General features: G+C 49.3%; 3 protein-coding genes and 1 non-coding gene across 4 annotated transcripts; 2 read left to right on the top strand and 2 right to left on the bottom strand.

Annotated features, from left to right (window-relative positions):
* The first annotated feature begins 17,037 nt into the window (after positions 1–17,037).
* NEXMIF (neurite extension and migration factor) lies at positions 17,038–74,387 on the top strand. Its single transcript, XM_038747698.1, is given in 7 exon segments — positions 17,038–17,125; positions 64,421–64,545; positions 68,676–69,691; positions 69,693–69,746; positions 69,963–71,066; positions 71,169–73,285; positions 74,069–74,387. Coding segments are annotated over 6 exon segments (4,509 nt in total). The 5' UTR covers positions 17,038–17,125; positions 64,421–64,469; the 3' UTR covers positions 74,211–74,387.
* LOC119930306 lies at positions 41,072–41,203 on the bottom strand. Its single transcript, XR_005451786.1, has one exon. It is a non-coding gene; the product is annotated as a small nucleolar RNA SNORA66 (small nucleolar RNA).
* A 29,704-nt stretch (positions 74,388–104,091) lies between the features above and the next one.
* RLIM (ring finger protein, LIM domain interacting) lies at positions 104,092–142,130 on the top strand. The gene is given in 5 exon segments (XM_038747933.1): positions 104,092–104,264; positions 136,789–136,981; positions 138,707–138,790; positions 139,630–140,153; positions 140,155–142,130. Coding segments are annotated over 4 exon segments (1,791 nt in total). The 5' UTR covers positions 104,092–104,264; positions 136,789–136,812; the 3' UTR covers positions 141,169–142,130.
* Positions 142,131–160,869: 18,739 nt separating this feature from the next.
* SLC16A2 (solute carrier family 16 member 2) lies at positions 160,870–263,764 on the bottom strand. The gene is made up of 7 exons (XM_038747697.1): positions 263,653–263,764; positions 263,437–263,607; positions 184,967–185,111; positions 179,701–180,151; positions 176,473–176,616; positions 171,253–171,481; positions 160,870–162,988 (listed from the first exon to the last, which is right to left on the bottom strand). Exons 1-7 carry the CDS (start codon positions 263,762–263,764, stop codon positions 162,768–162,770), a joined length of 1,473 nt encoding a protein of 490 aa, XP_038603625.1. The 3' UTR covers positions 160,870–162,767.
* Positions 263,765–288,358: the final 24,594 nt, after the last annotated feature.

The raw sequence follows: 288,358 nt of genomic DNA, 5'->3' as shown, positions 1-288,358 counted from the left end.
CATTAACCAAATAAATAGAATAGTAAATATGTACAAGTAAAATAAATCGAGTAATAAATCTGTACAAACATATATACATGTGCTGTGGGGAGGAGAAGGAGGTAAGGTGGGGGGATTCATTCATTAATTCATCCAATCGTATTTATTGAGCGCTTACTGTGTGCAGAGCACTGTACTAAGCGCTTGGGAAATACAAGCTGGCAACATATAGAGATGGTTCCTACCCAATAACGGGCTCACAGACAGCAAAACAAAACAAGTGGACAGGTGTCAAGTTGTCAGAACAAATAGAATTAATGCTAGATGCACATCAGTAACAAAATAAATAGAATAGTAAATATGTACAAGTAAAATAGAGTAATAAATCTGTACAAACATATATACAGGTACTGTGGGGAGGGGAAGGAGGTAGGGCGGGGGGATTCATTCATTAATTCATTCAATCGTATTTATTGAGCGCTTACTGTGTGCAGAGCACTGTACTAAGCGCTTGGGAAGTACAAGTTGGCAACATATAGAGACGGTGGGGAGGAGGAGAGGAAAAAGGGGGCTCAGTCTAGGAAGGCCTCTTGGAGGAGGTGAGCTCTCAGTAGGGCTTTGAAGGGAGGAAGAGTATCTACCCCGGTGCTTAGTATAGCAGCTGGCGCGTAGTAAGTGCTTAACAAATACTACTTAAAAAAATCAATAAAGCTTTGAAGGTGGGGAGAGTAATTGTCTGTCAGATATGAAGAGGGAGGGCGGTCCAAACCAGAGGCTGGATGTGGGTAAGAGGTCGTGGCAAGAGAGATGAGATTGAGGTACAGTGAGTGGGACGGCATTAGAGGAGCAAAGTCTGCAGGCGGCGTGGAGTAGGAGAGTAGTGAGGTGAGGTAGGAGGGGGCAAGGGGATTGAGTGCTTTAAAAAGCCAATGGTGACGAGTTTCTCTTTGCTGTGCGGGTGGATGGACAACCACTGGAGGTTCTTGATGAGTGGGGAAACATGAACTGAATGTTTCTGTCGAGAAATGACCCAGGCAGGAGAGTGAAGTAGGGACTGGAGTGGGGAGAGACAGGAGACTGGGAGGTCAGCAAGGAGGTTGCTACAGTAATCAAGGTGTGATAGGATAAGTGCTTGGATTAACATGATAGCAGTTTAGATGGAAAGGAAAGGGCAGATTTTACCGATGCTTTGAATAATAATAATGGCATTTGTTAAGCGCTTACTATGTGCCAAGCACCGTGAAGCAGCATCACATGTCTGTTGTGTGACCTTGGGCAAGTCACTTCACTTCTCTGGGCCTCAGTTACCTCATCTGTAACATGGGGATTGAGACTGTGAATCCCCTGTGGGACAGGGACTGTGTCCAACCCAATTTGCTTGTGTCCACCCCAGCGCTTGGTACGGTGCCTGGCACATAGTAAGTGCTTAACAAATACCACAGTTGTTGACAGGATTTTGTGGCAGAATTTGTTGACAGGAATTCGTTCATTAAGTCGTATTTATTGAGCGCTTACTGTATGCAGAGCACTGTACTAAGCGCTTGGGAAGTACAAGTTGGCAACATGTGGAAACGGTCCCTACCCAACAACGGGCTCACAGTCTAGAATGTGAGAGATGAGTCAAGGATAACCCCAAGCCTATGGACTTGTGAGACAGGAAGGATGGTGGAACCATCTACATTGATGGGAAAATCAGGGGGAGGACAGGGTTTGGGTGGGAAGATAAGGAGTTCTGTAGAGATGTCCTGAAGGCAGGAGGAAATGCAAGACTGCAGAGAGGGAGAGAGGTCAGGACTGGAGATGTAGATTAGGGAATCATCCACTTAGGGATGGTAATTGAAGCCATGGGAGTGAATGAGTTCTCTGTGAGAGTGGTCGCAGATGGTGAATAGAAGGGGACCCAGAACTGACCCCCACAGTTAGGGGTTGGGAGGCAGAAGAGGACCCTGCCAAAGAGACTGAGAATGAGCAGCCAGAGAGATAAGAGGAGAACCAGGAGAGGACGGTGTCAGTGAAACCAAGGTTGGATGATGTTTCCAGAAGAAGGGGTGGTTGACAAGTGTCGAAGGCAGCCGAGAGGATGAGGGAGGATCAGGATGGAGTAGAGACCTTTGGAACATCTCCTGTAAGGAGCCCTTAGGGCCCACCTTAGACAGCGTGGCTCAGTGGAATGAGCTTGGAAGTCAGAGGTCATGTCTGCTGGGTGACCTTGGGCAAGTCACTTAACTTCTCTGAGCCTCAGTTACCTCATCTGTAAAATGGGCATTAAGACTGTAAGCCCCATGCAGGACAACCTGATCACCTTGCATGCCCCCCAGCGCTTAGAACAGCGCTTTACATATAATAAGCACTTAACAAATGCCATCATTATTATTGTGAACCCTACAAGGGCAGGGGTCACATCTAATTCCCACCTGTGGACTCCCTCCCAGGGCGTAATATAGTGCTCACCACACAATAAATACTTAATAAATACTATTATTTATAAATACTAAGAAATAATAGATACTATTATTACTACTACTGAGGCTGCCCCAACAATTCCTTCATCCGTTCCATCGTATTTATTTGAGCACTTACTGTGTGCAGAGCTCTGTACCAAGCGCATGGGAGAGTATAACAATAAACAGACACATTCCCCGTCCACAGGGAATCAATAGGCAATCAATCGGTGGTATTTATTGAGTGCCTCCCTCATACAGAGCACTGTACTGAGCGCTGGGGAGATCCCGATGTAACAGAGTCCGTGGACGCCCCTCTACAGCCGTGTTTTCCACCCAACTTTGAGCTAGACAAACCCCCTTCACGCCTCCCTGCCTCTTCGGCATGCGAAGAGAGAGATGACGAGATGACGTCGTCCCCGAAGCGTGCCAAGTGCTGGGCTGATATTGGCAGTCTCCAGGCAATTAATTAAAATCACTTCTCAGTATGGAATCCATACAGTTGAATGCTTGTTGGGAGATAATTAACGTGTCTCAATTTACGATATTTTTTCCCGTCCGCCGACCTCTTGCTCTGGTCTTCCCTCCCGCCTGCGTCTCCCTCCCCGCTTCCCATCTGGCAGACTGCCACTCTCCTCGTCTTCGAGGTCCTTCTGAAGTCGCTTCTCCTCCAGGAGGCCTTCCCCGATTGATCTCGCATCCCCCACCCTCATTTCCCCCAACAATTGCCGCTTCGACGCTTCTGCCTGACCTAAGCACTTGGCTACTCATAAGAACCCCATAGCATGTACATAGACCTCTTAACGCCCCATTACTTCCTCCTACCTGGAATATATTTTCATGCCCGTCTCCTCAACTAGACTGTAAACTCCTCGTGGGCAGGGATAGTGTCTTCTAAATCTGTTGCGCTCTGCTTAGGGGGAAACTTTTTCAATAAGTGCTGTTAATTGATTGATTTTTGCTCCCCTCTCAGCTCACCCGAGGCAGGTTGCCAAGGGGCTGGGCTGGGGATCCAGAAACCCTGGAAAAATCCCCTTCCAAGCTCTCGCACTTAGTGGGAACTGCAGAGGAGTGTGTACTCAGAGTGCTGGAGAGATGCAGGCAAACGGGGGTGGCACCACCTCCCCTCCCCCTGCCATCCTCATGTGGAAGCGAGCACAAGGCAGATTGAACGCGAGCTAATTTTGGTGACTTGCTAACTTCCCTTTGATATGTTTTTGTAATTTCATTGTATTGTGACATTTAGTTTCAAATTGGCACGAGTAAATTAACCTATCACTAAATCGGGAGTAGAGCAGACTTTTCGCTTCTCTCCTATGAAATAAGGTTGGGCTGGGTGGTTTTTTTTTTTTCCTTTTTTTAATTTAAGGAAGATTAGTGGGCGATGTTATCTCTGATACTTTTCACATCTTTCCCTTCGGTTGCCCTGGCTAAACGTTTCTGCTTTGGGAGAAGCCGCGTCTATTTATACCGCCAGAATGATTCCTCATGCCAGGGGAAGGTGGCAGAGGTAGTTTTTTGAGGATTGAATCATTTCTCAGCACCATCCATTTGGGAGTTAATTCAGAATTTGAAACCCATCAGCACGGACTTAACCAGCTGCTATACAAAAGGCTCTGGAGTCAGAACCACTACCATCCCCGGCGCCGTCACCGACGAGCTGATCCTCGAACATTTCAGCTTCCCCCAGATGAAGTCCCCCAGTTGCACGCGGCGTGGAGATTTAATAAAGAGCTTGGCAGTTTGGCTAAGCACCCGTTGACGATGAAATTGTCTGTTGAAGATGAACCGGCATGCGAGAGCGACACTACCTTCCCCTGAATGGCAAAACCCCACTTCCAGTGGTCAACTTTGATTTGGTTCTCCCCTCCCACCCTCCCACCAGTAACCGCTGTCGTGTGGGAAGACCAAAGCCGTTGGTTCAATGCCACGGTTTTGACTCCGACGGATGTAGCTAAGGAATACCCCCACATTCCCCATCGGTCAGTCAATCAGTGGCCTTTAGAAAGCGCATACTCGGGGACCGGGCATTTCACTCAGAGCTTGGGAGAGGTCAGTAGAGTAGGTGGGCACGATCCCTGCTAGCTGACATGGCCTGCTCCAAAGAGAAATTCAGGCCTCGCTGTTCCATTTCAGGTCTTTTCTTCCTCCCTTGAAGACGTGTTGAGTGAGGGCCAGGGTGAGGGGGGAAAATAATAATGATGATAATAATAGTAATAATTTGGATATTTATTAAGTGTTTACTATGTACGAGGCACCGTACTAAGCACTGGGGTAGATACAAGATAATCAGAGTGGGCACGGTCCCTGGCCCACATGGGACTCACAGTCTCAATCCCCATTTTACAGAAGAGGTAACTGAGGTACAGACAAGTGAAATGACTTGCCCGAGGTCACAGAGCAGGCAAGTGGCAAACCTGGGATTAGAACCCAGGTCCTTCTGACTCTCAGGCCCGGGCTGTATCCACTAGGCCATGCTGCTTCTCACCTAGAGCGTGAGGATCCTCAGAGTCAGGAGAAGGCTAGGCAGGTGCAATCTCTTGTCTTTCCACCTCCAGACTGGCCTGGGCCAAAATGCTGATCGTCCAAAGCGCTCTCCACCACCTCTTCTTCCATCTCACCTGGTTGCCAGAGACAGAAGGAATGGGGACACAGTGGAGTAGGAGAGAGAAAGGACGGGCCTGGGGGTTGGGGGACCTGGGTTCTAATCCCAGGCCTGCTGTGTGACCTTGGGTGAGACGCTTAACTACTCTGGGCCTCAGAGATTCAATACCCTTTCTCCCTCCCTCTTCGATTGTGAGCCCCATGTGGAACAGGGATTGTGACTGATGATCCTGTAGCTACCCCAGCGCTTAGAACCTAGACTGATGCTTGACACACAGGAAGTGCTTAACAGATACCACCAGAAGCAGTATTAATAGGGATCGACCCGCGCATTTTACAGAGAAACCAAAGCCCAGAGGGGCTGAGTGACTTTCCCAGGGCCACACAGCAATTTGGGTTTGTGTGTAGCGGGGCCGGAGAACCAACATCCGGTTCTCTCAACTCTGAAACACAAGACAGAGGTGACTACTGAGGTAAGCCCAAGACCTCCAAGCCCCCTCATTCTATTTTTAAGCCATTCTCTATATCATATTGAGTTTTATGCTGGGTCGTTAGCGTTGACAGACGCTTTTAATTAAAAATAAAAGGGAGGGGGTGGGAGAAAACGGGACAAGAAGCCCACAAGAGGCGAGCATTCTAATTTGGCCTGACATTAAGAGGGGCAGCAGTTCCTGGCACGGGTAGGGTGTTAAAAGGCCAGCTTCCTCTGCCGCAGCCTTTTGGAATAGCAGAATTCGGTTCAAACTCAGGATGTTTTTGAAGCCTTAAGTCTCCCCGGGGATGTCTCTCATAACATCGCCGAGCTGGAGAACGCTCGGGCAAATGAAATCCACGGCGCCGGATTAAAGGGTTATTTCCCCGGTGTGCTGAGCTGACATCGGAGGCCAAAGTCCAGGTTGCTCCACCGCCGCCTCTGCCCACGGATTCTCCTTCCCTCTTCCGTATCTGCGCCTGGGGCAGCTCCGAGCAGGGTGGCCGCCGGTCGGTTAGGGGCCCGGGCTCAGTGACAGTGGCGTGGTCCGGAGAGGCGAATTTCCAGAGCGGAAGGGCGGGAGCCGAAGAGCCGGGATTCCAACCTCTTCCTCCTTTCTCGTGCTTCTTCTCCACCATTGAGTTCGACGCCCCCAAAATCCTCCCTCTCGGGCTCCTTGCCCTTCCAGTAGGCCAAAGGCCCCACCTAACAGAGCCTGCTAGCCACTTTTCCCCACCTCGCCAGGCCTGCCCCTTCTAACGACAGGAAGAATTGGGGAAAGGCCTCACACGGCGGGTTGTGCTGTTGAACAAACGTTCACTTTTTGCATGGTGCATGTGCCGCCCGGGCATTTGCGGGGAGGGGCCGGGGTGCTGCCATCTGTGACGCACTGGGCATCGGGCCAGGATTGTCCTGGACCGGGGTGGGGAGGATGAAGGGGAAAATGGTGCCCGGGCATTTCACGGGCAGGGGCCGCGGACCTACTCCGCTGGCCCGGGTGATGGCCATTTTGCATTGGCGGCCACAAGATGGATGTTGGGGGGGTGGGGGTGACTGAGCCAGTTCTGGGGACTTCTGTCTTCGGGTGAGCCCGACGTGAGAGGCGTCTAAGTGAGGGCGGGAGGGCTCCACCCAAGTCTCCACACCAAAAACGCCCGACTCAGGCCCAGAGCGAGAGGCCTCCAAGTTCTGCTCCCTCGCACTCTGGCCTTTCCGCACCCCAGGGAGCCCGCGGTCTGTTGCGAAGATCAAATTAAAACCCTGGCGTTCCTCGTGAGCTTCTCGTGGCAGGTTTGTAGAGTATTATGGTAATGCTCCGGGTTCTTAGCAGACTCTGTTGCCAAAGGGACTGAAACATCTGGCTAATGCACACGCAAAATATTTATTTATTTGATTTTTCTGAAGCGGCGCCCAGCGCCTGAGCCTCTGGGTGGAAAATACAATCGAGGATAATGTCTCGCGAAGAAAGAAAAAAATGAGACGTGCATAAATATGGGTGTTTGAAGAGCTCTGGGCAAACATGAAGCGCAAGACGAATGCTAAACACGGTCGTTAATCCGGGGGCCGGGGAGGGGGTGCTGAGGAGGGCAAGCAGCAGACTGGGGAATTTTGGCTTGGTCTCTTATTGGCTGGGAGAGTCGGGGGTAAATCAGCGAACCTCCCCGTGCCTCCATTTTCCCATCCACAAAGTGGAGACGTGTTTCTCTCCTATATGGAGGGCGGAAGCTTAGGTGGCAGGGGAATAGGCTCCAGCTAGTAACACCCTCCCCACCTCAGGATCGCTTTCCAGTCCTCTACCATTCTCGGCTACTGGAGGGAGAGTCAAACAGAGGACTACCCATTCCAGTCCTAGCTTGGGCCGTGGCTAGCGAGTGGATGGCAATCTGCTACAAGTCAAAACTCACCTGTGTTGGGCAGCAGCTGCACAGGAGAGAGTCGAGGGCGGAGACTCAAGTTTACTGCACAGAAGGAGGCGTTGGTAAAACACTTCCGAATTTTGACCAAGAAAATGCTCTGGATCCACTACCAGAACTTGGGCAGATAGAGGTGGGGCATTCTGGAAGAGCTGTGTCCATGGCATCGCTATGGGTCGAAAGCGACTTGACGGCATAAGACAAGACAAGTGACACCCTCGGAGAGATATTTCTGGGGCAAAAAGAGCTGGGGTCTCACATCTCTGTCTCCCCAGCGAGGCTGTATGCTCCCAGCCAATCTATGGAGTGCTTTACTGTGTGCTAAGCACTAAGGAGAGAGTTCAGGGTAACAAAGTTAGTAGACAAGTGCGGTGGAGGGGCCGTGCCTCAATGGGGTAGGGTTTGCAATGAAGGTGGCAGGAGGAAAAGCAATGATTATGTCTTTGTTAAGCACATACTATGTTCCAAGCACTGTTCTAAGTACTGGAAAAGAGATCAAACTCCAATAATGCAGACACTGCATTGTTGAGGTGTCTGCGAGAGTCGAGGGACTTAGTTGAGGGACAGAGACAAAAAAAACGGAGACGTAGTTGGCCCAGAGAGAGTGTATGAGTTCCTAATAGTAATTATGGTATTTGTTAAGCGTTATTTGCCATGCTGAGGTGGATAGAAGCAAATTGGGTTGGATATAGTCCCTGTCCCACGTGGCGCGCACATTTTCAGTCTCTATGGTATATAAATGAGGTAACTGAGCCCAGAGAAGTGTAGTGACTTGCCCAAGGTCACACAGCAGACAGGTGGCAGAGTTGGGATTAGAACCCATGACCTTCTGACTCCACTACACCATGCTGCTCAGGGAGAGGGCAGGCCGACCCCCTTAAGAGATAGAAATCGGTCACCCCGAGGCGTGGAGGGATGTCCCGAGGAGAAGGAGGGCGGCGGAAAAGACTCATAGGATCCCAGCAAGTCAGCAGTTGGCTAGCGTGGAGTTGGGCCTTTTAACCGGATCGGGTGGAGTGCGATCTTTCCAGCTGACTGATTGTCGACTAGACGCTCGTGGGAGTCTTGGGTCTGCTTTTTCAAGTGAAGGTGAATTTCAAGAGGATGCCAAAGAGGACAACAAAAATAATTAAAGGGAAGGGAGATGACGCCCAGGAGTCAAAGTTAAACTCAGAGAGGGTCACAGGGCCGCCCTCACGATACCTTGAACTTGTATTTAAGTCGGTTCATTCTCCCCCAGTGCTCTAACACTGCTTAGTTCATCTTGCCCTCACAGCCGCATCCCGGTGAGGGAAGGGTCATGATCTCCATTTTCTAGTTGACGGGATGGAGGTGCGGCGAAGCTAGTCGCCTTTTCTGAGGTGATGATATGGCAGATCGGGGGCAGAGCTAGGTTAGCTCCCGGATCCTTCTAAGCTCCCCTAGGACACCAGAGAATTCGGGGAGGGGGAAGAATTCGCCGGTCCCGAAGGATGGATCCTGCGCTTAGTACAGTGCCTGGCACATAGTAAGCGCTTAATAAAAGCCATCACCATCATTCCGGTTGAATGATGCAGCTTCTTTCATTCATTCATTCAATCGTATTTACTGAGAGCTTACGGTGTGCAGAGCACTGTACTAAGCGCTTCTTCTTACCTAGAGGTCCCTGAGGCCAAGTGCAGACCTGCATGGAGAGAAAGGGGTGAACAAGATGACCTCTGACAATATCCTGCAGCCTCCCTAACCTATATTGAATCCCCTATGCGTTTGTTATACTTTTCTTACCCTATGCCTTTACCATATTAAACCCTCTTGTGTATACGTGTGTGTCTTCTAGACTGTAAGCCCGCTGTTGGGTAGGGACCGACTCTATATGTTGCCAACTTGTAGTTCCCAAGCGCTTAGTTCAGTGCTCCGCACACAGTAAGCGCTCAATAAATACGATTGATTGATTGATTGATTGATTCACCCAGAAAGCCTGCTCTCCTTTCACTGAGGCTCTTTTGCTGGTAAGTTGTCAGCGCTTACTGTGTGCAGAGCACTGTACTAAGTGCTTGGGGGAGTATGACACAACGATAAACAGATACATTCCGTGCCCACAATGAGCTTAAAGTCTAGAGGGGGAGACAGGCAGTAATATAAATAATAAATTATGGATATGGACATAAGCGCCGTGGGGCTGGGAGGGCTTTTAGACTGTGAGCCCACTGTTGGGTAGGGACTGTCTCTATGTGATGCCAATTTGTACTTCCCAAGCGCTTAGTACAGTGCTCTGCACATAGTAAGCGCTCAATAAATACGATTGATTGATTGATTGATTGAGGGGGGATAAATAAAGGGAGCAAGTCAGGGTGATGTAGAAGGGAGTGGGAGAAGAGGAAAGGAGGGCTTAGTCAGGGAAGGCCTCCTGGAGGAGATGGGCCTTCAATAAGGCTTTGAAATGGGGGAGAGGAATGTCTGTCAGATATGAGGAGGGAGGGTGCTCCAGGCGAGAGACAGGATGTGGGCGAGAGATCGGCGGCGAGGTAGATGAGATTGAGGTACAGTGAGGAGGTTGGCAGTAAAGGAGAGAAGTGTGACGGCTGGGTTGTAGAAGGAGAGTTGCAAGGTGGGAGCAAGGTGATTAAATGCTTTAAAGTCAATGGCGGAGCTCGCTGTGGACAGGGATTGTCACTGTTTATTGTTGTATTGTACTTTCCCAAGCACTTAGTATACATGTATATCACCTGTATATATGTATATCACCTGTATGTATGTATACCACCTGTATATATGTATATATGTTTGTACATATTTATTACTCTATTTATTTATTTTACTTGTACATATCTATTCTATTTATTTTATTTTGTTAGTATGTTTGGTTTTGTTCTCTGTCTCCCCCTTTTAGACTGTGAGCCCACTGTTGGGTAGGGACTGTCTCTATATGTTGCCAACTTGTACTTCCCAAGCACTTAGTACAGTGCTCTGCACACAGTAAGCGCTCATAAACATGATTGATTGATTGATTGACTTAGTACAGTGCTCTGCACACAGTGAGCACTTAATAAATAGGATTGAATGAATGAATGGTGAGGAGTTTCTGTTTGGTGCTCAGGTGGATGGGCAACCACTGGAGGTTTTTGAGGAGAAGGGAAAATGGCCTGAACATTTTTGTAGAAAAATGATCCAGGCAGCCGCCCCTCCCAAGCTTTTCTGAAATTAGCCTCCTTCATCCGGAGTCAGGAAGACCTGGATTCTAATTCCTGCTCGAGTCAGGAAGACCTGGGTTCTAATTCCTCCTTCCCTACCTGCCTTCTGTGTGTTCTTGGTCAAATCGCTTGACTTCCCTGGGCTTCAGTTTTCTCCTCTGTAAGAATATATATATATTCTCCTCTGTAAGAATATATATAAGAATATATATATATATATATTCTTACAGAGGAGAAAACTGTGTAAGAGTTTATATATATATGTTCTATTTGTAACTATATATACATATAGTTATAGAACAGTGCACATAGTAAGCGCTTAACAAATGCCATCATTATTATTATTATTATTATTATTTTATATATATTGGGGATTGAGACTGTGAGCTCTCTGAGGGATAGGGACTGCGTCCAACCCGAATATCTTGTTCAACCCCAGGGTTTAGAACAGTGCCTGGTACATAGTAAGAGCTTAACAAATGCCGCAGTTATTATTATTGTCATTATTATTATATTTTCTAAGGCCCAAGGCCAATTTATCTCATCTGAGGTAAAGATTTAAGATGTTTTCGGTGAGATTTCCCACGATTTCAAGACCATTTCCTTCCGCTTCCTCCTTCCTCTGCCCTGTCCCTTCTCCTGGGTGACTTGTATTGGTTTCCTCCCTGATAAATCCCTGGAACCAAGTCAGTCAGTGGACATGGCACAGCATGCCAATTTGGAATGGAGCACACAACCACGCATTCACAGAGACACACACACTCCCTCTCTCTCTCTCACACACACACACTCACATACACACAGCCTCCCCTCCCAAGCTTTTCTTAAATTAACCTCCCTCGCCCGGATTCAGGAAGACCTGGATTCTAATTCCTGCTCGAGTCAGGAAGACCTGGGTTCTAATTCCTCCTCCCCTGCTGTGTGTTCTTGGTCAAATCGCTTGACTTCCCTGGGCCTCAGTTTTCTCCTCTGTAAGAATAATAATGAAAATCGTATTTGTTCAGCGCTTTCTATGTGTCAAACCCTGTTCTAAGCACCGGGGATGCAAGCTAATCAGGTTGGACACAGTCCTGTCCCACATAGGGCTCACAGTCTTAATCCCCATTTTACAGACGAGGTAACCGAGGCAGAGAGAAGTGAAGTGGCTTGGCCAAAGTCACACAGCAGACAAGTGACAGAACTGGGGTTAGAACCCAGGACCTTCTGACTCCCTCTCTACCCATTAGGCCATGCTTTTTAAAAAATGAGGATGCAGTACCTGTTGTCCGTCCCCTTTTGACCGTGAACTCCGGGGAGGTCTCTGACAAATCCAGAAGTGCAGGTGGGGAGAGTCGCCCGAGAGTGGCCTTAGGCCGGTCAAGTCAGCAGTTGTCTGGTTCCTTTCCCCGGCCGGAGGGCAGATGGCTTGGGTCCTGGCGGCCAGCCTGGCCTGGAAACCTTCCCACCCGCTGGCTGGGGAAAACGCACCTGCTCCTGGACTCTTCGGATACAGAGCCGCCTGAGCCTGGAGCTGGTCTCATCATCAATCGTATTTATTGAGCGCTTACTGTGTGCAGAGCACTGTACTAAGCTCTTGGGAAGTACAAGTTGGCAACATATAGAGACAGTCCCTACCCGACAGTGGGCTCACCGTCTAAATGTGGTCTCCCTTCCTCCGCTTTCCACACAGCGAGGTGGCCTCAACCGGCCCGGGCCTCTCGCGCCGGGGCACAGCCGTCAGCGGCCACTTAGCTGTGTGACTTTGGGCAAGTTACTTAACTTCTCTGTGCCTCACCTGTAAAATGGGGATTAAGACTGAGCCCTACGTGGGACAACCTGATAACCTTGTAACCTCCCCAGCACTTAGAACAGTGCTTTGCACACAGTAAGCGCTTAATAAATGCCATTATTATTATTATTATTATTATTATGTGCCGGCCCGATTGTTGAACCCCATCGGATCCCAAGCCGGTGCCAGGGTGGGATTCTCAGAGCAGTGGCAGATAGAGGTGGGAAAACGGAGCTGAAAATTCAGATTGTTATCCTGATGAGGGAATCCAGAACCCTGCTTTGAGCCAGATAATAGTAATAATAACCATTCTTGTTAAGCGCTTACTTATGTTGCCAATTTGTACTTCCCAAGCGCTTAGTACAGTGCTCTGCACATAGTAAGCACTCAATAAATACGATTGATGATTGATTGATGATGATATGCCGAGCACTGTTCTAAGCGCTGGGGTAGATACAGTCTAAGCAGGTTGGACTCAGTCGTTGTCCCATATTGGGCTCACGCTCTTGATCCCCATTTTTTACAGACGAGGTAAGTGAGGCCTAGAGAAGTGAAGTGACTTCCCAAGGTCACACGGCAGACAAGTGGTGGATCCGGGATTAGAACCCATGGCTTTCCATCTCCCAGACTCATGCTCTATCCACAACACCATGCTGCCAGATCGGGGGGCCCGGTGGAAAAGAGGGCGTGTCTGGGCTGTAGAGACCCCAGTTCTAGTCCACTGTTCACCTGCTGGGTGACCTTGGGGAAGGCACTTTCCGTCTCTGGGCCTTGATATCCCCATCTGCAAATGGGGAGGACAAACCCTGGGCTCCAGGGGCTGTGAGCCTGCTGACGGGAAAGCACCGTGGTAACTGAAAGCCCTATCTATTAATGCAAGTTACTCTTGTTATTTTAATCGCTTTAGGTAGTGGCCTCGATTTTGTGCTAAGCCTCCGTTCATTATTTACCCTCTCAATTGCAGCCCTTCTCCCCTCGCACTCGCTCCCTCAGAGCTGTATCGTAAAACAGCTCTGACTGAGCAGAGGACGGGGAAAGGGAAGCAGTATGGCTTGGTGGAGAGAGGGCTGGGAGTCAGGAGACCCTGTTCAGTCTCTTGCCTGCTGTGTGTGACCTTGGGTGAGTCATTTCACTTCTCTGTGCCTTGGTTTCCTTATCTTTGACATGGGGATTCAATACCTGTCCTCCCTCCCTACCCTGAGCCCAGCGTGGGACAGAGAATGTGTCAGATCTGATTGTATTATATCTGCCCCAGGGCTTGGCACCCAGTAATAATAATAATAATAACAATAATGTTGGTATTTGTTAAGCGCTTACTATATGCAAGGCACTGTTCTAAGCGCTGGGGAGGATACAAGGTGATCAGGTTGTCCCACGTGGGGGTTCACAGTCTTAGTCCCCATTTTACAGCTGAGGTTACAGAGAAGTGACTCGCTCAGAGTCACCCAAGTGACAAGTGGTGGAGCTGGGATTTAATAATAATAATTTAATAATTATTCAATAATAATAATTTAATAATAATGATGTTGGTATTTGTTAAGCGCTTACTATGTGCAAGGCACTGTTCTAAGCGCTGGGGAGGATACAAGGTGATCAGGTTGTCCCACGTGGGATTCACAGTCTTAGTCCCCATTTTACAGATGAGGTTACAGAGAAGTGACTCACTCAAAGTCACCCAAATGACAAGTGGTGGAGCTGGGATTTAATAATAATAATGTAATAATTATTCAATAATAATAATGTTGGTATTTGTTAAGCGCTTACTATGTGCAAGGCACTGTTCTGAGCGCTGGGGAGGATACAAGGTGATCAGGTTGTCCCACGTGGGGTTCACAGTCTTAGTCCCGATTTTACAGATGAGGTTACAGAGAAGTGACTCGCTCGAAGTCACCCAAGTGACAAGTGGTAGAGCTGGGATTTAATAATAATAATTTAATAATTATTCAATAATAATAATGTTGGTATTATGTTAAGCGCTTACTATGTGCAAAGCAGTGTTCTAAGCGCTGGGGAGGTTACAAGGTGATCAGGTAGCGCCTAACAAATACCACAATCAATCAATCAATCCCTCCTACTCAGACTGTCTCTCTCCTAATTAGACTGTGAGCCCCAGGCTGAATTGGGACTATGTCTGATCTAATTAATGACCACCTATCCCAGTGTTTAGAACAGGGTTGGACACATAGTAAGCCCTTATCAAATACCATAATCAATCAATCAATCAATCGTATTTATTAAGCGCCTACTTTGTGCAGAGCACTGTACTAAGCGCTTGGAAGTACAAGTTGGCAACATATAGAGACAGTCCCTACCCAACAGTGGGCTCACAGTCTAAAACAGGGAGACAGAGAACAAAACCAAACATACTAACAAAATAAAATAAATAGAATAGATCTGTACAAGTAAAATAAATAAATAAATAGTGTAATAAATATGTACAAACATACAAAATCATATAACATAAACATAAACATAAAAAATCATAACGTAAAAAATTGAGTGCCCATTGTATGCAGAGAGCGCTTGGGAGAGTTGGTAGATCCTTTCCCTGACCACAGCGAGACAGGCGTTAATTTAAATGAAATATGGATTTGAGTGTAAATGCTGTGGAATTGAGGGTAGGGTGAATATCAAGTGCTCAAAAGGCACAGGTCCTATTGCAATTGGAATAATAGTGGTCACTTCACAGCGTGGCTCAGTGGAAAGAGCACGGGCTTTAGAGTCAGAGGTCATGGGTTCAAATCCCAGCTCCACCAACTGTCAGCTGTGTGACTTTGGGCTAGTCACTTAACTTCTCTGTGCCTCAGTTACCTCATCTGTAAAACGGGGATTAAAACTGTGAGCCCCCCCCCCCCCCCCCCCCCCGCGGGACAATCTGATCACCTTGTAACCTCCCCAGCGCTTAGAACAGGGCTTTGCTCATAGTAAGCGCTTAACAAATACCATCATTATTATTATTATTATTCACTTAGGAGAAGCAGCATGGCCTAGTGGCTAGAGCACAGGCTTGGGACTCAGAAGGTCATGGGTTCTAATCCTGGCTCCGCCACTTGTCTGACCCTGGGCAAGACACTTCACTTCTTTGTGCCTCACTTACCTCATCTGTAAAATGGGGATTAAGACTGTGAGCCGCACATGGGACAGGGAATGTGTCCAACTGGATTTGCTTGTATCCACCCCAGCGCTTAATACAGAGCCTGGCACATTGTAAGTGCTTAATAAATATCATTATTTTTTTTCCACTTCTTTGTGCTTCAGTGACCTCATCTGCAAAATGGGGCTGAAGACTGTGAACCCCGTGTGGGACAGGGGGGCTGCGTTCAACTGGATTAACATGTATCCATCTCAGAGTTTAGCACAGTGCCTGGCACATAATAAGCATTTAACAAATACCATTAAAAAATAATAATAATGTCTTTCTCTCCAACTAGATTTACGCTCCTGGAGGGCAGAGATTGCATCTACTAAATCTTAGAACAGCGCTCAGCACATTCATTCATTCAATCGTATTTATTGAGCGCTTACTGTGTACAGAGCACTGTACTAAGCGCTTGGGAAGTACAAGTCTGCAACATATAGAGATGGTCCCACATAGTAAGCACTTAACAAATGCCATTATTATTATTATTATTATTGTTGTACTCTTCCAGGTTCTCCGCACAGAATAGGTGCTCACTAAATACCACTGACTGGCAGGCAAACAGTTATCCTGTTTTCAGCTGGCCTATCCATTGCCCGGGGCAGATTTGGAACCATTGGCTCTTACTTCCAATATTTAATAATTGTGGCATTGAAAACTGTGGTGCTTGTTAAGTGCTTATTGTGTGCCAGGGACTGTACTAAGCACTGGGGTGGGTACAAGCAAATCGGGCTGGGAAAATCCTTTTCTCATGTGGGGCTCACAGTCGCAATCCCCATTTTGCAGATGAGGTAACTGAGGCTTAGAGAAGTGAAGTGACTTGCCTAAGGTCACACAGCAGACAAGTGGGATGAGAACCTTCTGATTCCCAGGGCCGTGCTCTATCCATTAGGCCGTACTGCTTACTATGTGTCCAGCATATTTGAATTTTCAGTGGCCCGCTCCCCCGTTTTGCAGCTCCTACAGCTGAGTTCTGTGCCTTGGGAAGCAGCATGACATCATCATCATCATCAATCGTATTTATTGAGCGCTTACTATGTGCAGAGCACTGTACTAAGCGCTTGGGAAGTACAAATTGGCAACATATAGAGACATAGTGGATAGAGCTCAGACCTGGGAATCCCAAGGTCATGGGTTCTAATTCCAGCTCCACCGCTTGTCTGCTGTGTGACCTTGGGCAAGTCACTTCACTTCTCTGGGCCTCAGTTACCTCATCCGTAAAATGGGGATTAAGAATGCGAGCCCCGTGTGGGACAGGGATTGTGTCCAACCCGATTGACTTGTGTCTACCCCAGCGCTTCGAACAGCGCTTGGTATATAGTGAGCGCCTAACAGGTACCATAATTATTATTTTTAGGTAATTTCCAACGGCCTGTGCCGCACTTTGGGTTCCTGGAATATTTGGTGTGAGGGGCGGGGGGCTCGAAGGGTTAGCAGGAGCCGACGGGGAGGCGAAGGGGTGGTCCGCGGGCCTGTGCTCAGGAGTTTAGCTCCCTTCTGGGTTTCTTTTCACAGCTGTCCTCCTCTCCCCAGTTCCCCCGACGGCATCCTTCCCTCCAGCCGGCCGGAGGCCAAGCTCAGAAACGAGAGGCGACGGGCCAAATCTCCGCCCCATGACGCTGGGATGATTTGAAGAAGAGTAAGTAGCCGGATCCCGGTCTCTAGCCCGGTTTCTGTCTTCCTTCTGTGGGGTCTCACCGGCGGGCGTCGAGGGGCTTGGTTGGACTCGGAAAGGAAATGCGGATGGTGTGGATGGACTTTTTGGGCTCCTCTGTCTCCCCTGGGCTCACCGGGTCTTGATCCTGCCTGCCTGGCTTCCCCCCAGAGGGTCCCTGGGGCGAAAAAGGGGAGAAAACAGGAATCTGCCCTTGACAAATGGTCCTGGCGGGAGATTCTGGGGGAAAATCAATCAAGCAGTGGTATTGATTGAGAACTTACTGCATGCACTGTACTAAGCACCTGGTACAGTACAGCACAATACTAATTCTAAATGGTAGACATGATCCCTGACCTCAAGGAGCTAATAATAATAATGATAATATTTGTTAAGCTCTAACTATGTGTCAGGCACTGTTCTAAGTGTTGGGGTAGATACAAGCTATTCAGGATGGATCCCACATGGGGCTCACAGTCTTAATGCCCATTTTACAGATAAGGCACAGAGAAGTGAAATGGCTTGGCCAAGGTCACACAGCAGACAAGTGGCGGAGCCGGGATTAGAACCCAGGTCCTTCCAACTCCCAGACCCGTGCTTTTTCCACTAGGCACTTTCTATATGCTGTGCACTGTACTAAGTGCCGGGATAGATACAAGAGAATCATCCAGGACGGGCAGGAAGACTCAGTCCAGAGATCCCGGGAAGCCAATTTGGTCCCAACTTTTCCCTACTGCCACCCCTCCACGCCATCTGTTCGCTGCCCCGGCAGTCCTTCTTACCCTTCTACAGGGATAATAATAATAATAGTGGTGTTTTCCAGGTACTTACTATGTGCCAAGCACTGTACGTAGTCCTGGGGGAGACAAGATCGGACAAAATCCCCATCCCACGTAGGGAGGGAGCGAAGAGTTTATCCCCATTTTACAGATGAGGAAACTGAGGGACAGAAATGTCAAGTGACTTGTAGACTGTGACCCTTTTAGACTGTGAGCCCATTGTTGGGTAGGGACTGTTTGTATATGTTGCCAATTTGTACTTCCCAAGCACTTAGTACAGTGCTCTGCACACAGTAAGTGCTCAATAAATATGATTGATGATGATGATGACTTACCCAAGGTCACCAAGCAGGAAGCGGCAGAATTGACATTTGAACAGAGGTTTCCTGGGTGGGGGGGCAAAACAGGGACTAGAGATTGAAATAATAACGATGGTGATGATGATAATAATAATAATACTAATAACACCTGCGGTATCTGTTAAGCAGTTACTACACCAAGCATTGTACTAAGCACTCGGTAAATACAAGATAATCACATCCCAGATGGGGCTCACAGACTAAATAGGAGGGAGAACAAATATTGAAGCAGTTTGTTCTGACGACTGTGACACCTGTCTACATGTTTTGTTTTGTTTTCTGTCTCCCCCTTCTAGACTGTGAGCCCGTTGTTGGGTAGGGACCGTATCTATATGTTGCCGACTTGTACTTCCCAAGAGCTTAGTCCAGTGATCTGCACCCAGTAAGCGCTCAATAAATGCGATCGAATGAATGAATGAATGAGTCAGAAGAATCTGGGTTCTAATTCCGGCTCCGCCGCTGGTCTGCTGTGTGAACTGGGGCAAGTCATTTAACGTCTCTGTGCTTCAGTTACACATTTGTCAAATGGGGATCAAGACTGTGAGCCCACGTGGGACAGGGACTGTGTCCAACTTGATTACCTTGTGTCTACCCCAGTGCTTAGAACAGTGCTTGGCACAGAGCAAGCAATTGACAGATACCACAATTATTATTATTATTATCAAGTGACTTGCCTAATCAATCAATCAATCAATCGTATTTATTGAGCGCTTACTGTTTGCAGAGCACTGTACTAAGCGCTTGGGAAGTACAAGTTGGCAACATATAGAGACGGTCCCTACCCAACAGTGGGCTCACAGTCTAGCCTAAGGTCACACAGCGAGCTGGGACTAGAACCCAGGTCCTGTGTTTCCCGTGCTTGTGCCCTTTCTACTTGGCCATGCTATTTCTCTAAAAGATGATCGTGGGTCTCTCCCATCCCTGCTAAGACACCCCATAAAGAAGGGCGGTAAATTTGGTCCTCTCAGACTCCTGATCCCTTCTAGACTGTGAGCCCACTGTTGGGTAGGGACCGTCTCTATATGTTGCCAACTTGTACTTCCCAAGCACTAAGTACCGTGCTCTGCACACAGTAAGCGCTCAATAAATACGATTGAATGAATGAATGAATGAATGATCCTCTCAGGTGAGGTCAGATTGGTCTCCACCCTCCAGGGAAATCCTTGACTTGAACCCGTCACCGCTCTGAGCTGAGAAGGGGAGCTCCGGGAGATCGGATCCCCAGGAAAAACCACTGGGGAGGTGACACTTCTTACACTGCAGAGACCGAAAGCCATAGAGCCATTCCCTATATGAGAATCCTTATTCTCTTCCCAAGATAGTTGCCGCCCGCGGGCCGGAAAGCCGGTCGTTGGTTAGGTGTGGGCACGATGGGAGGAAAGATCTTCGAAATCAGTCTGGAAGGGAGCCCTCTCCTCTCTCTGCCGTCTGCTCTAGTGGTCCGGTCAGACGGTGGTACTTCCTGAATGCCTATTGTGTGCGGAACACTGTGGTGAGCGCTTGGGAGACAGCATTAGAAGTCACTTCCTCTGCCCTCAGGGGGCTTATACACAGAGATGCCCTTTGTAATTTATAGAAGTCACCACTGATGATGAAGTTCTCCGAAGCGTGAGCCTCATGTGGGACAGGGACTGTGTCTGACTTGGTTATCTTGTATCTATCCCAGTGCTTGGCACATAGTAAGCGCTTAACAAGTACCACAATGGCTATTACTAATAGCAGCATTTCTGTGGCTGAAAAGGCCAACACAGGACAGCCCCGGACACACTGAGAGGCAGCGTGGCATATTCATTCATTCATTCATTCATTCGATCGTATTTATTGAGCGCTTACTGTGTGCAGAGCACTGTACTAAGCGCTTGGGAAGTCCAAGTTGGCAACATATAGAGACGGTCCCTACCCGACAGTGGGCTCACAGTCTAGAAGGGGGAGACAGAGAACAAAACAAAACATACTAACAAAATAAAATAAATAGAATATATACAAGTAGAGTAATCTGTACAAACATGTATTCATTCATTCAATCGCATTTTTTGAGCGCTTACTGTGTGCAGAGCACTGTACTAAGCACTTGGCATAGTGGATAGAGCACGGGCTTGGCAGTCAGAAGGTCGTGGGTTCTAATCCTCCCTCCGCCACTTGTCTGCTGGATGTGACCTTGGGCAAGTCTCTTAACTTCTCTGTGCCTCAGTTCCCTCATCTGCAAAATGGGGATTGAGACTGTGAGCGCCATGTGGGACGGGGGATTGTGTCCAACCCTATTTGCTTTTATCCATCCCAGCACTTAGTACAGTGCTTGGCACATAGTAAGCCCTTAACAAATACCATCGTTGTTATTATTATTATTACTGCGTTCACAAAAAGGCTGCCGTCTGTTATGTTGTTATATTTAATGTTTTCCGGGCCTAATGCGGTTTCCTCTTGCTCCTCTCCGTCTTTCAAGTTGCTTAGTGCTCTGCACAGAGTAAGCACTCAATAAATTCCACCATTGTTATTATTATTATTATTACTGCATTCACAAAAAGTCTGCCGTCTGTTGTGTTGCTATATTTAATGTTTGCCGGGCCTAATGTGGTTTCCTCTTGCTCCTCTCCGTCTTTCAAGTTGCTTAGTGCTCTGCACAGAGTAAGCACTCAATAAATTCCACCACTGTTATTATTATTATTATTACTGCGTTCACAAAAAGTCTGCCGTCTGTTGTGTTGTTATATTTAATGTTTGCCGGGCCTAATGTGGTTTCCTCTTGCTCCTCTCCGTCTTTCAAGTTGCTTAGTGCTCTGCACAGAGTAAGCACTCAATAAATTCCACCGATCAATTCTGCTCGTAGACAGCTGCTTCTATCTTGTTCCATGCAGCTCTATCCTCTGCAGTTGACCTGCCTCTTTTTTCAGCTGCGATTGTTTGAAGCTTGGTTTGACCATGTCTTTAAAGCATTTCCTCTTACCTCCTTGCTTTCATTTCCCAGTTTTGGGTCTCCAGGGCTGCAGTATATCTGCGGAGCATTTTACCGTGCGTGGAGGACTGAACTAAGCGCCCGGGGGACAGCAGTGCCACAAGAGTTGGTAGACACAGTCCCCTGCCCACAAGGAGCTGACAGTGTACAGGGGGAGACAGACGTGAAAATAAAATAAATCAGGCAGCATGGCTCAGTGGAAAAGAGCCCGGGCTTTGGAGTCAGAGGCCATGGGTTCAAATCCCGGCTCCGCCACTTGTCAGCTGTGTGACTTTGGGCAAGTCACTTCACTTCTCTGGGCCTCAGTTCCCTCATCTGTAAAATGGGGATGAAGACCGTGAGCCCCACGTGGGACAACCTCATGACCTTGTATCCCCCCAGCGCTTAGAACAGTGCTTGGCACATAGTAAGCGCTTAATAAATGCCATCGTTATTATTATTATTATTATTGACTGTCAGGTTGACATAGGCAGGGAATGTGTCTGCTAATTCTGTTATACTGTAAGGGAAGCGGCGAAGCCTAGTGGAAAGAGTCTGGGCCTGAGAATCAGAGGATGTGGGTTCTAATCCCGGCTCTGCCATGTGTCTGCCGTGTGACTTCACTTCTCTGAGCCTCAGTTGCCTCACCTGTAAAATGGGGATTAAGACCGGGAGCCCCATGTGGGATAGGGACCGCATCCAACCTGATTACCTTGTATCTACCCCACAGTGCTTGGCACGTAGTAAGTGCGTAACAAATGCCACAGTGATTATTACTGTTACTTTTCCAAGCTCTTGGTACAGTGCTGTGCACGTAGTAAGTGCTCAATAAATACAATTGATCGATCGATTGATAGGATGCTCATTAACATCCTGCTCTGGCCGGGCTCCCTGGTTTCCTGGACTTAATTTCACCGGTGATTTGTGGGTCTCTGTGGACATGACGGGGGGCAGAGATGTGGCTCACGCGCTCCCTCCCGCCTGAAAGCCGTGGGACGCTCTCTGCCGTGGCGGGGTTGCCGGGTGACTCGGTGGGTTGGTGTTTTTTTTTTTTCCACTTTGATTAAAATTCAACAGCTGTTCTAAAAATACGAGATGTTTATAAACTGTAAAACTCAGTTTAGGGTTTTATTTTCTCGACAGCATAAGTAGCTAAAGTGGAGACACGCTTGGTGGCGCCCGCCCCTCGAAGCTCCCGGGCCCGCCGGTCGCCGCTTGCTGACCGTGACGGGCTCGGGGACGGGTCTTTGGCTGGGCCGGGCCACTCTGTCCTGCTGGACCCTTCGGGGAGTCGGTCATCCCCCCCCTCAACCCAAGTCCCAGGCTTAGTGGATAAAGCACAGGCCTGGGCCCCAGAGGACCTGGGTTCTAATCCTGGCTCCGCCCCTTTTTTTTATGGTACTTCATCATCATCAATCGTATTTATTGAGCGCTTACTGTGTGCAGAGCACTGTACTAAGCGCTTGGGAAGTACAAATTGGCAACATATAGAGACAGTCCCTACCCAACAGTGGGCTCACAGTCTAAAAGATCAGGGTTCTCATCCCATCTCTGCCGCTTGCCCGCTGTGTGACCTTGGGCAAGTCACTTCACTTCTCTAGGCTTCAGTTTCCTTATCTATTAAATGAGGTTTCAAATCCCCTTCTCCCCACTGCCTCGTTAGATCGAACCGGGAACGGTGTCTGACCGGATCACCTTGTCTCTACCCCAGCGTTTAGTGCAGCACGCGGCAGGTAGTAGTAAGTGTTTAACAAATGCCAGTTTCATATCATGATGGCTGAATCCCAGCTCAGGGCCTCTTTATTGAGAAGAGCAATCAGGTGTGGGGGAAAAAAAAAAAAAAACACTTACTATGTGCCAGGCACTGTTCTAAGTGCTGGGGAAGATACAGGGTAATTGGGTTGGACACAGTCTCTGTCCCACGTGGGGCTCACGGTCTTAATCCCCATTTTACAGATGAGGTAACTGAGGCATAGAGAAGTGAAGTGACTTGCCAAGGTCACACAGCAGACAAGTGGCAGAGCAGGGACTAGAAGCCAGGTCCTTCTGACTCCCAGACTGGTGCTCTATATACTAAGGATAATAATAATAATTATGGTATTTGTTAAACCCTTACTATGTATCAGGCACTGTGGGGTAGATACAAGGTAATCAGGTTGTCCCACGTGGGGCTCAGAGTCTTAATCCCCATTCTACAGATGAAGTAACCGAGGCAAGAGCAATTAAGTGGCTTGCCCAAGGTCACACAGCAAACAAGTGGCGGAGTCAGGATTAGAACCCATGACCTCTGACACCCAAGCCTGTGCTCTTTCCACTGAGCCATGCTGCTTCTCTGACCCGCTGGGTAACCCTGAGCAAATCAGTCACAGTCAATCAGTAGTATTTATTAAGCACCTACTGTGTGCAGAGCACTGTACTAAGCACTTGGGAGAGCACAATATAACAGTAGAACAGACACACCCCCCGCCCACAATGAGCTTCCAGTCTAGTCTGCAGTCTAGAAATCGCTTCGCTTCTCAGAGCCTCAGTTTCCTCAACTGTAAAATGGGGATTCAATACCCGTTTTCCCTCCTACCTGACCGTGAGCTCCGTGTGGGACGGGCATGTAGCTGGCCTGATTGATCTGTCTCTGCCTTAGCACGTAGAACTGTTCTGGGCACATAGTGAACGCTTAACAAATACCGACAAAAAAAGGAAAAGGAAAGTACCATGCTGCCTTCCTCAGTGGGGTGATATCACACCTGTGCAGAGTGAGTAGTTCATTCAGTTGTATTTATTGAGCACTTACTGTGTGCAAAGCACTAAGAGCTTGGGAGAGTACAATATAACAACATAATATAAGTATAAGTATAATGTGCGTGGAGGACTTGAAGACCAGAATGGCCAGTTACCCCGAGAAGCCACAGAACTGACTCGCCCCCATCCCTATTCATTTATTTTATTTGTACATATTTATTCTATTTATTTTATTTTGTTAATATGTTTTGTCTTGTCTGTCTCCCCCTTCTAGACTGTGAGCCCACTGTTGGGTAGGGACCGTCTCTATACGTTCCCAACTTGTACTTCCCAAGCGCTTAGTACAGTGCACAGTAAGCGCTCAATAAATACGATTGAATGAATGAATGAATGAATCCCTAGAGCCAGCGTGCCTCGGGGATGCCAACAAGAGCTCCCTGACACCGTGACGGGAAAAGGGTGAAAAATGGGCATGAGCGGAGAAGGCCTAGGCCAGGCCTGCATGGTGGAAGCCTGGACAGTTCTTGGGTAACAATAATAATAACAATTATAATAACAGTAGCAATCATTAAGCATATACTATGTTGCCGGGTGCTGAGGTAGATAGAACGTAATCACACATAATGAATGTAGTGAATGAATGAATAAATGCGATTGAATCACACATAATGAATGGAATGAATGAATGAATAAATACGATTGAATGAATGACTGAACTGTACTAGACTATAAACTCATTGTGGGCAGGTGATGTGCCTGTTTATTGTTATAGTGTACTCTCTCAAGCGTTTAGAACGGTGCTCTGCACACAGTAAGTGCTCAGTCAATACAGTTGACTGACTGACTAGTAGTTGTAGTTGGAGCAGTAGTAATACTGCCATTCATTCATTCAGTCGTATTTATTGAGCACTTACTGTGTGCAGAGCACTGTACTAAGCACTTGGGAAGTACAAGTTGGCAACATATAGAGACGGTCCCTACCCAACAGCGGGCTCACAGTCTAGAAACGGGAGACGGAGAACGAAACAAAACATATCAACAAAATGAGATAAATAGAATGAACATGTACAAATAAAATAAATAAATAAATAGAGTAATAAATCCGTACAAACATATATACATATATACAGGTGCTGTGGGGAGGGGACAGAGGTAAGGCAGGGGGGATGGGGATGAGGGGGAGAGGAAGGAGGGGGCTCAGTCTGGGAAGGCCTCCTGGAGGAGGTGAGCTCTCAGTAGTAATACTGCTAGTATTAGTAATAGTAAGCGCTTAATTAATTAATTCATTCATTCAATTGTATTTATTGAGCGCTGACTGGGTGCACTGTACTAATCGCTTGGGAAGTACAAGTCGGCAACATATAGAGACGGTCCCTACCCAACAACAGGCTCACAGTCTAGAACGGGGAGACAGACAACAAAACGAAACATGTAGACAGGTGTCAAAATCGTCAGAACAAATATAATTCAAGCTATAGGCACATCATTAACAAAATAGAGTAGTAAATTGTACAAGTAAAATAAATAGAGTAATAAATCTGTACAAATATATACAAGTGCTGTGGGGAGGGGAAGGAGGTAAGGTGAGGGGGGATGAGGAGGAGAGGAAAAAGGGGGCTCAGTGTGGGAAGGCCTCCTGGAAGAGGTGAGCTCTCAGTAGGGCTTGGAAGGGAGGAAGAGAGATAGCTTGGCGGATGGGCGGAGGGAGGGCATTGCCAGGCCAGGGGGAGGACGTGGGCCGGGGGTCGACGGCGGGACAGGCGAGAACGAGGCCTGGTGAGGAGATTAGCGGCAGAGGAGCGGAGGGTGCGGGCTGGGCTGGAGAAGGACAGAAGGGAGGTGAGGCAGGAGGAGGCGAGGTGATGGACAGCCTTGAAGCCGAGAATGAGGAGTTTTTTCTTGATTCGTAGGTTGACAGGCAGAATACCTGAATTATTATTATTATTATTATTATTATTATTATTATTATTATTATTATTATTAACAACAATAATAAGTATTATTATATACCATTATATTATGTAGTCATAATATGATAGTAATTATAATAATGATGGTATTTGTTAAGCACTTACTATATGCTAGGCACTGAACTAAGCACTAGGGTGGATACTAGCAAATTGCGTTGGACACAGCTCATGTGGGGCTCACAGTCTCAATCCCCATTTTCCAGATGAGGTAACTGAGGCCCAGAGAAGTGAAGTGACTTGTCCAAGGTCCCACAGCAGACAAGTAGCGGAGCCTGGATTAGAACCTATGACCTTCTCACTCCCCGGCCCGGGCTCTACCCCTACTCCATGCTGCTTCTGCTTGTAGTAATAATAATAATAATAATAATAATGATGGCATTTGTTAAGCGCTTACTATATGCAAAGCACTGTTCTAAGTGCTGGGGAGGATCCAAGGTGATCAGGTTGTGTCCCACTTGGGGCTCACAGTTTTCATCCCCATTTTACAGATGAGGTAACTGAGGCCCAGAGAAATGAAGTAACTTGCCCAAAGTCACACAGCTGACAGGTGGCGGAGCCGGGATTTGAACCCATGATCTCTGACTCTCAAGCCCGTGCTCATTCCACTGAGCCAAGCTGTTTCAGTAGCGTACACTGAATACCCATTCGGTGCAATACTCTGTGGTGGGCTCTTGGAAAGTACAGTAGTAGCTGCAGTCATAGTATTTACTAAACACCATGTGCAGAGCACTGTACTGAGCTCTGGGAAAGAATGTATGGGTGAAAACGAGACAGTGTCCCTGGCCACCAAGGGGCTCGCAATGTAAGAATAAAAGGCGATGGCCCTGTAAGGAAAAAAGTAAAGCAAGAAGAACACAAAAACCATCAAAAAGATGAGGACAGAGATCAGTGGAAAAAGCCATAGGGGATTGTGGCCAGAGGAACAGAGTTTCGGGCTACTGATGGCTCAAAGTCCAACTGTAGCAGCGACCACCAAGGCCTCTGGTTCTGTCTTGGCCGCAGAGATGGAGCAAGGCATGATAGGATGGAGGCCCCGGGTTAGCGCCCACAAGGAGCTTACACTCTAGCGGGGCAGGGATCCCAAGGGGACGGAGAGCGTCCCGGGGAGCGGAGCCGACAACATGGTGAGTGGATGAGGGGCGCATGCGCGGGAGGCCTAGGCCGCAAAATTGTAGTAATAACCATGAATATATTTGTTAAGCCCTTACTATGTGCCAAGCACTGTTCTAAGCACCGGGGTAGATACAAGGGAATCAGGTTGTCCCACCTGGGGCTCACTTTTAATCCCCATTTTACCCATGAGGCCCAGAGAAGTATTTGATTTTGTTAGTATGTTTGGTTTTGTTCTCTGTCTCCCCCTTTTAGACTGTGAGCCCACTGTTGGGTAGGGACTGTCTCTATATGTTGCCAATTTGTACTTCCCAAGCGCTTAGTACAGTGCTCTGCACACAGTAAGCGCTCAATAAATACGGATGATGATGATGACGGAGGGGAATGCGGAGGATCGGAAGCGAAGCCAGCGTTCCCCCTTCGCTGCCATTCCCGTCCCCGGCAAACCCAGAGGGAAGAGCAGAGGCGGTGGCAGAGCTGTCTGCCGAGGGCGACTTCCACCCGGTCCAGAGACAACATTCCCACCTCCCTCGCCCTCTCTCACCATCTCTTCCCGACCCTCTGAGAGCGATCCTGGGATGGCCAATATCAACTCGACCGCCGGGTCTCCCAACTCCCAGCCAGGGTGGGGCCGATAAGCCGTTCTGCTCCCATCTCCATCCCGCTGACACTTCGTTTGTTTCAGTGACCTTTTGCGGTTCATGGAGCGGCTCCTCTGTCCTCCGAGAACTCGTCAGAAACCATTGAATTGCCGTCCGCCCCGCTGAGTGACTTCTGCCCATCTCTGGGACTCCCTGAAGGGTCTCTTTTCTCTCGTCTCCTCTGCGCACAGGGAGGAGGAGGAAGGAGGACGAAGAGGGGGAAGGGGCAGGGCAGAGAGAGGATGGGGACCGTAAGCAAAAGACCTCGCTTTCCCTCTTTATTTCACGTGGACGGATAGCAGCGAAGGTGACAAGAAAATCACTCAACCCAAGGACTGCTCTTTCATTCAATCGTATTTATTGAGCACTTACTGTGTGCAGAGCACTGTACTAAGTGCTCTTAGGTGAAGGCCCGGAGGAAAGCAGCTCTTTGCTCTAATGGCAGATCTAAAATGGGTCAGCCCCTACAGCAAAAGAGATTGAGGCTAGGGATGATGATTGATGACTGTGGGATTTGTTAAAAGCGCTTACTATGTGCCACGCACTCTACTAAACGCGGATACAAGCGAATCGGGTTGGACCCGGTCCCTGCCCCACATGGGGCTCACAGTCTTAATCCCCATTTTCCAGATGAGGTAGCTGAGGCCCAGAGAAGTTGAGTGACTTGCCTAAGTCGCACAGCAGATGAGGGGCGGAGCTGGGATTAGAACCCAGGTCCTTCGGACTCCCAGGGCTGTGCTCTTTCCACTAGGCCACACTGCTTCTCTGAAGGAGCCCGGGCTTTGGAGTCAGAGGTCATGGATTCAAACCCTGGCTCCACCAATTGTCAGCTGTGTGACTTTGGGCAAGTCACTTCACTTCTCTGTGCCTCAGTTGCCTCATCTGGAAAATGGGGATTAAGACTGTGAGCCTCACGTGGGACAACCTGATCACCTTGTAACCTCCCCAGCGCTTAGAACAGTGCTTTGCACATAGTGAGCGCTTAATAAATGCCATTATTATCATTATTATTATTATTATTATTATTATTATCAGGAAGAGCCTTCTGACTAGGGTTGGGAGACGGCTGTGGAAAAGCGTTCTGGTCAATTTTTAAGGGGAGGGTGGATGGGGGCGACAAGAAACAGCGTGGCTTCATGGAAACGTCCTGGGCCTGGGACTCAGAGGACCTGGGTTCTAATCCCGGCCCCATCACTTGCCTGTTGTAGGGCCTTGGGCAAGTCACTTCACTTCTGGGCCTCAGTTATTCATTCAGTCATTCATTCATATTTATTTTATTTTATTTTTTTATGGGATTTATTAGGCGCTTACCATGTGCAAAGCACTGTTCTAAGCGCTGGGGAGGTTACAAGGTAATCAGGTTGTCCCACCGGGGGCTCACAGTCTTAATCCCCATTTTACAGTTGAGGGAACTGAGGCTTAGAGAAGTTAAGTGACTTGCCCAAGATCACACAGCAGACATGTGGCGGAGCCGGAATTCGAACCTATGACCTCTGACTCCAAAGCCCGGGCTCTTTCCACTGAGCCGCGCTGCTTCCCCTATTTATTGAGTGCTTACTGTGTGTCAAGTACTGTACTAACCGCTTGGGAGAGTTCAATAAACAGACACAATTCCTGCCCACAATAAGCTTACAGTCTAAAGGGGGAGACAGACATTAATATGAATCAATAAATAAATAATGTACAAACGTGTACCTCATATGTAAAATGGGGATTAAGAGTGTGAGCCCTATGTGGGACAGGGACTGTGTCCAACCTGATTACCTTGTATCTACCGTGAGCGCTTAGTACAGTGCCTGGAACTTAGTAAGCACTTAACAAATATCGTAACAATTATTATTATTATTATTCTCTAATCATCAGTTACCTCGAGCTATAAAATGGGGGTTAAATCCTCCTCCCTTGACTTAGCCTGTGAGCTCCATGTGGGACGGGGGCTGTGTCTGACCAGATTATTTTGTGTCTCCCTCAGCACCTATCACTGATATTAACAAATGCTTTTATAATAATAATAATTGTAGTATTTGTTAAGCGCTTATTGTATGCCAGGCACTGAACTAAGCGCTGGGGTGGATTCAAGTAAATAATAATGATGGTAATTAAGCATTTACTATGTGCCAAGCACTTTCCTGAGCACTGGAGGCCCAGAGATATGAACTGACTTGCCCAAGGTCACACAGCAGACAAGTGGTGAGGCTGGAATTAGAACCCAGGACCTTCTGACTCCCAAGCCCATGTTCTAGCCGCTAATAATAATAATAACGATGGCATCTGTTAAGTGCTTACTATGTGCAAAGCACTGTTCTAAGCGCTGGGGAGGTTACAAGGTGATCAGGTTCTCCCACGTGGGGCTCACGGTCTTAATCCCCATTTTACAGATGAGGTAGCTGAGGCACAGAGAAGTTAAATGACTTGCCCAAAGTCACCCAGCTGACAATTGGCGGAGCCAGGATTTGAACTCATGACCTCTGACTCCCAAGCCCGTGCTCTATCCACTGAGCCACACTGCTTCTCTACCCTATGCTGCTTCTATTATGATTATAATAGATAATATGATTATTATGATTATTATCCTTCCCCTCCCCACAGCACCTGTATATATATTTATACAGATTTATTACTCTATTTTATTTGTACATATTTACCATTCTATTTATTTTGTTAATGATTTGCCTATAGCTTCAATTCTATTTGTTCTGACGATTTTGACACCTGTCTACATGTTTTGTTTTGCTGTCGGTCTCCCCCTTCTAGACTGTGAGCCTGTGGTTGGGTAGGGACCGTATCTATATGTTGCCGACTTGTACTTCCCCAGCGCTTCGTACAGTGCTCTGCACACAGTAAGCGCTCAATAAATATGATTGAATGAATGAATTAGACCACATCCCTTACTGGTGTGATTTAGGGATGCTGTAACCCAGCCTGAAGGCAAGGGGTTGGCAGAGTGGAGCTTGTGAAACCCTCCCTTCCCTCAGCCTGGATATGAGAATCTAGCAGGTGAAGCCCAGGCATCCCGAATAGAGTCGACCTCTTATTCATTCAGTTGTATTTATTGAGCACTTACTGCATAAGGAGAACTGTACTAAGCGTTTGGGAGAGTACAATATAAGGAGACATCTACTAAGAGGGCGGAGGGACAGATGCGCAACTGAGCCGTAACCTTTCCTCTCTCTTCCTCGGGGAGGGGCAGAAATAGTAATAATAATAATGATAATGATGGCATTTATTAAGTGCTTACTATGTGCAAAACACTGTTCTGAGCACTGGGGAGGTTACAAGGTGATCGGGTTGTCCCACGGGGGGCTCACAGTCTTAATCCCCATTTTCCAGATGAGGGAACTGAGGCCCAGAGAAGTGAAGTGACTTGCCCAAAGTCACACAGCTGACAATTGGCGGAGCTGGGATTGGAACCCATGACCTCTGACTCCGGAGCCCGGGCTCTTTCCACTGAGCCACGCTGCTTCTCGCCCTTGGGATCCTCCGTCGGGTTGGAAAACTGAGCTGTCCATTTTTGTTTAAGACAGGTTGTAGATCTCGCAGTCTTAGTCTTAATGGGTAGGGGGGTGGATTTAGCTGTATCACCCGTAGTGTTTAGAACAGTGCTTTGCACTTAGTAAGTGCTTAACAAATACCATCATTGTTATTATCATTATTATAAATGAACACAGAAAGGCAGTGAATGATGGGGGATGTGAAAAGCCCAAGGACACAAATCATGAAAGGTCTAGATGGAGTTTTCATGACCTCTAGAGTAATTAGATCGGCCAGAGGTGGGCTGGGTTAATCCTGGAAGTCGTCTTGGGCATGGCGGGATTATTAATAATAATAATAATAATATTAATAATAGGAATAATAGCATTTGCTAAGCACTTACTATGTGCAAAGCACTGTTTTAAGCGCTGGGGAGAGTACAAGGTGATCAGGTTGTCCCATGTGGGGCTCACAGTCTTAATCCCCATTTTACAGTGATGTAACCGAGGCTCAGAGAAGTTAAGTCACACAGCAGACATGTGGGAGAGCCGGGATTAGAACCCATGACCTCTGGCTCCCAAGCCCGTGCTCTTTCCACTGAGCCATGCTGGGGATTGAGGAGGGGGTGCTGCATTTTCAGGAATATGGTATTTGGCATTTGGTAAGCACTTACTGTGTGCCAGACACCATACTGGGGTAGATACAAGCAGATCGGGTTGGACACAGTCCCTGTCTCACGTGGGGGGCTCACGGTCTTAATCACCGTTTTACAGATGAGATAACCGAGGCCCAGAGAAGTGAAATGACTTGCCCAAGGGCACACAGCAGACAAGTGGCGGATCCAGGATTAGAACCCAGGCCCCTCCTGACTCCGAGGCCCGTGCTCTGTCCACTAGGCCATGCTGAATACGGTTTGATGAAGAGCGGGGAGGGAATCCCAGGCGGGAGAGCCTGCATGGAGGAGATGGAAGAGCGTTGACCGTGAGCGGGGTTTGCCTGGCTAGAATGAAAAGAGGGGGATGGTGGGTTGGTTGAAGAAGAAACAGAGCAGGTAGGTCACAAAGGGTCAGTCGCAGGGACCTTCAAAGGCGACAGGCCGCGAGAGCTTCTGCGTCTCCCTTGGGCTCCAGGGGTTGCGGGTTATCTGTACGATCGCCTGATTATAAAGTAAGCAAGAGGTAGTTAAGGCTATAATTGTCCCAATGCCAGTAAAGTGTTTCTGCAGATGGAATAACTGGAAATATTGGAAGGGTTCCAGCGCTTTAATCAAATTCAACCTTTCCCCTCCATCCCCCTCCGCCAACTGCGGAGCCCTCCAAGGGATTGGTGTGAAATAGTGGACTGTTCCATTGAGGCAGAGCTACAGGGGAGCCTTGGGTATATTTCCCATCCTCTTTCTGATCGCCCAAGGATAAACCAGCCAGGTGATAATATCAACTCTCCGAGGGCTTTGGACACTTCTCTTTTCTTCCCCCCAAACTCGGGACGGATTCAGGGTTGCCAGTCAGACGTCTCCTGGGGAATCGGTTGCGGGGTGTGTGTGTGGAAATGTCTGGCCAAGGGGCCTGGACTGAGTGGAACATTTCCTCCAGCGGAGGAGAGAGCTGCTTGCAGCTCTGGCATTTGTGTGGGCGGGAGGCTGGAGAGGGATGGATGGGGATCTGAGGGGGGGAGCAGGAGAGAGCGAGGGAGAGGTGCGATGGAGAGGATTTGCGGGTGGGAGCAAGAGTCGGGGACACAGATGCTCAATGAACCAGCTTCGTTCTAATCTGTGCCTCCGTTTGCCTTTGAGCTCCCTCTCCCTTCCTCTCTCTCTGTTTCCCTCTCCCTCTTTCTATCAGCTCTCTCTGCCTCTGTAACTCTGCCTCTTCCTCCGCCTTTCACTCTGCTTCCCTTTCCCTCCCTCTCTCTGTGCCTTGCTCTGTTTCTTGTCATCTCTCTCTGCTTCTTTCTCTGTTTCCCCCTCCATCTCTGCCTCTATCTCTCAGCCTTTCTATTTTTCTCTCCCTCTCTGCCTCCTCCCTCCTGCTCTCTCTCTTCCTCTTCCTCTGTCTTTATCTCTCTCTCTCTTTCTCACTCTCCCCCTTGCTCTGTCTCAGATGAACCTCAGACAGATTCCTTACCATTCTCAGGAAATAGATTTGTTCCATTTTATGTCCTGTTCCCTCTTCTCCCCACATCACAGTTCCCAGGTTCCAGCTGATCTGTATTCCACTGGCATAAACACACACACCATTTAGATATTTATATACTTACCTATACCCCATTCACCAACATACGTATACTTCACCACCACACAGGCATAATCACTATTGTTAAACTTGCATTCTCACTCGCCTGCTGGGTGGTCTTTTTGTTTTTTTAACAGTATTTGTGTTTACTATGTGCCAGGCACTGTACTAAGCACTGGGGTAGATACAAGATAATTGGGTTGGATAAAATCCCTGTCCCACATAGAGCTCACGGTCTTAATCGCATTTTGCCAGCCGTTTGATCTCGGTCAAGTCATTCACCTTCTCTGGGCCTCAGTTTCTATATCTGTAAAATGGGGATTCAAGACCTGTTCTCCCTCCCAGATTGTGCGATAGGGACTGTGTTCATTCATTCAATCATATTTATTGAGCGCTTACTGTGTGCACAGCACTGTACTAAGCACTTGGGAAGTACAAGTAGGCAACATATGGAGATGGTCCCTACCCAACAGAGGGCTTGAACCTGTTAAATCGTATCCATCCCACATTTAACACAGTGTTTGGCATATTGGAAGTGCTGAACAAATACCACAGTGATTATTATTAACGATATTAAAGGTCTTTTTTGTGACAGTTATTAAGCGCTTACTATGTGCTAGGCACTGTACTAAGTGCTAGGGCAGATACAAACTAATCAGGTTGGACACAGTCCATAATAATAATAATGTTGGCATTTGTTAAAGCTCTCACTATGTGCAAAACACTGTTCTAAGCACCGGGGGGATACAAAGTGATCAGGTTGTCCCACGTGGGGCTCACAGTCTTAATCCCCATTTTACAGATGAGGTAACTGAGGCTCAGAGAAGTTAAGTGACTTGCCCAAGGTCACACAGCAGATGTGGTGGAGCCGGGATTTGAACCCATGACCTCTGACTCCAAAGCCCCTGCTCTTTCCACTGAGCCACGCTGCTTCTCATGCGTGCGATATGGGGCTCACAGTCTTAAGCCCCATTTTACAGAGGAGGTAACTGAGGCACTGAGAAGTTCAATGACTTGCCCAAGGTCATGCAGCAGATAAGTGACAGAACTGGGATTAGAACCCAGGTCCTTTTGACTCTCAGGCCCGTGGTCTATCCACTAGGCTATCCTGCTTCTCTTCTCCAGGAGGCCTTCCCAGATTGAGCCCCTTCCTTCCTCTCCCCCTCGTCCCCCTCTCCATCCCCCCCATCTTACCTCCTTCCCTTCCCCACAGCACCTGTATATATGTATATATGTTTGTACATATTTATTACTCTATTTATTTTACTGGTACATATCTATTCTATTTATTTTATTTTGTTAGTGTGTTTGGTTTTGTTCTCTGTCTCCCCCTTTTAGACTGTGAGCCCACTGTTGGGTAGAGACTGTCTCTATATGTTGCCAACTTGTACTTCCCAAGCGCTTAGTACAGTGCTCTGCACGCAGTAAGCGCTCAATAAATACGATTGATTGATTGATTGATTGATTTACAGGCACTGCTTCATTTAGCCTCCTAATGTCTCCAGTGGGTAGAAAAGGCAGGGATCCATTGCCCCATTTTAGAGATTGGAATGCAGAAGCCCAGAGAGGTTTAGGGATTTGTCCAAGGCCACACAGCAAGACATGAAGGGAGTCAAGATAGAATCCAGAACCTCTGATGGCCAGTCTTTGGCTCCGTTGGCCAAACAGGGCTAAGGTGGTCCCAGGTACACTTTGAGGGGCTCTAGGAGACTTATGAGAGTATCTGGAGGGATGATGTGATGGGAAGAGTGTGATTGGGGGGAGAGGGGGCCTTCCTGTCTGTGAAAGATGTAATACCTGTCCCCTTTCTCCCTTAAACTGTGAGCCCCATGTGAGACTGGGACTGTGTCCAACCTGATTTATTTGTGTCCACCCCAGCGCTTAGTACAGTGCTTGGCACATAGTAAGCGCTTGACAGATGCCATTTTTAATTTATCTTTACCGGTAGAGTGGGATCCAGTTTCAAAAATGAACAGGGCTTCCACCCTTAGGGAGCTCCCAGGCTTGGACAAACCCAAGTCACCATGAGCACAGCCGCAGAGATTCATTCGTCACAAGAATGAGTTACGGATATGGGGTCGATCGCGTATTGTGCTGGAGAAAGCGTGATATCGGACAGGGAGGGATTCCTGGAGGTGCCCGTGATCATCATTTAATCAACAAAGTAATAATAATGGTATTGGTTACGCATTTTTTAAACATCATCATCATCATCAATCGTATTTATTGAGCGCTTACTATGTGCAGAGCACTGTACTAAGCGCTTGGAAAGTACAAATTGGCAACATATAGAGACAGTCCCTACCCAACAGTGGGCTCACAGTCTAAAAGGGGGAGACAGAGAACAAAACCAAACATACTAACAAAATAAAATAAATAGGATAGATATGTACAAGTAAAATAAATAAATAAATAGAATAGAATAAATAGAATAAATAAATAAATAAATAAATAGAATAAATAAATAAATAAATAGAATAAATAAATAAATGAATAGAATAAATAAATAAATAAATAGAATAAATAAATAAATAAATAGAAGTCAGAAGTCATGGGTTCCAATCCCGGCTCCGCCACTTAGCTGGGTGACTTCGGGCAAGTCATCAAGACCTATACTAAATACTGGATAATCAATGAGGACTTCGGCCCCGTAATAACAATAATAATAATAATGGTATTTGTTAAGCTCTTACTATGTGCCAAGCACTGTTCTAAGCGCTAGGGTCGATACAAGGCAATCAGGTTGTCACACGTGGGGCTCACAGTCTTAATCCCCATTTTACAGATGAGGGAACTGAGGCACAGAGAAGTGAAGTTGCGAGCTATGTCTAGATAGGAAGGAAAACAGGAAGGGAAGCAGTGTGGCCTACTGGGTAGAGCACAGGCGTAGGATTCAGAAGGACCTGGGTTCTAGCCCTGTCTCCACCACTTGTCTGCTGTGTGAACTTGGGTAAGTCATTTCACTTCCCCTGTTCCTTAGTTACCTAATCTGTAATAAGACTGTGAGCCCAGTTTGGGACAGGAACTGTGTCCAGCCTGATTTACTTGTATCCACCCCAGAGCTTAGTATAGTGCCTGGCACATAGTAAACACTTAACAAATATCACAATTATTATTACTATTATTGAATCCCCATTTTATTATTATTATTATTATTATTGAATCCCCATTTTTTAAATTATTATTATTATTGAATCCCCATTTTACAGAGGAATGCATAAATCCTCTTTTACGTCTTACCCCATTTCTCCTCCCGCAGTTGAAAGCCACGTGCCAGCCTCAGTGGGGGCCCGGAAATTTCACATTTTCTGTTACTCGCCGAGGACTTCGTTTCCAGCGGCGTCACCTGTACCAGTCGTAGTGATCGTATTCCCGTGGCAAAGCTCCGTCTGTCAGGCACGAGACGAATGTCCCAGGAGAGTCTAAAATCTGCAATCCAGCCCAGGTTGGACCCTAAATTTCCGTGCCCATCCTTGACCTGGCTGGTGGACACCACCTATCTTCCCTGGGAAGGCAAGGAGGTGAGGCGGAAGCAGCGTGGCTCAGTGGAAAGAGCCCCGGCTGGGGAGTCAGAGGTCATGGGTTCGAATCCCGACTCCGCCCATTGTCAGCCGTGTGACCTTGGACAAGTCACTTCCCTTCTCTGAGCCTCGGTTCCCTCATCTGTAAAGTGGGGATGAAGACTGTGAGCCCCACGTGGGACAACCTGATCACCTTGTATCCTTCCCAGCGCTTAGAACGGTGCTTGGCACACAGTAAGTGCTTAACAAATACCATTATTGTTATTACAGGGCTGAAGTCCTCATTGATTATCCAGTATTTAGCATAGGGCTTGACGTTTAAAAAATGCTTAACCAATGCCATTATTGGCATTATATAATAATGACGGCATTTGTTAAGCGCTTACTATGTGCAAAGCACTGTTCTAAGCGCTTAGCACTGTTCTAAGCGCTTGAAGAGAAGCAGCGTGGCCCAATGGAAAGGGCGCGGGCTTGGGAGTCAGAGGTCATGGGTTCAAATCCCAGCTCCGCCAATTGTCAGCTGTGTGACCTGGGGAAAGTCACTTGACTTCTCTGTGCCTCAGTTCCCTCATCTGTAAAATGGGGATTAAGACTGTGAGCCTCACGTGGGACAACCTGATCACCTTGTATCCTCCCCAGCGCATAGAACAGTGCTTGGCACACAGTAAGCGCTTAACAAATGCCATCATTATTATTATTATTATGCTTAACCAATGCCATTATTTGACATTATAAAATAATGACGGCATTTGTTAAGCGCTTACTATGTGCAAAGCACTGTTCTAAGTGCTTGAAGAGAAGCAGCGCGGCTCAGTGGAAAGAGCGCGGCTTGGGAGTCAGAGTTCATGGGTTCAAATCCCAGCTCCGCCAATTGTCCGCAGTGTGACCTTGGGCAAGTCACTTCACTTCTCTGAGCCTCAGTTCCCTCATCTGTAAAGTGGGGATGAAGACTGTGAGCCCCACGTGGGACAACCTGATCACCTTGTATCCTTCCCAGCGCTTAGAGCGGTGCTTGGCACATAGTAAGTGCTTAACAAGTACCATTATTATTATTATTGTTATTACAGGGCCAAAGTCCTCCTTGATTAGCCAGTATTTAGTATAGGGCTTGACGTTTAAAAAATGCTTTACCAATGCCATTATTGGCATTATATAATAATGACGGCATTTGTTAAGCGCTTATTATGTGCAAAGCACTGTTCTAAGCGCTTAGCACTGTTCTAAGCGCTTGAAGAGAAGCAGCACGGCTCAATGGAAAGAGCGCGGGCTTGGGAGTCAGAGGTCATGGGTTCAAATCCCAGCTCCGCCAATTGTCAGCTGTGTGACCTGGGGCAAGTCACTTGACTTCTCTGTGCCTCAGTTCCCTCATCTGCAAAATGGGGATTAAGACTGTGAGCCCCACGTGGGCCAACCCGATCACCTTGTATCCTCCCCAGCGCTTAGAACAGTGCTTGGCACGTAGTAAGCACTTAACAAATGCCATCATTATTATTATTATTATTGTGTTTCCTGCCCCGGGGACTTCTAGGTAGGGTGCACAGTCGCTTTTCTGAGCGAGGAGACCCGAAGCGCGAGGAGGGCATCATGACATCTCTGCCTGAGCCCTACGCACCTGTCCTAAAAGGGGACCCCAGCTCCCAGCTCAGCCGGCTCCCCCGGGCCCGTGGCTGGAAGCGTTCTGTGGCTTCCCCAAAGGCCTCGGTCCCGGAGACCCTCGGAGAATAGCCGGCCCCCATGAGGAAGGATCTGGGTTTGGGGGCTAACTAGTCCTCCGGGAGACGCCCCCGCGGTCGGGCCTGGGGAACGAGGCAGCCCGAGGCCCGACTCCTGCCTTCGGCCCGGGAGAAAGCGGAGCCTCAGTCATGGCGACGTGGGAGTCGGCATTCGAGTCACTTAACGGGGAGCGGTCCCCGCTTTGTGACCTTTGGAGAGAACTTTGCAACTTGGAGAGAAATGAAATCATTACCGAAGGTTGTTCATAATGAAGATTCTTCTAGGCCCTACTGAGCGCTCACCTACTCCAGGAGGCCTTCCCAGACTGAGCCCCCTCCTTCCTCTCCCCCTCGTCCCCCTCTCCATCCCCCCCATCTTACCTCCTTCCCGTCCCCACAGCGCCTGTATATATGTATATATGTTTGTACCTATTTATTACTCTATTTATTTTTTTTTTTTACTTGTACATATCTATTCTATTTATTTTATTTTGTTACTATGTTTGGTTTTGTTCTCTGTCTCCCCCTTTTAGACTGTGAGCCCACTGTTGGGTAGGGACTGTCTCTATATGTTGCCGACTTGTACTTCCCAAGCGCTTAGTCCAGTGCTCTGCACACAGTAAGCGCTCAATAAATACGATTGATGATGATGATGATGATGAAGATGGCAGGGCCCGGGATACCTTCATTAAAACGCACACACGCCGCACTCAAGCACCCCTTCCTAGACACACCACACGCAAATACATACGTGCACACGCAACAGAGAGATCAGAGAGGGGGTGGGGCAGGATGGGGGAACAGCGAAACGCACCCAAAGGGGCTGCCTCCGGCTGTTCGGAAATAAGGGGAATTTCACCTCTAAGGTCGGAGCTGAACAGCGAAGAGAAGCAGTGTGGCCTAGTGGATGCGGCCCAGGCCTGGAAGTCCGAGGACCTGGGTTCTAATCCTGGCTCTGCCACTTTTCTGCTGTGTGACCTTGGACAAGTCACTTCTCTGTGCTTCGGTTACCTCATCTGTAAAGTGGATATTAAGACTGTGCACCCCATGCAGGACATGGACTCTCGAATCTGATTAATTTGTATCTACCCCGGTGTTTAGTACAGTGTCTGGCATATAGTAAGCGCTTAAATAACATAAAAATCCAGGAAATTTTAGTCTTGGATGTTGACCAGAGTGAGTGTATTCAGTTCTTTCTGTAGAATTTTGAGTCTCTAAGCTGCTAGATTTAACTGCAGATTTAAGCTGTTAGCCAAGCTAACTCTCTTCCTCTCTTCAAGGCCCTACTGAGAGCTCACCTCCTCCAGGAGGCCTTCCCACACTGAGCCCCCTCCTTCCTCTCCCCCTCCTCCCCCCTCCATCCTCCCACCTTACCTCCTTCCCTTCCCCACAGCACCTGTATATATGTATATATGTTTATATGTATTTATTACTCTATTTATTTTACTTGTACATATTTATTCTACTTATTTTATTTTGTTCATATGTTTTGTTTTGTTCTCTGTCTCCCCCTTCTAGACTGTGAGCCCACTGTTGGGTAGGGGCCGTCTCTATATGTTGCCAACTTGTACTTCCCAAGCGCTTAGTACAGTGCTCTGCACACAGTAAGTGCTCAATAAATACAATTGAATGAATGAAATGAATCAACACACCTCTTTGTATTATTTTGCTATTGTGATTACCCCCACCCCTCCCCAGAAGAAGGCAGGCTGGTAAAGGATGAGGGTGGGCTCCTAAATGTTTACATATGGCGATAATATTCCCAGAACTGTCAATCAGCCGAACCGAGTGCTTACTGTGTGCAGAGAACTGTATTTGGGAGGCATTAAAGTAGGTACCTTTACTTTACCTGCCCTCAAGGAGCTTACAATATAGCTGGAGGAGAGAGACATCAAAACAAATTCCAAGTAAAGGGAGCAACAGAAGATACGGCTCTGGACAAAAGTGATGCAGCGTTTGAGGTGGGGTGAGTACCTAAGTGCTTAGGAGTTACAGATTCAAGTGCGTAGGGATGCAGAAGGGAGGGAGAATAGGGTGGGGAGATCAATCAATCAATCAATCAATCATATTTATTGAGTGCTTACTATGTGCAGAGCACTGTACTAAGCACTTGGGAAGTACAAGTCAGCAACACATAGAGACAGTCCCTACCCAACAGCGGGCTCACAGTCTAGAAGGGGGAGACAGAGAACAAAACCAAACATACTAACAAAATAAAATAAATAGAATAGATATGTACAAGATAAATAAATAAATAGAGTAATAAACATGTACAAACATATACACATATATACAGGTATATATGCAGTCGACGGGTTAAGTGAAGCGTCGGTGCTCAGTAACCACGAGAATTGATCTTCGCTGACCATTTCCAAGTTCGCCAATGGCTTCACGGGTATGTACACTCCAGGGCTGTTTCGGCACCTGGGCACTCGTTGACTTTTTATTGTTTTGAAATGCTTCGACGGCTCGTGTTTTGGATTAGAAGAGTCAGCCTCAGTAATCCATTTCCAAGGCTGAGATTTCCACCCAACTTGCTATAGCAAACTTGGTTCCCCTTGCATTTGCAACATCATGCAAAGCTAGTGATCGAGTTTGCTGGGGGGGTTGGTCAGGGAAGGTGTCCTGGAGGAGCTGCAATTTTAGTAGGACTTTGAAGAGGGGAGGAACAGTAGCAGTCGGTGGGATATGAAGTGGGAGGGCATTCTAGACAGGAGGCAGGACGTGAACACAGTGTTGATGGCAAGAGAGATAGAGCCAGGTATAGGAAGTAGGTTGGTGTGAACAAAGCATGAAGGCTGGGTTACAGTGGGAGAGCCGGTTGAGCGTCTCAAAGCGGAAGGTAAGGAGATCTGTTTGATGTGGAGGTGGATGGGTAACTCTCGGAGGTTCTTGAGGAGAAGGGAGATGTGGTTAGAACTTATTTTAGAAAAAACAATCCAGGCAGCAAAGTAAAGAGTGGAGTGGGGAGGGACAGGAGGCAGGGAGGTCGGCGAGGAGGTTGATAGGCAGGATCCGACAAGGGCTGGGCAGCTTTTTGGATGGAACGGAAGGAATAGATTCTGGAGATGTTGTGAAGAGAGCTAGCTAGGGGCATAACTCTTGGGTCTTTCCCTCCAAATCTACATTTCCAGCCCTGATTTCGCTCTCTCTCTATAGTCTAGTATTTCCTCCTGCCTTCAGGACATCTCTACTTGGGTGTTCCGCCGACACCTCAAACTTAATCAATCAATCAATCGTATTTATTGAGCGCTTACTGTGGGCAGAGCACTGTACTAGGTGCTTGGGAAGTACAAGTTGGCAACATATAGAGACAGTCCCTACCCAACAGTGAGCTCACAGTCTAAAAGTCTTAATATGTCCAGAACAAAACTACTCATACTCTCACCCAAGCCCTGGCCTCCCCGTGACTTTCCCATCACTGTAGACCCCACCACCATCCGTCCTGTCTCGCAAGCTCGTAACCTTGGTGTTACCCTCGACTCATCTCTTTCATTCAATTCATATATTCAATCTGTCACCAAATCCTGTTGGTTCAGCCTTCACTGCATGGCTAAAATAGCAATAATAATAATGATTATGATACTTGTTAAGCACTTACTACGTGCCAAACACTGTTCTAAGCACTGGGGTAGGTACAAGCTAATTATTTTGGACATACTCCCTGTCCCACAAGGCCTTCACAGTCATTCATTCCTTTAATTGTATTTATTGAGCGCTTACTGTGTGCAGAGCACTATACTAAGTGTTTGGGAAGTACAAGCTGGCAACATATAGAGACGGTCCCTACCCGACAACGGGCTCACAGTCTAGAAGGGGGAGACAGACAACAAAACAAAACATGTGGACAGGTGTCAACTTATCAGAATAAATAGAAATAAAGCTAGATGCACATCATTCCCCCTTTTAGACTGTGAGCCCACTGTTGGGCAGGGACTGTCTCTATATGTTGCCAACTTGTACTTCCCAAGCGCTTAGTACAGTGCTCTGCACACTGTAAGCGCTCAATAAATACGATTGGTGATGATGATGATCATTAACAAAACAAATTGAATAGTAAATATGTACAAGTAAAATAAATAGAGTAATAAATCTGTACTCATGAGGTAACTGAGGCACAGAGAATTTAAGTGACTGGTCCAAGGTCACAGAGCCACGCAGCTAAAAATCGGTCCTTTCCTCTCCATCCAAACTCCGTCCATGTTAATCCAAGTGTTTATCCTATTCCACCTTGATTATTGCATCAAGCTCCCTGCTGACCTCCCGGCCTCCTCTCTCTCCCCACTCCAGTCCATACTGCACTCTGCTGCCTGGATCATTTTTGCACAAAACCATTCGGTCCATGTTTCCCTATTCCTCAAGAACATCCCGCGGTTGCCCATCCACCTCTGCATCAAACAGAAGCTCCTTACCATAGGCTTTAAAGCACTCAATCACCTTGCCCCCTCCTACTTTACCTCGCTGATATACTACATCAACGCAGCCCGCACACTTTCCTCCTCTAATGCCACCCTACTCAATGAACCTCAGTCTCATCCATCTCACCACCGACCCCTCACCCACACCCTGTTATGGCCCGGAATGCCCTCCCTCTTCATTGCCGACAAATAATCAACTCTTCCCATCTTCACAGTCTTACCGAAGGCACATCTCCTCCGAGAGGCCTTCCCCAACGAAGCCCTCATTTACTCTTCTTCCACTCCTTTCTGTGTCACCCTTGTACTTGGATTTGCAGCCTTTCCTAGCACTTAGTTCAGTGCTCTGCACAAAGTAAGCGCTCAAATACGATTGATTGATTGATTCACCCCCCTTCAAGCCCACAGCACTTATTAAGTAATCACTTTGAGAGCAGAGAACGTGTCTCCGAACTCTGTTATAGTATACTCGCCCAAGCGCTTAGTCCAGTGCTCTGCAGGCATTAGGTGCTCAATACTTACCATTAATTGGTTGATTGATTGATTTTTAAGGCCCCTCAGTCCACACAAAAGAACGGAGCCCCACTTCCTCTCATTTTTCCAAAATGGGGCCCCTCACCACTTCATTATCAGGGCATTCTTTCTTTCCAGGCTTGTCTGTTCTCACTTACTGCTTCTCTCCTCCGTGAACACGGAAAAAAGTAAACAACTAGCCCTTCAGAGACCAGTCAATCAGTGGTGTGCATTGAGCTTTTACTGTGTGCAAAGCACTGTACCTAATGCTTGGAAGAAGCCAGTACAAGAAAGTTGGTAGACTTGATCCCTGCCCTTGATAATAATAATAATAATAACATTTGTTAAGTGCTTACTATGTGCGAAGCACTGTTCTAAGCACTGGGGGGGATACAAGGTGATCAAATTGTCCCACGTGGGGCTCACAGTCTTAATCCCCATTTTACAGGCGAGGTCACTGAGGCGCAGAGAAGTGAAGTGACTTGCCCAAAGTCACACAGCTGACAAGTGGCGGAGCCGGGATTAGAACCCATGACCTCTGGCTCCCAAGCTCGTGCTCTTTCCACTGAGCCACGCTGCTTCTCTTGATGATCTTACAGTCCAGAGGGGAAGGCAGACGTTAAAATAAATTACAGATAGAGGAAGCGGCAGAGTATAAAGATATGTGCCATCTATTAGGAAAACGGTCCTCGGCTTTCTCTTCTGCAGGTTGGGCTTCTGCTGATCTTCTGCACTGATCAATTGATTGACAAGCAGTGTGGCTGAGTGGGTAGAGCATGGGCCTGGGATTCAGAAGGTCATGGGTTCTAATCCTGGCTCTATCACTTGTCTGCTTTGTGACGTTGGGCAAGTCACTTCCCTTCTCTGTGCCTCGGTTACCTCATCTGTAAAATGGGGACTGAGACTGTGAGCCCCACGTGGGACAGGGACTGCGTCCAACCCGATTGCCTTGCATCCACCCCAGTGCTTAGTACAGTGTACATAGTAAATGCTTAACAAATAGCATAATTATTAATATTATCGTTATTTTTATTGATAAAACGGGGATTGACTGTGAGCCCCATGTGGGACAACCTGATCACATTATATCCCCCCAGCGCTTAGAACAGTGCTTTGCACATAGTAAGCGCTTAACAAATGCCATTATTATTATTATTATTATTATTATTATTATTATCATTGCAGAACAGCTTAGAGGGCCCATGCTCCGAAGGGAAATCAGACAGTGTTTCTAGTGAGCAATTCAGTTGGCACAGAGCACACTTCACTTCTCTGTGCCTCAGTTACCTCATCGGTAAAATGGGGATTAAGACTGTGAGCCCCCCATGGGACAACCTGATTACCTTGTGTCTGTCCCAGCGCTTAGAACAGTGCATGGCACATAGTAAGCGCTTAGTAAATGCCATCATCATTATTTTCTAGAATGTGAGCCCGTGGTTGGGTAGGGACTGTCTCTGTATGTTGCCAACTTGTACTTCCCAAGCGCTTAGTACAGTGCTCTGCACACAGTAAGCACTCAATAAATACGATTGAATGAATGAATGAATAATTACTGATTTCTGGGGGTCCACCATAGCCCAGTTTTGAAGCAGCATGTGAACTCTCCGCTTGGGCTACAAACTCATAGTGTCAGGGATACAGCTGAGAAAACTGTGGCGTAGGGGCCCTGAGAGGGGATACTGAGGCGCGAGAGGTTATAAAAATCAGCCCACTCCGATGAAGAAACCCCATAAAACCCAGACAGGTGTAGCAGCTTTATTGTATCCTGTGGTATTCATTTGCAACTGAGAGAATTTATTGGGCTGAGGGGAGGCATCCACCATAACAGAACATAGGCTGCTTAAGTGGGGGAATTCTTCAAGATTTTAGGAATAATTTTTTTAAAACATGAATTATCACTCTATTTATTTTACTTGTACATATCTATTCTATTTATTTTATTTTGTAACAATAAACAGACACGTCCCCTGCTCACAACAAGCTTACAGTCTTACATTACTTACATTACTTGCATTTCATTACATTAATGTAAGCTTACCTCCTTCCCTTCCCCACAGCACCTGTATATATGTTTGTACATATTTATTACTCTATTTATTTATTTATTTATTTTACTTGTACATATCTATTCTATTTATTTTATTTTGTTAGTATGATTTGTTTTGTTCTCTGTCTCCCCCTTCTCGACTGTGAGCCCACTGTTGGGTAGGGACCGTCTCTATATGTTGCCAACTTGGACTTCCCAAGCACTTAGTACAGTGCTCTGCACACGGTAAGAGCTCAATAAATACGATTGATTGATTGATTGATTGATTGAATTGGCTTCTTACACGCCAGCGTTCTTGAAGGCCAGTTTGTGACAGGCATTTTGCTCAGGGGAATCAAAGGTCGGGGCTGGAAGTGAGTGAGTGATCCTGTCGCGTTCCTTTCTCCCTTTAAAATAGTCCGGTGATTTACGTGCAGTTTGAGCAGACTGTCATCAATTAATAAATCACAGACTGTGAGCCCACTGTTGGGTAGGGACTGTCTCTATATGTTGCCAACTTGTACTTCCCAAGCGCTTAGTACAGTGCTCTGCACACAGTAAGCGCTCAATAAATATGATTGATGATGATGATGATGATGAGCTAAGCTTTAAAATAAAGTGAAGTTTCAGGAGTACGAGATCCTCAGACTGGAGCCAGCCCACGCTAACAAGAGGTATTAGGTCCGGGGCACCACAAAGATTTTGGGAAATCTGTGCTCCAGAGCACAGTTGCCTCCTGATTTATTCAGGTAGCCGGTACTGGAGTTATTCCTGTCTTTATGCAAGTCCTTCAGGTAGCCACAGTCTGCTCCCTGAAGTCACTTGCTCTGGCTTCCTCTCGATCAATCAGTGGTGTTTATTGAGCGCTTACTATGTGCAGAGCAGCAGCGTGGCTCAGTGGAAAGAGCATGGATTTTGGAGTCAGTGGTCATGGGTTCAAATCCCAGCTCCGCCACTTGTCAGCTGTGTGACTTTGGGCAAGTCACTTAACTTCTCTGTGCCCCAGTGACCTCATCTGTAAAATGGGGATGAAGACTGTGAGCCCCCCGTGGGACAACCTGATCTCCTTATAACCTCCCCAGCGCTTAGAATAGTGCTTTGCATGTAGTAAGTGCTTAATAAATGCCATTATTATTATTACACTATAACAATGTAACAGACACATTCCCTGCTCACAACAAGCTTACAGTCTAATAATTGTGGTATTTGTTAAGCGCTTATTATCTGGCAGGCACTGTTCTAAGCACTGGGGCAGATACAAGGTAATGGGGTTGGGCACAGTCCCTGTCCCACAGAGGGCTCACTGTCTTAACCCCCATTTTACAGATGAGGGAACTGAGACCCAAGGCAGTGAAGTGACTTGCCCAAGGTCACCCAGCAGACAAAGGGCAGAGCCAGAATTAGAACCCATGACCTTCTGACTCCCAGCCCTGTGCTCTATCCAGTAGGCCATGCTGCTTCTCTGTACTAAGTGCTTGGGAGAGTATAATGCAACAATAAACAGACACGTTCCCTGCTCACAACGAGTTTACAGTCTTACATTACTTACATTACATTAATGTAAGCTTACGAGCTTACATTACTTTATTCATGTAAAGGTAATAAAAGTAAATAAATGACAGATATGGTATGTAAGTGGTGCAGGGCTGGGAGGGGGGGACGAATAAAGGGAGCAAGTCAGGGCGATGTGGGAGAAGAGGAAATGGGGGCTTCATCAGGGAAGGCCTCTTGGAAGAGGTGTGCCTTCAATAAGGCTTTGAAGGTGGGGAGAGTAATTATCTGTAGGATGTGAAGAGGGAGGGCGTTTTAGGCCAGAGGCAGGATGTGGGCGAGAGGTAGCGGCCAGATAGATGAAATTGAGGTACTGTGATGAGATTGGAATTAGAGAAGTGAAGTTTGCGGGACGGGCTGTAGTAGGAGAGTAGTGAGATGGCGTAGGAGGGGGCATGTTATTTAAAGTTCTTGTCTCTCTTGCCATCCACACCTTGCTTATCCCCACCCTTTGGCCTGGAACCCTCCCCCTTTATATCCAAAAGACCACCACTCTCTCCATCTTCCAAGCCCTATTAAAATCATACCTCCTCCAGGAAGCCTTCCTTGACTAACCTCTCATCTCCCGCCCCTGCTTCCCTCCCTTCCTAAGCACAGGAGTCCCCACCCTTAGGTAGTCAGTCAGTCGATCATATTTACTGAGCGCTGACTGTTTGCAGAACACTGTACCAAGTGCTCAGGAGAGTACCGTGTAACAAGAAACGGACGCATTCCCTGCCCACAGCGAGCTTACCGTCTAGATGGGAGACAGACATTAATGTAAGTAAATAAATTATAGATACGTATGTTAGTGCTATGGGGCTGGGAGGGGGAATGAATAAAGGGAGCAAGTCAGGGCAATGCAAAAGGGAGTGAGAGAAGAGGAAAGGAGGGCTTAGAGAAGGACTCTTAGAGGAATGTGGCTTCAGTAAGGCTCTGAAAGGCGGGGGAAAGTAATTGTCAATTATTCTGCACAGCACGCATGTCCAATATTTAAACTCTGACCCCCCCACTAGATTCCCAAATGTTGAGTGCCATGCTCTGCACACACTAAGGGCTCCATAAATACGACTGATTGAATGATTGATTTGTTAGGATTGTAAACTCCTTGAGGGCAGGAATCATGCCTGTTCATTCATTCATTCATTCATTCAATCGTATTTATTGAGTGCTTACTGTGTGTAGAGCACTGTACTAAGCGCTTGAGAAGTACAAATTGGTGATATATAGAGACGGTCCCTACCCAACAACGCGCTCACAGTCTAGAAGGGGGACTATTCATCTACTGCACTCTCGCAAGCGCTGACTACAGTGCTCTGTACTGAATAAGACAGTATTACCTATTACCTTGTCTCTTCCCTAATACTCGTAATACAGTGTTTGGCACATAATAATAATAGTAATTATGGTACTTGTTAAGCCCTTACTCTGTGCCAAGCACTGTACTACACGCTGAGGTGGTTGTAAGCTAATCAATCAATCAATCAATCAGTCGTATTTATTGAGCGCTTACTGTGTGCAGAGCACTGTACTAAGCGCTTGGGAAGTGCAAGTTGGCAACATATAGAGACAGTCCCTACCCAACGGTGGGCTCACAGTCTAGAAGGGGGAGACAGAGAACAAAACCAGACATATTAACAAAATAAAATAAATAGAATAGATATGTACAAGTAAAATAAATAAATAGAGTGATAAATATGTACAAACGTATATACAGTTGCTGTGGGGAAGGGAAGGAGGTAAGATGGGGGGGATGGAGAGGGGGACAAGGGGGAGAGATTGGACAAAGTCCCTGTCCCACGTATGGCTCACATTCTTATCCCCATTTTACAGATTAGGTAACTGAAGCCCAGAGAAGTGAAGTGACTTGCCCAAGGTCACACAGCAGGCATGTGACAAAGCCGGGACTAGAACCCAGGTCCTTCTGACTCCCAGGGCATGCTCTATTCACCAAGCCACGCTGCATTGATCACACGCCTTTATTATTTTTAAGGTCACCTCCTCCAAGAGACCTTCCCCAATTAGGTCCTCTTTTCCTTGGCTCTCTCTCTCCCTTCTGAATTGTGTGTGCGCTTGGATCTGTGACCTTTGAGCACCGGCTATTCGCCTCACCACCCCACAGCACTTAATCACATATCTTTAAATTATATCTAATAAATTATTCATTTATAGTAATGCCTGCTTCCCCTCTAGACTGTAATTTCGTTGCGGGCAGGGAACGTGCCTGCCAACTCTGTTGCGTTGTCCTCTCCCAAGTGCTTAGTGCACGTAGTAAGCGCTCGATAAATTCTATCGATTGATGGATTTAGAGGGATCTCTCCATTTCACCTCTTAATATCCCGGTCATTCTGTCCTTGCAGGGTTCCTGGGCACGGGAGAACAAAATGCCAGGTAACGGGAAGCATCTTTCTCCAGGCTAGAGAACTCATTTATCTTTATAAACGCGCTGCCGATAGGCTGCAATTTCTCCCAGCCTGCCATGCTGAGGAACAGAGAAGTTGTGATAAACAGACAGCCAGTTGAAGGGACGCCGACTTGTGAATCATCTGGAGTGTCTCTCTCGCTCTTATTTTTTTCCCGAGTGCCTGTGCCTTGCGATTATAGCCGGTCGTGATTCCAATTTTCCCACAGCCATTCACACTTCCTGTTGCAGTGTGCGGACATATGTGCGTGTTGTGTGCCTGCGAGCGTGTGTGTGTGTGTGTGTTTGTGCGTGAACATCGTGCTATTTTGGAATTTTTTCATCCAACCAGAGAGATGAACTGTAGCTACCTCCCTGAGAGAATTGTCTCTCTTGCTACTTCCTTGTTCTTGTTCTGGTTCAGTGAAGTCACCCCGAAAGATTACTTAAATAGGGGCCGGCGTGGGATGGGAAGGAACGAATATAGTGGGAATCTGGTGGGGAGAGGAGTCCGAGGGAGGGAGACGGCAGAAGCAGCATAGCTTAATGGAGTCAGTCAGTCATTCGTATTTATTGAGTGCTCTATTTATTTTACTTGTACATATTTACTATTCTATTTATTTTGTCAATGATGTGCATCTAGCTTTACCTCCGTTTATTCTGATGACTTGACACCTGACCACATGTTTTGTTTTGTTGTCTGTCTCCCCCTTCTAGACTGTGAGCCCGTTGTTGGGTAGGGACCGTTTCTATATGTTGCCAACTTGTACTTCCCAAGCACTTAGTACAGTGCTGTGCACACAGTAAGCGCTCAATAAATACGATTGAATGAATGAATGAATGAATGAACGCTTACTGTGTGCAGGGCACTGTACTAAGTGCTTGGAAGCGTACAGTAAAACAATGAACAAGCATATTCTCTGCCCACAACGAGCTTACAGTCTAGAGGGGGAGACAGACATTAATATAAAAATAATATATAAATATAATATTAAGACATTAATATAAAAATGAATTACAGATAATAATAATAATAATGATGGTATTTTTTAGCGCTTACTATGTGCCAAGTCATTGCACAAGTCATTGTAACATAGTAAGTACTGTTCTAAGTGCTGGATATGTATACAGCACTTAGAACAGTGCTTTGTACATAGTAAGCGCTTAATAAATGCCATTATTATTATATAAATGCTGTGTGTGTGGCTGGGAGGGGGGAATGAATAAAGGGAGTGAGTCACGGCAGTGCAGAAGGGAATGAGAGAAGAAAGGAGGGCTTAGGCTGGGAAGGCTTCTTGGAGGAGATGTGCCTTCAGTGAGGCTTTGAAGTGGGGGAGAGTCATTGTCTGTCGCATATGAGGAGGGAGGGCGTTCCAGGTCGGTCAGTCAATCAATCAATCAATCAATCGTATTTATTGAGCACTTACTGTGTGCAGAGCACTGTACTAAGCACTTGGGAAGTACAAGTTGGCAACATGTAGAGACGGTCCCTACCCAACTCACAGTCTAGAAGGGGGAGACAGAACAAAACAAAACATATTAACAAAATAAAATAGAATAGATATGTACAAGTAAAATAAATAGAGTAATAAATACGTACAGACATATATCCATATATACGAGTGCTGTGGGGAAGGGAAGGAGGTAAAGCGGGGGGGAGGAGGGGGAGAGGAAGGAGGGGGCTCAGTCTGGGAAGGCCTCCTGGAGGAGGTGAGCTCTCAGTAGGGCCTTGAGCTCAGAAGCAGGATGTGGGCAGGAGGTCAGCGGTGAGATGGATGAGATCGAGGTACAGTGAGAAGATTAGTGTTAGAGGAGCGAAGTGTGCGGGCTGCGTTGTAGTAGGAGAGCAGCAAGGTGTGGTAAGAGGGGGTGAGGCGATTGAGTGATTTAAAGCCAATGGTGAGGAGGGAGCACAGGACCAGGAATCAGGAAACCTGGGTTCTTATCCAGGCTCTGCCACTTGCCTGCTGGGTGACTTGGGGAAAGACGCTTTACTTCTCGGTGCCTCGGTTTCCTCATCTGGAAAATGGGCATTAAATACCAGTTCTCCCTTCCTTTTAGATGGTGGGGCAGGGACTGTGTCCGAGCTGCTTGTGTTTACCCCTGACCAAATCCCACAGTGATTATTATTGATGAGCATCTGATCAATCCCCATCCACAATCCTGATGAACTCCCATCCCCTTTGAGGAAGGCCTCTTAGGCTGCTGTCTCCAGGAAAGGTTTGCCTCCTATCACTGCCTAGTAGAAGAAGCTGAGGAGAATGATCCCAGCATACTTTTTCCTCCGGTCATGTTAGGCTGACTGGCTTATTTGCCTCCTTCTCCCTCCAGCCAGAACTCAGCAACTGCATCCCCCGCGCCCCCACCCACCCAAAACACACACGCATACACACACAAATACACACCCACACAACCTTCCTTAGGCCAGCAGCTGATGGCCTGTATATATGTTTGTACATATTTATTACTCTATTTATTTATTTATTTATTTATTTATTTTACCTGTACATATCTATTCTATTCATTTTATTTTGTTAATATGTTTGGTTTTGTTCTCCGTCTCCCCCTTCTAGACTGTGAGCCCACTGTTGGGTAGGGACTGTCTCTATATGTTGCCAACTTGTACTTCCCAAGCGCTTAGTACGGTGCTCTGCACACAGTAAGCGCTCAATAAATACGATTGGTGATGATGATGATGATGGGGTTTTTCAGATCTTCCCATCAGGGCCACCTCAGACTCTGGCCCTCCTTTCAAAAGAAGCAGCGTGGCCTCGCGGCTAGAGCACGGGACTTGAAGTCAGAAGGACCTGGGGTCTAATCCCGGCTCTGCCGCTCTGCTGGGTGACCTTGGGCAAGTCACCTCACTTCCGTGGGCCTCAGTTACCTCATCTGTGAAATGGGGGTTAAGACTGTGAGCCCCATGTGATACAGGGACCGCGTCCAATCTGCTTAGCTCGTCTCCACTTCAGTGCCTGGCACAGTGGAAGCGCTTAGCAAATAGCATGGAAAAAGGGACTCTACTCCCAGCATCTACTCGCCCGGTTGAAGAGGTCTGCACACGATGAAGCATCCCAGGGTTTGACGAGAGAGGCAAGATGTCCCCTGAAGTGCCCAAGTTCTTGCTTCATTTGCCTTGCCCCCCCTCAGGAAGCTCTCTGGTGGGCAGCCAGCATTTTCCACAGTCCCTCGGGGGCTGGCCAAGAGCTAGTAGCATCCTTTCAGCCTGGACTCCCCCCCTGGCACTTACACTGACTGCTCCTTTGCCTTCTCTCCCGTTCTTCAATGTCTAGGACAGGAGCTGTGTCAACAATAAGCGCTCAATAAGTACGAATGTGCCAAGGAGGGGTTGGTGGGGCTGGGTGGGACTCCCGTCTACTTGTTTTGTTTTGTTGCCCGTCTCCCCCTTCTAGACCGTGAGCCTGTTGTTGGGTAGGGACCGTCTCTATATGTTGCCGACTTGTACTCAGTACGGTGCTGTGCACACAGTAAGCGCTCAATAAATACGGTTGAATGAATGTGCCAAGGAGGGGTTGGCGGGGCTGGGTGGGACACCTGTCTACTTGTTTTGTTTTGTTGTCCATCTCCCCCTTCTAGACTGTGAGCCCGTTGTTGGGTAGGGACCGTCTGTATATGTTGCCGATTTGTGCTTCCCAAGCGCTTAGTACAGTGCTCTGCACACAGTAAACGCTCGATAAATACGACTGAATGAGTGAATGAATGAACCCTACCCAGCCAAATCACAGTGATTATTTTTATTTACTGTCCGATCTGATTAGCCTGTATCTACCCCAGTGCTTAGCCCAGTGCTTGGCCCCTAATAAGTGCTGATCAAATATTATTATTAGTAGTAGTAGAATCATTGATATTGATGATGATGATAATAATGATGGTGATAGTGATCGTCATCATCATAATAAGTTGACTGATGCAGTCTGGGCGTGGGTGCAATTTTGGTTTGGGATCATTTGGAGGGAAATTTTTTAAAGAGGAGGGGAAGAAATCGGAAGTGGGTTTGGATTCCTTTCCGCAGTTTTGCTTTTCAAGCTTAAATGGGTAGCCACTCAGAGCTATACCGAGCCAAAGCTTATGACCCTTAAGTTTCCTCGCCCCCCGGGCCTGGGCCACGATCTAGGGTTGAAGCCAGTTTGGATGATTTGGGAAATTCCTCTGAGCGGGATTCTACCCGATTCATGGGGACTTGAATAATGGATAGACCGCAGGCCTGGGGATCAGAAGGTCATGGGTTCTAATCCCGGCTCTGCGTCTTGACTGCTGTGTGACCCTGGGAAAGTCACTTCACTTCTCTGTGCTTCAGTTACCTCATCTGGAAAATGGGGATTGAGACGGTGAGCTCCACTTGGGACAGCTTGATTTGCTTGTATCCACCCCAGCGCTTAGTACAGTGCCTGGCACATAGTAAGCGCTTAACAGATACCATCGGTATTATTAATTAAAGTTCCCACCGCCCACGTCCCTATCCCCTGCCACCTCGAGGCCGTCCCCAGGACCCGACGGACCAGCGGGGGCTGTTCTCGCCAGCCGCCTCCTTAATAGAGCATCTCCTCGCTACCTGTCTCGATGCTAATGTTATTTTAATGTCGTTACGTGGCTTGATTTGCCGTGATTAGCGAAGCAATTTGCAGCGTATTCTTCAGAAAGCGCTAATCAATTTTAGCTCAAAATAGATTAAAACCCCGCATAATTTGCCGCCACTGTCCAGAAACGCTCATCGGTTGGGGAAATCTAAATCAGCCGCCGGAGTTGTTTGGATGGTATTTATATGAAAATACCACAGCCTCCGCTGCCTGGCCTCCAGACACTCCCCCCGCCGCTTCCAGCTCCTCGCCTCGCTACTGGACGTCGTTATTGAGAGCGGAGGTCGAAGTGTGGTATGTCTTGTGCTCAACGCTTTGATTCTGCGTGAGTGAGCTGGGGAAATACAGGGGTTGTGTTGCTCTTTGGGAATCTCTAATCTTGGGGAAAATAACAATTGGGATCTTTATTAAGCGCTCACAATGTGCCAAGCCCTGCGGTAGATTCGAGTTAGTCGGATTGGACACAGTCCCTGTCCCACAGGGCTCACGGTCTAAGTAGGAGGAAGCTCCGGTATTGAATCCCCATTTTACAGGTGAGGAAACTGAGGCCCAGGGTAATAAAGTCACATAGCAGGCAAGTGGGGAAGTGGGATTAGAGCTCAGGGCCTCTGACTCCGAGGCCGAGCTCTTTCCATTAGGCCATGCAGTTCCCCTCGTCTCTAGATCTCTCGGGAATTGGACCTGGAGAAGCAGTGGTTGGAGCACGGCCCTGGAAATCCAAACGTCCTGGGTTCTAATCCCGCTTCTGCCGGTTGTTGCTTTGGCCGTGGGCAAGTCACAACTTCACTCTGCCTCAGTTTCCTCATCCGTTCAATGGGGATTAAGACTGCGAGCCCCTTGTGTCTACCCCAGTGCTTAAAACAGTGCCTGGCACACAGTAAGTGTTTAACAAATACCATTAAACAAAAACTTGAAAGATAGAGGCGTCTAGAAAGGGCTGTGGTCATCAATGGGAGCCGCTTATACCTCCTCTGTCTTAGACCGTGAGTCCTTCGGGAACCAGGAAGAGAGTCCAGACCCCACCAATGAGTTTCTTTCCCAGGGCTTAGTGCTTTCCCCCACCATAAGCGCCTAAGAAGTTCTATTTCTGTTATTATGCTCAGAGTTCCCAAATGCCTAGGACAGTACATTGAGTGCATAGTAATAATAATAATAATGGCATTTATTAAGCGCTTACTGTGTGCAAAGCACTGTTCTAAGCACTGGGGAGTTTACAAAGTGATCAGGTTGTCCCACGTGGGGCTCACAGTCTTAATCCCCATTTTACAGATGAGGGAACTGAGTCACAGAGAAGTGAAGTGACTTGCCCGAAGTCACACAGCTGACAGTTGGCGGAGTTGGGATTAGAACCCACGACCTCCGACTCCCAAGCACGGGCTCTTTCCACTGAGCCACGCTGCTTCTCTAAGCCCACTGTGGGCAGGGATTGTCTCTCTCTATTGCTGAATTGTGCTTTCCAAGCGCTTAGTACAGTGCTCTGCACACAGTAAGCGCTCAATAAATACGACTGACTGACTGAATGAATAAATAATCCTCATTCCCCAAAAGCCTTCCTGATCCCACTGCTCACTCAGCATACCTCGATGTCTCTGTAAATTTGCACGTATATTTCCGACATTCGGGATCTTGAGGTTTCCTCCTCTGCCGCTTTATCTGCAGGAAAAGTGGTCTGGAAGCGAAAGGGCCTGGTTCCTCATTCCCCTCAGCACTTACGTCCAAATCCATAATTTATTGATTTATATTAATGTCCGTCTCCCTCTCTAGACCGTAGGCTTGTTGCGGGCTGGGCACACGTCTACCAATTCTGTCATACTGGACTCTCCTAAGCGCTTATTACAGTGCTCTGTGCTGGGTAAGCGCTCAATAAATATCATCGATTGATCAATTCCGGCTCTGCCACTTGCCAACTGGGTGACCCGGGGAAGTCACTTAACTTTGGGCCTCCGTCTCCTCATCTGTAAAATGGGGAACAACTTATCTTGCGTCTGCTCCGTACGTGGCATAAAATAAGCCTTGGGGAAGCAGAGTGGTGTAGTGGAATGGATGCAGCCCTAGAAATCGGCAATCCCAGGTTCTAGTCCTGGCTCGGCCACCTGACTAACCTCCCCATGCCTCAGTTTCCCCTTCTGTAAAATGAACTCCACCTGAACCCTGTCTCGCAGGGGTGGTGTGAGGGGTAAAATAAGTAATGGAAGGTGCTAAAGTCACTAAATAGAACTCCGATCCAGAGTTTAGAACGGTGATTATTATTAATAATAATAATGGTACTTGTTAAGAGCTTACCATGTGCCAAGCACTGTTCTAAGCGCTGAGGTAGATACAAGGTAATCAGGTTGGACACAGTCCCCGTCTCACACAGGGCTCACAATCTTAATCCCCGTTTTATAGATGAGGTAAGTGAGGCCCAGAGAAGTGAAGTGACTTGACCAAGGTCACACAGCAGACACGGGGCAGAGCCGGGATTAGAACCCGTGACCTTTTGACTCCCAAGCCTGTGTTCTATCCACTAAGCCACACTTAACACGTACCATTTAAGAAAACTAAGTGCTTAACACACCCCCAAATATTATCACTGTTGTGTGGTTGCATTGTTGTGGTTGCAAGTTCTCCCCATTAGAGTGTCTCCTTCCCAAGAGCAGGGGTGAGATTCCATTCTTCTTAATATTTCTTCCTCTGCCCGAACTTAAGTGAATGATAATAATGCCAATTGCCAGCTGTGTGACTTTGGGCAAGTCACTTCACTTCTTTGTGCCTCAGTTCCCTCATCTGTAAAATGGGGATTAAGACTGTGAACCCCCTGTGGGACAACCTGATCTCCTTGTAACCTCCCCAGCGCTTAGAACAGTGCTTTGCACATAGTAAGCGCTTAATAAATGCCATTATTATTATTATTATTATTATTATAATTAATAATCATGGCATTTGTGAGGTGATCACTGTGAGCCAAGCACTGTACTAAGCACTGTATATTCATACATTCATTCATTCATTCAATCGTATTTACAGAGCACTGTACTAAGCGCTTGGAAAGTACTATTCGGCAACATATAGAGACAGTCCCTACGCAACAACGGGCTCACAGTTTAGAAGGGGGGAAACAGACAACAAAACATGTAGATAAGCATCAATAGCATCAATATAAATAAATAGAATTATAGATCTATACACAGCATTAATAAAATAAATGGAATAATAAATAAGTGCATACATACACAAGTGCTGTGGGGCAGGGAGGGGGGTAGAGCAGAGGGAGGGAGTCAGGGCGATGGGGAGGGGAAGGGGGAGCAGAGGAAAAGGGGGGCTCAGTCTGGGAAGGCCTCCTGGAGGAGGTGAGCCTTCAGTAAGGCTTTGAAGGGGGAGAAGAGTGATTGTTTGGAAGATTTGAAGCAGTGTGGCTCAGTGGAAAGAGCCCGGGCTTGGGAGTCCGAGGACGTGGGTTCTAATCCCGGCCCCGCCACTTGTCCGTGGGGTGACCTTGGGCAAGTCACTCCACTTCTCATCTGTAAAATGAAGATGAAGACTGTGAGCCCCCCCGTGGGACAACCTGATCACCCCAGCGCTTAGAACGCTTTGCACATAGTAAGTGCTTAATAAATGCCATCGTTATTATTATTATTCTCAGTTGCTTCATCTATAAAATGGGGATTAAGAGCGTGAGCCCCACGTGGGACAACCTGATTACCCTGTGTCTACCCCAGCGCTTAGAACAGTGCTTAGCAATGCTAAGCACTTAACCAATACCATAATAATAACAATAACAATAACAATAACAATAATAATAATAATAATAATAATTACCAGCCCTTCAGAGCTCTACCTCCCCCCACCCTCAAACCCGTGATTGATGGTGCAATCCCATCACGTTTGATTGCCACCTCTGCCCCAACCAGCCAGCCCTCCAACCTTCTCAGAGAGAGACACCTAAGAAGACATCCTTTTATCCTAATTAGGACACTTTCTGCTAATGAGGCACCCCTCTAATCTATGCAGATTAGCACCTGGGGTTGGTGGGAATTTGGGAAGCCCTCCGCGGCAGGCTGCTGGGGCCGGAAAAGGATACCCACTGGGAGGATACCCACTGGGATTCATTCATTCAGTCGTATTTATTGAGCGCTTACTGTGTGCAGAGCACTGTACTAAGCGCTTGGAGAGTACAAGTTGGCAACATATAGAGACGGTCCCTACCCAACAGTGGGCTCACAGTCTAGAAGGGGGAGACAGAGAACAAAACATATTAACAAAATAAATAAAATATGTACAAGTAAAATAAATAAATAAATAGAGTAATAATAGAGTAATAATAAATAAATAGAGTAATAGTAAATAATAAGTAATAGTATAGTATAGTATAGTTGTAATATAGTAAGTAATAGAGTAATAGTAAATAGAGTAATAGTAAATAAATAGAGTAATACGTCATGGGTTCAAATCGCGGCTCCACCACTTGTCAGCTGTGTGACTTTGGGCAAGTCACTTCACTTCTCTGTGCCTCAGTTCCCTCACCCCAGCTCTTGGCCACGCGCCCCAGGAACTTGCCGCTGGTCGGGTTGTAGATGAAGCGCTTCCAATGCCCACTGTTGGGTAGGGACCGTCTCTATATGTTGCCAACGTGTACTTCCCAAGCGCTTAGTACAGTGCTCTGCACACAGTAAGCGCTCAATAAATGCGATTGAATGAATGAATGAAAAGGAGGGGAAGGAAGAAGGAGGAGAGACTGCCCCACCAGCCCTGGGCCCGGGAGAGGAGTTCAAGCCCAGCTCAGTGGCAAGGTGATCTGGACGCCCTCGGTGACTAGACCGTGGCAGAGTTAAGTAGTTGGGGCTAGTGGTCCAGGTGGTCGGAGAGATCTCACAGTTTTTCCAGATCTTCCCAAACCCCACCCCTGGGGGTCACTGGTTGGTGGGTGAACCAGTGCCTCAGTTTCTTCAACTGTAAAATGGGGATTCAGTACCTGTTCTCCTTCCAACGTAGGCTGTGATCCCGGGGTGCGACAGGAGCTGTGTCCAACCTGATTAACCTGGATCTGCCCCAGAGCATAGAACAGCGTTTGAGACATAGTAAATGTTTAACGAATAGCAGCGTGGCTCAGTGGAAAGAGCCCGGAGTCAGAGGTCGCAGGTTCAAATCCCGGCTCCGCCAATTGTCAGCTGTGTGACTTGGGGCAAGTCACTTCACTTCTCTGTGCCCCAGTTACCTCATCTGGAAAATGGGGATTAAGACTGTGATCCCCCTGTGGGACAACCTGATCACCTTGTAACCTCCCCAATGCTTAGAACAGTGCTTTGCACATAGTAAGCACTTAATAAATGCCATCATTATTATTTTTATTTGAAAAGGGAGAGAGAGCGAGAGAGAGAGAGCTCCGTCAGGCCCAGGCCCAGAGTCGCGGGGTAGAGTGTTCCTGTTCCAGACCAGATTGGATTCACATGGGGCTGGAGGTGGGCGAGGGGTAGATGGAACAGTGCTTGGCACATAGTAAGCGCTTAACAAATACCATCATCATCATCATGGGGACCCTGTAGGTCGATCCCTGGCTGATTCCACACTAGCAGGCCTGGCCCTGTCTGCCCATCAGTTGCACATGGGGGGGATTGTGCTGTGGGGTGTGTCTGAGGAGTCACCCCTAAAGAATACCGCGGGGGACCCGGGGAGACGGCCCCTCCTGGAGGTGGAGGCACAGAGAGAGACACCATCTCTCTCACCATCATCATCATCAATCGTATTTATTCAGCGCTTACAGTGTTCAGAGCACTGTACTAAGCGCTTGGGAAGTACAAATTGGCAACATATAGAGACAGTCCCTACCCAACAGCGGGCTCACCAGGTTTCCCACCCTGGTGGGACTGACCCCCGAGTTGGGTAAAGTGTAAGGCTGGCGTCTCCTGGCACGCTCACCTTATTCTCCCTGTCGGTCAATTGTCCGAAGAGGGATGGAGAAGAGAGTGGCCCAGCATGTGGGCAGGGGTGGACAGGTGGGCCCCTGGTGCACCGGGCCGCTTGACCGCATTCTTCCCCCGATTCCCTTGGCCACCCCATTGGGGCCGGTTGGACTTTCCAAGTGCTTAGTATGGTGCTCTGCACACAGTAAGCGCTCAATAAATACGACTGAATGAATGAATGAATGAATGGGGAAGCAGGCCGGACTGGGCAGGGGCATCTGCAGCCAGGGCGGCTAGGTGGGATCGGGCTGGGCAGCTGTCCACACCCCGTGATCTTCATCCTGCACTGGACTGTAAGCTCCTTGAGAGCAGGGACTGTGTCTATTAACTCTATACTAGTAGACTTCACTTCTCTGTGCTTCGGTTTCCTCATCTGTAAAACGGGATTAAATCGCCATCTCCTTCTCTGCCTTAGACTAGGCGGCCCATACGGGACAGGGACTGGTTCCGATCTGATGGTCTTTTTCCCAGGACTTAACCCACTCTAGGCCCTCAACAGATACTTCAAGCAGCGTGGCTCGGTGGAAAGAGCCCGGGCTTTGGAGCCAGAGGTCGTGGGTTCAAGTCCCGGCTCCACCACTTGTCAGCTGTGTGACTTGGGGCAAGTCGCTTCACTTCTCTGGGCCTCAGTTCCCTCATCTGGAAAATGGGGATGAAGACTGTGAGCCCCTCGTGGGACAACCTGATTACCTTGTATCTACCCCAGCGCTTAGAACAGTGCTTTGCACATAGTAAGCGCTTAACAAATACCAACATCATTATTATACCACAGCAGCATTTCTTAGTGGATAGAGCACAGGCCTGGGAGTTGGAGGTCATAGGTTCTAATCCCAGCTCCACCACATGTCTGCTGTGTGATCATGGGCAAGTCACTTCACTTCTCTGGTCCTCAGTGACCTCATCTGGAAAATGGGAATGAAGAGTGTGAGCCATAGGTGGGACAGGCACTGTGTCCAACCTGATTACCTTGCATCTACCCCAGTGCTTAAAACAGTGCTTGGCATGTAGTAAGGGCTTAACAAGTACTATTTTTAGACTGTGAGCCCACTGTTGGGTAGGGACTGTCTCTATATCTTGCCAATTTGTACTTCCCGAGCGCTTAGTACGGTGCTCTGCACATAGTAAGCGCTCAATAAATACGATTGATGATGATGAAGTACTATTATTATAATTATTATGATTAGTACTATCGTTGTTACGGCAACCGAGAACGGCAGCCGAATGAATCTGGGTTATTTGTTGTCATCCTCACCGGACAAGAAGTTCCCAGAGGGCAGGCTCTGGACCTGCTGCCCCGGCTCCGTGGGAAGATCAGGGATGGGGGTGAGCCCACTGTTGGGTAGGGACTGTCTCTATATGTTGCCAATTTGTACTTCCCAAGCGCTTAGTACAGTGCTCTGCACATAGTAAGCGCTCAATAAATACAACTGATGATGATGGGGGTGGGGAGTGAGTTGGGCAGTTGCTGAGGTGATCTTTCACCCGCCCTTTAGGGTGCCAGGAACCAGAACAGCACTTAGAGCAGCGCCTGCCACAAAGTAAGCGCATAACAAATACCATAATTATTATTATTTTTACATCTACTTATTTATTTATTTATTTATTTATTTATTTTACTTGTACATATCTATTCTATTTATTTTATTTTGTTAGCATGTTTGGTTTTGTTCTCTGTCTCCCCCTTTGAGACTGTGAGCCCACTGTTGGGTAGGGACTCTCTCTATATGTTCCCAATTTGTACTTCCCAAGCGCTTAGTACAGTGCTCTGCACATAGTAAGCGCTCAATAAATACGATTGATGATGATGACCTCCCAAGCGCTTAGTCCAGTGCTCTGCACATAGTAAGCGCTCAATAAATACGATTGAATGAATGAACTTGTACGTCCCAAGCGCTTAGTCCAGTGCTCTGCACACAGTAAGCGCTCAATAAGTATGACTGAATGGATGAACTTGGATCTCCCAAGCGCTTAGTCCAGTGCTCTGCACACAGTGAGCGCTCAATAAATATGAATGAATGGATGAACTTGTGCTGCCCAAGTGCTTAGTAGGGACTGTGTCTATATGTTGCCAACTTGTACTTCCCAAGCGCTTAGTCCAGTGCTCTGCACACAGTAAGCGCTCAATAAGTACGACTGAATGAACGAAAGAGAGTAACAGGGCCTCCAGCCTGGCCACCTCAGGGGAGGCTGCCCTGACCCCGCTCTTTGAGAAACTGGGAACGAGACTGTGAGCCCGTTGTTGGGTAGGGACCGTCTCTATATGTTGCCAATTTGTACTTCCCAAGCGCTTAGTACAGTGCTCTGCACATAGTAAGTGCTCAATAAATACGATTGATGATGATGATCTACTGTCCCCAGCGTCGGCCGTCTCCTCCTTCCGGCCCTTTCCGGAGGGGAGAGGTTGTCCCCGCCCCGTCAGCTCCTCTGGCCGGGCCCGGCTCGGCACCGGCCGGCCGAAGGAGGCAGAGGGACGTTTCCGCGTCACCGGCCAAGGGACAGAGTGTCCGGCGGGAACTCAGGCTTGCTCCTCTCCTCCACCTTTGGACCTCAGGAAGTCATCTTGCAGATGTCGCTCGCCCTCCCCTGCTGTGCCCACCCAACAGCGAAAACAGGCCGCCTTTGACCCTTTCCGCCCAGGCCCCAAATCCAGGCTGCTCCGGCCGAATTTTCCGTCGGAGGAAATACCCGGCAACTTGGAGGAATAACATCTCAAAGCGGCAATATCCCCTCCGTCGGCGGGCTCACCTTGCCTGAGAAGATTGGATAATTCTGGACACTTAAGCGTGTTTCTCCTGTATATATTTCATGGTACATTAATTTTTACTGATAACCAATACTTGTCTAAGGCAGCTGGGCCTGATTTCATTACCTGGTGGAAGAGGTGCTGTTCTCTATCGAGCGGAAACCATAATATTTATCCTCTTCCTTTCATCCTGCTTTTCGCCGAGGGTGGAGAGGGAGAGGCAGACCGCTGGGAGGAGTCCAGTACGGGTGACCTGGGCCAGTTTTTTAGTGAAAATGAGGTGGAAAGCTTCCCCGGAATTATCCACGGTCAGAGCGGGACAGGGAGATATGAATATTTGGAAGTGCTCCGCTAAATCCCCCATCCCACGGCATCCCTTTGCCGCTAAACATCCTAGGGGTACCACCAAAGAGCTAAATTGTTGGCTGTCTGTTCACCTCCTCAGATCCTCTGCTTCCCACAGAGGAGGGTAGAAATAGCGGGAAGGACCCAAAGGTGGGATGACAAAAGGGAGGCGGAAGGAGCAGCGGAGGAGGAAAAATGGCAAGTAGAAAGTTCGGAAGCAGCGTGGCGTAGAGGATAGAGCACGGGCCTGGGAATCAGAAGGTCGTGGGTTCTAGTCCCGGCTCTGCCACTTGTCTTTTGTGTGTCCTTGGGCAAGTCACCTAACTTTGCTGTGCCTCAGTTCCCTCATCTGTAAAATGGGTTAATACTGTGAGCCCTACGTGGGACACTTGATTTGCTTGTGTCCACCCCAGCACTTTATCTAGTGCCTGGAACATAGCTGTCCCATGTGGGGCTCATAGTCTTAAATACCACAATTATTATTGTTATCATTATTATTACTAATAAGCAGAGGGCCTGTACAACCCACATGGGGCCATCGGTAATCTAGAGTTGCAGGATCAAATGCGGCCTCCATACAAGGGTGGCACTCGTAGCAGAATGGGGCCGGGGGGAAGGACACCCCGAGAGTTTGCGCTCCTTGGAGGACGAGATGCCCAACTTTGCCTTATTATTATTATTATCATGGGATATGGACTGTGTTCCACCTCATTATTCCGTATCTACAGCAGCGCTTAGTACAGTGCCTGGCATATAGGGTTCCTTCTCCCCTCCCCATTACCCCCGCTCCTGCCCTATCCCCTTCCCCTCCCCACAGCACTTGTATATATTTCTACATATTTATTACTCTATTTTATTTGTACATATTTACTATATTTATTTTACTAATGATGTGTATATAGCTATAATTCTATTTATTCTGATAGTATTGACACCTACTTTTGTTTTGTTTGTTGTCTGTCTCCCCCTTCTAGACTGTGAGCCCATTGTTGGGTAGGGACCGTCTATACGTTGCCGATTTGTACTTCCCAAGCGCTTAGTACAGTGCTCTGCACACAGTAAGCACGCAATAAATACGATTGAATGAATGAATGAATATAGTAAGCGTTTGACAAATACCATTATTATTATTATTATTGTTGTTGTTATCATGGGATATGGACTGTATCCAACCTGATCATTTTGTACCTAGAGCAGTGCCTGGCACATAGTAAGCACTTAACAAAATACCATTTTAAAAAAAGCACCTTTATGCTCGACTCTGTTCTCCTCTGTTTTCGTAACTCTGATTCCGTGCTTGGAAATGTGCAGGTCGGATGGGGCACCAGGGCGTGGAATGAAGCAATAAGAGGTTAAATTGATGGAAAACCAACAAGGGAAGGATTCTGCCTCAGACCACGGAGAAACTCTGCTGATTAATGGGGTGAAAGACCACGGTAAGGCACCCGGGAAAAACCTCTCTCAAGGCGGGGAAAGTGGTATTTCCCCAAATCCACGGCTCGGTTCCTGAGTTTTCCTGCATTTCGGCAGTGAGGGAGAGGGATGGGATTGGGGGTTCTGTACAGCTGAGGTGCTGACTGCCCACCTATGGAAAAAGATCCTCATCCCCAAAAACCTGCAATGGGAAGCAGGAAACCGAAAAAACCCCTTTTAGACTGTGAGCCCACTGTTGGGTAGGGACTGTCTCTATATATTGCCAACTTGGACTTCCCAAGCGCTTAGTACAGTGCTCTGCACACAGTAAGCGCTCAATAAATACGATTGATTGATTGATTGATTGATTAAGAGGGACCCCAGAGCTGCCTGCTGGCCCCCAGGGGAGTGGGGCCTGTGTTTGCAGAAGGTGGGGGATATCAGTCGATCACTTGTATTTATTGAGTGCTTACTGTGTGCAGAGCACTGTACTAAGTGCTTGGGAGATTACAACTAGAGTTGGTAGACGCATTCCCTGCCCATTACAAGCTTCCAGTCTAGAGGATATTGCAGGTCTTTGAGGTTGCATGACCCCATGAGCCTCCAACCCCACACTTTCCTCTGAGAAAAACAGGCCAGAGCTTGCCTTGCTGGTGGCGTTATCCCTGATTCCTCTCTCATTCAACCCACATATTCAATTTGTCAGTAAATCCTGTTGGTTCAACCTTCACAGCATCGTAAAAATCCGCCCTTTCCTCTCCGTCCAAACTGCTACCTCGTTAATCCAAGGATTTATCCTGTCCCTCCTTGATTACTGTATCAGCCTCCTTGCTGAGCTCCCTGTCGCCTGACTCTCCCCACTCCAGTCCGTAGTTCACGCTGTTGCCCATCATTTTTCTTCAAAAGTGTTCGGTCTGTGTCTCCCCACTCCTCAAGAAACTCCAGTGGTTGCCCATCCACCTCCGCATCGAACAGAAAACTCCTCAGCATGGGCTTTAAAGCAGTCCATCACCTTGTCCCCTCCTACCTCACCTCGCTACTCTCTTAATGCAACCCGGCCTGCACTTCGCTCCTCTAATTCATTCTATCGTATTTATTGAGCGCTTACTGTGTGCAGAGCACTGTCCTGCCAACCTTCTCAATGTGCCTCATTCATTCAATCGTATTTATTGAGCGCTTACTGTGTGCAGAGCACTGGACTAAGCGCTTGGGAAGTACAAGTTGGCAACATATAAAGATGGTCCCTACCCAACAGCGGGCTCACAGTCTAGAAAGGGGAGACAGACAACGAAACAAAACATATTAACAAAATAAAATAAATAGAATAAATATGTACAAGTAAAATAAATAAATACATCAGCAACAACACGGAGAGAAATCCCTGAGAACTGTGGGAGGGCCTGATGAATCTTTTTTTTTTTTTTGTACAGTATTTGTTCAAGCCCTTACTAAGTGCTGGGCATTGAGGTACCAAGCGCTTAGTACAGTGCTCTGCACACAGTGAGCACTCAATAAATACGATTGAATGAATGAATACAAGCTAATCAGGTTGGACACAGTCCATAATAATAATATAATAATAATAATGATGGCATTTATTAAGCGCTTACTATGTCCATGGCCCACATGGGGTGCACAATCTCAATCCCCAATTTACAGGTGAGGTAACTGAAGCACAGAGAAGTGAAGTCTCAGTCTCATCTCTCTCGCCTCATACCTTCAGTCGTATTTATTGAGCAATTACTGTGTCCAGAGTGCTTGTACTAAGCAATAAAGAGAGACAATCCCGGCCCACACCAGGCATATAGTCTAGAAGGGGGAGACAGACATCAAAACAAGTAAATAGGCAATAATATAAATAAATCGAATTATAGATATATACACATCAAAACAAGTAAACAGTCTAGAGTGGGGGAGACAGACATCAATGCAAGTAAATATAATTACAGATCTATACATAAGTGCTGTGGGGCTGGGTGGGGGGAGAGGAAAGGGAGCAAGTCAGGGCGATGCAGAAGGGATGGGGAGATGAGGGAAAGTGGGGCTCAGTCTGGGAAGGCTTCTTGGAGGTGATGCGCCTTCAATAAGGCTTTGAAGCGGGGGAGAGTAATTGTCGGATTTGAGGAGGGAGGGCATTCCGTGGGCCAGGGGTCAACAGTGAGACAGGCAAGATGGAGGCAGAGTGAGAAGGTTAGCACTAGAGGAGCGAAGGGTGCTATCTGGGTCTTAAAAGGAGAGAAGCGAGGTGAAGTAGGAGGGGGCGAGGTGATGGACTGCTTTAAAGCCAATGGGGAGGAGTTTTCATTTGATACAGAGGTGGGTGGGCAACCACTGGAGATTTTTGAAGATGGGGGTGGTGACATGTCCTGAAAGTTTTTGTAGAAAGATGGTCTGGGCAGCGGAGTGGGGAGAGAGAGGTGGTTGGGAGGTCGTCAAGGAGGCCGATATAGTAGTCTAGGAGGGATAGGATGAGTGATTGTATTAATGTGGTAGCAGTTTGGATGGAGAGGAAAGGGAGGATTTTAGCAACGTTTGCGATATTCATATCCAACCGTCGATCATTCTCCCCACCTTTAAAGCCTTATTGAAGACACTTCTCCTCCAAAAGGCCTATCCCTGACTAATCCCTCCTTTTCTCTTCTCCCACTCCCTTCTGCGCCACGTTGACTTGCTCCCTTTATTCGTCCCCACTCCCAGCCCCACGGTAGCCCCACAGCACTTATGTCCAGTTCTGTAATTTTATTTACTTGTATTGATGTCTGTCACCCCCTCTAGACTTTAGGTTGCGGGGCAGGGAATGTGTCCGTTATTATATTGAACTCTCCCAAGTGCTAAGTGCAGTGCTCTGCACACAGTCGGCGTTCAATAAATGCAACTGACTGACTGCTGCCCTGCCATCCTCCGTATTGCTTCTGAAAGGGTCAGGAGAGGCCTTTGGAGAGGGAAGCAACTGGATCTCCCCATTCCTATTCCCAGGGCGTGACTGCCATCACCCGACCCCCCTCCTTCGAGCTTCCTCGGGATTCCTCTCGGTCCGAGGCTGGAGAAAAGACGCTCCCTTTTCCGGAGTGGCTGACAGCGCCGGTTGGCGTTAATCAGGGAAGGCTTCTTGGAGGGGGGTGGGTCATTCTAATCGGGAGACAAGAAGCCCAGCAGAAGGCTTCTCCATGCAGGGCACCTCCCCAACTCTCCCGGGCTGGTCCGTTCGGCTCTCGGGCCCGGCAAGTCCGGCTCCTGGACTCCCTCTCCCTTCATTCATTCATTCAATCATATTTATTTAGCGCCTACTGTGTGCAGAGCACTGTACTAAGCGCTTGGGAAGTATAAGTTGGCAACAAATAGAGATGGTCTCTACCCAACAGTGGGCTCACAGTCTAGCACAGTCTAGCACAGTCCAGATCCGGCAGAGGTCAGGTGTTTGGTCTCTCACTTTCACCCCTTTAGAATCCAGCAGTGAGCAGCTGGGGCGTGGAATAGCCATCCTGCCTCCGCTCACGGGTCCTCGGAGCCGTTCTGGGGGATTCGGGTCCCGTCCGCCCCGACACGGCCACCAAACTGCCATCGTTTAGGATAGAGCGGGGCCCAGACAGTACAAGGGATCCGATTTCACCTCCACGAAACAACTTCCCTGGTTGCCATTCATCATCAATTGTATTTATTGAGCGCTTACTATGCGCAGAGCACTGTACTAAGCGCTTGGGAAGTACAAATTCTCCAGCCTTCCCATCCCAAGGACTCCCATGGAGTCTAGGCCGGTGGCTGAAGGCGGAGGGCGTTTGAAGACCCCGCAAGGGAACGGCCCCTCCATAACACACAGCCCGGGGGGTTCCAGAGAGAGCCAAGGTCACGGAGGAGGAGGAGGCAGCCAGCCCTTCTCGGGCAGATGGGTACGTCTGAGGCCGTCTCTGGCTCCAGATTCCTGCCGGGAGCCACCGCCTCCTCCAGTCACCCAGGTCTTGCGGGTGGAAGGGTGAAGGCCTTCAGGGGACCAGGGATGGGCCTTCAGGAGTGGCCTGGGGAGGAGCCACCTAGGTCCAGCAAGGTGGTCAGAAGCGAGGCTTGGGGCAGGAGGGAACGAGGAGGAGGAAAGGCCGGGAGCCCCGGCCCTCTAACCGCCGCTCTGCCCTCTTCTCCGCCCTCCCGCCCCCTCCAGACGCCGAGGCCCAGGACGCGGCCGTGAAGCCGGCGGCCGCCCCGGAGGCCGTGGCTCCGTCCTCGGCCCCGAAGGAGACCCCCGGGGGGCCGCGGGGCCTCCTGCCCCTGACCTCCAAGAAGCCCTGCTTCCTGAGCCCGCCGTCGCCGCTGCGGCTGCCCGATGCCCCCCCGGAGCCCGCCTCTGGCGACGCCTCGGCCCACGCCATCTCCCTGACTTCCTGCGCGACCAAAGGGCTGAGCTCGTGGTCGCTGCCGGGAGACGGCGAGAGGACCCTGTTCGCCATCATGGAGCCGGGGGGCCTGTCGGCCCTGACGGGCGACTGCCTGATCCAGCCCAGCCGGACCTGCCTGGGCTGCTTCATCGAGGCCAAGGACGGGCTGGACGCCGAGCCGGGCATCAGCCTGAAGGCGGGCGAGGGCCACCGGGACGAGGATCCCTGCTCGGGGTCCGACCTGGGCCTCCCGAGCCTGAACCCCGCCGAGGGCATCCGGTTCGGGGACCAGCTCCTCTCGGACCAGCTCCTGGGCTTCCCGCCGCCCAGGCCCCGGGCCGGAGAGCGGCGGGACGCGGACAGGTCGGACAGCGACTCCGAGGACCCCGCCCCGAGGAACTACTACGAGGGTCTGCTCCTGGACAGGTGCCCCGGGGAGGAGACCCTGCTCCCGAACCCCAGCCAAGAGTGGGGCTACTTCGAATCCTTCATCAGCGAGAGCAAGATCGAGCTGCTCGACCTCTGCTCCAAGAACGAGCTGTCCGTCAACCTGTTCTCCGAGGAGGACGTGGACAACTACATGTTCGACGACGACGACTCGACGCTGGGCAGTGATGTCTGCTCCCTGAAGATCCGCTACGAGTCCTTCCAGGACGGGCTCCGGGAGAAGACCGGCGGCCCCGGGGGCGGCCTGCAGGAGGACGCCCAGTTCAACTTCTTCCCGGGCGTCTTCGCCGCTGCCACTGCCTGCCCCAAGCGAGAGCTCAAGGCCGGAGGGCTGAGGCGGGGCGGGGACGAGCCCCCCCCGGTTCAAGGCGCCCGGCGAGAGCATCCTCTGGGGGGAGGAGGAGGAGGAAGATGGAGAGGCGGAGGAGGACGGGGCGAGGGAGGAGGACGAGGACGAGGAGGAGGCGGCGACGGCGGAGAGGAACGGCGGGGAGGGTCGTGGCCCAGGTGGAGGGGAGGAGGTGGCGCCGGGTGGGGAGGGAGGAAGGGAGGTGGACGAGAAGGAAGGGGAGGAGGCGGGCGGCGGAGGGGAGGCCGGACAGGGACCGGGGCCTGCCTCGAGCCAGCTGGACGGCGGGGCCGAGCCGGCGCCGTTTGTCGGGTCGGCGCAGAGCCCCTTCCTGGACTCGCCGGATTACCTGGGGGAGTTCAGCGACGACAGCTCGGGCACCGACGCCTCCTTCGACGCCCTGCCGGGCGTCCGGGGCCACGCCGGCTTCCTGGCCCCCGACCCGCTCTGCGGCTCCGCCTCGTCCTCCTCCTCTTCGCCCTCCTTCTCCTCCTCCTCCTCCTCGTCCTCCATCCAGCAGCAGAACTACGGCCTGCGGGTCAAGCGCAAGGTCCGCTACAGCGACGACTACCTGTACGACGTGGACTCGATCGAGAGCGAGAAGGCGCCCGAGAAAAAGGAGTGGGCCCCGGGGGGCCCCAAGGAGGAGGACGACGACGAGTGGTGCCCGAAGAAGCGGCGGAAAGCCTCCCGCAAGGAGCCGCCCGTCATCATCAAGTACATCATCATCAACCGCTTCAAGGGCGAGAAGCACATGCTCGTCAAGCTGGGCAAGGTGGACGCCGGCGAGGCCACCGTCACCCTGAGCGACGCCCGGCTCGGCCAGTATGCCAGGCTGGCCCCCCTCAAGGCCTTCTGGCAGGAGCAGCGCCGCGGCGGCCTGACGGACCCGGACCGGGCCTCGCCGGGCCTCGGGCCCGGTGCCTGCCCAAATGGCGCCCTGGCCCCCTTCCCGCCCCACCCCCGCAAGCGGAAGTGCTCCCTGGCCCACCGGCATCGGATCCAGCGCATCCAGGCCGTGGAGCAGGCCGTGGGCCGTCCCGGCTCCTCGGGCTACGACCAGAAGCCGGGGGGTGGCGGCGGGAGCCGGGACGAGGCCGGCCTGCGGGGCGTCCTGCAGGCGCTGGCCCTGGCACCCCCGTCCGGCTACGCCAACGGCCTCCACCCTGGGGGCCCGGGGAAGTGCCGCGCCCACGAGGGCCCGGGCCCGGAGAGGAAGGTGCTGAGGCGGATCAAGTTCAAAAGCGAAGCCCGGTTGAAGTGCAAGAAGGCCAAGGCCCGCCGGCCGGAAGCGGGCCGGCCCGGCCTGGTCGCGCCCGTCGCCTCCCCCGCCGCCTCGGACCGAGACGCGGGCTCCGGGCCCCGGGACGAGGAGGGTGGGGTCGGGGCAGGGGAGGGCGGGGAGGGCGAGGGGGTGGAAGAGGAAGAAGAGGAGCGGGAGCAAGATGGCGGGCCGCCCCAGGCCGCCGCCTCCGCCTCGCAGCCCTCCCGAGGCCCGGCGGAGGAACCCGGCCCGAAGCCCTCCTTCCCGCCGGCTGCCCGCTCGCCCGGGCCGCCCCCACCCGCGGCCGGCCTCCCCACCGGCATGCCCGTCATCCCCGGGGGCTACCTGCAGACGCTGCTGGATGCCTCCGACCTGTCGGGCAACTCCGGCATCTCCTATTTCGCCTCTTCCCCGGCCGGTCCCCCTCGGGCCGGCGACCTCGTGCCCCCGGAGAAGCCGTTTGCCGCCGCCGCTGCCGCACCCCCGCCAGCCCAGAGCTGCGTCCTCTCCCCGCCCTCCGAGTCGGAGCTGCAGGAGTCGCCCCGCCACCTCGAGCTCGAGGCCCTGTGGCCCGGCAAAGCCGCCGCCGCCACCCCCGGGGGTCCGCCGGATTTCGGGGCGGAGGCCGCCCCGGCCCTCTCGAACGAGTTCGGGAGCCCTGCGGCGGGCGCGCCCGGAGACGGCCTCGCACCCTCCGCCTTCGGCCCTGGCAAGTATCCGCAGGACGGCCAGCTGCCACCCGACGCGGCCTACCCCCCTTGCCCTTTCAACCGGGCCGAGGGCTGCTTCCCCTTCCAGCGGGGCCCGCTCGGCGCAGACGGCCGGGGCCCGCTTGTCGGCTTCGACTCGGTGGGCCCCTTGGCCGTCGGCCCGGCCGGCTACGGCTCCCTGAGCCTCAAGCCGCCCTGCGAGAAGGACGGGGAGGACGAGATGGGGGATGACTTTCTGGCCCACTGCAGCCCCAAGCTGGTCATCCAGCAGAGCCTGGACGAGATCGCCCCGCTGAAAGAGTCCTCCGACCTGCTGGACATCTCCAACTTCACCCCCGACAAGTTCCGCCACTCGTCGCTCTCCGAGATGTCCCCGCCGGACACGCCCAGCCTCTCCCCGCAGGCGGCCGGGGCCGAGGGCGCCAAGGCGCTCGGGACCTTGAAGGGGTTCCAGGAAGGGGCCCCGGGCCCCCCGGGCGGCGACAAGGCCAAGTGGGACCGCGGCCCTCCGGCCCCAGGCCAGGCGGAGGACGGCTTCGCTCAGCGGCCCCAGTTCCAGTTCCACATGTTCAACGACGAGGACTCGGTTGGCCCGTCGCCCGCCTTCGGCGAGCCGCCGGGGCCCCAAGGCGCCAGTGGAAAGGGGTCCCGGTCCCGGAAGAAGAACTCGCCTGGTAACAAGGCCGGGGCCGCCGCCGCCGCCGCCACCTCCTCTTCCTCCCCGCCGTCCTCCGGCCCTGCCGTCTCCCCGCCAAAAAGCGCCAGGAAAAAGTCGCCCAGGGCCGCCGCGGGCAAGGGGGCCGAGAAGCCGCCGGGGAAGGCGGGCCGCCAGCCATCCAAGGGCACCAGGAAGGGCAAGGGGGCGGCCGGGGCCCAGGGCGAGAGAGGCCTGGCTGGCGGCGGGCGCGGGGCGGCTCCTCTTCCCGCCACGGGGAAGGCACCGGCGGGCGAGGGCGCCCGGTCCGGGGCCTCGGCGGCCCCCGCCAAACGAGCTGGTCCCGGCAGGCCGGCCGGGGAGTGGGAGCCGGGGAGGGACGGGGGCGGGGGCTGGACCGCCCCCGGCCTGGGCCGCCCCGGCGGCCTCATGGATGACGACCAGCGCGAGTTCGAGGAGCCCTCGAACATCCTGTCCAACATCGCCTCCGGCATGGCCGACGTCCAGCGCTTCATGATGGCCTCCCTGGAGCCCCTGTGGGGACCGGTGGGTCTCCACGGGGTCCCGGACATCTTCCGCTCCCCCGACTCCAACAGCCTGAAACTGAAAACCCTCAAGATCTTGGCGGGGACGCCCCAGGAGGCCAAGAGAAAGGCCAGCGGCGGGGCCCCGGGGGCCGCCAAGAACCACCGGGCGACCAAGGGCTCGGCGCGAAGCAACGGGAAGGCGGCGGCCGGCGACCCCGGCCGGGCCGGCGGACCCGGCTTCAGCCCGGACTGCCACGTGCCCTTCTTCGACAAGAACTATAGCCACCTGAGCACTTTAGGCAATAAGGAACCGACGCACAAAAAGTTGTATCGTCACAAATCCAGTGCCAAGGCCCTGCGGGACGAGAACTGTAAGGGGAAGCGAACGGAGCGGGAACAGACACACAAGGAGGCCGCCGGGACGGCTTCTTTTGAGAAACTGAGGTAATGCTGCATCACAGTGGCCGACGCGCGCTCTGAACTTGCCTCACAACCTGCTAGGCCCCGCGCACCCTCCCCCCTTGTCCCACCCTCCCACCCGACCCCCGAACGCAAGATTTTGCATGAAAGAGACCGTCCTGTGCCCCCACCCCCCAACCCCCGGCCCCCCTTTTGCAAAATTTCACCAGAAAAGAAAAAGCGAAAAGGAAAAAAAAATGCATGAAACATACGTCTCCTTGCAAGCTACCTAAAAATAACGACCGTTTCCTTCCAGCGGGCCCGGCTTCGACACTAACAGAGCTCCTCCTTTCTGCTGTTCGGCTTCTTCGGTTTTTATCCTTTATTTATTGAGAAAGCGATATTAATAACGGGACGTTCGGAATCGTGAAAATACGGTCTTTTTAATGATTTTGAAAAAGGGAAAGACTGGGGGCGGGGGGGTGGGGGCGGGGACGCGTTTTGTACGAGCTGAAAACAAACAGACAGACAAACAACGACAACAACAACAACAAAAAAAAAACACAAAACCAAACCAGAAAGGGTTTATGCATCCCCAAATAGCCGAGATCGCTTAAGGGAAAGGGATCTTTGGAAAGAAAACCCTCTTCCACGAACTGAGCTTTATGCGGGGACCCGGAGGGCGCCGAAAGCCCCCGCTGCCGTTCGTCTCACAACCTGCACCCCGCAAAGCCTCTAGGCAACCGGGGGTCAAGACGGGGCGATGCGAAGGCGATGCGTCCAGGAAAGCTAACTCGGAGTGGCCTAAAATGTTTGATTTTTCTGCAGGGAATCAGACGACCAGCTTCTTAAGGCAGGAACCGCCTGCGGGGTCTTACCTGTGTTTGAAGAAGAGGCGCGCTCTTTTCTAGAAAGACGTTCGATGTTTCTGTTTCTTGTTTCTTTGGAAATATGCCTTGTGGTACGTTGACATGTAAGTGCTGAAATCAAGAGTTTGAAATTGTGGGAATCATTATCTGAAAGCGAACCCAACCTGGTATTCTCTGTGAAAGGCTGTTTTTTAAAGTCATACTGTTGTACAGTAGTTTATGCACTATTACCCCCCGGGAGAAAAAACAAAAACAAAAAATTTGTGCCAAACTATGAACAAGTGACTGTACTGTACATATTTTTACTTCTTATCGACATTTGGTTGTGAGTGTTTCTGGAGCTTAGCTTTTGAGTTACGCGAAAACATTCCGGTGATCAGCTAAGAACCATCCCGGTTCCTCGGCCCTCCCGACTACCCATTGACCAAAACCAACGGACCGGGGGAACCACGTGCCAAATTAACTTACCTCATTTCACGGCTTCGCCCCCCGCGGCTTCAAGCTCACGGGAGGATCTGGGCATCTTCGCTCAAGCCTCCCTCCCCGCCGTCCCCCTTCCCCTCTCCAGGCCCCCAACTGTAGGACCGAGAGCGCGGCGGCGAACCGGATAAGATCCGGTGAGGGCCTTCTTCGCCCCAGACTAGAAGCGTGGAGGGATCCGGGGATCGAAGCAGGCGGGTAGGGAAGTGCGAAGCGTCTCCGAGGCCTTTCGTAAGGAGAAGGAAACCTCTGCTGGGAAAGCGCCTGTTTTCGAAAAGCAGAGTCTGTAGCTGAAAGTGACGAAAGGGCAGGGTTCGATTGTGGATGCTTTGCGAACTCGGTTTTATACGTTTTCTAGCCATCCGGAACTGGGTCGAAAATAGCTAAGGAGATCCACACCGCTGGTCAAATCTAGGGCATCGAGGGCACCGGTCCTCGGACTTTTATCCGAACCTCTTCCCAAATGCTCTCTTGTCGCAGCTTGGGACGGCCTCTGAACCGTTGGGATTTTTTTTTAAGGAAATGATCAAAATACTGTCAGAATTCATTGTTTTCCTTTTGACTGAGCCCACCGTAGCGGAGAAAGTGGAGAAATCCGTGGTGAGGATAGGTGGATGGAACCAGAATATTTGCTGCCATAAACTCCGCAAGAATCCCCAAGAAAAATCAAAGACTTTTTGGTCTGAATTACAGAGCCCACCCACCTCTCCCCTCCGGCCTCTCCCTCTCCTGATCAGAAGAAGAAAGAGAGAGCATGTCCTGATAATTAGGTTTCATTCAGAACTCGCGTGTCAACCGCATCATGCGATTTTCACCCATACCGCGTGACATTCGCATCTCAGATGAACGCAAGACCCAAACCAACCCAAATGTCTAAACCCGCTCAAACCGGCTCCCCTAGTTGAAGCCCTGGCTCGCTGTAGGGTCCAAACCTTATTTCCCAAAGTAAGGAAGAGTCCTCTCTCAAGAGCCATCTCTATCCCAGCACCACCCCCTTCTCCCCATTAACCTCTCGCCTAAATTCCTTGTGCTACTGAAAACCTTGCCCGTTTGACTGCAGGAAACTTTGCTCTTGAGCGTACCCTTGGTGTAGGGGAGTGAGCGGGAAAGGACTTTTAGGAAACCAAAAAGCAAACCTGTCATTTCAGAGGGAAAACCAAGAGGAAGAAGTCGGACCCTCCAAAATGCCTTCCATCCCGAGGTAAGAGCGGGGTCGGAAGGCAGCCAGGGGAGAGGAGACTGACCTTGTAGCTAAGCACCAGCCCACGATTCCTGTTACCAGCCTATCTGCCTCTAAGGTGCAGCGGGAAGTAAAAAGTGACTAAAACCGGCCTTCTCTCTCTCTCTCTCATCATCCCCCGTGGCATAAACCTGCTCCCGACCTGGGCCGACAAGGCCCGGCAGGTCGCTGGCACCCTCATTTTCCCGTTGAAGCTGCTGAGTTATTTCTGGGGCAGTTCCCTACGGCGCCCGGCCCGTGGATCCGGTCCGTCTGCGTTTTCCGAGGGCAGAGGCGGTGGCGGACCGTGTGGGCCCCGCTCTCCGGAACTCCCAGCCGGAGGGTGAGAGGAGGCCTCCGTCTGAAGGGTGGGCCCCGGGGCTGGGGGCAGCTTCCCCCAGTTGCTGCTTGCTCAGAGCTGGGAAAAGCCCTGTCAACCAGGGAAAGGGGCCGGGGGCGGCCCGGAAGGACACCTGGGGGATGAGAGGGCGACGGGCGGCTGGATCGGCAGGCAGCTGGGGAGGCGGAGCGGGAGACATTCCATCTTGGGGCGGGAAGACGCGGGCAGAGGCTGTTGTCCTGGCCTGCCCCGGCCTCGCTGCCATCCGGACCGGGGATGGGACGAGGAAGGAGGGGAGGAAAACCGGATAGGACTAGAAAGGGCCCTTCCGGGACGGCCCCTGCGGTTTGCTCTCCTTTGGGGAGGGGATGCTTCCTCCGGGTCAGTGGGAATTCTGGAGAAGGGTGCTTGCCTCCCTCCAGATGGAGCTGGCGGAGCTGGCGTCTTTGTATTGGCCTACGGGGATGGCACGCGTTTAACGTTTAATTAGGTGACTCATCGTTCAGCATCTTGTACTGAAATGCAAGAGGAGGAGCCTCTTTTGAGAAATGTGCAATAGGTGTCAGGGCCCGGGGGGCAGGTTGGGAGACCCAGGGCAGAAGGGTTTTACTGGGGTAACTGGGAAATCTCCCCTCCTGCCCCCCAAATGGCATCCTTCTGTCTTGAACTTTGGGATTCTCCCAACCCTCTTTTCTTCTCTTCACGGCTCAGTAGGCCCAGGGCAGCTCACGAGGACAGTGAGAGGCTGAGGGTGGCGGGGGTGGGGGCGGATGCCGCTCTTTAGCAAGGATTATCCAGATCCTGGATTCCAACCCGGTCACCATTCGCCCTGTCCCGAGGCTCTTCTCCTTGCTCACCCCTTCCTGGCCTCAGACTTATAGTGCTCTGCCTCCCGCCCGAGAGTCTGGGACCCAGGGGTCCACCCTCTCTCCCCAGAGAAGTCAGGACCAGGCTTTGCCACCAGATCCCCTGCCCCGCCCCCACCCACCCTATGACAAGAGCCGGGGAGGAAGGGAATTTGAGTAATTCCCTTCCCTGGCCAGGCCCCCATCCGGGGAAGATAGAATCCCGGATGGAGGCAGAGGGATGGACCAGTTGTCCCAAAGGTCCCCTCACTCCAAGCAATGGCCGATTCCACCACGGCTGGAGATCCCCGTGGACTCCCTCTCACCAGCTGCTGCCCATTGTGCCCAATCCCCTGCCCCTGCTGCTCCTAAACTCTACCTTCCTGCCGTCGCATCTTGGCTCTAGCTGCGTTAGTTGAAGTCGAAGTTCGGGTTCGGTCTTTCCCTCGAATTCCCCAGACCTCCGGGCCCGTTCCGTCTCCAGTCCAGCAGGCTGCCTTCACTCGTACAGTGCTCTGCGCAGAGTAAGCGTTCCCTCGAGACCATCGATCCGATTGGTCGATCGATCGATTGCTGTTCCCCCCGTAATGTCCCGGGCCTGGACTTCCTCCCGACTCTTTTCGGAGAGGAGCGAGGAGAACCCCGCTCAAACCCCACCGGGTCTCCTGATTCCGGAGAGCCCCCCGGGCCCAGGTGCTGGGGTGAGGCGAGGAAGGGCCCGGGGACATACTAGCCGGTGGATGTAGAAATGACCCTGTGGAGAGGGGATGCGGTGGGTTTGTCCCGGATTTTTTGGCGTAAACGGACCGCAGGGAACGGCGCCTTCGCTGAATTTTTGAGTACAGGTGTGTGGTTTCGTCTTTTGTTGTTTCCTAATCCCCAAATCCACGAAGTCGAGTGTTCGAGCGACTTCCACTTCGAGGTCTTACACCCAAACCAAAAGATTTCCTAACAGGGAACCCATACCAACTCAAAGTAGGCCGAGTCCAGCCTGGGGGAGGGCTTCCTCAGCCGGGGGGGACACCCCGAGTTGATCCCGAGGGCGCCAGCCGGGAGGACCCACCCCGACCAGAGCTTGGAGCCGGGAGGGTTGGAATGGGGCTCCCGAGGGCTCCTGGCACCCACCAACTCGGGATCCGGGTGATCCCCCTCCTCCGCCCCCGTTCCCAATGCAGCACCCGGGGGGAGACGATGCAAAGCAAAAAAAAACCCGACCCATTTTTTTTCCCGAGCGAGAGAGAACGACATAGTACCAAGTCTCTGGGATCAGCAAGGCTTCTAAAATCGGAATCTCAGGTAAACAAGCAGCACTAAGGACAATGGAGAAACAGCCATCCGAGAATAGCTCGAAGCGGAGTTCCGGGGTCAGCAGGAACTGAGCCGTTAACTCAAACTGGAGCAAAAACACACTTTTCCCCCAGCTCCCCCTTCGCTAGAGAGAAAGATGTCGGGTTGTAAAGCACAAAGGAAAGGCTTAAAATAAAAGCAGCCAGAGGGCCGGCTGAACTCCTCTGGTCTCTGACTCCCGGTGGGAAGCAGAGCGGAATCCGAACAGATGCTCCCATCAGAAATACCTGTAGCCCTTGCTGTGGACTTTCTGACTGCTGCCTACAGAGTTTTGAATGTACTACTTCTTACATTAACTTCCACAGACTGAAAGGTTAGTGAGTTGCGACTGTCTTATGGTGCTAAGGAAACTACGATTCCCTTCCCGCTCCCCCACCCTCGAGCATTCGATAAAAAGAAAAAGAAGAAAAGAGAAAAAAAAAAAAATCCCCAATGGCCCTTTTTATGAATGTAACATATCCGTTTCTGTTGGTCATATGACACTGCAATTTTAACATGTTGGAAAATGATTTGCCTTTTTTTCTTTTAGAATAAGCTTTATAAATATTCTGTAGAGTCGACTGAAGTATAATTCTTAAGGATCACTCTAAGACGCCTACAAAATCTTGTATATTTTTAAGTGTGCCAATTTGTAAAATATTTTGTAAGTGTATATTTTTCTTAGAAAAGTGCCGTGAAGTGTCTGTATGTGTGAGTTTTCCTTTTTTTGCACCTCTGGGTGTTAATCAAAGGATGTATACTTAAAAGTTTCTGGTTTTAAAAACCAAAATACAAAGAAAAAAATTGAACTTTTGTTGGGAATTTTGTAATAAGAGAAATGTTGTGAAAGAGTGTAGTGACATTGTGTAAAGAAAACTGGAACATTTGTGAGCTCCTTGCTGTTTTATAGATCCTCTTGTAAATTATTCTTGTAAGATTTTGGGTTTTGTTGTTCTCGTTGCAGAGGTTTTAAATATTTGTGACTGACTGTATGGTGAAAATGTCGAATTGTTACCTTGCTGAGTTTTGTTATATTGTTTATGGAATAAATAAAAAACAATTCAAAATCTTGTTTTCAGATCCTATGTGAAGAAGAGATCAAACCGTTTTTAATTAAACTATCTCCTGAATGTAACGGACTTGTATTGTCGAGTGTGCTCTGTCGGGAAGGGTTTGTGGTTTTCACTGCTCACCTAGGGGAAGGAGACGTCTTTCTGTTGAGCTCCGCAGGGGCATCTGGATGGTTCGGCTGCTGTGGCTCGGGCGCCCCGGCCCTGAGAGGTCCTGGGTTCAAATCCTCCTCCTACCCGTGCCGTTGACTCCACAACGGGACTGGATGGATTTGCGCCCGATTAGGCCGGTGGTCTCTGGCACTGACCGGTCATCTGATCCTCTACTTGGGGTTCGTACTCCTCCCCTCCACCCCCAGCCCCGGCTTCCCGTCGCTCTACCGTGTCCCGTCCCCTTCCCACCCACCAGACCCGACTCACCGCCGGCCCCCGATTCCCATTTCCCGGGATCCCCTGTGGCCCTTCTCCTGTTATTCCTACAGGCGACTTCCAGAGGAGTCCATGGTGCTCCATTGGCACATCCAGCACCATCCCGGTCCCATCTCCTTCGGCAGGGTCACTCCGGACTGGATCGGGAAGAAATCCAGGTAACCCGACGCCCCCTCTACCAGCGTTTCTGCCCCTCTCCCCCTCCCAGCCCTCCCAGAGACCTCTGTTCACCGCTCCACTGAGGTAGGTATCCCAGGAGGACGCCCGAGTCCCCCGACCTGCTTGGATAACAGGACCGTCCCACTCGGTAGCCCTGACCAAAGGGACACCACACCAGGATCATGGCTGGTGACAGATCCTCCTCCCAAGCGCTTAGTAAAGTGCTCTGCGCCCAGGAAGCGCTCAGTAAATCTCATTATCAATCAATTGCTCAGGCGGTGGAATTTATTGAGCCCTTACTGGAAGCAGATGTAATAAGCGCTTGGGAGAGTATAATCAATCAATCAATCAGTCGTATTTATTGAGCGCTTACTGTGTGCAGAGCACTGTACTAAGCACTTGGGAAGTACAAGTTGGCAACATAGAGAGACGGTCCCTACCCAACAGTGGGCTCACAGTCTAAAAGGGGGAGACAGAGAACAAAACCAAACATACTAACAAAATAAAATAAATATAGAGAAGCAGCGTGGCTCAATGGAAAGAGCCCTGGCTTGGGAGTCAGAGGTCACAGGTTCAAATCCCGGCTGTGCCAACTGTCAGCTGTGTGACTTTGGGCAAGCCACTTCACTCCTCTGTGCCTCAGTTCCCTCATCTGTGAAATGGGGATGAAGACTGTGAGCCCCACGTGGGACGATCTGATCACCTTATATCCTTCCCAGCGCTTTGAACAGTGCTTTGCACATAGTAAGTGCTTAACAAATGCCATTATTATTATCATAGACATGACCCCTGCCCAAAAGGCTAGAGGGACTGATGATAAAAAGCATCCCACCTGGCCCCAAATGCCAGGATACATCAACTGAGGAACCCCTTCGCAGCCTTTTGTATTTTTTTTAATGGTATTTGTTAAGCGCTTGCTATGTGCCAGGCACTGTACTAAGTGCGGGGGAAGACATCACCTAATCAGGTTGGACACAGTCCATTGTCCCGCACAGGGCTCACCGTCTTAATCCCCATTTTACATATGAAGTAACTAAGGCAGAGAGAAGTTAAATGACTTGCCCAGGGTAAAACGGTAAATAAGTGGCAGAGCCGGGCTTAGAGCCCCAGACTCTTAAGCCTGTTCAGCAGCATGGCTCAGTGGAAAGAGCCCGGGCTTGGGAGTCAGAGGTTGTGGGTTCTAATCCCGGCTCTGCCACTTATCAGCCGTGTGACTTGGGGCAAGCCACTTAATTTCTCTGTGCCTCAGTCACCTCATCTGTAAAATGGGGATGAAGACTGTGAACACCATGTGGGACCACCTGATTCCCTTGTATCTACTCCAGTGCTTAGAAGAGTGATTAGCACACAGTAAGAGCTTAACAGATACCATTAGGCCGTGCTGCTAAGAAATCCAAACGCCCAAACTCATTCATTCACTCATTCGATCGTATTTATTGAGCGCTTACTGTGTGCAGAGCACTGTACTAAGCGCTTGGGAAGTCCAAGTTGGCAACATATAGAGACGGTCCCTACCCAACAACAGGCTCACAGTCTCGTTCCCAGTTTCTCAAAGAGTTACACGTGAGGACACGGTTCCTCCTTTCTTTCGTTGCCAACTTGTACTTCCCAAGCTCTTAGTACAGTGCTCTGCATCATCATCATCATCATCAATCGCATTTATTGAGCCCTTACTATGTGCAGAGCACTGTACTAAGCGCTTGAGAAGTACAAATTGGCAACATATAGAGACAGTCCCTACTCAACAGTGGGCTCCCAGTCTAAAAGGGGGACACAGTAAGTGCTCAATAAATACGATTGATAGATTGATTGATTGATTTCGATGATGCCGTGCGGGTAGGAGCTGCCTCTTCTGCGGAGATAAACAGTCCTCTTTCTCCCTCCTTTTGATGATAGTATGCGGGAACCCTGTGGTTGAGAGAGTCTTATTTTCACGCTGGGGTGGGATGATCTTCCTGAGGAGGTTCCAGAGGTGACCCGGATTGTCTGCCCTGGATCGGTGTTGGGTACCTTGCTGCTATCATTTATTCTGCAGCTGGCACGAGAATAACTTTCTAACCCCGGCCGGGGCACTCAGGCCTAACAAAGCCCCCCCTGGACCACCCCGACTTGGGACACCCACTGCTCTACTTCCCTCGTCATCCTCAGGGAATTCCAACACCAGGGTGAGTGACTGACATTCCGGGCAAAAGAGCTTTTCCCTCTGGAAAGGGTCCAAAGAAATGAGCCCGTCTAATAATAAAAATAATTACGGTATTTGTTACGTGCTTACTATGTGCCGGGCACTGTATGAAGCGCTGGGGTGGAGATAAGCAAGTCGGGTTGGACGCAGTCCATGTCCCACGTGGGGCTCGCAGTCTCAATTCCCAGTTTTCAGATGAGATAACTGAGGCCCGGAGAAGTGAAGTTCATTCATTCAATTGGATTTATTGAGCGCTTCTGTGTGCAGAGCACTGTACTGAGCACTTGGGAAGCACATATAGAGACGGTCCCTACCCAACAACGGGCTCATAGTCTAGAAGGGAGGAGACAGACAAAAAAGAAAACCCCAAAAAACAAGTAGATAGGTGTCGATACCATCAGAATAAATAGGATTATAGCTATATACACATCATTAATAAATATAGTAAATATGTACAAATAAAATAAATAGAGTAGTAAATATGTTAAAATATATACAAGTGCTGGGGTGATAGGGAAGGAGGAGAAGGAGAGGAAAAAAGGGAGTGCTCAGTCAGGGAAGGCCTTCTGGAGGAGAAGTGACTTACCCAAGGTCACACAGCAGACAAATGGCGGAGGCAGGATTAGAACCCATGACCTTCTGAGTCCCAGGCCCGGGCTCGATCCATCATCTTCCGTCTCAGTGGTTCTAGGACCCACTGGTCCTTTCTCCTCTTTACCTTGTCAGTCAATCAATCAATCAGTCAACCCATCAACGGTATTTACTGATTTCTTACTGTATCAGAAATCGGGCACTGTACTAAACCCTTAGAAGAGGACGATAGAGTAACAGATTATTCTATTTATTTTATTTGTGCATATTTATTGTACTTATTTTATTTTGTTAATATGTTTTGTTCTCTGTCTCCCCTTTCTAGACTGTGAGCCCACCGTTGGGTAGGGACCGTCTCTATATGTTGCCAACTTGTGCTTCCCAAGCGCTTAGTACAGTGCAATGCACACAGTAGGCGCTCAATAAATACGATTGAATGAATAAATGAATGAAAAGAAGGGAGGGGGAGTAGGATGGGGAGATGAGAGTTTAGTGAGGGAAGGTTTCCCTAAATAGATATTCATTCATTCAGTCAATCATATATGACTTTATATGACTATATGACTTTAGTAGGATTAGAACAGTGCTTTGCATGTAGTAAGCGCTTAACGAATACCATTGCTATTATTAATAATAATAATGATGGCATTTGTTAAGCGCTTACTACGTGCAAAGCACTGTTCCAAGAGCTAAGGGGATAATAATAATAATAATAATAATGTTGACATTTGTTAAGCGTTTACTATGTGCAAAGCACTGTTCTAAGCGCTTGGGGGAATACAAAGTGATCAGGTTGTCTCACATGAGGCTCACAGTCTTAATCCCCATTTTACAGATGAGGTACCTGAGGCTCAGAGAAGTTAATCAATCAATCGTATTTACTGAGCGCTTACTATGTGCAGAGCACTGTACTAAGCGCTTAAGTTAAGTGACTTGCCCAAGGTCACACAGCAGACATGTGGCGGAGCGGGATTCGAACCCCTGCCCTCTGCCTCCAAAGCCCGTGCTCTTTCCACTGAGCCACGAAGGTGATCAGGTTGTCCCACGTGGGGCTCACAGTCTTAATCCCCATTTTACAGATGAGGGAACTGAGGCTCAGAGAAGTGAAGTGACTTGCCCAAGGTCACACAGCAGACACGTGGCGGAGCCAGGATTAGAACCCATGACCTCTGACTCCTAAGCCCAGGCTCTTTCCACTGAGCCACGTGGGGGGAGAGGTGGTCTCCCGGGGCCCTTAGTGGAAAGGGAATGTGTCTACTGACTCTGTTCTCCCAAGTGCTTAGGACAGTGCTTTGCACACAGTAAGAGCTGAATAAATACCACGGATTTAAATAAATACCACCGGAGTTTCAGGTAGGGGGGAACAAGGGGTCTACAGTGACCCAAACAAGATCAAGGTACGATAAGTAAATGGGGATTAAAGGAGCACATAACATACATGCAGACTGAGCCCCTTTCTTCCTCTCCCCCTCATCCCCCTCTCCATCCCCCCATCTTACCTCCTTCCCTTCCCCACAGCACCTGTATATATGTATATATGTTTATACGTATTTATTACTCTATTTATTTATTTATCTTACTTGCACATATCCTATTTATTTTATTTTGTTAGTATTTTTGGTTTTGTTCTCTGTCTCCCCCTTCTAGACTGTGAGCCAGCTGTTGGGTAGGGACCGTCTCTATGTGTTGCCGACTTGTACTTCCCAAGCGCTTAGTCCAGTGCTCTGCACACAGTAAGCGCTCAATAAATACAATTGATTGATTGATTGATTGATTGACATGCACATGGAACTCTCTTTCTCTCTCTCCCATCCTCAGTCAGGGCAACCTACAAGGCTCTGAGGCACCACCTCCCCTCAGTCGAATAATAATAATTATTATGGCCTACAAGGCTCTTAGGCACCACCTCCCCTCAGTCGAATAATAATAATTATTATGGCATTTGTTAAGTGCTTACTATGTGCCAGGCACTGTTCTAAGCGCCGGGGTGGATCCAAGATAATCCGGTTGGACGCAGTCCCTGTCCCACGTGGGGCTCACAGTCTTAACCCCCATTTTACGGATAAGGGAAGTGGGGCCCCCGAGAAGTAAAGTGACTTGTCCAAGGTCACGCAGCAAAGTGGCAGAGGCGGGATTAGAACCCATGGCCTCCTGGCTCCCAGGCCCGCGCTCTACCCACTAAGCCATGCTGCTTTAAATGGCCAGCCCGTCTCTCCTGAGGCCAGATTCGCTCAAGTCCTCGGGCTTTACACCTTGGAATCATCATGAGGGGATTTGTTAAGCGCTTACTATGTGCAAAGCACTGTTCTAAGCGCTGGGGGGGATACAAGGCGATCAGGTTGTCCCACGTGAGGCTCACGGTCTTAATCCCCATTTTACAGATGAGGGAACTGAGGCACAGAGAAGTTAAATCACACAGCTGACAAGTGGCGGAGCCAGGATTTGAACCCATGACCTCTGACTCCAAAGCCCGGGCTCTTTCCACTGAGCCACGCTACTTCTCTGGCATCTCCACCTGGTCCCTTGTTCCCTACTATCACATTCCGTCTTGCTCAACGGTAATTATGGCATCGATTAGTACAGTGCTCTGCACACAGTAAGCGCTCAATAAATACGGTTGAATGGATGAATGAATTTATTTTATTTGTACATATTTATTTTATTTTGTAAATATGTTTTGTTTTGTTCTCTGTCTCCCCCTTCTAGACTGTGAGCCCGCTGTTGGGTAGGGACTGTCCCAACAGTCCCAAGCGCTTAGTACAGTGCTCTGCACATAGTAAGCGCTCAATAAATACGATTGATGATGATTGAATGAATGAATGAATTTATTTTATTTGTACATATTTATTTTATTTTGTAAATATGTTTTGTTTTGTTGTCTGTCTCCCCCTTCTAGACTGTGAGCCCGCTGCCGGGTAGGGACCGTCTCTATATGTTGTCAACTTGTACTTCCCAAGCGCTTAGTACAGTGCTCTGCACACAGTAAGCGCTCAATAAATACGATTGAATGAATGAATGAATGAATCTATTCAGTGCTGACTATGTGCGAAGCGCCATGGTGGACACGAGGTTTCGAGATCAGAAGCAAATCACGTTCCACCTCCCTATCGTTCATTCACTTATTCAATCGTATTTATTGAGCGCTTACTGTATGTAGAGCCAATTGTTGGGTAGGGACCGTCTCTATATGTTGCCGACTTGTACTTCCCAAGCGCTCAGTACATCACTCCGCACACAGGAAGCGCTCAATAAATACGATTGAATGAATGAATGAATGCAGAGCACTGTACTTAGCACTTGGAAAGTACAATTCAGCAATAAAGAGAGACAATCCCTGCCCACAACGGGTTATCCCCAATTTACAGGTGAGAATACTGAGGTCTAGGTAGGTTAAGTGACTTAGGAGAAGCAGCGTAGCTTAGCGGAAAGAGCCCGGGCTTGGGATTCAGAGGACGTGGGTTCTAATCCCGGCTCCGCCACTCGTCTGCTGTGTGACCTTGGGCAAGCCACTTAACTTCCCTGTGCCTCGGTTACCTCATCTGTAAAATGGGGATAAGACTGTGAGCCCGGGCTTGGGATTCAGAGGACGTGGGTTCTAATCCCGGCTCTGCCACTCGTCCGCTGTGTGACCTTGGGCAAGCCACTTAACTTCCCTGTGCCTCGGTTGCCTCATCTGTAAAATGGGAACAAGACTGGGAGCCCCAAGTGGGACAACCTGATTAGCTTGTATTATAATAATAATAATAGAAATGATGGCATTTATTAAGTGCTTACTATGTGCAAAGCACTGTTCTAAGCGCTGGGGAGGTTACAAGGTGATCAGGTTGTCCCACGGGGGCTCACAGTCTTAATCCCCATTTTACAGATGAGGTAACTGAGGCCCAGAGAATAATAATAATAATAATGGCATTTATTAAGCACTTACTATGTGCAAAGCACTGTTCTAACCACTGGGGGAGATGCAAGGTGATCAGGTTGTCCCATGGGGGCTCACAGTCTTAATCCCCATTTTACAGATGAGGTAACTGAGGCCCAGAGAATAATAATAATAATAATAATAATAATAATAATAATAATAATAATGGCATTTATTAAGCGCTTACTATGTGCAAAGCACTGTTCTAAGCACTGGGGGAGATGCAAGGTGATCAGGTTGTCCCACGGGGGGCTCACAGTCTTCATCCCCATTTTACAGATGCGGGAACTGAGGCTCAGAGAAGTGAAGCGACTTGCCCAAAGTCACCCAGCTGACAAGTGGCGGAGCCGGCATTTGAACCCATGACCTCTGACTCCAAAGCCCGGGCTCTTTCCACCGAGCCACGCTGCTTCTCTACTTTCCAAGCTCTTAGGACAGTGCTCCGCACACCGTAAGCGCTCAATAAATACGAGTGAATAAATCCATTCAATTGTATTTATTGAGCGCTTACTGTGTGCGGAGCACTGTACTGAGCGCTTGGGAAGTACAAGTCGGCAACATATAGAGACGGTCCCTGCCCGACAACGGGCTCACCCTGCGGCCTACTCTGGAGCTGGGGAGGGAGAGCCTAGAAGATACCTCCCGGCCCAGCCGGGAGCCGAGAGGCCTGAGTCACCGGGGCAGATGGGCTCTGAGATCCAGGATCAATCAATCAATCAATCAATTGTATTTATTGAGCGCTTACTGGGTGCAGAGCACTGTACTAAGCGCTCGGGAAGTACAAGTTGGCAACATCTAGAGACGGTCCCTACCCAACAGTGGGCTCACAGTCTCGAAGGGGGAGACAGAGAACAAAACCAAACATACTAACAAAATAAAATAAATAGAATAGATATGTACAAGTAAAATAAATAAATAGAGTAATAAATCTGTATAAACATATAGACATATAGGATGGAGCAAGGCATGTTATTATTCCGGCTCCATCCGAGCGTGGGGGCGGCTGCCCAGCCGGACGGCTCCAGAAGCCTCCGATCCTGTTGGCTTCCGCGGCTTTCTCCGTGAAAAGTCCCAGGCGGGGCCGCCGGGACGCCAATCTTGAACGACCATCATCATCATCATCATCATCAATCGTATTTATTGAGCGCTTACTATGTGCAGCGCACTGTACTAAGCGCTTGGGAAGTACAAATTGACAACATAGAGAGACAGTCCCTACCCAACAGTGGGCTCCTGAGGGGAGCCACACAGTAAGCACTCAATAAATACGATTGATTGATTGATTGATTGATTGAATGAACGAATGTTTGGTTTTGTTCCCTGTCTCCCCCTTCTAGACTGTGAGCCCACTGTTGGGTAGGGACCGTCTCTATGTGTTGCCAACTTGGACTTCCCAAGTGCGTAGTCCAGTGCTCTGCACACAGTAAGCTCTCAATAAATACAATTGTTTGATTAGAGAAGCAGTGTGGCTCAGTGGGAAGAGCCCGGGCTTTGGAGTCAGAGGTCATGGGTTCGAATCCCGACTCCACCACAAGTCTGCTGTGTGACCTTGGGCAAGTCACTTAACTTCTCTGAGCCCCAGTTCCCTCATCTGTAAAAATGGGGATTAAGACTGTGAGCCCCACGTGGGACAACTTGATCACATTGTATCCCCCCCCAGCGCTTAGAACGGTGCTTTGCACATAGTAAGCGCTTAACAAATGCCATTATTATTATTATTATTATTGATTGATTCTATTTATTTTATTTTGTTAGTATGTTTGGTTTTGTTCTCTGTCTCCCCCTTTTAGACTGTGAGCCCACTGTTGGGCAGGGGCTGTCTCTCTATGTTGCCAATTTGTACTTCCCAAGCGCTTAGTACAGTGCTCTGCACACAGTAAGCGCTCAATAAATACGATTGATGATGATGAAGATGATTCAGAGCTGAGGGAGCGGAGTTTCAAGCCCTTGGTAGCAGTCAATCAATCAATCAATCGTATTTATTGAGCGCTTACCGTGGGCAGGGCACTGTACTAAGCGCTCGGGGAGTACAAGTTGGCAACATATAGAGACGGTCCCTACCCAACAGTGGGCTCACAGTCTAGAAGTAGCAGAAGGGTCCACGGACCCCCGCCGAACCCCTCCACCCCGCGGTGGGCTTCCGGAGCTCTGCCAGGCGCGCGTGTTGGATCACTGCTCTACAAAGATGTTTTGGTCACGTTGGCCCGCTCCACCTCCATGTCAAACAGAAATTCCTCGTCGTTGGCTTTCAAGTGGTCAGTCACCTTGCCCCCTCTTACCACGCCTCGCTACTCTCTTTCTCCAAAACAGCCCCCAAACCTCGCTCCTTAATGCCAAGCTTCTCATTGTACCTCGATCTCTCCTATCTCGCCGCTGGCCTCTCACCCCCGTCCTGCCTCTGGCCTGGAACGCCCTCCCTCCTCAGATCCAACAGACAATGACTCTCCCCTCCTTCAAATCAGTCAATCAATCAATCAGTCGTATTTATTGAGCACTTACTGTGTACTGAGCGCTTGGGTAGCACAAGTTGGCAGCACATAGAAGACTTCAAAGCCTTACTGAAGGCACTTCTCCTCCAAGAGGACTTCCCTAAGCCCTCTTTTCCTTTCCTTCAATTTCCTTCTGCGTCACCCTGACTTGCTCCCTTTATTCATTCACGCAGTCGTATTTATTGAGCACTTACTGTGTACTGAGCGCTTGGGAAGTATAAGTTGGCAACATATAGAAGACTTCAAAGCCTTACTGAAGGCACTTCTCCTCCAAGAGGACTTCCCTAAGCCCTCTTTTCCTTTCCTTCAATTTCCTTCTGCGTCACCCTGACTTGCTCCCTTTATTCATTCATGCAGTCGTATTTATTGAGCGCTTACTGTGTGTGGAGCACTGTACTAAGCGCTTGGGAAGTACAAGTTGGCAACATATAGAAGACTTCAAAGCCTTACTGAAGGCACTTCTCCTCCAAGAGGACTTCCCTAAGCCCTCTTTTCCTTTTCTTCTATTTCCTTCTGCGTCACCCTGACTTGCTCCCTTTATTCATTCATGCAGTCGTATTTATTGAGCGCTTACTGTGTGCGGAGCACTGTACTAAGCGCTTGGGAAGTACAAGTTGGCAACATATAGAGACGGTCCCTACCCAACAACGGGCTCACAGTCTAGAAGCAGCGTGGCTCAGTGGGAAGAGCCCGGGCTTGGGAGTCGGAGGTCATGGGTTCCAATCCCGGCTCCTCCACTTGTCAGCCGGGTGACTTTGGGGAATTCACTTCTCTGGGCCTCAGTGACCTCATCTGTAAAATGGGGACTAAGACTGTGAGCCCCCCGTGGGACAACCTGATCACCTTGTATCCTCCCCAGCGCTTAGAACACTGCTTTGCACATAGTAAGCGCTTACCCCTTCTAGACTGTGAGCCCACTGACGGTAGGGACCGTCTCTATGTGTTGCCAACTTGTACTTCCCAAGCGCTTAGTACAGTGCTCTGAACACAGTAAGTGTTCAATAAATACAATTGAATGAAATACCAACAGTATTATTATTGAATAATTATTACATTATTATTATTAAATCCCAGCTCCACCACTTGTCACTTAGGGGACTTTGAGTGAGTCACTTCTCTGTACCCTCATCTGTAAAATGGGGACTAAGACTGTGAACCCCACGTGGGACAACCTGATCACCTTATAACCTCCCCAGCACTTAGAACAGTACTTTGCACATAGTAAGCGCTTAACAAATACCAACATTATTATTATTAAATTATTGTCATGGAATGATTATTACATTATTATCATTAAATCCCAGCTCCATCACTTGTCACTTGGGTGACTTTGAGCGAGTCACTTCTCCGTAACCTCACCTGTAAAATGGGGACTAAGACTGTGAACCCCACGTGGGACAACCTGATCACCTTGTATCCCTCCCAGCACTTAGAACAGTGCTTCGCACATAGTAAGCGCTTAACAAGTACCATCCTCCTCATTATTATTATTATTACAATAAAACAGAGTAGGTAGACACATTCCCTGCCCACAACGAGCTTACAGTCTAGAGACCTGGCCCTTGGAAGGCACCATCTGCTGACAGAGAGAGGAAACCCCTCTGCCCTCCGGCTGGCAATGTCCCCCACCTAATAATAATAGTAATAATAATAATAATAATAAAATATAATAAGTGTGGTATTTCTTTAGTGCTTACTATATGCCAGGTACTGCACTAAGCACTGAGGAAGATACAAGATAATCGGTTTGGACACAGACCCCATCCCGTATGGGGCTCAGAGTTTTAATCCTCATTTTACAGATGAGGAAACTGAGGCACAGAGAGGTGAAGTGACTTGCCGAAGGTCACAAAGCAGACACGTGGCAGAGCCGGACTAAAAACCCAGGTCCTCTGACTCCTAGGCCACACGGGAACGCTCAACGGGGAGCGCTCAACGGGGCGGGGAGGGGGGCAACCCCTTCCTTCCCCACACTCCATAGGCAGAAGGAGGCTTTATTTTCAGGTCTAGGCGGAGGTTGGCAGCGTGGCTCAGTGGAAAGAGCCCGGGCTTTGGAGTCAGAGGTCATGGGTTCGAATCCCGGCTCCGCCAACTGTCAGCTGGGTGACTTTGGGCAAGTCACTTCACTTCTCTGGGCCTCAGTTCCCTCATCTGTAGAATGGGGATGAAGACTGTGAGCCCCCCGTGGGACAACCTGATCACCTTGTAACCTCCCCAGCGCTTTGCACATAGTAAGCGCTTAATAATTGCCATCATTATTATTATTATTATTAATCCCCACACCCGACAGGCGTTGGGAGGCCAGCTCATGAGTCCAGGCTCCGTGGTCATCCCGAGCCCGCCTAAACACACCTCCCTTCCCTGCCCCGGTTCTCCGGGCACCACTTCCCCCGGCCTGTCCCAGCCAGATTCCCGGGATACTCGAAAGGCCGTCGGGATCGGCTGAGGCAGTGTGGCCCCCAACTAGTAACAGTGGGCTCCCAAGACATTTGGCTTATTCGGGGACAGGTGGCTCACGATCGTGACAATGATAACAATATCGTCGTCGTTGACGTGGCATAATGAATCTCGATTTTATAGACGAAGAAAGTGAGGCAGAGAAGAGACTTCCCCAAAGTCGCTCGGCAGGTAATATCATAATAATGATGATAATAGTAACAATGAGAATAATTTTCATTAAACACTGACCATGTGCTGAGCTCTGGACTGAGCGCTGAAGTGGATGAAGTGGATGAAGTCTTTTAGACTGTGAGCCCACTGTTGGGTAGGGACTGTCTCTATATGTTGCCAATTTGTACTTCCCAAGCGCTTAGTACAGTGCTCTGCACATAGTAAGCGCTCAATAAATATGATTGATGATTGATGATGAAGCAAACTGAGTTGGACACAGAACTGTCCCACTTGGGGCTCACAGTGCCAATCCCCGTTCTCCAGATGAGGTGACTGAGGCCCAGAGAAGTGAAGTGACTTGCCCAAGTTCACACAGCAGACAAATGGCAGGGCCTGAAATAGAACCCACGACCTTTTCATTCATTCAATCATATTTACTGAGCACTTACTGTGGGCAGAGCACTGTACTAAGTGCTTAGAAAGTACAATTCGGCAGTAGAGACGGTCCCTGCCCACACAGTTTTCTAGACTGTGAGCCCATTGTTGGGTAGGGACCGTCTCTATATGTTGCCAACTTGTACTTCCCAAGCGCTTAGTACAGTGCTCTGCACACAGTAAGCGCTCAATAAATACGACTGAATGAATGAATGAACAGGGCTTACAGTCTAGAAGGGGAAGACAGTCATCAAAACAAGTAAACACATAGGGACTGTCTCTATATGTTGCCAGCTTGTACTTCCCAAGCGCTTAGTGCAGTGCTCTGCACACAGTAAGTGCTCAATAAATATGATTGATTGATTGATTTGGAGTCAGAGGTTATGGGTTCAAATTCCAGCTCCGCCACTTGTCAGCTGTGTGACTTTGGGCACTTAACGTCTCTGTGCCCAGTGACCTCATCCGTAAAATGGGGATGAAGACTGGGAGCCCCCCGTGGGACAACCTGATCATCTTGCAACCTCCCCAGCGCTTAGAACAGTGCTTTGCACATAGTAAGCGCTTAATAAATGTCATCGTTATTATTATTATTATTGATTGATTAAACAGGCATCGATATAAATGAATAAAATTACAGATACATACACATCAAAACAAGTATACAGGCATCAATATAAATAAATAGAATTATACATATATATAAATGCATAAGTGCTGTGTGGTGGGAAGGGGGAGAGCAAAGGGAGTGAGTTGAGGTGATGGGGATGGGAGGGGGAGCTGAGGAAAAGGGGGGCTTAGTCTGGGAAGGCCTCTTGGAGGAGGTGAGCCTTCAGTAGGGCTTTGAAGGGGGGAAAAGTGACCTTCCGGCTCCCAGGCCGCGCTCCTAATCCACCACGCCTCAAAATAAGATAAATCGATCGATTAGCTCCTAGGTTCAAGACTGTCAGGGGCGAGCTGAGGATTTGAATCACGTGCTAGACCCTCGGGGAGAAGGGGAATAAGGAGTTGGTCCACGGAGACATCTCTCCTCCCACTCAGTCCCAGCACACGGTCTGCTCCGGTCCTGCCGATTCTCTCTACGCCTGATATTTCTCCTCTTTCCCCTTTCCGGAAAATTTGTCCCACAAGGTCCCAAACCGAGATCCGGCTCCCAGGGAAGAACCGGGCTGGCTTGATTGGTTCAAGTTTTCATTACGAGCCTGGGCCCTCGGTGGGGAAAGAACGGGAGTCCGGCCTGGATCCCCGCCTCAACTCCTCCAGGGATCTCTGAACCTCTTGGCCGGGAAAACGTTACGGAGAATGGGACCAGGTTTGGGGGAGGTGTCTAAGAAAGATGGTACAAGGCTTATAATAATGATAATAATATTAATTCATTCATTCATTCAATCGTATTCAATCGTGTGTGCAGAGCACTGTACTAAGCGCTTGGGAAGTACAAGTTGGCAACATATAGAGACGGTCCCTACCCAACAGTGGGCTCACAGTCCGCTGTCTATTATTACTAGAATATTACTAGAATATTCTTGTCTATTATTACTAGAATAATAGTATTTGTATCTAAAATTACTAGAGAAGCAGTGTGCCTTATTGGGTTTGAGCACGGGCCTGGGAGTAAGAAGGTCACGGGTTCTAATCCTGGCTCTGCCACTTGTCCGCTGTGTGACCTTGGGCAAGCCGCTTCACTTCTCTGGTCCTCAGTTACCTCATCCGTAAAATGGGGATTGAGTCTGTGAGCCCCACATGGGACAGGGACTGTGTCCACCTCAATCTGCCTGAATCCTCCCCAGCGCTTAGTACAGTGATTGGCACATAGTAAGCGCCTAACAGATACCATTATTATTATTATTATTATTATTATTATTATTATTATTATTATTATTACTGGAGAAGCGATGTGGCCTAGTGGAAAGAGGAGTCAGAGGACCTGGGTTCTAATCCCAGCTCTGCCAGTTGCCTCCTGTGTGACCTTCGGCAAGTCACTTCACTTCTCTGTGCTTCAGTTCTCTCATCTGCAAAACAGGGAATCAATACCTGTTTTTCCTCCTACTTCAACCGTGAGCCCCACATGGGATCTGATCAATCAATCAATGGGATTTATTGAGTGCTTACTATGTGAAAAGCACTGTACTAAGCACTTGGGAGAGTGTGGTACGACAGAATTAGCAGGCACGTTCCCTGCCCGAATGAGCTTACAGTCTAGAGGGGGAGACCGACATTAATAGAAATAAATCATCGATAATACGAAATTTAAAGGTTAAGTACTGTGGGATTGAGGGTGGGGTGAATATCAAATGCCCAAAGGTCACAGATTCAAATGCGTGGATGATGCAGGAGAGAAACCCGATTTGCTTGTATCTGATGTAGCGTTTAGTACAGTGCCTGGCTTTAACAAATTCTTTAACATAATTTAAAATTCTGGGCTTAGTACAGACCGTAATTATTACTACGGTCTGGTTACGTAATTATTATTACAATGGAAGCAACACTTGCATTCCCTGCTTGGGTGGAGTTTACAATCTACAACACATGATATTCACCTGACCCATCCTCAGTCCAGCAGAATTTATGTTCATATTGTAATTAATTTCTTTATATCGATGCCTGTCAGTCCTCTAGACTGTAAGATCCTTGTAGGCCGGGAATGTATCTACCAACCCTGTGGTAGTGTATTTTCCCAAGAACTTAGAAAAGCAGCACAGTCTAGTGGAAAGAGCCCGCCTCTGGCAGCCAGAGGTCCTGAGTTCTAATCCCGGCTCTGCCACTTAATTTTTCCGCTCCTCGGTTCCTTCATCTGTAAAATGGGGACTCAATACCCGTTCTCCCTCCTACTGCGAGCCCCATGTGGGATGTGGTGATCTTGGGAGAAGCAGCTTAGCTTAGTGGAAAGAGCACGGGCTTGGGAGTCAGAGGACGTGAGTTCTAATCCCGGCTCCGCCACTTGTCTGCTGTGTGACTTTAGGCAAGTCACTTCACTTCTCTGTGCCTCAGTGACCTCATCTGTAAAATGGGGATCAAGACTATGAGCCCCCCGTGGGACAACCTGATCACCTTGTAACCTCTCCAGTGCTTAGAACAGTGCTTTGCACGTAGTAGCGCTTAATGAATGCCATTATTATTATTATTATTATTATTATTCCCACCCACCGCGACCCGTGACCAACCTTCAGGGAACCTCACACGATAGTGACTGTAAGCGCTTAATAAATGCCATTAAAAAAAAACAACTGGATAAAACATATTTACAAATAGTGAGACTGGGGTAAAGAATAAGGTTCATTCATTCATTCAATCGTATTTATTGAGCGCTTACTGTGTGCAAAGCACTGTACTAAGCGCTTGGGAAGTACAGGAGATGATTCCAGGCAGTGTTTTTTAATAAAGCCCACATTTCACCTCCCCGTTATAGTCTATTTTTTACAAGAGGGAAAGTGAAATGATCAACCAGCGGCAGAAGGAGCTGAGAAAATGACGATTATAAAGAGCAGAAAGTGTCGCACGTGTACTTGAGAAAGACTGTGATCCCACTGTTGGGTAGGGACCGTCTCTTGTTATGAATGAGTTTTTCCCTTATAAATAATGCCTCTTCAACCAGCTTTCCGACCACAGCAGGTGTTGACCTATATGAATTCCCAAATTTAGACAACGGGATTTTCAAAGCTGCCCCTCGCCACTGGCTCCTTCATCCCCTTCCAAGCATCTTCTGAAGGAGGCTCCCAAATCCACACCCTTCTCCTGACGGCTTGGAGGGGCGGGAGGCTCGGAGACAATAACACAACACAAACTAATGCAAATATCACTAGTATTAATATCATTGTTATTATTATTAAAGACCCCACATGCCCTCTCTCCCTTCTCACCTCCTATCCCACAGCCACTGTAATAGAGCTGGAATAAATAGGTAGCAACTATTTATTTTTAAAATGTCCTTCCCATCCTGGGCTGAAGTGGGATCAGCCTAGATTTCTTTTAATGGTATTTTTTAAGTGCTTACTATGTGCCAGGCACTGTACTAAGCCCCGAGAGGGATTCCAGCTAATCAAGTTGGACACAGTACCTGTCCTTCTTGGGGTTCACGGTCGTAATCAATCAATCAATCAATCAATCAATCAATCGTATTTATTGAGCGCTTACTATGTGCAGAGCACTGTACTAAGCGCTTGGGAAGTACAAATTGGCAACACATAGAGACAGTCCCTACCCAACAGTGGGCTCACAGTCTAAAAGGGGGAGACAGAGAACAGAACCAAACATACCAACAAAATAAAATAAATAGGATAGAAATGTACAAGTAAAATAAATAAATAAATAAGTAAATAAATAGAGTAATAAATAATCCCCATTTATGTTGCCAACTTGTACTTCCCAAGTGCTTAGTAATAATAATAATAATAATAATGACGGCATTTATTAAGCGCTTGCTATGCGCAAAGCACTGTTCTAAGCGCTGGGGGGATACAAGGTGATCAGGTTGTCCCGCGTGGGGCTCACAGTCTTCATCCCCATTTTACAGATGAGGGAACTGAGGCTCCGAGAGGCTTGCCCAAGGTCACACAGCAGACATGTGGAGGAGTCAGGATTTGAACCCATGACCTCTGACTCCAAAGCCCGGGCTCTTTCCACTGAGCCCCGCTTTACTACAGTGCTCTGCACACAGTAAGCGCTCAATGAATACGATTGATCGACTGATTTTACAGATGAGGTAACTGAGGCCCAGAGAAGTTAAGTGACTTGCCCGAGGTCACACGGCAGACAAGTGGTGGATCAGGATTAGAACCCGGGTCCTTCTGATTTACCGGGCCCATGCTCTATCCACTAGTCCACACTGCTTGTCAATGCATTTAATCGATACCCGAAAAATCTAACTTGGATTGAAATGATTCTCTTTCGTGCTATTTGCGGCATGAAAACCTAGCAATAATAATAATGATAATAATAATAATAATAATAGTATTTAAGTGCTTATTCTGTGCCAAGCACTGAATTAAACATTGGGGAGGAACAAAATAATCAGGTCGGAGAGATTCCCTGGCCGACACAGGGCTCTCAGTCTAAACAGGAGGGAGAACAGATATTACCTCTTACCTCCTTCCCTTCCCCACAGCACCTGTATATATGTATATATGGTTGTACATATTTATTACTCTATTTATTTATTCATTTATTTATTTTACTTGTACATTTCTATCCTACTTATTTTATTTTGTTGGTATGTTTGGTTCTGTTCTCTGTCTCCCCCTTTTAGACTGTGAGCCCACTGTTGGGTAGGGACTGTCTCTATGTGATGCCAATTTGTACTTCCCAAGCACTTAGTACAGTGCTCTGCACATAGTAAGCGCTCAATAAATACGATTGATTGATTGATTGATTGATTGATATTAAATCCTTATAACGCAGAGACTTTCCTCTGCTCCCCTTCCCCTCCTCATCGCCCCGATTCCCTCCCTCTGCTCTACCCCTCTCCCCACTCCACAGCACTTGTGTATATATGTATATACTTATAATTCTATATATTTAAATTAATGATGTGTACATATCTGTAATTTATTTATATTGATGCTATTAATGCCTGCCTACCGTTTTTGTTTTGTCTCCCCCTTCTAGACTGTGAGCCCGTTGTTGGGTAGGGACTGTCTCTAATTGTTGTCGAATCGTACTTTCCAAGTGCTTAGAACAGTGCTCTGCACACAGTAAGCGCTCAATAAATACGATTGAGAAAGTGGCAGGTTCTAAAGGAACCAAATATTAATAATAATAATAATAATGGCATTTATTAAGCGCTTACTATGTGCAAAGCACTGTTCTAAGCGCTGGGGAGGTTACAAGGTTACAGTCTTAATCCCCATTTTACAGATGAGGTAACTGAGGCCCAGAAAATAATAATAATAATGGTATTTGTTAAGCGCTTACTACATGCCAAGCACTGTTCTAAGCGCTGGGGTAGATACAAGGAGATCAGGTTGTCCCATGTGGGGCTAACAGTCTAAATCCCCATTTTACAGATGAGGTCACTGAGGCCCAGAGAAGTGAAGTGACTTGCCCAAAGTCACCCAAGTGACAAGTGGCAGAACTGGGATTTAATAATAATAATAATGCTGGTATTTGTTAAGCACTTACTATATGCAAAGCACTGTTCTAAGTGCTGGGGAGGATAAAAGGTGATCAGGTTGTCCCACGTGGGGCTCACAGTCTTAATCCCCATTTTACAGATGAGGTCACTGAGGCCCAGAACATAATAATAATAATAATGGTATTTGTTAAGCGCTTACTATATGCCAAGCATTGTTATAAGCGTTGTGGTAGATACAAGGAGATCAGGTTGTCCCACGTGGGGCTCACAGACTTAGTCCCCATTTTACAGATGAGGTTACAGAGAAGTGACTCGCTCAAAGTGACAAGTGGTGGGGCTTGGATTTAATAATAATAATTTAATAATGATTCTATAATTATAACGTTGGTAATTGTTAAGCGCTTACTATGTGAAAAGCACTGTTCCAAGCACTGGGGAGGATACAAGGTGATCGGGTTGTCCCACGTGGGGTTCACAGTCTTAGTCCCCATTTTACAGATGAGGTTACGGAGAAGTGACTCGCTCAAAGTCACCCAAGTGACAAGTGGTGGAGCTGGGATTTAATGATAATAATTTAATAATTATTCAATAATAATACAGTTGGTATTTGTTAAGCGCTTACTATGTGCAAAGCACTGTTCTAAGCGCTGGGGAGGATACAAGGTGATCAGGTTGTCCCACGTGGGGTTCACAGTCTTAGTCCCCATTTTACAGATGAGGTTAGAAAGAAGTGACTCGCTCAAAGTCACCCAAGTGACAAGTGGTGGAGCTGGGATTTAATAATAATAATTTAATAATTATTTAATAATAATACTGTTGGTATTAAGCACTTACTATGTGCAAAGCACTGTTCCAAGTGCTGGGGGGATACAAGGTGATCAGGTTGTCCCACGTGGGGTTCACAGTCCCCATTTTACAGATAAGGTTACAGAGAAGTGACTGGCTCAAAGTCACCCAAGTGACATGTGGTGGAGCTGGGATTTAATAATGATAATTTAATAATTATTCATAATAATTCAATATAATTCATATAATATTATTATTACTTGTTAAGCGCTTACTATGTGCAAAGCAGTGTTCTACGCGCTGGGGAGGATACAAGGTGATCAGGTTGTCCCACGGGGGGTTCACAGTCTTAGTCCCCATTTTACAGATGAGGTCACTGAGGCCCAGAGAAGTGACTTACCCAAAGTCACTCTGCCAACTGTCAGCTGTGTGACTTTGGGCAAGTCACTTAACTTCTCTGGGCCTCAGTCACCTCATCAGGAAAATGGGGATGAAGACTGTGAGCCCCCCGTGGGACAACCTGATCACCTTGTATCCTCCCCAGTGCTTAGAACAGTACTTTGTACATAGTAAGCGCTTAATAAATGCCATTATTATTATTATTATTATTATTATTATTATTATTATTATTATTAAAGTCACCTAGCTGACAAGTGGCGGAGCCAGGATTGGAACCCACGGCCTCCGACTCCCAAGCCCGGGCTCCTTCAGCTAGTGGCTGGGTGGCCTCCATTCATTCATTCATCCATTCAATCGTCTTTATTGAGCGCTTACTGTGTGCAGAGCACTGTACTAAGCGCTTGGGAAGTCCAAGTTGGCAACATAGAGAGACGGTCCCTACCTAGCAGTGGGTTCACAGTCTAGAAGGGGGAGACAGAGAACAAAACATATTAACAAAACAAAATAAATATGTACAAGTAAAATAAATAAATAAAAGCAGGAAATCCTGCTTTGGGGTGGCTCAGCTGGAGGCTCAATTACTCTATTTATTAATTTATTTTACTTGTACATATTTATTTTATTTTGTTAATACTTTTAGACTGTGAGCCCACTGTTGGGTAGGGACTGTCTCTATATGTTGCCAACTTGTACTTCCCAAGCGCTTAGTCCAGTGCTCTGCACACAGTGAGCGCTCAATAAATATGATTGATTGATTGATTTTATCCTCGGCGTCCCCCTTCTAGACTGTGAACCCACTGTTGGGTAGGGACCGTCTCTAGATGTTGCCAACTTGGACCTTCCAAGCGCTTAGTCCAGTGCTCTGCACACAGTGAGCGCTCAATAAATACAATTGAATGAATGAGCTTGTACCTCCTAAGTGCTTAGTCCAGTGCTCTGCACACAGTAAGCGCTCAATAAGTATGACTGAATGGATGAACTTGGGCCTCCCAAGCGCTTGGTCCAGTGCTCTGCACACAGTAAGCGCTCAATAAGTATGACTGAATGGATGAACTTGGGCCTCCCAAGCGCTTAGTCCACTGCTCTGCACACAGTAAGCGCTCAATAAGTATGACTGAATGGATGAGCTGGTGCCTCCCAAGCACTTAGTCCAGTGCCCTGCACACAGTAAGCGCTCAATAAGTATGACTGAATGGATGAGCTTGGGCCTCCCAAGTGCTTAGTCTAGTGCTCTGCACACAGTAGGCACTCAATAAGTATGACTGAATGGATGAACTTGGGCCTCCCAAGCGCTTAGTCCAGTGCTCTGCACACAGTAAGCACTCAATAAGTATGACAATGGGTGAGCTTGTACTTCCCAAGCGCTTAGTCCAGTGCTGTGCACACAGTAAGCGCTCAATACGTATGACTGAATGGATGAACTTGTATGTCCCAAGCGCTTAGTCCAGTGCTCTGCACACAGTAAGCACTCAATAAGTATGACTGAATGGATGAGCTTGGGCCTCCCAAGCGCTCAGTCCAGTGCTCTGCACACAGTAAGCGCTCAATAAGTATGACTGAATGGACGAACTTGGACCTATGAATTGTACATATTTATTACTCTATTTATGTATTTATTTTACTTGTACATATCTATTCTATTTATTTTATTTTGTTAGTATATTTGGTTGTGTTGTCTGTCTCCCCCTTTTAGACTGTGAGCCCGTTGTTGGGTAGGGACTGTCTCTGTATGTTGCCAACCTGTACTTCCCGAACGCTTAGTACAGTGCTCTGCACAGAGTAAGCACTCAATAAATACGATTGATGATGATGATGACCTCCCAAGCGCTTAGTCCAGTGCTCTGCACACAGTAAGCGCTCAGTAAGTATGACTGAATGGATGAGCTTGGGCCTCCCAAGCGCTTAGTCCAGTGCCCTGCACACAGTAAGAGCTCAATAAGTATGACTGAATGGATGAACTTGTATGTCCCAAGCGCTTAGTCCAGTGCTCTGCACACAGTAAGCGCTCAATAAGTATGACTGAATGAACTTGGGCCTCCCAAGCGCTTAGTCCAGTGCTCTGCACACAGTAAGCGCTCAATAAGTATGACTGAATGGATGAACTTGGGCCTCCCAAGCGCTTAGTCCAGTGCTCTGCACACAGTAAGCACTCAATAAGTATGACTGAATGGATGAGCTTGGGCCTCCCAAGCGCTTAGTCCAGCGCTCTGCACACAGTAAGCGCTCAATAAGTATGACTGAATGGATCATCATCATCATCAATCGTATTTATTGAGCGTTTACTGTGTGCAGAGCACTGTACTAAGCGCTTGGGAAGTACAAGTTGGCAACATATAGAGACGGTCCCTACCCAACAGTGGGCTCACATTGTACCTCCCAAGCGCTTAGTCCAGTGCCCTGCACATAGTAAGCACTCAATAAGTATGACTGAATGGATGAGCTTGGGCCTCCCAAGCGCTTAGTCCAGTGCTCTGCACACAGTAAGCGCTCAATAAGTATGACTGAATGGATGAACTTGGGCCTCCCAAGCGCTTAGTCCACTGCTCTGCACACAGTAGGCGCTCAATAAGTATGACTGAATGGATGAACTTGTACGTCCCAAGCGCTTAGTAGGGACTGTGTCTATATGTTGCCGACTTGTACTTCCCAAGCGCTTAGTCCAGTGCTCTGCACACAGTAAGCACTCAATAAATACGATTGAATGGATGAACTTGTACGTCCCAAGCGCTTAGTCCAGTGCTCTGCACACAGTAAGCGCTCAATAAATACAATTGAATGGATGAACTTGGGCCTCCCAAGCGCTTAATCCAGTGCTCTGCACACAGTAAGCGCTCAGTAAGTATGACTGAATGGATGAGCTTGGGCCTCCCAAGCGCTTAGTCCAGTGCGCTGCACACAGTAAGCGCTCAATAAGTATGACTGAATGGATGAACTTGGACCTATGAATAGTACATATTTATTACTCTATTTATTTATTTTACTTGTACATATCTATTCTATTTATTTTATTTTGTTAGTACGTTTGGTGGTGTTCTCTGTCTTCCCCTTTTAGACTGTGAGCCCGCTTTTGGGTAGGGACTGTCTCTAGATGTTGCCAATTTGTACTTCCCAAGCGCTTAGTCCAGTGCTCTGCACAGAGTAAGCGCTCAATAAATACGATTGATGATGATGATGACCTCCCAAGCGCTTAGTCCAGTGCTCTGCACACAGTAAGTGCTCAATAAGTATGACAATGGATGAGCTTGGGCCTCCCAAGCGCTTAGTCCAGTGTTCTGCACACAGTAAGTGCTCAATAAGTATGACTGAATGGATGAGCTTGGGCCTCCCAAGCGCTTAGTCCAGTGCTCTGCACACAGTAGGTGCTCAGTAAGTATGAGTGAATGGATCATCATCATCATCAATCATATTTATTGAGCGTTTACTGTGTGCAGAGCACTGTACTAAGAGCTTGGGAAGTACAAGTTGGCAACATATAGAGACATTCCCTACCCAACAGTGGGCTCACATTGTACCTCCCAAGCGCTTAGTCCAGTGCCCTGCACACAGTAAGCGCTCAATAAGTATGACTGAATGAACTTGGGCCTCCCAAGCGCTTAGTCCAGTGCTCTGCACACAGTAAGCGCTCAATACGATTGAATGAACTTGTACGTCCCAAGCGCTTAGTCCAGTGCTCTGCACACAGTAAGCGCTCAGTATGACTGAATGAACTTGTATGTCCCAAGCGCTTAGTCCAGTGCTCTGCACACAGTAGGCGCTCAATAAGTATGAATGAATGGATGAACTTGTACGTCCCAAGCGCTTAGTGGGGACTGTGTCTATATGTTGCCAACTTGTACTTCCCAAGCGCTTAGTACAGTGCTCTGCACACAGTAGGCGCTCAATAAGTATGACTGAATGGATGAGCTTGGGCCTCCCAAGCGCTTAGTCCAGTGCTCTGCACACAGTAAGCGCTCAATAAGTATGACTGAATGGATGAGCTTGGGCCTCCCAAGCGCTTAGTCCAGTGCTCTGCACACAGTAAGCGCTCAATACGATTGAATGAATGAGCTTGTACCTCCCAAGCGCTTAGTCCAGTGCTCTGCACACAGTAAGCGCTCAGTATGACTGAATGAACTTGTATGTCCCAAGCGCTTAGTCCAGTGCTCTGCACACAGTAGGCGCTCAATAAGTATGAATGAATGGATGAACTTGTACGTCCCAAGCGCTTAGTGGGGACTGTGTCTATATGTTGCCAACTTGTACTTCCCAAGCGCTTAGTCCAGTGCTCCGCACACAGTAGGCGCTCAATAAGTATGACTGAATGGATGAGCTTGGGCCTCCCTAGCGCTTAGTCCAGTGCTCTGCACACCGTAGGCGCTCAATAAGTACGACTGAATGGAGGAAAGAGAGTAACAGGGCCTCCAGCCGGGCCACCTCAGGGGAGGCTGCCCTGACCCCGCTCAAAATGGCGGACGGCCCCGTCACGTGGTGCGAGCCGAGGCGGGGGGCGCCCCCTTCCGCTCCCCTCCCGGCCCGACGTCCCGGCCACTTCCGGCCTGCGGCGCCAGGGCCCGCCCCCTCCCGCCCCTGATTGGCCGAGGCGCCGTCACTTCCGGTTTGCGGGGGCCGCCGCTTCCGGCCGGGCCCTGGTAACAATGGGGAAGGAAATGGCCGCCTGAGCGACGTCTCGGGGCAGCAGCGGGGGCAACGGCCAGGCGACACCCAGTCACCCGCGGGCGGCGGCGGCGGCGAGGACGGGACGGGGACGGCGACGACGACGAGGAGGAGGAGGAGGAGGAGGAGGAGGAGTCGTCCCGGGCGGGCTGGCGCCGAGTGAGTGTGGCGGGCCGAAGCGGGGGAATCGCCTCAGCCGCCCCTCAAAATGGCCCGGGCCCACCAGGCCCGGGGCCCCCGCTGCCATTTTACCTCCCTCCGGCTCGCCCCCCCGCCCGTCAGGCGTACTCGGGGAGCGCTCGCCGTGCGCGGGGCTCTGTACTGAGCGCTCGGGAGGCCCAAGTTGGGGCGGCGGAGGGGTGGGGGGCGCCCCTTCGCACCCGCGGAGCGCTCACTTAGGGCGGTGAAGTCACTCAGGCCTATTTAGTGAGCGCTTCCTGTGGGCTGAGCACTGGACTAAGCGCTTGGGAAGGCCAAGTTGGCAACATCTAGAGGCGGGCCCCAATCAATCAATCGGATTTATTGAGCGCTTACTGTGTGCGGTAAGCGCTTGGGAAGGCCAAGTTGGCAACATCTAGAGGCGGGCCCCAATCAATCAATCGGATTTATTGAGCGCTTCCTGTGTGTACTAAGCGCTTGGGAAGCCCAAGTTGGCAACATCTAGAGACGGGCCCTAATCAATCAATCGTATTTATTGAGCGCTTACTGTGTGTAGTAAGCGCTTGGGAAGGCCAAGTTGGCAACGTATAGAGACGGGCCCTAATCAATCAATCGTATTTATTGAGCGCTTACTGTGTGTAGTAAGCGCTTGGGAAGGCCAAGTTGGCAACGTATAGAGACGGGCCCCAATCAATCAATCGGATTTATTGAGCGCTTGCTGTGGGCAGAGCACTGTAGTAAGCGCTTGGGAAGGCCGAGTTGGCAACATCTAGAGACGGGCCCCAATCAATCTATCGTATTTATTGAGCGCTTACTGTGTGCGGTAAGCGCTTGGGAAGGCCAAGTTGGCAACATCTAGAGACGGGCCCCAATCAATCGTATTTATTGAGCGCTTGCTGTGGGCAGAGCACTGTAGTAAGCGCTTGGGAAGGCCGAGTTGGCAACATCTAGAGACGGGCCCCAATCAATCAATCGGATTTATTGAGCGCTTCCTGTGTGTACTAAGCGCTTGGGAAGCCCAAGTTGGCAACATATAGAGACGGGCCCTAATCAATCAATCGTATTTATTGAGCGCTTCCTGTGTGTACTAAGCGCTTGGGAAGCCCAAGTTGGCAACATATAGAGACGGGCCCTAATCAATCAATCGTATTTATTGAGCGCTTACTGTGTGTAGTAAGCGCTTGGGAAGGCCAAGTTGGCAACGTATAGAGACGGGCCCTAATCAATCAATCGGATTTATTGGGCGCTTACTGTGTGTAGTAAGCGCTTGGGAAGGCCAAGTTGGCAACATCTAGAGACGGGCCCCAATCAATTAATCGTATTTATTGAGCGCTTACGGTGTGCGGTAAGCGCTTGGGAAGGCCAAGTTGGCAACATATAGAGACGGGCCCCCAATCAATCAGTCGTATTTATTGAGCGCTTACTGTGTGCGGAACACTGTACTAAGCGCTTGGGAAGGCAGAGTTGGCAACATCTAGAGACGGGCCCCAATCAATCAATCGTATTTATTGAGCGCTTACTGTGTGCGGTAAGCGCTTGGGAAGGCCAAGTTGGCAACATATAGAGACGGGCCCTAATCAATTAATCGTATTTATTGAGCGCTTACTATGTGCAGAGCACTGTAGTAAGCGTTTGGGAAGGCCAAGTTGGCAACATATAGAGACGGGCCCTAATCAGTCAGTCGTATTTATTGAGCGATTACTGTGTGCGGAACACTGTACTAAGCGCTTGGGAAGGCCAAGTTCGCAACATCTAGAGACGGGCCCTAATCAATCAATCGTATTTATTGAGCGCTTACTGTGTGTAGTAAGCGCTTGGGAAGGCCAAGTTGGCAACGTATAGAGACGGGCCCTAATCAATCAGTCGTATTTATTGAGCGATTACTGTGTAAAGAGCACTGTACTAAGCGCTTGGGAAGGCCAACGTGGCAACATCTAGAGACGGGCCCCAATCAATCGTATTTATTGAGCGCTTACTGTGTGTAGTAAGCGCTTGGGAAGGCCGAGTTGGCAACATCTAGAGACGGGCCCCAGTCAATCGTATTTATTGAGCGCTTACTGTGTGCACAGCACTGTACTAAGCGCTTGGGAAGGCCAGGTTGGCAGCATCTAGAGACGGGCCTCAATCAATCAATCGTATTTATTGAGAGCTTACTGTGTGCGGAGCACTGTACTAAGCGCTTGGGAAGGCCACGGTGGCAACATCTAAAGACGGGCCCCAATCAATCTATCGTATTTATTGAGCGCTTACGGTGTGCGGTAAGCGCTTGGGAAGGCCAAGTTGGCAACATCTAGAGGTGGGCCCCAGTCAATCGTATTTATTGAGCGCTTGCTGTGGGCAGAGCACTGTACTAAGCGCTTGGGAAGGCCAAGGTGGCAACATCTAGAGACGGGCCCCAATCAATCAATCGTATTTATTGAGCGCTTACGGTGTGCGGTAAGCGCTTGGGAAGGCCAAGTTGGCAACATATAGAGACGGGCCCCAATCAATCGTATTTATTGAGCGCCTACTGTGTGCAGAGCACTGTACTAAGCGCTTGGGAAAGGTCAAGTTGGCAACATATAGAGACGGGCCCTAATCAATCAATCGATCGTATTTATTGAGCGCCTACTGTGTGCAGAGCACTGTACTAAGCGCTTGGGAAGGCCAAGTTGGCAACGTATAGAGACGGGCTCCAGCCAATCAATCGTATTTATTGAGCGCTTGCTGTGTGCACAGCACTGTACTAAGCGCTTGGGAAGACCAAGTTGGCAACATATAGAGACGGGCCCTACCCAACAGTGGGCTCACAGTCAATCAATCAATCGTATTTATTGAGCGCTTACTGTGTGCAGAGCACTGTACTAAGCGCTTGGGAAGCCCAAGTTGGCAACATCTAGAGACGGGCCCTACCCAACAGTGGGCTCACAGTCAATCAATCAATCAATCGTATTTATTGAGTGCTTACTGTGTGCAGAGCACTGTACTAAGCGCCTGGGAAGTCCAAGTTGGCAACATCTAGAGACGGGCCCTACCCAACAGCGGGCTCACAGTCTAGAAGAGACTACCTTCCCAAGCACTTAGGGCAGTGCTTTGCACCCCCGAAGCGATCAATTAATAATAAGCGTGTAGGGTAGTGCTTTGTGCCTAGTAAGCGCCCAGTAATGACGATTAAGAATAATAATAGTCTCCCAAGCGCGTAGGGCAGTGCCTTGCACCCACGAAGTGATCAATTAATGCTCAAGCGCGTAGGGTAGTGCTTTGCACCTGGTAAGCACTCGATAATTACGATTAAGAATAATAATAGTTTCCCAACCGCATAGGGCAGTGCTTTGCACCCACGAAGCGATCAATTAATGCTCAAGCGGGTAGGGTAGTGCTTTGCACCTAGTAAGTGCTCAATAATTATGATTAAGAACAATAATAGTCTCCTAAGCACGTAGGGCAGTGATTTGCACCCAGGAAGCGCTCAGTTATTGCGATTAATAATACTCAAGCACGTAGGGTAGTGCTTTGCACCTTGTAAGCACTTAATAATTACGATTAAGAATAATAATAGTCTCCCAAGCGCATAGGGCAGTGATTTGCACCCAGGAAGCGCTCAGTTATTGCGATTAATAATACTCGAGCAGGTAGGGTAGTGCTTTGCACCTAGTAAGCGCTCACTAGTTACGATTAAGAGTAATAATAGTCTCCCAAGCGCGTAGGGCAGTGGTTTGCACCTTGTAAGCGCTCAATAGTTACGATTAAGAATAATAATAGTCTCCCAAGCATGTAGGGCAGTGCTTTGCACCCACAAAGTGCTCAGTTATTACGATTAATAATACTCAAGCGCGTAGGGTAGTGCTTTGCACCTGGTAATCACTCAATAATTACAATTAAGAGTAATAATAGTCTCCCAAGCACGTAAGGCAGTGCTTTGCACCCAGAAATCGTTTATTTACTACGATTAATAATAATAATACCCTCTCAAGGGTGTAGGGCAGTGCTTTGCACCTAGTAAGCGCTCAATAACTACGATTAAGAATAATAATAGTCTGCCAAGTGCATAGGGCTGTGCTTTGCCTCCAGGAAGTGATCAATAATTACGATTAATAATACTACTACTCTCCCAAGCACATAGGGTAGTGCTTTGCACCCAGGAAGCGATCAGTAATTGCGATTATTAATAATACTACCCTCCCGAGCGCTTAGGGCAGTGCTTTGCACCCAGGAAGCGCTCAATAATTAAGATAAAGAATAATAATATTCCCCCCCCAGCCTTAGTTCGCTGCTTTGCACTTAGTAAGTGCTCAATAATTACGATTAATAATGATAATTTTTTAGATTGTGAGCCTACTGTTGAGTAGGGACTGTCTCTGTGTTGCCAACTTGTACTTTCCAAGCGCTTAGTACAGTGCTCTGCACACAGTAAGCGCTCAGTAAATACGATTGATTGATTAATAATGATAATACCCTCCCAATTTCATCATCATCAGTCATATTTATTGAGCGCTTACTGTGTGCAGAGCACTGTACTAAGTGCTTGGGAACAGTGCGTGGCACGCAGGAAGCGATCAATAAATCGATTAGTAATAATAATAATAATAATAATAGTCGGGCCCTGCCCTAGAGGACCTTGGGCCCTCTAGACTGGGAGGTCGTTGGGATTGTCACTCTTTATGGCTGTATCGTCCTCTCCCAAGCGCTCAGTGCAGTGCCCTGCGCGTAGTAAGCACTTCATCGAGGCGATCGGATGAGTCATTGTCGTTATTAATCGTATTTATTGGGCCCTCTAGAATGGGAACTTGTTGGGAGTTGGGATTGGCACCCTTTATGGCCATATCGTCCCCTCCCGAGCGCTTAGTGCAGTGCCCTGCCCGCAGGAAGCACTTGGGGTGATCGGATGAGTCATTATCGTTATTAAAAGTGTTTATTCGGCGCGCAGAGCACTGTACTAAGCGCCTGGGAGGGGGTGGTGTAGCAGCAAACGCATTCCCGGCCCAGCCACAACGATATCACAGTCTGGGGGGATGAATGACTAGCTCCCCCCCCCACCCCCCCAAAATGGCCTGGGAATCCCCTCCCTGCCCCCCCAGGCCCGTAGCCGGCTTGAGCCGGTCGGATGGGCCTAAAAGGGCTCCTTCCTTCCCTCCCTTCTGCTGATTAATTTCAAGATGGAGGAGACAGCCACATGCCTTCCCCATTCAGAGGCCCCGGCGCGATTCATCATCATCATCATCATCATCATCAATCGTATTTATGGAGCGCTTACTGTGTGCAGAGCACTGTACTAAGCGCTTAGGAAGTACAAGTTGGCAACATACAGAGACAGTCCCTACCCAACAGTGGGCTCACAGTCTGAAAGGGGGAGACAGAGAACAAAACCAAACATACTAACAAAATAAATAGATATGTACAAGTAAAATAGAGTCATAAATATGTACAAACATATATGCAGGTGCTGTGGGGAAGGGAAGGAGGTAAGATGGGGGGGATGGAGAGGGGGACGAGGGGGAGAGGAAGGAAGGGGCTCAGTCTGGGAAGGCCTCCTGGAGGAGGCGAGCTCTCAGTAGGGCCTTGAGGTTCCACAGGTTGGACCCAGGAATCCTCTCCGCCCACGCTGGCCAAGTGGCAACCGAGGGCATCCGTGTGGTGGGGAGAGAGAAGCAGCGTGGCTCAGTGGAAAGAGCCCGGGCTTTGGAGTCTGGTGTCATGGGTTCAAATCCTGGCTCTGCCACTTGCCAGCTGGGTGACTTTGGGCAAGTCACTTCTCTGGGCCTCAGTTCCCACATCTGTAAAATGGGGATTAAGGTTGTGAGCTCCCGCCCCCCGTGGGACAACCTGATCTCCTGGTAACCTCCCCAGCGCTTAGAACAGTGCTTTTGTTTTGATCTCTGTCTCCCCCTTCTAGACTGGGAGCCCACTGTTGGGTCGGGGCTGTCTTTATATGTTGCCAACTTGTACTTCCCAAGCGCTGTGTACAGTGCTTTGCACACAGTAAGCGCTCAGTAAATACGATTGAATGAATGAATAGTAAGTGCTTAATAAATGCCATCATTATTATTATTATTCAGAGAAGCAGCGTGGCTCACTGAAAAGAGCCCGGGCTTTGGAGTCCGGTGTCATGGGTTCAAATCCTGGCTCCGCCACTTGTCAGCTGGGTGACTTTGGGCAAGTCACTTCTCTGGGCCTCAGTTCCCACATCTGTAAAATGGGGATTAAGACTGTGAGCCCCCCGTGAGACAACCTGATCTCCTGGTAACCTCCCCAGCGCTTAGAACAGTGCTTTTGTTTTGTTCTCTGTCTCCCCCTTCTAGACTGTGAGCCCACTGCTGGGTAGGGGCCGTCTCTATATGTTGCCAACTTGTACTTCCCAAGTGCTTAGTACAGTGCTTTGCACACAGTAAGCGCTCAATAAATATGATTGAATGAATAGTGAGCACTTAATAAATGCCATTATTATTATTATTATTATTAAGAGAAGCAGTGTGGCTCACTGGAAAGAGCCCGGGCTTTGGAGTCCGGTGTCATGGGCTCAAATCCTGGCTCCGCCACTTGTCAGCTGGGTGACTTTGGGCAAGTCACTTCTCTGGGCCTCAGTTCCCACATCTGTAAAATGGGGATTAAGGCTGTGAGCCCCCCCCATGGGACAACCTGATCTCCTGGTAACCTCCCCAGCGCTTAGAACAGTGCTTTTGTTTTGTTCTCTGTCTCCCCCTTCTAGACTGTGAGCCCACTGCTGGGTAGGGGCCGGCTCTATATGTTGCCAACTTGTACTTCCCAAGCACTTAGTACAGTGCCCTGCACACAGTAAGCGCTCAATAAATACGATTGAATGAATGAATTAATAGTAAGTGCTTAATAAATGCCATTATTATTATTATTATTAAGAGAAGCAGCGTGGCTCAGTGGAAGGAGCCCGGGCTCGGGAGTCAGAGGTCATGGGTTCAAATCCCCGCTCCGCCACTTAGCTGTGTGACTTTGGGCAGATCACTAAACTCCTCTGGGCCTCAGTGACCTCATCTGGAAAATGGAGAATAAGGCTGCGAGCCCCAAGTGGGACAACCTGATCACCTTGTGTCCTCCCCAGTGCTTAGAACAGTGCTTTGCATATAATAAGTGCTTAACAAATGCCATTATTATTATTATTATTATTCATTCATTCGATCGCATTTAGTGAGTGCTTCATCGATTCCCCTAACCCACCCCCGCCCAGGCCGGGGTGGTGGAGGAGACACGGTTTGCCCCCAGCAGCCCAACGAGGGCCACCCCGACTTGTGACTATTTTTGGACCGGGCAAGCTCGTTTGCGGCACCGTTTCATCCGCCTAGGCAACCCAGGGAACTCTCTGTTCAATCTGACGGCCTTGCGGGGCTTGTGGAAAAGAGCCCTGGGTGGTTCTGAGCCAGGAATGAGGCCCCTCCACATTATCCAGGAAAATGGCCGGCGGGGAAACGATCCTGACCTTCTAGGTAAACTGATGGTTTGAGCAGGCACTTTCTAGATAAACCACCGGAGCTGGGAGAATTCAGGGTTTGCCTTTAGGATCTCTTATTTTGTACGCGCTGAACACTAGATTGGTTTCCTTCCACCCCGCCTTTTCTTCCAGTGGTTTGGGGCCAGCTATCCTGGGTGTCGATCTGGGGCTTCATCTTGGGACTGCTCTTCTAAAGAGCATTTTTCAAAGGAGGAAGCAGTCCCTCTTCCATTTCAGAAAAGGAACTTGCCTCTTCGGCGGTGGTGGTTTTTTAGGTACTGGAGTTAGAAATTAGAAAAAAGGAAGCCAGTTGTTCTGTGCTTTAGGCATGACGTCGTCTTTTTAAAACGATATCAGGTAAATCAGTTTTCCGCTCATTTTTTCGGGCCTGGAAGCGCATGTGGGTAAAACTACTTTCCACCGCGTATTGTCAGAAATGTCATCCCTAAACTATATTTGTCATTCTCGCTCGGTGTCTGAGTGGGACATGCCCAAAGCCACTTGCAAATAATACAGTACACTTAAATGTTCTGGTTGTGAATCACAAAGCTTTAAAACTCGGCGTATTTTTATCAGGAATTTAAGGGGTGTTGCTCACGATGAGTCAAGCACCGCCATTACTTGTTTTCAACATTGCTCATTCCTGTCAGAATTCACATGGAATACGAAAGGGCGTACGTCTTGGCTCCATTGTTCTGGATGAGGTTTAGCCTGTATTTTGAATGAAGTATGTTGTGGGTGAGAATTCAGAACTCTTTCTGCCTCCAGATTTAGAATTGTCCTGTGGTGAAGTATTGGCTTGTCTTGGAGAAGGAAGCCTAATTTTTTGCTTAAACTCTCGGTAGTGGTCTCGCATCGGGCAGTTTTTCTCTAGGTGTAACTCATATCGGACAGTCGGTCGTATTTATTGATCACTTACTGTGTTCAGAGCCCTGCAACTGTGGCATTTGTTAAGCACTTACTATGTGCCAGGCACTGTTCCAGGCACCAGGGTGGATACAAACAAATCTGGTAGGACACAGCACTGTACTAAGTACTCGGGAAAGCACAGAAAAACGATATAACAGAAACATTCCCTGCCTCGGGTAGGGCTTGAGGCATTAAACAGGCCTTCATTTTCATTAAAATTCTCCACGCATCGATCTGTTCTACAAGTGTCACTCCTCCTGAAGTCAAGCAGCCTTCTGGTTCTTGTGGCCGGATCTGAGGTTGATGTGTTGCATTTGAGCCTGTGCTGTTCATTTCCCTCCGCACTGGACACTTCTCAGTCAGTTTTTGTCTGTTTTGTGGGGGGTTTTTTGTATTTTAACTTGGAGGCACGTGTTTTGGAAATTGAATTTTCAGGATGTCCGGTTTCACAGTGCGAGCCCCATCTTGATGAGTTTCCATTTCCGGGCCTGGATGCCGCCACTCGAACACACCAGATAGTGGCCTCCTTGGTGAAGTATATTAAATGTTGATAAACTGATCCATAAGAGGAGCAGATTGTGTTTTTAGCTTATTTTTACTCTGGGCCCTCCTTCCTAACAGATGCTATAGGCCCAAGTGGTGGAATTTGGTTAGTTGTAGCTGCTTCTGTAGATTTGCTTTGTTTTTCTTTTTTTATGGTATGAAATACTTACTATAAGCCAGGCATTGTACTTTATGTGGGGGTAGATACCCACTAGTCAGGTTAGGGCCCGTGTCCCACTTGAATCAAGCAGTGGTATTTATTGAGCGCTTACTATGTTATGCTTGGCACAAAGTAAGCACGTAACAAATACCATTATTATTATTATGTGCAGAACACTGTACTAAGCACTTGGGAGAATACAACAGAATTAGCAGACGCGTTCCTTGCCTACATGGGGCTCCGAGTCTTATTCCCATTTTCCAGAGTAGGTAACTAAGTCACAGAGAAGTGAAATGGCTTGCCCATGGTCGCACAGCAGACAAGTGGTGGAGCCAGGATTGGAACCCAGGTCCTTCTAACTCTCAGGCTACACTGCTTCAAGGGTTCTTCGTACCCTTTTGCTGCTTATGCTGGGGGGGTGGTATTTGAGGCAGAACCCTGAATTTCTGACCAGCACATAGTAATCCTAACAGTTTCTAAATGGGGAATTTTCTCATTGTGTACAACAGGTCAGACTGCATGGTGATATTCATGGCACATTTTTAGGGACACATGGAGTGCCGTGCAAAAAATCTTTTGATCTCAGCTAAAGTGTAGCTGTGGGAATAGTATTTTTACTTCCAGAGGAGCAGCATGGCATAGTGAATCTCTATTCTCACAGACCTGGGAGTCAGAGGGTCATGGGTTCTAATTCCGGCTCCGCCACGTATCTGCTGTGTGGCCTTGGACAAATCACTCCACTTCTTTGTGCCTCAGTTACCTCATCTGTCAAATGGGGATTGAGACTGCGAGCCCCAGGTGGGACAGGGACTGTGTCCAGCCCAATTTACTTGTATCCACCCCAGCGCTTAGTACAGAGCCTGGCACATAGCGCTTAATAAGTACCATCATCATTATTTTCCCATGGTCCCATTATGGAACAAGGACCAGCTCAATGCAACAATTTCTGCTGTAACCTGTGTTTTCATTACGTGATTTGGACGGACTGATGGGAAGCTTAGAAGACCTTCCTGCCCATTTCTCAGGCCTGTTGGGCATAATATGATCTTCAAGTAGAGTGGGTGTGGGAGGAGTAGATTGTGCGCATTCGTGTGGAGTTGTCAGGTGTGTTGCCGCTACACATCCCAGCCTCGGTCTCAGCCTCCATGCTTGGTACTTTGTGTTTCTGCAACTGCGAAGCATTTAAAGCCGTCGGATGGAGCGGCAGGAGAATCGGGTACCCCACTAATAGAGGGCGAAACAATAAAAGTGTGTAACCACAAAAAATGCCCATTTGCGGCCTCCCGCCATCCTCCCCCTCAGCCTATTTCATTCTAGATTGAACCAGTGGTGACTGTAATGTGATTCATTTCTCCCCCCCTTCGCTGGGACATGAGGTTCTTCAAAAGCCCAAGTTCCACATTCGAGTAGAACTACTTGGGTTTTCCCTCCCCAAGAGACGCTAACTGACGGATACTAACTTGCATATTTCAGTTGGCTATTTATAGCATTCTTCGTTTTTCTAAAGTGCTCTGACATTGTCTCATTCTAGGGTTACAGCATCTTCGTGAGGTAGGAAGCGGTGGATATTATTATACCCATTTTATAGATGAGGAAACTGGGTCACAGAGAGATGAAGCGATATGCCCTAGGTCAGCCGCCGTGCCACTTGTGGAGCCAGGACTAGAATCTTGGACTGCTACTCCTTCCAGAAGACCAACGTGCCTCCCTTTTACCAAATAAATTCACCCCGTGGAACCCCAGAGCAAGTCAGCTCACACCTTGAGTGACCTATTCAGGGCTGAGTGGTGATTTGAAACCAGGTTTCATAGTGAGCTTCCTGTGTGATGTAATCACGCTTTTTTTTTCATCAAGTAAATCAGCAGCATTTATCGAGTGCTTACGGTGTGCAAAGCACTCTACTAACCCCTTGGGAAAGAATATTGCGAAGGGAATCCCTGTTCAAAAGGATCTCACAGTCATCGGGGAGAGGGGGGGCAGCCATTAAAATAAATTACAGAATGGAGAAATAGAATGATACAGACACTATAGCTGAAGTGAGGTATTTGTTAAGCGCTTACTATGTGCACAGCACTGTTCTAAGAGCTGGGGAGGATACAGGTTGTCCCACATGGGGCTCACAGCCTTAATCCCCATTTTCCAGGTGAGGTAACTGAGGCACAGAGAAGTTAAGTGAGTTGCCCAAAGTCACACAGCTGACAAGCCGTGGAGCTGGGATTTGAACCCATGACCTCTGACTCCCAAGCCCGGGCTCTTTCCTTTGAGCCATGCTGCTTCTCTTAGAATCAGAATGCTTAAGGGGTCCACATCCCAAGTGCATAGTTGATGCAGAGGTGAGGGCTGATAGGGGAAATGAGAGCTTCGAGAATAATAATAGTAATTATGGTATTTAAGTGCCTACTATGTGGTAGGGACTGGTGCTAAGAGGTGGGGTAGATACAAGCAAATCGGGTTGGAAACAATCCCTGTCCCACGTGGGGCTCAGAATTTCAACCCCCATTTCACAGATGAGGTAACTGAGGCCCAGTGGAAGTGACTTGCCCAAGGTCACCCAGCAGACACACGGCAGCAGTCCATCTCTTTGGGAAGAAGGCCTCTTGGGGGAGGTGTTTTTTGTTTTGTTTGTTTTTAGGAGGGTTTTGAAGGTGGGGAGCATGGTAGACTGTCAAAGCTTCAGTCTAGCTGGAAGAGGTGGGCCAGGGGGCTGCGGCCGCGGAAGATCGGGTCTGGCGATCCATTAGTCCATTCCCGGGCTAAAAAAAAGATTTGTGAAAGAAACAGTTTTAACACTCACCCACTGGTTATGTTTTGGATCGACCATTTGAGAATTTGGGCAGGCTGGGAAGATTTTCCAAGCGCTTAGTACAGTGCTGTGCCCCCAGGAAGCAGCATGGCCTAGCGGAAAGAGCACGACCCTGGGAGTCAGAGGACGTGGGTGCTGAATCCGGTTGGGCCAGTTGACTCCGGGGTGACCTTGGGTGAATCACTTGACTTCTCTGTGCCTCTCCACCTATGGAGTGGGGAGTAAATTCATTCATTCAATCGTATTTATTGAGCGCTCTGTGTGCAGAGCACTGTACTAAGCGCTTGGGAAATACAAGTCCTCTTCCATCCAACTTACAGTCCCATGTGGGAATGGGACTCTGTCCAACCTGCGTGTCCTTCACCCTAAACGCTTCCTCCAGCCCTTGGCAGAACCGAACCAGCACCATTAAAAATGAATGCAGTTGATATGTTCGTATCTTTAAAACACATATTTTAAATTATATAGTACAAATTATTCATATTAATGTCTGTCTCCCCCTCTAGACTGTAAGCTCATTATGGTCAGGGAACACGTCAGCTAACTCCGTTGTATTGTACTCTCTCGAGCGCTTAGTACAGTGCTCTGCACAAAGGAATTTCTCAGTGAATATGATTGATTAATGCGGGACAGATGAGATCAAGGTTCAGATCAAGGTGAGAAGCAGCGTGGCTCAGTGGAAAGAGCACGGGCTTGGGAGTCAGAGGTCATGGGTTCTAATCCCGGTTCTGCTACTTATCAGCTGTGAGACTCTGGGCAAGTCGCTTAGCTTCTGTGCCTCAGTTACCTCATCTGTAAAATGGGGATTAAGACTGTGAGCCCCGTGTGGGACAGCCTGATTACCTTATATCTACCTCAGCACTTATAACAGTGCTTGGCACATATTAAGCGCTTAAATAACATTATTATTATTATAGAGTAGATTGGTGTTAGAGGAGCAGAGTGTGCTGGTTGGATTAAAAATAATCATTTTCTAGTCATTTTTTAACTTTTTTGAGTAAAATATACAGGTAGATAGAGGTGGGTCAGGAGATCAAAGTAACTAGTGCTCATTGCCTTGATTGCTTATTCCATTTTCACCTGGCTACGGCCAAGCCCCAGTGAGTTTTTGCCCTTTCCTTTGTGTCATCTTGATGCACACATTAATGTTAAGGGGAGTTGAATGCTATGATCCAGAACAGAGTACTGCTTTAATCTTGATTTTAAATCTGTCTGCCCCTTTTCAGCCTAATTAAAGTTTATTTTAACCCCCATGGCTTTGAGTACTCCCCCTCCTGTGTACCAGCTTGAGGTGAATGAGATTTGTTCCCGTTTGATGGTGTTGAGTTTTTGAAAGGAATTTCCATAGGATGAGCGATATACCATTTTCGAGGGCTAAAATACATTTAGCGATTGAAGTCTTGTAGCTTATTTTTAAATGAGGCAAACTTCCCCATCTTCAGTGACTTCAGATAGGGGAGGACTTATTTTGAAGCCCACTGTCATGACAGGATCAGAAGTGAATTGAAGCGTCAGCCCTTGGCCTAATCCTGCCCCGTGCAGATGTCGAATTGAACAGTTTGATCCCAGTTCTGTAGAAAGTGTGTGGTTGTAGCACCCATTTTAATAATGATGGCATTTGTTAAGCCCTTACTATGTGCCATGCGCTGTTCTAAGCCCTGGGGTAGATACAAAGCTATCAGCTTGCTCCACATGGGACTCGGTCTTAATCCCCGTTTTACAGATAAGGCCTAGAGAAGTGAAGTGACTTGCCTAAAGTCGCACAGCTGGCAAGCGGCTGAGCTGGGATTCGAATCCACAACTTCTGATTCCCAAGCCCGTGCGCTTTCCACTAGGCCACACTGCTTCAGATTTTGCCTGGGGTGGTAGAGGTAGGCCTCTTCTGTCACCGATCGACCCATCTACATGCCATGGGGCTTTGTGGGCGTTTGAGGGGATATAACCTGCTGGCTCCTCTCCTTTTTATCTTCATATGGGGTCCAAGAATGGCATGGGTCTCCCGGAGCCAACTGGGAAGCGTTCTCAGTGGTGAAAAGTAGCTCTTCACTCTCAATTCAGGATTCTGATGCAAATTATATTTGCCCTCTCCCTTACCTTGATAGGGAGAATTGAATGCAGCCGCTCACTGGGTAGCAATTCGGGCTAATGTGCAAAGCAGGGATTCTCTCAAGTCATCTTTCAGGAACAGAGCCAAACTGACGTGCCCCCGAATGTGCTTCCGTCTTCTGCCCTGAAAAGAAAATCCCCGTTCATCTCAGACGAAAGAACCTGGGCGTGGATTACCTTTCTATTCTTCTTAGCCAGGACAGTCAGAACTTGGGGTTGGTGCCTGTGTAGGTTTATGACCCTCCACAGCTCTTGAAGGAATGCCCCCTCGAAATGTGCTCTTGAAAAGTTGGTTGCCGCCCCCTTACCCCTCATGCACACGCTCTTAAGAACATCTAGAGCTTTACTTCATTATGCCTGCATCTGATGGTTTCTGTCTAATCGCAATCTGGTGATGGAAGTATGGTTTGCCAGAACAAAATAACCACCTTGGAGTTGCTTGAAGGTTAGAATTCAGAATAGCTTACTCAGTTCCTGTCGAATCCTAGGTGAAATCAAAGATGATGGGGCGGATTTCCATTTTTGGGGGGCGGAATCTAATTTAGTTCTAGGACGCGGTGGCGTAAGTCGATGTCAGTCATGCATATTTTGAGGTGCTGTTTAATATTGAAGTGTCATTTTGCTGTCAGCATCCACACTGGTATTTCTTGCAGTCCATTCACGAAGTCTTTCTCTCAGAGCGGGTAATCTTGAAGATGTTTTGAGAGTGGAAGGGTTGTCAGGAAGGCCGCCCCTCCCTTCCTCCATTCAAAGGTCACATGAAATGTTAAGGTGCTTAGAATATTACGTGACCGGTACTCCAAAATGAATTAATCAATTTTTCCCTTAATGTGCCTGATGAGTCAATCTAAAGTTAGAGGTTAACTGTTCTCTGAGAGGAAAAAAAGACTCTCATTTAGGTGACCTCATTCGCTCCCACGGCTTCAACTATCATCTCTACGCTGATGACACCCAAATCTATCTCTCTGCCCCTGCTCTCTCCCCCTCCCTCCAGGCTCGCATCTCCTCCTGCCTTCAGGACATCTCCATCTGGATGTCTGCCCGCCACCTAAAACTCAACATGTCCAAGACTGAACTCCTTGTCTTCCCTCCCAAACCCTGCCCTCTCCCTGACTTTCCCATCGCTGTTGACGGCACTGCCATTCTTCCCGTCTCACAAGCCCGCAACCTTGGTCTCATCCTCGACTCCGCTCTCTTGTTCACCCCTCACATCCAAGCCATCGCCAAAACCTGCCCGTCTCAGCTCCGCAACATCGCCAAGATCCGCCCTTTCCTCTCCATCCCAACCGCTACCCTGCTCGTTCAAGCTCTCATCCTATCCCGTCTGGACTACTGTATCAGCCTCCTCTCTGATCTCCCATCCTCTTGTCTCTCACCGCTTCAATCCATACTTCACGCCACTGCTCGGATTGTCTTTGTGCAGAAACACTCTGGGCATATTACTCCCCTCCTCAAAAATCTCCAGTGGCTACCAATCAACCTACGCATCAGGCAGAAACTCCTCACCCTGGGCTTCAAGGCTGTCCATCACCTCGCCCCCTCCTACCTCACCTCCCTTCTCTCCTTCTCCAGCCCAGCCCGCACCCTCCGCCGCTAATCTCCTCACTGGGCCTCGTTCTCGCCTGTCCCACCGTCGACCGCCGGCCCACGTCATCCCCCTGGCCTGGAATGCCCTCCCTCTGCCCATCCGCCAAGCTAGCTCTCTTCCTCCCTTCAAGGCCCTACTGAGAGCTCACCTCCTCCAGGAGGCCTTCTCAGACTGAGCCCCCTCCTTCCTCTCCCTCTACTGCCCCTCTCCATCCCCCCCACCTTACCTCCTTCCCTTCCCCACAGCACCTGTATGTATGTATATATGTTTGTATGTATTTATTACTCTATTTTACTTGTACATATCTATTCTATTTATTTTATTTTGTTAATATGTTTGGTTTTGTTCTCTGTCTCCCCCTTCTAGATTGTGAGCCCACTGTTGGGCAGGAACCGTCTCTATATGTTGCCAACTAGTACTTCCCAAGCACTTAGTACAGTGCTCTGCACACAGTAAGCGCTCAATAAATGCGATTGATTGATTGATTTAGTGCCAGGAAGTTATCTTATAAAAAATGCAGCTCTCTTCAGTGTCGGGGACATGGGTTGGTTCCTTGTAAGAACACTAGTTCAGGAAATCAGTAGTAATAATAATAAGAATAATAATAATCGGGGAAAAAAGAATTGGTATTTAAGTACTTACTATATGCCGAGCATTGGGGTAGATCAAGGTAATCAGGTCGGACTCAGTCCCTATCCCACATGGGGCTCTCAGCCAGAATTCCCATTTTACAGATGAGGGGACTGAGGCACAGAGAAGTTAAATGACATGCTCAGGGTCACACAGCAGACGTGGCAGAGCCAGAATTAGAACCCATGTCCTCTGACTCCCGGGCCCGTGCTCTTTCCACTAGGCCTTGCTGCTTCTCGAGAAGCATCAACATTGGGAATGATTTCTCAACCAGTAGAGCTGAAGAGGCAGTGTGGCCTAGTAGAAAGAGCAGGGGATCGGGAGACTTGGGGCTGCCAGTTAGCTCCCTTAGCTCCTGAGATTGTGAGCCCTATGTAGGATAGAGACTGCGTCCGGCCTGATTTATCATGTACGTGGAATGGAAGGAGCACTTAATAAATACCAAAATTAACATAAAATTGAGGGATTTGGTATATTTGAGAGGGCTTTTCTGTTTGGGAGTGACTCTTAAAAAGAGGGCTTTGTTTCATTCTTTGAAAAATAACAACTTAGTGGTTTATGCACACTGTTAAATGTACTTCCTTGCATGCAGTCAGTATCATTACTAGAGGTATTGATTGCTGCAAGAATTGTTGTTTCTCCCCAACCTGCTTTTTATAGACGGGACTGTCTTGGGATTTTTGTGGCCACTTTTCCCCTCCTCCGTCTCCCAGCCGCCCCCCTCCCCAGCTCTGGGGTTTTGATGAAGTAAAATTCAGAATTCACTTTCTGAGTAATAGCTTTTTGTTTTAAGGATGCAAGAGTAGAGAAACACATACCGAGCAAAACCTTACTTACAGACCACAAATATTGGGTGGCAGCATATTACTCCTTTGATCCTGCCTTAAGCTGCCTGCTTGGGGCTGAGAAGTGCATCTCTTTGTACTCTTATTGCTGCTTTTTATCCATGATTTAATTTAGTGTTTCTCTCCCTAACTAGATTGTAAGCACCTTAAAGGCAGGGATCACGTCTGCTATTTCTTTTGTACTCTCTCCAGGCTCGGTACAATGATCTTGGCACAGATGGTACATAGAAAACACCAGCGATGGGTGTTTCATTCTGTTCTTGAATTGTGGCATCACCGTAATCATTCAATCAGTGGTACTTATTGAGCACTTACTGTATGCAGAGCACTGTACTAAGCAGCTTGGAAGAGAAGAATATAATAGATTTGGTGGACATTCATTCAGTTGTATTTATTGAGCGCTTATTGTGTGCAGAGCACTGTACTAAGCGCTTGGGAAGTACAAGTCGGCAACATATAGAGATGGTCCCTACCCAACAAGGGGCCCTCAGGGAGCTTAAAATCAGAGAAGCAGGGTGGCCTAGGGAAAGAGCGTCGCATGGTCCTGGGTTCTAATTCTGGCTCCACCACTTGTCTGCTCTGTGATCTTGTGCAAGTCACTTTGTCCCTCAGTTCTTTCATCTGCAAAATGGGGATTCATTGTCTGTTCTCTTTCCTCCTTTGACTGTGAGCCCCATTGATGATGATGTATCTAGCCTAGTGCTTTCTTAGTACAGTGTTTGGCACACAGTAAGTGCTTAACAGATACCTCCATTTTTATTATTAGTCGGGGAGAAGGCATTGAATTAGAGATTGGGGAAATGGCAGGTTTAACTTGATAGTTCGTTGCGGGCCGGGAATGTGTCTGCAGTAGTCTTATACCGTACTCTCCGTAGCATTTATTTAGTACAGTGCTCTGCACGCAGTAGCGATCAATAAATATGGTTGATAGGTTGGTAGGCAGTGCTCATCTCAGACTCCTTAAGGTCTTCCGCTGATCGGAATCACCTCAGCAGTTAGTGGAGATGACAGAACCCTTTTTGTCTCTTGCCCAATTGACATTAAGGTCAGAGGAGTTTCCCAGTGATGTCACATATCCTTTAGTTCTGTTTTTTTCGTAGTAGTTGTGATATTTGTTAAGTTTTTACTGTGTCTGACACAGTTCCGAGCACTGGGGTGGTTACAAGCAAATCGGGCTTAGTGACAGTCCCTGTCCCATGTGGAGCTCACAGTCTCAATCCCCATTTTACAGATGAGGGAACTGAGGCACAGAGAAATGGAGTGATTTGCCCAAGGTCACAAAGCAGACAAGTGGTCCAACTAACCGTCTCTATATGTTGCCGACTTGTACTCCCCAAGCGCTTAGTACAGTGCTCTGCACACGGTAAGCGCTCAATAAATATGATTGAATGAATGAAGTGACTTTGGCTCTGCAAAGAATTGCATTGGGGAGGTGGACAGGAACATAAATTCACCATCCACCGTTGAGCCAGTACGGAGGGTCGGATCCATAGAAGACAGACATCTGATTGTGGTGGTTGTTCAGCTTCTAGAGGACAGGTACCTTAATTAGGGTGGCTGGGCAAAAATAATGTTCAAATAGCAAGAGGAACAAGGTTATAGCAGGGTTTATAATACCAGTGTATGAGTGGAATGGTAGAGCTGAGTAGTGAAATGAGAATATCACAGGTGTAGCTGAGCTAACTGAGTAGTGAAATGAAAATATCACAGGTGCTGAGGATGGAAATGCAATCTGTCAATGCAACAGGCTGGGTGGAGTTGATTTGACCAGAGTGTTAACGGTACTTGGTATTTAAGTGCTTACTATGTGCCAAGCACTGTGCTTGCGTAGGTACAAGATCATCAAGAAGGACACAGTTCCTGTCCCATATGGGCCTCAATCAGGGAAGCTGCTCGGAAGCCTTGTGTCTTTAGTTTGTATCCACCCCATTGCTCAGTATAGTGTCTGGCACATAGTAAGTCCTTTAAAAAGTGCCATTTTTTTTAAAAAAAGGAGCCAAAAAAAAAACAATGGAATTTGGGAGAGCTTTGAAGTTGTGGCCTGGTGGATTTGTTAGGGAAAGGGAAGGAGAAGTCGGATGGATCAATCATTGAATCGTATTTATGAGCGCTTACTGTGTGCCGGGCCACAGTAAGTTCAAGGCTAGGGGAGCTGTGGGAGTGAGGGGTCAGGAATGGGAGAGTCAGGAGCTATAGTTAGGTGGTGGGCTGGGAGAGGGTGAAAAGTGCTAGAGGGTGAAGAGATCTGATGGGTCAGGCCCTCAAAAAGGGGTGGGGAGGTTGGACCCCAAGAGACTGACCACCAAGGTGTGGTAGAAGTAGCATGGCGTGGTGGACTGATCATGGGAGTCAGGAGGTCATGGGTTCTGATTCTGCTCTGTCATTTGTCTGCCGTGTGACCTTAGGTAAGTCACTTCACTTGTCTGTGCCTGTTACCTTATCTGTAAAATACTGTGAGCCCCATGTGGGACAGGGACCGTGTCCGACCTGATTAGCTTGGACCTACCCCAGCGCTTAACAAATGTTGTTGTCTTACGCTGTTGAGTCATGTCCAACCCATAGTGACGCCGTGGACACATCTGTCCCAGAACACCCCGCTGCCTCTGGAGTCGTTCTGGTAGTGTATCCAAAGAGTTTTCTTGGTAAAAAAAAAATATATATATGGAAGCGGTTTACCACTGCCTCCTTCCATGCAGTAAACTTGAGTCTCCATCCGTGACTCTCTCCTGTGCCGCCACTGCCCAGCACAGGTGAGTTTTGACTTGTAGCAGATTACCTTCATTTGCTGGCCACTGCCCAAGCTAAGAATGGAATGCTTGACTCTCCCTCAAGTAGTCGAGACTGGTAGAGTACTGGAAACTCCCCAGGTGCGACCCTGAGAGGTAGCTTAAATACCATAATTATCATTGGAAAAAACTGCAACAGTGAAAAAAAACATTGGCTCGATATTTCAGGGAGCAAGGGTTTGGATTCCTTACCATTCCAGGGTGGGCCGCTCTTGATCTGGCCCATCTCAGTGCCTTTCCTACCCACCTCCCCACGAGAGGGCCACCCCGTTAGCCAGATCCGGTTGTTCTGTCCCTGCACCCCCATTTTCCTAGAGGTCCAGTGATATGGAGGCCATGTGTTCCCAGATGTCCACCCATGAGAAGCAGCGTGGCTCAGTGGAAAAGAGCCCGGGCTTTGGAGTCAGAGGTCATGGGTTCAAATTCCGGCTCTGCCCATTGTCAGCTGTGTGACTTTGGGCAAGTCACTTAACTTCTCTGGGCCTCAGTTCCCTCATCTCTAAAATGGGGATGAAGACTGTGAGCCCCCCGTGGGACAACCTGATCACCTTGTTACCTTCCCAGTGCTTAGAACAGTGCTTTGCACATAGTAAGTGCTTAATAAATGCCATCATTATTATTACTATTATTATTTTCTGCTCCAGAGTGGGTGATTTAATAGCACCGTTACACACCGCCTGTAACCGGCCTATGTTTCATCTGTAAAATGGGGATTAAGACAGTGAGCAAGCCCCACGTGGGACAGGGACTGCGTCCACCTTGATTAACTTGTATCTATCCTTGCGCTTAGTACAGTGCCTGGCAAACACCACTCTTATTATCGTCCTCATCGTCGTTGGCAGGGGGCACTGCCCAATAGATTGAGGACATTGAAGCAGCCATGACCCCCTTTTTAAAGGGAGAGAGCTTTATAGTCCTTTTCCAGGAGATAATAGCAGGGAGAGGGAAGGACTGAACGGGGGCTCCGTACACCTGTTTGGGGCTGTGATGCATCTCCAGGGTTTTCCTGCAGATGTAATCACTGTCTACCTGTAAAATGATTCCCGTCTGGACATCACGCGCACCTCCAAAACCGGCAAGTAAGCCTCCCGGCTCTCAAAACGATACTAATAGCTGGGTGGTTTAAGTGTCAGGAGTCCCGATTCGTCTCGTGAAACTGCCAGGGGGGAACTGAAGCCCACGGCAAGTGGCAATGAAATCCAGGCCACTAGTTTCAAATTCTGCAAGGCAACAGCTCTCCATCCTGACACTTTAGACTCTAAACTCATCTCTAGACCATAAACGCTTTATGGGCAGGGAATGTGCCTGCTAATTCTCTTGTGTTGTACCCTCCCAGGCGCCTAGTACAGTGCTCTGTACATAGTAAGCACTGAATAGATACCATTGGTTAAATGATTTTAGTTGACTTGGTTGCAATTATCAGTTGGCGGTTTCCCCCTAAGGGATCGGCTATTTCCTGCATGGGCTATCAGGGAATCAGCAAGGTTCAGATGAAGGTTCATATGTATATAAGTTTGTACATATTTATTACTCTATTTATTTTACTTGTACATATTTATTCTATTTATTTTGTTAATATGTTTTGTTGTCTGTCTTCCCCTTCTAGACTGTGAGCCCGCTGTTAGGTAGGGACCGTCTCTTTATGATGCCAACTTGTACTTCCCAAGTGCTTAGTACAGTGCTCTGCACACAGTAAGCGCTCAATAAATATGATTGAATGAATGAATGAAGGCCTTAATTCTCAGTAAATCTCCGTAAACCCTGGGTGAAGCGGTTGCAATTAGCATATAATGCTTGTCAATCTGTTGTGTACTATGGGGCTAACTTCCGAGTTGAGCCGTTTCGTGTTGACATGGGCCTTATTCTGTTTAGAAAACTTCCAATATTCAATCTTAAGACGACAGAAAACTTGGAAATGTGCAGCACATTGTGGCGATTGAATGAAGTTTGGGTTACCTGGACCACTGTTTTTTTGAAAGGTAGCTGATTTTCCCTGAGAGGTTTAGCATGCTGTTAGTGTGCTGGAGTTACCTTTGTGCATGTTTCTGCCTTGAGGTCCTCTTCTATTTAACAAAGCCGTGGGTGACTTTGGAGAAGCAGCGTGGCTAGTGGGTAGTTCACAGGCCTGGGAGCCTGGTTATGGGTTCTAATCCCCCCTCCACCACTTGTCTGCTATGTGACCTTGGGCACGCCGCTTCATTTCTCTGGGCCTCAATTACCTCATCTGTAAAATGGGGATTGAGATTGTGAACCCAATATGGGGCAGGAACTGGGTCTGCCCTGATTTGCTTGTATTCACCCCGGTGCTTAGAACAGTGCATGGAACATAGTAAGCGCTAAACAAATACCATAAATATTATTATTTATTGTGTTGGAACAGCTGGTTTCCCAAAATGAAAGTCACGGAACAGTGGCAAGGCAGCAAGTGCTTAATACAGTGCTCTGCACACAGTAAGTGCTCAATAAATACGATTGCATGAATTTGTCCGTGCCTGACCACCAGGCTTCATCGGAAAAGGCCATCCGGCCGTGGATGTAATGTCTGTCTCCCTTTCTAGACTGTAAGCTCGTTGTGGGCAGGAACTGTGTCTATTATATTGTACTCTCCCAAGTGGTTAGTACAGTGCTCTTCACACAGTAAGGGCTCAATAAGTACGAGTGACAGACCACATTTGTGTCCAACCTAAGCACCCCAGACAGCTGGGAAGATGGCTTCTCATTTTTCATGGGAAATTTCTCCTGTCCCTTAGGGGCTGTATTAGAGTCCCCTGAGTTGTATCCCAGGGAAGTAGGGATCAGGCAGTGAAGAAACCAGTTCGGTTTGGAAGCAGTTCTGAGAACTTGAGTTTTGGAGTGCTTAACAACCAACCTCGGGGAGCATCATCCCACCCAAACCCTTTCTTCCCCCTGTCCTTCACATCCCTGTGGACAACTTCACCATCGTCCCTGGCCCACAAGCCCATAACGTTGCCATTATCCTTATCTCACCTCGCTCATTCAACCCACACATAAAATCTGTCCTGACCATTCTACCTTTGCTACATCTCTAGAATCCACCTTCCCTCCCCATTCAAGCCGGTACCAAGCTAACCCACCTTAACTACGACATCAGCCTCCTTCCTGACCTCCCTGCCTCCTGACTCTCCATTACAGTCCATACCTTGCTGCCTGGATCACTTTCCTAAAAAAAAAAAATATGTAGTACACATCTCCCCACTTCTCATAAATCTCCAGTGTTTGCCCGTCCACCTCTGCATCCAACCGCAACTCCTTAACATTGGCTTTAAGGCACTCAATCAGCTGGTCCCCTCCTGTGTTATCTCACTGATTTCCCACTACAACCAGGCCTGGGCACTTGGCTCCTCTAACGCTAACCTTCTCACTGCGCCCCTATCTCATCTACCTCTCCGCTGACCCCTCGCCCCCCTCTTGCCTGTAGCCTAGAATGCCCTCCCTCCTCTAATCCAACAACTACTCTCCCCCCTCAAAGCTTTATTGAAGGCCCATCTCCTCCAAGAGGCCTTCCCAGATTAAGCCCCACTTTTCTCTTACTTCCTTCCGCATCACCCTGACTTGCCCCATTTGTTCTTCTCCCCTCCTGGCTCCATAGCACTTATGTCCATATCTAATTTATTTATATTAATGTCTGTCTCCCCCCGCCCCTAAGACTATAAGCTCACTGTGGGCAGGGAATGTCTGTTTATTGTATTGTACTCTCCTAAGTGCTTAGTACAGTGCTCTACACACGGTAAACACTCAGTATATATGATTGAATGAATTCACAATGCCAGCCTACTCACTGCACCTCAATCTCATCTATTTCACTGCCGACCCCTTGCCCACAGCCTCCCTCTGGCCTTGAACTCCCCTTTTATATCCTGCAGGCCGCCACTGTCCCTACCTTCAAAGCCATCCAAAAAATCTCATCTCTTCCAAGAGGTCTTCCCTGATTCGCCCTTAACATTCACCACCCCACCCTCAGCACTTAGGGGAAATGGTAGGCTATAAGGATAGGGACGGATCTGTATTTCTTTCATTGCCTTCCCCTTCGAGACTGCAGTGTCCTTGTGGGCAGAAATTGTGTTTAACAACTCCATTATAGCGTATTCTCCCAAGCCAACAGGACAGTATCCTGTATGCCGTAAACCCTCAGATACCATTGATTGATATTGCTAAGGGACAGTGATCTCTTTCAGAGGATTTGAGACCATGAGCGCCATAGGTTGCACCGAAATCCGGTTACTTTCTTCGGGCTGGTGTGGGAAGTCATCTAAATGTGTTATTTTTAGCAGTGTTCAGAAGTCAATCTTGATTTGCATAATTTATGTTAATATGCAACTGTGAATGCTGGAGAAATTAAGGTCACCTACACATTGCTTGAAAATCCAAGATGAATTACGTTTACATTGGGATTTTCACACGTTGGTGTAGTTTTGTCTTAGACCTTAATATTTCTCACTGGTTTTTTTATTTTACAGATGTTTTGTTGGCTCAGAGGGTCTACATGTGGTATTTTATTGAAGACTTGTAGAAAACGGAAGGGCTCTGAGTACAGTACTAAACGGTCCAGTGGAGAACTTTTCCATGCACCCTTTGGACAGAATCTCTTTCACGTGGCAGTTCGAACTCGGGCGTGGAACTGGCCAGCCTCCTTGCTGTGTTAGCCAAGTAATCGTCAGGAATATCTTCCCTCTAAGAATGGCAGAAGGATCAGGGGAAAGCTGGCCTAGAGGACTTGGAGGGAGAAACAGTGGGAAATTAGGAAGGAACTCACAAGAGTGTCATGGGGAAGCAGCGTGGCTTAGTGTTCAGAGCTCAGGCCTAGCAGTCAGAAGGACATGGGTTCCGGCTCAGTGGAAAGAGCCCGGGCTTTGGAGTCAGACAGAGGTCATGGGTTCAAATCCTGGCACCGCCAATTGTCAGCTGTTTGACTTTGGGCAAGTCGCTTAACTTCTGGGCCTCAATTACCTCATCTGTAAAATGGGGATTAAGATTGTGAGCCCCACGTGGGACAACCTGATCACCCTGTATCCCCTCCAGTGCTTAGAATAGTGCTTTGCACATAGCGCTTAACAAATACCATCATTATTATTATTACTGTTATTATTAATAACGGCTTTGCCACATGCCGGCTGTGTGACCTTGAGCAGGTTACTTAATGTTGGTATTTAAGCGCTTACTATGTGCGAAGCCATGTTCTAAGTGCTGGGGGGGGGGGAACAAAGTGATCAGGTTGTCCCACGTGGGGCTCACAGTCTTAATCCCCATTTTACAGATGAGGTAACTGAAGCACAGAGAAGTTAAGTGACCTGCCCAAAGCCACACAGCTGACAAGTGGCAGAGCCGGGATTAGAACCCATGACCTCTGACTGCCAAGCCTGTGCCCTTTCCACTGAGCCATGCTGCTTCTTTCTCTGTGCCTCGTCTGGAAAAGGAGGATTAAGAGGGTGAGCCCCTTGTGGGACAGGGACTGTGTCCAGCCTGATTAACCTGTATCTAGTGCAGCACTTAGAACAGTGTTTGGCATATAAAAATACCATCATTATTAATATTATTATTATTAGTATAACTGGCTCTCGATTTCCTGACTCTTCTCCCCACTGCTTGGTGACTCCAACATATAACTGGGCTCTGGGTTTAGGTGAACTGTTGTGAAACCTGCCCCCCACCTCCCCCCCAACCAAAACAATATGCCTAGTGAAATTATACTCTGGGGTAATACAGTTTAAAGGGTTTTTTGTTTGGGGTTTTTTTTTCCCGTGGCTGGAGTCCTTTTTTGTGTTCAGTAATAAATACGAGTGCCTATTAGGGGACAATTTTTCCACCTAATAGGTTGTCTAGAAGAAAAGGCCAAGTTTAGCAATCCTTACATCCTCGTATATTTGAAGGAATATTTTTAATACTCTCCGAAGCTGGTCATGCTTGAATAGGGAAGGAAATGTCTAGCCTTAACCCCTTAAGGTAGTTCTTAGGAAACAATCATGAACTCCTACAATTTCTGTCTTTTTTGTCTCTCTTTCCCTCTCTCCCCTTTGATTTTCTCACTGTCCGTTCCATTTTCTTTTGTCACCACTCTCCACTCACTCTTCTTTTTCTGTTTCTTCTCTTTTCAGTTCCTCCTGCCTTCATTTTCCCTTTCTTTTGTCCAAGTCTACTCTTGGGGTTCCTCACCTCGGCTCTCCCCTGTTCCTCTCCTTCCTAACTGTCTGTTCCCCATCCCTTCCAGGAATGCCCCTGTTGGCTTAGCTTCCTAGACATCTCTCCTCTGCAGCTCCTTTGCCCGTCCCAAACCCAGTCAGTTGTATTTGAGCGCTTACTGTGTGCAGATCACTGTACTAAGCTCTTGGGGAGGGCTACACCATAGCAACAAACAGGCACCTTACCATCCCATAATGGCACAGTCTGGAGGGGGAGACAAATTAGAGATATGGACATAAGTGCTGTGGGGCTGGGAGGGGGCAAGTTGGGGTCCTAGCCTGTGGTGGCCCCTTCTGCGAGCCTCAAGCCTTGGGGAGTGGAGGCCAATTTTGCCCAGCCTTCCTCTCTGTTGTGGGTATGGCGGGGGACCTGGGCTGGCCCGGCTGCCCTACCAATCAATCAATCTTATTTATTGAGCGCTTACTATGTGCAGAGCACTGTACTAAGCACTTGGGAAGTACAAATTGGCAACATATAGAGACAGTCCCTACCCAACATTGGGCTCACAGTCTAAAAGGTGGAGACAGAGGAAAAAAAAACCAAACATACTAACAAAATAAAATAAATAGAATAGATATGCGCAAGTAAAATAAATAAATAAATAGAGTAATAAATATGTACAAACATATACATATGTACAGGTGCTGTGGGGAAGGGAAGGAGGTTAGATGGGGATGAGGGGGAGAGGAGGGAAGGGGCTCAGTCTGGGAAGGCCCTTGGCATAGGCCTTGCCAGCTGTGAAAGCACCAGTGGTGGTGACTTTCTCTACACTCTGAGCTCATTGTGGGCAGGAACGTGTCTGTTGTTATGGTGTCCTCTCTTGTGCACTTAGTACAGCGCTTTGCACACAATAAATGCGCAATAAATACAATTGAATGAACTTTCTGGGCTTCCTTTTCTCCCTACTGTTCAGACATATTCGGGATTAGACATGAACGGACGGTCGATTCCCTCTCCCCCACCCCCAGTCAATTTGAAAGGACCTGCGAAAATAGGGTTTTAATAAAAATATGGCAGATTCTGTGAAAGTTCATTTTATTCTGGTCTCATTTTGCCTTTGGTGCAGTCACATTTGCCTGGCCCTTCCAAAAAAAAAAAAAAAAAAGATTTACCTCAACAAACCAGAAATCCTTAGGTCTCTGAGAATCGTAAAATAAATAAGAGTTCTTCCAAGGCCAGAGCCCACGAGCTCCTCAGCTTTGGTCTCCAGATTGCTTCTCTCCCCTCTGCTGACTCGGAACCAATATGGACTCTTCTCCAGAAAGGAGGTTTCTCCCCTCCGGCTGGGGTCTGCCCACCATCCCAGCCAGCAGATGCCACCTCTCCCTGGCTCCCGCAGAAAACCAAGAGACTTGAAGTTGGATCACTCACCCATTTGGCATAAGAGAAGCAGCATGGCCTAGTGAATAGAGCCTGGGAATCAGAAGAGCATTGGTTCACAACTTCTCTGTTGTGTGATCTTGGATAAGTCACTTCACTTCTCTGTGCCGAGTTTACCTCATGGGAATAAGACTGCTAGACAGGGACTGTGTCCAACCCTATTTGCTTGTATCCACTCCAGCACGTAGTACAGTGCCTGGCACATAGTAAGCGCTTAACAAATGCCATTATTGTTGTTGTCGTTAATAAGATGATCTCTGGTTTCCTCAATTAATTGATGATGGTATTTGTTAAGCGCTTACTATGTGCCAAGCACTGTTCTAAGCGCTGGAGAGGTTCCAAGGTGATCAGGTTGTCCCACAGGGGGCTCACAGTTTTAATCCCCATTTTACAGATGAAAGAACTGGGGCCCAGTGAAGTGACTTGCCCAGAGTCATACAGCTGACAATGGGCAGAGCCAGGATTTGAACCCATGACCTCTGACTCCAAAGCCCGGGCTCTTTCCACTGAGCCGTGCTGCTTCTCAATCTATCAATAGTATTTATTAAGCATGTACTGTATTCAGAGTACTCTGTGCAGAGCACTGTGCTGAATGCTTGGGAGAGGCCAATACAGTTTTAGTGGGTAAGGTACAGTAGTTCTTCAAAGTCCCTATTTTGAAAATCAAGGTGATAACTGTGGAAAAGTTAGCCTTGCAAGTAGTTAGGTCACAGACAGGAATTTATCTGGGGCAGAGTGTTCGTGCTGTGGGACATAATGTGACAAAGTGGAGAAGCAGCATGGCTTAGTGGACAGACCATGGGCTTTGGAGTCCAAAGGACCCGGGTTCTAATTCTGGCTCTCCCACTTGTCTGCTGTGTGACCCTGGGCAAGTCACTTCATTTCTCTGTGTCCCAGTTACCTCATCTGTAAAATGGGAATTGAGAGTGTGATCCCTATGTGGGGCAGGGACTGAAGCAGCTGGGGCTTAGTGGAAAGAGGACGGGCTTTGGAGTCTGAGGTCATGGGTTTGAATCCCAGCTCTGCCACTTGTCAGCTGTGTGACTTTGGGCAAGTCAATTCTCTGTACCCCAGTTACCTCACCTGTAAAATGGGGACTAAGAGTGTGAGCCGCACGTAGGACAACCTGATAACCTTGTTTCTACCCCAGCGCTTAGAACAGTGCTTTGCACATAGTAAGCGCTTAACAAATTCCATCATCATCATCATTATTATTGTATCTACCCCAGCGCTTGGTGCCTGGCAAATAGTAAACGCTTAACAAATACCACACTGGAAAAAAAAAATGCTACTACATGTCAATTTTGCATCTGTTTATTTTTCCCCTCTTCATCAGCTTTTCTAATTCAGGGCCCAGCAAATGCACGTGTCTTCTTGTGGGTGATGAGCTTTAAAAAAACCTAAAAACAAGAATGATTAGCAGTAGCCATTTTTAATCCCAGATGGAAGTAGCAGACTAGCTGGAGGCAAAGGGAAATTACAAGAAGCCTCCCCGCTTCCCCCTCCAAAAAGAAACAAAAATAAAACTCAGATAAACTAAAGATGTGGAAGGGCTGAAGTGGCAGTAGTGGGGTGAGAATGAATAATGTTAGGTAATATTGTTGAATTTTGTAAACTTAGATGTTAACAGAATGTTCAGAAAACCTGAACTTGGGTGAATGTATTAAATTCTCCAAGTTTGTGGCCACTTGATAGAATTGAGAGATGTGGATGATTAATTTCCTAAACCCCTTCTGTGTTTTGTAGTCACTGGTTCTATTTGATTTTGCTCTTGGGGGAAGGAGCAGGGTTTTCTACAAACAATCTGTCTCTCCTCTTTTACATCGAGACATAAAGGTGTAGTAGCACTGTCGAGTAAGTCCCGAGAGCACACACATCCTGGAAGGGGGAATTCATTCCAAGAAACCGAAAAGGAAAACTGAGTTGAATTTTCCTAATAAAAGGGAAAGATTTGAATTGGCCAGCTCTAAATTCCATTGATTTTTCTCATCTTAATGGAGGCTTTTTTTTAAGGCAGAGAGCAGCAAGGAGTAAGGGAGTTGAGAGGTGCAACTGTTTCTATTACCCAGGGACTGTGAGCTCCTCTTTGGCAGGGAATGAGTCGACCAACTCTGTTGTATTAGACTCTCCCAAGCGCGCAGTGCAGTGCTGTGCACACAGGAAGTGCTCAATAAGTCCATTGATTGATTGCATTCCGCATTAAGGAAAACTGTTATTGAGGAATTCATGCTTTGGGCCTCCCCTCCCACCCCCCAAAACCCTTTCTTCCCACACTGCATCGCCTTCTATCTGAAACATCGTGGAAAGCAGGCATTCTGGAAGAGCTGGTTACAGGAAAAAACTGAAAATGGCTGTAAGCAGGGAATGTGAGTAGCCATGGGCCTTATCCATCTCTGACGCTGCTTGGTTTTTGCCACCTTCACCAGCTGATTCCCGTCGTTTTGTTGAACAGTAATTATTGTGATATTTGTCAGGTGGTTACTACGTCAAGCACTGTAATGAGGGCTCCGGTAGCCAGTAGATAACCAAGACCGTTTCAGCCTCTGCCCCGCACGAGGTTTGCGGTCTAACTAGGAGGGAGACCTAGTTTTGAATCCCCATTTTACAGATGAGGAAGCCTAGGCACAGAGAAGTGAAGGGACTCACCCAAGGTCCCACAGCAGACAAGCGGCAGAACCTGCAATGGACCCTGGATCCTTTTAGTCATGCCCTTTCCACTAGGCTACACTGCTTTGCATGATGAGTTGTACTCCTCCATCAGGGTATTGCCAGCTTTTTCAAGTTTTAGCGCTGTTCATGGCGTTCCTAGTATGCCAATAGCTTCTTCAAAGAGAGGGCGAAATGGCCGCTTGTCTATTGCTTGAATGTAGACCGAGAAAGCTTTACTTGCTCTTAGAAGAAATTTTCTTAGGCATTTTTGTGTGGCGACATCTCAGTAGTTATTGGCTAAACCAACGTATGAGAGAGAAGTCTCTGTGACCTACTCTGACAAAATTCACGGAGTCTGAGGAAGCTTTGTTAGCAACACAGTCGGAAGACTTTCCGAGAGTAATTAGAGCTTCCTTTTCTTTCTGTGGCCTTCCTAATGAGGCATCTGTATCACGAGAAATTATGATGACAGGATAGTTAAAATTCAATCTAGGAAGAGCTGGAGAAAGATCCAGGTGTGCCTAAGCCCATATCAGAATGCCTTCTGGCTCGTCTGAAAGGCAGATTCCTGCCAAGGTAGGGCTTCTTGTTGGTTTTTGCCAGGGAAGGGGGGTTTTCATGTTTCTTCCTCCTCTTTCCCACTTGCCTCACTGCTACCCTGTTTTATTTCCTGGCATCCTGGTAAGAGGAACAAAGCATAGTTTTTGACGTACCACTTATTTTTAGTTATCTAAGAGACCACCGGTTAGATTCTCCTACGAGCTCCCTCCACATTAACTGGATTTGTGTTTTTTCAGTCAGTCGTATTAGTGTGCACTTAGTATGTCTAGAGGGCTTGGGAGACTGTAGCATAAACAGTTAGTAGGCAAGTTTGCTGCTCAAAATGAGCTTACCATTTAGAGGGGGATAGAGGCAATAATATAGATTGCAGGTATGTATGTAAGCTCTGTGGGGTTGAGAGGTGAATGAAGAGTGCAGATCCGGTCCAAGGGTGATAGAGAAGGGAGGGGGAGAAGAGGAAATGAGGGCTTAGGGGAGGCATTTTGGAGGAGATGTGAAGAGTAGGGCATTCCAGGTCAGAGGCAGGGTGTGGGTGAGGGGTCAGCGGTGAGATAGACAAGATCAAAGTTAAATGGGTATATTGGCATTAGAGGAGTGAGGTGTGTCATTTGTGTTGTAAATCAGGGAAGTAAGGTAGAAGTGCTTTAAAACCAGTGGTAAGGAGTTTCTGATGTGGCAGTGGATGGGCAACCACTGGAGTTGCTTGAGGAGAGGGGAAACGTGGACTGAGTGTCGTGGAGGAAACGATCTGGGCAACAGAGTGAAATATGGGCTGGAGGCAGGGAGGAAGACAGGAGGCTGGGAGGTCAGCAAATGGGCTGATCCCGGAATCAAGGTGGGTAGGATAAGTGCCTGGATTAACATGGTAGCCGTTTGGATGGGGAGGAAAGGGTGATTTTTAGAGATGTTACGAAGGTTGAACCGACAGGATTCGGGCACAGATTTGAATGTGTGGGGTGAATGAGAGAGATGAGTCAAGGACAGCACCAGGTGTACGGGCTTGTGAGACAGGGCAAGATGGTGGCACAGACTACAGTGATGGGAAAGTCAGGGGAAGTAACGCCAGGCATCAGCTGTTCTAAAATGCAATATAATACAAATAAAATTCCTTAGACCTTGCATATGCATTTGCATATTCATTCATTCAGTCGTATTTATTGAGTGCTTACTGTGTGCAGAGCACTGTACTAAGCGCTTGGGAAGTACAAGTCGGCAACAGATACAGTCCCGGCCCAACAACGGGCTCACAGTTTAGAAGGGGGAGATTGTAGATGTTGTATCTACTCCAGTTCTTTAAGTGCGTTTGGCACATACTGAGCACTTTTTCTCCATCTCCCGTTCCCTCTGCATTATCTTGTTAGACTCCCTTTGCTCTCCCTTCCACCAGCTGCACAACACTTAAGTAATATATCTGTAATTTTATTTATTTGTATTAATGTCTGTTTCACCCCATCTAGACTGTGAGCTCGTTGTAGGCCGGGAATATCACTGTTTATTGTTGTATTGTGCTTTCCCAAGCACTTAGTACAGTGCTTTGCACACGGTAAGCACTTAATGCATACGATTGAATGAATGAACGAACACTGCAGTTGCAATGATTATGAATACGGCGGCTGACCCGTGTGTCTTTGGTGTTCACATAAGTCAAAGTATTGACAGACTGCATTTTTCCGTGTTGCGCAGGTGAGAAACATCACATCCACCTGCCAAGCCCAGGATTAGTAATTAATAGTATTAAGTGCTTGCAGTGAGCAGCGCACTGTACTAAGCACTGGGAAAGAATGCACGGGTGGAAATTAGGCACAATCCCTGTCCCTGGGGGCGGGGGGGGGGCTCACATTTATTGCAGGGACACGGACATCGCAGGAGTATTTCGATGCCGAAATCTGTGTGCAGACTTCACGATGTGCAATCTTTTCCCCTCTTAGGCAATTTTGTACTCAGTAATCAACATGGAAAGCTCGGACGCGAACGATAAGGGAAGCGTTGATCAGTCCGAAGCCCAGCGTCGGAGTCAGCTGGATCGATTAGATCGGGAAGAAGCCTTCTATCAATTTGTAAATAACCTCAGTGAAGAAGAGTACAGGCTTATGCGAGATAATAATCTACTCGGCACTCCAGGTGAGATTGGCCTAAATTTGCGGCTCCTAGGTCTAGCCCCGGAAGAACGTGTATCGCTTCTAATTTATAGATGGGATTTCCTTTTTAACCTCCCTGCTGCTTAACTTGTTGCCTCGGAATTCCGTATGCTGCTGCGGTGCAGTACTTGGAGCATTCCGCTCCTCCTGGAGGTTTGTAGGACTCAAGGGAGACTGACGGTTTGTGAGACCAAAGGGCTCTGCCACATGTCTGCTGTGTGACCTTGGGCAAGTCACTGCACTTCTCTGGGCCTCGGTTACCTCATCTGTTGAATGGGATTAAAACTGTGAGCCCCCTGTGGGACGGGGACCGTGTCCAACCTGATTAACGTTTCCTCCCTTCAGAGCCCTACTGAGAGCTCACCTCCTCCAGGAGGCCTTCCCAGACTGAGCCCCCTCCTTCCTCTCCCCCACCCCATCCCCCTGCCTTACCTCCTTCCTCTCCCCACAGCACCTGTATATATGTATATATGTTTGTACGTATTTATTACTCTATTTTATTTGTACATATTATATATTTTATTTTGTTAATATGTTTTGTTTTGTTGTCTGTCTCCCCCTTCTAGACTGTGAGCCTGCTGTTGGGTAGGGACTGCCTCTATAAGTTGCCAACTTGTACTTCCCAAGTGCTTCGTACAGTGCTCTGCACACAGTAAGCGCTCAATAAATATGATTGATGAATTAATTAACTTGTATCTATCCCATCACATAGAACAGTGCTTGGCACATGGTAAGCACTTAGCAAGTACAATTAGTATTATTATTATTATTAGCCCTGATCTGTTCTTGCCAGAAACGTGCCCTTGGGCTGTTTGTTACTGTGCAGGAAGACTGAAATGGCCCTCATCCCGTTCGTTCCTGTCAATCAGTGGCAGTTGCTGAGTGCTTACTATGTGAGAAGCATATTGAGAAGCAGTATGGCTCAGTGGAAGGAGCACGGGCTTTGGAGTCAGAGGTCATGGGTTCAAATCCCGGCCCCACCACTTGTCAGCTGTGTGACTTTGGGCAAGTCACTTAACTTCTCTGGGCCTCAGTTACCTCCTCTGTAAAATGGGGATTAAGACTGTGAGCCCCCGTGAGACAACCTGATCACCTTGTAAACTCCCCAGCGCTTAGTGCTTTGCACATAGTAAGTGCATAATAAATGCCATCATTATTATTATTATGTGCAGGGCACTGTACTAAGTGCTTGGGAGAGGACAAAACAATAGAATTAGTAGACACATTCCCTGCCCATAACACACTCACAGTCACTGTCTTGGCAAATGTCAATCAATCAATCGTATTTATTGAGCGCTAACTGTGTGCAGAGCACTGTACTAAGCGCTTGGGAAGTACAGGATGGCGACATATAGAGACAGTCCCTATTCAACAGTGGGCTCACAGTCCCAACTGCATTGGATAGTGTCACTGGAAGACCCCAGACCTTATCCCCTCTTTCAAACAAAGCATTATGTTCCGTAGACCCTCAGTTTTCCAGTCATCCCCCATCAGGGTGCAGCATTCTTTTCTGGGAGTGAAAATAGGTTTTCAGCTCCCCACGAGTCTCACCGATGCAAGGAACATACAGGTTGATGAAATATCATTTCTAACCAGGATCGGTTTCCCCTGTGGATGTCAAGACAGTACTCCTGTATGATTCCTTTCCTTATTGGCTTTATTGATTCTCGTCGTTGTTGTTTTTGCTAACCCCCTGTTGTTTTCGAAGGTGAAATTACCGAAGAAGAGTTGCTGAGAAGACTTCACCAAGTTAAAGAAGGTCCTCCGCAACAGAACAGTGATGAGAACAGAGGTATATAATGTGTTGTATTGAGGGGAAAGGGTCCGCTTAATTGTTCAGTGAGGTCTTGTGGTGTGCCAAGAGTGTCACAGATTGAGCAAGGTGAGTTTTAGATAAAACAAATATGGATGTGATTTTTGAGACGAAATTTGATATTTGCCGGGCCAGGTCTTTTTCCCCTTTCCCTTTCGCACCTGTGAACCTTAACGGACTAGTTAACCGGGATAGTTTTCCCTTTCAGCCACAGAATTTGCCCGGACCCCTCGGTCCAATTTCTAGTCGCCGAATTCGGTCCGGTAGCCTCAGATGTGGAAAAACATTTGAACTGCTTAAATGGTTTTTTTTCTTTTAAAGGGGCTGCGATGACTAAGAGTGAGCGCAGACGGGATTATACTCTCGAGGGGGCCTTGTAAATAGAAAGGTGGCCAAATGCCCAGCCTCTGAACGTGTGACCCGGGCCACGAGCCGCTCTTTGGGCACCTGGTGTTTACTGTCGTCAAATGAGGGGAAAGCAGCTGGGGAAAAAGAAAGTTTGTTGGGTAATAGGTTCAAGAGGTATATTTGCAGTGCCACTTGGAGAATAGTGCAATGTTCAATTCAGGGCTCCCTCCCCAGTTAAATAAGAGAGTCAGCTGATCGGGCCTGCATGGTGGGACTTCCCGACAACATTTCCCGCCCGACAGTTGCTGTTGTGGGGTTTCAGATACAGTTTTTGTGAAGCTTTCGAGTTCAGTTTGGGTTTTTGAGTACGCGCGTCTGTGCATACAGGCGTATGCTTTAAATCCGGGCGAAGGGTGAGAACGCCGGACGCGTGGCCGACCTAATTTTGGGAGTTCCCTTTATTTCGGCAGGTGCAGAATCCACGGAGGACGTGTCCAACGGCGACTCCATCATCGACTGGCTCAACTCGGTCCGGCAGACGGGGAACACGACGAGAAGCGGGCAGAGGGGAAACCAGTCTTGGCGGGCGGTGAGCCGGACTAACCCAAACAGTGGCGATTTCCGCTTCAGTTTGGAGATTAACGTGAACCGGAACAACGGGGCCCCAAACCCGGACCACGACAACGAGCCACCCGTGGAGCCTTCCGGCGGGGAGGACGCGGAAAGCCATAGCCAAAGTGACACTGAGACGCCGCGGTCCGAATCGCCCTCGGGGAGGCGGCCCGGCTCGGAGAGGAGCGGGTCTGAGGAGCCGCCGGCCGGCGAGGCCTCCCCGCAGCGGGGCCTGAGACGGGCGAGAAGCCGGAGCCCCGAGCAGAGGAGGACCCGGGCCAGGACTGAGCGCAGCCGGTCGCCCCTCCACCCGGCCAGCGAGGCCCCCCGCCGGGCGGCTCACCACCCCGCCGCGGCCCCGGCCCCCGGAGCCGCCAACGCCGGTGAGCGAGGCCGAGGGGAGCTCCCGAACCAGGCAGCACGTGAGCCTGCGGCAGCCCCCGGCCGGGGCCGAGACGCCGGGCGACGGCGGGGTGGTGGTCCCCTCGGCCAGCCCCGAGGGCCGGGGCGCCGCGCCGGGCCCCGGCTCCTCGGAAGCGGGCGGCGCCGAGCCCGCGGCCCCCGGCCAGCGGCCGCCCACCATAGTCCTCGACCTCCAAGTGAGACGGGTCCGCCCGGGCGAGTACCGGCAGAGGGACAGCATAGCCAACAGGACTCGGTCCAGGTCGCAGACCCCGAACAACACGGTCACGTACGAGAGCGAGCGCGGGGGCTTCCGGCGCACGTTCTCCCGCTCGGAGCGGGCCGGGGTGAGAACTTACGTCAGCACCATCCGCATCCCCATCCGCCGGATCCTGAACACGGGTCTGAGCGAGACGACGTCGGTGGCCATCCAGACCATGCTGAGGCAGATCATGACGGGCTTCGGCGAGCTGAGCTACTTCATGTACAGCGACAGCGACGCGGACCCCGGCGGCCCGGCCCCGGCCCCGGCCGGAGACGGGGCGGAGCAGCCCCAGGGCGGCGGGAGCGGCGAGGGCGCCGAGGCGGGCGCCGAGGCCTACGAGGGAGGGCACGAGGGGGGCTCGTCCTCGGGCGCCCGGCGGGACGGGGGGCGGGGCGGCAGGGGCTCGGTCACGTTCGAGGAGAGCGGCTCCCTGCCCTTCCTCAGCCTCGCCCAGTTCTTCCTCTTAAACGAGGACGACGACGACCAGCCGCGGGGACTCACCAAAGAGCAGATCGACAACCTGGCCATGAGGAACTTCGGCGAGAGCGACGCGCTCAAGACCTGCAGCGTCTGCATCACCGAGTACACGGAGGGCAACAAGCTGCGGAAGCTGCCGTGCTCCCACGAGTACCACGTCCACTGCATCGACCGCTGGCTGTCCGAAAACTCCACCTGCCCGATCTGCCGCCGAGCCGTCTTAGCGTCCGGCAACCGGGAGAGCGTGGTCTGAAGGAGAACCGGGCGGTTCTTCCGCCGGGCGGCCGGCGGGGCGACGGGCGAAGAGAAGATGAAAACCACGAGACGAAAAAAGAAGAAAGAAAGAAAGAAAGGAAAAAACGTCACTTTCTCTATGGCCACCTTTTGCGTGGTGTCTGATGTAAACTAATAGCTTGGAGCAAATCTCTGCTTCCTGAACAAAAGGTGTGATCCTCTTTTCCCCGGTTCCCGTCGCAGAATGAAGGCAAACTATTTAAAATAGCGGGCCCCCTCGTCGCTCCCTCCCCTCTCTCCCCCACCCACACACACCCGCCTACTCCCCCGGGCCTGAAATATGACTGCAGTACGCATTGAAACCCAAAGCCTCTGCCGAAAGACAATGGATCGCACACATCTTGGTTTTTCTCCCCTTTCCACCACGTTTTCTTACAAAAAGAGAAAAAGGAAAAAAATAATCTGCCTTAACCCTGGCTCCCCCTCCGTCTCATCTCGACCCTTGAGGATTGTGCGGAGGGAAGCCCCAGGTCAGAATTAGTTTCCATCCATGTTTCCGTAAATGAGGTGTGTGTGGTTTTTATTTTTATTTTTATTTTTTTGGTTTGTTTTTTAAATGGATGCTCGGGCATCTCCCCCTCCCCCGCCCCCATTCATTAGTTTAAATGAATTCACCTGCACTCTGAGTATCATTTTGATTTTCTTCCATATTAAGCGGTATTGGACATGTCAGTGTAAATAACACTAAGGTTAGGGTCTTCATTGTATAGCCGTCTCCCGAGCCCACCGCTGCGGCCTGCCGTAGAGGGAGCTGATAAGTTTAATTGGGATATTTATCTTGTTGTGGAAATATAAAACAAAATGCCTATGCTTGTTTAAATAAAAAATCACTCTTTTGTTTTAAAAATGTAAAGCTTTTTTGTAGAGGCTCAGTACTTTTCCAATGCACTGTTGTATTAATGCATTAAAAATTAAAAAAGAACCATGCTTCGAAACGAGAAGATTGCTTTTCGTACGAGAAAGCGCCAACACTCACGCAGACACACATTCCCCGAACCAAATGCAAGGCTGCTGTGGAAAACCGTTGACACTGGCGAGGAAGGGCGAGCACAGCGAGAAGCCGTTGGCAACTGGGCCTCTGAACTGCGCCGCCGTGCCTAGGCGGCATCCGAAGGAGCACCCAGAAGGAACCCCACCGTCCCGAAGGCTCTCCCTCCGAAGTTTCCGATGATCCAGGACAGGCGCTTAAAACCCCCCCGGTGGGTGCCCACGTCCCACGGAAAGTCGAGGCGGGGTTCGGCGGGCTCGGTCTGGCCGCAGCGCGGTTGTCACCCGTTTCCACCCTGCACGTTGACCAGAAGGTTGCGAGGGAATCGGGGGACGGCCGGGCGTCCGGTGTTCCCCGGGAACGGGCGAGAGGGCTGAGTGGATTTTTTTTGACATGGATTTTTTTGGTTTGGAAAAACCCACTACCTCGTAGCGCAGCCAAGGGAGATCTGTTCTCTGTATGAGTCTTTAACCAGTGGTGTTTAACCAGTGGAGGTATGAGGCTTAAGAAAAAAAAATCAGCAGGAGAACTCAGGTCTCGGTGAGAGTGTGCGTTTGGTGTTGGTGTGTGGGTGTGCGTACGTGTGTTGTGAACGGCTCCAGTCCGACCTAACTGGTTTTAGGGATTCACGGTGGCACGTGGCAAGACGTGCTTTGGGGTTTAGGTACCGCTCCTTTTGACGACAGGCTGTCGACATCTCCTGTTCCTTGAAAGACTGGCTGAAGAGATTTTGATTTTATTCTCTCCTTCCCCCACCCCCCATCATGAAAGTGATGATGATGGATTATTTGATATTCAAATATTTGACAAGGTAAATGAGTCTGCTTTGGAAATTACGCACTTTAACTGGCAAGAAAATGTCAAGAGTTGTCTCTGGGTGTAAGACCGTTCATTTTTTTTTTTTTTTCAGTTTTCATTCTGGTTTTTCATCATCTTTAGGGACTGAGTAAATTGACTTGGCAAGGGATATGGTAGTTAACTAAGGATTGTGTTTTGTCCATGCGGGAGCTGTCTGAGATGCTGTTTCATCTGCAAATGTCCAGACCAAGCCTAATTTGAAGCAGGGTTCACCATTTTTGTGTCCCTTACCTGACATTGGCTCTTCTTTTTCTCTCCAAACAATTCCCTGAGGATTCAGGATTCCCTTCTGTTCTGAAGCTGCCTTGTCTTCTTTCCTGAAGGGACCATCTCTGGGCAGCTTTGAGAATCCCAGGGCATTCCTGGAGGACTGGAAAAGAGCCTCCAATTTCTTCTCGCCAGGATCTGGAATTAGAACAGGGATGTTCATCTTCAAGTGGTTCTTTGAGGAAGCAAGGCCCATTCTAAGGATAAAAGCGATCATTCAGCAGTCTCTCACCCCCCAGGTGGATTCATTTAGGAGGTCAATTTAATGACTGCCAACAATTAGCCAAGAGTGTAGATTAGTTTTGAAACTTCCCTATGAGTAGCGGAAAGACAATTTTAAGTCTTTTAACGTTTGGCTGGGAAAGGCCCGTGACGCCTGCCACATAGGCGGATGATGCTGTCCGTTCTCAGTTGAGGCGTATTTTGCTTTTCAACGGGACTGTGTAAAAGTGAAATTCAGAAAGCATCAGTGGTGGGATTTGTGGCTTGTAAATCCTTTTGTTTTCTCACTTTGGGAAAGTATTGAGTTTGGTTGATTTTAATCGGGAATGAGGATGTTGACAGAAGTCAAACTTCTCTGTCAGCTGGGCACCAGAATCGTCTTTCTCCCACTAATTTTGACTGAAGAACCAAGTCCCATCTTTCAGAGAGATATTCATTTTGGTACCCATCTCCAATTTAAGCCTGCAGCCTAAAGTGCATGACCTCTTGTGCCCTATCATTTAAACTTCTTGGTGAGACCTGACAGCGGAAACCGTGTCTGACCGCGTCGAAGTGGGACTGACTATCCCTCTCATCCACTGAATTTCCCACAGTGTCCCTGGTGGCGCAGTGGAATTTTAATAGTTGTTGGACCTTCTCCCTCCCCTCCCCTTCATTATAGAATGCATCCAAACCTTAAGAGCGGCGATCTGGTGAGATCCTGCCGTTCCCTTGAAGAGGAAATTGAATATTTCACGCGCGCGGAAAAATCCAGTAGTCATTTTGGGAACCCAAATTTGGGATCCAGATTCACGTAGTAATTATCCGTGATTGGGGTGAGTATCGGCGTGATGCGCCAAGTCGCTGGATGCTCTTAGCCGGAGCCGGGGATCGGAAACGGTCGCAATCTCGGGGAGGGAGTGGGGGGGGGTTTCCCAAATTCCCAGATCATGGGATGACTCTTTGGAGAGCGACTTTTGTTTGGCTTGCCGGGCTCCAGTGACACCTGGTGGTAATACCCCAGTCCCAAATATGCCGCGTGTTTCCGCGTTTCTTCCCATTTTCACCCCCCTCCCCTTCACCAAATTAATCTGGGACTCCCTGCCGACTTTATGTTGCTTAGGTGGCCTCCCAGGAAGGTGGTGTTACCTCATTTTTATTTAAGCCGCCTATCCACCGTGGCCTCGTGGTCTTCTGTTTTCCTCCTCATGTGGGAGTGGTCTTTAAGGGGAAATGTTAAAACAGGGCACCTGCAGGCATACCCCCAAAATATTAGAGGTCATTAAGAAAGCACAGAGAAAATCCCACACCACCTCCCTGTTGAAAACAAAAAACTGCTACTGATTATCTGGTTACCGGTAGTCAGAATGTCCTTTAGGGCCCCATTTTGTGGCCTGGGCCATGCCTGTCCATAGCGCCTTGCTTATTTGCTACTAAACAGAAAAATGGAATAGTGATCCCAGTTCTATCGGTGTGGGTGCGTTCGGCGCTTTGGAAGGAGCCCAAGCTCTCTTCGTACCGCTAGGTACGAAGGGACTTGGACTTGGGACTTGGTTCTTCAGAGAACCACCTAGTTCGTCGTCGCGAGATGTGAACTGCTGTGCCACTCTGTAAGCCCCTGGGGTAGGTACGGGATGGCCAGATCAGATCCAGTCCCCATCCCAGGGGGCTCAGAGTCTACAGGGGAGGGGGAAAACTTCCATCTTAGAGGCAAGTCAAAGCAACTGGCCCTGAGGTCTCCCACCAGGCAAGCGGCGGGGCCTGGAATTAGAACCCAAGTCTCCTGGGCTTCCTAATGTAAGTTGCCAGCGCTAAGTCGTCACCTTGTAATGCCGTAAAGAAATGGGAGACATCGAGTAGAACTTGACCCCAAAAACCCGGTCTCTGTGCGTGCGCGGCTCACCTCGGGATCAAGTCGTCGGCCGAGACGTTCTCGGCTGATGCAAGTATGGGGTGGGCCTCAAATATTGATAGGAAGTCAGGCCAAGGATGTCTTGCCTTCGCCCCTCACCCTTCCAAATTTCCTGTTTCACTTCGTGTCGACGATTTAAACAGATGAGGTACCACCCCAGTTTTACTGGGCCATTGTGAAATCGAGGGTCTCTTAAGGGCAAAGTGTCTCACCGACCTAACTTTTTCCAAGTGGGTCACGTGGGTTTCAGAAAACGAGCGCAGATGTTCGCGTGGAGTTTTTGTCTTGAAGAGCTGGTGCGTACGGAAGAGCTGCGTGGATGTATTGTGGCTGTTCCAGAGGCGCCTTTGGGCTCCGTTGTGTCCGTTTCCAGGCTTAGTAATATTCTAGTGTGGGTGGTTATGCAGGCGGCGGGGGGGAGGTGTCGGTTGTTTTTGTTTTGCTTTGTTTTGTTTTTTAAACACCCATCTTCCCCTCCCCGAAAGGCCTTTCACAGGTTGCCTTGTCACCTGAGTTTTTAAGTGGAGAAAGCAGAAGAGAAGCTCACATTCGTACCACTGTGCCTAAGGTATCTTCCAGGTTCTTTCAACAGTCCCTCCGTTTGTCCCACATCTTTATAGTACAGTGCCCCGCACGGAGTAAGCGCTCAATAAATGCGGCTGTTGGAGCGATCACAGACCTGCCGCAGTAGTGTGATCTGGTGGAATCCTTCGCCCACCTTCATCTCTGAGCCTGAGAATGGTGGTTCGGGATGGATTAGGTATATTTGCTTATGGCCACCCAGGCAGGGTCTGGATTTAACTTGGATTTAACTTCCACCGGTCTCGAATGTAGCTCGGGGGAAAGGTAGCGGGTCGATGAGGTACGCAGTTACCACCGACACCTTGGCCCGTTCATCTTGTCCTTGGGATAAATGGTTCCCGGAGCCGTGTCTCCTTCCTGGGCTACAAAAATTCGGAAGCCGTTCCGGAGCCTGGAGCCCAGAGGGGAACCACGGCGGCCGCCTTTGTGTTTAATGAACTTAAAACCCATGATGTATGTTTTGTACAGACTGATTACTTGTCATGTCAGGGCTTCCCAACCTCTCGTAGCCCCCTACCCCCTGCTGAACAAAGTCAGCCATTTACCACCCCATCCCAGAATAAACGGATGGAGTTGGCTTGCCAAAATTGGCACCCCTTCCCTTTTCACTCAGACCAAACGCTGGCCCGCCCACCTCTTTTTCCCTTCTCTCTCCAACTAATGCCTGGGTTGGGAAGCCCTGTATCAAACCTAGATTGTACCAAGTTTCCTTCTCTTTTGTCCCCCCTTTTGCGTGTACAGTGCTTTACAACTGGACTTATTTGGTACCACCCTCCAGGGTCAAGTGAAAGCAGTTTGATTCTCGATAGTTTCCTTTTAGGAAGAGTCCATTCCTTATGTAAAGATGTCATATTGCAGATTCGAAATATAGACTCAATAAAATGCATGAAGTGATCACTTGTGCTGAATCATCACTCCTTGAGGCTTGCCTTTATTTTAGTCACGGGGAGTTTCTTTCAAAACCAAAGTCCGCAGACTGGATTAAAAGAAAAAGCAAGGCCCCCCCATCATGATGTAATCTTCATTTTGGTTCCCTCACTTGGTGTTTGGGAGTAGCAGAAGGCTGTGGAAAATGCCAGTCGGGTGTGTCCGATTAACTTGTGTTCTCTCCTTACTTTACATTGTCTTCATTATCTTGCTAACTTACGGAACTGTTTAAATGGCTGTGTTCTGGGGCGAGATGGGCCTGGGACAAATCTGTGGAAAGATCACTGTGTGTCTCCAGTGTTCACAACTCTGCTTTTAATGTGTCTTTTCACCCATCAGCATCCTGGGCTATTCATTCAATCGTATTTATTGAGCGCTTACTGTGTGCAGAGCGCTGTACTATATTGGCACTCTGCTGGCAGGCCCCTGTGTTGTGCCCTATTTCCTCTTTTTTGCTTTTCATTTCCCCTCTACCTGCCACCACTGTCAATTTCCGAGAGAATACCATTCAAGGGGTCTAGTGATCATTAACCATTTTTGGGGGGGCAGAGGAGGGTGCTTGGAAGTGCAGATAAGAGGAGCTTGGAGCCCGGCAGAACCCCACATTTAGCCCAGGGACCCTCCTTGACCTCTGTGGGGTTTTTTGTTTCCTTTTTTAAAAAACGTTTCAGTGATTTCTTCCCCGCCCCTCCCCTGCCCCCAGAACCCCTTTTGGAAAACATCATTGGAAGCCAAAGGTGATGGCTCGTTCCAGATTTCTCTGAACTGTATGGGGACAGAACATGGTACTTCTAGAGGGCTTCTGGTCTCTGCGCGCAATACAGGACTCCATTCCTCTGCCTCTTCATTGGCATGTGGATCACGGCTCTCATTGGGCTGCTGTGTTTTGGGGTAAGGGAAAGAAGATGTTTGGAAATCCAGCGGTGAGGAAAGCTGATTCACATTCTGGCTGAGAGAGCTAGTTGACGACTAAGAAACAGCATGGCCTAATAGAGTGCGGGCATGGAAGCGAGAACCTGGTTCTAACCCCAGTCCTGCCACTTGCCTGCTGTGTGTCCTTGGGCAAGTCACTTAACTTCTCTGTGCTTGTGACTTCATCTGTAAAATGGGGCTTAAAGACTGTGATCCCCATGTGGGACATGGATTGTGTCCAACCTGATTATTTTGTATCTTCTAGCGCTTAGTACGGTTAAGCACTTAAATACTGTTTTTTTTTTAAAAAAAAAAACAACTTGTTTTTAAACACAGGTAAGAGCTTAGCCCGGGGCGCAGGGATTCCAACCCACCTTCTATAGGTTCCCGGAAAGATTACTGTGAATACTAAGGGAACACAGATTTCCAAACTGTTAACTTCTTCCCTAGGAGGAGCTGAGGGAGAGTTAGGATAAAAACATTATCTGCTAGTGAAAATAATATGGAAAGACACCTGGGTAGGGAAAGGGTCTTTTTTTTTTTTTGTGGAAATCTTCAACTGGATTGCCAGCCCTGTTCTGCACAAGGTATTTTCCTGTCAGGAGTACCAGCCCCTTCCACAGGCCCTCAGATTCCTGGCGTGGGGGTTGTTGGAAGGCGGTGGGGAGAGAGACCTGATCGAGCTGGGTGTTCAGAATTCATTTATGGAAATAAGCAGTGAAACATTCGCTACCTCTTAAGTGGGGCAGTCTTAGAGCTACATTCAAAATCATGTGTTGAGGATTGAAAAACAGCATGCATCCATCTTAACGTCAGGACTGTGAGATGGTTTTTGGCAATTCAGCAGAGCACCTGTAAGGTCTGCCAATCCCAGGTGGATGAGAAGTGACGCCCGGCTTCCCCTTCGGCACAAGTGACTTCCCAGGGCAATCCTAGGACCCTTTTCATCTCATCGCTGGGCCAGGCGAGCTTGGGGAGGAAATGACCCACCTTATTACTGGTGGTCTCTGCTTCCGAAAGAGGTTAGATGTCAGAGCCCAATTCCAGTTTTGTTGATGATGTTACAAGCGGCTAGTGATGGAGAGCCAGTTTTTAACTGCCCTCTGCCTTCTCTTTTTAAGGGCAAGCTGTCTCCATCCCGGTATTTAGTCTGAACCTTTGGTATGTGCAAAGCAGTATGTACATTTGCTGTGGACTGAGGCAGCCCCAATCAGGGGGTGTTGTGGGGTGGTGGTAAAGACGTCTGCCCCGCCAGCGTCTGAAATTTGAAATGCAGATTGGGGTTTTGCTTCGGTGCGATGAACTGGGGTGGGTTTAAAGAGGAAAATGTTTTTCCAAGGCAGCTGTTCTGACATCCAAGCCAGCCACATGTGGCTCTTCCTGGAATCTGGTGTGCTGGAAGATGTTTTCTTCTAAGCGAATTCTCCAAGCCTCTATTGTAAATGCTAAACTGCCAGAGTGTGTTTGTGTTGCAATCTGGGTTCTCAAATGAGCCTTTTTTTTTTTTTCCTTCCAGCCAACTGAGATCAGAGACTCCCAGCTCCGACTCTCCAGCCTCAATTAAAGCAAATGTTTCCAAACCTGGGCCTCTCCATTTGATGTATTTGCTGGAAGCCAACATACACGTTCCCTGTTGTGTTTGGCAGCGTGGAATGAAATTAATGGTGTTGTGAGGAAAGTGTCCTCACCCGGGTGGAGGTTTGGGGGAATAGCTGATTCATAGAGTTTAGCAGGCCTTGTTGCCACTGAGTGCCAAAGCCTAACAAATACCATCATTATTATTATTTTTTTTTCCTCCATCCCACTCTTGAGTGGCTCTGGATCTTAAGAAGCCGCTCAAGAAGCTGATGGGATGGAGGCAGTGGTTGTCGGTGCCAACGATGGAGAGGCCGGGGTGGCATCCTGAGGCCACCCGCGGCACGGAGCTGGATCTGAGGTCTAATGCAGTCTGGGTGCGGAGCGGCCGGCGAGTGTCTCAGTAGAGGGGCAGGCGGGAGCTCTCTGATCCTGGTATAATTATAGTGGCAGTTGTTCAGCACTTAGTACAGTGCCTGGCACATAGTAAGCGCTTAACGAACACCGTCATTATCATCATTAAGCATTTACTATGTGCCGGGCACTGTACTAAGCTCTGGGGTAAATGGAAGCAATTTGGGTTGGACATAGTCCCTGTCCCACATGGGATTGCAGTCTCCATCCCCATTTTACGGACGAGGGAACTGAGGCCCAGAGAAGTGAAATGACTTGCCCAAGGTCACACAGCAGATCGGTGGCGGAGCTGGGATTAGAACCCTGGTCTTGCTGATTCCCAGACCCATGCTGATAGCAGGGCTGGTTGCAGGGGATGCAGGAACAGTTCGTGGTTGCCACTCAGGTCATTTTGCTAGCCATCAACACTCTGGGTCCTAAGCAGACTGAGCCCGAGCCCTGTGCCCAGCGACAGAAACATTTTGTCCACGTGAACGGAGTTGCGCCCGTCATCCCCCTGCCCTGTGGGGCCCAATTCATTGTTGTATCTGAGCGCTTACTCTGTGCAGAGCACTGTACTAAGCGCTTGGGAAAGTACAGAACAGTAATAATCAGTAACATTCCCTGCCCATAACGAGCTTTTAGTTCACCAACTCACTCTTTGGGCTGGTGGCCGACAGGCTTCTCCCCGTCCGGCCCAGCAGAATCCCAGTTTCTAAGCCTGGGGGGGCTGGTTCCGGCCCTTGCGGAGGGAGAAGGCTCGTTGTCTTGCTGCAGGCTTGTGAGGCAGAGAAGCAGCGTGGCTCAGTGGAAAGAACCCGGGCTTTGGAGTCACAGGTCATGGGTTCAAATCCCGGCTCCGCCAATTGTCAGCTGGGTGACTTTGGGCAAGGCACTTCACTTCTCTGGGCCTCAGTTACCTCATCTGTAAAATCGAGATGGACTGTGAGCCCTCCCCGTGGGACAACCTGATCACCTTGTAACCTCCCCAGCGCTTAGAACAGTGCTTTGCACATAGTAAGCACTTAATAAATGCCATCATCATCCCACTTTCCCCCCTGTTCCGTGGATCTGGTGTGGCTTAGTGGATAGACCACGGGCCTGGGGGTCAGAAAGACCTGGGTTCTCATCCCAGCTCCGCCACATAATAATAATAATAATGATGGCATTTGTTAAGCGCTTACTATGTGCCAAGCACTGTTCTAAGCGCTGCGGGGGCGGGTACAAGGTAATCAGGTTGTCCCACGTGGGGCTCACAGTCTGAATCCCCATTTTAAAGGCCGTCACTGAGGCCCAGAGAAGTTGTGACATGCCCAAAGTCCCACAGCTGACAAGTGGCGGAGCAGGGATCAGAACCCATGACCTCTGACTCCCAAGCCCGTGCTTTGCTTCACGTGTCAGAGAAGCAGCGTGGCTCAGTGGAAAGAGCCCGGGCTTTGGAGTCAGAGGTCATGGGTTCAGATCCCGGCTCCGCCAATTGTCAGCAGTGTGACTTTGGGCAAGTCACTTCACTTCTCTGAAAAATCTGTAAAATGGGGGTTAAAACTGTGAGCCCCCCCGTGGGACAATCTGATCACCTTGTAACCTCCCTGGAGCTTAGAACAGTGCTTTGCACATAGTAAGCGCTTAATAAATGCCATTATTATTATTACTGTTGTCTGCTGTGTGACCTTGGGTAAGTCACTTCCTCTGGGCCTCATCTGGAACATGGGGATTAGGAGTGTGAGACCCGTGTGGGACAAAAACTGCGTCCAACATGATTAGCTTGTATTTACCCCAGCGCTTAGAAGGGGGCTTGGCCCAGATTAAGCGTTTAGCAAATAGCATTATTACTGTCTATGAGGATCCTGTGCCCAGGTCTAAGCTGTCAGAGCTTTCTCCTTCCTGCAGGGGGCGCAGTGGTCCCGCTCCATTCATTCATTCAATCGTATTTATTGAGCGCTTACTGTGTGCAGAGCACTGTACTAAGCGCTTGGGAAGTACAAGTTGGCAACATATAGAGACAGTCCCTACCCAACATGGAGTTGGGGGTGGGCATCACCCCTTCCCGAGGGCCCAGGGCGGGGTTTATTGTGGGTCTGGGGGGCTTCTGGAACTTCAACTCCCTCTACCTCTATTTTGCCATCTATTACAAAGGAAGTATAAGCACCTCCTCTCTCCCAGCTTGATTGCGGGCCCCAAATGGGACAGGGCTTATTACTATTAATAGTAATAATCGTATTTATAATAATAACAATGATGGTATTAAGCGCTTACTATGTGCCAAGCACTTACAGTATGTAAATAACAATAATAATGGCATTTATTAAGCGCTTACTATGTGCAAAGCACTGTTAGCGCTGGGGAGGTTACAAGGTGATCAGGTTGTCCCACGGGGGGCTCACAATCTTAATCCCCATTTTACAGATGAGGTAACTGAGGTACAGAGAATTTAAGTGACTTGCCCAAAGTCACACAGCTGACAAGTGGCGGATCTGTATGTAAATAATAATAATAATGGCATTATTAAGCGCTTACTATGAGCAAAGCACTGTTCTAAGCCCTGGGGAGGTTACAAGGTGATCGGGTTGTCCCACGGGGGAGCTCACAATCTTAATCCCCATTTTACAGATGAGGTAACAGGTACAGAGAACTTAAGTGACTTGCCCAAAGTCACACAGCTGACAAGTGGCGGAGCCGGGATTTGAACCCATGACCTCTGACTCCCGAGCCCTTGCTCTTTCCACGGAACCACGCTGCTTCCCCTGTAAAGCACCCTACAATAAAGTCAGACACGCACACAGAGAGAGCTCACTTGTATCCCATTGCTAGTTTCTGCTTTAGTGCTTAGCCTGATGTTCAGCGCACAATGTCTAATAAATATTTAGACTATTTTATAGTCTCCAGCTCCTCCGGCCCCTTTGGGGCTTTTACCCCGAGAGGCCATTTGGCCTCCCAGTGAAGTGTCTCCCACACTTTCCGGTCCCCTTTCCCGTTAGTCCCTACCCAATCATTTCAAGGAGAAGCTGCTTCAAGAGAAGCAGCGTGGCTCAGTGGAAAGAGCCCGGGCTTTGGAGTCAGAGGTCATGGGTTCAAATCCCGGTTCCGCCAGTTGTCAGCTGTGTGACTTTGGGCAAGTCACTTAACTTCTCTGTGCCTGTTACCTCGTCTGTAAAATGGGGATTAAGACTGTGAGCTCCCCATGGGACAACCTGATCACCCTGTAACCTCCCCAGCGCTTAGAACAGTGCTTTGCACATAGTAAGCGCTTAATAAATGCCATTATTATTATTATTATTATTATTAAGGGGTGAAGCTGGGGAGGTGAGGGGGAAGGTGGGTAGACTGGATCCAAGGGTGGGTTCTGAATTCCCCTTCTGAGTCAGCTCCAGCCTCTTGTCTGCCCTTCCCCTCCCTCTTCGCACGTCCACTGCCCCGAGTTGAAGGCAGAGGCCCGGGGAAGAAGCATGGCATAGTGGATAGAGCATGGAGTTGGGAGTCAGAAGGTCATGGATTCTAATCCTGCCTTTGCCACTCGTTTGCTGGCAAGTCCCTTCACTTCTCTGGGCCTCAGTTCCCTCATCCGTAAAGTGGGGATTGAGACTGCAAGCCCCATGTGGGACAGGGACTGGGTCCAACCCGATAGGTTGCAGAGAAGCAGCGTGGCTCAGTGGAAAGAGCCCGGGCTTTGGAGTCAGAGGTCATGGGTTCAAATCCCGGCTCCACCACTTGTCAGCTGTGTGACTTTGGGCAAGTCACTTCACTTCTCTGAGCTTCAGTTACCTCATCTTTAAAATGGGGATTGACTGTGAGCCCCCCGTGGGACAACCTGATCACCTTGTAACCTCCCCAGCACTTAGAACAGTGCTTTGCACATAGTAAGCACTTAATAAATGCCATTATTATTACTATTATTCCTGCTGAGGGGCCTGGATCTAGTCGCTTCACTTCAGCATTTAGTACAGTGTCTGGCACATAGTAAGCGCTTAACAAATACTGTAATAATACTAAGCGCTTATTGTGTGCACCTGTATATATGTATATATGTTTGTACATACTTATTACTCTATTTTACTTGTACGTATTTATTCTATTTTATTAATATGTTTTGTTTTGTTGTCTGTCTCCCCCTTCTAGACTGTTAGCCCCCTGTTGGGTAGGGACCGTCTCCATATGTTGCCGACTTGTACTTCCCAAGCGCTTAGTCCAGTGCTCTGCACACAGTAAGCACTCAATAAATACGATTGAATGAATGTGCAAAGAACGCACTGTTCTAAGCACTGGGGAGGTTACAAGGTGATCAGGTTGTCCCAAAGGGGGCTCACAGTCTTAATCCTTATTTTACAGGTGAGGTAACTGAGGCACAGAGAAGTGAAGTGACTTGCCCAGACAATTGGCAGAGCCGGGATTTGAACCCATGACCTCTGACTCCAAAGCCCGTACTGTTTCCACTGAGCCACGCTGCTTCTCAAATACTATCATTATTATTATTCTCTGTCCTTGTCTGTCCACGTGGGGCAAGGGCTCTGCCCGATCCAATTTGATGGAGTCCAAAGTTTGGTCGAGTTCTAATCCCAGCTCTGCCACTTGTTTGCTGTGTGACCTTGGGCAAGTCGCTTCCCTTTTCTGGGCCTCAGTTTCCCCCTCTGCGAAATGGGGACTGAGACTGTGTCCAACCTGATCAGCTCGTATCCACCCCAGCGCTTAGTACTGTTCCTGGCACAGACCAAGTGCTTAACAAATGCCATTATTACTATTCGTATTTATGATAATAATCAATGCCATCGTGGTCAGTGTTAGGAATCCGGGAGGAACGGGACTTCCGCAGGCCAGGCCAAGAAGGGAAAAGGAGAGCCAGAGGTTGCCCTGGCAGTGGTTGGACCGGGCTGGGGCTCAGTGCCATCATCCCCACCCACGCACCCACTAATTTCTGTGGTTTGTTGGGGCAAATTCCGCCCTCGGGGTGCCTATTTGGGTTAGAGACACACATATAGAAAGAGCCGATGAAAGGCAGGGGGTAGGAGGGCAGAGACCCAGAGATGGAGATGTGCAAAGATGGGGCAGAGACCCAAGAAGAAACAGAGGCGTGGAGATAGAGAAGGGGGCCAAGACCCAGAAGGATGTGGAGATAAAGAGGGGGCAGAGACACAAAGAGATAGGAACGTAGAGATAGAGGGGGCAGAGACAGAGATGTAGAGAAATGGGGGGAAGAGACGCAGAGAGAGGTAGAAGCGGAGAAGAGGGGGCAGAGACACAGAGAGATGTAGTGAGCGGCTGGCCTGCGAAGCCATCTGTGGGCACTTAATAATGATGGCGTTTATTAAGCGCTTACTATGTGCAAAGCACTGTTCTAAGCGTTGGTGAGGTTACAGGGTGATCAGGTTGTCCCCCGTGGGGCTCACAGTCTTAATCCCCATTTTACAGATGTGGTAACTGAGGCACAGAGAAGTTGTGACATGCCCAAGGTCACACAGCTGACAATTAGTGGAGCCGGGATTCGAACCCATGACCCCTGACTCCAAAGCCCGGGCTCATTCCACTGAGCCACGCTGCTTCTCTAATGCGCTTCTCTATGCGCCACTTCAGGGGGCCCCAGAAAGCAGGCCCTTCTGCTCTGATGTGGGTACTTGGTGGACACACTTGTCAGCTGTGTGACTCTGGGCAAGTCACTTAACTTCTCTGGGCCTCAGTTACCTCCTCTGTAAAATGGGGATGAAGACTGTGAGCCCCGCGGCGGGCAACCTGATCACCTTGTAACCCCCCAGCGCTTAGAACAGTGCTTCAGTCATTCGTTCATTCCGTCATATTTATCGAGCGCTTACTGTGTGCAGAGCACTGGACTAAGCGCTTGGGAAGTAGGGAAGCAGCGTGGGTCAGCGGAAAGAGCCTGGGCTTTGAAGTCGGAGGTCATCGGTTCAAATCCCGGCTCTGCCACTTGTCAGCTGTGTGACTTTGGGCAAGCCACTTCACTTCTCGGGGCCTCAGTTACCTCCTCTGTAAAATGGGGATGAAGACTGTGAGCCCCACATGGGACAAGCTGATCACCTTGTAAATTCCCCAGCGCCTAGAACAGTGCTTTGCACATAGTAAGCGCTTAATAAATGCCATCATTATTATTGTCAGCTGTGTGACTTTGGGCAAGCCACTTCACTTCTCTGGGCCTCAGTTACCTCCTCTGTAAAATGGGGATTAAGACTGTGAGCCCCACGTGGGACAACCTGATCACCTTGTAAATTTCCCAGCGCTTAGAACAGTGCTTTGCACATAGTAAGCGCTTAATAAATGCCATTATTATTATTATTATTATTATTATTATGTAGAGATAAGGTGCAGAGACAGAGCCATAGAGCAAGAGAAAAGGGCAGAGACAGAGGTAGAGGTGGTGAAAAGGGGACAGAGTTGTAGAGCTGGAGAAGATGCAGAGGCCGAGAGAGGTAAAGATAAATGGAGGTAGAAGCAGGGATAGTAGTTGGGGCACATGCTCTCTTCCTCCCTTCAAAGCCCTAATGAGAGCTCACCTCCTCCAAGAGGCCTTCCCACACTGAGCCCCCTTTTTCCTCTCCTCCTCCCCATCCTCCCCGCCCTACCACCTTCCCCTCCCCACAGCACCTGTATATATGTTTGTACAGATTTATTACTCTATTTATTTTACATGTACATATTTACTATTCTATTTATTTTGTTAACGATGTGCTTCTAGCTATAATTTCTGTTCGTTCTGACGACTTGACACCTGTCTCCATGTTTTGTTGTGTTGTCTGTCTCCTCCTTCTAGACTGTGAGCCCTTTGTGGGGTAGGGACCGTCTTCTCTATGTTGCCAACTTGTACTTCCCAAGCGCTTAGTACAGTGCTCTGCACACAGCAAGCGCTCAATAAATACGATTGAATGAATGAATGGAGAGGGGGCAGAGACACAGAAAGAGACAGATGTAGAGACTGAGAGGAAGGGGGCAGAGGCACAGAGAGATGGAGGGATTGAGAGGGGCTGGGTGGGAGCTTGGAGGCAGATCACTAGGGACCCCGCTCCCCTCCCACCCCAACCAAAATAGCCAAATCAGGCCCAGCCTGGGTCAGGGAAGAAGAGGCACCCCCTCCCCAGCCCTAACTCTCCCCTGGGTGCCCCTCGTGAGGCTGGTCTGAGATGGAGGTGGGTGTCCAGAAACCAGCCCCCTTAGCCTGGAGAGCTGGGCCTCGTCCTTGTAGCTTGGGTGACCACCTGAGGGAAGCAGCGTGGCCTGGTCACAAGAGCCAGGAGATCTGGGTTCTAATCCCGGCTCTGCCACTTGCTTGCTGTGTGACCTGAGCCTCGGTTTCCTCTTCTGTAAACCGGAGATTAATCACCTGTTCTCCCTCCTTAGACTGTGAGCCCCGTGTGGGGCAGGGGCCGTGCCCGGCCTGACTGTACTGTGCCAACCCCAGCTCTCGATAGTGTTTGACACTTAACAAATGCCACCATTATTATCACTATTAGAGCATTTGGGCAGGAAGGGCTGCGAGAAGGGGACTGTGAACAGCTGAGGGACCGCCCTCCCTTTCTGTGCCCACCCGTTTCTCACTACCACCCCACCCCCCGGTGCCCCAGCTGCCGACCAGCTGGGGAAAGGAACCGGGATGACCGCACCCCCAGGCCCCCAAAAATTCACACCACCACCACACTGTCCACAGCGCTTTTCAGCTGTTGTTTCTAGTCCTGTATCATTCTACATTTTTTTAAAACAACATTTATAAACATTTACAAAAAAAAAAAATGAAGGTGCTGATTTTGATTTTGTTCCCTCTCAGGGTCAGAGGTTCACACTTGGGGGGACGCTGAGGCCACTTCACATCCAAGGCCACGCAAAGGCTCGGAGCCGGAGAAGCCCTCGGCCCCCTGGCCCGCTCAGCTTGCCCCCTCTGGCTCGGTGCCCCTATCCCCCATCCCTCCTGGCCCGCGCTGGGTTTTGCTGGCTTGCTGTCAGCCTCTGCGAGCGGCAAGGTGGGAGGAAGGGACATCTAGGGTCTTCCGTTGAAGAGGCTGCCTCAGTTTCCTCCGCCCAAAATTCTGGGGGTGCAATGAAGGGATTCTCCTGGTGGCCACTTGGCCTCCCCCAGCCCTTCGGATTGCCCCCCTCACCCCCCAGGATGGAAGCAGTTATTCAGAATTTGGCTTCCTCTCTGCCCCTGCTTAGGAACCCCGCAGCCGCCAGGGCTTCGGCGGGAGCCATCTGTTTCTGAGGGAAGTTGGCACCGGCTTCTTAAAAAAAGGTTATAAAAATGGGAACATTGTCACTCGTCCTCCCCTAGGTCCCCTCCCCGGTCCTGGGCCACGGGTGGCTCCCACCTCTCTGCTCTGCCTCACCCCGGAGCCCTGCCTCCCCGCCAGGCCTCGTTCTCCACAGGCCTTGGGCGAGCGGAGCCGGGTCAGTGACGGGGAAGATCTCCGGGGCCAGACCGGACCTGGTGCCCACTGGGCCTCGATTGCCCACCTGCTCCCGTCCCCTCCACCCCAGGCAGAGTAGTACACAATAGATTGCTGCTTGCGAAGAAGAACTTGCGTCTCCCACCAGCGGCGTCTCCTTGGGGTCGGAGGACACATCTAGGCAGCGGCCTAAAGGTAAATGTCTGGTCAACCCGCCCAAACTTTAGATGTTAAAAATGATGTCTATATACCCACATACACAGAGTTGGGTTCATTCCCCCTGCTGCCTCAGGTTACCCCTCCCCACAAGGCTGCTTGGTCCCTCTGAAGATGGGGAGAAGGAGAGATTCCTAAGGTAAGGCCAGTGTGTGGCCCAGGATCAGTTTATTTTGCACTGGCCACCGGGGATATGGGGAGGCTTGGCTCCCCCGGTAAAGGGCGACCACTGGGCCACCTCACTGACCACCTAGGGTAGACGTGGCTTCCCTCCCTGCCCCCCATCAGAAGCCGAGCCTCGAGTGGAGACTGAGTCAGGCTGGGGCACAGCCCACAGGGGGAGGAGAGGCCCTCTGAGGAGGGGCTGGCAGATCCAAGAACTCAAAAAGCCAGCCCATTTCCAGCAGTCCTTCAGCAGCTGACCACCACGGCCCCTTTGCCGGAGCCCCAGGCCTCCCCAAAACCCCAGGTGGCCTGCAGCTGCCAGGGACTTTAGAAGACAAGGATTTCTTCCTTCCCTCTTGTCTTTGGGGGAAGGGGGAGGTGGGTAGGGCTATCTCCCCTGGAGATTTCCAGCTTCTCACTGGGTGGAGGCCCTGTCTGGGGCCCCGGGGAAGACCCCCCAATGGGCCAACCTGCTCCATCAGCCTGCCAGCCCCTCCCCACTCCCACCACCGAGCCAGCCCCCAGATGGGTGTGGGACTGCCTAGGGCAGGGCGGCTGTCTGCCCAAAGATGAAAGGCCCTTGGCAGGCCGAGCCGGTAGTGGTGGCATGCAGAGAAATCGCTCATAAAAATGATGGATTTGCCAGCTTTGAAATATAATGATCCCGGAGGATCAAAAACAGACTGGAGCTTGCGGGCTGAGGAGGGGCAGGAGGTGAACTCTGTGGCCCTGGGTGGAATGCGGGGGGTGGAATCTGCCTGGCTTGAGTGGGTGGTAGGATGGGGGCCAAGGCCTGGTGTGGACTCTGGAGAGCAGACATTGTCACAACAGACAGAGCCCTGGGTTGGCTGGACCACGGGGCTCACCTGACTATCCCCTCATGCCCACTATCTGATGGAGGTAGTCAGCCACAGGGGTTCTGCCTGTTCTACGCCCCATCAGCAGGGACCCCAAGGCTGCGTCCACCGCCTAAAGAGAGCTAGCATCCCCTTGCCTCAGCTGGGAAAAACCAGGATGTGGTTGTGCCTGACTGCCCCCCACTCCTCATGTAGCCCCACTCCTCCCCCCCTACAACCAAAGTCCAGCCTCGGGGTCCCCGGTCACTAGCCTTGAGAGTGGCCAGGACCCAGGAGCCGGGCTAACGATGGGACTCCGCTTCTCCAGCTCCTGCATGACCAATGACCACCCTTCACTTTAAGGGAAGAGAACCGTTTTTCTACTCCCACTTTCAAACCACAAAACTTGTACAGCAGGCCGGTCCAGTCCATACTCCCCCAGAAAGGCACTGTTTCCGGTGGAAGATACGGAGCCTGGGCCCGGACCCTGGCTTTTCGGTCCCCGCAGCGAGTATCCCCCCGAGTTCGGGGCTCAGGCTTTTTCATCCAGCGCTTAGAACAGTGCTTTGCACATAGTAAGCGCTTAATAAATGCCATCGTTATTATTATTATCCTCAGACCCTGTTCACCCACACACACCCCGGGCCTGCAGCCTGGCCCACCTCCTCCACCGGCCCGATTTATACAAAACTCCGTGGTGGATTTGGGGTCCCAGGACGTGTGCCATGGCAGAAGGGGAAGGGAAACGACTCAGTCGCCATTCCTTGGCTAGCCGACTGACTCCCAGCTTCCAACCTGCTTTCCGGGAGCCGGCCCTGGGCCTTCCTGCGGTGTGGAGGCAGCCACAGATTAATCGCATACGGCTCCCGTACGGCTCCAGCAGCCAACCAGGCACAACCACACGCCTGCCCAGAGGCACGGAGGACATGAGCAGGAGACCCTTGACCCGTGATGACTCAGGGAAATTTTAGAGAATATGAGGAGAGGAGTTGGCGGGGGCGGCTGTTATCAGGAGCACCGACCCTGAGGATACCTAGAGTTTCACCTCAGGGTTTTGTTCCAGCAACTCAAGGGACTGGAGAAGGCACACCTGCAGGGTTATGCGAGAGCAGGTCAGGGATGGGGAGGGGAGAGTTGGGGGGCAGGGGCGGGATGGATCACCCCCAACTGTGTAGCCACCAGAACACGCTTCTCCCCCTTTGCCCCAAGGGAGACAGAACCCTGGGATGGATGGATCTTGGGACTGTCCCCGTGCTGCCTTGCTGATGGGCTTGTTTTTAATTTCAAGTGTCCGGTGGGGTTGGAGAACTGCTTTTGAGGCCTTTGAGGCCATGAACCTTTGAGAAAAGAAGGATCTCCAAGCACTTTCAGAAAAGCCCGTTGTTGGGGACTGTCTCTGTTGCCGAATTGTACTTTCCAAGCACTTAGTACAGTGCTCTGCACACAGTAAGCAGTCAATAAATACTATTGAATGAACGAATGAATGCAAAGCATTGCTTTTTACACCATTCTCCCCATTCCCTCCTCAGGCTCACCAGAAGGATGGTGTCCTATGCTATATGATGGCGAGCCAGGAGAGGAAGGGAATCAGGAGAGTAAGTAGGCAGTGAATTCACACCCCTATTCTCCCCACCTTGCTGCTCCTCATTTGGGGGCTGTATTTTGGCTTTTTTACACAAGTGCTAATGGCAATGTAGACAGAAATTTACAGGGTGGTGCGGGGGGAGGAGGCGGGAGGGGTGTCATTCACAATACCAGTTCTCCGCATCCATTCCCTTTGGTGGCATAGGTGGCAGTCCCAAGCTAGTGGCCACAGGGGCTTGGGAGGGGGGCCTGGAGCTAGGGTAGTCCTAACTTTAGGGCCTAGAGCCTGAAAGGAAAACTCAGGCTCCTGCTTTCTTCCCTTTGGCCGGTCTGGACTCCTTATCGTCATGGCAACCAAAGCCTTCACCTCCCTCAGAGACTAATGTCTCCTCCGGGTAGGAACGAACCCCAGGCAAAGGGGTGAGCCTGGGGCTCCCCAAATCCAGGCCTCTTTCTCTCCCCCCAGGGCAAAGCAAATTTGGGTGGGGCACCATGGGCCTTCTAGGGATCACCAGGGTCATCGGCCTGTCCTCCCCTCCAACCCCACCCCATCTCCGAGGTCCCAGCCTCCTCAACTGGAGCCAGCCAGGGGAGAGGGAGGGATGGCGAGGAAAGAAGAGAACTTCTCCTGAAGCCGAGGCCTCAGGCTGCAGCTGGGTGGGATTAGGGGGATCTCTCCCATTCCTGGTTTTGGTTTACCCATTCTGCCCTCCGTCCCAAGGGGTGGCTGCTCACCTTGCTGTTACCAGGAGAGTAGGTGGGTGCTCCAGAGTGGCCCCAAGGGAGGAGATCCCTGTCCCTGGGGGTGCATCATCCAGGGGACCCTTGAACTTTCGGGAAGTGGTAAAAAGTGCCTCTGTCGGTGCAGATCGAGGGTGGGATGGCCAGCCCTGACCGCCTGGACAGCGAGAGCCCAAAGGCTGATGGTGCTGGAAACACCCTGGGGTCTCAGCTGCCTCCTCTCTGCCCCCGACAGCTCCCTGCAGTCGGGTGCCAGGAAATTGGCACGGGAGGTGGGTTGCCCTGATGCCACGGTGGCCTGGCTGGGGGCTCTGATCCAGGCCCAGGATGTGCACCGGCAGAGCGCAGAGCCTGGTCCGGCCTCTTCGGCCCATGGGGAAGGTAGAGACAAGCCTTCCCCACCAACGGGTGAGCAGGCGGTAGAGACTTAGGCTCTGCTTGAGTGTTTGGTTTTTAAAAAGACGGCCTTGGCGGCTGTTTTAAAAAAGCTGGGCTTTGACACCGGGATCTGGGAGCGGATGGAGGGAGATAGGTGGCCCCGGCCCAGCTGTTGACCTCTGCCTGCCTCCACCTGCCACCCAGACGTGGCTCAAGCGAGGGTAGGGAGGAGAGGGGACAGGATGGGGGCAGGAGAAAGAGGAGGAGGAGGATCAGAAGGAGGGTGCGGAGTCTATAAGAGGGCCAGCCTTTCAGCCCTTATCTAGGTGTGGCCCCCCAGCCCCAGCTCCCCCTGACGCCCTCCTGGCCCCTTTCCCTCCAAGGGCGGATGGACCCAAGCCAGAGGTGAGTGGTTCTCCAGGGTCGAATCCCATTCGACGCCTCCCTGGAGCAGTCCCTTCATCCCAGGCCCCCCCAAAACCGGGCACCGAAAACGAGCCGTGACTCTCCCCGGTGCGGGCACAGGGCGGATGGAAGGTGCCCCCGGGGAGGGCATGGCCATCACAGCCAGGGGCGTGGGCTAGAGGGGGCAGGGGGTGCTGCTGGCTCGAGGGCGAACGTGGGGTGGGGGGCGTCAGGGTGGCCTTAGATGGGTGCCTCGGTGGCAGGTGAGCCAGGCAGCAGTTTCCCGTTCAGGACGGTCTCCGTGGCGACTGCTTTGTCCTGGCCGGAGTCTGGCTGGCCCCGGGGTAGCATCCTCTGGTGAACCAGGGGCACGAAGAAGAGGATGGTGCCCCCGAGGATGGGGGGCACGCCCGCAAAGTAGAAGGCCAGGTGGTAGTTCCCCAGTCGATCGTTGAGGTACCCTGAGGGAGACAGGGTATCGTATTGGCCTTTCTCTAGCGCTTAGTACAGTGCTCTGCACAGAGTAAGCGTGCAATAAATACGATTGAAAAGAATGAATGACACGAGAGGTGTGGAGCTCAGGCTGGCTTGGGATCCCTCCTCTCCCTTGTGGGCAGTCGCATCCCCTGTCCCACCAGCATACCCCACAGCCAGGCTAACATCCTGGGACAGCCACCCTTTGGTCCCTTTGGTCACCCCTCAGCAGGGCTCTCCTGCTCCTGCCATTCCCAACCCTGCTCCTGCCTCTGTTCCTGCAGAGTCTAGACAGGTGGATGTGGACTCTCGGGGAGGGACAGGCGAAAGAGAGCCCACATGCCCCTGTGTAACCTCTGCGGGTCAAAGGGGGCAGAGGGCAGGGAGCAGGGGAAAGGTCAGCAGCTCCTCTCCTTAGGACTCCTCTCCTCCCATCCTCTTACTGTGGGGGTTCCCCAAGGTTCAGTGCTTGGTCCCCTTCTGTTCTCAATCTACACGCACTCCCTTGGTGACCTCATTCACTCCCACGGCTTCAACTATCATCTCTACGCTGATGACACCCAGATCTACATCTCTGCCCCTGCTCTCTCCCCCTCTCTCCAGGCTCACATCTCCTCCTGCCTTCAGGACAACTCCATCTGGATGTCTGCCAACCACCTAAAGCTCAACATGTCGAAGACTGAACTCCTTGTCTTCCCTCCCAAACCTTGTCCTCTCCCTGACTTTCCCATCTCTGTTGACGGCACTACCATCCTTCCCGTCTCACAAGCCCGCAACCTTGGTGTCATCCTCGACTCCGCTCTCTCATTCACCCCTCACATCCAAGCCGTCACCGAAACCTGCCGGTCTCGGCTCCGCAACATTGCCAAGATCCGCCCTTTCCTCTCCATCCATACCGCTACCCTGCTCATTCAAGCTCTCATCCTATCCCGTCTGGACTACTGCATCAGCCTTCTCTCTGATCTCCCATCCTCGTGTCTCTCTCCACTTCAATCCATACTTCATGCTGCTGCCCGGATTATCTTTGTCCAGAAACGCTCTGGGCATATTACTCCCCTCCTCAAAAATCTCCAGTGGCTACCAATCAATCTGTGCATCAGGCAGAAACTCCTCACCCTGGGCTTCAAGGCTGTCCATCACCTCGCCCCCTCCTACCTCACCTCCCTTCTCTCCTTCTACAGCCCAGCCCGCACCCTCCGCTCCTCCGCCGCTAATCTCCTCACCGTACCTCGTTCCCGCCTGTCCCGCCATCGACCCCCGGCCCACGTCATCCCCCGGGCCTGGAATGCCCTCCCTCTGCCCATCCGCCAAGCTAGCTCTCTTCCTCCCTTCAAGGCCCTGCTGAGAGCTCACCTCCTCCAGGAGGCCTTCCCAGACTGAGCCCCTTCCTTCCTCTCCCCCTCGTCCCCCTCTCCATCCCCCCCATCTTACCTCCTTCCCTTCCCCACAGCACCTGTATATATGTATATATGTTTGTACATATTTATTACTCTATTTATTTATTTATTTATTTTACTTGTACATATCTATTCTATTTTATTTTGTTAGTATGTTTGGTTTTGTTCTCTGTCTCCCCCTTTTAGACTGTGAGCCCACTGTTGGGTAGGGACTGTCTCTATATGTTGCCAATTTGTACTTCCCAAGCGCTTAGTACAGTGCTCTGCACATAGTAAGTGCTCAATAAATACGATTGATGATGATGATGATGATGATGACTGACCACTTGTCGAACCCTGCTCTGACTGGGACTGGGTCTCTGTTTCTGGATCCCAATCTGCTTGTATCCACCTCAGACCATAGTACATAGTCAGCCCTTAACAAATACCACAATTATTATTATTCAGAAGGGAGTTTTTAACCTTAATATTTTTTTTTCTCCAGTCTTTTGCCAGAGCAACACGGGTTAATTTCGTTTTTCCCTCGCCCCTGCCCCGTCTTATCCTGGGTCACGGACCGGTCAAGAGGTAGGAGGGAGGGATGACCCATAGCCAATGGTGTCGGGCCCAGCGTACCCGGCGGTCGGCTCTATTTTCTCACCCCCCCACCCATCCGACTCCTCCTTTTCCAGACAGTTATCCCAGAAGGACGGAGGGGATGCCAGCAATTGCTGGCCACCCACACCTCGCTTACGGGGGAGGGAAGAGGACGCAAGTCAGCTTGGGAACATCAAGTTAACTGCAGATAATTTTGGCATTCCTTCTGCCATCCGCTCCCCCACTCCACCGCAGAAACTGGGGAGTCCTAGCCAAGGGAGCCCCTGCCCAGCCTGGCATCATCATCATCAATCGTATTTATTGAGCGCTTACTGTGTGCACAGCACTGTACTAAGCGCTTGGGAAGTACAAGTTGGCAACACATAGAGACCGTCCCTACCCAACAGTGGGCTCACAGTCTAAAAGGGGGAGACAGAGAACAAAACCAAACATGCTAACAAAATAAAATAAATAGAATAGATATGTACAAGTAAAATAAATAAATAGAGTAACAAATATGTACAAATATGCACCCCAGACAGGCAGGGGGACAGGTGAGGTTCTCTGCACTGCTCTAGTCCGTGACCGTCCAGAGGCCTGGATTCAAGTGACTAAACTCTTCCATGCTTTCAACTCTCTCTCCCTCCCTCCCTTTGCTCAAACTGTGCCCCTGGCCTGGAACTTCCTCCCCTCCAAATCCAACAGATCACATATATCTCTCTCCACATAATGATAATAAATGCAATATTTTCATTAAGTGCTTGCTATGTGCCAACCACTGTACTAATCGCTGGGGTAGATACAAGCTAATCAGGTCCCACCTGGGGCTCACAGTCTAAGTAGGAGGGAGAACTGGGATTGAATCCCCATTTTGCGGATGAGGAAACTGAGGCACAGAGAAGTTAAGTGACCTGCCAAAGGTCACACGGCAGGTAAGTGGGAGAGCCAGGATTAGAACCCGGGTCCTCTCTGACTCGTAAGCTCTTTTCCATGAGACCGCGCTGCCCCGCATATTAGGCCACCCCTGAAAGCCCACCCTCTCCAATATGTCTTCCCTAATTATCTCCAGCGCTTAGAGCAGTGCTTTGCACATAGTAAGCGCTTAATAAATGCCATTATTATTATTATTATTAATACTAAGTATGAATAAATAGATCTGGGGTATCTTTTATGTGCTTTCTGCAGATTATTGATAATGAAGTTAGATACAGTCTCTGTCCCATATGGGGCTCACTGTCTAAGTGGGAGTGGCAAGTTTTAAATCCCCATTTCACAGATGAGAAAACTGAGGCCCAGGGAAGCGAAGGGGCTTGTCCCAGATCACACAGCAGACAAGAGGCAGAGCTGGGATTAGAACCCAGGACCCCCGATTCCGAGTCACCTCAAGCCAAAGTCACTTCTAGCATGTAACGCATTGGCTTAAACCAGTCTTCAGCAGTTGTATATAGAACAGTGCTTTGCACATAGTAAGCGCTTAATAAATGCCATTATTATTATTATTATTATTGTATCCTAATATTTGAATTTGCGATGGTACAGGAAATTCTGTATTCTGATTACTCCATTTTGAAATATTTCTAGATGTGTCACCTCTGTTAGAGTGTAAGCTCACAGTGGGCAAAGAACGTGTCTCATACTTGTGTTGGACTTTCCCAGGTGCTTACTACAGTGCATTGTTCACAGGGGGTGCTCAATAAGTATTATGTCCACCACGGCAACCACCATTACCCTCTGATGCCGCCTGTGCCACTCTTTCTCCGGCACATCAGGAGATCAGAGGGCAAGGTCACTGGCAGTAATAATAATAATAATGGCATTTGTTAAGCATTTACTATGTGCAAAGCACTGTTCTAAGCGCTGGGGGGGAATACCAGGTGATCAGGTTGTACCAGATGGGGCTCACAATCTTAATCCCCATTTTACAGGTGAGGTAACTGAGGCTCAGTGAAGTGAAGTGACTCCCAGACTGAGCCCCCTCCTTCCTCTCAACCTCCTCACCCTCTCCACCCCCCCACCTTACCTCCTTCCCTTCCTCACAGCACCTGTATATATGATAAATGTTTGTACGTATTTATTACTCTATTTTACTTGTACATCTCTATTCTATTTATTTTATTTTGTTAATATGTTTTGCTCTCTGTCTCCCCCTTCTAGACTGTGAGCCCACTGTTGGGTAGGGACCGTCTCTATATGTTGCCAATTTGTACTTCCCAAGCGCTTAGTTCAGTGCTCTGCACACAGTAAGCGCTCAATAAATACGATTGAATCAATGAATGAATGAACTTGCCCAAGATCACACAGCAGACATGTGGCAGAGCCGGGATTCGAACCCAGGACCTCTGACTCCCAAGCCCGGGCTCTTTCCACTGAGCCACACTGCTTCTCTAATGGTAGTGATGGCCAGGCAGTGGGGAGGGCATAAGAACCACAGAGAAGCAGGTTGGCCTAGTGGATAGTGCCTGGGTTCTAATTCCGGCTCTGCCACTTGCCTGGGCAAGTCACTTCGCTTCTCTGGGTCTCAGTTCTCCCATCTGTAAAATGGGGATTCAGTACCTGTTCTCTCTCCTCAGACTGTGAGCCCCATGTGGGGCAGAGAGGCTGAGTCTGACCTGTATGTGCCTCAGGACTTACTACAGCGCTTGGCACAGAGTTACGCGCTCAACAGATTGCACGGCAATTATTATAAACACTGTCCCCGGCCCCTGGGCGTTCTGCCTCAATGTTTTCTTTGCCCAGGGCTCTCAGCCACTGCTGCCACAGTGAACCCAAATAGCCGCTTATTTTTAGACAGGTGTTGGTTTCAGCAGGAGAGGTTGGGGTCTGGAAGCCGAGTCCAGACGTGGGAATGTCCTATTTTGATTCTATGTGCTGATCTTTGGGTGTCAATGTCCATCCTGCTCCTGTTTCTCGCTGGCCTCGGAGGCCAGATATCGTGTTGGCGGGCCAGGGCCAGTTGTGGGGGTCTGGACTCAGCCACGTTCAGCAGAGGAGGCGACCTGGGGGAAGGGAGTCCTGGTCTCTCGGCCAGCTTCTCCCCCCTGGCCCCAGGCCTGCTCTCTGGGCAACCCCACGAAAGCCCTAAGGAAGAACGTGGCCCTCATTTCCTCCTCTCCCACTCCCTTCTGAGTCACCTTGTACTTGGATTTACACCCTTTATTCACCCCTCTCTCATCCCCACAGCACTCATGGGAAGCAGCGTGGCCTGGCAATCAGAAGGACCTGGGTTCTAATCCTGGCCCCGCCACCTGTCTGCTGTGTGACCTTGGGCAAGTCGCTTCGCTTCTCTGTGCCTCCGTTACCTCATCTGTAAAATGGGGATTGAGACTGTGAGCCCCATATGGGACAGGGACTGTGTCCAATTTGATTAAATTGTATCTACCCCAGCACTTATAACAGTGCTTGACACCTAGTAAGCACTTAACAAATACCATCATTACTATTATCATTATTATGTACATATATGTAATTTATTCATATTAATGTCTTTATTACCCTCTAAACTGCAAACCTGTTGTGGGCAGGGAACCTGTCTGCCAACTCTGTTATATTGTATTCTCCCAAGCACTTAGTGTAGTGTTCTTCACACAGTAAGCGCTCAATAAACATAATATTGATGGCATTTATTAAGCGCTTACTATCATCATCATCATCATCATCAATCGTATTTATTGAGCACTTACTGTGTGCAGAGCACTGTACAAAGCGCTTGGGAAGTACAAATTGGCAACATATAGAGACAGTCCCTACCCAACAGTGGGCTCACAGTCTGTGCAAAGCACTGTTCTAAGCGGTGATCAGGTTGTCCCACGGGGGGCTCACAGTCTTAATCCCCATTTTACAGATGAGGTCACTGAGGCCCAGAGAAGTGAAGTGATTTGCCCAAAGTCACACAGCTGACAAGTGGCAGAGCCGGGATTTGAACCCATGACCTCTGACTCCAAAGCCCGGGCTCTTTCCACTGAGCCACGCTGCTTCTCACACGATTGATTGATTGATTGGAAGCCAAGAGGGCAACTGGCAGAGCTCAGATGAACTGCACGCGGCCTGAGTTTACAGAAACGGGCACCCAGCCGGGAGGAGGTGGCTACCACCTGCATATCTTGGGGGGTCCCAAGATGAGTCGCTCCTCCTTGCCCGGCCTCCACTTCGACCCTGGGGAGGGGGGCGGTTACCACAGCCACAGTCTCCTTAGTCCACAGCGGGCAGGGAACGGCTCTCTTCAGGTGAACTCCTCTGCTGCCCACGAAGAATAGCCGGAAAATTAAACAGCCCAGGGATTGGGGCTCGTTGTGGGCAGGGAATGTGTCTGCCAACTCTGTCATATTGTTGGATTGTACTCTTCCAAACATTTAGTACAGTGTTCTGCACAGGGTAAGCGCTCAATAAATACCATTGATTGATTGGGGACTCTTTATCAGTGGCAGGACTGGGTGCGACTGGAAATCAGGACCCCAGGAGACCATGGGCAAGACCCTTCAGCTCTCTGAGCCTGTTCAACCCTTCCAAAAATGGGTAGGAAGTCCTTGAGTCTCTGCCCCGTATGGGACAGAGACTGTGTCCAACCCGATTATCTGGTAGCCACCCCGGTGCTTAGCAGAGCATTTAGCACACAGTCGGTGCTGAACAAATACCATCAACTGACTGACTGATTTGTTCTGTTTCCCGCTCTATCCTTGTTTTTCCTCTTGTTCCCAACATTGGTTCAGAATTTTGCAGGCTGTCACCCCCATAAGACTATAAACTCTTGGCGTGTGAGGGGACACGTGTCTTGCTTCCATTGTCAATCAATCAGTGCTGTTTATTGGGTGTTTATTAAGTGCAGAACACTCTGCTGAGCGCTTGCAAGAGTACAATACAAACTCATTGTGGGCAGGGGAGGTGTCTATTGTAATGTACTCTCACAAGCACTTCGTACAGTGATCTGCACACAGTAAGCGCTCAATAAATACGAGTGAACGAATGAATGGATGTGTTCCCTGCCCACAAAGAGCTTACAGTCTAGTGGGGGAGTCCTCTTGCAGGAGGTAAGATAAAATTGCCTGAGGCTGGCAATTAATTGATTGGCTCTTTGGGCTTTTCATCATCAGCCCAAGCCACGGATTGATGGGTGGGACCTTCTGATCCCAGGAGCTCAGAGACTGAGTACCCCAGGCTCCCTGGAAAGCAGCTGGGCAACTGATCAATCAATCCATCAATCAATCGTATTTATTGAGCGCTTACTGTGTGCAGAGCACTGTACTAAGCGCTTGGGAAGTACAAGTTGGCAACATATAGAGACGGTCCTTACCCAAACTGATTCATGTTTGGAGGCAACAAGATATTCAAGAAAATGGATTTCACTGAATTTACTGCCTGGGATCGGAAGCAGAGGCGCTTAGTGGAAAGATCCTGGGCCTGAGACTCAGTGGAACTGGGTTCCAATCCTGCTTCTGCAGCTTGCCTGCTGGGTGACCCCGGGCAAGTCACTCATCTTCTCTGGGCCTCAATTTCCTCATCTGTAAAATGGAGATTCAATACGTGTACACCTATTTAGACTATTTAGTTCCTGTGGGACAGGAACTGTGTCTCTTCCCCCCCCCGCCCCCGCCTTCTAGACTGTGAGCCCACTGTTGGGTAGGGACTGTATCTATATGTTGCCAACTTGTACTTCCCAATCGCTTAGTACAGTGCTCTGCACACAGTAAGCGCTCAATAAATACGATTGATTGATTGATTGAGCCCGCTGTTAGGTAGGGACCGTTTCTATATGTTGCCGACTTGTACTTCCCAAGCTCTTAGTACAGTGCTCTGCACACAGTAAGCGCTCAATAAATATGATTGATTGATTGATTGAGCCCGCTGTTGGGTAGGGACCGTCTCTATATGTTGCCGACTTCCCAAGTGCTTAGTCCAGTGCTCTGCACACAGTAAGCGCTCAATAAATATGATTGAATGAATGAATGAATGAATGGCATTTCCCACATAGTAAGCGCTTTGCAAATACCACTATTATTATTATTTGAGGGGCGATGGGCTGGTACTTACCTGCCGGGGCATATTAGAGGGGGAGTAGTGTGAGGAAAAATCCGAGTGTCTTCCAGTGGTTGCAAAGAAGGGGGTAGCGCCTATTAATAACCAACCTGCTGCATATATTGAGTGTATACTGGGTACGCGGCGCTCTACTAAGCGCTTGGGAGAGGACAGCCGGTAGACACGACTCCCTGCCCTGGAGGGGCTTACAGCCTAACGGACTATTAAATTCTGGGGTCCCCACTCTGGCTCCGTCGGAAGGGTCTCACCTGCAATCGGGGGGCCGGCGGTTATAGGAAGAGACATCATGCCCAGGAGGTAACCGATGGCCTGGGACGCTTGCATGGGGCCCACCAGCTCGAAGGCGATGGGCGCCATCAGGGTGATGAAGAAACCGTCGCACAGCCCGAGGAAGAGGCAGACCACCACGACGCCTTCGAAGGTTTGGCACTGGGGGATCATCATGCACATCAAACCCAGGAGCAGGAATGCCACCACCTGGAGGGGGACAAAGGCCCAAGGTGAGGACAGGCCGGCCGTCAACGGAAAAGAGCTCAGGGTGGAAAGGAGCTCAGGGAATGTGTCTGTTTAATCATAACAACAACAATAATAATAATAATCGTACTTGTTGAGTGCTATGTGCCAAGCACTGTTGGAAGCAGTGGGGTAATAACAACAACAATAATAATGATGGTGTTTGTTAAGCGCTTATTATGTGCCAAACACTGTTCTGCAAGATCATATGTTGCCAACTTGTACATATCTAGTCTATTTATTTTATTTTGTTAGTATGTTTGGTTTTGCTTTCTGTCTCCCCCTTTTAGACTGTGAGCCCACTGTTGGGTAGGGACTGTCTCTATATGTTGCCAACTTGGACTTCCCAAGCGCTTAGTACAGTGCTCTGCACATAGTTAGCGCCCAATAAATACGATTGATGATGATGATGATGACTGTCTCTATATGTTGCCAACTTGTACTTCCCAAGCGCTTAGTACGGTGCTCTGCACACAGTAAGCGCTCAATAAATACGATTGATTGATTGATTGTACTTCCCAAGCGCTTAGTACAGTGCTCTGCACACAGTAAGCGCTCAATAAATACGATTGATTGATTGATTGTACTTCCCAAGCGCTTAGTACAGTGCTCTGCACACACTAAGCGCTCAATAAATACGATTGATTGATTGATTGATTGTTCTAAGCGCTGGGGGGGATACAAGGTAATCAGGTTGTCCCCCGTGGGGCTCACAGTTTTCATCCCCGTTTTACACAAGGTAACTGAGGCACAGAGAAGTTAAGTGACTTGCCCAAGTTGGACACAGTCCCTGCCTCACACTCTTAATCCCCATTTGACAGTTGAGGTAACCGAGGCCCAGAGAAGTGAAGTGACTTGCCCAAGGTCGCACAGCAGACGTGTGGTGGAGCCGGAATTAGAACCCAGGTCCTTCTGATTCCCAGGCCTTTGCTCTAGCCATTAAGCCCTGCTGCTTTATGACTGTACTGTACTCTCCAAAGCGCTTAGTACAGTGCTCTGCACACAATACGCGCTCAATAAATACGGTCGACTGACTGACCCGCTTCTCTGCCTCTACAACCCGCACGCTCCGCTCTTCTATCCACTATGCCAGGCTCCTTCTCTAGCAAGTCAGGGCGATGCAGAAGGGAGTTGGAGAAGAGGAGAGGAGGGCTTAGGGAAGGCTTCTTGGAGGAGATGTGCCTTCAGTAACGCCTTGAAGTCGGGGAGAGCAATCATCTGTCTGATAGGAGGAGGGAGGGCGTTCCGGGGCCTTCAATAAATACGATCAGGTGATTTATTACTTATTTATATACGATCAGGAGATTTATTACTCTATTTATTCTATTTATTTTACTTGTGCATAAACTGACTGAGCCCCCTCCTTCCTCTCCCCCTCCCCGTCCCCCCGCCTTACCTCCTTCCCTTCCCCACAGCACCTGTATATATGTTTGTACATATTTATTTTACTTGTACATATCTATTCTATTTATTTTATTTTGTTAATATGTTTGGTTTTGTTCTCTGTCTCCCCCTTCTAGACTGTGAGCCCACTGTTGGGTAGGGACCGTCTCTATGTGTTGCCAACTTGTACTTCCCAAGCGCTTAGTACAGTGCTCTGCACACCGTAAGCGCTCAATAAATACGATTGATGATTGATTGATTTACTATTGTATTTATTTTGCTAATGATGTGCATTTAGCTTTAATTCTATTTATCCTGATAACTTGACACCTGTCCACATGTTTTGTTGTGTCTCCCCCTTCTAGACTGTGAGCCCACTGTTGGGTAGGGACCGTCTCTATGTGTTGCCAACTTGTACTTCCCAAGCGCTTAGTACAGAGCTCTGCACACCGTAAGTGCTCAATAAATACGATTGATTGATGATTGATTGATTTACTATTCTATTTATTTTGTTAATGATGTGCATTTAGCTTTAATTCTATTTATCCTGACAACTTGACACCTGTCCACATGTTTCGTTGTGTCTCCCCCTTCTAGACTGTGAGCCCACTGTTGGGTAGGGACCGTCTCTATGTGTTGCCAACTTGTACTTCCCAAGCGCTTAGTACAGTGCTCTGCACACCGTAAGCGCTCAATAAATACGACTGATGATGATTGATTGATTTAGTATTCTATTTATTTTGTTAATGATGTGCATTTAGCTTTAATTCTATTTATCCTGATAACTTGACACCTGTCCACGTGTTTTGTTGTGTCTCCCCCTCCTAGACTGTGAGCCCACTGTTGGGTAGGGGCCGTCTCTATATGTCACCAACTTGTACTTCCCAAGCGCTCTGCACACAGTAAGCGCTCAATAAATACGATTGAATGAATGAATGAATCCCCACCCAACGGGCCGCTTCCTCGCTCTCGCCTCTCCCACCTCCATCCCCTGGCTCAGAGAGGGGCAGTGACCGACTCCGGGCCACACAGCCCGGTGTCCAGGGTGCTCAAGCTGGCCGCCTTTCCCTTCCACTCCAGCTTCGAGAGGAGGTTCCATGGGCCACAGAGCCTCCCCACCTATCAGCCAAGCCCATTAAGGCAATTGAGGGTGAATATCATTATGTAACACAAAGGGCCTCATTAACCGACTTTAAAAGGCTGTAATTACCACCCATTGTAGCCAGCCGTCTCTAACATCCTCGGGGAGTTCTTGCCAAGGTTTTCAGGTGAAGCTCCCACACCTCCAAAGTCTCCACAGCTTCGGCTGGACGCTGTCGCCCTTGGGGCGAGTAACCCTTGTGCCCTCTCCCCCCTGCCACCCCCACTGGCCCTCTGGACTCCTGCCCGGGGGGATTCCCCCCATTCATTCATTCACCCACCGCAATCCTATCTATTGACCTCTTACTGGGTGCCAAGTACTGTACTAAGCACTTGGGAGAGTGCTCTACTCTCTACTACCACTACTACTACTAAATACTAATATTTATCTACTAATAAACAGGCATATTCCCTGCCCACAAAGAACTCACAGTCTACCGAGAAGCAGCGAGGCTCAGTGGAAAGAGCCCGGGCTTTAGAGTCAGAGGTCATGGGTTCAAATCCCGGCTCCGCCAACTGTCAGCTGTGTGACTTGGGGCAAGTCACTTCACTTCTCTGGGCCTCAGTTACCTCATCTGTAAAGTGGGGATTAACACTGTGAGCCTCCCCGTGGGGCAACCTGGTCACCTTGTAACCTCCCCAGCGCTTAGAACAGTGCTTTGCATATAGTAAGCGCTTAATAAATGTCATTATTACTATTATTATTATTACCGAGAAGCAGCGTGGCTCAGTGGAAAGAGCCCGGGCTTTGGAGTCAGAGGTCATGGGTTCAAATCCCGGCTCCGCCAACTGTCAGCTGTGTGACTTGGGGCAAGTCACTTAACTTCTCTGGGCCTCAGTTGCCTCATCTGTAAAATGGGGATTCAAACTGTGAGCCCCCCGTGGGACAGCCTGATCACCTTGTAACCTCCCCAGCGCTTAGAACAGTGCTTTGCACATAGTGACTCACTGATGAGTAAGCGATTAATGATTTGAGATCTGTTTGTCGGAGGCAAATAGAGGGGTTAAGCGCTTAACAAATACCATTATTATTATTATTATTACTGCCATGGCGTTGTGGATATGTTGCCAACTTGTACTTCCCAAGCGTTTAGTACAGTGCTCTGCACACAGTAAGCGCTCAATAAATACAACTGAATGAATGAATGAATGAATCAATAGAGCCCGGGCATGGGAGTCGGAAGGTAATGGTTTCTAATCCCGGCCCCACCACCGTGTGGTCTTGGGTAAGTCACTTCCCTTCCCTATGCCTCAGTTACCTCATCGGTAAAATGGGGATTAAGACTGTGAGTCCCGTGCGGGACGGGGACTATGTCTAACCTGATTCCTTCTAGACTGTGAGCCCACTGTTGGGTAGGGACCGTCTCTATATGTTGCCAACTTCTACTTCCCAAGCGCTTAGTACAGTGCTCTGCACACAGTAAGCGCTCAATAAATACGATTGAATGAATGAATGAATCCACCCCAGAGCTTGGTATAGTGCCTAACACATAATAAGGGCTTAACAAATACCTTAATTATTATTATTATTAGAGGAAGAGACAGACATTAACATATATACAAACATAAATAAATAAATAAATAAATTACCACCTCCACCACCACTCCCAAAAGCATGATTTTCATGGAGGCAATTGCTCCCCCCACCTCTGCAGTGGAGACAGAGCCATTATTCTTGCCCCTAATAATAACAGTTCATTCAATCGTATTTATTGAGCGCTTACTGCGTGTAGAACACTGTGCTGAAGTGCTTGGGAGAGTAAAATACAACAATAAACAGACACATTCCCTGCCCTACACATTCAAGGCCCTACTGAGAGCTCACCTCCTCCAGGAGGCCTTCCCAGACTGAGCCCCCTCCTTCCTCTCCCCCTCCTCTCCCTCTCCATCCCCCCACCTTACCTCATTCCCTTCCCCACAGCACCTGTATATATGTTTGTATGTATTTATTACTCGATTTATTTATTTATTTTACTTGAACATATCTATTCTATTTATTTTATTTTGTTAATATGTTTGGTTTTGTTGTCTGTCTCCCCCTTCTAGACTGTGAGCCCACTGTTGGGTAGGGACCGTCTCTATATGTTGCCGACTTGTACTTCCCAAACGCTTAGTACAGTGCTCTGCACACAGTAAGCACTCAATAAATACGATTGAATTGAATTGAACAGTTCATTCAATCGTATTTATTGAGCACTTACTGTGCGTAGAACACTGTGCTGAAGCACTTGGGAGACTAAAATACAACACAAACAGACACATTCCCTCCCATAACGAGTTTACAGTCTGGAGGGCCTGTAATAATTGTGGTATTTGTTAAGCGCCTACTATGTGCCAAGCTCTGTTCTAAGCGCTGTAGATAGAGATAAGGATAATAGTGCTACTTGTTGAGCGCTATGTGCCTGGCACTGGACTAAGCGGGGTCCACCCACCTGCAGGTAAATCTTCTTCAGGCCGGGAATGAAGTCGCCGACGCGGCCGGACAGTAGACGGCCGATGCCGGACGTGGCGCCGACACACACCAGGAGGACCCACTTCTTCTCCGTGGCCTGGAATTCCTTCTCGGCGTAGTTAACCTGAACATTTTGGAAAAGGAAGGTAAAGGAGCATCTGCGGCCCACCCTCCCGGCAACCTGCCCAGTGGCCACGCTCGCCAGGATGAGCCGGCCCGTCCAGAGGGGCTACTAGCAGCCTGGTATTTGCTCGGGGAACATGTCTGTCGATTGCTGTACTATACTCTCCCAAGCGCTTAGTTCAGTGCTCTGCACACAGCAAGCCATCACTACGATTGACCGACTGGCTAGCTCCGAAAACTCCCTTGTAGCCCAAGCCAGCAAAATGCCACCCTCAGGAGCCGGCCCAGAGGGTGATGGCATCTGGGCCTACTCGGAGGAAAAGGGACTGCAGAGGGGCTGGACCGATCAATCAATCAATCAATCAATCGTATTTATTGAGTACTTACTGTGTGCAGAGCACTGTACTAAGCGCTTGGGAAGTACAAGTCAGCAACATATAGAGACGGTCCCTACCCAACAGCGGGCTCACAGTCTAGAAGGGGGAGACAGACAACAAAACAAAACTTGTTAACAAAATAAAATAAATATACTAGATATGTTCAAGTAAAATAAATAAATAGATACCTCGGGGCTACAATTTCCCAGCAGGCCCAGGATGGGCGGGATAAGTGGGCTTTCCCATTTTTAATACAGAAAAATCAATGACCAGCGAACAAGAAGAGGGTGATGCTCTGAGGAGAGGCTTGCGTTCGTGCCTTGAGAATATATTTATATGTATTTCTAGATTTCTATATATATTTCTATATTTGGAGGGGAGGAAGCTGGTTGACTTGGTGTTCAGGAAACGGGTCAGCTTTTCACCGGAATGAAGTGGGAGGAGGGAGGAAGGAAGTGGAGGGAAAAGAGGAAAGAGAAGAGGAAGCAAAAGTACCAAAAGAGTGGGGGTCTATAAGGGTGTTTTGGTCTGTTGGCTCTTTGGAGTTCATCCCCAGCAGGCCGTAGTCGCCCCACTAAAATCTCCTTAGAGAAGCAGTGTGGCTCAGTGGGCAGAGCCCCGGCTTTGGAGTCAGAGGTCATGGGTTCGAATCCAGGATCCGCCACTTAGCTGTGTGACTTTGGGCAACTCACTTAACTTCCCTGTGCCTCAGTTGCCTCACCTGTAAAATGGGGATTAAAGACTGTGAGCCCCCGTGGGACAACCTGATCACCTTGAAACCTCCCCAGTGCTTAGAACAGTGCTTCGCACATAGTAAGTGCTTAATAAATGCCATTATTATTATTATTATTAGACTGGAGCCCCGCGAGGGATGGGGTCTGTGTCCAATCTGATTATCTTGGGCGTAATGCAATTCATAGCGCGGCTCAGTGGAACGAGCATGGGCTTTGGAGTCAGAGGTCATGGGTTCAAATCCTGACTCCGCCAATTGTCAGCTGTGTGACTTTGGGCAAGTCACTTCACTTCTCTGTGCCTCAGTCACCTCATCTGCACAATGGGGATTAAGACTGTGAGCCCCCCGTGGGACAAACTGATCACCTTGTAACCTCCCCAGCGCTTTGCACATAGTAAGTGCTTAAAAAATGCCATCGTTATTATTATTGTTATTATTGTTAAGTTTGTTACGGGCAGGGAACATGTCTGCTAATTCTGTTGTATTGTACCCTTCCAAGTGCTTAGTACAGTGATCTGCACATAGTAAGCAGTCGATAAATGAGTGATTGATTGATTGATTGGTCAAAGCCGGCACCTCTGAAGAGTTCCCCATTCTCCACCTCTGGTTCTCGTCGAGCCCCGGGGGCCGGAGGAGAGGAAATTGCCTCTGGTACCAGCCTCCCTCTGTGCCATCCCCGGGCTCCCGCCCAGATCCCAGGGCCCAAAGAGGACCAGGAATGCGGCCGTGGAGTGCTCATCATCTTCTTCCTCCTCCTGTCAGTTGGGGCAGAGGCGAAAGCACCATCTTGACTCCACCTCTGGTCCTTTTCTGTCTCCAAAGGGCCGCCCGCCGCCCTCATCACCCCCAAAAGCGGGTAAAAATTATTTAGCACAGGAATAAAGTTGCTATCATGCTGCCCCATGAAGGAGCGGGATGGAGGGTGCCAGCCCCAGGCGGGTATCTCCTCAGAAGTCTCAGCCTGTGGCATCCATGCTACATTGTCTTTGAGCTCTGAGGGTGGCTCTAGCTATCAGCTGCGAGTTGTAGATTTTTTTGGACTGCCGAGGCCCTCGGCAGGTAATAACAATAATAATAACTGTGGTACTTGTTAAGCGCTTACTATGTGCCAGCCACTGTACTAAGCGCTGGGGTAGATGCAAGCAAATCGGGTTGGACGCAGTCCCCGTCCTTCATGGGACTCACAGTCTTAACCCCCATTTTACAGGGGACTGAGGCACAGTGAAGTGACTTGGTCAAGGTCACAGAGCGAACAAGTGGCAGAGCCGGGATTAGAACCCGGGTCCTTCTGACTGTTCATTCAGTCATATTTACTGAGTGCTTAATGTGTGCAGAGCACTGTACTAAGCGTTGAGAAGCAGTGTGGCTCAGTGGAAAGAGCCCGGGCTTGGGAGTCAGAGGTCGTGGGTTCTAATCCCGGCTCCGTCACTTGTCAGCTGTGTGACTTCGGGCAAGTCACTTGACTTCTCTGTACCTCAGTTCCGTCATCTGTAAAATGGGGATTAAGACTGTGAGCCCCACATGGGGCAGCCGGATCACCTTGTATCCCCCCCAGTGCTTAGAACAGTGTTTTGCACATAGTAAGCGCTTAACAAATACAGTCATTATTATTATTATTATTACAGATCGGCAAAATATAGAGGCGGTCCCTACCCAACGACGGGCTCACAGTCACGGACTAACCGCTCTATCCACTAGGCCACACTGCAGGTCATCCGATTCAATTCCCTGCTTCCTTCCCATGCCCCTGATCCCCACTCTCCCCAATTCGTTCAGTCATATTTACTGAGCTCCTACTGTACTAAGCGCTTGGGAGAGTGCAACGCAACAAAAAAGAGGCACAGAATGAGATTACACCACAACACTTCCCAGCTTCCTTCTCCCTCCGGCCCCGCCACCACTGATACAACCGGGCGAGGCCGAGGGAGGGGACGGGGGGCACCACCCCGGCTCGCCCGTCATCTGGGGCGCTCACCAGATGCACGTAAGGGATGAAGTAGCCCAGGGCGGCGGTGGCGATGCCAAAGGACCAGATGCAGTAGGTCTTCTGGCGGAAGATGCCCAGGTTGAAGTACTTGCGGAGGTGAGCCAGGCACTGCGGCTTGGGGCTGTGGCCTCCCGGCTGGGCCGGGGAATCGGTGGAGGGCGGCAGGAGGGGCCGGTAGGTGAGGGACAGCAGCATGAGGACGAACATGAAGACGCTCAGGACCTGGAAGATGTGGGCCAGCTCCATGCTGCGGCCCATGACTTTGAGGAGGAAGGGGAAGGACATGGAGAAGATGCTGCTGCTGCCCGTCACGATGCCGTTGGCGAGGCCCAGCCGCCGGCGGAAGTAGTGACCTAGGATGACCAGGGAGGGCTGGAAAGCGAAGGAGCAGCCGCAGCCGAAGACGATGCCGTACGTGAAGTAGCGAATGCTCAGGGAACTGTGGGCGACACCCGATCCGGCTCCGTGAGGGACCGCCATCCTCCTCCCCGCTGCCCCCCATCCCATTGCTCTCCCGGATGCATTGGCAGGCGCCACCCTTCCCGGTCACAGGTCAGGCCCAGGACCTAATCGATTGGATCCATTGAGTGCTTACTGTGTACTAAGACCCTCCCTCTCTTCCCCCTGCTCCCTGGACCCCATCTCTGTCCAGCAAATTGTGGAATTTGTTATACGCCCACCATGCGCCAAGTGCTGGGGGAGTCAGTCAGCCAATCGTATTTACTGAGCACTTATTGTGTGCAGAGCACTGTTCTAAGCACTTGGGAGAGGAAAATAGAACAATAGACATGTTCCCTGCCCACAAAGAGCTTACAGCCCAGAGGGGGAGATGGACATTAATGTAAATAAATTACAGATACGGACATCAGTGCTGTCAGGTTAGATCCGGTCCCTGTCCCACATGGGGCTCACAATCTAAGGGGGAGGGAGAATGGGGATTGAATCCCTAGTCAACAGATGGGGAAATGGAGGCCTACCCTAGCTGATCCTTGACCCCCCAACATCACTCCTCACACACACACACACACACACACACACACACACACACACACACACACTCACTCACTCACTCACCCCATCACCCCCAGGGGCAGAGAGTCGGCTACGCTAAATTGTGTGAATGGTCACCAGGCAACCTTGGGCTCCACAAGCTCACTGTGTGCAGGGAATATGTATATTGTTATATTGTACTCTCCCAAGCGCTTAGTACAGTGCTCTGCACACAGTAGGCGCTCAATAACTACTACTGACTGACTCAGCAGGGAACAAGCAGAGGGGATGCTCGGGGGTGGGCACAGAGGGCCCTGGGCCTCTGTGGGACCGGGCTCAGGAACCAGGAAAATGGTTTTAGGCGTCAGCAAGAGGATTCTGGGTTGGATGCAAGCTGTAATATTAATAACTGTGGTATTAAACACTGACACTGAGTGCAAACACTGGACTAAATACTGGGGCAGATACAGGATGATTGGGTTGGCTCTAGTCCCTGTCCAATACAGAGCTTCCAGTCTAATGGGGAGCAGGAGTGAATCTCTGCCCCCTGCACTTAGTACAGTGCCTGGAACATAGTAAGCGCTTAATAAATATAATAATTATTATTATCTGGGCTGCTTTTGTGGTGAGGTCAAACGCGGGGAGGGCGAGCTTTGATTCTCCTGAAAGCAGGCCTGTCTTGGAGGTGCGGACTCTCAACTCTTATAAGTCCTTGCCCCTCGGGGGCAACTGGCCCGAAGTGGAGGGATGAGTGTGGGAAGATTGGCCGGGGCTGCACGAACCAGGGTCAGCTCGGACGCCCTGTTCTGTGGGGGATTTCGGCTTTAGCCTGCTGAATCACGGGGATTGAGGGGGAGGAGGCCGGGCGGGAAAAGATCAATCCCCTCCTCAGCTTCAGGGTGCAGGTGCCGAGATTGGAGCGAGGACCAGGCCCAAGGTGTGGCCAGCGTGGCTAAGGATGGCCTGCCTGGGGGTGGCCTGAGATGAGGGTGACTTCTGGGGTCGGAGGGTGCTTCTTGAATTCATCCGTGGATTTGTTCGGAGCCCTCAGGCAATCAGGCATCTGATGATGCCCAGAAGTCAGGAGACAGAGAGGGACTAGTGCCCTTTCCCTGCCGCTCGGCCAGAGAAAGTACCCACATGGATCTGGGCTCGGCTCAGTGTGCCCCTGTCTGCCTCCTTCCTCCGGGGCTGGATCCGTGGAAGGGGAGACCGCCAAGAAGAAGCCTGGACTTCCAAAACTCCCAGGCAGAAAGCGCATGGGTTTCTGGGGGACCCATCTGGAGATTCATTCATTCGTTCGTTCATTCAGTTGTATTTATTGAGCGCTTACTGTGTACAGAGCACTGTTCTAAGTGCTTTGGAAAGTACGATACAACAGTAAACAGAAACATCCCCCGCCACAACCCGGCTCCCAACCCATCGCTCTTTGTCAGGAGGGAAGAAGGAATGCGGGCGGATATTTACAGTTCCATACTTCCATCTTCCCCCTCTTCCCGAGCTCCCAAACTCCTGGGGTTCAGGTGGGAAATGGGAGTCCCTGCATGCCTCTCTGCTCATTGGTTGAGACTGTAAGGTTTAGGGCTCTGGATTTGTTGGCATTCCTCAGCAGAGACCTCCCTCTTCCCCCCCAACTTCTCCCTGCCCTATGTCCCCTTCCCCCAGGCCTCTAACTCCATCTAGAGACCCCTGAAAACACCACTTGGGCAGGCTGGATCAAGAAGGGTCCCCAAGAGGCTCCAGGAGGCCAGAGTTGGTGTCCAGCAAAACCATGACGTCTCCCCCACCGCCCCCTCTCTCCCCCGCCGTTCCCAGTCTGTCCAGACCAGAAGGAGCCAAGGAGAGGTCTCTGTCTGCAAACAGCTGGCTGGAGCAAGGCGGAGGAGCTCCGGGGAACGATCGGGAATGCAATGGTCGTAAAGAAAACTGGCCCGCGGGTCGAAGACCACAGAACTGGAGCAATGTCCTCAATTCAGTGGGCTGAATTTTGTAGTTTGCATTTTGGGCTCCGAGCAACTAACCAGATGACACAGCTGCCGTATTGCCAGGGGTGGGAGTGGGGGGGGGTGGTCATTCTCAGAATTCTGGGACTGGAGGGGCTTTTCGGAGGTCATCTCATCCTCCTTCTTGCTTCCTGGCAGGCCCTCTCTCCTAAGCACTCAAGCATTTTCTTACTCACCCCAGCCCCACAGCACTTGTCTAAGTATCCTTTTACTCTACCGTTTCACTTATTCATTCAATCGTATCTATTGAGTGCTTACTATGTGCAAAGAGTGCAATACGACAATGAACACTTTCTCTACCCACAACTAGCTCACAATCTAGAGAGGGGGAGACAGACATTAATATAAATAAATACATTTCATAAGTGCTTTGAGGTATTTATTACTCTTTTACTTGTACATATTTACTATTCTATTTATTTTATTTTATTAATATGTTTTGTTTTGTTGTCTGTCTCCCCTTTCTATACTGTGAGCCCGCTGTTGGGAGCATCTCTATATGTTGCCAACGTGTACTTCCCAAGTGCTTAGTACAGTGCTCTGCACACAGTAAGCGCTCAATACGATTGAATGAATGAATGAAAGGTGTCGCGCACTAGCACTATTTCCCCTATCCTTATTCTAGCTTAATGTCTGACTTCCCTATAGCCTGTAAGCTCCTTGTGGGCTGGGATAACGTCTAACAGATCTGTTGTATTGAACTTTTCCAAGAGCTTAGTATAGTACTCTGTACATAGTGGGCTTTCAATACCCATTGTGGGCAGGGAATGTCTCTCTTTATTGCTGCACTGTACTTTCCAAACGCTTAGTACAGTGCTCTGCATCCAGTCAGCTCTCAATAAATACGACTGAATGAATGATTGACTGAAATACCACTGAATGGTTGATTGATTAACCTCGCCCATTGTGAGGCTCTGGGGCTCTTATTTTGTTTTTTGTCTGGTCTTCTCACTTAGACTTTAAGCTCACTGTGGACAGGGAACGTGTCTACCAACTCTGTTGTATTGGACTCTCCCATTCTTCATTCAATAGTATTTATTGAGCACTTACTGTGTGCAGAGCACTGTACTAAGCGCTTGGAAAGTACGGTGTTCTGCACACAGTAAGCGCTCATTCATTCATTCCATTGTATTTATTTTACTCAATCATATTTATTGAGCGCTTACAGTGTGCTGAGCACTATACTATGAGCTTGGGAAAATACAATACAACAATAACAATAATAATAATAATCATGGTACTTGCTAAGCACTTACTATGTGCCAACCACATAGTTCCAAGCACTGGGGCAGATAGAAGTTAATCGGGTCAGACACAGTCCCTGTCCCATACAGGGCTCACAGTCTTAATCCCCATTTTTTACAGACGAAGTAACTGAGACACAGAGAAGTTAAATGACTTGCCCAAGGTCACACAGCAGACTTGTGGTGGAGCCAGGATTAGAACTCAGGTCCTACTGTCAGGCTCATGCTCTATCCATTAAGCCACCTTGCCTTCCCTTCCCACAACGAGCTTACAGTCTAGAGGACTGTAGATAAATACATTGATTGATTAGATTGCAAGCTCCTCTGGGGCAGGGACTGTGCCATTTACTGCTTCCACTAAATAATAATCATATAATAATAGCGGTATTTGTTAAGTGCTTACTATGTGCTAGGCACTGTACAAAGCACTGGGGTGGATACAAGCAAATCAAGTTGGATACGGTCCCAGGCCTCACAGTCTCAATCCCCATTTTACAGATGAGGCAAGTGAGGCACAGAGAAGTGAAGAGACTTGCCCAAGATCACATAGCAGACAAGTGGGGGAGCTGGGATTAGAGCCCATGACCTTCTGTCCCCCAGGGCCTTGCTCTAACCACTGCACCATGCTGCTTCACAAGGCTGGGATCTGCTCAACCTTGGGTGGGTCACGGAAAGAGTGAAAGGGGACTGTGCTGACCGCTCCGCCCAAACACACAGTTCGGTTCTTTTCCACCTCCCATCCTAGAGTGACCCCTGACCCCTCCCACTATATCAGGAGATCTGCTACCCGGAAGCACTGGTTGGCTGGATTTCCCGGGGACCATCCTGAGAAACATCTGCTAACTCCTGAGGACTTCCGCCCCTTCCCGCTTTGGGGCCCGGGGGTCGTCCACCCCGCTCCTCGTCCCCCTCCTCCACCGGCTGACTTGGGGACCGGGGAGGAGGGAGACGCCTTCAGGGGCGGAGAGTCCCTCCCCACCCCCCACCGCCCCAGCTTCCCACAGGTCTCGGCCTTACTTGGTGAAGGATGTGGCGAGGAGTCCGGTGAAGGCGATGGCAGCCCCCGAGGCAGCGGTGGTCCTACACCCCATCCGGTCGGTGAAGATGCTCACGATGGGGGAGCAGAAGAAGATCATGCCCATGGCCAGGGCTCCGACCCACGCTGCGCGGAGACAACAGTGGGAAGGGGGTGGGTTCATAATAATAACTGTGCCATTGGTTAAGTGCTGATTAACTTCTATCTCAGCGCTTAGAACAGTGCTTGGCACATAGTAAGTGCTTAACGATACCATCATCGTTATTATTATCATTAGAGGATAGAGAATGGGTCTGGGAGTGAGAAGGACCTGGGCTCTAATCCCAGCTCTGCCTGCTGTGGGACCTTGGGCAAGTCTCCCAAGGGAGACTTGGGAGAAGTGACAGAGAAGTCACTTCCCTTCTCTGTGCCTCAATTACCTCATCTGGAAAATGGGGGATAAGACTGGATTGTGGACTGTGTGCAACCTGATTATAACGTATCTAATCACCTAGTAAGCGCTGAACAAATACCATTTAAAAAAGCATTTACTATGCGCCGAGCCCACGTGGGGGTGGTACCAGGTCATCAGGTCAGACTCAGTCCCTGTCCCACATGGGGCTTACAGTCAAATTAGGAGGGGGGAACAGGTATTGAATCCCCATTTTACAGATGAAGAAACTGAGGCCCAGCAAAATGAAGTGACTTGCCCAAGATCCCACGGCAGGGAAGTGGCAGAGCTTGGATTACAATCCACGTCCTCTGACTCCTAGGCCTGGGCTGCTTCAACAGGTCCCCAAAAAGTGGTATCTGTTAAGCGCTTACTCTGTGCTTACTAAGCACTGGGGAAGAAACAAGATAATCGGGTTGGAAACAGTCCCTGTTCCACATAGGGCTCACTGCCTTAATCCCCATTTTACAGATGAGGTCACTGAGGCCCAGAGAAATTAAGTGTCTTGCCCAAGGTCACATGGCAGAAAAGTGGCAGAGCTGGGATTAGAACTCAGGTCCTTTTGACTCTCAAGACCATGGTCTATCTCCTTGGCAACACTGCTTCCCCATGCCACCCCAACTCTGACATCCAGACTAAAGCCCCCTTTTCCTCTGCTCCCCCTCCCCTCCCCATCACCCCAACTCGCTCCCTTTGCTCTATTCCCTCCGCAACAGCACTTGTGTATATATGTACATATTTATAATTCTATTTATACTAATGATCTGTCTATATCTATAATTCTATTTATTTATATTTATGCCTGTTTACTTGCTTTGATGCCTGTCTACCCCTTCTAGACAGTGAGCTCACTGTGAGCAGGGATTGTCTCTATTTGCTGCTGAATTGTACTTTCCAAGTGCTTAGTACAGTGCTCTGCCCACAGTAAGCACTCAATAAATACGATTGAGTGAATGAATGAATAAATACGATTGAATGAATGAATCCCTCATCCCCACCTTATCCCCAACAGGCACAGGGGTTGCTATTTTCATTTCTTTCTCCTCTGGGAACACCAAACACCAGAGAGGTCCCCTGGGAAGGAAGAAAGTGGAGTCCCTGATTCCCAGCCCAGAGCCCTATTCTCTAGCCCATGCTGCCTTTGGGAGGAGAAAGGGAGGCGGCAATACAGACACAAGATCTCAAATCTCCAGGGTAATCGAGACGGTTGGACATAGACATGTACTCCCAGTGAGGAAGTCCTCGCTTCGATCTCTGCTACAGTTCCCTTCTGCAAGTTCAACCCATTTTTTCTCATTCTGCCCTCCCTATCCTCTGACACTCAAAGACCATTATTCAGTTGCTTCTCATCCTTCTCTTCTCCAGATTCAGTAATCCAGGTTCCTTTCTCCTTTCCCCCTGCGGTCTTATTTTCCAACCTGGTAATCATTTTCCCAGCTGTCTTCTGAACTCTTTCCAGGATTGTTTTTTCCTCCTCCTCATTCTCCTCCTCCTCACCCACCCCTTCTTTCTCCCCAGTCCTTTTCTCCCTCCCCTTCCTGAGCCAGTTCAGCGGAGAGCACTTAACATCCCTCAATTGCAGTCTTGCAGTCTGGGAACTAGACCCCCTCCACAAGTGCCCTGGAGTGGGAGACAAAGTTCACATTCAACAAGAAATTTCCCCACACGCCCAGAGTACCGTGAGACCAGAGAGAAGGAGGCCACAGAAAAAAAAGACAGGCCTATACGCAGCCCGGCTCTCAACCCCAACAAGAATCCAACAAGAGAAGCACGCTCATCCCTGGGGGGCCAGGTGGGGGGAGGAAAGGGAAGAAAGGGGAGGAGTGGAAAATGTCTGACCTTTCCAAATTAATTACAGGGCTCTGAGAAACAATGGATTCAAAAGCATTCCAGTAATACATGGAAGGCTGGAACACAGGCTCGAATGAAGGAATTGAGGAGCAAAGCCACGGTTACATCGGACTACTGTACTCTGAACTGCCCGTTGAAGTCACCGCTTTAGGTGGGGAGAGGAAAGGCTGAAAGGGCAGAGACACAGAGACAGAGAGGGAGATGGAACTATGGAGAGAGAGAGAGACTGAAGAGGGAGAATGTATGCGAGCATGCTCTCTCCATCCAAGTTGGCCTTGTGTAGAAACAAGGTGTGCAGTGTAATGAAAGAGCTGGCTAATGGGATTAGGTGGCCAGCCTCCAAAACAACTACCTAAAATGCCAAGAGGGAGAAAGGCCCCATAAATCAGATTCTGTGTTTCCAGAAACGCAAACTGTTTCCCTCCAACTCCCTTCTGTCCCAATCTCCGGGAATATCAAGACGGGGGTGGATGTGCCTGGCAGTAGGGAGGAAATGGGGGAGCTCAGCGAGGGATGGGGATCCAATGGGGGATGGCGAGGTGGAGAAATGAGAAACCTGAGAGCGGCCTGTCCTGGTGTCCCACTGCTGGGAGCTTAGACATGTAGATACTGTGACTGCTGCTGCCCCGGGGCTCGGAATACCAATTTGGGATTGCTTAAACGAGGTCTTGAAAGTGTTTTTCAGCAGCCTCTAGATCAATAATATTAATAACTGTGGTATTTGGAAGTGCTTACTATGTGCCAGGCACTATACTGAGTGCTGGGGTAGATACAAGCAAATAATAATACTAATAACAATTACTATTCTTATGGTATTTGTTAAGAGCCTACTGTTAGCCAGGCACCGCTCTAAGCACTGGGGTAGATACAAGATAATCAGGGTGGACACAGTCCCTGTCCCAGATGGGGCTCAGAGTCTCATTTCCCATTTTACAGATGAGGCAACTGAGGTCCAGATAATTTCGGTGACTTGCCCAAGGTCACACAGCAGACAAGCGGCAGAACCGGGATTAGAACCCATCACCTTCTGACTCTCAGGCCAGCACTCTACTATGCTACGCTGCTTCTCTAATTAATTGATCGATCAATCAATCAATCAATTAATCAGTCAATTGTATTTATTGAGGGCTAACTGTGTGCAGAGTTGGGAGGAGTACAACAGAGTAAGTATTCACAATCCCTGACCTCAACGAGTTTACAATCTAGCAGGAGATCTGGACATTAAAATGAATTACAGGAAGTGTGCATACATGTACATATATGTTCAGCGCTTAGAACAGTGCTTGACACGTAGTAAGTGCTTAAATACCAACATTATTATTATTATTATTATTATTATTATTATTATTATTATATATGCTGTGAGTACCTCGGTGCTTAGTTGCTAAGGACCAAAGTGCATAGGTGACACAGTAGTGGGGGGAATTGGGTGGGGAGATGAGAGGTTAGTCAGGGAAGGCTTCCTGAAGGAGCTGTGATTTTAGTGGGGCATTGAGGATGGGGAGAGTGGTGATCATAATAATAGTAATTGAGGTATTTGTTGAGTGCTCACTATGTTTCGGGCACTGTACTAAGCGCTGGGGTAGATACGAGGCATACTAAGGCAATCAGGTTGGCCCTGTCCCACGTGACGTTCACAGTCTTAATCCCCATTTGATGGATGAGGAAGCTGAGGCACAGATTAGTGAAGTGGCTTGCCCAAGGTCACACAGCAGATGAGTGGCAGAGCCAGGATTAGAACACGATCCTCTGACTCTCAGGCCCTTGCTGTGTTAGATGCGAAGAGGGAGGCAGTTCCAGGTAGGAGGGGGGCCATGAGTAAGGGTTGAAAGTGAGAAAGATGAGAGCGAGGGGAACTGGTAAAGTATCTTGGGAATCAATAGTGTCTTAGTCCACAGGAAGAGAGTCCCACTTCCTCAGATGTCTTGAGGGGGTGAGAAACGGGCCCGAAACAGGTCTGCAGTAGGGCGGTGATGCTGCCAGACCCACGGACAGCTGGGTCAGCCCAGGAGCCAGAGGTGGACCCACAGCAGCAGGTGACCACCGTGGCCCTCACAGATACCAGGCAGGCAGCCCCCCTCACAGTCACATGTCAGGCTGAGCACACAGTGTACCATAATGATGTCACATATACCATTCAGCAGAAATATGCTAGGTGGACTTTACTTTTATGGTACTTGTTACGTGCCAGGTACCGTACTAAACGCTGGGGTAGATACAAGCTAATCAGGTTGGACACAGTCCCTGTCCCACAAGGGGCTCACAGTCTTAATCCCCATTTTACAGATGAGGTAACACGGGCAGGGAGAAGTGAAGTGACCTGATGAATGTCAATAAGCCTGAGGAGAGGAGAAACCAAATGGTGAAAGACAGAAAGACAGGGATAGACTGAGGGCCAGGGTGATACTGAGAGATAGATAGGGAAACAGAGAGAGAAACAGAGCAGGGAAGAGAGATGGGGAGGGAGAGAGACAGGGAGAGATGGGGAGAAAGAGAAAGAAATGGGGAGAGGGAGAGAGACGGGGGAGATGTTTGGGGAGGAGAGAGATGGAAAGAGAGTTTGAGAGAGAGAGAGAGAGAGAGAGGAGTGACACTTTGAAAGAAAATGAACTCATCAACTTCTTGTGGCCCCCTCCCAAACTGGTTTAGAACCAATTTTAGAGCAGATAGGCCATTTTTCAGCTGGTCCATCCACCGCCCGGGGTCATGTGTGTGTGATGGGGAATGGGGGTGCTTATGAAGTGCCGTCGGTGACAACCATAATCTGGGTGGGAGCGGGTTTTAGAGCCCACTGCGCTTCACCTCCTCCCCAGGTTCTCTCAGCTGAGGTGGAGAGTCAAGACAGCTCCAGCCTCTGAAACAGAATCCTTTTCTGCTCCTCAGGTCTAGCTAGCTAGCTAACCCTTCCACGGTCCTCCAGAGCCTAGGATTTAGGGCCAAAACACCCCCTCCACCAAATCCGGAGGCCCAGCAGGCCCCAGGCACACCCAAGGCAGAGCTAGCCTGGAAACGCACCATTCCTGGGGCTCTGGGATGCTGCCACCCACCCAGTCTGCCTTCCCTTACTGACGGACATGGGATGGTCAGGTTCCCCACCTCCCCCGCCTACAATCCTGAGACAAAGCTGGCTTCCCAGCAGGGACCCCCCTGAACAAACAAACCCGTAAAACTTCCAGCTCTCTGACCCAGTTATGAGCTGCTTGGAGAGGCTGATGTCTGCTGGAGAGGAGGGGGAGGTTAGAGAGAAGTCAGAGCTTTTATGAAAAAAAAAAGGTGTTTATCCCGCTGTTTTTGACTTAATTACATTTGGATTTGGTGACATAAAAACCCAGCTTCCCCCCTGTCCCCTCTGGCCCCCCTGGCAAGAGCCTCACAGAGCCTGGCTGAGTTACACAATAGAAAATTATATTGCAATGTTGCTTTTCCAGGAAAGGAGACAAAGAAAAACCTAATAGTTTTAAGACAGGGGCTCTAAATTCCCCGTGGTGTTTTAGCGGATTGTTTTCAGGATTCTCAGAAAAACAGCGAAAAATGTGGTACACCCACACGGTGGACAGGTCTCTAGGTATCCACCACAGTCGGGAAGGGAGGTTGGGGGGAGTCCAAAGAATTCCGATGCCCAAAATACGGGGGCTCCCCGCACTCTGCGATTGATTTATTGATCCCGACAGAGCTGGGTTTGGGAGGAGAGGGCTGGAGGCTTTGCCAGAGTGAGCTGGGCTCGGGGGTCCTGGGAAGGACTTCTCCAGCTGGTCAAGGGCATAGTCCAGTGCTCTGCACACAGTAAGTGCTCAATAAAAACCTCAAAGGACCGGTTGATGGACAGGCTGGGCTGGTGGCAAGTATGCAGGCAAGGGGGTGGCTAGGAGTGTTTGGATACCAATGCAGCCCTGCCAGGAACAGATCATACCTGTTATTGAGCTGGGTGGGGGGGACCCAATTTCACCGGGCTCCTGGGTGAGGGGTCGCCTCGCAATGCCCCTTGCACACAAAGACTCGAAAGACCCACACTCCATCATCATTTGCAACGCTGACACTTTCCACTGATCTGAGGCCACGGTCTTCCAGGCAGGAACACAATATCCTTCCAGAGTCCACTTTGCCCCTGGCGTCCCCAACCCACACACATTTTGTATTAGCTGTCTGTGGCATCCACACCAAGCTCTCTTCCTCTAATGTGGAAAATTTAGAATTGAGTTTACGTCCACCAGAACACTCTCGCCCCATAAAAACAGCTCCTGCTGTTCCTCCAAGCTATTTTTCCATGTTGAGCGCCCAACAATCAATAATAATGATGGTATCTGTTAAGCACTTACTATGTGTCGAGCACTGTTCTAAACGTTGGGGTAGATACAGGGTTAATAGGTTGTCCCATGTCGGACTCACAGTCTTCATCCCCATTTTACAGATGCGGTAACTGAGGCCCGGAGAAGCTAAGTGACTTGCCCAAAGACACACAGCTGACTCGTGGCCGAGTCTGGGTTCAAACCCATGACCTCCGACTCCCAAGCCCAGGCTCTTTCCATTAAGCCACGCTGCTTCTCAAGCGATCTATTAAGCGCGTACTGCATGCAGAGTATTGTACTTAGCTCTCCCGGCTCTGCCACTTGTCTGCTGTGTGACCTTGGACAAGTCACTTAACGTCTCTGTGCCTCAGTTACCTCATCTGTAAAATGGGGATCAAGACCTGAGAGCCCCTTGTGGGACAGGGACCGCGGCCAGTCCGATTAGCTTGTTTCCACTCCAGCACTTAGTTCACTGCCTGGCACATAGTAAATGCTTAACAAATACCACAATTATTATTATTCTTACAATACAACTATATAACAGACACATTCCCTGCCCACAAGGAGCTTTCAGTATAGCCAGGGAGACAGACAGTAATATAAATAAATAAATGATGGAGATATATATATATATATATATATATATATATATATATATATATACTAAGTGCTGTGGGGCTGAGGGTGGGTTGAAAGGGAGTAAATCAAGGTGATGCAGAAGGGAGTGGGAGGAAAGGAAATGAGGGCTTAGGGAAACAACTGAGAATAAGGATATGGATGTAAGTCATACCTGTAATTTTATTTATTTATATTAACACCTGTCTCCCCCTCTAGACTGTAAGCTCATCGTGGGTAGGGAATGTCTCTGTTTACTGTTATACTGTACTCTCCCGAGAGTTTAGTACAGTGTCCTGCACATAGTAAGCGCTCAATAAATACGATTGAATGAATGAATGAAAGTGCTGTGGAGGGAGGGCAGGCAGGTGAGAATCTTAAGTGCTTAGGCGGTACAGACCCAAGTGCAGAGGTGACAGAGTATACAATGGAGCTAGAATTGGTACTACCCAGGACTTTTATTATTATTAATGATAATAATAATAATAATAATTGTAGTATTTGTTAAGCAAGTACTATGTCCCAGGCACTGTAATAAGCACTAGGGTGGGTACAAGCAAATCAGGTTAGACACAGTCCCTGTCCCAAATGAGGCTCACAGTCTTAATCCCCATTTTACAGGTGAGGAAACTCAGGCACATAGAAGTGAAGTGACTTGCCCAAGGTCACCTAGCGGACAAGCGGCAGAGCCTGGATTAGAACTCAGGTCCTTCTGACACCTATGCCCGTGCTCCATACACTAGGCCATGCTACTTCTCGAGACTTCTGACTCCTAGTCGTAGATTTTGGCCTCTAGACTCATCTGCCTTCTTTCCCGGTCTTGAAAATGGTGACGCCACCTCCCCTCGCCCTTCTCTTCTCGATTAATCAGTGACTCAACCGATAGTAATTATTGAGCTCCCACTAAGCACTTTGGGAGAGTCCCAAACGACAGTGTTGGTAGGCATGTTCCCCGCCCACAAGGAGCTTCCAGTCGAGAGCTTCCCCTACGGCTTCCTTCACCTTTCCTCCAACTCGGGGGGAAACCAATGTGAGGAGGAGAACTTTCCCACACCCGGTTCGCTGGTTCCTGCCTAGATCAATCAATCGTATTTATTGAGCGCTTACTGTGTGCAGAGCACTGTACTAAGCGCTTGGGAAGGACAAGTTGGCAACAAGATGCGGGGGAATTCTTGCTGCGGCTGCCATGGAATGGGTTAGCAGTGCTCATCTCCTTTCTTGGCATAGAACCGGGATCTTACGCTGTTAGGCCTGTCAATGGAGAGGAAGAGGCAGGGTTCAAGGCCAGAGGGGCTCAGCGACCTAGTGACTTCTGTCGACCTCAGCCACGAGGGAGTTGCTCAGTTAGGGAAGCAGCGTGGCTTAGTGGATAGAGCCCAAGCCTGGGAGTCCGAAGGACCAGGGTTCTAATCCCGCCTCTGCCCCTTGCCTGCTGTGTGTCCTTGGGCAAGTCGCTTCACTTCTCTGTGCCTCAGCTCCCTCATCTGTAAAATGAGGATGACGACTGTGAGCCCCACTAGGGACAACCTGATCACCTTGTTACCTCCCCAGTGCTTAGAACAGTGCTTGCACAGAGTAAGTGCTTAACAAATATCATTATTATTATTGACTCTTTTTCAACTCCCTGGGTCTCCAGCAGCCCTGCTGGGGGACAACCCACTCTACTCTCTCAATTCATCAACCAAAGGTATCTATTGAATGCTTAGAGAGGCAGCATGGCCTAGTGAAAAGAGCCTGGGCCTGGGAGCCACAGGACCTGGGTTCTAATTCTGACTCTGCCAATTGCCTGCTGTGTGACCTTGGGCAAATCACTTCATTTCTCTGAGCCTCAGGTACCTCATCTGTAAAATGGGAATTAAGACTGTGTAAGCACCCAATAAATATGATTGATTGATTGACCCCATGAGGGACAGGGGCTGTCCAACCTGATTAGGTTAATAATAATAATAATAATTATTATTATAATAATAATAATAATAATAATAAATGTGTTAAGCACTTACTATGTGACAGGCACTGCCTAAAGCACTGGGGTAGATATAAGGTAATTGGGTTGGACAAAGTCCCTGTCCCACATGGGGCTCACAGTCTTAATCCCCATTTTACAGATGAGGTAACTGAGGCCCAGAAAAAAAAAAATAATAATGATAGTATTTGTTAAGTGCTTACTATGTGCAAAGCACTGTTCTAAGCGCTGGGGAGGCTACAAGTTGATCAGGTTGTCCCGGGGGGGCTCACAGTTTTCATCCCCATTTTTACAGATGAGGTAACTGAGGCACAGAGAAGTGAAGTGATTTGCCCAAAGTCACACAGCTGACAGTTGGCAGAGCTGGGATTTGAACCCATGACCTCTGACTCCAAAGCCCAGGCTCTTTCCACTGAGCACTCCCCTTCCTTCCTCTCCCCCTCGTCCCCCTCTCCATCTCCCCCATCTTACCTACTTCCCTTCCCCACAGCACCTGTATATATGTATATAGGTTTGTACATATTTATTACTCTATTTATTTATTTTACTTGTACATATGTATTCTATTTATTTGATTTTGTTAGTATGTTTGTTTTGTTCTTTGTCTCCCCCTTTTAGACTGTGAGCCCACTGTTGGGTAGGGACTGTCTGTATATGCTGCCAACTTGTACTTCCCAAGCACTTAGTACAGTGCTCTGCACACAGTAAGTGCTCAATAAATACGATTGATTGATTGATTGATTGATTCTCGCCCAAGGCCACACAACAGACAAGTGACAGAGCCTGGATTAGAACCCAGGTCCTTCTGACTTCGAGGCTCTACCCACCCAGCCACGCTTGCATCTACCCCAGTGCTTAATATGGTGCCTGGCACAGAGTAAGTGCTTAACAAATACCATGGTTATTATTATTATTATTATTATAACTGAGGTAACTGAGGTCCAGAGAAGTTAAGTGACTTGCCCAAGGTCACACAGCAGACGAGTGGCAGAGGTGGGATTAGAACCTAGAGCCTCTAACTCCCTACCCCGTGCTCTGTACACCAGGCCATGCTGCAATTGCTTCCTTTCCTAGAAGAGTGCTCTGAATTTAGAAGGTGTTGAGCAAATACTGTTGGTGATGATGATAGGTTATCAAAATTTCAGACGAGGAGATCACTTCCCGGCTGAGAAGCTACCTGACAGGACACATAATACAATTTGCATTCACTCAGTCATATTTATCGAGCGCTTACTGTGTGTGGAAGACTGTACTAAGAGCTAGGGAGATACAACAATAAACGGACACATTCCCTGTCCATGGTGAGCTTACAGTCTAGAGGGGGACACAGACATTAATATAAATAAATACATTACAGATATGTATATAAGCACTGGGGGGCTGAGAGTGGGGATGAATAAAGAGAGTGAGTCAACAGCAACAAATCATAAATCTGACCTACATGTGATCCCATGGTATACCATTTTTCAGCTGATAAGGACATTTCCTTCTATTTTAAATCCATTAAGCCACATTAGTATCACTATTATTATACTCTGATGGGAGTCCGCAGTCCACACAAATAACTATAACTGTGGTATTTCTTAAGTGCTTACTATGTGCCAACCCCTGTGGTAGGAACAGTACAATCAGACCAGGCACAGTCCCTGTCCCCTCATGGGGCTCACAGTCTAAGGAGAAGGGAGAACAGGTAGTGAATCCCCATTTTACAGGTGAGGAAACTGAAGCACAGAGAAGTGAAGGGACTCACCCAATGCCACACAGCAGGCAAGTGGCAGAACCGGGATCAGAACCTGGGTCCGTTGACTCCTGAGCCTGTGCTCTTTCCATAGGTCACAACGTTTCGGTCAGGGGCCGTATTAATAATAGTAATAACGATGGCATTTATTAAGCGCTTACTATGTGCAAAGCACTGTTGTAAGCGCTGGGGAGGTTACAAGTTGATCAGGTTGTCCCACGGGGGGCTCACAGTCTTAATCCCCATTTTACAGATGAGGGAACTGAGGCACAGAGAAGTTAAGTGACTTGCCCAAAGTCACACAGCTGACAACTGGCAGTGGGGATTTGAACCCACGACCTCTTTCCACTGAGCCACGCTGCTTCACTATTGAAGCTGTATCCAGACAGCAGCCCAGTGGAGAGCGGCTAAGTTCACCAGCCGTGAAAACAAGCTTCATGAGTTCAAAGTCCAAAAATTCAGTCAGGCAGCAGGTGGAAGAAAATTCGAGGACTTAGAAGAGATTGGTTATCCTCCACCTCTCTGTACGGACAGTTCCTTCTACATGAAATTTTTGTGGAATTGTGTCCTGGGGGAACTCTTCAGACCTCAAGAGAAGCAGTATAACCTAGTGAGAAACAGCATGGCCTAGTGAGCCCACTGTTGGGTAGGGACTGTCTCTATATGTTGCCAACTTGTACTTCCCAAGCGCTTAGTACAGTGCTCTGCACACAGTAAGCGCTTAATAAATACGGTTGATTGATTGATTGATTGGATAAAGCACAGGCTTGGGAATCAGAAGGTCACGGCTTCTAATCCTGCCTCTACCGATTGCTTGCTGTGTGACCTTGTGTGGCAACTAACATAACTTCTTTGTGTCTCAAGTTACCTCATCTGTAAAATGAAGGTTAAATCCTCCTCTCCCCAACTTTGACTGTAAGCCCCATGTGGGACAGGGACTGTGTCCAAATTTGTATTTACCCCAGCGATTATAACAGTGCTAGACACATTGTAAGTGATTAACAAATACTCTTTTACAAAGGAGATCTGTCTGCTTTCTTCCCGAGACTCCTAGAGAGCAGGGTCCATCCCTTGCTTTTCCTAAAGGCCTGCAAGTTCCCAGTGCATAATGGTCATTCAACAAAGATCATATCTCCTCATATTATTGTGCTCTCCCGGGGCTTTGCACACAAGCATTATGGCCTAGTGGAAAGAGTATGGCCTTGGGAGTCAGAAGGTCATCTATTCTAATCCAGGCTCCGCCACTTGTCTGCTGTGTGCCCTCAGGAAAATCACTTCACTTCTCTGAGCCTCAGTTCCCTCATTTGTAAAATGGGATGGAGACGGTGAGCCCCACGTGGGACAGAGACTGTCCAGCCCGATTTGCTTGTATCCACCCCGGCATTTAGTACAGCGCCTGACACATAGTAAGCACTGGACAAATACCATCATCATCATTATTATTATTATCAAAATGTCACTGATTAATTGGTTGATGTGTTTCCCTGGAGGGAAGATGGCGGGGGGAAGAGGGGAGAAGGAGGTATAAGATGGTCAGGAAATGAGAAGTAGTGTAATCTAGTGGATAGAGCAGCAGCCTGGGAGTCAGAAGGACCTGGGTTCTAATTCCGACTCTGCCACTTATCCGCTGCGTGACCTCGGGCAAGTCGTTTCTCTGTGCCTCAGTTACCTCATCTGTAAGATGGGGATTAAGACTGTGAGCACCAAGTAAATGCCTAACAAATAATATAAAAAAATTGCTGCGAGTCAAATGCTATTCCTTTGTCTTGCCGAAAGCCTGCATTTCCTCTGCTGTCCCAGCTCTAATTGTGTTTGTGGAAGCCTGGAGCAGGGATCTGCCCTAAAGCCAATCTGTCAGGAGGAAAGGAATGGTCCTGAGTCAGAAGTTGGGATTCTGAGGAGATCTCTCTCTCTGTCTCTCTCTGTCTGTCTCTCTCTCTGTCTCTCTCTCTCTCTGTCTCTGTCTCTCCTTCTTCCCCATCTCTCTCTTTCGGTTTCTCTCCCCCTCATTCCATCTCCCTTTCAATCTCTCTCTCTCTCTCTTTCTATCTCACTCTTTTGTCTCTCTCTAACCATATCTCTCTTTCAGTCCCTTTCTCTCTCATCCCATCTCCCTCTTTCAGTCTCCCTCTCTCCCTATGTCTCTCTCTCTCCCCATGTCTCTCTCTTTTAGTCTCTTTCTATCTTCCGCTTTCAATTTCTCTCTTTCTCCCTCTCTCTCTCTTCCTCCCCACCCCACAGTGTTTTGGAGCTCCCCTTATGAGTAGGAGTTGCTCCTCCCAATTTCGGGAAGCAATTGATCTTTTCACTAGGCAATAAAGAAATGGCTTTTAGCAGACCATGTTTATTTTATTAAACTTATTGCCAGAGCCCCCAGGCATGATTTCAACCCTGTTTCCATCCCCACCCCCCATGCCCCCCTTCATGCCGGCCTCCCATCCTCTCTCTAGAGAGCAACAAACGAGCTCCATCCTACAGCTAAAGCAGAGACAGAGGCCCAGCCCTGGCGCCATGGCCCCCCCAGGACTCAATTTCTGGGAAAAGCTGAGACCCGGGGCCTGGACTCTCCATCCTAAGGCAGAGCAGGCAACCCGATAGGCACACTTACGGCCGTCACGCCACCCTCTCCTACCCCGAGACCTTTCCGAGGGGGCCAGAGGATGGTGTCCGTCTGGCCAGCAGCGTCACCCCATCTCTTGGCACATCCCAGGAGCCGAATCATCCCAGAGGACATTCCCAGGATGCAGGCCTGGGAATCAGGAGACTAGGGTTCCAATTCAGACTCTGCCACCTGCTCACTGCGTGACCTTGGGCAAGTCACTTAACATCCCTGTGCCTCCATTTCCTCATCTAATAACAATAAGGATGGTATTTGTCAAGCACTTACGATGTGCCTTGTACTGTAGTAGACCCTGGGGTGGATACAAGCAAACTCAGCACCTTGTCCACTGTGGGATTTACTGTCTCAATCCCCATTATACAGATGAGGTAACTGAGGCACAGAGAAGAGAAGTGACTTGCCCAAGGGCACACAGCAGACAAGTAGCAGAGCCTGTGCTCTATGCACTATGCTATGCTGCTTCTCATGTGTAAAATGGGGATTCATTCATTCATTCAATCATATACACTGAGCACTTACTGCACTGTACTAAGCGCTTGATTCAGTACTTGTCCCCCCTCCCATATGGGGCTCGCTGTCAACCAATGCTTAGCATAGTGCTCCATACTGCAATTATTATTCAGTGGATTGATTTTGGATTTCTCCTGCACGCGGTTCAAACCGGACCCCAAGTCGTGCATACTTATCCCTTAGCGCTATTCATTCATTCATTCATTCATTCAATCGTATTTATTGAGAGCTTACTGTGTGCAGAGCACTCTACTGAGCGATTGAGAAGTACAAGTTGGCAACATATAGAGACGGTCCCTACCCAACAATGGGCTCACAGTCTAGAAGGGGGAGACAGACAACAAAACTAAAACATGTGGACAGCTGTCAAGTCATCAGAATAAATAGAAATAAAGCTAGGTGCACATCATTAACAAAATAAATAGAAATAAAGCTAGATGCACATCATTAACAAAAGAAATAGAGTAGTAAATATGTACAAGTAAAATAAATAGACCATAAATAGACCAATAGTAAAATAAATAGACCACTACCATCTTGACCCTCACCCCGTTTGGTATAATCATTTATTGAGTTAGACTGGAAGCTAGTTGTGGGCAGGGAACCTATCTACCAACTCTGTTACCTTGTACTCTCTCAAGAGCTTAGCCCGGTGCTCTAAGAAAGCACTCAATAAATACAATCGATTGATTGATTGAGCTATGGCATCGGGCATTCATATTACTACCGCCTTTTGTGTCCCTGTTCTCCCCAAAGCCTCTTTTACCGGAAAAAGACTCATCTATAAAAGGGTATGGTTGGGATGAGAAAATTTGGAAAAACCCCTCTGAGCTTCCCATCATTGGTAAAACACAAAGAAACCACTGCCTTTCCCAGCAGAGGAGACACATTGTCTTGCGCTCTAATTATGTTGAATAGCCCCACATGTTCAACGTGGCCTAGTGGAAAGAGCACAGGCCTGGGAATCAGAGGACCTGGGTTCTAATCCCAGCTCTGCCACTTCATTCATTCATTCATTCAATCGTATTTATTGAGAGCTTACTGTGTGCAGAGCACTGTACTAAGCGCTTGGGAAGTACAAGTCGGCAACATATAGAGACGGTCCCTACCCAACAACGGGCTCACAGTCTAGAAAGGGGAGACAGACAACAAAACAAAACATGTGGACAGGTGTCAAGTCATCAGAATAAATACAAGTAAAGCTAGATGCACATCATTAACAAAATAAATAGAGTAATAAATCTGTACAAATATATATACAGGTGCTGTGGGGAGGGGAATGAGGTAGGGCGGGGGGATGGGGAGGGGGAGAGGAAAAAGGGGGCTCAGTCTGGGAAGGCCTCCTGGAGGAGGTGAGATCTCAGCAGGGCTTTTAAAGGAGGAAGGGAGCTAGCTTGGCAGATGTGCGGAGGGAGGGCATTGCAGGCCAGGGGAAGGACGTGGGCCGGGGTCGATGGCGGGACAGGGGAGAATGAGGCACGGTGAGGAGGTTAGCGGCAGAGGAGCGGAGGGTGCGGGCTGGGCTGGAGAAGGAAAGAAGGGAGGTGAGGTAGGAGGGGGCAAGGTGATGGACAGCCTTGAAGCCCAGGGTGAGGAGTTTCTGCCTGATGCATAGGTTGACTGGTAGCTATTGGAGATTTTTGAGGAGGGGAGTAACATGCCCAGAGCATTTCTGCACAAAGATGACCTGGGCAGCAGCGTGAAGTATAGGCTGAAGTGGGGAGAGACAGGAGGATGGGAGATCAGAGAGGAGGCTGATGCAGTAATCCAGTCGGGATAGGATGAGAGCTTGAACGAGCAGGGTAGCGGTTTGGTTGGAGAGGAAAGGGCGGATCTTGGCAATATTGCGGAGGTGAGACCGGCAGGTTTTGGTGATGGATTAGATGTGAGGGGTGAACGAGACAGCAGAGTCGAGGATGACACCAAGGTTGTGGGCTTGTGAGAAGGGAAGGATGGTAGTGCCGTCAACAGTGGTGAGAAAGTCAGGGATAGGGCAGGGCTTGGGAGGGAAGATAAGGAGTTCAGTCTTGGACATACTGAGTCCCACCCATCTTCTTCCCACCCATCTCCCCATCTCTTGCCAAATCTCCAGCACGAGAGGATGCTGGTGAATGTTTTGTTTTGTTGTCTGTCTCCTCCTTCTAGACTGTGAACCTGTTGTTGGGTAGGGACCATCTCTATCTGTTGCCAACTTGTACTTCCCAAGAGCTTAGTACAGTTCTCTGTACACAGTAAGCGCTCAATAAATACAATTGAATGAATGAATGAATGAATGAGCTGTAGAGAAGCAGTGTGGCCTGGTGGAAAGAGCATGGTCCTGGAAGTCAGAGGACCTGGGTTCTAATTCCACCTCTGCCAGTTGCTCTACCAATTGCTTGCTGTATGACCTTGGGCAAATCACTTAACTTCTCTGTGCGACAGTTTCCTCAACTGAAAAATGGGGATTCAATACCTTTTATCCCTCCTACTTAAGACCATGAACTCCCATGTGGGACAAGGACTATGTCTGACCTAATTAAATGCTTAGAACAATGTTTGACACATCTTAAGATCTTAACAAGTACCATGAAACAAACAGACAAACAAAAGAGATTTATAGGGAGCACTTCAGGGAGGTCTGTCTCTTGATTCTATGAGCTGGGCCACCTCCCCCAAACAATCTAACAATTACTTAGTGGTATGTATAGAACACTTGCGATAACAACAGTAATAATCACCTTGGTATCTATTAGGCACTTACTATGTGCCAGGCACTGTATTAAGCCCTGGGATAATCAGATTGAACACAGTCCCTGCCCCGCAAGGGGCTCACAGTCTTAATCCCCTTTTTACAGATGAGGAAACTGCGGTGCAGAGAAGTGAAATGACTTGTCCAAGGTTGCACAGCAGACAAGTGGAAGAACTGGGATTAGAACCCATGTTCTAAGACTCGCAGGCTGGGGCTCTTTCTACTAGGCCACACTGCTTCTCCTGCACTTAATAATAATAATGATGTTGGCATTTGTTAAGCGCTTACTATGTGCCAAGCACTGTTCTAAGCACTGAGGGGATACAAGGTAATGAGGTCGTCCAACATGGGGCTCACATTAATCCCCATTTTACAGATGAGGAACTGAGGCACAAGGAAGTGACTCACCCATCATCACACAGCTGACAAGTGGCAGAGCCAGGATTAGAACCCATGACCTCTGACTCCCAAGCTCGGGCGCTTTCCACTGAGCCCCCACAAGGCTCCTGGGCCATACCTAGTGAGCATTCAATAAAATATCATTGATTGGTGACTTGGCAGAACTGTCTGGATGGGCCTGCTGGCTGGCTGGAGTTGGGGGATCAGAGAGGTTGGCCCTTTGATGTCTGTAAAATCAATTCTCCCCTTTCCAGCAGCGGGGAAAGTTTGCTAAGATGTTGCAACTGCTGCAGGGGATAATAATAATGATGGCATTTGTTAAGCGCTTACTATGTGCGAAGCACTGTTCTAAGCGCTGGGGGGCTACAAGGTGATCAGGCTGTCCCACGAGGGGCTCACAGTCTTAATCCCCATTTTACAGATGAGGTAACTGAGGCTCAGAGAAGTTAAATGACTTGCCTAAGGTCACACAGCAGACAGGTGGCGGAGCCGGGGTTAGAACCCTCAATGTGGGTCACTAGGACTGCTGTCTGGCTGTAGGAAGCACAGTGCCCTAGTGGATAGAGCACAGGCCTGGGCATCAGAAGGACCTGGGTTCTAATCCTGACTCTGCCACTTGTCTGCTGTGTGACTTTGGGCAAGTCACAACTTCTATGGGCCTCAGTTACCTCATTCGTAAAATGGGGATTAAGATTGTGAGCCCCATATGGGACAGGGACTGTATGCAATAGACTGGGAGCCCGTTGTTGGGTAGGGACCGTCTCTATATGTTGCCAACTTGTACTTCCCAAGCGCTTAGTACAGTGCTCTGCACAAAGTAAGCACTCAATAAATACGATTGAATGAATGAATGAATTAGCTTGCAGCTATTCCTTCATTTATTTATTCAACAGCACTTATTGAGTGCTTACTGTGTGCAGAGCACTGTACTACGTGCTTAGGAGAGTACAATGCAACAATAAACAGACAAATTTTCTGCCCACAATGAGTTTACAGTCTAGAGGTAGGGGAGACAGATATGGACATTAATAAATGACAGATATGGACATAAGCACTATGGGGCTGGGAGCGGGGAAGAGAAAAAGGAGCAAGTCAGGGTGATGCAGAAGGGAGTGGGAGATGAGGAAAAGTAGGGCTTAGTCTGGGAAGACCTCTTGGAGGAGATGGGCCTGCAAGAAGGCTTTGAAGAGGGGGAGAGTCATTGTTGGATTTGGGGAGGGCCAGAGGCAGGATGTGGATGAGGGGTCAGTGACCAGATAGATGAGATCGAGGCACTGTGAGAAGGTTAGCATTAGAACAGTGCTTGATACATAGTAAGCGCTTAACAAATACCGTTATTATTATTATTATTATCATCTGTCTGGGACTCTCTGGAAGTCATCAGGTCCAGCTCCCTGCCTCTGGGTGGGCTCACCCTGGAATCTTCCCATGGCCCTGCAAAGTTTGGGCTCACCCAACCAAAAGAACCACTCGCTTCCCCAAAGCAGCCCCCTGTCCCAACACGCACCCCGCTCCCCGGATCATTTCTGCGGGGCCTCTCCTCTGACCTCCTTCTGGTGCGTCAATTGAATTAATGATTGTCCAGCGCTGAGGGGACTGACCTCCTAACCAAGGTCTGGGGTCTGCCCTGTCAGCAGACTGCCTTTCCAACCAGCAGCCAAGGTCTAGTGTCCAAAGGACGTTGAAGGTCCAAGGAGAGGAAAGCAGAGTTGACCTCATGGAGAGGGGCTATGTATTCTTTTCTACATCTCGAACCCATATCACACAACCTTGGGGAAAAGTCCCTGCTTCTAGGCCCTGAGGAGCAGCATGGGCTAGAGGAGAGAGCCCAGGCCCAGGAGTCGGAGGGCCTGCATTCTAATCCTGGCTTTGCCACTTGCCTGCTGAGTGACCTTGGGAAAATCCACGTTTTGGATTTGTTGTCTGTCTCCCCCTTCCAGACTGTGAGCCCATTGTTGGGTAGGGACCGTCTCTATATGTTGCCAGCTTGTACTTCCCAAGCACTTAGTACAGTGCTCTGCAAACAGTAAGTGCTCAATAAATACGATTGAATGAATGAATGAAAATCACTTCACTTCTCTGGGCCTCAGTAATAATATTAATGAATTTGTTACGTGCTTATTTTGAGCCAGGAACTATGCTAAGCGCTGGGGTGGCTACAAGCAAATCGGGCTGGAGACAGCCCCTGTCCCATATGGGGCTCAGTTTCAATCCTTATTTTACAGATGAGGGAACTGAGGCATAGAAGCTCAAGGTCACACAACAGACAAGCAGTAGAGCTGAGATTTGAACAGATGACCTTCTGATGCCCAAGCCCATGCTCTATCCATTATGCCACACTGCAGTTTCTTCATCTGGAAAATGGAGTTTCAATCTCGGTTCTCCCTCCTACATCTACTATGAGCTCCACAGGGGACAGGGAGTTGAATCTACCCCAGTTCTTATAGCAGTACTTGACATAGAGTAACTACTAAACAAATATAATAATAATAACAATAAAGCCCTGTGGCCAAACAACCCAGTCCTGAGCCATGCTCCTTTCCCTGATTCCTGGGTCCATAATACCCTGCATTGAGTTGTGCCTCCAGCTAAGTCCTGCGCTCAGATCTGCTCCTGGGCTATGTCCCTGTCTCTACATCCTAGCCCTGGCAATTGCTACTATGTCATGCCTCCTTAAGCCAACATTACGTTAAATCAAGCAATCACTATGCAAGACTAGAACAATTCCTCTGTGGAGAGGTTAACGAAAAGAGCGTTGCAGGTGGAGAAACTGAGGCCCAGAAAGAGCTCAGCGGGGTATTCCGGGATTCCCGGGGGCTATTAGCAGAGAAATTCCTAAAAATCCTTGCTTCTCAGATGTAAGTCGCTTCCTCTCGGATACCCAAGCCAGACTGGGGTCGCAATTAGGCTGGGCCTAGAGGAAAACAGGCTGAGGCATAAAGGGATGGTAAGCAGCAGGCTTTCCTTGGGGTTTTCTTGGTCCGGAATCTTGGACAGCACTGGCTGCAGTTGGGAGAGGCAGTTGGCCGGCTGGGATGGGGAGGGGTTGGTTTTGATAGACGGGGACTGGGGGGAAAGCTTTGGGGTTATGTTGGAGGGGTGGCCACTGAGACAAGTCAAACTGCACCTGATAATCATCATCAATCGTATTTATTGAGCGCTTACTGTGTGCAGAGCACTGTGCTAAGCACTTGGGAAGTACAAATTGGCAACATATAGAGACAGTCCCTACCCAACAGTGGGCTGATAATCCCCCACAGTGCTCCTGGGCCATACCTAGTAGGCATTCAATAAAATAACATTGATTGGTGACTTGGCAGAACTGTCCAGGGGTGTGTGGGGTGTGTGTATGTTGGGGTTGGGGGGCAGTTTTGTGTGTGTATGGTGTGTCTTTTGTGGGGACGAAAAATGGAAACTGCCTCCAGAGTGGACTATGGCTCAGACAACTGAGGGCAAGGGGCTATTTTGCTGTCGGGGGTCTGCCCTGGAGGGGCTGAGACCCCCGATCCCAGAGTCTTAGAGAACCTGGAGGTGGGAAGGGGAGCCACTGTTCACCTTGTCAGTGCAAGCAGTGGGTACCAGGCAGGAGAGCCTGAGGAGACTGGAGCAGCCAGCTCCTTTCTTCTTCTTCTCCCTGGGTGGTATCCTCTCGGGGGTGGGGGGGCAGGCGGAGGTGGTGAGGGGAGGGCACACAGAGCTGGGAATCAGCAGCCGAGAGGAGAGGGTGCTATCTGTTGAGACATGTGCCCTTTGGAAGGGGCGGGGGCAGTGCCAAGACAAACTCCATCAGAAATCAACATTTTTCATAAAAGACTAATTACTGGTTGGAGGGACTCGGGGTCCAATTAAAACTGAACTTTCGCACAGCGGAGCAGGGCAGGGGGCCAGGCTGCAGCTGGGGAAGTGGGCAGGCAGGCGGGAATTGGGAGAAGAGAGCCCACTGCTCTCCGCCCCCGCCATCCCCCACAATTTTCCTGGCGAGTGTGCGTTGTGCGGGTGGAATGGAGGAAGGGCAGGGATTGATGTCACAGGGCGGGCAAGGTCCGGCATCCAGACCTGAGTCTGTCCAGCCTCCAAATGAGGGCTCAGGGCCCAGCATGCCCCCGTCTCCCCTGCATAAGAAGCTGAGTGGCCTCGTTGAGGGGACCTGGATTCTAATCCTGCCTCCGCCGCCTGCCTCTTCGGTGACTTTGGGCGAGCCACTTTCCTTCTATGTGTCTCAGTTTCCTCATCCGTAAAAGGGGGATTCAATACCCGTTGACCCTTAGCTTGTGAGGCCCATGCAGGATGGAGATCATGTCCATTCCGATTCTCTTGCATCTACTCCATGTGTTCGGAACACGAGAAGCAGCGTGGCTTAGTGGAAAGAGCATCATCATCATCATCATCATCAATCGTATTTATTGAGCGCTTACTATGTGCAGAGCACAGTACTAAGCGCTTGGGAAGTACAAATTGGCAACATATAGAGACAGTCCCTACCCAACGGTGGGCTCACAGTCTAAAAGGGGGAGACAGAGAACAAAACCAAACATACAAACAAAATAAAATAAATAGAATAGATATGTACAAATAAAATAAATAAATAAATAAATAGAGTAATAAATATGTACAAACATATATACATATATACAGGTGCTGTGGGGAAGAGCATGTGCTTGGGAGTCAGAGGACGTGGGTTCTAATCCTGGCTCCGCCACTTGTCAGCTGTGTGACTTTGGGCAAGTCACTTAACTTCTCTGTGCCTCAGTTACCTCATCTGTAAATGGGGATTAAGACTGTGAGCCCCCAAGTGGGACAACCTGATTTCCTTGTATCTACCCCACGGCTTAAAACAGCGCATGGCACATAGTAAGCGCTTAGCAAATACCATTATTATTATGAATAATAACAATAATGACAAATTTCATTAGTATTATTATTGTCATCATCGCTACTAGCTGAGGATTTCAATGACTCACATCCCGCTCAATGTGGATAAGTGAGAGTGGGAATCCCAATTGTTTCGGGAATCTGGAACCCTGGTTATTGGTGCCAGCTCTGTCCTGCTGTGTGACTTTGGACAAGTCGTTTCACCTCTCTGGGCCTTGATGTCTCCACCTGTAAAACGGGAGACCACCAGTCCAACCTGATTAACCTGTATCTACCCCAGTGCTAGAGCAGTGTTTGGCACGTAGTAAGCGCTTAATAAGTACCATAATTATTACTATTATCCACATCTACTGAGCTCACTAGGGTGTTGTGAAGATACAATAGGATAATAGATAGGAAAGGGGCTTTGAAAATTATAGTGCCTTAAGAATACACCGTTAAATTGTTGACAGCGTCATGATCCTCATTAGAGGAAAATGAAGCAGCCTGACCTAGTGGATAGAGCAGCCTGGGAGCCAGAGGACCTGAGTTCTAATCCCAGCTCTGCCACTTGTCTGCTGTGTGACCCTGGGCAAGTCACTTCACTCTCTGGGCCTCAGTTACCTCATCTGTAAAATGGGTATTAAGGCTGTGAGCTCTGTGTGGGCCAGGGACTGTGTCCAACTTGATTATCTTGCATCTACCCCAGTGCTTAGAACAGTGCCTGGCACATAGTAAGCAGTTGAAAAGAAGAAAAAAACAAGGGAAAACTGGGAGCAGTTTACCACTCTTAGAAGATCCTACCTTCACACGCCCCTATCCCATCGCAAAATAATATTGTCCCAAGGAAAACATGGGCTATATTGGGCATGTGGAAACATTCCTTCCTTCAAAAGAGACAATGGTAAGGACTGCAGTCAGGAAACATAGGCTCTCTGCGCAACCTCAGACTAGGCACTAGTCCTTCTGTGCCTTCATTTCTTTGCTTGCATCACCTGTCATGAGGATAATAATAATAATAATAATAATAATGATGGCATTTATTAAGCACTTACTATGTGCAAAGCACTGTTCTAAGCGCTGGGGGGATACAAGGTGTTCAGGTTGTCCCACGGGGGGGCTCACAATCAATCCCCATTTTACAGATGAGGTACCTGAGGCACAGAGAAGTTAAGTGACTTGCCCAAGGTCACACAGCTGACAATTGGCAGAGCTGGGATTTGAACCCATGACCACTGACTCCAAAGCCCGGGCTCTTTCCAATTCCTGTGGTCCCCCAGAGGTAAGCAGAACAACACCGGGGAAGAAAGGAGCTCTACCTGGGGGAGAGAGTTCAGGAACAAGAGGACCTCGGTTCTAAGCCTGGCCTCTCCACTTCCCTGCTGGGTGACATCAGCTAAGTCACTAGGGAGTGGCATGGCATAGTGGATAGAGCCCGGGCCTAGGATTCAGAAGGTCATGGGTTATAATCCCAGCTCTCCCACTTGTCTGCTATGTGGCCTTGGGCAAGCCAATTCACTTCTCTATGCCTCAGTTACCTCATCTGTAACATGGGGATGAAGACCGTGAGCCCTATGGGGAACAGGGGCTGCGTCCAAACCCATTTGCTTGTATCCACCCCAGTGCTTAGTACAGTGCCTGGCACATAGTAAGCACTTAGCAAATGCCATAACATATATATAACAAACACAATAACATATATATATATATATATATATATATATATATATATATATATATATATATATATATATATCCCCCTCCTACCTCACCTCACTTTTCTCCATCTACAACCCAGCCTGCACACTTCACTCCTTTAGTGCTAATCTTCTCACTTTGCCTCTATCTCACCTGTCTTGCCTGACTCTCAATTTCCCTCTGCCCTGGAAGGCCCTCCCTCCTCAAATCTGACAGACAATTACTCTCCCCCCGTTCAAAGCTTTATTGAAGGCACATCTCCTCCAAGAGGCCTTCCCATAATTTCCCTCATCTCCCACTCCCTTCTGCATTGCCCTGACTTGTTCCCTTTGCTCTTCCCCCTCCTCCCGGCCCTACAGCACTTATGTATATATCTGTAATTGTATTTATTTGTATTGATGTCTGTCTCCACCCGGACTGTGAGCTTGTTGTGGGCAGGGAATGTCACTGTTTATTGTTGTATTGTACATTCCCAAGTGCCTGAACATAGTAAGCACTTAATAAATACGATTGAATGAATGAATGAATATATATATATTCATTTCCAGAGAGGGAAATTGAGAATATATATATAGATAGATTGAGAATATATATACATATGAATATATATATATATATCTCAATATATATGCATATATATTCTCAATCTATATATATTTCTCAATTTCCCTTCCTGGAAAATAGGAATTCAATGCCTGTTCTCCCTCTCCCTTGTGGTACAGGGATTGAGTGTGACATGATTAGTACAGTGCTGGGGACATAGTAAGCACTTAACAAGCATCACAATCATTAGTGTTGTTATACAGGTATAAGTGCATATGTTTGTACCACCTCTACACCCTGAGTGTGGTCGGGATTTCAGCATGCTCCGGGATTTTCCTGCCTCTGCATTTGTCTCGGTAGTTGTTTTGCTCAGAGCGAGACAGGTGTTGCTGTTGCTAAGCAGCGCAGACGGAGCAGGCGGCTTGCTTGAGCTCTGCGGGGGCCCTATAGCTTTGGAGAGGGAGACTCAAGGCACCCATCCTCAGGAAGGACCAACAGGACACAGAGATGGGGAGGGAGAGAGAGGGAAAGATGGAGAGAGGGGGGAGAGAGGGGGAGAGAGATAGGGAGAAGGAGAGAGGGTGGGTCAAAGAAAGAGGGAAAAATGGAGGTGGGGAAAGAGACAGGGAGAAGGAGAGAGGGTGGGACAAAGAAAGAGGGAAAGATAGAAAGAGGCGGGGAGGGAGAGAGGGAGACAGAGACAGGGAGAAGGAGAGAGGGTGGGACAAAGAAAGGGAAAGATGGAGAGAGGGAGAGAGACAGGGAGAAGGAGAGAGGGTGGGACAAAGAAAGAGGGAGAGGGAAAGAGGGAAAGAGGGAGAGAAGGAGGGGAGAGAGAGGGAGAGACAGAGAGAAGGAGAGATGGTGAGACAAAGAAAGAGGGAAAGATGGAGGGGGAGAGGGGGAGTGAGAAAGGAGAGAGGGTAGTTGAGAAAGAAAGAGAGAGGGAACGAGGGGAGGGAGGAGAGGGGGAGAGATGGGGAAAGAGGGAAAGAGGAAGTGGAAGGAGAGAGAGAGTAGGAGAAAGAAAGAGGGAAAGAGAGAGGAGGAGATAGGGAGAAGAGAGTGAGGAAATGAGAGAGGGAAGAGAGAAAAACAATGAGGAGAGAAAAGAAAGGTTGAAAAAAAGGAGGGAGAGAGGGTGAGAAAGAGGGAAAGCGAGAGGGCGGGAGTGAGAGAGAGAAAGAGAGAGGGATAGGGAGAGAGGGAAAGGGAGGATTGGGAATATGGCACAAAGCATCCATTGGGTCAGCGAACCACCCTGGCACACACTGGGCCTGAGTAGGTGCCACGGGGCCCAGCTTGTTTCTCCCCCTCTTTCTGCTCCCACTTCAAACTCCACCTTCCTTCCCAACAAAGGGGAAATCCTGGAGTGAGACTTCCCTTCCCAGTCGTGCCTGGAGCAGGAGCCAGAGGCCAAGTGGACTAGAGGGGTGGTGTCCCACTGCAGGGGGGCTGGGGATGTGTGTGTGTGTGTGTGTGTGTGTGTGTGTGTGTGTGTGTGTGTGTGTAGGGGGGCTGTGGGAGTCGGGAGATGAGGGGGTGGGGAGCTTGGGGAATGAGGCAGGGATGGGGAGGAAGGGAATTTGGGCCCTGCACAAAAATCTTGCAACCGTTATGCAAAACAACTGGCAAATCAGGATCCTAGTTCTGAGCAGATTAGAGGAGGAAGAGTAAGCAGCATGGTGCAGTGGATAGACCACAGGTCTGGAGTCAGAAGGCTTGACTGAAGTTACTGTGTGCAGAGCACTGTACTAAGCGCTTGGGAAGTCCAAGTTGGCAACATCTGGAGACGGTCCCTACCCAACAGTGGGCTCACAGTCTGGGAGACGGACAACAAAACAGAACATATTAACAAAATAAAGTAAATAGAATAAATATGTACAAATAAAATAGAGTAATAAATACGCACAAACAAAATCAAATAAACAGATTAGTCAGTCAAGCCTTCTGGGTGATCTTGGACAAGTCACTTCACTTCTCTATGCCTTAGTTTCCTCATCTATAAAGTAGGGATTCAATACCTGTTCTCCCTCCCACTTAGACTGGGAGCCCTGGTTGGGACACGCTGTGTATCCAACCTGGTAATTTTGTATCTACCCTGGCATTTAGTAATTAGTGGAAAGAGCACGGACTTGGGAGTCAGAGGACGTGGGTTCTAATCCCGGCTCCGTCACCTGTGTGCTATGCGACCTTGGGCAAGTCACTTAACTTCTCTGTGCCTCAGTTACTGCTTTGCACATAGTAAGCGCTTAAGAAATGCCATTATTATTAAAATGGGGATATAGACTGTGAGCCCCCAATGGGACAACCTGATCACCTTGTATCTCTCCCAGCGCTTACACTTAGCAAATACCAACAAAATCATATCTGTAATTTTATTTATTTGTATTGATGTCTGCCTCCCCGACTCTAGACTGCAAGCTCGTTGTGGGAGGAAATGTCACTGTTGACTGTTGTATTCTACTTTCCCAAGAGCTTAGTACAGTGCTCTGCACACAGTAAGTGCTCAAAAAATACGACTGAATGAATACAAGCAAATCAGGTTGGACACAGTCCCTGTCCCACTTGGGGCTCACGGTTTAGACCCCCATTTTACAGATGAGGTAACTGAGACCCAGAGAAGTTAAAAGACCGGCTCAAGGTCACACGGCAGACAAGTGGCAAAGCGGGATTAGAACCCAAGACCTCCTGCCTCCGAGGCCCGTGCTCTATCCACTAAGCCATGCTGCTTCTCTAGTAGAGTACTTGGCACATAATTCAGTACTTGGTAAATAGTACAGTACTGGGCACATAGTAAGGGCTTAACAAAAACCACAATTACTATTATCATGTCACGACTTGGTTGACATAGGACAATAACTCACTTTCAAGCTCCTGAAGCCACTCACAAACCAGGCCCCTCTACTCAGTTGAAGGGAATCAGTTATGGCTTACGACAATGTGGACATGCTACTCTCCTCCTACAATCCAGCCCGCATACTTCTTCCCCCTAATGCTAACCTTCTCACTGTACCTCGAGCTCATCTACCTCAGCGCCGACCTCTTGTCCAAATCATCATCATCATCATCATCAATCGTATTTATTGAGCGCTTACTAAGTGCAGAGCACTGTACTAAGCGCTTGGGAAGTACAAATTGGCAACATATAGAGACAGTCCCTACCCAACAGTGGGCTCACAGTCTAAAAGGGGGAGACAGAGAACAAAACCAAACATACTAACAAAATAAAATAAATAGAAATAAATAAAAAATACTAATATACTAATATATATAATATAATAATAATAATAATAATAATAAAATAATAAATAAAAAAAATAAAACAAATCCCGTGTTTGGCCTGGAACACCCTCCCCCCACATATCAGAAATCTGTCTGATGCTCTCCCCCACTTCAAAACCTTACTGAAGGTACATCTCCTCCAAGCAGCCTTCCCTAAGCCCTCCTCTCCTCTTCCCCCACTCCCTTCTACGCCGCTCTTACTTGCTCCTTCATTCATCCTCCCTCCCATCCCCATAGCACACAAGAGAAGCAGCGTGGCTTTATGGAAAGAGTGCGGGCTTGGGAATCGGGGGACGTGGGTTCTAATCCCAGCTCCGCCACTTACCAGCTGTGTGATTTTGGGCAAGTCACTTAACTTCTCTGGGCCTCAGTGACCTCATCTGTAAAATGGGGATGAAGACTGTGAGCCCCACGTGGGACAACCTGATTACCTTGTATCAACCCCAGTGCTTAGAACAGTACTTTGCACATAGTAAACACTTAACAAATACCATTATTATTATGTGTTGCCAACTTGTACTTCCCAAGCGCTTAGTACAGTGCTCTGCACACAGTAAGCGCTCAATAAATGATTGATGATGATATGTATATAACTGTTATTTATTTCTTTATTTCTTTAATCTATTTCTGTATTTATATTAAAGGCTGTCCCTCCCTCTAGACTATGAGCTCGCTGTGGGCAGGAATCGTTATATTATATTATACTCTCCCAAGGGCTTAGTACAGAAGCAGGGTGGCTCAGTGGAAGAGCACGGGTCATGGGTTCAAATCCCAGCTCCACCAATTGTCAGCTGTGTGACTTTGGGCAAGTCACTTTACTTCTCTGGGCCTCAGTTACCTCATCTGTAAAATGGGGATTAAGACTGTGAGCCCCCCGTGGGACAACCTGATTACCTTGACTATGAGCTCCATGGGGGACATGGACTGGAAGAGAAAACTTTGTGTTTACCCCAGAGATTGGCACGTAGTAAGTGCTTAACAAAAACCATAATCATTCAATTTTTGCTTCAGTGAACCCTGGTGAATGTCTGCCGTTGTTGCATTGGCTTTGTTTGGGGTGATTGGGTGTGTTGTCACGCACATGTTTCCCACTGCCTGCCACGTACTGGGAGTTAAGAATGTATTTTTCTTCCCCAGAAGTTGTTTTCAAGCATCTCTCCGGACAACCTGGATTTGCCTCGATCTGACTTGTGTCTGGTCTTTATCATCCTGGATTCAGTCATCCTCCCTGTGGAAGTCTGTGTGTTCTGGACAGTATGCGAGTCTGCCTCCAGAACTTTCAAATTACGGCATCTTGGGGACTGACTAAGTTCTCCACAGGTGGGTTTGAGCCCCAGATGTCAAGTTCTAGGAGTATTTTGGAGAAGCTAGGGGGCCTTATGGAAACCGCACAGGACTGGAGGTGAGAAGACCACGTTTGAATCCTGGCTTCTCCACTTGTCTGATGTATTACTTTAGCTAAGTTACTTAACTTCGCTGAGCCTCAATTTCCTCAGCCGCGAAATGGGTATGAAATGTCTGTCCTCCCTCCCGTTTAGACTGTGAGCCCCTATGTGGGATAGGGACTTCCTTGTATCTATCCCAGCCCTTAGTAAGGTGCTTATACTGCCCAAGCGCTTAGTACAGTGCTCTGCACACAGTAAGCACTCAATAAATTGATTGATTTAGACTGTGAGCCCACTGTTGGGTAGGGACTGTCTCTATATGTTGCCAACCTGTACTTCCCAAGCGCTTAGTACAGTGCTCTGCACACAGTAAGCGCTCAATAAATACGATTGATGATGATGATGATGATTGATAATCCCGCCTCCGCCACTTGTCTTCTGGGTGCCCAAGGTCAAGCCACTTCACTTCTCTGTACCTCAGTTACCTCACCTGGAAAATGGGGATGAAGGCTGAGCCCCTAATGGGACAACCTGATTACCTTGTATCTACCCCAGAGGTTAGAACAGTGCTTGGCACATAGTAAGCACTTAACAAATACCATAATTATTATTATTAACAAACATCACAATCATTATTCTTATTATTACTGAGCCTTCCTCTTGGGTTATGTTCACTGGGGTGCCAGGAAAAATGAGGCCTCAACTTGGAATTTACTACTTAGTGCTTCCCAGGCTTGCTGAGGGAAGAGGTTCAAAGAACTTTACTGGCTTAAAGGAAACTTTGGGACTATCACCAGATGTTAGGAGAAGCAGCATGGCTCAGTGGAAAAAGCACGGGCTTTGGAGTCAGAGGTCAAGGGTTCAAATCCTGGCTTTGCCAATTGTCAGCTGTGTGACTTCGGGCAAGTCACTTAACTTCTCTGTGCCTCAGTGACCTCACCTGTAAAATGGGGATTAAGACTGTGAGCCCCCCGTGGGACAACCTGATCACCTTGTAACCTCCCCAGTGCTTAGAACAGGGCTTTGCACTAAATGCCATCATTATTATTATGTTCTTTATCCATGCTCTCCCTAGCTCCTCATTAATATGGATTTGCCACAGTTGGCTCGTGATCTTCTGGGGAAGGGAGGGTCATGGGGAGGTACGTCATGGGGCTGGGAGCCCTCATTCTTGTTTTGGCTCCTGCTGAAATGCTGTGCAATAATAACAAAAAAAAATATTTAAGTGCTTACTGTGTACCAAGCACTGTGGTAGATGAAATGCAATGCAATTAATTCATTCAATTGTATTTATTGAGCGCTTACTGTGTGCAGAGCACTGTACTAAGCGCTTGGGAAATGCAATGCAATGCAATCCGGTGGGGCTCAGAAAGGAAGGAAGAACGGTATTTAATCCCCATTTGACAGAATACAAAACTGAGGCCCAGAGAAGAGAAGTGATTTGGCTTCAGGTCACATTAGAACTTCTAGACTGTGAGCCCGTTGTTGGGTAGGGACCATCTCTATATGTTGCCAACTTGTACTTCTCAAGCGCTTAGTACAGTGCTCTGCACACAGTAAGCACTCAATAAATACGATCGAATGAATTAGAACCCAGGTGTCCAGACGCCCAGGCCCAGGCCCTTTCCACCAGGCGTTTGCGAATACCATGGACGGCCCGAAAGACGAACAAATGGATTTTAGAGCAAATTAAACCAAAGTGGTCTTTGGAAACCAAATAACTCAACTTAGATTAGCATATTTTGAACACATAATCAGGAGGAAAAGCCTAAGGGACAGGTGGAAGAGGCACACCCACAGCTAGACGGATAGAGACCCTAACAACGATAACGGAAAAACTGTTACAAAGGTTGTGGATTATGGCAGGGGACAGGACGTTCTGGAGAAAGTATATCCATGGAGTCGCTATGAATTGGAAATGACTCGATGGCACATAATAATAATTAATAATAATAATCATAATAATAATATTGTTATCTGGGATACATCATTTAACCTCTCCATGCTTCCCTTTCTTTGCCAGTTGGATGGTCGGATAAAGCTCCGCTCCTACCCCCATCTCCCCTCAGAGTATTACTGCGAGGACAAATCTGAAAACCGCCAGCAAATGGCTTTGAAAAGCACGGAAGGATTCATGACATTTTGCCTCAATCTCGGATTCCCGAAACATCTGTTAGTCCCATAGAAGTTTACGAGCAAGAGGCCTCCCGAATCATCCCAGACTGAGCCCCCTCCTTCCTCTCCCCCTCCTCCCCCTCCCCAAACCCCCCGCCTTACCTCCTTCCCCTCCCCACAGCACCTGTATATATATATATATATATATATGTATATATGTTTGTACATATTTATTACTCTATTTTACTTGTACCTATTTATTCTATTCATTTTATTAATATGTCTTGTTTTGTTGTCTGTCTCCCCCTTCTAGACTGTGAGCCCACTGTTGGGTAGGGACCGTCTCTATATGTTGCCGACTTGTACTTCCCAAGCGCTTACTACAGCGCTCTGCACACAGTAAGCGCTCAATAAATACGATTGAATGAATGAATGAATGAATCCCTATGGCAGAGGTTCCCACAATCTCCTCAGCATTTCCCACCCCTGGTATCATGGCAACAGTGCAGGAAACTCCAGCAGCCCGCAGGCATGCAGACCCAGGGCTGTGGGATGGAGATTCCATTTACAGTCACCTCTTTAAAAAGCCACATTAATGGACTGCAGAAAATGCCCATCAGAGAATCTAGAACAGAAGTTGGCGGGACATCAGATCCAGATGGATGGGAGCCAGAGGCAGAGAGGGAATGCAATTTGGGCAGAGTGGATAGGGCTGTGGAGAAAGCCATACATCACTCCATGGTACTTATTGAGTGCTCGCTCTGTGCACAGCACTGACCTAAGCGCTTGGGAAAGTCCAATACAATAGTTGACCTTGGGCAAGTTAGATCACTCTGCCTCAGTTTCCTCATCTGTAAAAGGGGAGTCAATTAACCTATTTTCCCTCCCACTTAGACTGAGCCCCATGTGGGACAGGGACTGTGTCTGGCCTGATTATCTTGTACCTACCCCAATGCTTAGTACAGTGCTTGGCACACAGTACACGCTTAACAAAAAGCACACTTACAATAATAATAATAATAATAAGAATGGTATTTGTTAAGCCCTTACTGTGTGCCAAGCACTGTACATATTTATTACTCTATTTATTTTCATTCATTCATTCATTCATTCAATCGTGTTTGTTGAGTGCTTACTGTGTGCAGCGCACTGTACTAAGTGCTGGGGAAGTACAAGTTGGCAACAGCCCCATGAACCAGATAAATGATAAAAAAGCCTATTCTTGATAATGTGGCATATATCCAGGTGCTGTGGGGAGGGCACCTGTATTTTCCAGATGAGGTAACTGAGGCCCAGAGACGTTAAGTGACCTGCCCAAAGTCACACAGCTGACAGGTGGTGGAGCCGGGATTTGAAGCCATGACCAACTTGTACTTCCCAAGCGCTTAGTACAGTACATATTTGTACATATTTACATACATATTTATTCTATTTTTTTATTTGGTTTATATGTTTTGTTTTGTCTGTCTCCCCCTTCTAGACTGTGAGCCTGCTGTTGGGTAGGGACCGTCTCTATGTGTTGCCAACTTGTACTTCCCAAGCGCTTAGTACAGTGCTCTGCACACAGTAAGCGCTCAATAAACACGATTGCATGAATGAATGAATAAGGTATTCAGGTTGTCCCACATGGGGCTCACAGTTTTAATCCCCAATTTACAGATGAGGTCACTGAGGCCCAGAGAAGTGAAGTGACTTGCTCAAAGTCACGCAGCTGACAAGTAGCGGAGCCGGGATTAGAACCCACGACTTCTGGCTCCCAAGCCCAGGCTCTTGTCACTAAGCTCCCTGCCTGTGGCTTTGCAGGGAGAGGGGCAGAGGGACTTTATGTGGAAGTTCTCCCTTTGCTTGGGAGCCCAGATTCCCTTGGGCCTGTTCGGAGGTGGGGGAAGGGGAGGGGGGTGTGTGCCACTTTGCAAGGTGAAGGGGAGTCCCAGTGAGAGAGAGGGGGGCACTTAGCCAACGGAGTCCTGGGCTGCTAACTTTCCCAGGTGCCTCTGTGGCATTCATTCATCATCATCATCATCAATCGTATTTATTGAGCACTTACTGTGTGCAGAGCACTATACTAAGCGCTTGGGAAGTACAAGTTGGCAACATATAGAGACAGTCCCTATAATAATAGTGATGATAACATTTATTAAGCGCTTACTATGTGCCAAGCACTGTTCTAAGCGCTGGGGAGATTACAAGGTGATCAGGTTGTCCCACGGGGGGCTCACAGTCTTCATCCCCATTTTACAGATGAGGTAACTGAGACACAGAGAAGTGAAGTGACTTGCCCAAAGTCGCACAGCTGACAATTGGCAGAGCCGGGATTTGAACCCGTGAACTCTGACTCCAAAGCCCAGGCTCTTTCCACTGAGCCACGCTGCTTCTCCTACCCAACAGCGGGCTCACAGTCTAGAAGCAGGCTCACAATCTAGAAGGGGAAGCTGACAGGGGGCCATCCACAGCTCTCCCGGGCCTCTCAACTCTCCACCTGTGCACTAGGGAGAGCGCTTGCCGGCCGCTAACATCTCCTCCGGCAGGAGCAGGGATGCCCTGCTGGAATTCACCGATGCTCGGATTGTTATGACTTCAACTCTGGGCTATTTTTAAAACCACCCTTGGCCCAAGGTGAGACTCGTCCCCTCAGCGAGCGGATCCCGCTTTCTGACTCGAAGTCTTTGAGGTCTGGCCTCCCTTCGCTGCCGGAAATCATTCCGGGGAGCTGGTATTTCCCAGGACAGTGAGCCCACCTGCCAATGCAGACTCAACTCCACTGGAGGCCAGAGGGCCTGCTAGCTGGCCTTGGGACTACTTTCCCATGGGCATGGACTCGGGCACGGTCTGTTGAGTGGCCACAGCAGACACTTCAGCTAGGACAAGATGCTGTTATATGTTGCCAATTTGTAATTCCCAAGCGCTTAGTACAGTGCTCTGCACATAGTAAGCGCTCAATAAATATGATTGATGATGATGATGATGATGAAGATGCCCGTCCTGGGAGTCGGGGGCAGGGACTCTCCACCACGGACTCTCTGTTGTCGTGGGACCCTTCTAGCTAGTTATTCATTCATTCATTCATTCATTCATTCATTCATTCAATTGTATTTATTGAGCACTTACTGTGTGCACAGCACTGTACTAAGCGCTTGGGAGAGGATGATACAACAATAAACAGTCACATACCCACAACGAGCTTACAGTCTAGAGTGAGGGAGACGGACAAAAATACAGATATATAAAATAAAATTACAGATATGTACTTAAGTGCTGTGGGGCTGGGAGAGGGGGAGAGCAAAGGGAACAAATCAGGGTGATGCGAAAGGGAGAGGGAGATGAGGAAAAGTGGAGTTTAGTCTGGGAACGTCTCTTGGAGGAGATATGCCTTCGATAAGGCTTTGAAGTGGGAGAGAGTAACTGTCAGATTTGAGGAGGGAGGGCATTCCACGCCAGAGGCAGGACACGGGCAAGGGCTCGGAGCAAGATGGGTGAGATCGATGCACAGTGAGAAGGCAAGCACTAGAGGAAGAAAGTGTGCGGGCTGGGTTCTAGATGGAGAGAAGTGAGGTGAGATATGAGGGGGCAAGGTGGTGGACAGTTTTAAAGTTAATGGGGAGGGGTGTTTGTCTGATGCGGAGGTGAATGGGCAACCACTGGAGTTTTTTCAGGAGTCGGGTGAAGTTATCTGCAGGTATGCTTACTAGGCTTGCCTGCTTGGGCCTCAGTTTCCTCACTGTCACCTATTCTCTCACTAAGGTTAAGGAGGAGTGAGGCTGTCCCAGACCGAGCCATTCAAAATTGCAGGCCCTCAATGTGGGGAGAGAAAAGACAGTGGAAGAGGAAAAACAAAGGGCCAGGTGAATGTTAACACCACTGGATTGGGTGGAAAGAAGGGGCATCACACCAGGAACTTCCCCCTATGTCCCAGGACAGGGCTGTATTTATGATTTTTTAAAGTGTGTTCTTTCCTCACTGTGGAGGATGAGGCTCTGGGCCCCCCTAGGACAATCCCAATTGCCACTTCTCCCAGGATGTACTTGTCCCAGGAAGCTGTAGGGGATGGAGGGTGGGAATTCGGACCGGAGAGAGATGGAGAAGCTGAGCCTTCCCTGGGTTCGATGGGCGTTACCAGAGACATTCTGCTCATCCTTCCAGTAGTTGTGAGTGTTGTGGTTATTTTATGGCATTTGTTAGGCACTTACAGTTGTAAGCGCTGGGGTAGATACAAGGTTGGATACAGTCCATGTCCCAAATGGGGTTTACAGTCTTAATCCCCATTTTTTACAGATGAAGGAACTGAGGCCCAGAGAAGTGAAGTGACTTGCCCTAGGTTACACAGCTGACAAGTGGCAGAGCCAGGATTAGAACCCAGGTCCCTCTAAATCCCAGGTCTCTGCTCTATCCATTAGGCTATGGTGCTTCTCCGGGGTGGTTGGAGACATCAAGGTCAGCTACTTGACCAGCAAAGTCTTAGGAGCCCGGCTCCGCCTCTCTGTGTCTGAGGTTCAGCAGAGTTTCAACCATCAAGAGTCAACAAGAAACTGACTGTCACTCACTAGACTGTCCCTCCTTGAGGCCAATAAATTTCTGGTTGGGCTTAAGATGGACCCCTGAGTCCACCGGCCTGGTAGGGGAGGCTCCTGGTTTGGAGAGTTCAGCCAATCACGAGGCAGATCTTGGCCAAGTGAATAGCTAACCCTCTAAACTGCAAGTTCGTCATGGGCAGGGAATATGTCTGTTAATTGTAGAAGCACTCAATCATTCATTCAATCGTATTTATCGAGTGCTTACTGTGTGCAGAGCACTGTACTAGGCACTTTGGAGAGTACAATACAACGATAGACACATTCCCTGCCCACAACAAGCTTACAGCCTAGAGAGGGAGAGACAGACACCAATACAAATTAATAAAATTACAGATCTGTACGTAAGCGATGTGGGGAAAGGGACCAGCACTAGAGGAGTGAAAGGGAGCAAGTGACGGTGACGCAGAAGGGAGTGGGAGAAGAGGAATGGTGGGGCTTAGTCTGGGAAGGCCTCTTGGAGGAGATGGGCCTTCAATAAGGTTTTGAAGCGAGGGAGAATAATTGTCAGATTTGAGGAAGGAGGGCGTTCCAGGCCAGAGGTAGGACATGGGCTATGGGTCAGCCGCGAGAAAGGTGAGATCAAGGCACAGTGAAGAAGGTTAGCAATAGAGGAGTGAAGTATGTGGGCTGGGTTGTAGGAGAGAAGTGAGGTGAGGTAGGAGGGGCAAGGTGGTTGACTGATTTAAAGCTAGTGGTGAGGAGTCTTTCTTTGATGCAGAGGTGAATGGGCAACCACAGGCATTTTTGGAGGAGCAGGGAGACATGTTCTGAAAGTTTTTGTTCTGGGCAGCAGTGACGTAAGGATTGGAGTGGAAAGAGACAGGAGGCTGGAAGAACAGCACACCGGCTGCTGTAGTAAACCAGGCAGGATAGGATGAGTGATTGGATTAACAAGGCAACTGTTTGGACAGAGAGGAAAGGGCAGAGTTCAGCTATGTTGTGAAGGTGGGACTGACAGCATTAATTAATTAATGATGGCATTTATTAAGCGCTTACTTTGTGCCTTTGCACACTGTTCTAAGTGCTGGGGGGGATACAAGGTCATCAGGTTGTCCCACATGGAGCTCACAGTCTTCATCCCCATTTTACAGATGAGGTAACTGAGGCCCAGAGAAGTGAAGTGACTTGCCCAAAGTCACACAGCTGACATTTGGTGGAGCTGGGATTTGAACCCATGACCTCTGACTCCAAAGCCTGGGCTCTTTCCACTGAGCCACGCTGCTTCGGATTGATATGGATTCAGTATGTGGGTTGAATGACAGAAAGGAATCACATAACCCCAAGGTTAGGGGCTTGTGAGACAGGAAGGATGGTGGTGCTGCCTACAGTGAGGGGAAAGTCATGGGGAGGACAGGGTTTGCAGTGAAAGATAAGGCGCTCTGTTTTAGAGAAGCAGCATGGCGTAGTGGATACAGCACGGGCCTGGGAATCAGGATGTCAAGGATTCTAATCCTGGCCCTGCCACTTGTCTGCTGTGTGATCTTGGGCAAGTCACTTCACTTCTCTGCACCTCAGTTCCCTCATCTGTAAAATGGGGGTTGAGGCTGTGAGCCCCACGGGCGACAGGGACAGTGCCCAACATGATTTAATGGTATCCACCCCAGCAGTTTGTACAGTGCCTGGTGCATAGTAAACGCTTAACAAATACCACAGTGATTATTGTTATATTGTACTCTCCCAAGCGCTCAGTAGAGTGCTCTGCACATGGTAAGCGCTCAATAAATACGATTGACTGACTGAAGAGGAAAGATTTCGGGGAGGCCCGCTGATGGCTGCCGACAGCTCATCCTGGCCTCTTTTTGTGCTTCAGTAGTCACCTGTTCACCCTCCGCCCCCAGCCCAGCTTGCTCTCCTGGCCCTGAGACACAGGGGACGAGGCCGGGCAGCCCAAGCCTTGGCACTCCTACTAAGGAATTCCCGCCTCCTTCTTCCCAGGCCTCCAGCCGGGAGCCACACACAGACAGAGGGGCGATGGCAAAGCCCCCAACTGCCCGCCTGCCCCCCACCCGAATCAAAACTGCATTTCCTGTTTTGGCCCGCTCTCTGGGCCCCCGAATTTCAAGGGACCACATCCACGAATTGTTTGTCTCCGGATGGGGACCCACAGGAAGCTTTCCCTTCATTAGAAACCTGAACAGCCCGTTCCACAGCGGTGGCGGCGGCAGCGGCAGCCGGGTAGGAGTAGCGGTAGCACAGAGCAGCGGCACTGGAAGAGGACACCCCGAAGTGGGCGGCTGGGCTGACCCCTGCCTACGGGAAAACACTGGAGGGTTGGCGGGGGACGGGAGAAGGAAGGAGGGGAATCCACGTCTCTCACAGAGAACCCCGAGGAGGGGTAGAAGGGACTGTTCTCCCCTTCTAGACCATAAGCTCCTTTTGGTCAAGGAATGTGTCTTTTAAATTGTTATATCATACCCTCCCTAGCACTTAGGACAGTGTTCTGCAAACGGTGAGCGCTCAGTAAATACAACTGATGGACTGAATAGAAGTTCTTTCAGAAAACACACACACACACGCATACACATGTCAACCAGACAGGCGTTAAGATAGGAACTGGGTGGAGAACCCCCAAATGGAAACTGCTTCCAAATCCTTAAGACAGGTTGCCCAATTACAACGACCTCGGCTTGAAGGCTGTGACCACTCACCCGGGCACACAAGCACACGTTTATGGGGGACAAAAAGGTCATTTCCTCAAAAACGCTGTTATCCACCATGCTGCTCCCGTCCCTCCCTGTTTGGGAGGGGGTACCCAATCTCTAGGCCCATTTGGCAGACAGGGGAGAGAACAAATGTCTTCGTGGGGCAGGGCCAGAAAAATGAGTTCATCTCACATCTCAATTCATCTGTAAAATGGGGATTGAGCCTGCGAGCCCCACGTGGGACAGAGACTGTGTCCAACTCGATTTGCTTAGTACAGTGCCTGGCCCATAGTAAGCACTTAACAAATACCATCATTATTATTTTAAGTTCCAGGCCGCCGTTAGGTCCTTTCACTCAAAATCACTCACTGTAGTTGTTTAGATCCGTAGAGCCGATAATTCCAGTCAGGACAAAGATTATAGCCAGCGGCACAAACCACAACGCATTCCCCAGCACCCCCTGCCCCTGAACTGGCTAGCTCTGAGCGTGAGCTTCTCACGGTTCTGGAAAGTTTCTAATTTCAGCAGGAGGGAGATCTTTCTGATCGTCGGGGTTGAGGGTGGGGGCGCGTGGGGGTAAAATCTCACAAACAGGTCCCCAAGGGGAAACGTGAGGCCTTTGTCTCTGAAGACGTTAAAATAAATAAATGATAATAATTATTATTATGGTATTTGTTAAGAGTTTACTATGTGCCAGGCACTGTACTAAGCACTGGGGTGGATATAAGCACATCAGGTTGGAGACAGTCCCTGTCCTGCATGGGGCTCATAGTCTTAATCCCCATGTTACAGATGAGGTAACTGAGGTACAAAGAAGTGAAGTGATTTGCCCAAAGTCATGCAACAGACAAGAGGCAGAGTTGGGATTAGAACCCATGACCTTCTGGTTCCCAGGCCCCTGCTCTACCCACTAGGCCAAAAGGAAAAACACTAAACACTCCGGTGCCCTGTTGTGGTTTAGATATTCACCTGCCTGAAGGCAGGAGACTGGACCAGCTGACCCCTGGAGGTCTCACCAAGTTGGGCTGGGGCAGGCCATTCATTCAGTCATATTTGTTGAATGCTTATTGTGTGCACAGCACTGTACTAAGCGCTTGGGAGAGTACAATACAACAATAAGCAGACACATTCCCTGCCCACAATGAGCTTACAGTCTAGAGGCCAGAGACTCTTGCACGGGGAAAACATTGAAGTGGGCACAGGGAGAGTCTCTCTCCAACATCACCTTTGACCCCCGGGGGGGGGGGGGGGGAGGTGACACCATGGGGGTAGACCTAGTGGCCACCCACCCAGGGCGCTTGAAGGAGTTGGGGTGGGTTGGGGCCCTCGGGAGCCAGAGGGAGGCCCAGACCGGCTCCTCTCCCAGCCAACTCCTTTCCCTTTTCCTGCCCGCTGTGGCTAACGTGGCGATTGCCCTTGGGCAAATCATCCAACTTCTCTGCCCCTCAGTTTGCACATCCCTTCAAGGCCCTACTGAGAGCTCACCTCCTCCAGGAGGCCTTCCCAGACTGAGCCCCTTCCTTCCTCTGCCCCTCGTCCCCCTCTCCATCCCCCATCTTACCTCCTTCCCTTCCCCACAGCACCTGTATATATGTATATATGTTTGTACATATTTATTACTATATTTGTTTATTTATTTATCTTCCTTGTACATATCTATTCTATTTATTTTATTTTGTTAGTATGTTTGGTTTTGTTCTCTGTCTCCCCCTTCTAGACGGTGAGCCCGCTGTTGGGTAGGGACTGTCTCTATGTGTTGCCGACTTGTACTTCCCAAGCACTTAGTACAGTGCTCTGCACACAGTAAGGGCTCAATAAATACGATTGATTGATTGATTAATTGATTGATTGCCCTGGGATGGGTGCTGACTTGAGCTACTCTTTGGCCTGGAGTGAGCGTTGACCAAGGTGTGGTTGACTCCCTCTAGACTGTGAGCTCCTTATGGGCAGGGACTGTGTCTGTTTGTTGCCATTTACACACAGTAAGCGCTCAATGAATATGATTGAATGAATGAGTTAATAGTAATGGCATTTGTTAAGCACTTACTACATGTCAAACACTGTTCTAAGCACTGGGGTAGATACAAGAGAATCAGGTTGTCCCATGTGGGGCTCACAGTCTTCATCCCCATTTGACAGATGAGGTAACTGAGGCCCAGAGAAGTTAAGTGACCTGCCCAAGGTCACACAGCAGACAAGTGTCAGAGCCGGGATTAGAACCCAGGTCCTCCTGACTCCCAAGCCACTAGGCCACACTGCTTAATATTGTTATTTATAATAGTAATAATAATAACTGTGGTCTTTAAGTGTTTACTCTGTGCCAATCACTGTACTAAGCGCTGGGGTACATACAAGAAAACTTAGTTGGACACAGGTGACTCTCGCAGTCTACGGGGGAGAAAGAGCAGGCGTTTTATCCCCATTTTACAGATATGCAAACTGAAGGGCAGAGAAGTTGGATGATTTGCCCAAGGGCACACGGCTGGCAAATGGCAGAGCCAGGATGAGGACCCAGGTGTCCTGACTCCCAGGACCATGGATCTTCTTGCTAGGCCCTGTTGCTTCTCCAGGTTTAGAGATGAGGCTAGTCTGCTCCCATCATGGGGAGAGGCCAGAGGAAGAGAGCATGGGCGTCCGGCATGTGCTTCCTCATCCTCCAGGGATTTGGGACTCAGCCGGCAGAGGGGGGGAGCCGTCCTGTGGAAATGAGGGGCGCGAGCTAGAATGGCGAAGCCGGGCATGGGGAGAGGGAGACGGACAGCTGTTGCTGCTTTCCGTTTCTCCAAAGGCGCAAACTCGGAACAATGATTAAAGAAGTACCGAACCAGGCTTCGGGGGGCTCGAGAAACCCTCCGGAGAACATCTTGTTTGGATTTCTCCTGGCTCTGTGGCTCAGAACACGCAGTTCTCGGGCCGAGGCTCCGGACCCTGCCGGGAGCTCCTGGGTCCTCTACTCCCCGCAGGTGCCTGAGGGCAGGTCCCCTGTCCTGCTCGGGGACGCCCTGTCCTTCCTGGTTGAGGAGAGCTAAACAGCGTCGGCTCCCAGGGGGCTGGGAGGGTCCCCGAAAGGGGAAGTCGGTGCGTTTGTAAGCGGCCAGACTGGTCGCTGTGGGCCTCTCTCTCCCCTTCCCCCACAGTCCTGCTCCTCCACCCTGCCGAGTCTCCCTTCGACTCAGCGAGAGCGGCAAGAGGGCACTGCTCAGGCTCCTCATCCGTAAAATGGGCACTCGATACCTATTATTCAAATTATTATTAAATGATTTAAGTGCTTACTACGTGCCAGGCACTGTTCTAAGCGCTGGGGTACACAGTCCCTGTCTCAGACTTCACTTTTCTGTACCTCAGTTCCCTCGCTTGTAAAACGGGGATAGAGACGTGAGCCCCACATGGGACAGGGTTCTGTGTCCAACCCGATTAGGTTGTATCTACCTGAGTGCTTAGTACTGGGCCTGACACACAGTAAGCACTTAACACATACCAGAATTATTATTATTATTATTATTCCCAAGGACAACGTGGGGATGGGACAGCCAAATGTCAGAGTCAGCAGGTCAGAAAGATCTGACTCTGGAGCTTTTCAACCCCGCTGCTCCAAAACTCTTGACTCTTCCCAGCCCTGCTTGGCAGGTCTCAGGACTGGCTGTTGAGCCGTGAGTCAGGCCCCGACAGCTGGCGGGAGGAGCAGTGGCTTTACCCCAACCACCAGCAGGCTGTGAGGGCAGAGGCCCCCAAGGACTAGGGCTTTGAGCTCACCTGGGGAAAACCACCCTCTTCCTCCCCCATGAAAATGCCACTCAGCTTCAGCTCACAGGCTGGGATGGGGCCCCCAGGGTCTGCGTTTCTGAAACATCAACAATGATAATAACAATAATTATGGTGCTTGTTAAGTGCTTTCTCTGTGCCAAGCACTGTTCTCAATTCTGGGGAAGATACAAGTTACTCGATACAAGATACAAGTCCCTGTCCCACATGGGTTCCCAGTCTTCATGCCCACTTTACAGATGATGATGATGATTGTATTTCTTAAGCGCTTACTATGTGCCAAGCACTGTTCTAAGAGCTGGGGTAGATACGAGATAAGCAGGTTGTCCCACGTGGGGCTCACAGTCTTCATCCCCATTTGACAGATGAGGTAACCGAGGCCCAGAGAAGTGAAGTGACTTGCCCAAGGTCACACAACAGACATTTATTGTGTTATTTTGGTAGTTGATATGCGCTTACTATTTGCCAAGCACTGTTCTAAGTGCTGGGGTAGTTGGACATAGGTTGGACATAGTCACACTCTTAATCCCATTTTACAGATGTGGTAATTGAGGCACAGAGAAGTGAAGTGATTTACCCAAGTTCACACAAAGCAGAGCTGGGATTAGAATCCAGGTTCTTCTGATTCCCAGGCCCGGGCTCTATCCAGTAAACCATGCAGCTTCCCTGCAATCATAGTGCTAACTGTTCAACACTTACTACGTGCCAAGCACTGTACTGAATGCCAGGACTCCGGGGACCGGGGGTTGGGGTACGATGCAAGATAATCAGGTCATCACAGTCCCTGTCCCAAATGACGTTGACATTGTAAGGGGGAGGGAGAACAGGTACTGAATCAGGTCAGGTACAGATCAGGAAACTGTGGGCCAGAGCGGTCAAGTGAGTTGCCCAAGAAAGGGTCAGTGGTGGAGATGGGATTAGAACCCAAGTCCCCCGAATGACAGGAGAGGCTGCTTCTCAGACTCCCGGTCCTCCAGTGTCCCTGAAGCCCCGGGTCACCCCAGATGGAGGGGTCTCTGGGCCCAGGAGGGAGGGGCTGAGGGAGGGAAGTTCTGAGAGGGCTTCACTTCTGTGTCCTCCTGGTCTCTTCCCAACAGACGTTTCAATCAATCAATCAATCAATCAATCATCAATCGTATTTATTGAGTGTTTACTGTGTGCAGAGTACTGTACTAAGCGCTTAAGTGCTCAATCAATCAATCAATCATATTTATTGAGCGCTTACTGTGTGCAAAGCACTGTACTAAGCGCTTGGGAAGTACAAGTTGGCAACATATAGAGACAGTCCCTACCCAACAGTGGGCTCACAGTCTAGAAGGGGGAGACAGAGAACAGAACCAAACATATTAACAAAATAAAATAAATAGAATAGATATGTACAAGTAAAATAAATAGAGTAATAAATATGTACAAACATATATACATATATACAGGTGCTGTGGGGAAGGGAAGGAGGTAAGACGGCGGGGATGGAGAGGGGGACGAGGGGGAGAGGAAGGAGAGGGCTCAGTCTGGGAAGACCTCCTGGAGGAGGTGAGCTCTCAGTAGGACCTTGGAGGGAGGAAGAGAGCTAGCTTGGCGGATGGGCAGAGGGAGGGCATTCCAGGCCCGGGGGATGACGTGGGCCGGGGGTCGACGGCGGGACAGGAGAGAACGAGGTACGGTGAGGAGATTAGCGGCAGAGGAGCAGAGGGTGCGGGGTGGGCTGGAGAAGGAGAGAAGGGAGGTGAGGTAGGAAGGGGCGAGGTGATGGACAGCCTTGAAGCCCAGGGTGAGGAGCTTCTGCCTGATGCACAGATTGATTGGTAGCCACTGGAGATTTTTGAGGACCCTGCCAGCTCCCCCTGAACCCCTTCTTCCCCACAGCCTGGTTCACTTCTATTTCTTGTTGCCATCCAAGCAAGCCTGGGCCCATCCAGCAGCATGTGCACCCACACGCACCCACAAACACGCACACACACACACACACTCAAACACACCTGGCCAGCCGCTCTCCCGGGGCCACGCAGGGCTGGTGACAAACTCCCAGCGAGCCAGGACAAGCCAAACACCAAATCAGAACCAGATTCCCAGGGCCAAAACAATAGCGTCCAAGAGAAGAACTGAACAGACGGGCTCCGGTGACCCAGCCCCAGATTCGGGGGAAACGCGAGCCCGGATGGGTTTGTAAGAAGAAAGTCCAAGCCAACTAGCCCCCTCCCCTCGGCCCCGGCTTCAGATGCTCCTTGGAGACCCTTGTGAAGACCTAGGAATGCTCTTCTGCCTCCTCCCCGTAACGATCAAACAAGCAGCATGGCCTAATGGGTAGAGCACAGGCCTAGGAGTCAGAAGGACCTAGGTTCTAACCCCAGCGCTGTCTGCTGTGTCGCCTTGGGCAAGCCACTTCACTTCTCTGTGCCTCAGTTACCTCATCTGCAAAATGAGGATTGAGACTGGGAGCTCTATGTGGGACAGGGACTGTGTCCAATATGATTATCCTGCATCTATCCTGGAGCTTAGTACAGCGCATGGCACATAGTAAGTGCTTCGCAAACACCACAGTTACTATTATTATTATTGTTACTATTATTACTCATCAGGATCAATCACTAGATGTGTCTCTGATCTCCCATCCTCCTGCCTCTCCCTACTTCAAGCTATACTTCACGCTGCTGCCCGGATCATCTCTGTGCAGAAACGCTCTGGGCATGTTACTCCCCTCCTTAAAAATCTCCAATGGCTACCAGTCAACCTATGCATCAGGCAAAAACTCCTCACTCTCGGCTTCAAGGCTCTCCATCGCCTCGCCCCCTCCTACCTCACCTCCTTTTTTTCCTTCTCCAGCCCAGCCCGCACCCTCCGCTCCTCTGCCGCTAACCTCCTCATTGTGCCTCATTCTCGCCTGTCTTGCCATCGACCCCTGGCCCACGTCCTCCCCCTGTCCTGGAATGCCGTCCCTCCGCACATCAATCAATCAATCAATCGTATTTATTGAGCGCTTACTATGTGCAGAGCACTGTACTAAGCGCTTGGGAAGTACAAATTGGCATCACATAGAGACAGTCCCTACCCAACAGTGGGCTCACAGTCTAAAAGGGGGAGACAGAGAACAGAACCAAACATACCAACAAAATAAAATAAGTAGGATACAAAATAAAATAAGTAGGATACAAAATAAAATAAGTAGGATACAAAATAAAATAAGTAGGATACAAAATAAAATAAGTAGGATGCAAAATAAAATAAGTAGGATACAAAATAAAATAAGTAGGATACAAAATAAAATAAGTAGAATACAAAATAAAATAAGTAGGATCAAAATAAAATAAGTAGGATACAAAATAAAATAAGTAGGATACAAAATAAAATAAGTAGGATACAAAATAAAATAAGTAGGATACAAAATAAAATAAGTAGGATAAGCACATCCGCCAAGCTAGCTCTCTTCCTCCCTTCAAAGCCCTACTGAGAGCTCACCTCCTCCAGGAGGCCTTCCCAGACTGAGCCCCCCCATTCCTCTCCCCCTCCCCACCCCCCCGCCCTAACTCCTTCCCCTCCCCATGGCACCTGTATATATGTTTGTTCAGATTTATTACTCCATTTATTCTACTTGTACATATTTAGTATTCTATTTATTTTATTTTGTTAATATGTTTTGTTCTGTTGTCTGTCTCCCCCTTCTAGACTGTGAGCCCACTGTTGGGTAGGGACTGTATCTATATGTTGCTAACTTGTACTCCCCAAGCGCTTAGTACAGTGCTCTGCACACAGTAAGTGCTCAATAAATACGATTGAATGAAAGAATGAATGAAAGGAGCTCTTACTGAGTGCAGAGCTCGGTACTAAGCGCTTGGGAGGGTACAATATAGTTGTCAGATGTGGTCCCTGCCTTCAAGGACCACAAGAGAAGCAGCGTGGCTCAATGGAAAGAGCACGGGCTTTGGAGTACAAAGCCATGGGTTCAAATGCCGGCTCTGCCAATTGTCAGCTGTGTGACTTTGGGCAAGTCACTTAACTTCTCTGGGCCTCAGTTACCTCATCTGTAAAATGGGAATGAGGACTGTGAGCCCCCCATGGGGCAACCTGATCACCTTGTAACCTCCCCAGCAATTTGAACAGTGCTTTGCATATAGTAAGTGCTTAATAAATGCCATTAAAAAAAAAAAAGCTTTCAGTCTACTGTGTGCAGAGCACCACCCTTAAGCATTTGGGAGAGTTCAATACAATAAAATTGATAGACTCGGTCCCTGCCCTAAAAGATCTTAGCTGGTGGGAGACAGATACTAAAATAAACTGTTCACTGAATCCCTAAGATTTGAATCCAGGGTTCACTTGCCCAGGCTAGGAGAGCTATTCAGTGCCTGGGGTGGCCTGATCTTGCCAGGCCGGGCCCAGGGACATTGCTCAATGGGAAGACCCATTGCCTCCTTCCTCCCCTGCCACACTCCCCCCTACACCCCCACCCTCATTGGTTCTGGGAATGAAATCCGGAACTCGCTCGCATGCCTGCCAGCCTGGGCAACGACTCCAAGACTGGATCTACCACTCAGCCTGGCACAAAAAAAATCTCAACAGAGTGGAGGGGTGCTCACTAAATGCCACCTAGCAGGACCCAGACATCTCCTGCTTATTCCCCAGCATGGCCCGGGGAAGGTCGGGAGACCCGGATTCAAGTCCCAGAATCCCAGCTTCTGCCCCTGGCTGCTGTGTGACCTCGGGCGAGTCGCCGGTTCTCTCTGGGCCGTAGTTTCCTCCACTGTGAGGTGAGGATAATGAGACCTCCCCTCCTCCCTGCAATGATGTGAGGACAAAATGAAACAGATAAAGTGAAAACCCCGTGGGAAAATAAAAGCACTCCACTAATTCGAGGTGCTATCTCTGGGTTGAGGTTGAAGCTGGATTTTTGAACAGCTTCGTGGAAAAAGCCGGAAGACATCATCATCAATCGTATTTATTGAGCGCTTACTATCTGCAGAGCACTGTACTAAGCGCTTGGGAAGTACAAAGACCGGGAGAGGAGGGAGTTTGGAAGGCAGGAGGGAACAGATCTGATCTCAGGCTAGGAGGAACAGGAGTTAAGGGCTTGGGTCCAGCCCCAAATGCTGTTTGCACCCATCCAGACCTCCCGACTCTGCTCATTCCAACCAAACCTTGGTTGTTGTTTTATCCGCAGGGAGGCCTCCATGGCAACAAAGAAGTCAGTCCCCTCTCAAGGCATTTCTCCTCCATGAGGGCCACCCGACTTCCAGTGGTGGGGCTGCCAAAGCAGACAAGAGGCAGAAATTCCAACTGCAGTTCAGAAAATATCCTCCATTCAAAATAATAATAATAACTGTGGCACTTGTTAAGCATTTACTACGTGCCAGGCACTGTTGTAAGCATTACAGTGGACACAAGCAAATGGGGTTGGACACGATCCCTGTCCCACATGGGGCTCAGAATCTTAATCCCCATTTTACAGGTGAGGCAACTGAGGCACAGAGAAGTTAAGTGACTTGCCCAAGGCCACACAGCTGACAAGTGGCAAAGCAGGGATTAGAATCAAGGTCCTTCTGACCCCCAGGCCCGTGCTCTATCCATTAGGCCAACCTGCTTCTCAAAACTGGATCAGTATGTGGGTTGTCTTAGCACATTGTGTGGAACAGTCCCAGCACTAATCATAAAAGCATGGGCTCCTGTGCATGCACACATGCATTGGGAGGCTCCTGAGGGCATTAGGATCAGTCTGCCCTGCCGAAGAGAAGCCTGCTGAAGGTAATTTCAAAAGAGTCCTCTTGCCGACAAGAGGCTTTGACCGCAAGAGAGCCAAACTCATCTGGGCCTCTGGACCCGTATGATGGAATGGGGAATGGACCTGGGAATGGAAAGTCTGGGGGAAAGAGTTTATTTTTTCCAGGATCAAAGATGAGCACAGAGTCAGGGTTTTCTTTCAAAGTGGCCCTGCCACTTGCCTGCCTCCTTTGGCAAGTCACTTTGCTTCTTGAGGCCTCAGTTGCCTCATCTCTAGAATGGGGATTCAATACCAGCCCTCTCTCCCCCTCAGGTTGGGATCCCTGTGTGGGACAAGGACAATGTCCACCCTGATTATCTGGTATAATAATAAATAAATAATAATGTTGGTATTTGTTAAGCGCTTACTATGTGCCAAGCACTGTACTAAGTGCTGGGGTAGATACAAGGTAATCAGGTTGTCCCACGTGGGGCTCACAGTCTTCATCCCCATTTTACAGATGAGGTAACTTGAGGCCCAGAGAAGTTAAGTGACTTGCCCAAAGTCACACAGCTGGCAAGTGGCGGTGCTGGGATTAGAACATATGACCTCTGACTCCCAAGCCCGGGCTCTTGCCACTAAGCCACGCTGCTTCCCGCTTAGTACAGTGCTTGGGATGTAGAAAGCGCTTAACAAATCCCATGATTAACAGCATGCCTGAGTCTTCACCAAATGTCACACGCATTCTTTCAACTGTATTTACTGAGCGCTTACTATGTGCAGAGCACTGTACTAAGCACTTGGAAAATACAATTTTCCAGCAACAACCTCAAACGCTTAGGGTCCTATAGGTAGGACAGTATTAAGATGCAGCATGAGGGATTGAAGTCAGACATCAGGAAGAATTTCCTGACCACCGGCAACTCAGGACACTGCCAAAGGAGATTTGAGGGGTTACCTATTTAGGATTCCATCTGATGGAAGAGGGGTTTGACTGTCATGGCCACTTCGGGCCCAAGTAGCCTGGGAGTCCTGTTTCCCAGTCCCGTTCTCTGTGGTAGCTCCTTGCCGCCCCGGGCAGGGACCAAGAGGAGGTAACTCTGACTTCCTATGAGGCTGGATTCTTGGAAAATCCTAACGAAAACAGGCATCTGACACCATCCTATCCTGTTTCGACAATGTCGAGACCTTGCCTCCCATTCATTCATTCGATTGTATTTATTGAGTGCTTACTGTGTGCACAACACTGCACTAAACTCTTGGGAGAGTATAATATAGCAACAAACAGACACATTCCCTGCCCACAACGAGCTCACATCTGTTCTCTTGGGGGCATCAAGAAAAACGCCGGGTGGTGGGGGCACTGTACCACTTTAGACTAGCCTCTTCATTGCTCTGGGCCTTGGTTTCTACAGTGAAAAATCGGGGGAATCTCTCCTTCTCTGGACCTCAAAAAGATGTGGAAGGAGGAGTGGGGTGGGAGGGCATGGAAGAAAGCTGTGGAAACCAACAGACTGCTAAAGGAAGCCTGAAAGGAAAGGGGTGGGTATCTCTCCCCCTCCCCCGCAGGGACCTGGGGGTCCATGAAGACCTCCAATAGAGCCAATCCCCCTCCGAACGCACCTGCAGAGTCCCAGCGCACCAGGCCGGGGATTAAAAGGAAGACAAAAACTTCCTCCCCACAAATGGCACGCCCTTTGCAGGAACTTTCACTAACAAGGACAGTTAATCCTGCTAGGGAAATTTCTTCACGAAAACATAATCCCAGAGCAATAAAAACAGTAATAACAACGACGGTGGTAGCTGCTGAGTGCTAAGTCAGGGCCAAGCCATGTGCTAAGCGTGGGACAGATATGAGTTCAGAGAAGCCGTGTGGCCTAGTGGATAGAGAGCAGGACTGGGAGTCAGAAGGACCTGGGTTCTCATCCCAGCTCCACCACTTGTCTGCTGCGTGACCTTGGGAAAGTCACTTCATTTCTCTGCGCCTAGGTACCTCATCTGTAAAATGGAGATTAAAACTGTGAGCCCCACATGGGACAGGGACAACTGATTTGCTTGTAACTACCCCAGAGCTTAGTACAGTGCCTGAACATAGTAAGCACCTAACAAATACCACAGTTATTATTATTAAAGTTTCCCCAGAACCTTTTCCCTGAATCTCAGCCCTTGCAGCTCTCCAGAGCCTCACCGAAGAAGGGAGAAAGTTTCCGCGTCCCCACTGAAGGGAGGGGCAAATGGAGGCTTGGGAAAGGGATGGTGGGGACGCTTCTTCCCGATAGGAAATTCGGGAATAAGCGTGTTCTAGTGAAAAGAGCATGGGCTGTGAGTCAGAGGACTTGGGTTTTTAATCCCAGCTCTGCCACTTCCCGGCTGTATGACCTCGGGCAGATCCCTTTGTTTCTCTGGGCCTCAGTATCCTCATCTGTAAAATGGGGATTCGGTGCTTATTCTCCCTCCTACTTAGACTCAATGACTGTGCCCGACCTGTTTATCTGGTATCTACCCCAGCTCTTAGAACAGTGCTTGGCACCTTAAGTGCTTAAGAAATAGCATTATTATTGTTATTCGTCAGGAAGGGGAGCTCTGGTCTGCAGGTCTTCTCTTCTGGAACACTGCGCCCGAGGAACGTTCTCTTGTTGAGAATTTCACTGCAGGTAACACACACTCACACACACACACACACACAGACATGCACGCGCACACACGTGTGCACACACAAAAGTGAAGTGGACTTAAGAGCTGCATTCTTGGGTGCTTAGTCATGGTTGGGTGGCGGGGCAGGGAAGGGGGAGAGAGAAAACAAAGTTCAGGAAGAGATTCCTTGCCCAGCATAAGAAGTTCCCCAGCACTTCAGAAGTTGGCTGCCACAGGCCCAGATGGGAGTCAGAGGACCCGGGTTCTAATCCCGGCTCTGCCACTTGCCTTCTGTGTGACCTTGGACAGGTCACTTCCCTTCTCTGGGCCTCAGTTTCCTCCTCCGTAAACAGGTGATAAAATAACTTTTTTAAAAAAATGGTATTTGTAAGCACTAACTCTGTGCTAGGCACTTGTACTGAGCACTGGAGCAGATACAAGATAATCAGGTTGGACAGAGTTCCTGTCCCACATGGGGCTCACAGTCTTAATTGCCATTTTACAGATGAGGTAACTGAGGCCCGGAGAAGTGAAGTGACTAGCCCAAGGTCACAGAGCAGACAAGTGGCAGAGCCAGAATTAGAACCCAGGTCTTTCTGAATCTAGGCCCAGGCTCTATTGACTAGACTCCGTTGCTTCTCTGTTACTCTGTGCCATTCCCCTTTCTCACACTGTGTTCTCCATATGTCTGACCTGAATATCTTATATGTACCCAGGCGCGTAACGCTGTGATTGACACAGAGTAAAGGCTTAACAAATACCTAGGCTATGAGCCACAACTGGGACAGGGACTGTGTCCTACCTGATTAACTTGTATCTACCCTAGTGCTTAGAGAGGTGTTTGACACCTAGTAAGCGCTTAGTAAATGCCATTATTAAATAACACTTTTTTATTATTAAGGCTCAAGTATAAGCAAGGTAGTGGATAGCAAAAGAAGCCAAGCAGTGGGACTATAAGAAAGCAAATTTCCGCTGCCCGCCATTCTGATGCCCTCTGCCCCAGAAGAGGGATGGGGTGAGGATCCCCAGTGCCCGGGGAGCCGAAGGTGATGGCAGAGAGGTAGTGGTGGAAGAGGATGGAGGACGAGGCAGAGCTTGGAAGTGCCCTGGAAGTCGAAGGTGGGGAAGACAGGTGGTGGAGGAAGAGGGCTTGGCTGGCCAACAGACAACGGAAGATTGAAGACCTGCCTATAAGACTCCTACACCTCCCCGGCTCCCACCAAGCCAAGCACGGTGAGGGGCCAAGTGGGTTTGGGTGAAATGGGTGGAATGGGGAGGAAGTAGTGACCTCCTCGATACGGACCCCTGGTCAGACCTGGTGGTTGCCTGCTCGGGGGCTCGGAGGGTAGAGCTGCTTTTGACTTTGGCAGAATGAGCTGGGCGGAAGGAGGGACGACCAAAGGAGGGGTTTGGGGGGCGGTGGAAAGAGCAACTGAGGGGCTTCCTGACCCAGGGAAGGCTGTCCAGACTCCAGGACTGTAGGTGGTGCAGAGGAGAGATGGCTTATCACCCACCCCTGACCTGGGGTGAAAGGGGCCAGAGGGAGGTAAGCAAGGCCAGGGTGAGGGCGTGCATGTGTGCACGTGTATGTGGCTGCTGAGGCGGTTACCCTGGCAACTGCCTGCAACTCTGTGACGCTCGAGCCCAGCGTGGGCATTCTGTTGCTGTCACTTGTGGTAATTAATAATGATGATCTGTGGTATATGTTCAGTATTTGCTATGTGCCACGCTCCACGGGGAACCCGAGAGGGGCAAGTTGCTGGCTCTGCCAGGGCTCACGGCACCGTGTGTGTGTGTGTGCACGTGTGAACATGTGTATGGATAGGTGTGGGAAGGCATGGATGCGTATGTAGAAAGAGTCTCATAGTGACTCATCACTTGTGTTCAAGTGTGTATATATAAGCGTATGTGTGGGCATGTGCATTGGTGGGTTGATGTGTGCTGCGGGAGTATGCGGAAAAAATCTTGCCGCGACTCATCATTAGCATTTAAGGGTACGGAGGTTTATGCCTCTATGTGTGTATGAGTGTGTGTTTATGTGCGTGTGTGTATGTGGAAATTTCTTCTGTCACCATACAGGCTGTTCTTCAGAGGGCAAGAGGACAGGCACCTCTGCAAGGGCAAACTGCTGGGCCGTCTCGGCCTGGGCTCAAGCCAAGTGCCCCATGCCTGCTCTCCTGGGTAGAGGAGGTGGGCAGGGACAGGCTCCACTACCCTCCCTGTGCCCTACCTCAATGACATGAGGGTGGGTCACCCGGGATGGCTAGCTTGTTGGGCAGAGAGACCCTTCCCACTTCTGGGCTGGGCATTTCGACCTCGAGGTGGGCACTAGACCTCCATTGGGTTGGGGCACCTCGCTCTCCATTCCCACCTACTGATGATCTTCACCAGGATACTGGTCATAATTTAACCTCCTCCCTTCCCAGTCAATAGCTGCGGCCTCCAGCCTGGGCCCAGAAGAACTCGGGACATCCCACTCCCAAGCTATCTTCATTTCCCCATTTTATAGGGGAAAAAAAGGATCCCCAGAGTGGTGAAGTGGCTTTGCCTAAGGTCACACAGAGAGTTGGGGTGATCAATCAATCAACCGTATTTATTGAGTGCTTACTATGTGCAGAGCAGTACACTAAGTGCTTGGGAAAGTACAATAAGCTCTTAGTATAGTGCTCCACACACAGTAAGCACTCAGTAAATATGATTGAATGAATATAATAAAGTTGGTAGACATGCTCTCTGCCCACAATGAGCTCTCAGTCTACAGGGGAAGATAGACATTAATATCAATATATAGGATGGCTATGTACATAAGTACTGTGGGGCTGAGGGAGGGGTGAATAACGGTTGCAAATCCAAGTGCAAGGGTGGAGCAGGAGGGAGTGGAAGAAGAGGAAATGAGGGCTTAGTCAGGGAAGGCCTCTTGGAGGAGACAGTCCTTCAATAAAGCTGCTCCGGGAGTCACGGAACTAGTCCCAGGGCAGAACCCAGGACCCCCAAACTCCCAGCTCAGAGTTCCAGCCACTCAAACCAGTGGCTTTTCTGGAAACCGGAGGAAGCTTGGACGATGAAGCCGACTTTCTGGTCTTTCTGTAGGCAGCCTGGCCAGCAGAAGAATGGGCTCATCCGCCAGTCCTTATTCTCTATCCTCTGACTCACTCTTTTACTGTTCTCAGTATTTCTAAATGTCCCCTTCCCCACACAGCCATCTCCTTTTAATCATCTCCAGCCCCTCCTAGGCCAGAGAGGCCAGAGGAGATAGATCTGTACGTTTGTATTCTATGACACTCGCCCTACATTGGAGTCATTGTATTTGGACCGGCTGACCTCCACCTAGCTCAGAGAGACCGAATTGGGGGGAGTGTCCCCATTTCTGCTGGATGCGCCTCTTATGGTTGGGGGCCGGACCTGAGGATGAAGGGCATGGAGGCTTCCATCCCCCCTAAGCAGGGACCCCCGAATTTACTCCATGTGGCAGGGAAGTGAGCAGAAAGCAGGAGCAGCTGGGCAGGCCACAGCACAGCATCTACTGCAAATCATATTTTTTAAGCTCTTACTATGTGCCAGGCACTGTACTAAGCTCTGGGGTGGATACAAGCAGCCTCCAGCCAGGAGGGCAGTGGGGCTGGGGGTTGGGGAGGACTGGGGCCTGTAGCTATAGCTCTGAGGAGAGCTGAGGCCTGGAGCAGGGGGTAGTGAGAAGGAACTGAGAAAACTCAAGGAGCAGCAGCTGCCGGAAAAGCAAGAAATCCTGGAGTAGCACTGGAGAAAAAGCTGTTTTTCCACCCAAAGAAGCGCAGGCAGAGGAGAGACAATATTATGCAAATGCAGTGTGCCCCTCCCGCCTCTCTGAGGTGCAGAGGAAAAGATGGATGGAGGGGGTCCCTGGGTCCTGCCTCTCTCTTTCTCTGAGGGACCTTGGGAGCTATAGGCTCAAGAGGCCCCCGAGATGACCAAGTCCCAAATCTTCATTTCTACAGCTCTGCCAGGCTCCGTGAGTCCCGGCACAGCCAATTCCAGGTCTCCTGCACACCAGCACGATTGTGTCCTCAAAGAACTTCCCGCAAGGAGAAGCCACACTGCCGTTGGAGGATGTCACGGACTCGCCAGCCCCCTGGCCCCTAAGCCCCTACCCATTTTTTCTGACAGCTCTCATCAGCCACCTAAACTCTCGCACAAGTCTATTTATTTGTTCTTTAATCACTGAATTATTAATCACCCGCCATTCTTACTCTTTCACCTATTCTAGTGGGAAATTGGTATCTGCTTGCCCCTTACTTAGAATGCAAGCTCCTTGTGGGTGGGAAACGGACATTTTTTATTCTACTCGATATTCCCAAGTGTCCATTACAAGATGCTTAACTTCTCTGGGGTCTCAGTTTCCTCATCTGTAAAAGGGAAGCAGCGTGGCATACTGAGAGGTAGCATGGCCTAGTGGACAGAGCACGGACAGAAAGAGGTGGATTCTAATTCCAACTCTGCCATTTGCCTGCTGTGAGATCTTGGGCAAGTCACTTAACTTCTCTGTGCCTCCGTTTCCTCATCTGTAAAATGGGGATTAAGATTGTGAGCCCCATGTAAGACAGGGACTGTGTCTAACCTGATTATCTTATATTTACCCCAGTGCTTAGTACGGTGTCTGGCACATAATATGTGCTTAACAAATATCATTATTAAAAAAACCAAAAACAACACACACCTGTCCTTCCTCCACCTTAGTCTTTAGGGTGGGGACTGTGTCTGATCTGTCTGTACCACAGTGTTTAGCACATTGTAAGTGCTTAGCGGATGCCGCAATCATTATTATCACCGTGACAGTGCGGGGAACACAGGAGGCACTAAGAAATGCAGTTGACGCTGGGCCTGATGAAGTCATCCTGGGGTCTTCTGGGGAGGAGAGCCCTGGGATAGAGAAATGGTTCTGGGAGAAGCACCCACTGGTGGTTTCAGGAGTTCCCCTGGGCAGGATGGATCAAGTCGCTTCCAGTCGATCCCACCGCAGTCTGCTGGCTTCGGGCCGGCAGAACCGGGTGACCTAGTTAAAGGGTGTGTGGCTGAAGGAATCGGAGTTCCAGAAAGCCCCACAGTGGCCTACAAAGCGTGCCTCACTCCTCCCTCCTGGGAACACCTCGTGGCAGAGAGGGAGCAAGGGATCATCCTGAAAAGCAGAAAGAGAAGGCTCTTTTGGTTCCTTTTTAGGGTGGCAGCGAGGCCGGGAGTACCAAGGAGGAGCACAATGGGCCCATCGGCATGGCAGGAGTAGGCCAGGGGAGATTTTGGCCCATTCTGGCCTGGGCTACAGGGCCCAGAGGGCAATGGAAACGTTGGAAATGGTCTGGTGAATCGGTTCTCTGGAGACAGTCTGTCTGGATCATTCAGGCCTGGGGTGCAAATGGTCTTTTCTAATTAGATTAACAGGATATTTTTTTCTAATACCCCATTTGGTGGGAGGTGTGTGTGTGTCCATGACTTTTGGCCTTAAATGAAGAAAGTGGCCTCAAATGAAGAAATGAAAAGAGAAGAAAGAAATGAAGAAAATGTACCGCAGTGTTTAGCACACTGGAAGTGCTTAACAAATGCCACTATCATTCTTATCACCATGACAGTGCGAGGAACAAAGGAGGCACTAGGCAAATGTTGTTGACGATGAGCCTGATGAGGTCACTCTGGGGGTCTTCCCTGGTTACTCTCTCATTTTCCCCTAAACTGCCACTTTGGTTCCCCCAAACTACCTAAGAACTTAATTTAGCTTAATTTAACTTAGCACTGATAAATTAGGGATAAGGCAGATTGCGAGCTAGCCCTATGAGGGACAGAAAATGTGTCCCATTTCAAAACAATGCACTTGAATAAGAGAAGCAATGTGACTTAGAGGAGAGAGCACTGGGAGTCAGAAGGACCTGAGTTCCAATCCTGGCTCTGCCACTTATCTGCTGTGTGACCTTGGGCAAGTCACTTAACTTCTCTGTACCTCAGTTGCCTCATCTGTGAAATGAGGATTAAGACTGAGCCCCATTTGAGACAGGGACTGTGTCCAACCCGATTTGCTTATATACACTTCAGCACTTAGTACAGTTCCTGGCACATAGTAAGCACTTGACAAATATCAAAATTACTATTAGCATTACTACTAGCATCATCTACCCCAGCACTTAGAACCTAGTAATTAATCAATAGTATTTACTGAGCGCTTACTGTGTGCTGAGCATTCATTCATTCAATCATATTTATTGAACGCTTACTGTGTGTAGAGCACTGTACTAAGCGCTTGGGGAGTACAAGTCAGCTACATATAGAGACGGTCCCTACCCAACAACAGGCTCACAGTCTAGAAGGGGGAGACGGACAACAAAACAAAACATGTAGACAGGTGTTAAAATCGTCAGAACAAATAGAATTATAGTTATATTGGAGCACTGGGGGACTGCAATACAACAGAGTTGGTAGACACCACCCACTATGAGCTTACAGCTACAAGGGGGAGATGGACATTAATATAAATAAATGTTGATATGATATTGATGTTGAAATAACATCATAATTAAATAGTACATTAAAATGATAGTGAAATCATTGAAATATGATATGGATATGTACCTACATGCTGTGGAGTTGGGGGTGAGTTAAATATCAAGCGCCCAAAGGCAGGTGGCCCCTAAGTGCTTAATGTCATAATTACTATTAAATCTTTTACACTGCATTAGTTCCTCTTATCTAACGTATTTATGTGTCCTGCTAGCATGTAAGTTCCTTGAGGTCTGGGATCCTGTCTACTAATTTCTATCATGCTCTTCCAAGTGCTTAGTACAGTGCTCTGCACACTGTAGGGGCTCAGTAAATGCTAATGACCAACTGTTAAGAAAACCTGCTCACACCTCCCGCCACCCTCCCCAGGAGAAATCCACATAGCTCAGACACAGTACAGTTGCCCAACTGGTCCCGTCTTCGCAGGCTGTCTTTCACCCTGCGCCTCTGACCGCCCCTCACTCCAGCTGCTTCGGAGGGTGCAAGGTCTTCTGAGCCAGAGCCACCCTGGAGGTTGGGGAGGGGCCCGGGTGGCCCCCCAGGACTACCTCTACGTCTGAAGATTCCCACCCCTTGGACAACCCCGAGACCGCCCTGGACACCTGAGGCCAGCTGGAATTAGGGTTTGCTTGTATCTATCCATCCCAGAGCTTAGTACAGTGCCTGGCACGTAGTAAGCACTTCACAAATACCACAGTTGTTTTTTGGTCTTTTTGCAGCCAGGTTGGGTGGAGGGGAATCCCTCACTCTCCTGAAACGGGGATGAGTGGGAGGAAGGACACGTCCCCAGTCTCACACGGTTTCTGGACCTGGAAATGGACCAGGGATGGGGGGCAGGCCCCCCCAGAAAGGTGATGGAAGGGGCTCCATAGTCCTCAGCCTGGGGTCGGGACCCTTCAGGGAGTTGGGAGGTGGGGGGCAGGGGAAGAGTTAGGGGAGCGGTCGGGTCGCGGGGATCGCCTTGCTTTGTAGAGAAGCAGCATGGCTTTGTGGCTTGGGGCTCAGAGATCGTGGGTTCTAATCCTGGCTCTACCACTCATCTGTTCTGTGACCTTGGGCAAGACACTTCACCTCTCTGTGCCTCAGTTACTTCATCTGTAAAATGGGGATTGAGACAGTGAGCCCCATGTGGGACAGGGATAGGTCCAACCTGATTATCCAGTGCTTCGAGCTGCGCTTGGTACATAGCTTAACAAATAATAATAATAATGACATTTATTAAGTGCTTACTATGTGCCAAGCACTGTTCTAAGTGCTAAGTTTATAGAAGCTACTGAGCCTGGGGAGTCTCCCCCATTCAGCTGGCCGAGAGCATGGCTGTGGAGGAGGCCCCAAAACTCCCCAGGGACACCCCCCAGACCACGGGAAACCTGAGGAGAGGGGAAGCAGGAGGGGGAAGCCAGCTCAGCTTCACTACTTCATCTGGAGATTGGACACTGAGGAATCTGGGGCTTGGCAAGGGGTGGAGAGCGGGTGACTCGGCTCTGAAATCTGGGAGCTGAGTTTGGCTAGCTGGGGGCATCCCCTGGGGATGGGTGAGCGAGGAGGGAGTGCTGGGGGGAGGAGGGGAGAGCTTCTACTGAAAGCCACCTCTCCTCCTCTCAAGGAGGAAATCAGGAGGGCTGTTGACCAGATGCCTGGTCTGCGGCTTTCTGTGAGGTGACAGGGCAGCGGACAAAGGGAGACCCATTAAAATCCGCTCGGGAAAGCAAACCAGATCACGAGCAATGCAGTCCCCTGAGCCCTACTAAACCACCCTTCCTCCCCCGCCTGAGGACCAGCCTCAGGACCAACGTGGCATGGTGGATAGAGCCCGGGCCTGGGGGTCAGAAGGTCATGGGTTCTAATCCCGGCTCCGCCCCCATATGGTGTGTGACCTTAAGCAAGTCACTTCACTTCTCTGGGCCTCAGCTACCTCATCTCTAAAATGGGGACTTCTTTCGGGTCTCCTGCCTGTTTTTCATTGGGCCCACTGCTTGATACCCGCTAATCCTTGGGTGGATGCTTACTTTCGTGGCTGCCCTTACCCCTCACCCAAAATAGCCTCCCCACTTTTCCAGACCTCCTGTTTCTCCATCTTTATGACCCAGAGGGGAATGAGAAAAATCATTCTTGGAGATGCCCAGACCTCCAGGGCACACAGATCCCCTTCAAAAATAATAATTGTGGTACTTCGTAAGCATTGAATGCCAAGCACCATGCTAAGACCTGGGGTGAATTCACTACAGTCAGATCAGACCCAAACTGTTCTATAGAGGGCTCACAGTCTAAGGTGGAGAGAGGACAGTTACTGAATCCCCCATTTTACAACTGAGGCCCAGATAAGCTAAGTGACTTGCCCAAGTTCACCCAGCAGGCAAGTAGCGGAGCCTGGGTTAGAATCAGTCAATCAATGGTATTTCTTGAGTGCTCACTGTGTGCAGAGCATTCGACCAAGCAATTGGGAGAGTCCAGGAAAACAGGGTTGGTAGACACGGCCCTCACCCATAAAGAACTTACAGTCTAGACGGGGAGATGGACAGACATTAGGATAAGGTACAGATAGCGGCCATAAGTACTGTGGTGGGATGAGGTGGGGTAATTAGAACCCAGATCTCCCAACTCTCTGCCCCGTGCTCTTTGTGGACTTTGGCTCTGGGGCAGTTTCTGGCCGGTGAATTCTCTGCCAGGGCCTGGACTGGGCCCATTCCCAGCCAGATCCTTTCCCCATTCCCTCTCTCCTCCCTCCCTGCTGGTGACTCACGGCTAAGCTCTGTGGGCTCTGGACGGAGACTCCTCAGAGGGGCCAGCTTGGCTCTGTGGCTCCGGGAGAGCCGTGGGGAGGAAAGACAGGCCAGCGCCAGCTGCCAAGGTGGGGAAAGAACAGACGAGGAAGGAAGGAAATGCTCATTTCAGGCTTCTCAAAGGTGTTTCAGGCAAAGGAGAGCCTAGCCGACACTACACACCCTAAGAACGCACATGCCTGGAGCCGATTTGACTTCCCAAGGGGCTGAGGGGATCACTGGGTCCTCCGTAGATGGCAGTGGCTACTCACTTCTCTGGGCTCTCAGCATTCTCAGCTGTAAAATGGGACAGCTATTCTCGGCCTCCTGGAGACTGGCTTGGATTCCCAATGTCCAAGTTCAGAGTCAACCAGAGGTACCAGGAAGGGCCCGGGTGGGTTCCAGCTTCGCCAGTCTTTCCAGACCACGGTTTGGACCGGACCCTCTCCGCCAACTCCCCCACGGAGCACCCATAGTCCCTGTCCCACGTGGGACTCGCAGTCTCAATCTCCATTTTACAGATGAGGTAACTGAAGCCCAGAGAAGTGAAGTGACTTGCCCAAGGTCCCACAGCAGACGAATGGCAGAGCCTGCATTAAAATCCATGACCTTCTGGCTCCCACGCCCACGCTCAATCCACTACACAGATTGGGCATAAACCAGTAGAAAACGGTCCATTGGGTTCTAATCCCAGCTAGGCCACCTGCCTGTTCGGTGAGCCTGGGTTAAGTCACTTGACTTCTCTGGGCCTTAGTTTCCTCATCTGGAACATGGGGATTCAATACCTGTTCTCCCTCCCCCCCTAGACTGTGGGCCCTGTGTGACACAGGGACTGTGTCTGAACTGATTATCTCAGATCTACCCCAACACATAGTAAGTGCTTAACGAATACCACAATTATTATCATTACCACTAATAAAGAAGAGCCGTACTCTCCTGTGGGGAGTCTCTTTGCCGGTTCCTGGATCTTTGGAAACAGATGCAGCGGGTCCCTTCCCGGTCCCGTTAAGAGCTCCCATTGATTTTTCCTGGAGATGGATGTGCGACATTAAGGCACTGCAAGCCAAACGGGCGGGAATTGGCACTGGGACTTCTAATAACAGAGAGATTCCTCCAGAGGAGGACCGTCTTGAGACCTGGCTCGGAATTCAAATCCGTTCCTTCCTTGGGCTGGGTGGGCCCAGCATCCTCTGCCCCCCAGTCAGAATTCCCCAGTCTCCCCTTTGCTCCTCCCTCCCTCCCCTGCTGGTTCTCCCTGCAAGCTCCCAGCACCCGTTGTTTACATTAAGCGTCAAGAAATCGCTGGGCTTGAGCTAAAACACGCGGATTAACGGCTGGCTGGAGATCAAGAACATCAGGACTGTAGCAGTTCCCCCTTTATCCACGGCCAAGGAAATAGTAAACGTTCGTACCGTGTGTTATGCAACCACCAGTGTCGGCTCCCAGTTCCCTCAGCCTCCACGGCTGGAGCAATCGATAGCCGGCGTTGACACAAGGGACATTTTTTCCTTTCTCCCCCGCCTCCCGCCCGGGGAATGACCCTCCTCAGGTGGGGGTGAGAGGAGGATGGGAGGACATGCTATTCAAGGAGCAGACTGGGAACTGAGTCACGGGGGAGAGATGGGCCCCACTCCCTACCTCTCAAGAAGCAGCGTGGCTCAGTAGGAAAGAGCACGGGCTTTGGAGACAGAGGTCATGGGTTCAAATCCCGGCTCCGCCAATTGTCAGCTGTGTGACTTTGGGCAAATCACTTAACTTCTCTGTGCCTCAGTTACCTCATCTGGAAAATGGGGATTAAGACTGTGAGTCCCACGAGGGACAACCTGATCACCTTGTAACCTTCTCAGCGCTTAGAACAGTGCTTTGCACATAGTAAGCGCTTAATAAATGCTATTATTATTAAGAGAAGTAGCCTAGTGGAAAGAATGTGGGCCTGGGAGCCAGAGGATCTGGGTTCTAATCCTGGCTCCTCCACTTATCTGCTGTGGGACCTTGGGCAAGTCACTTCACTTCTCAGTGCCTCGTTTACCTCATCTGTAAAGCAGGGATTATGACTGCGAGCCCTATGTGGGGCAGGGACCAGGTCCAACCTGATCATCTTGTATCTACCCCAGCATTTAGTACAGTGCCTGGCACATAGTAAACACTTAACGAATGTCATTCAAAGCACAAAACAAAGCTAGAAAAACGGCATTTGAATTCAGAACTTCCAGGGACCAGGCCTTAGAGGGCAGTCCTGAATCCTGACTGGCTCTCCAGCAACCTTCCTCTGCACTACCCCCCTCCCTGGGTTTGGGGGTCACCAGCCCATTCCCCACACTGAATGTCCTCGGGACCCAGTCATACAGAGACCCACACAATGTGAAGAAGAGGGTGAGAAACCGGCCCTCTGACTGATTCCTTTTCAGCCCTGTGGATGAGGGCCAGGACTTTCTCTGTCCCTGGATTAACTAACACGAGAAACTCTGTGCGGGCATCCAGTCCTTGTAAAGTTGCTTCGGGTCAACTTGCAGACCCCCACCCCTCAATGGATGCCACTTCCCCGAGGGTGGAGGGAGGGGGCAATGAACGGAGGGTGGGACAGAGGGGACCCCCCAGGATAGCCCTCGTGGACTGGCAACTTCCCGAGATCTCGGGGGAGTGGCGAGTGACTTCCGCTCCAGTAAGCGGAAAGCAGCATGGCGCAGTGGGTTCTAATCGTGATTCCACCACTTGTCTTCAATGTGACCTTGGACAAGTCACTTCACTTCTCTGGGCCTCAGTTACCTCCTCTGAAAAATGGGGATCGAGCCTGTGAGCCCCACGTGGGACAGGGATGTGTCCAACCTGATTGGCTTGTGTCTACCCCAGTGCTTAGTACAAGACCTGGCACCTAGTAAGCGCTTAACAGATACCACAGATATTAAGTGTGATAAGTAGCAGCCTTGGGAACCACGAGTGTGTTTGTGTGTGTGTGTGTGTGTGCGCGCGCGCATCTGTGGAGGCTCCTCCCTTCTAGCTCCAGCAGAAATGGTTTCCTCGCAGGAGACATGGGGGGAGATGGCATGGGGGGCTCAAGTGACCAGCAAGCACTCACTTTCCTGGTGTCATTCTTGGGGGAGGAAGCGATAGGTCAGAAGGCCTGGTGGGGAGAGGGGAAGGGGAAAGGGGGAAGGGGAAACTCAGGGGTGCCGAACTCTCTCTTTCTAAGAGCCAGGCCTCTGGCGGCTAGGCAGACCAGTTGGGCTGGGTCACCCCACAAAATTTGCAACCTGCGCGGAGAGAGGCACGCTGAAGGCCGGCGGGGCTGTCTGGGTGTTGTGGACCATGTTGGCTAGGACACCCCTCCAGTTGGGCAGAGGTGGGCAGCAATTCTCGGGGCCCCCGACAGGTCTTTCCACCCCCAGATGCCCCCACCTTCTAGAACCCTCTTTCCTGGCCTCTCCAGAGAGCACAGCTCAGTTGAGGGGACAGAGGGCAGGGAGGGAAAGGTTGCTCATCGCTCTGTTGGACATGGAGAGAGGTAGTTGGCCATCTGCCCACCTACCCAGGGAAATGCAGGCAACTGACCTACAGGGCTCACCCTGGCGACGGATTTAAAGTCCAGACTCTGACATTCCCTGCTGGCCCAACTCCTCTAGACTGTAAGCTCATTGTGAGCAGGGAATGTGTCTGTTATATTGTGATGTTGTACTCTCCCAAGCGCTTAGAACAGTGCTCTGCACACAGCGATCGCGCGGTAAATACGATCGACAGCCTGACTGACTCCAGCAGGCCTTTTGAGCGGCACAGTAGGCCGGAGGCAAGGGCCCGGCCTGGGTTGGAGGGGCCGGTGGGGTGAGTGACAGGGAGAGCCTTCTCCTGACTGGGACACTCCCTATAGAGGGCCAGGTGGCCAGCCGGGGGGCTCGGTTCTCTTGCTGCGGGGACATAGCGTACATTGCAGTGAGCTGAGGTGATGAGAGGGAGTGGGGTGAGGATGACAGCATTGATTTCCCTGGAATGAAAGGACCCCCCCGGGTCCTACTGATGGGCTGGCCCAGCTGGGTCTGGAGGCCAGCACACGTCTACACACACACACACACACACAACGGCCATGAGGGCAGGAAGCAGCCATCAGTCAATCAATCATATTTATTGAGCAGTTACTGTGTGCCGAGCACTGTACTAAGCACTTGGGAGAGTACAGTACAACAATATAACGGACACACTCCCTGCCCACAGAGAGCTTACAGTCTAGAGGGGGATTCAGACATTAATGGAAGTAAATGAATGACAAATATGTACACAAAGGCTGTGGGGCTGGGATGGGGGATGAATGAAGGGAGCAAGTCAGGACAGCACAGAGGGGAGAGGGAGAAGAGGGAAGGAAGGCTTAAGCAGGGAAGGCTTCTTGGAGGAGATGGGCCTTCAATTCCAACCCTTTTCCAGATCTCCAGGGAGGGGATTAGAAAGGACTCAGGAGCAGCTCCCCACAAAGTTCTCCCTCAGTTTAAACCCACTTTTCCCTTGCCGTAATCTGAGGTTGGCCCTCCCACTTGGCTCTCGCTGGACAAGGTGACGAGCTGCTCGTGAGGATTTCCCACGGGTTGGAAAACAGTGATGCGGAATCTCTTGCCTCTGGCCCACCTTCTCACCTTCAGACCATTCCCTCAGTACGTCTTGGGTCCAGAGCCAGGGAGGAGATGATATAAGGCTCAAGGAGGATAAAATTGATCCATGACTGGGGAGCCCACTCTAGGTAAACCATAGGGGGTGACAACCATGAGACTGGGTGTCCAGGAGGGCCACCAGTGTCCTGGGGTTGAAGTCAGAGACCCAGTTCTGGGCTGGACAGGCCTGGGGTTGTGCTGGGAATGACCTCTATATTTACAGTCCAATGTTTTCCCATTGCTGCACCTCTGTTCTCTCTGCTGCTCCTCACTGTGCCTCGTTCTCGCCTGTCCCACCGTCGACCCCCAGCCCACGTCCTCCCCCTGGCCTGAAATGCCCTCCCTCCGCACATCCGCCAAGCTAGCTCTCTTCCTCCCTTCAAAGCCCTACTGAGAGTTCACCTCCTCCAGGAGGCCTTCCCAGACTGAACCCCCCCATTCCTCTCCCCCTCCCCGCCCCCCCCACCCAACCTCCTTTCCCTCCCTACAGCACCTGTATATATGTTTGTACAGATTTATTACTCTATTTTACTTGTACATATTTACTGGTCTATTTATTTTATTTTGTTAATATGTTTCGTTTTGTTGTCTGTCTCCCCCTTCTAGACTGTGAGCCTGCAGTTGGGTAGGGACTGTCTCTAAAGGTGGCCAACTTGTACTTACCAAGCGCTTAGTACAGTGCTCTGCACACAGTAAGTTCTCAATAAATACAATTGAATGAATGAATGAATCAATGCTGCTAGGCCAACTGACAGGGGGAAAAGGAGAAGGCAGAATAATGAGTTCCAAATTCCAGGTGAGGAAGACACCAAAGCTCAGAAGGGTAGACTGATCCAATGCTATTGGAGCTGCCACAAGGACCCAGGTGCACTGGTCACACAGCCTGGGTTCAGCCCACTCTGCCTCACCCACACATGCCAACAGAAAGGCAAGGAGACTTTCGCAAGTCTCCGGCACCAAGATTCGGCATTTTCCAAAATACACCATCCTAAAGAGGCCAGTCACCGAACCGTTCAGGGTGCCCAGAACCTAGCTGACATTCCTGGGGCATGGCTCTGCCCACAGTAAGCGCTCAATAAATACTACCGAATAAACAACGGCTCAGCAAAGCTGAGCTCTCCAAGTTTCTCTTCTCGTCTCTTCTTGATTTGCCTGTATCCACCCTAGGACTTAGTACAGGCCTGCCGCATTGTATGTGCTTAACAAATACCACAGTTATCATTATTGTCTATCTCACCGCCAAACCCTCACCCACTCCTCTCTCTGGCCTGGAATTCTCTCCCCCTTCATCTCTGACACACCACCTTCAAAGCCTTATTAAAATCACATCTCCTCCAAGAGGCCTTCCCCAACTAAGCCCTCATTTTCTCTACTCCCTCTCCCTTCTGCATCACCCTTGCACTTGGATTTATGCCCTTTATTCAACCCACCTTCAGGTATATTAACAAATATCACCATTATTAAAATACCAGAAATCTGAAATAATGCCTACCTCCCCCTCTAAACTGTAAGCTCCTTGTGGAAAGGAAATGTTTCTACCAAATCCATCTACCAACTACAGTGTCTACCTACTATATGTGTCTATTCTCTATATACATACTCTCCCAAGCACTTAGTACAGTGCTCTGCACACAGTAAGCACTCAATAAACACCTGTCTACTTGTTTTGTTGTCTGTCTCCCCCTTCCAGACTGTGAGCTCGTTGTTGGGTAGGGACCGTCTCTATATGATGTCGATTTGTATTCCCCAAGTGCTTAGTACAGTGCTCTGCACATAGTAAGCGCTCAAAAAATATGATTGAATGAATGAATAAATGTGACTGATTGAAGGGTTGACTCTTCGTGGCAGAGATAAAGCCCTCTTTACAAAAGTGTCAGAACCAAATCAAAATCGATTGGGATTATTTATCACACCGGCATTGTGTGAGAAGCCCTGAATGAAACACTTGACAGCACATCACGGTGTTGCAACACACGATCCCTGCCCTTGAGGAGTTTACAGTCCAGTGGGGGAGAAAGACTAAAAATAATGTACATCTGGAAGGAGAGAATGGAAAGATGACTATGAAGAGAGTAAGGTTGTAAACAGTAGGGTGCGTGCCAAAGTTGTCCAGGTGCAGGAAGTGCTGAGGTCGAGCTAAGGGATTATGACCGGGGGAAGAGAGAAATTAGTTGTGGGAAGACTTCCTGGAAGAGGATTTCAGAAGATCGGGAGAGCGGTTGGGGTGTTGAATAGGAAGGGGGAAGGAGTGAGCAAGCGGCCTAACTTATGTCAGATGTTGCAACTCCAAGAATTCCCCCTCCCATGTGACTCCCGCATGCCCCCGGCCCTCACCGCAGAAGGGTGGGCTAGGCCGCTGGACCCAGACTCCCCAAAAGGTGGCCGACTCTGATCAAGAAAAGAGGGGACGAAGGTAGGGAGAGGGTGGAGGGTCTTTTGAAGTAATAATGATAATAGCACTTGTTAAGCGCTTTGTGCCAAGCACCATACTGTGTCGGGGTGGATACAAGCCAATCGGGTTGGACACAGTCCCTGTCCCACTGGGGGCTCACAGTCCTCATCCCCATTTTACAGATGAGGGAACTGAGGCCCAGAGCAGTGAAGTGACTTGCCCGAGGTCGTGCAGTAGAGAAGTGGAGGACCCAGTTCCTTCTGACTCCCAAGCCCATACTCTATCCACTAGGCCCCGCTGCTTCTCTGTTTTGTGCAATGGAGGGGGGAAAAGGATCCCCTTCGGAAGAGTGACCTCTGCGTCTCCCAGGCTTTGGCCCTCAAAAGGGACACCAGTTCCAACGGCACACTTGCCCCGGGCCCCAGGCATTGGAGCAGAATGTGTTTTCCCTGCTGGGTGTTGAAATCCAACCCTCCTCCACTGTTTGTTCTGCACACAACTCAGCTGGGGATCTCCACCTGACTATCCACGGTTGGGCCCACCAGCACTACGATCAACACCTGGAACTAGGCTCCAAAGTTCCCCCTCCCCCCGATCCTGACACCCCCAGTCCAGGGCTCTCCTCCTCCAGGAAGTCTTCCCAGATCCAACTCCCTGCCACCCCCGCCGTGCTTCTCTCCACAGAACCCCCGGCTCCGGTTTCCATCTCAGCAAATGTTTGTTTGCCTGTCTGCACCTCCTGTACCTTTGGCAAGCTTTTAGGAGGCACCTGAGTCCCCCATAATTGGGTTTTAGGGCCTGGGGCGGTCCTGATGGGCAGAGGCTAGCAGCCCCCTCTCCCCCCACCGCGGGCTGGGCAGCATCTCAGACTCCTACCCCCACAAGACCCAAAAAGTGAAACAGATAGGGAGGACTGAGAGGGAAGGCGGAGGCTGTTGACCCAAGGGGAGAGACAGGAAGGTGGAACACCCATGAATGTTTCATGAGCCCCTGAAAGGTCTCTGGCTAAAGCTCCAGACCACCCGGAGCCTCCTGACGTGGTCGCCGGGCTCTAGGATCCAAGGCTCCACTCGCCGCTCTCTCCGGGAACCGAGACCTTTCTTACGGAGGCTGTCGGTGCTTTGGCATTCCTGTGGCTGAGAGCCTTGGGGTGCCATCCTGTTTGGAACACGAGGAAGCCAGTGCACTCCAAACGAGACTACAAAGGGAGTTTTCTTTTCATTCCCCCGGGAGACAGACGGCCCCGGCACTTCAGTCCCTAAATATCTCGTTCCTTCTCCCCCACTACCTGTCGCCACACTGAACTTCGGCCAACCAGATGCCACTTCCTCCTTCCCGGACGCACCCCTCTTCCACACTTCTCTCCTTCCCCTCTCCTCGAGAACTAGTTGCTGAGGTTTGGGCCGAAGCGCCGGCAACATTTCAACGGCCCTCGTTTCCTTGAGTGTCTGCGGAGGGTTTGTTGACTCGGAATCCTGACTTCTCCTCCTGTCCCGCTCCCTGGAAGCGGTTGTTCAAAGAAAACCGGGTCCGGGCGCAAAAACATCATCCCCCGGTCCAGAGAGAGGAGAGAAGGGACGATTCAGAGGTCCAAGTCTGTTCAGGAAAACAGCAAGGACGGGGCGAGGCGGAGAAGGCATAAATGGCAGCTGGAGGGATCCGGGCCAGAGCTGGGAAAGAACTAAGTGGCGGAAATGGCGGGAGACCTGAAGTCTGCTTCCCTGAGGACTGGACAGAAAAGGGGATGAGACAGAGGGAAGGCCTGGGTGACCACTGGAGGCCTATTGTGAACGTCCAATGTCCCTCCGTCTCTTCAGAGAAGCAGGGGCCTGGGAGTTAGAAGGTCATGCGTTCTAATCCCGGCACTGCCCCTTGTCTGCTGTGTGGTCTCGGGCAAGCCACTTCCCTTCTCTGTGCCTCAGTCACCTCATCTGTAAAATGGGGATTGAGACGGCCAGCCCCATGTGAGACAGGGAGCGATTTGTTTGTATCCACCCCAGTGCTTAGTACAGTGCCTGGCACAGAGTAAACACTTAACAAATGCCATAATAATTATTATTATTATTTCCCAGGATGGCCGGGGACCTTAAGAGGTAGGGAGTGATTCTGCCTGCAGTGAGCCGCGACCAGGTCCTTCTTTCGGCGGGCCGGGCCGGGCGTGACGGGTTCTCTGAGCCCAGGATGGAGCAGACTAAAGCCGGGGTCATCCTTCCTCAACTCTCCACCTCCCCACCCAGCCTCCTGGGTCTTGGCGTAAGACAGGAGGCCAAGACACGAGAGATGAGGTGTGGGAGGGACAGAGGGGGTGCGGCGTATGGTCCCCCACTCCAGATGTTGTACCGGAGCCAGAAGAGGCCCAGGCAGGAGAGAGAGGGCCTGCACATCTGCACAGGGGGAAGATAAAAGAAAGAAATAAGAGAACTCCGGGCGCTGTGGGGATTCAGAGCTGGAAGTGGGGATGGGGGAGAGAGGGACAAAGCCGAGATTCCCCACCCGACCCACCCGGAAACCCCCCGCTGGTCCTAAAATCAGTCGGCCGCGGCTCCTCGGATCCATTCTGGGAAGACGAGCGTGGGCCTGGGAGTTATTAGACCTGGGTTCTAATCCAGGCTCTGGCAAGTGGGACCCTGGGTGAGTCATTTGACTTCACTGGGTGTTCTCTATAAAATGGAGATAAAATACCTGTTCTCCCTCCCCATCGGACGGCCAGCCCTGTGGGGGACAGGGATGGTGTCCGATCTGATGGCATTTATTAAGCACTTACTATGGGCCAAGCACTGTTCTAAACGCTGGGGAGGTTACAGGGTTATCAGGTTGGCCCACGGCGCCTTGGGAAATAATAATAATGATAATAATGTTGGTATTTGTTGAGCGCTTACTATGTGCCAAGCACTATTCTAAGCGTTGGGGAGGTTGCAAGGTGATCAGGTTGTTCCACGGCGCCTTGGGAAATAATAATAATAATAATGTTGGTATTTGTTAAGTGCTTACCATGTGCCAAGCACTGTTCTAAGCACTGGGGAGGTTACAAGGTGATCAGGTTGTTCCACGGGACCTTGGGAAATAATAATAATAATAATGTTGGTATTTGTTAAGCGCTTGCTATGTGCCAAGCACTGTTCTAAGCGCTGTTATTACTCTATTTATTTATTTATTCTACTTGTACATATCTATTCTATTTATTTTATTTTGTTAGTATGTTTGGTTTTGTTCTCTGTCTCCCCCTTTTAGACTGTGAGCCCACTGTTGGGTAGGGACTGTCTCTATATGTTGCCAATTTGTACTTCCCAAGTGCTTAGTACAGTGCTCTGCACATAGTAAGCGCTCAATAAATACGATTGATGATGATTGATCGTATCTCCCCCAGCCCTTAGCACATAATAAGCACTTAACAAACCACGAGAAGCAGTGTGGCTCAGTGGAAAGAGCACGGGCTTGGGAGTCAGAGGTCAGGGGTTCTAATCCCAGCTCTGCCGCTTGTCAGCTGTGTGACTTGCAAGTCACTTCACTTCTCTGTGCCTCAGTTACCCCATCCGTAAAATGGGGATTAAGACTGTGAGCCCCATGTGGGACAACCTGATCACCTCGTATCCTCCCCAGCGCTCAGAACAGTGCTTTGCACATAGTAAGGGCTTAACGAATGCCATCATTATTATGCACAGCTCCACATTCAGGGGAAGGCAGCCAGCAGGCCTGAGGGGTTTGAAACCGGAGGGATGAGGTTGGAGGACTCAGTTCCGACCCTCTGGTCTGAGTGGGGCGGGCCGGACGCAGGAAGAGAGACTCGGCCTTCACTGGCACCAGCGGCGGCTGGGTGCTTGAGTGTTCCTGTCCTGTTCCAGGATGGGTGTGAACTCAGACCATCGACTTGTCTTGGGAAACAACGGGTTTCACTTTCCCATTCTCCCAACACTTCAAACTCCCCTGAAAACACGGCTGTCAGAGCACAGGCCTGGGACTCAGAAGGACCTGGATTCTAATCCCGGCCCCGCCACCTCTGCTGCATGACCTTGGGTCACTTCGCTTCTCTGGGCCTCGATTACCTCACCTGTAAAATGGGAATTAAGACCGGGAGTCCCACGTGGGACAGGGACTGTGTTCAACCCGATTTGCTTGCATCCGCCCCACTATGTGCCTGGCACATAGTAAGCGCTTAACAGATACCATCACCAAACCGATCAACAGCAAAGCCTTCGTCATAAGATAAAGCCTGTTCTCAAATGACGAAGGCCTAGTGGAAAGAGCATAGACCTGAGGGAGAGTCATGAGGGACTTGCCTCCCTGCTGATCCTGGGCAAGTCACTTCACTTCTCCACAATTCCCTCGTTTTTAAGAAGGGGATTAAATAGCTGTTCACCCTTCCTCTTAGACTGTGGGAAAGGGGCTGCTTCTGATCTGATCCTCCCCTCTCCTAGCCCCACAGCACTTATGTGCACATCTGTAATTTATTTATTTATATTAACATCTGTATCCCCCTCTAGACTGTAAACTCAGCATGGAATATGTCTGTTTATTGTTTTACTGTTGTATTGTACTCTCCCAGGCACTTAGTACAGTGCTCTGCACACAGTAAGCACTCAACACGATTGAATGAATGAATACCCCAGCGCTTAGTACAGTGCTTGGCACTTAGAAGGCACTTTAACAACCACTACAATTATTCTTATTACTAGTGTGCTTGGTAAATCTCAGTAGCCTACGGGGGTTTGAATGCCCACTCTGAGAAGGGACATTTCAAGGAGGCACATGAATGAGGAATAAGACCAGAGTCAGGAGGCTGAAGACAACAAGACTCATTCTGTCCATCAGCTGGAGGGCTGAGATCCTTGCAGTTTAGCTATCAATTAGTCACTGGTACTTATTGAAGGCTTACTATGCGCAGGGCACTGTACTAAAGTGCTTAGGAGAGTACAGTGTAACAGAATTAGCAGACACGTTCCCTGCTCATAATGAGTTTACAGTCTAGAGGATGAGCTTATAGTCTAGCTATATGGGAGATGGTCTAGTCTATCTGGTATTCTTTGCAGCCTCTGCTGAGGTTAGGTACGTGGACCACTCAGTCTTGAGGTGCTTTGGTCCCAATTTAGGCCAGATTTTACACGTGTGCGTGCTCACATGTACGCATATACGCACATACACACACACAATTGGAGAAAAAGAAGCAAAAAGGATTAACTGCGGCAGCTGGAGAACCCCCCAGCCACCTCCTAACGTCAACCTTCGGAAACTAGGATGTCCTGAATGCGGCCGCAAAAATAAGCAATAAGGGACAAGAACTGGAGAGAAATGGACAGCAAGGGCCCGGGACTCAAAGTTTGTGGGTCCTAATCCCGGATCTACCATTTGACTGCCGGGTGGCCTTGGGCAAGTCCCTTCACTTCTCTGTGCCTCAGTGACTGCCTCTGCATAATGGGGATTGAGACTGTGAGCCCCACGTGGGACGGGGACTATGTCCAACCCTATTTCCTTGTACCAACCCAACACCGCTCAATAAGCAGATAGTAAACATTTAACAAATACCACAATTATTGTTATTATTATTATAAGGGGAACACAAATGAAACGGAATACGCTGTGTCGCCCCTAGTCTGGCTGGTTTAAAGCTTCTTGGAGACTAGAGAGGAACACGACCCTCCGCTTACCCAGCCCTGGACACTGTCTCTGACATTAGCCCAGGATGCATGGGGGAAGCATGGTCTGGTAACTCTCTGGTTACCCACACTCATGGTAAGGAATGGACTACCTCTCCCTGGCCCCCTCTAGTAACACCTCGAGTCCTCTCGTCCAGGAATGTGCACTCTTTTTTGATCCTGCTGATACTTTCAATTGCACGACTTCCCGTGGAAATGAATTCCATATGCTTACTACCCGCTGGGAGAAGAAGCACCTCTTTCGGTCCGTTTTGAAAACCCGTCTCCTTCCAGGTTCAGTGGGTGCCCCCCGATCCTGTGCAGCTTATCGGCAGGAGCCCGGGCCTGGGGGTCAGAGAAGCCGGGTTCCCATCCTGGCTCTGCCACTTGCCTGCTGTGTGACCTTGGACAAGTCAGTAAACTTCTCTGAGCCTCAGCTTTCTCATCGTAAAATAGGGATCTGCTCCCTGTTCTCCCTCCTCCTTAGACCGTGAGCCCCTGGTGGGACAGGGACCGAGTCTCACCTTGATTGAATTGTATCTATTCCAGTGCTTAGCACAGTGTCTGGCACATAGAAAGTGCAGAACAAATACCTCAATTACTCTTATCATTTGGGGGGAACAAACAACCCCATGTGGGCCCTGCCCACACTCGCCATGGTGAGTAACAATTTCCCCCAGGTGAGTTGGAAAGAATGTTGGCGTCTGTCCTGGGCTCTCCTGGGGCCATCTGGGGAGTGGGTGGGCTAGCCTGGGGGGCAAGGGGGCCTGGGAACTTCTCTCCTGAACAAGGGGCACTCTCCCGTAGGGTCTTTGAGGATGCCAAGTTTCCGAGCCGGTCCTCACACAGTTAGCGTGCCCCTACCATCTCCCCCACACCTTCCGATCGGATGCCACGCGCCCACACTCCATTTGAACGCTTCGGGGAGACTGTCCAGTCAGCCCTTAGGTGGGAGGGCACTGACTGCCCTCATAGACGGCCGAGCCAGAGCTTTCAGAATCCAGCCCCTTCCACGGGGCTGACGAGAAGGGAGGCATTTTCCTGCTAGGCCCTGGGGTCGCAGTCAGGAGGCAAACCCAGTTGTCTCCCTCCCTTCCCGGGCCAAGCAGGGAACGGAGACGCTCGACCTTTCTTTGCAGATGTCCCTCCTCCCCGGTGGTGGCCAAAAGGTCCCCTCATAGAGTTGGACTTCTCACGGCTGGGGTGGAAAGGGGCCTTCAGTCTGGGGAAAACTGAGGCACAAGGGAATCGATACGGCACCCCCGGCATTCTACTTCTGTTAGCTAGGGTCCCAAAACCCATCCAGGAAGCCTCACCCATTTCTCTTTCTTGTCTCCCCCAAATCCCTCCTCATAGTCTAGGAGGATGGACCAGCAGGTGGACCATGGGACAGAGGAAAGGATTGGGGGGAAACTGAGGCCCTCAGAGTTTTCCCCAGGTCCGTCAACTCGGCCTCCATCCCCGACCAGAAGGAGAGAGTGGGCAATGGCTCAGAGACACCGCAACTCAGGGGCTCGACCCCCACAGTCAAGATCTGAGCCAGAACCAGACAGCCAGAGTAGCCGACGGCAGCGCGCCCCTGGGAAGGTGGAGGTAAATCCTGGAAGGCCTCTGGGAAGCAGTGGCTGTCTGGGAGGCTTCGGAGGAGAGGGATATGGTTGAGCAGATGTGACTGGGTAAAGAAGGGGGACAGGGTCATTTTGGGGGTAGCGAAGATTGTAAGCTGGGGCGGGGTGGAAGTTAAGAGTGGGTGGGTCAGCACGACCGAACGAAGCCATGGAAACACAGCCTCTGAATCTGGCCCAGGTTCAGCCTTGACCGGAAGGGGTGGAAGCCACCCTTTGAAGGTTTGGGTGGCACACGCTCAATCCCGGCAGTCTTTGGGTGTGTTCAGGGCTGGTGGCAGGGGGCTGGCCAGGCTGGGGGGAGGGGGCGAGGGGGGTGGTCGCGGGGAGCAAGGGGGAGGTTTTAAAGGTGTCTTCGGACTGTCGGATCCCAACCTGAGCCCGACCTGTTCCTTCGAGGTCCAACCCGTCCCTAAGCGAGGACCTAAGGGGCAGGGTTTCCTGTCCAGACGCCCGGAGGCTGTGGGAAAGGATTCCGGCAGAGTGGCAAACCTGGCGCCAGGGATCCCGGCCCCCGTGCCCCTGACCTTCCCGCTGCGCCGGTGTACCCCGACTGTCCCAGCACCCCCTTCCCCCCTCCAAGGGGGCGGCAGCCTCCGACCCCCTCCCTAGTTACCCCACAAGGGAACCACTTGTTAAATGCCTTATAAAGACGCTTCCCGTCATGTTTTATGGCTCGGTGTTGGATGGGCTGGCGGTGGAAAGTCGTAGGTAATGGGATTTCTCTGGAGTCTCTTCAAAAATGCCAAGCCCGGGGCCGAGTCTACAGCAGCAGCTTGTTACAGGGTCTGGGCGTCCCTTCGGCCTTTCGCTCAGGATGCCAAAGGCCCAGGTGGAATCGGCTCCAAGCACCTCAGGCCGGGCCTCTATCAGCTACCTCAGGCTGCCTCGGCGCCGGCCTTGGGGAGACTCCAGCCGGGACCGTCCCGAGCACAGCAAGCCTGAGGGGCGCAAGGAGTTTCTGAGCCCAGGACCCACAGAGTCTGCAGGTTGTTATTCATCATCATTATTACTCCTTTTAACAAACCAAACATTGGCTCCGGGCCTCGCTTAGAAGTCTCCGTCCCACCCTGCGGGAGCCGAGGCAAGCACGGGGAAATGAGGGAACTTCTACGGCTACAGACACCCAGAAAGGGGTGGGGGGTGGAGAGCAGGACATTCCAGTGGATGTCGCCTGGTGATTTCCAACAGGCTGGAGGGTTTGGTCAACTCCTGGCTTCCCCTCCCCGCCCTGTCGCTCTCTTCCGCACCCAGGGCCCCCGTGGGCTCAGAGGCAGGCCCACACGGGACTGTCCCGGTTTCTAGGCCTGGAACCAACGCCCCTGGCTTCCCCTCACTTTCTCCCAGGTCCCCCTGCAGAGCTTTAAAACAGCCTTGCAAATGGGCACAGGCCCAGGAAAAGAAATCTGACTGCGGGGCAAGGAAGAATTTTCAAAAGAATGGAAAAATTCGACTCACTTCAGCCAACACCTCACCCCTCCTTCCCCAGAGAGCGACCAAAAGTCCCTTGAGGACACAGATCCCACTTTTCAACTCTCTTGTACTCTCTCAGGTGCTCGGTAAGTGCTCTGCACACAGTAGGTGCTCAGTAAAAACTAATGATTGATTGAGTGGAGAAGAGGAGAGGTGCCTGCAGTCTCAGGTGCTTTGGAATCTAGGAGACACAGGCCGAGGTTCAGAGAATCAGTCCCCCAACAACTCCTTTGGGAAGGAAGGAGGGGGAATTCCGTCTCTACTCTTTCAACCAATGCCAGGAGCCCAGAACCCAGGACTTCATTCCCTCTGAGCCTCGAGGCCAGCCCGAAAGGACCCCAAGCCCACATTCCCGCTGTTTTGGCTACCGGGCCAACGTTGACCCCTCCAAGTGCTAAGATTCAGGTCTTCCCAAAGGGTGGGCACTGGAGAAAGCATTTCTCCAAAGCAGTGGCCAGAGAACAGAACAGCCACCTGGGGAGGGTGGTTCCCAATCACAGAGGACTGCTGGGTGGGTACTAGCTTCCCCCCTCCTCTATGCCATGTCCAGGTTCAACTAGCCAGGCATTCCCTCTCTTCCCTTGGCAACCCTGGCAGCACCGGGCACGAGAGCTGGGTCCCCGTGGGATGTTGAGAGTATGCAAGTGCAACTAATAGGTCATTGGGACAACTGCTTACAGGGGCGCATGTTGGGGGACCCAGGGCCAGAGACACAGGAGAACCCTGGCCCAAATCTGGACAGAAATCAATCAATCAATCAATCGTATTTATTGAGCACTTACTGCAAGCAGAGCACTGTACTAAGCGCTTAGGAAGTACAAGTTGGCAACATATAGAGACGGTCCCTACCCAACAGTGGGCTCACAGTCTAGAAAGTACTCTTTCCTCCTGAGTCCTGCAGAGAACCTCTCCCCAAATGCCTCTTTTATCCCCTGGACTGTGAAAGCAGATCCAAGGACCCCCCCAGCTTGGCTATTCCACAGGGTAGGATGGTGGAGTTTGGGGGGAGCAAAGGCCATGGGGCCAATGCAGCTAGCACTGTGCTTTGGACTCCTCCAGGACTACGTGCTCGGCCCGAGGCGGAGGTGGAGGTGAGACGGCCAAGGCACGGGGAATGTAGGCCACCTACGAGACTCCTCTGGATTCACAGCCTAAAAATGGGCACCCAGGGAGAGCAGGGGGGTACCACTGGCAGCTTTGTGGACTCTCTCCCCTCTCCTTCTTGCCCCTCAGCTCTCTCTCAGGCCCAAAAGATCCAACTGGTGTATTCCCCTGTCCCGGGCACCGCTGAGAATGAAGCTGTACCCCACCCCTGAGGGGTTGGGTGAGGGAAAAGGTTCGGATTACCTTGATTTTTGCCCCAGCACTTGGTACAATGCTTGACACAAAAACCATCGTCTTGGTTATTATTATTGACCGCCTCTGCCTGACTCTGGTTAGCGAGTGGGTGCAGCAGGGGATAAGCTCTCCAAGGGTCTGGGGAGGGCCGAACGCCAAAGCAGAAGGAAAACCCCCTCACACACGCCTGCCATTTGCCTCTCCCTTGGATATTTCTAAAAGCGTTTATCTCGGAAAACGTCTCCACTCCTAGAGAAACGAGAGGGCTCTTTGGAGGTGAAAGACACCTCTCCTTCTCTCACGTGAAGTGCCATGGGCGCACTAGAGGAGGGAATTGATGATTGAGGGGTGGGGGGTGGAAAAAAAGGAAAAATATCTGTGCAAGGTTTAGGGGTCCTGGTTTAGAATACCACCGGTTTATGGGAATTCTGGTGCTGGAAAATTAATTCCAGCCCCACCGGTACCTGACCCTCCCGACTCTGCTCCTGGGGCTCCGTGATCCCGCCTGCCTGGGGAGGGAAGCTCCCAAAGCCGAGTGATGAAGGGGGTGCAGAGAAGCAGCGTGGCTCAGTGGATACAACCCGCGCCTGGGAGGCAGAGGATGTGAGTTCTAATCCTGACTCCACCACTTGTCTGCTGTGTGACCTTGGGCAAGCCACTTCACTTCTCTGGGCCTCCGTTCCCTCATCTGGAAAATGGGGTTTAAGACCGTGAGCCCCACGTGGGACAACCTGAGGACTCTGCATCTCCCCCAGCGCTTAGAATAATAACAGTAATAATTACTATGGTATTTATTAAGCGCTTACTATGTGCCAAGCACGGCCACTCGTCTGCTGTGTGAACTTGGGCAAGCCACTTCACCTCTCTGGGCCTCAGTTCCCTCATCTGTAAAATGGGGATTATGACTGTGAGGCCCACGTGGGACAACCTGAGGACTTGGTACCTACCCCGGCGCTTATAATAATAATAATAATAACTATTATTATTATTATGGTATTTGTTAAGTGCTTGCTATGTGCCACGCCCCGTTCTAAGCGCTGGGGTGGATACGAGCCAATTGGATCGGACGTGTGGGGCTCCCAATCTCCATCCCCATTTTCCAGATGAGGGAGACTGAGGCCCAGAGCAGTTAAGTGACTCCCCCAAGGTCCCGCAGCGGAGAAGAGGCAGAGCCGGGATTAGAATCCAATTCTAATTGCCTCCAAAGCCCCACAGCTTCTCCCGGAACAGCGCTTGGCACAGAGTAGGTGCTTTACCAAAACCTATAATAATGACGACGAGCCCGTGCCGTGACTGTTATACGATGTCTGGCTCCGTGGAAAGAGCCCGGGCTTGGGAGTCAGGGGTCATGGGTTCAAATCCCGCTCCGCCACTTGTCAGCTGTGTGACTTTGGGCAAGCCACTTCGCGCCTCAGCTCCCTCATCTGGAAGATGGGGTTGAAGGCCGTGAGCCCGCCGTGGGACAACCCGATCGCCTTGTACCCAACCAGAACAGTGCTTCGCACATAGTGATCCCTTAACAAGTGCCATCATCATCATCATCATCATTATTATTGTGATTCGCCCAAGGTCCCGCGGCGGAGCAGGGGAGCAGCCGGATTTGAACCCAGATCCTTCTGCCGCCCAAGCCCGAAACAGCGGTTGGCACAGAGTTGGCACATCAATCCCCTAACGCTGAGGATGGCAGGCGCGGGGCCGGGCCCGGGCCCCACCCCGTTTGAGGATGCGGGGGGGCGAGGGGGGTGGGTCGGGGGGCTTCTCACCCGTTTTGAACTCCAGGTTGGGGTCGTCCTTGGCCTCGTCCTTGAGCATCTCGAAGAGCATCCCGAAGGAGTTGTGGATGCCGAATATGGAGCCGCTGCCCCAGGTGGCGGCCGCCACCACCAGCCAGCCGAAGCCGCCCTCGGGGGGCTGCGGGCCGGGGGCCGGGGGCCGGGGGTCCCCGGCCCCCCAGCCCTCCCCTTCCCCTTCCCCTTCGCCCTCTTCCCCTTGGTCCCGGTCCCGGTCCCGGTCCCGGTCCCGGTGGCCGTGGCCCCCGGCCGGCCGCGGGCCCTGGTCCCCCCCGGCCGGCTCCTCCCCCTGCGAGGCCATGGGGGCCGCCGGATGATGGGCCCAGCCTGGGCCTGGGGCTCCTCCGGATCCTGATCCTGCTGCTGCTGCTGCTGCTGCTGCTGCTGTCGTCGCTTCTCCTCCTCCTCCTCCTCCTCCTCCTCCGGCTCCTGCTGCTCCTGGAGCTCCTGCTCCGGAGCCCAGCCCGGCCAGAGACAGGCAGGCCCTCATGCCCCCCTCCTCCTCCTCCTCCTCCTCCTCTCCCCCTGTCATCCCCTCCTTCTCCTCCTCCCCTGCCTCCTCCCCTTCCTCCTCCTCCTCTCCCCCTGTCATCCCCTCCTCCTCCTCCTCCTCCCCTCCCTCCTCCTCTCCCCCTCCCCTTCCTCCTCCTCCTCTCCCCCTGTCATTCCCTCCCTCCTCCTCTCTCCCTGTCACCCCTCCCCTTCCTCCTCCTCCTCCCCTTCCTCCCCCCTCCTCTCCCCCTGTCATCCCCTCCTCCTCCTCCTCTTCCTCCCCCTTCCTCCTCCTCCTCCTCTCCCCCTGTCATCCCTTCCTCTTCCTCTTCCTCCCCCTTCCTCCTCCTCCTCTCCCCCTGTCATCACCTCCTCCTCCTCTTCCTCCCCCTTCTTCCTCCTCTCCCCCTGTCATCCCCTCCCCTTCCTCCTCCTCTCCCCCGTCATCCCCTCCTCCCCTTCCTCCCCCTTCCTCCCCCTCCCCTCCCCCTGTCACCCCCTCTTCCTCCTCCTCCTCCTCTTCTCTCAGCCCCCTCCCACCCCACGCGGGTCGCCCCCCGTCCTGTCCCCTTCCCCTGTCCCCCTTCCCCCTGTCCCCCCGGGGATGACCGGGGGAGGGCCGGGCGTCTCCGGATCCGGGGGAGCGGGGGGGTGGGGGGGTGAAGAGGGAGAAGGGGGAAAAAGCGGGAGGAGGGGGAAAAACGGGAGCAGGGGGAAAAAGCGGGAGGAGGGGGAAAAAGCGGGAGGGAGGAGGGGGAGCGCGCGAAGCGGCTCCGCAGCGCCGCCCCCCGGACGAGCCCGGAGCGGACGCCCCTTAGCGGGAGGACGGGCCGCGGCGGGGCGCGGAGCGGCTCCGCAGCGCCGCCCCCTGGCCGAGCCCGGCGGGCGGGCCCGCAGCGGGGACGCCCCCGAGGCGGGAGGGCGGGAAGCGGCTCCGCAGCGCCGCCCCCTGGCCGAGCCCGGCGCGGGGGCGCCCCCGAGGCGGAGCTCCGCAGCGCCGCCCCCTGGACGACTGTAACCTGGCAGTCCGTCGTTGCGTAGGGACCGTCCCTATCTGTTGCCGATTTGGACTCAATCATCATCAATCAATCCATCGTATTTAGTGAGCTCTTACTGCGTGCAGAGCACTGGACTAAGCGCTTGGGAAGTACAAGTTGGCAACATGTAGAGATAGTCCCTACCCAATAGTGGGCTCACAGTCTAGAAGGGGGAGACGGAGAACAAAACCAAACATAGTAACAAAATAAAATTAATAGAATAGATATAATGATTGCATTTGTTAAGCGCTTACTATGTGCAAAGCACTGTACTAAGCGCTGGGGGGGATACAAGGTGATCAGGTTGTCCCACGAGAGACTCACGGTCTTAATCCTCATTTTACAGATGAGGGAACTGGGGCCTAGAGAATCAATCAATCAATCAATTGTATTTATTGAGCGCTTACTATGTGCAGAGCACTGTACTAAGCACTTGGGAAGCACAAGTTGGCAACACATAGAGATGGTCCCTACCCAACAGTGGGCTCACAGTCTAGAAGGGGGAGACAGAGAACAAAACCAAACATATTAACAAAATAAAATAAATAGAATAGCTGTGTACAAGTAAAATAAATAAATAAATAAATAGAGTAATAAATATGTACAAACATAGAAGTGAAGTGACTTGCCCAAAGTCCCACAGCTGACAATTGGCGGAGCCGGGATTGGAACCCATGATCTCTGACTCCAGAGCCCGGGGTCTTTCCACTGAGCCACGCTGCGAGCGCTGCTCTGCATTCATGCATTCAATCGTATTTATTGAGCGCTTACTGTGTGCAGAGCACTGTGCTAAGCGCTTGGGAAGTACAAGTTGGCAACAGATAGAGACCGTCCCTACCCAACAGCGGGCTCACAAATGCAATTGAATGAATGAATCAACAGTAAGCGCTTAATAAATACGATTGAATGAATGAATCAACAGTAAGCGCTCAATAAATACGATTGAATGAATGAATGAATGAATACGATCGTGGCCATGCCCCCTATCATCACTAATGGCCATTATCTTGTAATTTATTTATATTAATGTCTGCCCCACCCCCCCTGCTGTAGACTGTAAGCTTGTTGTGGGTAGGGACTGTGTCCGAGATATTGTTATATTGTCCTCTCCCAAGTGCTTAGTATAGAGCTCTGTAGTAAGGGCTCAATAAAAAAGATTGACTGATTGACTGACTGGGAAATGGGAGGCGAAGAAGAGTCTCTAGAGTTGGAACTGGATTAAGGAACCGGTGTGGATTCCCAGTTGCTTGGAAATGAATTGAAATCCCATTCCTTTCCACTTCCCCAATTTGCCTTTCTTTCTGTATTCCCTATGCACTTGGGTCTGTACCCCCGAAACACTTTGACACTCACCCTGCCCACAGCATTTACGTACATCTGCGATTTATTTTAACGTCTGTCTCCCCCTTCTAGTCTGTAAATTCCTCGTGGACGGGGATCGTGTCGACTAATCTATTGTATTCTACTCTCCCAAGCGAGTATTTATTCATTCAGTCGTATTTATTGAGCATTTACTGTGTGTACTGAGCACTGGACTCTCCCGAGGGAGTTGTACAGTGCTCATCACTCAGCGCACAATAAACATCATCGATTAATTGATTGCACACAGAAGTGCTCAGTACCAGCGATTGATTGAATTCAGGCCAGGAGTCTCTTCAGAGTACTACAGGAGGGTCAGTAAAATATAAAATTAATCTACTAGTGTTCAGGGAACACAGCGGAGAGCCAAGGAAGACATTCATGTTCCATGGCTACTCTATTTTTAGAGCTGAGGGAGCCAGGTGAGAGGACCACCAATCTGTCAGCAGTGGCGTATCAGGGATTGCCAGTTCAGAGCACTGGTGAGCACCTGAGGGGAGGACTAGAGCAAGGAAAAGATGGGGACCCCGTCCAAGAGGGGCAACAGGGTTTAACGCGGTGACGTTTCGGAGTAAGGATGACAACAGAACGCCTTTGACTCACCTTCCATCCCGGAAACTAATGGCGGTAGGCTGGGACGTTGGCGACGTTGCCAGGAAAATGTCACAGTTAGAGGTGCCAGCCCCCGATGCGGAGGTGAATGTCGGGGAAAAGGCCTGAGAAGGAAGGGAAACATCCTTGGAGAATCGCAGAGAGTGTGTGTGCTTGTGTGACATAAAGGGATACTTGGTTTGCTGAGCTACTTTTGAAACGTGTTCTTATGTTCACCAAGGAAACAGCTCCATTATGTGCATGATTGTACATATTATTTTATTTTGTTGATGTGTAGATAGCTATAATTCTAGTTATTCTGATGACTTGACACCTGACCACATATTTTGTTTTGTTGTCTGTCTCCCCCATCTAGACTGTGAGCCTATTGTTGGGTAGCGACCGTCCCTATAATAATAATAATGATGGGATTTGTTAAGCGCTTACTACGTGCAAAGCACTGTTCTAAGCGCTGGGGGGATACAAGGTGATCAGGTTGTCCCACGTGGGGCTTACAGTCATCATCCCCATTTTACAGATGAGGTAACTGAGGCTCCGAGAAGTGAAGTGACTTGCCCAAGGTCACACAGCAGACATGTGGCGGAGCTGGGACTCGAGCCCATGACCTCTGACTCCAAAGCCCGTGCTCTTTCCACTGAGCCACGCTGCTTCTCTATATGTTGCCGATTTAATAATAATAATAATGATGGTATTTATTAAGCGCTTACTATGTGCAAAGCACTGTTCTAAGCGCTGGGGAGGTGACAAGGTGATCAGGTTGTCCCCTGGGGGGCTCACAGTTTGAATCCCCATTTTACAGATGAGGGAACTGAGGCACAGAGAAGTGAAGTGACTTGCCCAAAGTCACACAGCTGACAGTTGGCGGGGCCGGGATTTGAACCCATGACCTCTGACTCCAAAGCCCGGGCTCTTTCCACTGAGCCACGCTGCTTCTCTATTTGTACTTCCCAAGCACTTAGTACAGTGCTCTGCACATAGTAAGCGCTCAATAAATACGATTGAATGAATGAATGAATGAATGAATGAATGAACAGCAGCCTGATAATCTGTTGGTCGGGGGAGAGGAACAGAAGAAGACTTTCGTTCATTCATTCATTCAATCATATTTATTGAGCGCTGACTATATGTGCAGAGATCTGGCTAAGCTCTTGAGACCTGCTCCCCGTACACGACGAGTTTACAGTCTAGAGGGGGACAGCAAGAGGGACGACAACAGCTTGATAATCTCTTGTTGAGGGGAGAGAAACAAAGACACAGTTTTGCACTCTACAGGAGCATTGGGGGAAGAGTTAGATGAAAGAAACTGATAGATCCTTTCCTCTGAAGGGCTGACAGTCTGATGGGGAAGAAAGCACACACACAGATCTGGAGGAGTAGGATTTGATCTTTATTATCCAACAAGTGATCACCAATGGAGAAATTCATCCCCGAGCTCATGGTCATAAGGAAAGGCCAACATAGGCCCCACTTTCCCGATTACACTGCGCACACCCAAGGACTTCCCAAACGCTTAGTACAGTGCTCTGCACACAGTAAGCGCTCAATAAATACGATTGATGATGATGATGATGATGACTGTCATTTGCTGTGCTGTCGTGTTTGTTGCTTGTGACACCGGTCCCTGTTTGAGTTTTCACCTCCGAGCTTAGATGCGGACTCACAGACAGAGGTAACGTGGCCTAGTGGATGGACTACGGACCTAAGAGTCAGACCTGGGTTGTGATTCCTGCTCTGCCTGTGTGAATTTGGGCAAGTCACTTAAATTCTCTGGATCTCAATTACCTCAACTGGAAAATGAGGATTAAGACTGTGAGCCCCATGTGGGACAGGGACTGGCCCAATCTGATTAGCTGGTATCTACCCTAGTGCTTAGTACAGTGCCTGGCACTTAGGAAGCGCTTAACAAATACCACACACACACACACACAAAAAAAAAAACAGTCATCAAAAAATGCAAGAAACAGGGTTGGAAATCCGTATATTCAGTTATACATTCAGTGAATCATTTTGATTTATTCTGATATTTCTTCCCTGAGTATTCATTCTACTCCCTAGCAGAGTCTTATGGTTCTGACTATGCTCCCAATATTTATAAAGATTTTGTGCGTCTGACTCCCACATTTAAATGTAAGCTCCTTGAGGGCAGGAAATAAGTTCTTTGCTTCTGTCCTTCTTTCCCAAGTGCTCCTAGGCACTCAATAACTATTATTCATTCATTCAATCAATCGCATTTGATTGAATGATTTGATTGAAACGGTCCCTACCCTGTGAGACGGGCTCACAGTCTAGAAGGGGGAGACAGACAACAAAACAAAACAAGTAGACAGGTGTCAAAACTATCAGAATAAATAGAATTATAGTTATATTCATTCATTCATTCAATCGTATTTATCGAGCGCTTACTGTGTGCAGAGCATGGCTCAGTGGAAAGAGACTGGGCTTTGGAGTCAGAGGTCATGGGTTCAAACCCCGGCTCCACCAATTGTCAGCTGTGTGACTTTGGGCAAGTCACTTCACTTCTCTGGGCCTCAGTTACCTCATCTGTAAAATGGGGATTAAGACTGTGAGCCCCCCGAGGGACAACCTGATCATCTTGCAACCTCCCAGCGCTTTGAACAGTGCTTTGCACATAGTAAATGCTTAATAAATGCCATTATTATTATTATTATATGCACATCACTGATAAAATATAGTAAATATGTACAAGTAAAATAAAGTAATAAATATGTACAACTATATACAAGTATTATTTGTATATTGTAATTGTATATTCATTGTATATTGTATACTTGTAAGAAGTATTACTACTACTTCCACTTCTACTGCTACTACCCTGCCACTGAAAGAACCTAAATCCACCTAAAATATTTATTTATATTAATGTCTGTCTCCCCCTCTAGATGTAAGCTCGTAGTGGGCTGGGAATGTTTATTGTTGCCTGATACTCTCCCAAGAGCTTAGTACAGTTCCCGGCACACAGGAAGCGCTCAATTAATACGATTGACTGACTAAAAGTTCAAAGATAATGCAACGCTGGAGCCATCAGAGTTAATAAGGGAAGGCTTTAAGGAGTGGAGGCCTTTTAGAGTAGAGTTTTAAAGACGAGGAGGAGGAGGCAACGGTGTTACTGGAGTGTGTGCCATTCATTCATTCATTCATTCAATCGTATTTATTGAGCACCTAATAGGGCTTTATTGAGCACTTAATAACCCTAACCCTAACCCACCTATTTCACCCACCTTTGTCCTGTTTCCACTGTGATTTCAGCATACACACTTCTTTTTTTATTTTTATTTTTCAAGGTTTTGGGGGCCTAGGGGAAGGGCCGGGAAGCGCTTGGGAAGTACAAGTTGGCAACATACAGAGACAGTCGCTACCCAACAGCGGGCTCACAGTCTAGAAGGGGGAGACAGACGACAGAACAAAACATATTACCAAAATAAAATAAATAGAATAGTAAATACGTACAAGTAAAATAAATAGAGTAATAAATATATGCCAGTCTCAGCTTAGGCAAAAGATGGAGGCAGATGGCAGAGAAGACACTCCATCACAGAAGCCCCCACTAATCCTCAGAGTGCAGTAGTGGGGAGGGGCTTCAGTTTTCCTCAAAGGCTCCATGCCAGGGCTGCTCTGGAATGGGACCATGATGGGTCTAGGAGCAATGAAACGGTTAAAGGAACAACGCTGGTCTGGAAAAAGAGACAAGTTGAGGACCTGGGCCTCAGTCTCCTCATCTGTAAAATGGGGATTCAACACCTGTTCGCCCTCCAACTTAGGCTTTGAGCCCCATAGTGGGGTGGGAACTCTGGCTGATTTTTATTTTGAATCTACCTCAGCACTTCGTGGCTCGGTGGAAAGAGCCTGGGCTTTGGAGTCAGAGGTCATCGGTTCAAATCCCGGCTCTGCCACTTGTCAGCTGTGTGACTTTGGGCAAGTCACTTCACTTCTCTGGGCCTCAGTTACCTCCTCTGTAAAATGGGGATTAAGACTGTGAGCCCCACGTGGGACAACCTGATCACCTTGTAAATTCCCCAGCGCTTAGAACAGTGCTTTGCACATAGTAAGCGCTTAATAAATGCCATCATCATCATTATTATTATTAATACAACACTTGGCACATATTCATTCATTTATTCAATCGTATTTATTGAGCACTTATTGTATGCAGAGCACTGTACTAAGCACTTGGGAAGTACAAGTCGGCAACATATAGAGACGGTCCCTACCTAGCAATGGGCTCACAGTCTAGAAGGGGGAGGCAGACAACAAAGCAAAACACATAGACAGGTGTCAAAATCGTCAGAACAAATAGAATTATGGCTATATGCACATCATTAACAAAATAAATAAGTAAATAAGTAAATATGCACAAGTAAAATAGAGTAATAAAGTAATAAATAATAATAATATGAAGTGCTTAACGAATATCGCAGCTATTATTATCAGAATTATTATTTTTATCCTATTGAACTGATAACTCTAGGAAATCAAATCCTCCTGAAACATTTCATTGTTACAGAGTCAAATGGGTTTCCATTAAGCGGGTAATCAGGTTGACCTGGACATAAGTTGCCGCTGCCTTACACTTAAAAAAGATGATATTCGTTAAGCGCTTACTACGTTCCAGGCACTAAACTAAACACCGGGGTAGATACGAGCTAATCAGGCTGACCGCAATCCATGTTCCACAAGGGGCTCACAATCTTAGTCCGCATTTTACAGATGAGGTTACTGAGGCACAGAAAAGTGAAGGGACTTGCCCAAGGTCACACAAAAGATAAGTGGTGGAGTCAGAATTAGAACCCAGGTCGTTTAACTTCCAGGCCCGGGTCGTCCACTAGGCCACACTGCTTTTTTTTTGGAAAACGAGGCCCCCAAATTTCCCAAGATAGCAATCACAAATCAAGCAATCAATCAATCGTATTTATTGAGCGCTTACTGTGCGCAGAGCACTGTACTACGCGCTTGGGAAGTACAAGTTGGCAACATATAGAGACAGTCCCTACCCGACAGTGGGCTCACAGTCTATAAGGGGGAGACAGAGAACAAAACCAAACATACTAACAAAATAAAATAAATAGAATAGATATGCACAAGTAAAATAAATAGAGTAATAAATATGTACAAACATATATACATATATATAGGAAACATATATACAAACAAAAGTTAATCTCATTCAATTGCTTGAGCAAGGGGCTGGGAGTCAGAAGGACCTGGGTTCTAATCCCTGCTCTGCCACTTGTCTGCTGTGTGACCTTAGGCAAGTCACTAAACTTCTCTGTGCCTAAATGACCTCTTCCGTAAAATAGGGATTAAGACTGTGAGCCCCACGTGGGACAGAATCCTTGTCCAACCTGATAACTTGTATCTGCCTCAGTGCTTAGTACAGAGTCTGGCACATAGTAAGTGCTTAACAAATACCATAAGACAAAAAACAAGTTGGAAAGCGTTGCAGGCTGCTCTGGCCCCTTCCTTCCCCCTTCTCTCATAGTCACATGGGATTGCAGAGATGTAAGGATCTTTTAGCCAAACACCTTTACTCTTTTTCACCTAAAGACTCAAGGGTTCGCCCTCTGCTCTGTCCACAGTTTAAGCCACGGGGCTTTCTTGACCATCGCTAAAATCTGTCCTCTCCTCCCCAGTCAAACTGCTGTCACATTAAGCAAAGCATTTATCCCACCTGCCTTGATTACTACTGTGTCGGCTTCCTGGCTGATCTCCCTGCCTCCTGTCTCTCCTCAATCCAATCCATACTTCACTTTGCTGCCTGGATCATTTTTCTACAACAGTGTTCAGTCCATGTTTCCCCACTTCTCAAAGGCCTCCGGTGGTTTCCCATCTTCCTTCACATCAAACTGAAACTTCCAGCCTGCGCACATGGCTCCTCTAAGGCACCGTACCTTGTTCTCATCTATTTCGCTGCCCACCTCTCCCCTGTTGGCCTGGAATGCCCTCCTTCTTCATATAATAATAATAATGATGGTATTTGTTAAGCGCTTACTATGTGCGAAGCACTATTCTAAGTGCTTGGGAGGTTACAAGGTGATTAGGTTGTCCCCAGGGGGCTCACAGTTTTAATCCCCATTTTACAGATGAGGGAACTGAGGCCCAGAGAAGTTAAGTGATTTGCCCAAAGTCACACAGTTGGCGGAGCTGGGATTTGAACCCATGATCTCTGACTCCAAAGCCCGGGCTCTTTCCACTGAGCCACGCCGACTCTCCCCACCTTCAAAGCCTTATTGAAGGCCCATCTCCTCCAAGATGCCTTCCCAGACTAAGCCCCACTTTTCCTCATCTCCCACTCCCTTCTGCATTGTCCTTGCCCTTGGATTTGCTCCCTTCCTTCAGCCCCACAGCACTTATGCACATATCCATAATTTATTGCTTTTTATTAATATCTGTCTCCCTCTCTAGACTGTAAAGCTCACTGTGGACAGGAAATATGTCTACCAACTCTGTTCTATTGTTCTGTTCCAAGCACTTAGTACAGTGCTCTGCACACAGTAAATGCTCAATAAATACAATTGATTGATTGATTGATTGATTTGACATCTGATTTGAAGGGCCACACAAGAGGCAGAGAGTGAGTCTGGATTTCTGAGTGGTCATGTCTCACCCACTGGGATTGGCCGATCTGTTCTTGGTAGTATCAGGACTCACAGGGATACTTTGCACATAATAAGCGCTTAATAAATGCCATTATTATTATTATTATTATTATTATTATTATTATTATTATTATTATTATTATTAAGATGGGAGTAGGCAGAAGGGAACATGACATTCTGGTCAATTTTGAAAAGCCACTTCTAGGGACTCGGGAAAAGCAGGGTGACCTAGTGGACAGAGCACAGGCCTAGGAATCAGAAGGACCTGGGTTCTAATCCCAGCTCTGCCACTTGTCTGCTGTGTGACCTTGGGCAAGTCACTTCACATCTCTGTGCCTCAGTTACCTCATCTGCAAAATGGGAATTAAGACTGTGAGCCCCCATGTGGGACAGGGACTGTGTGCAACCTGATTAGCTTCTATCTACACCAGCGCTTAGTACAGTGCGTGGCACATACTAAACACTTACTAAATACCATTAAAATAAAAACCCAACAAGAACAACAACAAAAAGCAGCATGGCTCAGTGGCGAGAGCAGGGGCTTGGGATTCAGAGGTTGTGAGTTCTAATCCTAGCTGTCAGCTGTGTCACTTTGGGCAAGACACTTATATTCTCTGTGCCTTGGTGACCTCATCTGTAAAGTGGGGATTAAGACTGTGAGCCCCATGTGGGACAACCTGATTACTTTGTATCTACCCCAGTGCTTAGAACAGTGCTTGGCACCTAGTAAGCACTTAACAAATACCATCATTATTATTTATTATTTTTTTAAAAATCCCTTTACCCCAAGTACAGCTTCACCCTAGGCCTGGGGAATTGCACCCACCTTTCCTGCCACCCCTGAGCCTGCCAGCCCCAAAGTGATGATTAGTGGCGGCACTCTTCAAAGGTTACCTAGGGAATTGAGTTCCGGTTTTTCCCTGAAAGGAAGCCCCCTCCTCATCCTTCCATTTGACACCTTCCACAGCCCCATCCTCTCCCTTCCTTGCCCCCCTCCTTGGGATCTGGTCAACTCTAGCTCTTTGGCTCACTGCCGTAAAAACTCTTCAGTGTGGTGACTTCAGACCTGGTCCACTCGGGAATCGAGATTCACTGGAATTCTCAGAAGCAAAAACAACAACAACAACAGCGACAATTGATTGAGGCTATTTATTAAGCACCTCCTGTATGGACAGCACTGTACTGAGCACTTAGGAAGGGAAAATATAGTAAGTAGACCTGATCCCCATCCTCAAGTAACAAATACAGCAACGAACTGTTTTCCTCTTAAGAGAAAAGATATCCAGCGCTGAACACACTTTGGAAAAGTAAAATGATCTAGGTGCATTCAAGGTGCTCTCATTTTCCCTATTACTATTATTATTCTTAGTAGTCGTAGTAGTAGGGGCAAAAATGAATATTTGAACATGAACAGGGTAAAGTTTTCATTTCCCCACACTATTGCATGAGAGTGATGAGAATTGGACTGGCTCCAGCTCCAATTTTGCCAAATTTTGGAGAGAACTTTGATCAAAGATGATACTAATAATGATAAAATTTATAATTATGGTACTTGTTAAGCTCTTACTATGTGCCAAAAACTGTTCTAAGCACTGGGGTAGATACAAGTTAATCAGATTGGACACAGTCCCTGTCCCACATGGGGCTCACACTCTCAATCTACATTTTGCAGATGAGGTAACTGAGGCCCAGAGAAGTGAAGTGACTTGCCCAAGGTCACATAGGAGACACGTGGCACAGCTGGGATTAGAACCCAGGTCCTTCTGACTCCCAGGCTCTTGCTCTATCTACTAAGACATGCTGCTTCTCTAAATAATAATTATGGTAATTGTTAAGCACTGACTATTGGCCACACACTATTCTAAGTGCTGGGGTAGATATGAGGTAATCAGGTTGGACATAGTCCCTATCCCACATGGGGCTCACGCTTTTAATGCCCATTTTACAGATGAATTAACCGAAGCTCGGAGAAGTAAAGTGACTTGCCCAAGGTCACACAGCAGACATGTGGCAGAGGCAGCATTAGAACTCAGGTCCTTCTGACTCTGAGGCCCTCGAATAGGAGAACAGTATGAGGGGAGGGCTGGAGCAGATGATCTTTTGAAGACTCTTCAGGTTTAGTTGGGGCTATCTTTATATTCAGTGGCTAGGAAAACTGGCTGATACTCCCTTTAGCTTCTTCAGTTCGATTGTAAGCTCCTTGAAGGCAGGAAATATTTTACTTCCATTTTACTCTCCCAAGTACAGTGCACCACACTCAGTGGGAGTCGTACCTGTGGGAAGTTTAGGAATCTCAGAGCCGCCGCGAATCCGGACTTCCAGGTTCAGGATGCGGAGCACGTGCGGGGAGAACCAAGGTCATTCTCCTAGTGGCTCTTGGCAAGCAGGCTCTAGGTCTGGGACTGGGAGTCCCAGAAGTGTCTGAAACATGAAATTCCTCCTCCCTCGCTCCCCTGCTTACACAATCACTCTGACACCGAACAGGAGGAGCCTGTGATGAGCTTCTTTCTCCTCCTCCAAATCCAGTCTCTCTCAGCTCACAACCCCTAGATTGGCCTGCAGCAAACCCTTGGGGTTCGGGTACCCCAGGCCCCGACTCAGAGATCCAGAGGCAGAGGAGATTTTCTTCCTCTTTAATTTCCTCTGATGGATTAATAACACCGATTGAAGTGTTTGTCAAGCACTTACTATGTGCCAAAGCACCAGACTGCAACAATAGGAGCAGATTGTACATAATCCCTGTTTCACAAGAGGCTCACTGTCTAGGGGCTCAGTGGAAAGAGCCTGGGCTTTGGAGTCAGAGGTTAGGGGTTCAAATCCCGGCTCTGCCGATTGTCAGCTGTGTGACTTTGGGCAAGTCACTTAACTTCTCTCTGCCTCGGTTACCTCATCTGTACAATGAGGATTAAGACTGTGAGCCCCACTAGGGACAACCTGATCACCTTGTTACCTCCCCAGCACTTAGAACAGTGTTTTGAACATAGTAAGCACTTAATAAATGCCATCATTATTATTATTATCATTATTAAAGGGGAAGAGCGAACAGGTATCTTAATCTCCATTTTCACAGATGAGGAAACCAAGACCCCTCTAGACTGTGAGCTTGTTGTGGGCAGGGAACGTGTCTACCAACTCTATTGTATCGGCACAGTGCTCTGCACACAGTAAGCGCTAAATAAATGCCACTCATTGATTAAGGTCCAGAGAAGTGAAATAACTTATCCATGGTCACCTGAAAAACAATTGGAGGAGCTGCGATTAGAACCCACGTCCTCTGATTCCTAGGCTCAGCTCTATCCGCTAGGCCTCACTGTTGCTTCATATGTTAACTCCCTGATTTTTAATAAACCCACTACCTAATTTCTTTTTTCTTTTGATGGCATTTGTTAAGGCCTTACTATGTACCAGGCACTGTACTAAGTGCTTAATTTCTTTAAGACTCTGGACCAGAGCTATCCCAGGTGAATTCCAGCTGCAGAGATGTTGATCTTGGACTCGTCTCTGAATCCCATCTCTGTTCTAGGGACTGAACAAGAAGGACATTGCAAATATTTACTAAAGTTCTACAAAGGGCAGAGAAAGACCTCCCCTGTCATGTCACCTTCTCTCAAAGGCCTCTTTAAAACATCAGTCCATCAATGAATCAATCAGTGATATCTCCTGAGCAATTACTCTGAACCAAGCACTTGGGAAAGCTGAGTAGAGTGGATAGGCATGATCCCTGCCCTCCAGGAGCGTAAAAGGAGTGGGGGAGATGGCAATATAATAAATAACAGATAAGGGACCTGCAGAGAGTGCTGTGGGGCTGGGGTGACTTACAAAGTGCTTAGGGAGTCCAGACCCAAATGGACGGGTGACCGGAGGGGAAGGCCAACAGGGAGGGGAAGTGAGAGGATAGCTGGGGGAGATGGGATTTCAGTTGGGCTTTAAAGATTGGGAGAGGAATGGCTTGTTGGCTACGAAGCGGGGAGGGAGTCCCTAGCCAGGAGAAGGTCTAAGCCACTGAAACGTGAGCAGGGAAATACAGTAGAGCCAGGGTGAGTAACAAGGGAAGAGGTAAGTTCTGGGTCACATTGGGGTTGGGAGCTTCACCTGGGAAAGCCCCTGTGGCTTGTCTGTCCTGAACTTGGTCAAGAACGAGGCTATCCAGACTGGAGCGGCCACACTGCAGTGGTCAGAGGGCTGTTCTCTCCTGCAGGGATCGGGAAGGGTTCTCCTGCTGTTGTTTTGCTGGTCTGCCAGGCCTCCTCCCACCCCTGCTCTTGAGGGGCCTGCTCCAGATAACATGTGATCTGAGATACCCCTCCTCCTTAGACTGTTAGCTGCGTCCATTCAATCGTACTTATTGAGCGCTGTTACTGTGTGCAAAGCAATGTACTAAGTGCTTAAATTGGGTTGGACCCATACTGAAACTGTCTGGGCTGGAGCCAGCTTGTAGGCAGGGGAATGGTCTGAAAGACTTCTCCGGGACCTAGTGGATCCTGGGAGATAAGAATTGAAGCCAGAATGACCATTCTGAGCACTCCCCTTGGGCTTGACTCGTCAAAACCTAGTGGATAGAGCGTGGGCCTGGAAGTCAAAAGGACCTGAGTTCGAATCCTGGCTCCATCACTTGTCTGCTGCGTGACCCTGAGCAAGCAACTTCACTTCTCTGTGCCTCAGTTCCCTCATCTGAAAGATGGGGATGAAGACTGTGAGCCCCATGTGGGACACGGATTGTGTCCAACCTGAATAGCTTGTATCTACCCCAGTGCTTAGAAGAGTGTCTGGCACATAGTGAGCGCTTAACAAAATGCCATTAAAAGAAACAAAAAACCCTAAGCTGTCAGGCCGAATAGGTGTCCATTTTTTTCTAGGTTGGTGATTTCCCAACCAAACCTGCTTTCTGGTAGCTAGTAGGTCAGGATTTTTACCTGGCTTCCTCCCTCTGCCTCCCGACAAGCACGAGGTTGTTTGAGAGGGCTCAGTGAGAGAGGAGGTCACCAGAAGGGACCCTCTAGCCAGTCAGTTCATTATGGGCTGAGACTGTGTCTGTTATATTGTTATATTCTACTCTCCCAAGTGCTTAGTACAGTGCTCCTCTCACAGTAAGTGCTCAATAAATACAACGTATTGACTATCAGAGAGGTGGTGGCCACAGAAGTGAAGGGTTGAAGACAAAGATGGAGGAGGCCAGGATTAAATGTCCCCCTGCCCCACCCTAAGATGGAAACAGCCTTTGATTGCTTATTGTTTGGGATGGAAGGGTTGAATTAATAACAATAATAATTTTGGTATTTGTTAAGCACTTACTATGTGCAAAGCACCATTCTAAGCACTGGGGAGGATACAAGGTGATCAGGTTGTCCCATGTGGGGCTCACAATCTTAATCCCCATTTTACAGATGAGGTAACTGAGGCACAGAGAAGTTTGTCTCCCCCTTCTAGACTGTGAGCCCACTGTTGAGTAGGGACCATCTCTATATGTTGCCGACTTGTACTTCCCAAGCGCTTAGTACAGTGCTCTGCACACAGTAAGCGCTCAATAAATACGATTGATTGATTGATTGATTAAGTGACTTGCCCAAAGTCACACAGCTGACAAGCGGCGGAGCCCGGATTTGAACCCATGACCTCTGACTCCCAAACCCTTGCTCTTTCCACTGAGCCGCGCTGCTTTTCTAATTAGCAGTGGGAGGCCAGTTCTTGCCACTGAGAGCTGCCTGCGATGGCAGGATGGGGGTAGAGGCAGGAGAGTACAGGGGCAGAGAAACTCGCTTCCACAAAATGTCGGCATGGCATCACATCAGAGTGGAGAAGCAGCATGGCTTAGGAGAAGCAGCATGGCTTAGTGGATAGAGCAAGGGCTTGGGAGTCAGAAGGACCTGGGTTCTAATTCTGGCTCTGCCACTTGTCTGTTGTGTGATCTTGGGCAAGTCACTTCACTCCTCTGGGCCTCAGTTACCTCAACTGGAAAATGGGTAATAAGACTGTGAACCCTATGTGGGACAGGGACTGTGTCCAACCCAATTATCTTGTATCTATCCCAGTGCTTAGTGCAGTGCTTGGCACAGAGTAAGCAATTAACAAATACCACAATTATTATTACTATTTTTATTATTATTATTGTCAGAGTGGCCAAATATCTCCTTCTGCCACACTTATACCGGTTCCATCTCTGTCTATCAGCTATGTGTAAGGTTACAGTTACTATCTGACAGACAATTACTCTCACCCCCTTCAAAATCTTATTGAAGGCACATCTCCTCCAGGAGGCCTTCCTGATAAAGCCTCCACTTTCCTCTTCTCCCATTCCCTCTTTGCCACCCTGACTTGCTCCCTTTATTCTTCCACCCTACCACCCCACCAGTACTTATGTATATAACTGTAATTTATTTATTTTATATTCATGCCTGTCTCCCCACCTCTAGGCAGTGAACTCGTTGTTGGCAGGAAATGTATCTGTTTATTGTTGCACTATACTCTCCCAAGCGCTTAGTACAGTGCTCTGTACACAGTAAAGTGCTCAATAAATTATGATTGAATGAATAAGCAGGGTTTCTTTATCCTCCTGCTACCAATCTCTCCCAGCTCTGTGCTACACAGAACCACCACCATGTTTGTTGATGACGAACACAGAGATGTATACTTTTCGGCCGGCAGACAGCTGAAGGAGAGCCGACTGAAACATCCACTCCTGAGTGAAAACTCTTGCTCTCCTGAGCTGGACGGAATTTCCTATCTGCATCGGTGCCATGACTTTTTTCCTTTGGCTGTTTTATTGGTGAATCATTTCCCTAACTCGGAGTAAGTGGGTCACAGGCAACGACAAAATGCTTTATTTCATCTGGGAGTTTCCCAGGGATTTATCTGGGTCTTAAAATGATTAGCCAATCAAAACTGTCTTCAGTCTGAGGAGTACCGCAGTCAGGTCCTCACTGAAAACTTTCAGTGGGATTTATTCTTTGCCACCACTTTAGCAGGTGGCTAGGTGGGCAGAGGCCAAGGAGGACCACTGTCTCTCCCCACTTCAGTCTATACTTCATGCTGCTGCCCGGATCATCTTTGTGCAGAAATGCTCAGGGCATGTTACTCCCCTCCTCAAAAATCTCCAGTGGCTACCAGTCAACCTACGCATCAGGCAAAAACTCCTCACTCTCGGCTTCAAGGCTGTCCATCCCCTCGCCCCCTCCTACCTCACCTCCCATCTTTCCTTCTCCAGCCCAGCCCGCACTCTCTGCTCCTCTGCCACTGCTAACCTCCTCACCGTGCCTCATTCTTGCCTGTCCTGCCATCGACCCCCGGCCCACGTCCTCCCCCTGTCCTGGAATGCCCTCCCTCCCAACATCCGCCAAGCTAGCTCTCTTCCTCCCTTCAAAGCCCTACTGAGAGCTCACCTCCTCCAGGAGGCCTTCCCAGACTGAGCCCCCTTTTTCCTCTCCCCCCATCCCCCCGCCCTACCTCCTTCCCCTCCCCACAGCACCTGTAAATATGTTTGTACCGATTTATTACTCTATTTATTTTACTTGTACATATTTACTATGCTATTTATTTTATTTTGTTAATGCTGTGCTTCTAGCTTTACTTCTATTCATTCTGATGACTTGATACCCGTTCACATGTTTCGTTTTGTTTTGTTTTGTCCTTTGTCGGAATCAATCAATCCATCAATCAATCAGTGGTATTTGTTGAGCACTTGCTATTTGCAGAGCACAGTTCTGATTGAAAGAGCACAATACAAGATAATTAGCAGATACGTTCCAATCAATCAATTGGCATGGTGTAGCGGCTACAGCAAGGGCCTGGGAATCAGAGGACATGGGTTCTAATCCCTGCTCCACCACTTGTCGGCTGTGTGACCTTGGGCAAGTCACTTCACTTCTCTGTGCCTCAATTACCTCATCAGGAAACTGGGGATTAAGACTCTGAGCCCCCTGTGGGACAACCTGATCACCTTGTAATCTCCCCAGTGCTTGGAACAGTGTTTTGCACATAGTAAGTGCTTAATAAATGCCTTTATTATTATTATTATTATAACTGTAAAATGGGGATTTTACATGTGGGACAGGGACTGTTGCTTGTATCCACCCCAGCGCTTAGAACAGTGCCTGGCACATAGCAAGCTCTTAACAAATACCACCATCATTATTATCCCTCTCTAGATGTGAACTTGTTGTGGGCAGGGAATGTCACTGGTTATTGTTGTATTGTACTTTCCCAAGTGCTTAGTAAGTACAGTGCTCTGAACGCAGTAAGCACTCAATAAATACGACTGAATGAACGAAAGCAGGACCGGGGTTCTAATCCCTGCTCCGCCGCTTGTCTGCTGAGTTTCCTTGAGCAAGTCACTCAGTCGGTCAGTCCATCATATTTATTGAGCACCTACCGTGTGCAAGAGCACTGTACTAAGTGCTTGGGAGAGTACAATCACAATATAACAACTTCTCTGGGCCTCATTACCTCATCTGTAAAATGGGGATTAAGACTGTGAGCCCCATGTGGGACAGGAACTGTGTCCAACCTGATTTTCTCATAACTACCCCAGCACTCAGTGTGCAGTGCCTGGCACGTAGTAAGCGCTTAACAAATAACATTAAAAAAAACTCTTAGTCAAGGAAATTCCTCTTGTGAAGATGTGATCAGTAGTAGATCTGTCTACATGTACAGCTGTCTACATGTTTTGTTTTGTTGTCTGTCTCCCCCCTCTAGACTGTGAGCCCGTTGTTGGGTAGGGACCGTCTCTATATGTTGCCAACTTGTACTTCCCAAGCGCTTAGTACAGTGCTGTGCACACAGTAAGCACTCAATAAATATGATTGATTGATTGATTGATTGATTAGAGAAGCAGCGTGGCTTAGTGGAAAGAGCCCGGGCTTGGGAGTCAGAGGAAATGGGTTCTAATCCCGGCTTCGCCACTTGTCTGCTGTGTGACCTTGGGCAAGTCACTTAACTTCTCTGGGCCTCAATTACCTCATCTGCAAAAATGGGGATTAAAAGTGTGAGCCCCACGTGGGACAACTTGATTACCTTGTATCTGCCCCAGTGCTTGACACATAGTAAGCGCTTAACAAATGCCATAATTATTATTCAAACAAATCAGCTCCAGCTCAGCTCCAGGCAGTCCTGCTCTCCCCCAGCCCCACCTTTTCCAAACTCATATTCCTGCAAAAACTGAACAGAAGGGGGATGGACAACACAGACTTCTTTTAGGACTCCTCCCTGATTTCAACTGTTCCCCAAATGGGGCTCTCAGTCTTAATCCCCATTTTACAGATGAAGGAAGAGAGGCTGAGAGAAGTCAAGTGACCTGCCCAAAGTCATGCAGCAGACATGCCATGGAGCCGGGATAGAACCCAGGCCCTTTTGATTTCCAGGCCATGCGGCTTCTCAGTGAAATCATCCCTAGGAATCTGCCCTCATCCGTAACATCCAGGAACGGTTCTTGGAGCTGTTCGAAGGAATCCGACTAAGGTCACGGCCCCAAACTCTTTCCCTCTCCAGCTCCCAACTCCTTCCCCCCTCTGGAGCCCTCTCCCCCAGTCACCTTTCATCACGGGGTCTTCAGAGGCCCGCTGACATTAATTAATAAAGGCCCCTCGGAGGTAACTTAAACTCTCCTCCTCCTCAGGTGTCTCTCGCCAATTCTCCGGAGCTGATAGGATCAGTTATGCCTGGGCCCTGGCAGGACGACTCCTGAAAGTCATTTTAGTTACATTGGATGAACCACAGTCCCCTCTGATCGGCTGGGAGGACTCAGGGTCACCGTGAATGGACAGCAATAGGAGCGGCGTGGACTAATAAAAATAAGAATAATGATGGTATTTGTTAAGCGCTTACTATATGCCAAGCACTGCTCTAAGCGCTGGGCCTCGTGGAAAGAGTACAGAATAAAGAGACAGAGGACCTGGGTTCTAATTCCCGTCTCTGTCTTTTGTCTGCTGTGTGACCTAGGGCAACTCACTTCACTTCTCTGTGCCTCAGTTACCTCCTCTGTAAAATGAGGATGAAGACTGTGAGCCCCATGTGGGACCTGGACTGCGCCCAACCTGATTATCTTGTATCTACCCGGGCGCTTAGTACAGTGCCTGCTACATAGTAGAAGCAGCATGGCATAGTGGATAGAGCTCAGGCCTGAGAGTCAGAAGGTCATGGGTTCTAATCCTAATTATGATGGTATTTGTTAAGTGCTTACTATATGTCAAGCAATGTTCTAAGCACTGGGCCTAGTGGAAAGAGTACAGAATAAGGAGACAGAGGACCTGGGTTCTAATTGCCATCTCTGCCTTTTGTCTGCTGTGTTCCCCTGGGCAAGTCACTTCACTTCTCTGTGCCTCAGTTGCCTCATCTGTAAAATGGGGATTGAGACTGTGGGCCCCATATGGGACAGGGACTGTGTCCAACCCAATTTGCTTGTATCCACCCCAGAGCTTAATACAGTGCCTGGTGCACAGTAAGACTTAACAAATAATAATAATAATAATGATGGTATTTGTTAAGCACTTACTATGTGCCAAGCACTGTGCTAAGCGCTGGAGTAGATACAAGGTAATCAGGTTGTCCCATGTGGGGCTCACAGTCTTAATCCCCATTTACAGATGAAGTACCTGAGAGAAGGTAAGTGACTTACCCGAAGTCACACAGATGATACGTGGCAGAGCTGGGATTAGAACCCACAACTTCTGACTCTCAAGCCTGGGCTCTTGCCACTAAGCCATTCTTCTTCTCAAATACCAAGTGATTAACAAGTACTGTTATTACTATTATTACCCTGGTACTCAGTACAATGCCTGGCACATAGCATATGCTTAACAAATACCATAAAAAAAATTAGCATCCTCTCCTCTCCATCAAGATTCCATTCCAGGTATGAAATCCCATGGGCAGAAAATAAGGAGGGTCGACATCATACCGAAACAGCAACCCATCTAGACTATTCAAGCGCTTAGTACAGTGCTCTGCACACAGTAAATGCTCAATAAATATGATTGATTGAATGAAAGAATGAATTTCAGCCATGGGCATGGGAGGGAAGCAGATCAAGTACTCACATTTCAACTTCTGTCTTTTCCTGACAGGCCCCACCTCCTGCTGATCTTCCTCTTTTCAGTCAATCATTCATGGTCGTATTTATGGAGTGATTCCTGTGTGTACAGCATTGTACTAAGCTCTTGGGAGAGTAAGGTATAACAATATAACAGACCCATTCCCCACCCACAATGAGCTTACAGTTTAGAGGGGGAGACAGATATTACTATAAATAAATGACAGATATGCACATAAGTGCTGAGGGGTTGTGACGGGGATTGAATAAAGGGATCAAGTCATGGTGATGTAGAAGGGAGTGGAAAATGAAAGGAAGGCTTAGTCAGGGAAGGCCTCCTGGAGAAGATCTGCCTTCAATAAGACTTTAAAGGAGGGGAGAGTAATTGTCTTTTGAATCTGAGGAGGGAGGGCATTCCAGGCCAGAGGCAGGACGTGGGCGAGAGGTCGGTGGCGAGGTAAACAATCAGTGATGATTGTTTAGTGGTACAATCAGTAGATGCAAGAAGGAGTAGATCAATTCAGGAGTGAGAGATCTAAAATAGCTTAGCAGATGATAAAAGGTAGAGAAAAATAGAGAAGCAGGGTGGCCTAGTGGATAGAGCGTAGGCCTTTGAGTCAGAAGGGACTGGGTTCCAATCCCAGCTCCACCTCTTATCTGCTGTGTGACCTTGGACAAATCACTTCACTTCTCTGGGCCTCAGTTACCTCATCTGAAAAATGGAGATTAAATCTGAGAGCCCCGTGTGGGACGAGGGACTGTGTCAAACGTGATTAATTTGTATCTACCTGGCTCCACCACTTGTCTGCTGTGTGACCTTAAGCAAGTCACTTAACTTCTCTGACCCTCAGTTACCTCATCTGTAAAATGGGGATTAAGACTGTGAGCCCCACGGGAGACAACCTGATCACCTTGTATCCCCCCAGCGCTTAGAACAGTGCTTTGTACATAGTAAGTGCTTAACAAATGCTATTATTATTATTATTATTATTATTATTATTATTATTATTATTACCCCAGTACTTAGTACAGTGCCTGGCACATAGTAAGCGCTTAACAAATACTATAAAAAAAATTTGAGAAACAGCCTGGCATAATGGAAATAACACGACTTGGATTCTAATACTGGCTTTGCCACTTGCCTGCTGTGTGACCTTGGGCAAGTCACTTCACTTCTCTGGGCCTCAGTTACCTCCTCTGTAAAATGGGGATTAAGATTGTGAGCCCTATATGGGAAAAGGACTGTGTCCAACCTGATTATCTTGTATCTACCCCAGTGCTTAATACAGTGCCTGAAACATAGTAAATGCTTAACTAATACCAAAAAAAAATTGTGGATGTTAAGTGACTAGAAAATAATTTAGAGACAGTCGTGGAAGACACATCCTTACTTGCTTATCAGGGTAAATGTTAGGTTTGTCTACCCCTGCCCAGACTGTAAGCTCATTACACGCAGGGAATGTATCTGTTTTTTGTTGTACTGTACTCTCCAAAGGGCTTAGTACAGTGCTCTGCACACAGTAAGCGCTCAATAAATATGATGGAATAAATGAGTGTAGAGAGGAAGGTTAGGGATGGTTGTTAGATGGCCCATCCTGAACCCTGAGAGTGGTTGTCGGGGAGGACAACCAGAGCATGGTTCCTCTAAGCATCCATCAATCAGTGGCATTTACTGAGTGCTTACTGGGTGCAGAGCACTGTACTAAGCGCTTGGGAGAGTACAGTATAGTTACTAGATCTGTTGCTGCCCCTAAGGATTTTACAGTCTAAAGGGTAGAGGGTAGATTGAAGATTGTAGTCTATAAGCTTCCCTCTAGACTGTAAGCTCACTGTGAGCAGGGAACACATCTACCAACTCTACTTTATTTTTATGCTGTACTCGCCCAAGCGCTCAGTACAGTGATTTTCACACAGTAAGCGCTCAATAAATATTACTGATTGTATGAAGTGTCCAAGTGTCGCTGTCAGAGACGGTATCCTGAGCTGGGTGGGCCTTGGGATGGTCTGATGCACGTGTACATCATCATCACCATCATCATCATCGACTACTGTTTGAGCACCCTTAGAGGTGTAGTGGCCCAATAGGGACTTTCTGGAAAGTCAAGAAGACACACTCAGCATCTCTCCTCAAAAAGAAGCGGCGTGGCCTAGTGGGTAGAGCAGGGGCATGGGAGTCGGAAGACCTGGGTTCTAATCCTGGCTCTGCCACTTGCCTGCTGTGTGAGCTCGGGCAAATCGCTTAACTTCTCTGGATCTCGGTTACTTCACCTGTAAAGTGGGGACTGAGACTGTGAGCCCCACATGGGACAGGGACGCTGTCTGACCTGATTGGCTTGTATCTAACCCAGGGCTTAGAGCAGAGCTCTGACACATAGTAAGCACTTAGCAGATACCATCATAATTATTTATTAAAGAACTTTTCACTCCAACAGAGAGGCTGGGAGATTAAAACCCACAAGGAGTCCACAGCAATTGGTTTCAATTCCTGTATTTCATAATAAGAACCGTCATAGCCTAGGGGAAAGAGCAGGGGCTTGGGAGTCCCTCTCTGCCACTTACCTGCTATGTGACCATGGGCAAGTCAGTTAATGCCTCTATGCCTCAGTTGCCTGAAAATGGGGATTCAATACTTATTCTCACTCCTATTTAGACTGTGAGCCCATTGTAGAACCTGATGATCTTGTATCTATCCCAGTGCCTGGCACATAGTAAGTGCTTAATGGATACCACAATTATAATAATAATTATTATTATGATCAAATCTAGCAGGGCGGAGGTACCACTGGGCACTAAGAGCCCGTTGGAAATCCCTGAGATGCTAAAGTGTCTTTCCTGCAGCGTCTAGTAGGAACTGGTCAATGACACAAGTCACATCATCCTTGTCCAGTAGGTATTCTGAACACAGGAGGAGTGTCGCTTCAGATTGGAAATAGAAGTATGGTGTGGATGGACATTTTGAAACTACACATTCTCTCAGCTGAGTCAACCACAACACCGCTAACTTGACCGAGGAATCGTAGATCATGTTTATGCAAGTCAACGACCTAGATAATTCCAGCCAAAAATACACTTTAGTCTCAATTAGCTGGATATTTCCAAATGTGCACATCGCTGAGGCCAGAGAGTATTTTTTTCAGTCAACCAGTTAATGGTATTTATTATTAATAATAATGATAATGATAATAATTGTGTGCCAAGCACTGTTTTAATAATAATAATGGCATTTATTAAGTGCTTACTATGTGCAAAGCACTGTTCTAAGCACTGCGGAGGTTACAAGGTGATTAGGTTGTCCCTCGGGGGGCTCACAGTCTTAATCCCCGTTGTACAGATGAGGTAACTGAGGCACAGAGAAGTTAAGTGACTTGCTCAAAGTCACACAGCTGACAAGTGGCAGAGCTGGGATTTGAACCCATGACCTCTGACTCCAAATCCCATGCTCTTTCCACTGAGCCACGCTGCTGCACTAGGGTAGATACAAGATAATCCGGTTGGACATAGTCCCTGTCCCACACGGGATTCAGTCTTGATCCCCATTATACAAGTGAGGTAACTGAGGCACAGAGAAGTGAAGTGACTTGCCCAAGGTTACACATCTGGCAAGCAGCGGAGCTGGGATTAGAACCCACGTCCTCTGACTCCCAAGCCCGGGCTCTTTCCACTAGGCCACGCTCTTTCGCTTATTGAACAATTACCGTGTGCATTCCACTGTCCTAAGTGCTTGGGAAAGTCCAATAAAACAGAGTCAGTAGCAATAATCG

Source organism: Tachyglossus aculeatus, chromosome 6 (assembly GCF_015852505.1).
Source record: "Tachyglossus aculeatus isolate mTacAcu1 chromosome 6, mTacAcu1.pri, whole genome shotgun sequence".
NCBI classification, from domain to species: domain Eukaryota; kingdom Metazoa; phylum Chordata; class Mammalia; order Monotremata; family Tachyglossidae; genus Tachyglossus; species Tachyglossus aculeatus.
Note: the sequence above shows the minus strand (reverse complement) of the source record. Positions and strands in the feature narration are given on the sequence as shown.

What these genes read in the sequence shown, in the direction of transcription:
- SLC16A2 (XM_038747697.1), bottom strand. Translation starts at nt 263,764, where the DNA reads ATGGCCTCGCAGGGGGAGGAGCCGGCCGGGGGGGACCAGGGCCCGCGG. An exon ending in CTCGCCACATCCTTCACCAA is followed by an intron (nt 180,152 to 184,966) that starts GTAAGGCCGAGA and finishes TGTCGCCCACAG; the next exon opens with TTCCCTGAGCATTCGCTACT. An exon ending in TGAAGAAGATTTACCTGCAG is followed by an intron (nt 171,482 to 176,472) that starts GTGGGTGGACCC and finishes GTCCCCCTCCAG; the next exon opens with GTGGTGGCATTCCTGCTCCT.